Source organism: Gopherus evgoodei, chromosome 2 (genome assembly GCF_007399415.2).
Source record: "Gopherus evgoodei ecotype Sinaloan lineage chromosome 2, rGopEvg1_v1.p, whole genome shotgun sequence".
Lineage (NCBI taxonomy): Eukaryota > Metazoa > Chordata > Testudines > Testudinidae > Gopherus > Gopherus evgoodei.
The window spans coordinates 46,340,279-46,574,554 of NC_044323.1; the positions used below are offsets into that span (position 1 = coordinate 46,340,279).

General features: G+C 41.5%; 2 protein-coding genes across 4 annotated transcripts; one reads left to right on the forward strand and one right to left on the reverse strand.

Annotated features, from left to right (window-relative positions):
• Nucleotides 1-22,912: 22,912 nt before the first annotated feature.
• On the reverse strand, nt 22,913-49,610 carry HEPACAM2 (HEPACAM family member 2). Of its 2 annotated transcripts, XM_030550573.1 has the most exons (10): nt 49,532-49,610; nt 41,155-41,505; nt 39,364-39,648; nt 36,525-36,821; nt 29,307-29,432; nt 29,198-29,222; nt 29,038-29,075; nt 28,394-28,467; nt 26,673-26,782; nt 22,913-23,351 (listed from the first exon to the last, which is right to left on the reverse strand). In XM_030550573.1, the coding sequence occupies exons 1-10, from the start codon at nt 49,608-49,610 to the stop codon at nt 23,342-23,344; spliced, it is 1,395 nt and encodes a 464-aa protein (XP_030406433.1). In that variant the 3' UTR covers nt 22,913-23,341. The 2 variants fall into 2 exon arrangements, with proteins under 2 accessions (XP_030406433.1, XP_030406434.1); XM_030550574.1 differs by lacking the exon at nt 22,913-23,351 and having other exon boundaries at nt 26,669-26,782.
• Nucleotides 49,611-56,016: 6,406 nt separating this feature from the next.
• Nucleotides 56,017-233,767, forward strand: VPS50 (VPS50 subunit of EARP/GARPII complex). 2 transcript variants are annotated; one of them, XM_030550571.1, is made up of 28 exons: nt 56,017-56,163; nt 60,342-60,410; nt 78,522-78,644; nt 79,232-79,303; nt 80,311-80,364; nt 85,258-85,328; nt 85,746-85,863; nt 85,944-85,979; nt 89,348-89,430; nt 101,475-101,517; nt 103,838-103,936; nt 106,313-106,453; nt 115,274-115,409; nt 128,150-128,247; nt 135,747-135,841; nt 136,825-136,923; nt 143,228-143,318; nt 144,706-144,882; nt 166,177-166,295; nt 169,825-169,931; nt 185,056-185,177; nt 189,250-189,330; nt 220,834-220,982; nt 221,437-221,533; nt 221,663-221,821; nt 224,369-224,490; nt 227,354-227,543; nt 233,044-233,767. In XM_030550571.1, the coding sequence occupies exons 1-28, from the start codon at nt 56,131-56,133 to the stop codon at nt 233,161-233,163; spliced, it is 2,904 nt and encodes a 967-aa protein (XP_030406431.1). In that variant the 5' UTR covers nt 56,017-56,130; the 3' UTR covers nt 233,164-233,767. The 2 variants fall into 2 exon arrangements, with proteins under 2 accessions (XP_030406431.1, XP_030406432.1); XM_030550572.1 differs by lacking the exon at nt 227,354-227,543 and having other exon boundaries at nt 233,044-233,161.
• The last annotated feature ends 509 nt before the right edge of the window (nt 233,768-234,276 follow it).

Below are 234,276 nucleotides of genomic sequence, written 5' to 3' on the forward strand. Positions count from 1 at the left end.
AATGTGAATATAGCAAGTTTTCCAATACTGTAAGCTTATGTTTGTGTTGCTAAGAGCAGATCAGGCACAGGGGCACCAGTTTAATAATCTCGCCTAGGGCACCATAAATCCTAAGGCCAGCCCTGAGAGCAAGCAGGGTATCTAAGGCAGAGCAGAACTGAGGAAGGGCGGGCAGGCAGAGCTGAGGAACTCTGGCCTGGTGAGTCCCCAGGCTGAGGCCTTGCTAAAGGCCAGGGGAGGTCCTAGGGATGCAGCTGAGGCTAGAAAGGCAGCCCCGTTGCCAGTGATGAGTGGCCATTACAGACTGCAGTTTGCCCCTGAGAAAAGGGGCTAGATGATGACTGGCAGTAGCCCCTGAGGCAAGTTGGATATAGGGGGTTGGGGTTCCCCTGGGAGGGGAGACCCAGAGTCTGGGGTCACTTTTGTTGGGCAGCACCTCAAGATGAGGGACACAGGGCCTGAAGTGCTACAAGTGGAGATCAGGAGAAAGCAGGTACTGGTAGGAAGACAGCAGCCAGCAGGAGGCACTCTGAGGCTGGAATCGAGCTAATTCCTGGATGACCAACAGGATGCATTGCGCCAGTGAGTCGATGAAGCGCTACAGATGGGAACATTCTCATAAGGTGCTCAAGGCCTGAGTTAAGCATTCCTGAACACACCACTTCATGCCTCACAGTGGTATACAATAACTCTTCTAAGGCCATGTCTACATCTAAAATTTTGCAGCGCTGGTTGTTACAGCTGTATTAGTACAGCTGTATAGGGCCAGCGCTGCAGAGTGGCCACACTTACAGCAACCAGCGCTGCAAGTGGTGTTAGATGTGGCCACACTGCTGCGCTGTTGGGCGGCTTCAAGGGGGGTTCCGGGAACGCGAGAGCAAACCGGGAAAGGAGACCAGCTTCGCCGCGGTTTGCTCTCGCGTTCCCCGAACCACCCTGCAAACCGCAGGGAAGGAGACCTGCTTGCTCGGGGTTCCGGGAACGAGAGAGCAAACCAGGAAAGGAGACCAGCTTCGCCGCGGTTTGCTCTCGCGTTCCTGGAGCCACCCAGCAAACCGCAGGGAAGGAGACCTGCTTGCTCGGGGTTCCGGGAACGAGAGAGCAAACCGGGAAAGGAGACCAGCTTGATTACCAGAGGCTTCCTCCTTCCACGGAGGTCAAGAAAAGCGCTGGTAAGTGTCTACATTGGATTACCAGCACTGGATCACCAGCGTTGGATCCTCTACACCCGAGACAAAACGGGAGTACGGCCAGCGCTGCAAACAGGGAGTTGCAGCGCTGGTGGTGCCCTGCAGATGTGTACACCTTCAAAGTTGCAGCACTGTAACTCCCTCACCAGCGCTGCAACTTTCTGATGTAGACAAGCCCTAAGAACAGACATAACACTTCACAATATCTTATTACAGAGACTTTGTTTCTGGGTTGCTCTGGTCAGTGATCATCATCATTATCTTTTGCAGTCAGCTGGAGTCCGTGGTGGTTCAACCTCTCTATCTGATCTTGAAGACACAATTATTTATTTCCCCACAGAAAATGGAATTGTTCACAGTTGACGGGAACATTTAAATGGCAAAGCTTAGATCTCTATATCTTTCTCTTTGAGAGAGAGAGAGAGAGAAACACTCTTTCTAATTTGGTTGTCTTTGCATATTAAAGGTTTGGATCAGGTATTATCTTCTCAGTAGCTTCCTCCTCTCCTCACATCCTAAGAGCCTGGTCCAAAACCCATTGAAGTCAGTAGAGTGACTGACTCTACTAGGCCCTAAGAGCAACTAACACATGTACATTCAGGAGTATCTGTTGCAGATAACACCTGCTGCAGAAAGGTTCAGAGCTTCCTTTATATGAAAAGAGCATTTTCTTCTCATCCATTAACAAGTCTTTATATTACTACAATGTGTCAGAGCTTGTTTCACAAGTATAGCTGATTTTTGCAGCAAAAGTAACTAAATCATTGTTTAAATTTATCACAGGAGGGCAAAGAATAAACAGAGTTTGAATGGGATTTTAGATCATTGTTGTGTGTTTTTTGTTTAATAGTCAGCAATAAACTGATACAGCAAAAGACAAATTAACAGAACAATATAATATAAGCAGAAGGTGGATTGCATATACAGTATTTGCTTGCTAATCCCATGGAAAAAACACACACTTTTGTTTGTACAGGTGATGTTATCTGCCATTTTGCTGGACATTTTGTTCTGCAGGGCAATGTACAATTCCAAGCAGACATTTTTTCCTCTTCCCACAGGAAAATTCAGTTTATTCTATTTCATTTTTTTTTTGCGTTTTGTTTAGTTTGTGTAAATTGTGCTTATAAATGGGAAATGTGAACTTCTCAGTAATGTATTATAGCTAATACCATGTGCCAGATTATGGATGGTAGTGTGCATAGGCACATGACAGAGAACCTACAGTGGAATAATGAGATGGAAGTTGGACAGTTCTGTTCTGTCCCTCCTGGGAAAAAGTCTTCTGCAGGTCCTATGTAGCAGGAGCTAGAAAAGGATTGAGGCATAGGGGCTTCAGAGAGTAATCTAGGAGTCAGCAAATGGCTTACATATTTGTGTATACCATACACTACTTAATTGACAGTGGTCTCTAGGCACAGCCATTCGTACACAGGGGCGGCAGCTTATATGGGCTCAAGGTGCTCAAGCACCAGGAATATTCAAGGCTGGGGGCTGTGCTCCACCAATATTTGGAGCTGGGTTTCTCCCCTGCCCCCGCCTTGGAAAGAAAACAGCCAGTGCGCCTCTCTCCTTTGTTTGTGCTGCTTTTGCCTAAGGCTATAGAGATCAGTGGCAGACAGCCTCTTGGAGCACCGTGGGAGGGGAAGAGGGAGAGAGGAGGGGGAAAGAGGCACACACATGCTTAGGAGCGCTCTCCTTCACCCCCCCCCCGCCCCCCCCCCCCCCGGTACCCACCATAGGGGAGGCAAGTAGGCTTTCTGGACCTGGGAGAGTCCCTAGGAGCATGTGCAGTGACTGTGGTGCAGAGTGAGTGTGCTGCTGGGGAGGGGAGGGAGGGAGAGGAGAGGAGAGGTCCTCCCCTGGAGCTTGCTGCTGCTAGTAAGGAGGGGGGAGAGTCCTCTCTGGCCCTAGCCCTGGGACAGCCTGTCTGCATCCCAAGTTCCTTATCCCCAGCCCTGCCCCACCCCAGAGCCTGCGCCCCCAGCACCCCAACCTTGAGCACCCTGCTGCACTGTGAACCCCTCATCCCCAGCCCCATCCCAGAGCCCTCACTTGAGGGGAAAAACGTACAACTTAAATTTGGTGGTCAGTTTGGAGTATCATTGTGTTTAGCACAATACTTGATTATTTTACAGCCTTTAAAGTATACAGGTGTTACAAAGTGGGAATGTTCTTAATGTTTCTCTGACTACTGTGTGGGTTCCTCAGTTTCCCCTATGCATTTCTCAAGGATCTAGATGGTGGGATAAGGGTGTGTGATTGTTGTAGAGCCCTAGAGTGCCAGTGTGATGCTGTCTGCACAGAGAATGGCCGAAACCCTGTCTCCGGGCAACTGATGGCCTGGGTCGCTCTCCTGCAAGGTGCCAACTGAAGGTGTTGGAAAACAGAGATCAGGTGGCCTCCTAAAGCCTGGAAAAGAGACAAAGGCCAGAATAGAGAGTGTGAGTGCCTGTGTGGACTTCTGGGAAGCGCATGGTGTGGAAGGGGATGCTGGGATGCTTTGGAACTACTCCATACAAAGCCTGTCAGGACTCTAGGGGAGCCTCCTCTCTGAGCAGACTGTCTCCAGGGCAAGAAGCTTACACCTTTCTGGGTCTGATCTCAGAGCATTCAGCATGCCCTTCCACACTGTGCGCTTTCTGCAGATAGTCTGCCCAGGCAGGTCCTGCGGCAACCAGAGGTCCCGGCACCCCAACTCAGCAGTCAGATGTGACTCTCAGCCAGCCGGTAAAACAGAAGGTTTATTAGACGACAGGATCACAGTCTAAAACAAAGCTTGTAGGTACAGAAAACAGGACCCCTCAGTCAGGTCCATCTTGGAGGGTGGGGAGCCTAGACCCAAGTTCTGGGCCTCTCCCCATTTCCCCAGCCAGCTCCAAACTAACACTCTCTCCTCTAGCCTTTGTGTCTCTTCTGGATCTCTTCTGATCTCTTTGTCCCCAGCACCTTCAGTTGGCACCTTGCAGGGGAAACTGAGGTACCCACACAGTATACAGAGAAAACATTAAAAACATTCCCACTTTGTCACAACAGGTACAACAAAATATAATACCGTATACTGAAGCAGGTAAGTGCTGCTTCTGACTTTCCACCTTTAATTGACCCTTGTAATCTTGTGGTGCCGACGCATTGTAGCTTCATTTTATATTGACTTACAGGGTGAGAGCGGGGCGGGGAGGGCACCACCATTTTGGGCACCACCAAAAATTATACAAACCTGCCGCCTATGTAATCATACAGACTATTCCTAATTGTAGGGCTACTGGTCCACAACAAGGATATCATCAGTGGTGCTTTAGCTGTGTGTGTATAATGTCACTATTTGGGGTTCTTTTATGCCTTTACTATGTGGCAGCCAGAATTTTGCTCCTTCTTTGGAAATGTAACATACTTTCTGTTATATCCTTGGGGGGCAGCCGGTTTAGGAAGAAATCACTTGAGAGCAGATAGCAGACAGCTAACAAAACTACCATTTATTTACAGACAGAGCTCACCTAACCGGCCAAAGCTGGCTGGGTTATCCGCTAATAATCTAACTCAGTTGCCGTAGGAATAAAAATCATGACAACCAAATACACAACATATTCCTCCCCTCCTAATAAGAACATCCCCTAAATAAAACACACACTAGACTAGAGAAGGAGGGTAGACTGCCTCCATTCCCAGCTAAACCCTGGGGATTATTTTGCCCCATAACCGTGGATTCGCCCTAGCTAAAGATCCAGCCCATCAGGAGGCCTTCTGTCTCTAGGTGGATTACAGCGAACTTCTGGTGTTGTTGCACCCGAAAGTACCATGCGCTCAGGGTCCGCAGCACGAACAGGTGAGGAGGTGGTATCAGCTGGTGCTGGGCAAAGGGGTATCTCAGCCGCCGGCAGTAATGGAGGAGAACCGTCAGGAACAGGTGATTCATGATTCGGTGCCTCACCAGAAGAGGTGAAGTCAGACCACTCAACTGCAGATGTGTCCTGAGGACTGGCATGACCTGGCAACAACTGATCTACATGTCGCCATCAGGTAAGATTCTCTGCAGTCCGGACTGTGTAGGAAACAGGTCCTGTTTGAGTGATGATCGTGGCAGGGACCCCTTTAGCTCTGGAAGTATAATTCCGAGCCAAAACTGGCTGTCCTGGGCTAAATGTTTGGTCTCTTGCTCTGGGTGCCTATCTGATGACTTGATATTGCTGCTGATGTTGCACAATTTGTCGGGGTTCAGAAGGTTTCAGCAGATCAAAGCAAGTGCGCAGCTGTCATCCCATCGTTAGAAAGGCCGGGGATACCTGGGTCGTAGCATGAGGTGTGTTTCTGTAGGAAAGTAAGAAGGTATCCAGACGCTTTTGAATGGAGTGTTGTCCCCTTGCTGATTTCAAAGCGTGTTTCATTGTCACAAATCTTTCGGCTAATCCGTTGGTGGATGGATGATATGGTGCTGATGTGATGTGGTGTATCCCATTTGCCTTCATAAAATTTTGAAACTCCTGAGAGACGAACTGCGGTCCGTTGTCACTCACAAGTTGTTCTGGCAGACCGAAATGACTAAAGAGTCCCTATAGTTTTTGGATAGTACTCTCTGCAGTAGTGGACTGCATTATAGAGACTTCTGGCCATTTAGAATGGGCATCTACTGCCACCAAGAACATGCTTCCTTCAAGGGGGCCAGCAAAGTCAATGTGAATACGTTGCCACGGGTTTTCAGGCCAGTCCCATGGGTGTAGGGGTGCCCACTGGGGTGCATTCCTCACACCCTGACATGACATACAAGCTTTTGCCTTCTCTTCAATAGCACTGTCCAATAGTCCAATCCAGGCCACCAAAAATAGCTTCATGCAATTTCCTTCATGCGCACTATTCCACAGTGACCGGAATGTAGCTGTTCTAACATCTGTGATCTCAGTGGTGGTGGAATAATGACACGTCTCCCCCACAACAAACCACAGATTGGACCGATAACTCCGTCCTCCTGGACATGTAGGTAACAAGGTCGGGTGAGGCTGGAGAGGTTTGTCGAGATTTTCCATGCATCACCAGGTCCATAACTTGGGACAATACTGGGTAATGCGAGTTGCCTTCTTTATCTGATTAGCAGTGATGGGTGTATTCTCTACCTGTTCAAAGTAGAAGATTTCCTTTTGGGCACTATTTTGATGTTTGACCGGCAAAGGCAACCCTGAGAGGCCATCTGCATTGCCGTGCAGAGTGGATTTCTGATATTTGGTTTCATATGTGTGTGCTGAAAGTAACAATGCCCAGCGTTGCATACGACAGCAGCTAATGGGGGAATGCCTGTGTAGAGTCCAAAAATTGACGTCAGAGGTCGATGGTCTGTGAGAAGAGTAAACGTTTGCTCAAACAGGTACTGATGAAACTTCCGAATTCCAAAAACAATTCCTAATGCCTCACGTTCGATTTGGGTGTAGTTAGTTTCTGCTTTGCTTAGAGTGCATGAAGCAAAAGCAATAGGTCTCTCTTCTCCTGAAGGCATAATGCGTGACACGACTGCTCCCACTCCATAAGGGGAGGCATCGCAGGCCAATTGTAGGGGTAAGGATGGATCAAAGTGCGTTAGAACTTCAGAATTTAGCAATGCATCCTTAGCTTTGTTAAATGCAACATCACAGGCTTCAGTCCACTTCCAGGCCTTGTTCTGCCCCAGGAGCTCATGAAGTGGTTTTAGCAGTGTGGCTAACAGTGAGATGAACTTTCCATAATAGTTCAGTAGTCGTAGAAACGAGCGCAGCTGGCTTACATTTCGAGGTGGGGGAGCCTACACAAGCTGTGTAGCAGGGAGTAGGTTTTAGCCCCTATAACACTTAAGAATATTGGCACCTTCTTCGCTTCTGTAATGTCATTTGCAGTAACAAAAAGCTCAAAACGCTCAGTATACACATGCCACTGCACTATATTCTCATCAAAAGGTTCCAGTGGCCCGGTCAGAGTAGCCATGATTTTTAGTTTCACTTTCACAGTGCAAACAAGCAGTTTTTTTGTTTGTTCTTTACCTTGACTTCTATTTCCTTCTGTCACTGGAGCAGCACCGGAATCCCACCCTCGTCGCCACTTGTTATATCCTTGGGGGCAGCCAGTTTAGGAAGAAATCACTTGAGAGCAGATAACAGACAGCTAACAAAACTACCATTTATTTACAGACACAGAGCTCGCCTAACCGGCCAAAGCTGGCTGGGCTATCCCCTAATAATCTAACTCAGTTGCCATAGGAACAAAAACCATGACAACCAAATACACAACACTTTCTTTTGCATTACATCTAGATTTTTAGTTGACATTTATTAGCAAATAATAATCTACATATTAAACACAGAAGCAAACCCTTTCTCTCTACAGCTAGCAGGAAGATCTGGCTAGGTAGCCAAATGAGTGGTTTTTCTGTGCAGGAGAGAGGCAGTAGAATAGGATGAACCTTTACATGGGAACATGCAACACTTGTGCTCACTAGAGCTGTGCTCTATTATGGAAGAGTAATTTGGTTGGTGTGGAGGGCCAGGCATACAGCCAGTAAGACTGGGACTGCTGACCAAAGTGTCCCATAATGGACGGTGCAGCTGCTGAAGCCGGTAACGATGCCCATAGGTTGTAGTAGAAGCAGTGGAGCAGCTACCACAGCTACTTTGCAGCCTAGCTGATGGTGGTGGTAATAATGGAGTCCCAACCCTAGATTCCTGAGAACTTCCCTGTGCACAGTCTATTCCCTCAGAATTCACTCCACAGTAAGTCATGTAAACTTTTTCCAAACTTCTTTCCAATAATGGTTCAAACTACATTATCAAATGACATAAATACATACAGATATTTAGTGCCAGGCTTTCAAAAGAGCTCAGCACATGCAAATGGGGGCAGATTTTCAAAAGACTTCAGCTCCCATTTAAGCACCAAGGCAAAGGTCCAATTTTCAAATATGCTGAGCTCCCTTGAAAAACTAGCCCTGAATGAATAACTGATAATAACAAAAAAAGAAGATAGGACAATACTGCTGAGGAGGAAGCTATTATCATCGATGATATTGCCTGCCTTTAAAGTAGAGCCAGCCAACTTTTTCTGTCTAAACTTTTTTTTTTTGCAGAAAATTGGGTTTTTGATTGAACAAAAAGCATTTACTTCCTGTGAAAAAATTTGACTTTTTGTCAAATGAACACATGAAAACCCAAACAATTTTGGTGCTTGGCTGAAAAATGTTTCATAAATGCTATCGTGGTACCTTTCGGGATTTGTTGTTTGGATGCCTTGTGTCTCCATCTGCCTCTTTACTGGGTTCTCCAGCCAGACCTCAGCTCTCACAATGTGTGCAACTTCGTCTCCAGAGAGTTGAGTATGAGTTTTTGTATATTACAGATCAGACTACTGATAGATTCAAGAAATGATAGACAACAGTCTTGTCTTTTCAGTCAAAGACACAGTGACACAGCAATGTCTGGGAGAAGCAAGATAGGAACAAGTATTAGTGTATCATCCCCTCTATTTTCAGCATTATTACATTTCTTCTTACCGCAAAAGGAAGAGAAGACAGCTGGTATGAAATCAGAAAATGCACAGTTCTGCTCCTCAAGACTCATGCTTTCACAATAGGAACAAATTATACATGTGTGCTTATACTCCAAGTGTCCTACACACATTCATACCAGTAACTGGCATTTCCGCAAAATGTTTGGCTACTGATTTTCTTTTAAATGGTCACATGATCATGCGCCTGTGCACATGCACGCGTGCACATACAGAGCTATTAAACATCACAGAATGTATAGTTTATTTTATTAAAATATTTATACAGGTATGTTACAAAGGCCTAAAATCTAATTTAGACTTTTTCACTTAAGACAGCAATATATGGCATAAGTTTACGCAAGGTTATTTTATATGGAGAGAGAAAATCAAGAAAGCAAACACTGTGGGAACAGTTGTATCTTACCAGGCAAAAGTGTGCTTTAAATTGACTTAAAAGGTTGTTAATGATATTAAATTAATCTATGACTTTTAATTGAAGTTAGACAGCACGGCTAGGACAGAGGGTTGGGGGTCAGGAGACCTGGGTTCTTATTTGCAGCTCTGCTACTGACTTGCTGGCTTCAGTTAAGGTATTGCAGATTTACACTGCTGTAACTGAGAGCAGGGTTTGGCTCTAAGGGTTAAATCATATCCCTGAGCTTGTGACCATGGGGAGTTTCTTGGCAGTGGAGCCAGTGCTAGTCTGCTGCACAATGTAGGGCAAGATTCTGTGGGGCTGAGCAGCAGGAAACACAGAGATGAATATCCATTGTTACAGGGATCCACCACTTTCCCTGGCCCTTCCCACAGAACAGGGGCGGGCAAACTTCTTGGCCTGAGGGCTGCATCGAGTTTCGTAAATTGTATGGAGGGCTGGTTAGGGGAGTGAGTCATGGCCCAGACCCCACCTCCTATCTGCCCTCCCCTGGGACTCCTGCCCTATCCAACCCCCCTGTCCTCTGATGGCCCCTCTGGGACACCTGCCCCATCCTACCAGACCTTCTTCCTGTCCCCTCACTTCCTCCTATCACCTCATCCAAAGCCCCCTCTCTGCTCCTATTTAATCCCTGCCCCTAACCACCACCCTGAACTCCCTTGCCCTTTATCCAACTCCCCCTGCTCCCTGTGCCCTTATTGCACTGCCTGGAGCACCGGTGGCTGGCGGCACTACAGCTGCGCTGCCCGGATGGAGCTAGGCCACACTGCTGCCGCCGCCGCCACCACCATGCAGCACAGAGCACCGGGTCAGGCCAGGCTCTGCAGCTGTACTGCCCCAGGAGCTCACAGTCCCGCCGCCCAGAGCAATGCGCTGCTGGCCGAGTGAGCTGAGGCTGCGGGGGAAGGGAGACAGCAGAGGAGGGGCCGGGGGCTAGCCTCCTTGGCCAGGAGCTCGGGCCGGGCAGGACAGTCCCACAGGGTGGATGTGGCCCACGGGCTGTAGTTTGCCCACTGTAGTGGGCCGGCGTGGCTCCCCTCCTCTCTGGAGAGGGTTGAGCCCTGGCAGAGGCCAGAGTGGGTGGAGCTACGGAGCCCTGAGCCCGCCCCTCAAAGGGTCAGGCAGCTACCCAGAACTATAAAAGCCGGCCCTCAGAGCTCAGTCAGGCCCCAGCGGTCGGAGAGAACAGACATCCCTCCAGGAGCTCAAAACTGGGAGATGCCGGCAACCCAGGGGAGCCGCCCAGACTGGCCGGAGCTTCCCCGCGCCTGCTGCTACCTGGAGGAGCCACCGGTGCTACCGTGGCCGAGTATCCCAAGGAACTCCCGGACCTACCACCCAGCCCTGGTCGTGGCGAGCCTATGCTCTTGGACCCCACCGAGGCGGACGTTAGGTAGGTCCTGAGGGGGAGTACGGAAGCAGCCCGGGGGCAGCCGACCCCAGTCAGGCTGCGGAATTGCCAGAGCCTATGTCAGTGTGTTGCGGCCAGGAACCCCACTGACTGACCAGTGGAGTGGCAGCCGCTGATAGGGCCCTAGGCTTGGATGCAGTGGAGTGGGAGGGCCTGCGTCCCCCACTGCCATCTCACTCCAGGGTGGCAGACTCCCCCTCTCGCTGGCCTGAGGAGGCCGATAACTGTTACTACTGCTTCAGCATTTGCTGCCCGCCCTGACCTAGGGCTGGGCCTTAAAACTGCTACTGTTGCTCAGCCCTGACCGAGGCCTGAGCCTATTGACTCAGTGTTTTGCTGCCACGTCCTGACCAAGGGTTGAACCTTAAACTATTACCGTTGCTCAGCCCTGACCCAGGCCTGAGCTTACTGATTCTGTGTTGCTATCTGTCCTGACATAGGAACTGGCGCCTCACGGTTGTTATGGCTCAGCCCTGCCGGAGGGCCTGAGCCCCTTGCCCGTCGGGCGGACAAGTACCGCAAGGACTGCTGGGCTAACTACCCGGGCCAACCGGAGCAGAGTGGGCCGGCGTGGCTCCTCTCCTCTCTGGAGAGGGTCGAGCCCCGGCACCCCCATGTTTACACGTGGTACCAGAAGTGGGGAGAGCAAACCCTTGGCCCCTGTGAGAAGGGGCTGAAGGGGGACATCACCCTCCCCTAGACGATCATGGAGATGGAGCGGCTGTTCCGGCTGCTGGAGGAGAATCAGGACCGGCAGCAGGCCGTCCAGCTGCAGCAGCAGCAACAGCGAGATGCCGCCCAGCTCCACCAGCAGCAGCATGCCGCCCAGCTTGAGCAGCAGCAGCTTGGGACCCAGCTGCAGCAGCTGGTGGCCGCGCTTCCCCGCCCCGTAGGAGCGCCAGGGGATGGCGCTGGGGCACCCCGCTCCGCCGCCCCAGTACGACTAACCAAGATGGGCCCCGACGATGACCCCGAGGCGCTTCTGGTGACCTTCGAATGCGTGGCCCTCATCACGGGATGGGCCCAAGACCAATGGGCCACCCTTCTGGTTCCGTATCTGACCGGGACTGCCCAGACAGCATACTGGGGGCTGGCAATGGACGAAGCCAGGGATTACAGCTGGGTCAAGGCCGTGATTTTGGATGCCATAGACATTAGCCTCGAGACCTTTCGGCAGCAGTTCCGGGGCCAGACGTATCCCCCAGGCGCCTGACCTCGGCTGGTGGCCCAAGCCCTGAAGGAGGCTTGTCGCCGATGGTTACAGCCAAAAACAAGGATGGCAGAGGAGGTTACCAAACAAGTCATCCTAGAGCAGTTTGTACACACCCTGCCAGCCCGAGGACAAGTCTGGGTGCTCCACCACTGGCCAGTAACATTGGCCACGGCCGTTTCACTGATGGAGGACTTTCTCAAGGCCGAAACCTCCATGGGACCCGCCTTTCGGCCTCCAATCCTGGACCCGAACGCCTTATCTCGGACAAATGGGGGAACTCCCTGACCGGGCCGCGAAACCTGGGCTGTGGGCAGGACACCTGTCCGGGGCCTCAGACCCGACGCCCGGAGCCGGCCCCTCGGTCTGGAACAGCCCCCTCCAGGTCGAGGCTGTCGAGGGCCCAGCGGAGCCCCCTCAGAGGTCCTAGGGGAGCTCCTCCCAGGGATGGACACCCTGAACTAGGATGCCATTTCTGGTGTGGGCAGATGGGATACCTGCAGCGTGACTGCGCAAAAATGGACTGCAGCTTCAGGCAGGTCTGTGCAGGGGACACCCTAGCCCGGTTGCCACAGGCTTCCAAGCTTACGGTCCCGGTAGTCGTCGGGGACCAGGCAACCCAGGCGTTGCTCGACTCTGACTGTGGCCAGACGTTAATCCGGCAGGCCCTGGGGCCCCCTGCAGATTCCCGCTTAGGAACGATACTTCTACAATGTATCCATGGGGATGTCTGGCCAGACCCTAGTGCCTGTATCCCGCTGACGGTAGCTGGTGTCACCTGACAGGTTGTGGTCGGCCTAGCCCCTCGGCTGGCAACCCAGTGATCCTGGGGCGGGACTGGCCCGCCTTCGAGGAGGTCCTCCGGTCAACACCAGTGCTGGAAGCAGAACGCCAGGAGGTCCTACCGGAGGAAGTGGATGGGGCCCCAGGGACCGAGTCAGGGACCGAGGAAAACGGTGATCCTCGACTGGAGCCCGTAGTCGAGCCCCTCCTTCATACTGACTTTTGCCGGGACCAGAGGGCTGACCCTACCCTTAGTCAGGCCTATGAACAACTCGCGGCCGCTGATGGGACCATCATCGACCCTCAGTGCGCAACACAGTGGCCCCACTTTGAGTTGCACCAGGACCGTCTTTACCGGATCGACCGGGACTCCCGCACAAAAGAACCCCAGACACAGCTGCTGGTACCGCGGGGTCACCGGCGCGCTGTGATGAAGCTGGCCCATGACGTCCCGGCCGCTGGACATCTGGGCCATGAGAAGACCCTTGCCCGGATCTTGGCACAGTTCTTCTGGCCCGGTGTTCACCAGGAGGTGAGAAACTGCTGTAGCTCCTGCCCAGAGTGCCAATTAGCCACTCCACAGCTGTCATAAACAGATTGTTAAGGGTTAATGTCCCTTCTACCTGTAAAAGGTTACAAGCAGGGAACAGGACACCTAATCAGAAGACAAGATAGTTTTAAATTTGGTTGGAGGGAAGCTTTTGTGTGTGTGCTTTGTCCGTTGTGTGTTCTTCTCTCGGAGGGTCTGAGAGAGACCAGACATTACTACAGGCTCTCTAAGTTTCTTTTCAAATAGTAAGTAAAAACAGGCAGTTTAGGCTTTTTGATTGTTTTACTCTATTTGCAATTGTGGATTTGGCTGGTTAACTTTTGTGTGTGTAGTTGCTGGGAATATTTTGATTTGTATTGGTACTGGGGGGGAAGTCTCTTTCTGGTGTCTGTAAGCTGTAGGACCCTGTAATATTTACATCGTGAAGTTACAGAGAATTCTTTACTTTTTCCTTTCTTTTATTAAAAGATTTCTTTTTTTTAGAGAACCTGATTGATTTTTTTTTTCTTGTTTCCCTTGTGTTATTCCAGGGGATTGGGATAACTCACCAGGACGGGTGGGGGGGAGACGGAAGGGGGAGAGATAGAATCTCTCTTTGTTTTCCTTGAATCTGTTTGCCTCTTTGTGGAAGGGAAGGGAGATGCTTCTCTGTATAGTGATTTAAGAGGTTGGATCAGTATCTCTCAGGATAGCCCAGGGAGGGAAATTCTGGGAGGGGGAAAGGTGGGGGAATGGTTTATTTCTCCTTGTTTTAAGAACCCGAGGGATCTGGGTTCTTGGGGTCCCCAGGGAAGGCTGGGGAGGTCAGAGTGCCCCAAAACACTATATTTTTGGGTGGTGGCAGCACTATCAGATCTAAGCTGGTAATTAAGCTTAGAGGATTCAGGGGCTAGTATCTCATTTCCTGAACTCTAAGGTTCAGATCTGAGAAGGAATGCTATGACAGCAGCACGTGCCCAAGGCACCCCTGGTCCCCATGCCGATAGTTGAGACCCACTTTGAATGAGTGGCCATGGACCTGGTGGGCCCGCTCCTGAAGAGCAATGCCGGATTCCAGTATGTTCTGGTCATCGTCGACTATGCCACACGGTTCCCCGAGGCCATCCCACTGCGGAGTACTACCGCCCGGACCATCGCTGGGGAACTGGTGAAGGTCTTTGCGTGGGTGGGCCTGCCCTGCAAAATTCTGACCTATCAAGGCACCAATTTTACCTCCAGGTTGTTACAGCAGGTCTGCAAGCTCCTGGGGGTAAAACAGCTATGCACCTCCTTCTACCACCTGCAGATGGATGGGTTGGTCGAGCGGTTCAACCGAACCCTTAAGGAGATGTTGCACAAGTTCCCCCCGGAGGAACTAAGCCAGTGGGACCAGCTGCTCCCTCCCCTGCTGCTAGCCGTCCGGGAAGTGCCCCAGTCCTCAACTAAGTTTTCCCCATTCGAGCTGTTGTATGGACGTCGCCCACGGGGCCTGCTGGACTTGATGCAGGAGACTTGGAAGCTGTCCCCCTCTCCGACCCAGGGACTCTTGAAGTATGTCCTTCAACTACAGGACTACTTTGCCCGGGAAGGCACCCTAGCTTGGGAAAACTTAAAGGCTGCTCAGGGCAGGCAGGAACGGACCTATAACCGGGAGGCCCAGATGCGCGACTTTGAACTCGGGGACCAGGTTCTGCTCCTTCTACCCTCGAGCAAATCGAAACTACTTGCCTATTGGCAGGGGCCCTACGAGATGGCTCGGAAGGTTGGACCTGTCACCTGCAAAATCCACCAACTGGACCAGCGTAAGAAGACCCAGCGATACCATGTAAATCTGTTTAAAACCATGGCGAGACTGGGAAGGCCTATTGATTAACCCTTACCCACTTGAACCAGAGCTGGGTCCCCGCGCACCCCAGGCAGAGGACCTCGCTGCTCCCCTGCTCTGCGACACCCTGACAGGAGAACAGCGCAAGCAGGCCAAGTGTCTCCTGCAAGCCTTCCAAGGGACCTTCACGGCCCTACCGGGGTACATGAGCTTGATCTACCACTCGATCCAGACCGAGCCAGGGAAGGTAATCCGAGAAACGACCAGGCCGCTACCATACCAGATGCGCCAAGAAGTGGAGGAAGAGGTACAGGCCATGCTGGCCTTAGGAGTCATTGAGCCATCTCGGAGTGAGTGGTGTAGCCTGCTGGTCTTGGTGCCCAAGCCCAACGGCACCCGCCATTTTTGTATAGACTTCCGGCAGGTGAATGCCATCTCATGATTCGATGCCCCATGCCCCAGGTGGACGAGCTGCGAGGCCCAGTTCATCACCATCCTCGACCTCAGCAAAGAGTATTGGCAGATTCCACACGAGGAGACCTCTAAGGAAAAGACAGCATTCACTATCCCGACGGAACTCTACCAATTTATGCAGATGCCTTTTGGCCTCCAAGGGGCCCCGGCAACCTTCCAGCGGCTGATGGACCGCCTACTGCTGCCCAATCGAGAGTATGCCGTCGCTTATCTGGATGATGTCATGGTCTATAGCCGCAACTGGGAAGACCACCTAGAGTGAGTGGCGGCAGTCCTGCGGTCCCTGCGACAGGCGGGACTGACCGCCAACCCCCAAAAATGCCGCATCAGATGGCAGGAGACCATGTATCTGGGGTACACTATCAGGGGAGGCCGGGTGAAGCCCCTTGTTGGGAAGGTACAAGCCCTGACCACTTGCCCGACGCCCACCACAAAACGTCTGGCAGTTCCTGGGGCTTGTAAGGTACTATCAGCGCTTCATCCCCCAGTTTGCCTCCATTGCAGCACCCTTAACCGGACTGCTGACCAAGAACAGCCCCCAGCAGATACGATGGTCCCCAGAATGTGAAGAGGCCTTCCGGACCCTCCAGACGTGCCTTTGCCAACAGCCAGTGCTATACAGCCCAGATTTCCACTGGAGATTCATCCTCCAGATGGATGCCTCAGAGGTGGAGCTGGGGGCCGTCCTGTCCCAAGAAGTTGACAGAGAGGACCACCCAGTGCTGTACCTCAGCCGTAAGTTATTTCCGCTGGAGAAGAACTATGCCGTGATTGAAGAAGCAGCACTGGCTATAAAGTGGGCCTGTGACGCCCTACACTACTACCTCCTTGGGGCGCTGTTCACGCTGGTCATCAACCATGCCCTCCTCCAATGGTTGATGAATATGAAGAATAATAATGCCCGACTCATGTGGTGGTATCTGGCCTTACAACCTTATGCGTTCACCATCCAACATTGAGCCGGTAAGGACCATGTGAATGCGGACTTCATGTCCCGCCTCAGGGGGATGGACGGATCTGGTCCCGGCAAGCGGGAGCCAGACTTGAGGGAGGGGTATGTAGTGGGCCGGCGTGGCTCCCCTCCTCTCTGGAGAGGGTCGAGCCCTGGCAGAGGCCAGGGTGGGTGTGTCATAAACAGATAGCTAAGGGCTAATGTCTCTTTCACCTGGAGCACCTGACCAGAGGACCAATCAGGAAACCGGATTTTTTCAACTTTGGGTGGAGGGAATTGTGTGTCTGGGGTCTTTGTTTTCTGGCTGCCTGCTTTCTCTGAGCTTTGGAGAAGTAGTTCTGTTTTCTAATCTTCTGTTTCTAAGTGTAAGGACAAAGAGATCAGATAGTAAGTTATATGGTTTCTTTTCTTTGGTATTTGCATGAATATAAGTGCTGGAGTGCTTTGATTTGTATTCTTTTTGAATAAGGCTGTTTGTTCAATATTCTTTTAAGAAATTGCCCTGTATTGTGTCATCTTAATACAGAGAGACCATTTGTATTTTTTCTTTCTTTTTATATAAAGCTTTCTTTTAAGACCTGTTGGAGTTTTCTTTACTTCAGGGAAATTGAGTCTGTACTCACCAGGGAATTGGTGGGAGGAAGAAATCAGGGGAGATCTGTGTGTTGAATTTGCTAGCCTGATTTTGCATTTCCTCTGGGTGAAGAGGAAAGTGCTTTTGTTTCCAGGACTGGAAACGGAGAGGAAGAGTCACTCTGTTTGGATTCACAGAGCTTGTCTGTGTATCTCTCCAGGAGCACCTGGAGGGGGGAAGGGAAAAAGGATTATTTCCCTTTGTTGTGAGACTCAAGGGATTTGGGTCTTGGGGTCCCCAGGGAAGGTTTTTCAGTGGGACCAGAGTGCCCCAAAACACTCTAATTTTTTGGGTGGTGGCAGCAAGTACCAGGTCCAAGCTGGTAGCTAAGCTTGGAGGTTTTCATGCTAACCCCCATATTTTGGACGCTAAGGTCCAGATCTGGGAATAAGGTTATAACAGGGTGGAGCTACGGAGCTCTGAGCCCACCCCTCAAAGAATCAGGCGGTGACCTGGAACTATAAAAGCTGGCCCTCGGAGCTCAGTTAGGCCCCAGCGGCCGGAGAGAAAAGATGTCCCTCTGGGAGCTCTAAACTGGGAGACGCCGGCAACCCAGGGGAGCTGCCTGGAGTGGCTGGAGTTTCCTCGCGCCTGCTGCTACCCGGACGAGCCGCCGGTGCTACCGTGGCCCGAGTATCCCAAGGAGCTCCCGGTCCTACCACCCAGCCCCGGTCGTGACGAGCCTATGCTCTTGGACCCCGTTGAGGCCGACGTTAGGACCCAGGTAGGTCCTGAGGGGGAGTACGGGAGCAGCCCGGGGGCAGCCGACCCCAGTCAGGCTGCGGAATTGCCGGAGCCTATGTCAGTGTGTTGCGGCCAGGAACCCCACTGACTGACCAGTGGAGTGACAGCCGCTGTTAGGGCCTCGGACTGGGACGCAGTGGAGTGGGAGTGCTCCGGGGTGGCAGACTCCTTCTCTCCCTGGCCTGAGGAGGCCGATAACTGTTATCACTGAGCTTACTGCCTCAACGTTTGCTGCCTGCCCTGACCTAGGCTGGGCCTCTAAACTGGTACTGTTGCTCAGCCCTGCCCCATGGTCTGAGCCTACTGATTCAGCTTTTGCAGCCCCACCCTGACCCAGGCCTGAGCTTACTGATTCTGTGTTGCTATCTGTCCTGACTTAGGAACCGATGCCTCGTGGTTGTTACGGCTCAGCCCTGCCGGAGGGCCTGAGCCCCTTGCCCATCGGGCGGACAAGTACCGCAAGGACTGCCGGGCTAACTTCCTGGGCCAACTGGAGCAGAGTGGGCCGACCTGGCTCCCCTCCTTTCCGGAGAGGATCGAGCCCCAGCACCCCCACGTTTACACCCACCTCTTCCATAGAAACTGCCCAGCACTAAGGCTTTCTCTTTCAATGGGAATTTGCCCTTGTTCTGCATTTGAGAGGAGTCAATTAAGAGGCAACAGCTAGAATTTAAGCTACAAATAGTCACTTCGGTGAAAGACAAAATAGCAGTATTTAAAATCAAGGTGCTGCAGTGGTACTATAAACCAGTTTTTGTGTCACTGTATAAACACCTCCACTTTTGTCCTGGGATCAGGAAGAAGTCCTGGTGCCCCTGCAGCAATATTAAAGGGTGGCTAGATGCTATGCTGATAAGCACTCTAGGAATCTCCACAACAGAGCATTTTACAAGAAATTCAAATATCCTGCCTGCTTCAAAGGGGCAACTCAAAGACTTTGCTCATTTCAAAACCTCCCCAGCTTTTAAGACTGCATAAGTGGATCTATATTTTGGATAAGGACAAAGTTCTAGGGGATTGGACCACATAGTTTCCAGTGACTTCAGCACTCTTAAGAGTTCTGGATAGATATGGGAACTTTCAGCCTGACCTGACCCATCTTCACCAATTGGCTGGATCGAAAAGGACAAAAGGGTGATCTGTGGAATCACCAGTATCTTTGAGATCACCTCTCTACTTCCTTCAAAGCTGTGGAGCAGCAGCAATGAAATGCTAAATTCTCATTGCCTACAGTGCAGAAGATGGCACCCTGATTCACTTTTGATCTTACCATGGTAGGTGGAAATATTTACAGGGAGGGGAAATCATTCTCCTTTAGAGAAGGAAACTGAGAGGAAAGTTTTTAATAAGCTCCATATAGGAAATGTGGTTTTTTTATTGTTTCAAAAGCCTGCAACATTCCCACACTGCTCTTAGTAAAGTACATAAGTGCTGTGTATACTCCAATTACTGGTAATGGAAATAATAGCAACCAATCCTAAACCTCTGCCTAATCGTCTCCCCCATAACAGGCTGTTACTAGGGTGGTTAGTTTGTTTTCCTTACAGAGACTCTATCCCAGGGCATAGTTCCATCTTCTACTTATGCTCAAATGCCTTTTATATCTTGGTTGGTTCTAACTGAATCCACTTCTTTGGGTGATTCAGTGGTACACTTGCATTTCCATGCAGTATGGCAACACCTGAGCAGGATGCCTCAACAGAGAATATCTGCAGTCCTATGCGTCTGCTACCACGATGGTTCTCGGTCCCATTAGGGCCTCCTGATGTTTAAATGTTGATCTAGTCTAGCCACCCCTTCAGATCACAATTACCCATTGATTAACTGATATCTAATGAGTAGAAAACAGGCTCTCAGGGTGGGATCCACAAAGGTACTTAGGCACCTAACTCCCATTTTTCGGTGCCACTGTGATCCACAAAACTCCTGCTGCATAACCCAATCAGCTCCCAAACCTTCTCGGTGCCCAAGTTTTTGCAATAGAATTTCCCTAGGTGCTTATGTTTCACTTCTTCCTCACTCTGGGTGCCTGGACACCTATCTCCTGCCTAAGCCCCAATGTGATTCACAAGCCAGAGGAAAAGCCACTAAGTTGTGTGCAGGGCCCAATCCAGTAGGAGTGCTGAGAGGCTGCCTAACTTCATGCAGTAGCAACCATACCTCATAGAACTTTATCCCAGTTGTTAGGGTACTCACCCAGGGTGCAGGAGACCCCAGATCCGATGAAGAGAAGGGATTTGAACAGGAATCTGCCACCTCCCATGTGAATGTCCTCACCACTGGGCTACAGAGTCATTCTAACTGTTTTTGGGACCAATTAATATTTATTTATTCAATTACTTAGTTAAAGTGGAACAGCTTCAGTAGGAGAGACTGAGGAATTCCTACATCAGAATATCCCATAGCTCAGCGGGTAGAGCAGTCTCCTAAGAGGTAAAATCCCTTCTCATCAGAAAGGTGGGGACATGATGCAGGAGTCACATCCCCACCTTTTGGGTGAGTGCTGTAACCACTGGGCTCAGGGTTATAAGGTATGTCCTCTTCCTTCCTCCCCACCCCCAGCTGTTGAGTTAGACGGCTTCTGAGCATGCCTACTGGATCAGGCCCTGCATGTGACTAGGGGTATGTCTACGCTATGGGATTATTCAGATTTTACATAAACCGGTTTTGTAAAACAGATTGTATAAAGTCAAGTGCACACGGCCACACTAAGCACATTAATTCGGCGATGTGCGTCCATGTACCGAGGCTAGCGTTGATTTCCGGAGTGTTGCACTGTGGGTAGCTATCCCATAGTTCCCACAGTTTCCCCCGCCCATTGGAATTCTGTATTGAGATCCCAGTGCAAAAACAGTGTTGCAGGTGATTCTGGGTAAATGTCGTCACTCAGTCCTTCCTCCGTGAAAGCAACGGCAGACAATCATTTTGCACCCTTTTTCCCTGGATTGCCCTGGCAGATGCATAGCATGGCAACCATGGAGCCCGTTTTGCCTTTTGTCACTGTCACCATATGTCTACTGGATGCTGTTGACAGAGGCGGTACTGCAGTGCTACACAGCAGCATTCATTTGCCTTTGCAAGGTAGCAGACAGTTACCATCCCTATTGCACCGTCTGCCATGCCATTATAAATTGGTGATGAGATGATGGTTATCAGTCGTTCTGTACCATCCGCTGCTGTCATGGGTGCTCCTGGCTGGCCTTGCTGAGGTCGGCGGGGGGCGCATGGACAAAAATGGGAATGACTCCCCGGGTTATTCCCTTCTTTATGTTCTGTCTAAAAATAGTCAGTCCTGCCTAGAATATGGGGCAAGTGTACTAGAGAACCAGAGAGCACAGCCGCTCCAGGTCAGAGCCCCAGAGATCCCACAGAAATGATGAGCTGCATGCCATTCTAGGGGGTACCCCTGCAACAACTCCACCCGTTGCTTCCGTCTTCCCCCAGCCCTCCTGGGCTACTGTGGCAGTGTCCCCTCATTTATGTGATGAAGTAATAAAGAATGCAGGAATAAGAAACATTGACTTTTTAGTGAGATAAAGTGAGGGGGAGGCAGCCTCCAGCTGCTATGATAGTCCAGGCAGTAAAGAATCTTTTCTTTAGACATGAAAGTGGGGGGGCTGATAGAGCTCAGCCTCCAGTTGCTATGATGAGGACGGTTACCAGCCGTTCTGTACCATCTGCCGGGAATGACCAGGAGTCATTCCCATTTTTACCTAGGCGCCCCCAGCCGACCTCACCGAGGCCAGCCAGGAGCACTCAGGGGCTGATGATGATGATGGCAGATGGTACAATATGACTGCTATCCACCAGGAAAGGGATGCTGGTGTTCAGCACTGCAGCACCCCGTCTGCCAGCAGCATGCAGTAGACACAGTGACACTGAAAAAAGGCAAACATTTTTTTCCCTTTTCTTTTGAAGGGGGAAGGGTGTAAATTGACGACATATACCCTGAAACACCCAAGAAAATGTTTTTGACCCTTCAGGCATTGGGAGCTCAGCCAAGAATGCAAATGCTTTTCGGAGACTGTGGGGACTGTGGGATAGCTGGAGTCCTCAGTACCCCTTCCCTCCCTCCATGAGCGTCCATTTAATTCTTTGGCTTTCCGTTACGCTTGTCACACAGCACTGTGCTGTGGCCTCTTGTCTATCATAACCTGGAGATTTTTTCAAATGCTTTGTCATTGTCTTCTGTAACGGAGCTCTGATAGAACAGATTTGTCTCCCCATACAGCAATCAGATCCAGTATCTCCCGTATGGTCCATGCTGGAGCTCTTTTTGGATTTGGGACTGCATTGCCACCCGTGCTGATCAGCGCTCCACGCTGGACAAACAGGAAATGAAATCCAAAAGTTCGCAGGGCTTTTCCTGTCTACCTGGCCAGTGCATCCGAGTTCAGATTGCTTTCCGGAGCATCACAATGGTGCACTGTGGGATACTGCCCACAGGCCAATACCATCGATTTGCGGCCACACTAACCCTAATCCGACATGACAATACTGATTTCAGCACTACTCCTCTCGTCGGGGAGGAGTACAGATACTGGTTTTAAGAGCCCTTTATCGATATAAAGGGCCTTGTTGTGTGGACGGGTGCAGGGTTAAATCGGTTTAACGCTGCTAAATTCGGTTTAAATGCGTAGTATAGACGAGGCCTATGGCAGAGGAGCGCCTATTTCCCCCTAGTTTGTGGATCACGGGTGCCTCCCTGCAGCCTATCTCTTTGAGAGGGGTGGGACTTAGCACACACATTTCTCATCACCATCTCCCATTGGCTAGCTTAAGCAGAGAGCTGCCTAGTATCCTGACCTGTGTGGATCACACTTTAAGGTCCTTACTTCCCTCATTCATTGTATAGGGAGCCTAGGTACTTAACTCAGGCTTTGTGGATTGCAGTGTTGTTCCTGTAATTGTCTAGGCACCTAAACGTTAGGTGTTGCAACTCTCCTGGATCACAAAGCCTAAGAACCTTTTGTGGATCTGGGCCTTAAAAGGATAAAAATGGGAAGACAGCTTACATGCAAAGGAAACACAAATTAATACAAACAAAACATTCTGAATAATATACATATATACATTTTTAACTATGACAAATTAGTTTTTATAAATTGGTAAGTTACAGGTTAAAGTTACAAGAAAAATTTAGATACTGTCTCAGAAAAAAAAAGATTTATTTTTCAGTCTGACACATTGTATTGTTTGTTATTGCCAATGTGCCACAGCTTCTCTTTTAAAAGTCCACCTCAATGGAAAGTTTAATACAAGTTCCTTTCCATGTTACAATATAACTAGCAAGGAAAGTCCTCTGGTCTGACTCCTAGGCAGCAATCCCAGACTTAATGATATAGTATTTATTATCTATATTTTCTTTTGGCTCTGTTTTCTTTTTGCAGTTCAGAATGCAAAAAATTTTCAGCAATTAAAAAATCCCAGCAGCTTCAAGAAACCATTAGTTAAACAAAATCAATAACCAAATCCAGTATGTTAGGAGCAAGAAAGAAAAAAGAATGGCTAGATTAAGAAAGTATTATCATTTTAGAAGCTAGCTTAGTCCTTTTGCCATTTTGAGAGCTGCAGACATTTGCTTTCCATTTCCAGTAAAGACACAGAAGTTAACATTTGCATTAGGATGTCTTGATTTGCTGTGCTTGCATCTTCATGTACCTCTAGAAAAGAACAGAACATTGATATTTATGCAACTTACAGGTGTAAATTTTCAGTATGATGAGCACCATTCTGCTAAACCCCAGCTCATTAATATTGGTGATGGTTGTATGACTAAGACACTGTGCACTCTGCTGAAGATTTCCCCTTAGGAGTCAAAGTAGTTGTGGCTCAATGAAAATGGTACAGTACTTTCCAGAATGGTATTGTAGTAGCTGGTGATACTAATAAGTTGACACTGATATTGTTCTCACAAATTCAGGAACTGACACTGCTTATACCTTTTAGAATGTCTGTGGGTAAACTGTGGCATTAATTTAGAAGAGTAAAAGTTGTGATGGTATTGCGATCAACATGCCTGTGTGTGACAAAACATAACACTAATGCAGCCTGGCTTCTTAGTGATTGCCTTGGTGATGAAAGTGTAGTTTTGGTGCTATATTAAAATATCCTTTCATTGTAAGAGACAGAAGAGTTCTTTCAGACATACAAATGTACAGTTTATAAGCTACATTCATATCATTACTATAAGCCACACAGACCCTGAGTACCCATGGGTTACTACCATCTCAGCAAGGGGCACTGGCTACCAGCTCAAGGAAGGAGGGCTGCGGACAGAAAACATACTCTTGGAGAGGGAGAACTTCTAGAGACATTTTTACTGGGTGCCCAGTCCATGATCATTTTCACAGAGACTCCCACACATTTACACTTTTTTTTCAAGACAACTTTCTACCCTTGTGTACTCGATACAGTTTTCACTGTGGTAACCAGTGGTGTGGTGTAAATTATGAGGTTAGCTGTTTGCATTGTGTTTTCACAGAAAGGGACTGACTGAAGTACTGAACATGAGTCACAGAACAGTCAACCATTCCTGAGTCTCAGAGGTCTTGTTTCAACAGAGTATGTGCAGTGGTGAGACAGCCCTGGGCTGGGCAAAAATTATGCCACCCCAGTTAATATAACACAAAATCATGGTGGTTCTCTGGTGAGATCTCTCTTTTAGATGCTTTGAATGTTTCAGCATGTTCATTCATTATCAGTAATAATGTACTCTACCAACTGTTAATGACTAGCAGGGACATGCTGAGTCAGTGCAGGCTCTCACAAGCCTAGTGTTGAAATGATTGGGAAATATACAGATCTCCACTGCTTTTTGGCAGTCAGCGCAGCAGAAATTTGTAGCATAATAATGTCTTGTGTGTGTGAGAGAGAAAGTGTATATGAGAAACCGAGTTGGAATGAATGTGTGTTTTTTGCTTCATTTCAGATGATTGTATCAAAGTTATAACAGCTTTCTCCTCTTAGATGAGATACAAGGTGTGAACTTTCACCAGTTGAAAGCTTTGTAAACTTGAGCCTGTTATTGCCAGTTTCCCAGTTTTGTGTGCAGCAGAATGATGTAACAGTTTTTCATAGATATTCAAATTCAGTTTAAGAGATCCTGAGGGTGCATGAGAAGTTTGGATGAAAGGTTGTGTTTTATTAGACAATTCTTTTTATGGACCCATTCAGGCCCTCCACTAGCCACGGATGTCAGATTGTGTTTTGTGGTTGTTTACCCAAGGGGGGTGGATGAAAGCAACTTCCTCAAAATGGTTCTCATGTTTTTATTTTGATTCTTTTTGGGGTTCTGCAAAGTATGTGATATGCAGTGCCTAATATCTTGAGGAAATGGCCGATTTTAGCTGGAATTTTCCAGACTATTGTTAACTTAAAGATTGCATCTTTTCAACTTGATTGGCCCAGATGGTTAGAGCCCCAGTCATTCTTCACACCTGGCTTTGTTTGAAGACATCATACGGAGGTGTAAGGTGAAGCAAATGATGACCACAATTATAAGAATGAAGGTGGCATGATCAAAGCAACAGGTTAGGAAAATTAGCTTAAAATCCAAGGAGGAAGCTTTGATTGGCTTTGAGATTGTAAATCAAACATAACCAAGTATTTGGGTCTCAGAATTATGTTAGTTAAAGATATAAACCTGATTATACTGCCAGGATTAAAAGTTCTTTAGTTGGGATATGCACAAATGGGCAGCCACCTTCTTGGATTCCTGTTTAGGATTTGAAAGAATTGATTATGTGCTGTACTAATTGCAAGATCTAACTAATTTGATTTTTATATTAATTCAATACCTTTTGTAATTAATTGATTTGTTGATTTGATTTTGATTTGATTTCAGTTTGATAATTGTATTAATTAGTCCTTAGTTTAGTAAAGTTTGTAGTAGCTTAGTCCTAGTGATATGTTTTCTTGACTTTTTTGCTTGTTTATTAATTTTAATAATGTGTATATAAAGAATATTGAATCATTTTTCTTTCAGTAAGCAACCTGGGCCAGAAGCATTCAGAATCTGAGACTTTGTCTACACTACAGTTTACTTCAATATAACTCAGTTGCTCAGGGGTGTGAATAATCTCTCCTGTCTGCTCAGAGTCTCTCCACAACAAACACTACAGCAGCGCACGTGCATCAGTGCAGTTGCACTACTGTAAGCATTGCAGTGAAGGTTTAGTCTGAGTAAAACAGCTTTTTTACTTAAGAGCCCATTTGGGTCTGTTTAATTTAACCTCTTTGGCTATTACATTGAAATTGGTTATTCCTGCACTAATTGGAATGGTTGGCACAGTTTCTTCCCCACTACAAGCAAGTTCAGTGCCATTCCATCTGTCACTCCGCAAGAACACAATTGACTGCATAGGAATGATCATTGGTACAGTGGAATTCAGTTTTGGCGATCACTGCTTATATTGATCATTTGAGCTATAGGAATCAGAAATTACTTTCCCAAAGCCCTTTTCTGTTCTGATGGTTTAGCCCCTTGCTTATACTGATCACTGAAGCATTTTGTTGTAAGGACAAGCATGGGACTCATTCCCCTGATTTATGCACTACTTTAAGGATCACGTGGCTGCAGATTAGGAATTTGAAAGAAATAACACTGTTGCAAGCTAACACTAACATGCCTGGACATGAATTCTGCTAGGCATATTAATTCTGGCTTTGCAAGATGGAAATTTTCCATCTGTGCTGCTCTTATTTGAGAAGTTTTGTTTTCTAAATCTTGTAGCGATAAAATAGCACAATCAAAATGTGGTTGTCCATATTTATCTTCATAACTAAAAGAAGGGTTTTAGCTGTGATGCTTGGATTCAAATCCAAACTTCCATGAAGTTCAGGCCATGTCTTCTTATAACAGATTCTCTTGCACTCCCTCAGACTCACTAATTTATTAACATGTAATTTACATAATCTTACCCATCACTTCTGGATTTATTTCTATATCTTTGGGTTACCATATTAGTGCATATAGGACTTACTCTTGATGGTCTTCCTGTTGTTCTGGAATATGCTGAATAACTTCATAAACTGTACTGTGTAAATCCTGCCCTTGGACAAAGTCAGAGCCAGAAACAGGTTGACTTGGAACCTAAAAGTAACAGGCAATATTTTTGCTATGAGTACAGATGGGAAAAGCTGGAGCAGGAACTAAATGTATAGAATAACCTTCCCTCCCCTCCCTATCCTCCCCCTTTTTTTTTTTTTTTTTTAGGACAGATGTTCTCCACTGATTTTGTTCACATTGCATAGCTCAATTTAATTAGTTTCAATTTGATTTTGAGAAAGGGAATTTTATCATACTTACGATATGGCATTTCATAGACTTAAATGCAGTTAGAAACCCAGAAATTTTAGGATGCCCCTACTGCATGTAGGATAAAAAGTGCTTTACATTACTGTACCACAAATAATAAAGGGAGAAATAAGCTGGTGAATAAAAGCTGGAGACTAAGGACAAAAGTAGTCAGGGAAATGATTCAGGATACATTTAAAAAAAAAAAAAAGCTAAGAAAATCAGGGAAGTGTGCAGTCTATGTAAGTCCAAGGAGAGCTGCAGTGAGCTGGCATAAAGAATGTACTAAAATGTTAAATTTGTTAATGAGTTACATATAACAATTTGTCCTTACCTCTTACATCTACAACATCTAGACTCAGCCCTCATCAATACAGAGTTCACTCAATCTGCATACTCCCAAACTCCAATTCTGAACTATTCATCTTCCACCTCTGTGTCCCTTTCCTACTGACCAATATGACTGCAGTGGGTTAAAGACTGATCTCAGCCACACTGCTGTAAAGCCAGAGTGACTGCACTGAAGGTAGTGGAGTTGCGCCAGTTTGGGAATCCATCCAACCACCTCTAATTCTAAGTCTCTGGTGTACAGTCTCTCCTCCTTTACTCTGTAAGGCCCTGGCTCTGTAAGGTATTTAAACATGTGTCTGACTATGAGACATGACTAGTCCAAGTGAAATCAGTGGGTCTACTCGTGTGTTAAGAACCTTGCTCAAGTGGGTCTTAAACCCCTGATTCCTACCCTAGTCCTAACGTCCCTCCTATCTTCGTGAGTACTCACAGATGCTCTTCCTCCTTCTTTAATGCTTTCACCTTTGGAGTGGCTTACTGTTATCTAGACACATGATGTTAAAAATTGTTTTCCTTGTCTACACTACAGGTTACTTTTAGTATAATTTTCGTCACTCAGGGATGTGAATAATCCACTCCCTGAGCGATATAAGTTTCATTGACCTAAGTACTGTTGTAGACAACACTATGTCATGGGAGAGCTTCTCCTGCTGACACCTCCTGCCTCCGCAAGAGATGAGAGCTATATTAAGCCGATGGGAGAGCTCTCTCTCATTGGCTTAGTGCATCTCCACCACAAGCACTACAGCAGTGCAGTTGCATCAGTGCAGCTGTGCTGCTGTAGTGCAGATGTAGCCTAAATGTAGGATTGCTTAACAGAACTAACTTCTTTGCACTCCTTTGAACCTGGGCATGTCCCTGCTGCTTAACACTGATGTAAATAAGCACAGTGAGTAACAGTACTGATGAATAAGCCATTGAAAGATCTCCAAAGGGGTATCTCCTGTGGCCCTTTTGAGAAAGCTGCATAGAGATTCTAGTGAAAATATTACATACTATAGTGAATGAAATAGAGCCTTAATTGGTTGGCTACTGGTTTATTGGTAAAACGCATACCGTAGGAACACCAGTGGGGTCTGGAAAAGCAACAAATTCATATATTCCAAAGTCATCCATAGCATTTTCATGCCCTAAAATTTAAAAAAAAATTAATAGGTAACATAAATGCAAACGAGCACTTCATTAGGGATGGGCAAACTCATTCGGCCTACTTTTGAACCCCTTACTTTTGAGTTCAGAGACTGTGAAAGTTCTGCTGTCTTCTACTGTTCCACCCCTACTAGGGCAGGCTCATTTCTCAGAACATAGAGCAGCCACACTGATGTTTAAACTATGCTTGGCTGCATCCAAGGGGCCATTACAACACTGAAGATAACTGGAGAGCAGTAATACTCTGGCCATCCCCCTTCACTAAGCCACCTTTCACATTGCCGCTATGAGGAGCAATTCCCTATGCTGGGGAATACCCATGTAGCTAGTGAAGCATCTTTGTTGCTGCTCCATGGTCTGTGGAAGGAAGATTCAATCTAATTTAGCTAATCTATTTTAATATTTATATCATGCCCATCCCCAACGTATCTGACTACTGAAATGATCTAATACTCTTCCCCCATGGCACTATGAAGAGGCCCAGCCCTGTTCCTCAGGAACTGGAGGGTTTGAATTTGGCTTTATCCTCCCATTTCGTTCTTTAGAATTACCTGAGAACGTTTGTGCCTTTCTGTAATCTGCCCCAGGCCTAGAAAACATAAACATGATTTTCAGTTTGATCTCACAGGCGAAGAAAAGAAATATAGCCCAAACCGAAAAAAACTTTTTTGGGGAAAAACTCAAAGCCGTATGAATGATTTATTGTACTACCTGCTCTGCAGCTTCCGTTGTATAACTGAAAAGAAGAGATAAAGGAAAATCAATCTTTTTGTTATAACGTCCAGAAAATACATCTGGAGTGTGTTTAAGTTTCACCTACCTTTATGTGGCCGATATCTTTTCCATAAGAATAGAAGAGACATAGATACGATCAAAAATAATGAAATTCCTGTTATTACTGCTAGAGATGACAAAGATTTTCCTTTCTGGGCAAGCCTCTCCAGTCCTGTGCCAAAGAAGAACAGATTCATAGCCTTCATAGCTAGTCCTTCACTATATACAATATGCTTTTTCATCTTAGCTGAAGAAGAGTCTCCAGACATGATTTGTGGCCAGCAAACCTTGCACACAGATAACTCTTGAATTACTGTAAACTAGATAATACACACTTTCCAAAAAACGTACCTGAAATGGCAACTTGGTACAATAATTATGTACATTTCAGAAACCACTCCAAAACATGTATGGTACCAGGAACTAGACGGAAACCACTATCAACATTATGGCAAACAGCACCAAATGCAAAAAAAAGTACATCTCAGAAGTATTTTGGAATTTAACTCCACAAGGAAGTATGTAAATAGTCCTATCCTATGCACTGGGAGATGGAACTCCAGAGGGAATAGATCATTGATCAAGGTTACACAGGAAATCAATAGTGGAGCTGGGGCTAGAAACCAGATTTTCTTAGTTCAAATCCTGTTCATTAACTGCAAAACCCTTCTTCCTATGTAAATTGTTGTTATAAAATATACACTTTTATGTGCCCATCACCATAGTAACTAAGCATCATGTACAAGACTCAGATACATCAGCTCTGGAAAACAGCCAAATTCTCTTTCCCTCCCTGAGTTTGTACCTCTTTCCAAACAGAGATACTTTAATTAAAATGAACTGTTTGAGTTTTATCATTACCTTTATGGTCGTATACAGTAAACAATATTATTAGACAATAACAGACTATTGGACTATCGTGTCTGCAATCAAGAACGGAATTTGACATCTACTAAAAAGTTCTCTCCTAAACATACAGGGGGATATCCTGTCCCCATTGAAGTCAATGGGAGTCTTGTTGTTCCCATTCTGCAGGGTTTCTCTTTTTCTAAGATTTGTCCTTTATCAGCCATTTATTCAATAGTGATCGCAGAATCATTTCCTGAAGCAGGAATTACAACTCTGAAATGCAGAGCCAGATTCTGGCTAAGCCCTGCATAGGTAAGAGGCCTTGCAAAGATCTCATCAGGAAGCATGGTCCCTGAATCTTACTAGCATTCCATTTGTCACCCGCTGTCTCCTACTCCTGTGTCCTGGTTAGCAGATTAGATGGGCATGGAGCAGTGAGCCCACTGCAATCTCTTAAAGGGTACCAGAGTTACCCTCTGGTGTGTGCTGCCAGGGAAGCTCAGGAGGAACTTTGGCTGACTCAGGCGGTACGCACCCTGCAAGTTGGAGCCACAATGCTGTCTGTACAACACCCAGCAGTGCCCAGGGCAGAAGTTTGCCTTAGTCTGGGTTACATATGTAATAGGGAGTTTGACAAGCACTTTATAATCTACAATTCAGAAAAAATCAGTAGTTCAAGTGTTTTGGACGCACCATGAAATAGGGAAAAAGTTATTTATAGTTATCTCAGGTCATGAGACTGAACATCTGGTTTTATTATTTAACAGGTAAGTGGGGGTAGAGCTGATGGTAAAGACTTATTGTAGCTATCTTATCTAATTTCAAGAGAATAAAATGGTGTTTCTCAGTGCAGTTTCATTCTCCCATGCGTAGCTGGAGGGTGGCCATGTTCATTAGCTCTTGTTATAGACTATGTCTTCCGTTTTGTTTTGCAGCTATTTTACGTTTATGTATAGCATGAAATGTTGCTCGGAAAGACCTGGAGTTGAACTCTGCCATTCAGTCTCCAAACTGGAGAACTATGGACTTCCTCATTTCAGTCACAGCACTGAAATCAAAACCATCAGGAGAATTTTAGTTGGTAATTTAGTTTTTTGGTCTTATGTGTGCCAGTGCGCAGGCCCTGCCTCTTCCTCATCCACTTTGGGGCACTGATTTCCCCCATGGGGAAAAAAAAGGGAGCATTCTCTTTGCTCCCCAGAGCTCCAGGGCTGCAATTCTGCCTGGTCATGACTCATAGGATACTTTCTCATGTAACAATGTTCTTACCGGACGTGTGATATGATTGTTTTTACAATGGAAACGTTTAATTTTGTACTCCAGCTAAAGAATCAACAGTACTATATTAACAGAACATTCTGACTCTCAGTAAGTGCTATGTTAAAGCCACCTCAGCACCATGTTGGGCCTATGTGCGGGAGCCGCATACTGCATATACGGAGTGGCACATATACTGCAGTGCCTAGATATAGTGGGAGTCATAACTTAATTTCCTTGCCTTGGTTTCCATGACCATGTTTGAAAAGGTTTGCGTGTTAAGGATATGTTTATACAGCAATTAAACACCCACGACTGGCCTGTGTCAGCTGACTTGAGCTTGTGGAACTTGGGGTATGAAGTTGTTTAATTGAGGTGTCCATGTTCGGGTTCAGGGGAGAGTTAGAGCTGAGGCTCCAGCCCAAGCCCAAATGTCTACACTGGAATTAAACAGCCTTGTAGTCTGAGCCCTGCAAATCCCAGTCAGCTGACATAGGCCAGCCACAGGTGTTTAATTACAGGTTAGCTGTACCCAAAGACTCTTCATCTTGGATTGAACTTTGAGGAAGCCAGCACATGCTCCTGTTTGCAGCAAACAGCATGTAAATAAAATCTGTTGTGTTCTCAGAGATGGAGTATTCCACTCCAATTATATTTAAATGGAAAAGATTTGCATCCAGTTTTTAGATAATCCTTGTTCTTCCTCTCACCGTAGCTCATTAGGTCTCCTTTTTGGAGCAGACCTCTGAAAAGAACTGCAACTCACTGGCAGTACTTGTGCTGGGTATATTTTCCAGTTCACGCGTGAAAGGCTAACTTGCCCGGTACCAGTGCAAATGTTATTTGTGTCTCAAAGTCTGTTCTTAGTTAAATAAATAAAAAGAAATATCTCACCAAGTGCAAATATAAAAGAGATATGGGGTATCCATGGCATCACACAGCGGCATGTGTTTGATTATGCACAGTAATATTATAACCATATGCCATAGCTTGTAAAGTGCAGTGGTTCCATTTTGGCATTGCTAATAGGGTCAAGAATTATAATGACAGTAATTAGCAGACTGTTTCCAGACTGAAGGGTGCCAGTCAGAAATAAAGAATGACGGTGGGAGAAGTGAAACCAATGTGGATTAGGAACAGATGCAGCATTGCTCCCAGTAGTCATGGCAAATATTAAAAAAAAGTGATTAATGGATATATTTTGAGGTCATATTATATATGATTGTAATAATGTAGCATCATTAGGGACTGAACCAAGATTTCCAGAGCTGAGGGTATATGTTGCTACAGCTTGAGATAAAGTACTAAGTTTCTTAGCTGGCCACTACGACACACTCAACGCTGAACAATGGGTTACATATCCAGAAGTATTCTGTTGACTGGTGGTTTATTAGTGGAAATGTTCACAGAACTCCAGTTTTATAAACTGTAGCACTATCAGATGTGATATTTGCTATTCTTCAATGTTAAAAAAGCTCCAAGCTTGCAGTCAGGAATTTGAAACAATATCATATGATTTAAGTGACTAATCACATATCCCAAATATCAAACAGTTAAAGTCAATAGTTTGCAAATGAGACAAGGAAAAAATTGTTAGCATGAACTATTCTGAGTCTATGTTAATCATGAATATGTGTGTAATTTTAGGATGGGTCTGCAAACTATTCAGGAACAGAAATATATATATTCAAATTTGTTGAATAATGTAGTCACAATTCATAATTTGATCAATTCTAGCTTTCAGGGCCTTGTACACGTATCAGGGCTGCCGTCTCCTTTCTGCTAGTACAGATGTGGGAATTCTTTAGCTTATTACATGCTGAAGATACAGCAGTTTGGTCCTTGGGCTGGAAGTGAAGAGAGAGATGTTTAATTCCCAACTCTGCCACTATGTAGCCATAGGTATGTCACTTTATCTCTCTGTGCTTCATTTTTGGGATTTATAGATCATTGATAGGTTTGTTGATCAGATTCTCACACAAACTGCTAAATTATACAACTCTCTAACATTAGTACTGCTGATCTTTGCTTCCTTTGCTCATATCTGTTGCTGAGTCACACTAAAGCAAACTTTTTCCAATGAGACTTATCTGCACATCATGACCAGATAGAGAGAGAGAGAGAAACAAAAATTATGTTAAAAGAACCAAATTTTGGTTTCAAAGTTAAGCACTTGAAAGTTGGGAACTGCCAGATTTATGGTTGTGCATACTACCTTGTTTCTTTCCCCGTGCGCCCTACATGTGGCAGGGGTCATGTAGAAAAAGTAACGTGCTCATGTAATTAAAGTCAATACCATAATGCATAAACACAAAGTGGCACTACAGGCTGGTCACTACCACTTTCCCCTATAACGGAAATTTTAAATTTTTAATATTTATTTACATGTGTTGCTACTTGAACTTTTAGGGGTGAAATTCATCCATTCCTATGTAAATGGGCAACACAGGATCTATGCACCAGGTAAATCCACTTCAAGTGTTACATTGGCCTGGGGCTGGTCTTCTGTACAGGACAGCATTTCACCCTTGGTCAGTTACAAGGTTAAATATATGAGCATTAAGCCAAACGTGCAACAAACCTTCACAATTACAGTCAGAAAAAGTTCCACCCCATCAATCCCCTCTTTTTCAATCAAAGCTCTCCTTTACCCGGAAGCCTGTGGAAACAGATTAATCTTTAAAGGATCCTTTAAAAGAGTAACTTCATTTTTATAGCCAAATAAAATTCATTCCTACAAGGCATCACTAAAATTTGTATAGAAAACAACTGTGTGGTTAACATAAATTTAACATTATTCCATCTTGTTTCAGTCCTACGAAGTAGTCTTGCAATTAGTGCTCAGCACCTTGCAGAATCATATCCATAATTAAATAGATGCCTTTATTTTAAAATCCACCTCTCTAACACTTCTTTGCTAAAGCAGAACCCTTTAGTTGACTGGATGAACTGTTTATAACTGTTCTCTGTAGTTTTAGTTGGACATATGTGTACAAAACTCTATAGGTGAATTTCAGCCCTAAGTGCGGAGGAGCTGCTGAAGATCTTCTGAAACATCTACATTCTGTATAAATGCCTTAACTACTGAGGTTTAAGTTGTGTAAAACTTTATTGTCTGTCAGCGGGCAGGATCAAACGAGGGACTTCTGGAGCTTAGTGCATGAGACTCTACCACGTGAGCTAAAAGCCACTGGCTGTTAGCTAAGACTATAGAGCAGATTCATTTTATCTCTCTTTAAGTGGTCTCAGTGCCACTAGATGGGACAGAACACCACACCCAGCAAGTATGTGGGTTACATTGGCACGCGCTCTCTAGCTTGGGTTGTAGGGGAGTGGAGACACAGAATATCTTCCTTGCAGAGTAATCATTAATCAGGTAAAATTACCATTAAAAAGACTTCAGAGTTTGGTCCCCAGGGAGAAATTCACTGGGTATGCATAACTTTGAGGCCACACTCAGGCAGAATTCCCGCTGACGTTAAAGGGAATTTTACCTGAATTGAGTGCAGCCTGGGATCCAGGGTTTAGGATTACTGGAATAAATCTTCAGAAACAGGAAGAACAGAAACAGGAAGAATGGTATAAAATGGAAAAAGCTGATTATAAATCCCATGAGATAATTTAACAAAGGAGATCTGCATTTTTTTAAGTACAGCTAAATAAAGAATATGCACCATGTGGACTTTGCTTTTTATCAGGCTTCAAAAACAAATCTCAAAATTGTTGCTCATGATTGTGAGTGTGTTTGTTTATTTATACACACAGATACTGCAGAAGTCCTGGTTACGTTTCAGGAAAATGCCATTTGTATTCCTAATGGAACACCACAGCTCTGTTTGCATTTCCCCCCTTCTAGTCACCACATTGTTTTATTTTAAACTGTATTATTTCCACTGAAAAATTGTAACCTGTTTTTTGCCAGGGTGTTTGAAAGCATGGATCTTTCATTTGTGAAGATTACATTAAATCCATCTGAACAATAGACACCTGCTGTTCTTGTTTCTCTTAATAATAAATGTATGAGCTCTTTGTCTGGTACCAGCAAAACAGGTTTCTGAAACTTTCTAAAAGGCAACAGTCTGAAATCTTGCTGTACATTAGTAATATGGCCACATTATCTGAAAAAAAAATCTATTGTTCCTTAGTAATTAAATTATTAACCACGCAGAAAATATGTTTTCTAATTAGTAATGAAAGACAGTAGATAAGGAGATTTCAGACTTCAGCAGCATGCTACCATTTACAGTTGCTTTTCATTGGGATTCTCTGACGACAAATTGCTTTGCAGTTATTTAATTTTGGCATAGTATTATATTGGACCTAAATCTATCACATATTGAAAGTAAAGGAGAAACTCCATACGTCAGTACTTAGCCATAACTCTACATAAGAACACACGGGCCTAAAAACAACTTCCATATGTATCTTGTAATGAAACCATTAATTCACCAATACCTTTGTGTTTCTGCAAAGATAGCTTGTATTACCATCACACACTAGACCAACACGTCTGTTCTACCAAGTCCCAGAGCCCTTTTGATGCCCATGTTTGTTGGTCCTTAATTGGCGATTCCAGCCATTGTTGAATGATTAGAGGCATCACTACTCCATACCATGTGCTGGTCATACTGCCTGCAGAGCAATCACGGCCCCTGCTAAGAGAGGGCGTGGGAAAGTGGACTTTGGAATAGAATCCAGGTGCCCTACGTGGCAGTGCAAAGCTAGCAGTCCAGCCTTAGAGCTCACTGTATTTTTGTGCCACTTTCTCTCAATATAGTTTCCTTTCTTATACTGAACACACTCAAGCAGAGATGGTAAAAAATGTGTATTAATTCTGCTTCGTGAATTGGTTATTATGGTAGAGAGCAGTGACATTTCTACTCAAAGGACCAAGTCCATTACAAGACGCAGCTGTGGTGAAATCCTGGCCTTATTGAGTGAGTGGCAAAACTCCCTTTTACTTTATTATTACTATTACTATTGCCAAGATGTCACTCCTGGTCTCTACCCTCTTGCTGAGGACAGGGAAGTTCAAAATATCAAGACAGTGTACTGGTTCATCACCTGGCTTGCACTCCAGTTGCTTGGTTCCCCTTAGGTTGGTACAATGTTTGTGTTATACTAGTGTGTTGTTATGTTAGAGATTTTATGTTCTTACCTACAGAAGTAATGATCACTGTGAAATGAGTTTCGTCCTGTTTTCCAGTCACATTGTTGTAAGCACAGCACATATAATCTACTGTTGTCTGGGCCACTTTTTCAGATAGAACTTCCAGATGGGGTCCATATTTGATAACGTGTGTAGTATTGTCAGCCCTTCGGATCCAAGAGTAAGTATTTGGTGGATTTGAGTCTGCTGAGCAATCAAATAGGATAGCTTCTCCTATGTCAACCGTAAACACCTCCCCTACTTTCAGCCCTTTATCTGAATTAACTGTAAGTCCGTAAGGTCCATCTGCATTAATATGAACAACAAAAATTATCATAATAGAGAAAATTAAAATCAATGAATAACTCTTAAAAATTCCAAGGATAAGTATAGACTTAACCTTTCAAATAGCTGCCGTATGTTCAATTATTCTGATTAAAAGGCTTCCAGTTAATTTAATCTGTCCTTATGTAGATAGATTTGTAACAGTCTTATCACAGAAAACACCCACGTAATATTGATCTGTTTGGGTGATATTCACCCAGATACTCAGCACAAGGCCTATGCAATGGTTAAAGTCCTCAAAAAAACTTTAGTGGGACTGAAGCAGCATAGGTAATGTAGTGTAATGAAGCAGTAGACCTTCTTCTGGCTGTCTGTACAAAGGTGAATTGGACCCTTTGTACTTAAATGCCAAGGTTACTGGCATAACTTATCTCTGTTCACACATAAAGATCAGTAAAATTGCACTGAAATATACCTATGTAAACATGTATATTGGTACTTACCACACAATACTTGCTTACGGAACTATCTTCCCCTTAGTCAGACATAGCATGGTGTGTCTTACATAACTTCAGACAATTGTTTTTCATAAATGATCCTGAAAGCAAATGTTAACCTTCCTCTCATCCCCCTGACTTTTGCTGTGTTCAATTTTTAGTTCCTGGGTTTCCATTCTTAGTGAGCTTTCCCCTGGGCAAGGGAAGTTTTCCAGGAAACCAGCATAGGCACCTTTTCAGGGATCAGAAGACCATGGAGGGTTTTTTGTTGTTGGGTCAGGGTTAAAGACAACTTCTTTTTTAAATGCAAAGCAAAACATTCAAAATCTACTAATTTTAAGAATTAACTTGCTTTTTTGCTTTCTGAAACCATTCAGTAGTTCTCACCCAACCCATTACTTTCACTGTCTTGTGCTTTAAATTCTCCCAAACATAGTTTTCATGTAAAGGTCATTGTCCCCTTTGCTCCATTTGGAGATTGTCAGAAGCAGAGGAATCAGAAACTTCTGTCTAGGTCTAAATTTGTTCTATTAGTTTCTCACAAGACTAGAAGAAGGAAATCTCAATGTATAGAGGCCTGCACAGATACAAAATGTGTGTCCACATCCAATCTGCAGACATGGTCTGCGGAGATCTTTGGATATAAAGTGGATATCTACAGATTTGCAGGGCTCTAGCAATTTATCTCCTGAACTCAGATCTCCCACATAATATGGCAGCTTCTGCTGCAGCAGCCACACCACCAGACCAATAAATTCTCTCCCAGTCTTGTGTTGATTTATTTCTGAATGAAGCTATTTAACTGCTAAGTGCTTTGTGATGTATTATTATTACAATTAATAGACAAATCAAACAATGCTAATGAATAGGGATGAATAAAATAAAGAACCTTTTTTGATTCTGAGTGCAACAGCAGAATAATTCCTTCCTGGGATCCTACATTCTCCACTTCTCTTTTCCAGTATCGTTCTCAGCAGAAATGAGTCTCATGTTTCAGTGAAGCCTGTTTACTACATGACTTGTAAAATAATAAATCACCTGTACTTAGTAACAATTTACTACTCTGTGGGAACACTTCCAATTGCTCATATCACCATGGGACTGTTATCCATCTAGTTTCTGAGCAGATGGCAGGTATTTACTGTGAGTGACCTTTTTTATCACACAGTAACTCCCCCGCACAATGGCATATGGTGCATATAGACCAGAGACAGGCAACCTTTGGCGCACAGCCTGTCAGGGAAATCTGCTGGTGGGCCGGGATGGTTTGTTTACCTGCAGTATCCGCAGATTCAGCCAATTGCAGCTCCCAGTGGCCACAGTTCGCCGTTCCAGGCCAATGGGGGCTGCTGGAAGCGGCAGCCAACACATCCCTTGGCCCACGCCGCTTCCCACAGCCCCCATTGACCTGGAACGGCAAACCATGGCCAGTGGAAGCTGTGATTGGCCAAACCTGCTGATACTGCAGGTAAACAAACCATCCCAGCCCACCAGCCCACCATTCCCAGGTGGGCAATGTGGCAAAGGTTGCCAATCCTATGCCTTTAAAGTCAGTGGAGTTACATCAGTGTGAAAATAATGTAAGTTAAATTAGAATCAAGGATCTTGATTTTTTTACATATGCTTGTGAAGCACCATGCATACCAGTAATGCTATAGGCATAGTAAAAGGTAATGATAACTGTTAGAGATGGTCTTGAACCAAAACCTGAGATCCAAACACTCATGAACTTTGCAGGAACTAGAAATCTAAACTTGGATCTATGTCTAAATGTCTGATTATAATGGGCTGAACAAAAATCATCAATTTGAAGAACTCTATACTTTGAAATCCCCACCTAAATTCTGCAGCTCAAGCTGATCTTTAACAACTACATAAAGTTTAGCAAGTTCTACATTATATTATCATGGAGAGGGGATAGATGGACTGTTAAAGACCAATCTACTGTAAGTGAAAGCCAAAATGTAAACTTGAATCAACTGCTTTGTGCCCATTCCATTGCCAGAGGTTCTTTCTCCGGGAAGCTCATTTAGACAAAAGTATGCATGAATATTTTATATACTTACAAAATATAGTCGGTGCAATTATCTCACTTTCCATCGCACTCACAGGATTGGTTGCCAAACAGCTGTAATTCCCAATGTCTTCTTTCATGACAGGGACAATTAAAAGTGTGTCATTGTTTGAGGAAAAGGTGTAACTAGAACTGGCATGCATAGGTTTCCCATTTTTCATCCACTGGTAACCTATCCTTGTACCTTTTCCAACAGTACAGGTTAATGTCATATTCCCCACATACTCCACTACTCCCGAAGAAGGTTCAATTTGTACAGCTGGCTTTGTGACAGGAACTGTAAGTTAAATGGATATGAACAGTTCTAAACAAGATTTGCCATTTATATTAGGAGAATATGTCATTTACTGCCCAGGTGATATAAATGGTATTCATCACCCTTTTAAGAAAATACTTAGATTTCAAATTTTATGCTGCTAAAAATGAAAAACAAAGGGTCATATCCTTAGCTGGTCCAAATGGGCATACTTCCAGTAACTTCACTAGAGCTAGGATGACTTACACTAGCAGAGGTTATGACACAATGGCTAGGAACAAATATTCCATTTTAATTAGAAGAATTAATCAAGTTCATGCTGCATGCATTTTTCCATTCCCTGCTCTTTTTTCTCTGTGCATGTATAACTCCCACTCACATGAATGGAAGATACATACGTAGGAGAAGAATAGATCCATATTCACAGCTACCTATTGACCTAGAGAAAATGAACCACTTGATGAAAATGAACCACATGAGCCTCTATTTAGGGCCAAACTTTTCCCCCAAACCTTATTATTTTCTCTGTTGGGTCTGGGGCCACCTGCCTACCACCCTCCAGCATCTAGATAGCATGAAATCCTGAGCAGGCAGCTGCCTTCAGAATTTCCTCAAAGTCAGGTTTCCAGGTACAGAAAAAAGCTCATGCAAAAGTGAATGCAGCCTCAAGGTGAGTAAGGATGGCAGAACTGGGCACTGTGAAAACAGATTATTTCCTGAGATCACTATAGCCCAGGGGTCAGCAGCCTTTCAGAAGCGGTGTGCCAAGTCTTTGTTTATTCACTCTAAGTTAAGGTTTTGTGTGTCAGTAATACATTTTAATGTTTTAAGAAGGTCTCTTTCTATAAGTCTATAATATATAACTAAACTATTGTTGTCTGTAAAGTAAATAACATTTTAAAAATGTTTAAGAAGCTTCATTTAAAATTAAAATAAAATGCAGAGCCCCCCCACCGGCCAGTGGCCAGGACCTGGGCAGTGGTTGCCACTAAAAATCAGCTCACGTGCCACCTTCAGAGGAGGGGAGTGGGGGGAAGGATAGCTCAGTGCTTTGAGCATTGGCCTGCTCAAGCCAGGGTTATGACGTCAGTCCTTGAGGGGAACACTTAGGGAATCTGGGGCAAAGTCAGTACTTAGTCCTGCTAGTGAAGGCAGGGGGCTGGACTCAATGACCCTTCAGGGTCCCTTCCAGTTATAGGAGATAGGTATATCTCCATTTTTTTAAAAAAAAAAAGGTTGCCTACCCCTGCTATAGTCCATTTAATTTCATAGTAGTTATATGATGCCTACAAACCCAGTTTAATATACTCCCAGGATTAATAGGGCACCAATCATTAAACACATTTTGTTGAATAATTAACCATTGCAGTTTTGAAAATAAGCATAAAATTACTTCAGTGAGTTGATTTATTCATACACAGCCAGACTGAATCACACAGAACTGTAGCTGGATTCCAGGTGATTAGGAACTTCACAAAAGTTGTCATTTTATTTGCAGCACTAAAATACAGTATTTTATTGACTTACCATCAACAGTGACTTGAATCTTTTGATTGGCTGATATTGTCCCATTTCCATGGACATTGACTTTTACAATGTAATTGCCTTCATCAGTAACATGTAATGGATTGATCATCAAAGATGCATTAGGTGGTATGAGGGTAAACTTGTGTTTATATTCCAGGTCGGGTACTACTGACTGATTCACAGAGCCGAGTAAATATTTGGGGATACTCTGAGGTTTCTCAAATAGCCATATTATCTGGATTTCAGAAGCTGTAGTGTTGAAATTGTAGTCAACTGTAAGATGGAGTGGTTGTCCTTCAATGCCATGTATAGTATGTGATGGTACCGTCAGCCTTAGCGCAGAACAAATACCTGCATAAAAATGGAATGAAAAAAAAAAGAACTAGGAACACAGGAAATTCTAAATGGAAACTCTTATGGTACTATGGTCATGTTCTCAAAATGGTCCTGATCCAGCTCCCACTGATGCAAATAGAAAGATTGGTATTGACTTCAGCTGGAGTTGGATCAGATTTTATAGCTTGATTTTCAAACCATTTCTCCTATCTTACACAAAATAAAACTGATTTGCTTTAAATTAGATGCCACTTCTCATCTAATAGGCTAGGATATTTTTTTAAAGTTTGACAAAATTTAGAAATGGAGTTCTAAGGTTATGGTGTTTGTAATAATTTTCTTTGTTGAAAATGTTCCAAATATTTGGGAAAGAAAGTGAAATATCTTTTATTGGACCAAGTTTTTTAGTGAGAGAGAGACAAGCATTTGAGCTTACGCAGTGCTTTTCTTTGTCTGGGAAACTAAGGGCAGGTCTACACTTAAAACACTGTGTTGGTGCTTAAGTGAAGATGCTCTTATGCTGATGCGAGAGAGGTCTTCTGTGGGTGTAGTTAATTCACCTCTGTGAGAAGTGGTAGCTATGTTGATGGGAGAAGCTCTGCTGTCGACGTAGCATTGTCTACATGGGGGGTTAAGGTTGGTGTAACTATATCGCTCAGGGATGTGGATTTTTCACATCCCTGAGTGACATCATTATACCAATATAGGTCTGTAGTGTAGACTTGCAAAGTGTCACAGCTAAATACAAGATTTGAACAGATTGTTTCGTATGAGTAGTTAACATATATTTCAAGGGATAATTCAAGGTCAAGTGCTTTCCTCCAGTCTTAGGGAGGAAAGGAAATGGGGCGGATCTAAATGTTCCAACTCTGCTGATTACTACATGAGTGTCCCACAGAGTGTCCTTGTTTGGTGAAGGCCTCCCAAATACCCTGAGAGAACCTTCTTCAATACAGATATAAAATCCCCTCTGACCACACACCCCTAATTGTCACCTAGCACCCTGCTGTGGAACCCATATGGGTTATCACCAAACAACTACAACCCATACTTGATGGGAATTTCATCCTGAATGAAATCTTTCCTGAATCCCTGCTTCTGGCCTTCAACCAACCTCTCTAAGCCATCATCAGAGGCACACTCCCTATAGATCAGGGCACACCAACTCAAAGGGGCACCAGATGCTGTCAGAACAACAGATGCAAAACCTGCAGACATATCTTCACTGCTACAATGATCAACACCCTCTCCCAACACATCTTTCAAGATCCATGGGTCCTATACATGCCTATCACAACATGTGATGTACCTCATCCAGTGCACTAAATGCCCCAATAGCAACTATCTGGGTGAAGCCAGACAATCACTAAACTCTCAAATGAACTCAAACAGGAAAATGATAAAAGACAAAAATACCACATCATTGTTCAAAATACAATCACTCTCTATCTGACCTATCATCCTCATCGTCAAAGGAAACCTGCACAACACTTTGAAAAGATGAGCTTGGGAACTTATATCCATAACTTTACTAGAGACTAAAAGTCATGGACTGAATCGAGACAATGGATTTATGGTTTATTACAACAATCTATAACCTGCTAACAGCCCCTCCCAGCTGCTCCTTCCCACCACAGAGCTATGCATCCACCTCTGCCACTTGAACTAAAGGAGTAACTGATAGCAGTAGTAGGTTGTTATCCTCTCTGTGGATCAGCACTAGAGGTGATGAGACACTTTGCCAGTGGGTTTCACAGAAATTGGCTAACTGCAGAGGAATGTTGCAACTCAGGAATCTTGGGTTCCATTCCTGGCTACAGACTCTACTGCCCATTTCCCTCAAGCGTGATCCCTTCTGCCCCTTTCCTTCCAATTGGTTGCTGCCCCAGTCCTGTTTCTTTCTCACCCTGGCTCCTTGTCCCCATTCCATTTCCCCCACCTAGCCAATCTCCGTCTCCACTCCTCAGACTCCTCATCCCCACAACAGGGTGGGATGTGTGTGTTTACTCTGAGGGTATGGCTACACTTGGAGATGTACAGCGCTGGGAGTTACAGCTGTGTTCGTACAGCTGTGTAGGGAAAGCGCTGCAGTGTGGCCACACTGACAGCTACCAGTGCTGCAGTGTGGCCACATTTGCAGCATTTGCAGCGCTGTTGGGAGTGGTGCATTGTGGGCAGCTATCCCAGCATTCAAGTGGTTGCAACGTGAGTTTCAAAAGAGGGGGGTGGGGTGGAGTGTGACAAGGAGCGTGGGGGAGACAGAGAGAGTGGATTTTTGGAGCTGACACTGTTCTCAGCTCCCTGCCTTGCAAGTTCCAAGGACTGGAAGATACACAGTGCCTACCTTCAATCATTTAAAAAGTTTTGACCTTTCCCCCACCTGTCTGTTATTCACTAAATGCAAATTATGCACTCCTAAATAGTCTTTAGACCATATAAGCAGCTGCTCAACACTACCCCTCCCCTCTCTCTTCAAGCAAACAGCTGTGAACATTCCAAAGCAATTCCCCTGCCTCCGCTCGCTCACTCGCTGGAGCAAAGAGCAGCTGTGTTTGTTTTTTAGCTAAGTAACTATGGGGAGATCAGAGTTCAGCCATTCTTCCGGTTTGTTGTGGACAGGAATTCTGGGATACCTCCTAATACCCTGGAGGCCAATAACAGTGTTTTTGGTGGCTACACTTGATGACCAGCGCTGCATCACCAGCGCTGGAATCACTATACCCCAAGCAAACCAGGTGTACAGCCAGCGCTGCAACCAGGGAGTTGCAGCGCTGGCCGTGCTTTGCAAGTGTGGACACAGAGTGAGTTGCAGCGCTGTAACCCCATCACCAGCGCTGCAACTCTCCAGTGTAGTCATGCCCTGAGAAGTGGAAGATTACTCCAAAGGCCATCCCCACAACTGGGTTACAAAGACTTTTTATGTAGAACAAAGGAAAATAAGAGACTTCTGACTGAAAAATCCTATTAGTATTGAAGTACAACGAGAGGCAGGAACAGAGATAACAGGTGATCTTTAACTTGTCCACAATTAATTCATGGAGAAAAGTGGTTCCTTACATCAGCTTGTCAGAACACTGAGCCACAGTTGAGGAATATCAGTTAGCAAAGCAGAGAGGAGATTCAGGGCTTGGCTACACTTGCGAGTTACAGCCCAATAAAAGAGCCCCAGGTGCACTAGCTCATTACCTGTCCACACTGGCAAGGCACAAAGAGTGCTCTGACTTTGCGGCTACAGTGCTGCTAGTTCTCCACCTCGGCAAGTGGAATAACGTTTACTGCACCCTTGGTTACAACGCATGGGCGTTAGTGTGAACGAGGTGTTGGGTTACTGCGCTCTGATCGGCTTCTGGAAACATCCCATAATACCCTTAAGTCAAGTGGCCACTCTTGTCATAGTTTTGAACTTCTGTAGGAATGCGGAAATGCCCTATCAAAGCTCCGTTTCTGATAGCCGGCATGCAAGCCATTACTGTGGAATGCTGTGTGTGTGTGAGAGAGAGGCGTGGGGAAAGAGGAGATCTGCTGCTGTCTGAACTTACAAGACAGCATGCTGACATGCTCTCAGACCCCTAAAAGCCCACGCTCTCTCCCCCCCACTTATATACAACACACTCCCTGTCACACTCCACCCCAACCCCTCCCATTTTAAAAGCACGTTGCAGTCACTTGTATGCTGGTATAGCTGCTCATAATGCACCTCTCCCAATGCTGCTGCAAGTGCCTCAAATGTGGCCACGTCAATGCTCTTGAAGATGTCATTGTGGACAGATTGCAGCACTTTCCCTGCTGCGCTCTACAAAGGCTAGTTTAACTCAAAGCGCTCTGCATCTGCAAATGTAGCCATGCCTTAAGGAACTAACATTTGTTTTCACTTTCAAGACAATGAGCTGCAGGGAGATAGTCTGCTAGGGTGGGGTTCTCAGAGGCTAACTGCAAACTCTGATGATTTGATCAGGTGTTATCAGTGTGTGGGAACTTGTGTATGATCATAGGGAAGTGAGGACTGAAGAAGTTATCAGGCAAGTTGTTTTGCCAAAGATTAATGTTTTATGTGAACAATGCTGGGTGACTCTTGGCTCTGGAAAAATACACTTCATCAGAGTACAGTCTGAAATACTAGAGCCATTTTAAACATTTATACTTCTAATTAAATTAAAGCAACAGAATCTTATTATGGTCAAACTTTACATTGATGTTACCCTGTCATATTCAAAGAGCTACTAAATATTATGTTGAATTGAAGTCAATGGACCAAATCTTTATTCATTTCTTATTGATGTTTCCATCAGGCAAAAGTCCCATTAAGTCTACAGTTAACATGTTCCCAAGGGTTCAAGTGACATTTTGTTTGACCTTTGTTGAAGATAGGCAAAACTTCCAAAAATGCCTAAGTAATTTAGGAACCTAAATTCCATTAAAAGCCAAGGGGAATTTAGTTCCTAAGTCACTTTGATACTTACTCATCACTTATATTAGGTGAATCCCAGAAATAATATACTATTGTTCACAATAATGATGGTATGTTTGATCAGCGAAATACCTCCACTGTGGAAAAATGGTTATCCAGGGGCTTGGAGTTACAGTACTAAATATGGAAGTTGGCCAAGATTTAAAAAAAATTGCTTAAGTTCAGGTGTCTAAATCCCTTAAGTTAATAAGTGGTGCTTAAATAGATGGCCTGAGTTTCAAAAGTGTTGAAGCTCTGAATATCTCCTATTAAAGTCAATTGGATTGCTGGATACTTGGCATTTTTAAAATCAGGTAATTTATTTTATAGGATACATCTATATGGCAGCTGGGTGATGTAATTCCCAGCATGGGTAAACAAACACATGCTATCTTTGCTTAAGTGAGCACTTATAAACAACAGTATGACCATGGCAGCACAGATGATGGCTCAGGCTAACCACCCATGTAAGTACCTTGAGTAGGTCAGACAGGATTGTATTCAAGTAGCTAGCCCAAATCACTGCTTGTGTTGCCATGGCAATACAGCTATTTTTAGGTGCTAGCATGAGCAGAACTAGCCCATGTATGTCTACCTGAGCTAGGAATTACATGTCCCAGTTACTGCGTAGATATACCCATAGACACCTAAAACTGACTTAAAGCCTGATTTTAAGTAATCATTTTTGAAAATCTTGGTTGTCTGTTTAATTAGTCACTAGCATGCACAAGTTTTAATTTTGCTCCTGCCTGTGACATGGAAGATATCTTTATGAAACTCCTTGACTGCATCATAAAATTTAGGCATAAAAGGCAATATTTTAAAAATGTCCTTGTTCTACAGAGCCACAAAATTTTACCTCATGCAGTAATCAAGAATATTCCAAACTTAAACATGTTGCTATGTATAACTTGCCAAATAATGCATGCATTTTTCCAGCAACACAGACCTCTTAAAACCAGTTTTTCTGTATTGACTAGAAACACGTTCGGTTTTACCAAAGTGACCTCCAGCTGGAACTCAGAGCAATCTATATTTTGCTACCATATAACTCTTCAAAGTATTAGCAAGCACAACAGAATCATTGTTGACAGAAAACAGAGTATGCAGCTTTAGTTTAAATAAAAACCATGACTTCATATTCTTAGTTGACTGCATAAACTGAAACCTACCTAGTGAGGTTTCATTGTTCTCTGGATTCTAAAACACTCATCACTTTATCATCATAAAAAAAGCTAGGTCTGTTTCTCAACTGCTTTGCATTCTGTGTAGTCATTTATCCCTGTGCAAAATGTGAGTAAAAGGCTACCAATTCTCAATTGATCATTTTTACACCCACTCTGCAAAGATGTAAATGCATTTACATGGTGCAAAACAGTGGAGTGTCAGACCCCTAGTATTTATGGTGCCAGGAGTTCACATACTTTCATAAATAAATAGATTCTGAGACCAGAAGAGACCATTATGATCATCTAGTACAGGGACTGGTAACCTTTGGCACATGCTTGTCAGGTAAATCCACTGGCTGGCTGGGATGGTTTGTTTACTTGCAGCATCTGCAGGTTCAGCTGATCACAGCTCCCACTGGCCGCAGTTCACTGAACCTGCAGACGCTTCAGGTAAACAAACCGTCTTGGTCAGCCAATGGATATCCCTGATGGGCCATGCGCCAAAGGTTGCCGATCCCTAATCTAGAATGACCTTGTGTACAGCACAAGCCATAGACCTTCCCCAAAATAATTCTGAGCACATATATTTTAGAAAAACATCCAAATGCTTAGTCATTTGGGTCAGAGAGAGTGAGAGCACATTGTTTACACATTCTGTTTATAGGGCCAAATTCTGCAGTCCTTAACTGAGCAAAATGTCTATTGACTTCCATGGGAGTTTGGCTTGACTAGTATTTGAGCCAAAGCCCACTAAAGTAATTGGAAGGCGGACATGGTATTCAGTGGGCTTCAGATCATGACCTCAGGACAGAAAAATTTGACCCTTGTACTGATAAAAAAGGCAATTAACATATGAGGAAGCTTATAAAACTCTGTATCTGAGAATGTATGGTATGCCTTCTTGATGTATGTGTCTACTGCAAAGCATTATATTTAAATGATAATGTAAAAGCAAAGTTTGATCTTCTGTAGGGTTTTAGTCAAGTGGTCTAACAAAGATTAATACAGATAGAACAGCAAAAAGGAAATATCAGCTTTTTGTATTCACTTAAAATATGGGTGTTATTTAAAAAAACCTCAAACCAATAATCTTAATTTTGGTGACACCATGGTACTGGGAGAGCAGAACTTTGTGGGTACAAACTTGCAGACCCGACACAAACTCTCCTTCACTCCAAATGCTGACTGATGAAATCTAGCAAAATACTCTACCATATATTGAGTTCACAAAGATAAAGGAAAGCAAGGTAAAGCAAATATCCCTTACATTTAGATTATATGAAGGCACAATACTCTTGTAATGTTACATATTCCTTCTGTTGGAATTACATAAACATCTAAATAAAGCTGAAGTTAATTCTAAAAAGCTGTAGAAGAATTGTTGGAGAGATTAAAGTCGAATTTTATCTAGTATCTAATCACAACAGACTCTTATGGAAGTACATCGGACATCGAAATTTATCCAAAATTCATAGTTGACAAATATCTGCTTATAAAAGTAACACCCAAGATACTGAACAGAATGTATTATTAATGGTAATACATTCTCCAGTTCACCAAGTGACAAAGTTAGAGCTTTTGGTAGTGGTTGTTACAAACCTCTTCAGCTTTAATAGCAAAAATATTTTATTTTCCTTTTATGCCAAAACTAAAATCATGCTAAATGGTGAATATTAGAAAAAGAAAGAATCCTATTCTTTAGGGTGTAAAAACTAAGAGTGCAAAAAAAAAAGTCAAACTACAAGATATTTCCTTGAAATACAATTTTCTGTGAAATCTTTCCCTCAGATTGCCAGGGGAGGAATTTTATTTATTTATTTATTTATTTTGGTCAGGAACTTCCCATATCAAAATATCATGCCAAAATATGTTAAAATCATGCAGTCTCAATTTTAAATATTTACAATCAAGTATTACATGGAAGGATTAAAAAATAACACCTTCACTGTCAAGCAAAATAAAGCCACTTTCCAAACATATTTTTGAACAGATAATAGCAACAACTTCCATGCTAAACCTTGACCTCACCCTGCTAACCCTTACTCATGGTAAGTCCTTACTCAAATTAGTAAAGGTTTGCAAGATTGGTGCTGGGGAGAGCTAATTATTTTCATCTTTGTGGTGCAGACATTAAAAAGAGAGTAGAATGTATTGTAAAGTACTTAGTAAACATTAGAAAATGTCTCACGCAGTCAATGTCCATGTTTTACTTACACATTATGTACAATATTAGTGTATGATAGTTTACAGACTTTCAGCTTTTCTTACTAACACAAGATCTACTATTGGGTTACAAACCTCTAGGCTGATTTTTTAAATATCTGACAATTTAACATAGAAAATCCATTAATTTTTTTAAGTATAAAAATGAACCATATATCCAGAGTGAAAAACAACCACCATAATAATACATACTGTATCTTACCTAAAAGCAGAAAATATATATTGCACTGTAAGTCACAAAATGTGTTGCTAAAGGGCTCCATGAAAGCATCCTGTCCCATGCAAATATCACCTTCTTCTCAGTGCTAAGTCAGTGCTTGGTCCAGCAGCTGCTGGTTTATTTGCCAGGGAAATCAGCAGTGAGTTAACAGACCCTATCCTGTCTACTGCCTTGTGTGATTTGACTATGTGTATACAAAGGACACGGGGAGTGGAACACCTGTTAGCTTAGTACGCAACATCTTCATTGCCTGTGACTCTATCATAATATTGCCCTGGTATATTAACAGCAAATATGGAATGTGATAAATGGGGTATAGAGTAGGAATCACTCTGCTTTCATAAAAATTAATGTGAGTAAAATTTATATAGGTATTTATGTTATATATAGTTACAATAAAAAAACACTGACCTGCTAGATACATATGCTAACTTCAGATAAGAATCTAGTAGTCAGATATGCAAAAGACCTGCTAGATCATCCCACTGAGCCCCTTGCAATGGTAGGATCTCTGCTGTCCACTGTCATATGAGATATTAAACACCTTTTACAATGGATCTTAGCCAAAAAGGCAAACAAAAAATTCATACAAAAGAGTTAGATTGTAGTTAGATCTATTGTAAAATGCATGCTTCCGAACAATTGTTGCTCTGCAGTTATCTTTGTATTTCCCTTAAAATATTACAGAATAATGCTTATTTTGGCATGGCCTGATTCCCTGAGATTTTTTTTTATCCCTTTCTGAGCCACAAGTGTGTGAAGTCATGGTAGTGTGTCTACAAGATATATTCTAACAAAGGATCTACTGTCCAACCTGTGAATCTTACTCAGACTGCCAAGCTAGCTGCCCGTCAATATGTGTTCTGCATTAATTTACTACAGCTTAAATTAATGATCATATACAATCTGGATTTTATCCAAGGCTCACTGTGCAAGCCTAATCAGCCGCAAACCAAGGCAACCCCCCTTCTGCCCTCCTTCCATGTGCAATAATTTCCAACAGCAAATATTTGCACCTATACAAGTGGTTATAAAAATATTAAGTTTTCATTAGATAGCATTTAGGCAGACACAAATAAATCTCTCAAATATTGGGCTAGGTTGTGCTTTGCCTTATGTGGGAGGGAATGGTTGCAAGGAGCCCTTCTGCACCTCACGTAAGCCCCTGTGCTGAGGTGAGGGACAATCCCTGTCTTTGTGTTCAGAGGGCTCAATTGTGCAAAGTGCTGAGCTACTCATGGTGGCAAGCATTCTTAACTCTCCCTGAAGTTAATGGGAGCTGAAGGCACTCAGCACCTTCAGGGTGGTTCAGCACCTTGTAGGATCAGGCTCTGGGAGGACAAGGACTGCTCCAGGATAATGTCAGTGTCCCTGGAGGGGATGGAAGGAGGTATGCCCGGGCCATGGAGCCATCACCCACTGGCCAGCGGAGGAAGAGCATATGATGACCCTTCACAAAGCATGTAATAATGCCTGTACTGCTACCCTCTATTGTGGGCTGTGATTTGTAGCCTCAAATTAATTCTCTTAATAATAGGCTAGGTGTCTTTAATTTGACCACTTGTTAGAATCTGGTTCAGAAATGAAGAAATGATGGTCATAAGGGCCTGATTCATTTCTGACTGAAGTGAATGGGAGTTTTGACACTGAAATAAATAACAAATGGATGTGGGATAAACTCCATTTTGGTGTTTTAAAACAATATATCACGAGCAAAGGAAGTTCGGAGGAGTAGAAAAGATTGGAATAGTCATTTTACATTGTATAAACAAGAGCAAGCCTGTAAAAGACCAGGGCATAAGCAGTCTGGCTTTAGTGGTTACTGCTGGGCTCATGTCGCAGAGTTCAGAGGTGACTATGAGGTGGTGGTAGGTGAGCAGGGATCAGAGTAGTTGTGAGGGCCAAAATCAGCAGGCAAGAATAAGGGTTAGAGTCAGGCTGGGGTCGGAGACTGAAGGTCAGAGAGCAAAGCAGCGCTGAGAGAGTCCAGGTCTGGAGCCACAGTGAGCCAAAAGTTTGTATGGTTGCCCAGCCAATTTCCTGGGCGATGCTCCTGGGTTAAATAGTAAATATGGGCCAAACAGAGCCAGAGGCTGCAGTCACTTTTGCTCCTTTGGCTGGTACTTTCTGAGGTGCCTTTTCTCCACAGTGCTCCATGGATGTGGCTCTACCTGGCCTCCTCCTGGTGATATGAGACCATCAGCTACCCCAGGCTCTGCAGACCTAGTTCTAGTCCCAAATATCTTTACATTACCTCCATCTTTCAGGGGTGCCCTTTCTTCAGGTTGGGGCGAGGTCCTGATGAAACCCTTTTACTAAGTCATGAGCATGGACATGAGCAGCAGATTCCCAGGTGTGCTCTTCAGGACCATAGCCCTCCCAATCTAAGGGGTAATACAATCTCCCCCTCTGTATTCTAGAGTCAAAGACAGTATGGATTATATATTCCTCATGCCCTTGGACCTGGATGGGGGCAGCTGTTGGAACCAGTTGGGAAGGGGATCCTTCATGTCAGGCTTCAAGAGGGATACAAGGAAAACAGAGTGTATCTTGAGAGACTGGGTGAGCTGTAATTTAAAGGTGATGGGGTTGATTTGTTGACAAATCTGAAATGGTCCAAGGAACTGGCGGTCTAGCTTGTGGGTTGGCATGTTCATATTTTGCCATGATCCAGACTCTTCACCCCCCTGCAAGAGCTAGGCCTTCCTGGTGTGAATTGTCTGCACACCGCTGGTTGTCCTTTTTTGCATTTTCAAGGTAATCCTTAAGCTCCTCCTGGATATGATGAATCCCACTGGATTCAGTCAGTAGATGCTGGGTTCAGGGAGGTCCAGAAGCAATGGTGGAACCCTTAATTTGCAAATAAGGGACTCTACCCTCCAGAGGCATGGTTGGCCCTGTTGAATGAGAACTCATTGTAAGGCAGAAGGGAGGACCAGTTATTAGGAGAATCACAAATTCTAAGGCCAGAAGGAACCATTGTGATAATCTAGTCTGACCTCCTATATAGCACAGGCCATAAAACCACCCCCAAATAATTCATAGGGCATATATTTTAAAAGGATATCCAGTCTTGATTTAAAAATTGTCAGTGATGGAGAATTGACCACGACCCTCAGTAAATTGTTCCAATGATTAATTACTCTCACAGTTAAAAATGTATGCCTTAATAAATAAAAAAAATGTATGCCTTAACAAATAAAAGGAAGTTCTTCTTCACACAGCACATAGTCAACTTGTGGAACTCCTTACCTGAGGAGGTTGTGAAGGCTAGGACTATAATAGCATTTAAAAGAGAACTGGATAAATTCATGGAGGTTAAGTCCATTAATGGCTATTAGCTAGGATGGGTAAGGAATGGTGTCCCTAGCCTCTGTTTGTCAGAGGGTGGAGATGAATGGCAGGAGAGAGATCACTGATCATTACCTCTTAGGTTCACTCCCTCCAGGGCAGGATACTGGGCTAGATGGACCTTTGGTCTGACCCAGTACGGCCATTCTTATGTTCTTATAAAGTCCTCCTTAGTTCTTCTTGGACGCTTTCTAATTCTTCGCAATTGTTCTGCTGCCAATAAGGGAGGCTGGCCTCCCAAGATCACCTCTGTGAAGTTTAAATGCAACATTTTACAGAAACAGTATTGTTTGCAACAGAGACAGCACTGTCTCAGTGTTTTAAAACACAGCCAGTACTCACACACCTGATGCTAACTGGCTGACCCCAGGCAAGCACACACAAGCCACAAGACTGCAAAAATGGTGAGTAGCTGCAGGTGCTGGGTAAATCACTGTTCCCAGACCCTGCTGGACATTGGGCACGTGGCTCTTGGGCACTTGGGGAGAGCCAGCACTGTAGCGGGGGCCTGATAATTATTCCTGTCCCCACACTTTCCACAGGAGATGATCATTATGGAAGATATCTCGTTACTGAAGGTGAGCAGGGAATCAAGGGAGGGTCTTCTCCAAGCATGTGGCTTCTGTCCTGGCCTCTATGCAGCTAGCCTGTGTGCAGCTATGGTCCCCGCCATGACGGCACAATGGTGTGGGAAAGTTACCATTAATGGGACAAGAAACAAAGCAGCTCTGCTGAGGAACCTGCAGGGGCGGATTGCCCAGTATCTCCACAAGAGTTTCCTGGAGATCTCTGAAGGAGATTCACATGAAGTGAGGGAGTGTATCAACAGCCTGTTCTGTTGCTCAAACTAGGCAGGAGGTGGGAGACAAGCCTGCTTTCTGCAATCCTCCTTCCCCCAGCAACTTGCTTCAGCAATTCCCAAAATCAGATCCACTTTCTGGGGGCCTCCTCTCCTGTTTGCACTTCACCAAGATACAACTGCTATAACTGGTTAGGCTCCTCCGGTGTAGAAAAGAGCTCCTGACTGCATGCATCTCTGGCCTCTGAGTCATCCTCTGTCTCTGGTTTCCCCTCCCCCTCTTCATCCAAGATTGCCTCCTCCTGGCTTGGTCCACTCTTGACTGGCAATGAAGCCAATGAAGTATCCACAGGGGACTTGGCAGTGGAGGTGGGGTCACCACCGAGTATCGCATTCAGCTCTTTGTAGACCCGGCAACTTGTGGGCGCAGCACCAGAGTGGTGGTTTGCCTCCTGCGCCTTGTGATAGGTGTTCCACAGCTCCTTCACTTTGACCCTGCACTGCAGTATGTCCCAGTCATGGCCCTTTTCTATCATGCATCTAGAAATCTTTCCATAGGTATAATTCCTATGGCTGGAGCGCAGCTGGGACTGCACAGCCTCCTCTCCACAAATGCCGATGAGGTCCAGCGGCTCGGCATTGCTCCAAGCAGGGGATTGCCTAGTGCATGGAGCAGGCATGGCCACCTGGAAAGATGCGCTGAGACCACAGCACACATCACTGAGCAAACAGGAAGGGGACTTTCAAATCTGCAAAGGAATGTATGGGGGTGGAGCTGATGGTTGGTCACTTGAAGGCAGGGCAGTAGAATTCAAACCAAGGGGCAGAGAGGTGAGACCGGGCATTGTGGGACACCTCCCAGAAGCCAATTGCAGTGTTGTAATCACCATGGTGTCTACACTGACACCTCAGCCCTGTAGCCATGGAGCAGGAAACTCAATGCCTCTCATCGAAGTGTTTTTTTTAGAGTGCTGTTTCTGCGCAATAAGTGGTTTGGCAGTGTGTACACTTCAGGAGTTACAGCACTCAAAGCTGCTTTACTGTGCACAAACTTGCCAGTGTAGACGGGGCCTTAGACTAGTTTGGCTGTAAAGAAGAATTCTATGTACGCTGGGGACAACACTGATACCTGTCAGGCTGCAGAACCAGGCTGACATCAGAATCTAACCATCCTCTGGTCAGTCCAAGCAAAAGCATTCCTTTAATGATTTGGACTTGATGTGATGCAGTATAAATGTCATGAATAATTCAGACCAATGGGGAGAAACAGAATAAGAAACGATGTTTGAACACCTTCTGTCCTGTCGTCGTCTCTGCCCCACGGCTCCCCTTTTGAGGACTCCTGACTAATTTAACAGCACAATACATATGCTAACTCTTTGTTTAAGTTTGTTAGCATATGCATTGAGCTGTTAAATCCATATAAAGAATCAATGCTCTCCCTAGCCGTTCTGCTCCTATAAAGAGCAGACCACAGCCCCTGAACCCCCAGTGGTGGGGAGATAGCCCCACGTCTTTCCGGTACTCTGTACCCCCTAAAAATCTCTTGCCGGTACTGGACAGTACCACCCTATTTGCACTACTGTTTGTACCTCCCTTTCCCAAAAAAGAAAGAGGGAGAAAAAAGGCTTAGTTCTTGTACTTTTCTACTGATCCAGTGCAGCCTTTGGGCACCATCGCCATTCACAGAGCCTCTTCCCTCCAAAACAAAAAGACCGGACAGATTCGACTGCATTTTCCGCTTTCCCCACCCCCACCATGAGTCTCTGAGGCTCAGAAAAACTGACCCCTGCAGACTCCCCGAGCAGGCAAGCGGGTGCTAGGGCCCATTGGATGAGGGGGGGACCTAGTGTTCACACCAAGAGGAGCCTCCCGCAGGGCACATCTCCCCTTGCAAACCAGGCGCTGCCTCTGATGCCATCGGCAGCGGCTGCCCTCTGTGGGCCCTGATGTGTCCCTGTCCCTGGACTGACAATGAGCAATGACCCCACTGGCTTGGCCTGGGAACACGTTGCCCTGCCCTGGGCCAGCCATGCTCACAGCACAACTGGCTGATTGAATGCTGCAGCTCGGCCAGCAGGGGGCAGTGAGTCCTCCCAGAAAGGGGCTCTCTATACAACAAGTCCCTCCTCTCTATGTTTACTGTGTTATACTGCGGCTACAGCCTCGGCCGCGTGGGGTGGGCAGGACGGGCGGGTCTGGGTGTGCCGACGGGGATTGTAGTTTCCTGGGGCCGTACCTACCCTGCACTGTGAAAAGTGACGGCGCCGACGGAGGACTACAAATCCCAGAATGCACTAGGCAGCAGGAAGGCATGTCACGTGATGAACAAAATGGCTTCCTAGTGTTTGCTGGGGCTTAAGCCTGCAGGTGTCAGGGGGTTGTGAGCGCAGCCGGCCTGCGGGCCTGAGCTGCGCAAAACGGTGCGGAGATGCAGAAAATCAAGTCACTGATGACTCGCCAGGTAAGGGGTAACGGGGCGGGGCGTGAGGGGCACAGGGCAGGGGATGGAGGGAGGTGTGTGAGACCCAGCTCCGTGTGTGTGTGTGTGTGTGTGTGTGTGTGGAGGGGGCTGCTGAGCTGGGAGTGGGGCGTGGTCAGAGGTCGCTCCCCAGGGGACCATATGAGAGTGTTATAAAGAGGGATTGTGGCCCTTCTGCGGGGTAGCGGAGGTGTGGGGTGGGATGAGGCTTTAGGGTGACTGTGTGTGTATGTATTTGCTGGGCTGAGGAAGTGGTGCCCTCAGTCTCTGCATGAGGATTACAACACGTGTGTATCCGAGAGGCCCACCGTGTCTGAACAAGGAACACCAATGTGTGTTATATTGGGGCTAAAGTGGGGTGCTGGAAAAACCATGAGTTTCAGCGGCATTTGGGAAGAGCGAAGGTTTAAAGTGCCTCAAAGGTAGGCATATGTACCCAATTTTTGCTTTTATTAGCACTTTGAATTCCAAATAAACTTCAAAATATGAGAGGTTCATTAAATGATTTATTCTGTCCTGTTGTTGTTCCTTTTATATGGTACAGATCACAAGGTGTCCTTCGAATTTCCTTGCTCTAGGGCATTTTTACCTTAAAACTTTTTCTTCTTCTAATGTGGTTTTGTTTCCTAGTGAACGTAAGTGTTTTTTTTAAAAAAAAGAGGGGCGTAAAGCAGGTTATGGGAGGATTTTGAAGTGGCATTGGAAGCATTTATATTGGAGCACATTTAAACAACTGTTGATAAGCCCTTGAAAACCTTGTTCCTGTATTTTGAGCTTTTGTTACCCCTCTTTACTTTCTGTTGATTATCTTTATAGTTCAGACAGTCTAATGCACATTATAGTCTGTTTGTTCAAAGCTCTGTTTTTTTAAAATAGATATTTAAATTAGGTATCCTCCCATAGATCTCTGGAAATTAGGCCACTTTTACCTGTGTGCTTAACTTTAGCTCTTTGCCTAACAAATTTGAAAAAAATATGGTCTGTCACAAAAATCAAAGGGTTCTAGATAACTAAACGTCAAAAAATCTGTGAACTGTAGAATATTATGTGGGGGAAGGGCAGTATTATATTCAGATTTGTCAAAGCTGTACTGGAGACAGCTTTCAATAAGTATCTGGGACATTTTTAAAGTCCCAGAAGTAATGATCTGGTGAGAAACCCAGCTCCCCTCACACACCTAGACATTGGGGTGAATGCTGGTTCTACTGGAGTCATTATTGCTTCTTGAGGGCTCCATATTAGATCACTCTGTTAGTAGACATCTGATCAATTTGAAGTCTCATTCCTGCTGAGAGTTTCCTGTCCATAATCCCACATGCAATCCAGCTCACTGCTGCGAATGAGGTGGCAGAGACCTCTCTTATTCTGTTCCAGCGCCAGGCTACTGGCAGTTTAGGGGAGGCTCTCTCTTCTGCATTCCTTCTCCCAGCTCCATTTTCCTCCAGTCCTTTTCTATGACTAGCTCCTTTGCCTTTAATCTAGTCCTAGAGTTTGGTAGTAGCAGAGTGAAACTGACATACATGACATCAGTGAATTAACCTTCAGAGCATGAATCATCTTCTAAATGTATAAGCAAGGAACTCCCCATAAAGTTTAAATTCTCTAGAAATTAATGGCTTGGGCTCCTCCTATGCCACTCACATGGAAAGTTCTTTTCTTTCCCTAGTGAGTGGATTTTTCAAACTGGGTCCAGAGTTGTTCAGTAACTAAATTAAAGCAAGAAGACATGTAGAAAATGGTTTGATGTCAAAAGCAATGCAAGAGAACTTTCTTAAAACATGCACATTAAGAATGGTGAGAATATGAAGTAATTCTACAAAAAATATTCAGTGTGTTGGAGTGAGTGGAATCTTAGTTCAGTGTGGGAAAGTTTAGTTTCAGAATTACTTTAAAATTCTTAGTCCTGGGGCCAGGAACGATGTGATCCAGTGGCACCCAGCCTTATTACACATGGGGGCCATAGAAACCTAAGCACAACCTTATGTGGGCCAACCAGATATTACATATTTTAATAAGATTTTAAAGTCACCTGTATTGATTTTATAAGGTTGTTTCCATGTACAGTATTGTCTATTTACATCATTTTAGTTTACACATTGTAAACATGACAAAATGCTAATGAATCTGCCATTGGTATATTGTGTTGAAGTAGACTGTGGGCTTTATTAAATGCTCTGTGTATGGCCTTCGGGCCATAGGTTGGGCACTCCAAATGTAATCAATACCACTTTTCAATCTTTGGGAAAGTTTGGGGTTCATTTAACATTCAATAAGAACTTCCTCATGGTGTCATATGCCGGGGTTCTCAACCTTTTTCTTTTTGAGGCCCCCCAACATGCTATAAAAACTCCACGGCCCACCTGTGCCACAACAACTGTTTTTCTGCATATAAAAGCCATGGCTAGCATTAGGTGATAGCGATCGGGTCAGTTGCTGGGGGTCCCATGCCACAGGGGGCCCTGCAAAGAGTAGTTGCTCAGGCTTTGGTGTCAGCCCTGGATAGCAGGGCTTGGGGCCCACGCTTCAGTCCCATATAGTCAGGCTTCATCTTTCTGCCCTGGACCCCAGCAAGTCTAATGCTGGCCCTGCTTGGTGGACTCCCTGAAACCAGCTCTCTTCCCCCGCTCTCCCCCAACCCCTGATTGAGAACCACTGTTATACTCTGTAAGTGCTGCTAAAAATAATGATGGGGTAAAATGGATATCTGAATTTCTTATTTTTCAGCTACCATTTTAGGTTGCTTGATATTTTTGCTTGAGGGCAATTGAGGTGGAGGATGTGTTTGGATTCAAAGTTCATAATAAAATCAGACAAGTAAACCTGTAAAAAGTGATGTTTTTTCAACCTGGAAGGTGAAACATTTTAAAAATACAGTGAGTAGAAAAATGATGCCCTTAGCAAAAATCATCTGTTTACTCCCTGCCAGAGACTTCATCAGTGTCAAATTTATCTTCTTTAAATGAAAATGAGATTTTTCTCATTGTAAACTCATACGTCAGCATTATTAAAATTACATAATATTAGCTAGCATTTATACAATGCTTTTCATTTGAGAGTCTCAAAGAACTTCACAAAGACCTGTTTAACAGATGAAAAAACTGAAGCAGACGTTAAATGTCTGACTTTCAGAGAGTTTCAGGACTCGTATCTCTAGTGCAAGTCAATGGGAGTTTTGGGAGGTAAGTATGTCTGAAACTCGGCTCTATGTGACTTGGCTGAGGCCTCAGAGGCTGCTGGTGTCAGAGCCATGTTTAAAACTTGAGAGTTCCTTGCTCTCAGTCTTGTACATACGTCATTAGAATTTATTCATGCAGAATGCTATTTGCTTTTCTGCCTCCATGTTGTCTCTGTGTTTCTGATAGTAGTAAAAGCTATTTTTTTGTCAGAAAGTTAACCAGGCCTGATTTAGAAGACATGTTGGGAACTGATACGTGGCATCAGTGTGCCTTTTAGATTGTCACATTTTAAAATTAACATGCTTAACATTCAATAAACTTTTATGTATTAGTTGGCTGGATGATACAGCCTGTATCCTATATCAGATCTCGGCATCATAAAAACATCATCTCTTTCCATGATTAAAATTCTTTGAAAGAAACAATAATTACATAATTGCTAAAATTTGGAGTGTACTGTTTTTTCCCACTAATAAATATAAGGGGAAAAGTAACAGTTTTATGTGGCAAATAGTTAAGTGTACCATTATACAGAAATGACAATTATGCAGAGGAGGTGGCACTTAATTTGAATTAAAGCTTTTTGATGCCATTAACTCATCAAACTAACGGAATAGGGTACATTATGTTTTGAGTTGCATTTGCCTTTTAAACACTGAATAACAGATGTGGGAGTTGACAAGATGGTACAATAGAAAGTAAGTATTAATTGTAAAGAAATGCTAATCTCTTTGCTGTTCATGAATTTGACTGATGTGATGCAGGCTCTGGTCCCAAACCTGCAAATACTTTGACTAAATTACCCATGTTATTAGTCCCACTGAAATATTTGACGTGATGCAGGTTATGGCCCCAATCCCATAATCATGTTTGTTAAAGCTATTGTATTTACATTTTTTTCCTACAAATAAGGTCTTAACATGGTTTAATTGCAAGATATACAGAATTGACTAGCTTAACTAACTGTTGCATTTCTTTTTTAAGGGTCTCAAAAGTCCACAGGAGAACGTTCATGACCTCAGTCCTGTTGAGAATTTTCGGATTCCTAGCAAGGTGTGACCCACAGATATTCTTTTGGTTCTTGTTTGTTTTAATGTTTCTGTTTTTTTTTTACATAGTAGGCAACTCCTTTTCTTTTTCCCATCTGTTTGGGAAACGTTTGTGTTGGAGAAGTTTTTTCTTTTCCATAAGCTGAATGAGTGAGTTCTGCAAGAGGTCTAGTGTCCAAGGGTAAGAATGTGCACTCAGTCAAAATTTAGATGAGCCTTCATGAAACTCAACAATTTTCATATTGTTTTTTGTTCTTAATCCCAGTTGGTCTTCCTATGAGACTAAAATTTACAAAAGCCATACTCTCTCCCTCATTGGAAGGTACAGCATGCACCTCTGCCCTCTGTGTTCAGCCTCTTTATTGTTTATTACCATAAGTATATTCCTCAGAGTTGGACATTTTTAATCATGATAGTTAAGTGATTTCTACCTTATGCTTCACAATTATTAGAGGTATATAATGATCCCAGAAAAGCAAATTGCTCTGTCTCACTGCTGAGGTAATGTCAATTGCTGATAAATATAGAAAACATGCTGCTGTCTTGATAATCATTTGAAAAGGTGGGGATTAATTCTCAATACACCTTCCAGGTGTTGGTTCCAAGATTTGCTGTGTCCATTGTCCCACTGATTTTACTATCATGCTTGAACATGGCATGATCTGTGGTAAATGATGTCATAACTCAGTCATTTTGGCATTAACCTATGAGTTATAAAAGTTACTGTCTACAGCTTCTGAACATACACACAAGTATCTTTTATAATGCACTGCTTGTGTTGAGGGAAGTGAGAAAATCTGTCATAAAATAAAATATTCCCAAAGGAAATAAACTTTAATACCCTCATATCTTTAGTGTCTTTCATGACATCTGAACTGATGCATAACGTATGTTCCAGTGGTATGCATGCATTAATTCCATGGAGTATGTACATTAAATGACCTTAAGAGTACTGTCTCACCTCCATGGTCCAATTTTTAATTATACAAATTCCTTCTACCCACTAAGTTACAGTTTTGAGGTGTCAATTTTAAATTAGTCTTTTTTGCCAATTCAGTATTTTCAGCTAAGGATTACCCCAGGGCTACTTTTTAATCTTGTGGTTTTTGTTACATACAATATCAAGCTATTATACTTCAGTACAGTAGTTATCTTGAAACATTCACAATGGCAAAACACGCTATTTTTAATTATCTAGTGTTTTAGCTCAGGCATTTATAGTGAAATAAGAAACGTGACAATCATTCACTATCATACCTGTTGGGGCCTGATTCTGCAATAATTCCATGAGCAGAATCCCATCAAAGTTAACAGGAATTGTGCCTTGAAATTTACTAACAGACTTTATTTGCATTATTGTTAAAATGTGAGACTTGATTTTTTCAGAGATGCTAAGTATCTGCAACTTTCCTAGAAATCATAGTGATTGTGGATGCTTAGCACCTCTGAAAATAAAGCTGTTGATCTTTCCTGTGTTGCTAGTGTAATGCAGAGGATGTTGAGAATGTGAACGAGCTGGATGAGGACAAATCCCTGGTGCCGGATGCGCTGCATCTGAGGGTGCTGAAGGAGTTGGCGGATGTGATTGCAGAACCATGGCCACTGTCTTTGAAAACTCATGGTGATCTGGGGAGGTCCCGGATGACTGGAAAAAGGCTAATGTAATGCCCATCTTTAAAAAAGGGAAGGAGGAGGATCTGGGCAACTACAGGCCAATCAGCTTCCCCTCAGTCCCTGGAAAAATCATGGAGCAGGTCCTCAAGGAATCAATTCTGAAGCACTTAGAGGAGAGGAAAGTGATCAGGAACAGTCAGCATGGATTCACCAAGGGCAAGTCATGCCTGACTAACCTAATTGCCTTCTATGACGAGATAACTGGCTCTGTGGATGAGGGGAAAGCAGTGGACGTGTTATTCCTTGACTTTAGCAAAGCTTTTGATATGGTCTCCCACAGTATTCTTGCCAGCAAGTTAAAGTAGTATGGGCTGGATGAATGGACTATAAGGTGGATAGAAAGCTGGCTAGATCGTTGGTCTCAACAGGTAGGGATCAATGGCTCCATGTCTAGTTGGCAGCTGGTATCAAGCGGACTGCCCCAAGGGTCGGTCCTGGGGCCAGTTTTGTTCAATATCTTCAATAATGATCTGGAGGATGGTGTGGACTGCACCCTCAGCAAGTTTGCAGATGACACTACATCGGGAGGAATGGTAGATATGCTGGAGGATAGGAGTAAGCTACAGAGGAACCTAGACAAATTAGAGGACTGGGCCAGAATAAATTTGTTGGGGTTCAGCAAGGTCAAGTGCAGAGTCCTTCACCTAGGACGGAAGAATTCCATGCACTGCTACAAACTAGAGACCGAATGGCTAGGCAGCAGTTCTGCAGAAAAGGACCTAGGGGTTACAGTGGATAAGATGCTGGATATGAGTCAACAGTGTGCCCTTGTTGCCAGGAAGGCTAACAGCATTTTGGGCTGTATAAGTAGGGGCATTGCCAGCAGATTGAGGGACATGATCATTCCCCTCTATTTGACATTGGTGAGGCCTCATCTGGAGTACTGTGTCCAGTTTTGGGCCCCACGCTACAAGAAGGATGTGGAAAAATTGGAGAGAGTCCAGTGGAGGGCAGCAAAAATGATTACGGGGCTGGAACACATGAGTTATGAGGAGAGGCTGAGGAAACTGGGATTGTTTAGTTTGCAGAAGAGAAGAATGAAGGGGGGGATTTGATAGCTGCTTTCAACTACCTGAAAGGGGGTTCCAAAGAGGATGGATCTAGACTGTTCTCTGGTACCAGATGACAGAACAAGGAGTAATGGTCTCAAGTTGCAGTGGGAGAGGTCTAGGTTGGATATTAGGAAAAAGTTTTTCATTAGGAGGATGGTGAAGCACTGGAATGGGTTACCTAGGGAGGTGGTGGACTCTCCTTCCTTAGAGGTTTTTAAGGTCAGGCTTGACCAAGCCCTGGCTGGGATGATTTAGTTGGGGATTGGTCCTGTTTTGAGCAGGGGGTTGGACTAGATGACCTTCTAAGGTTCCTTCCAACCCTAATATTCTATGAAGAGGAGGAATACGTTGAACTTAGATTGTGCCTTGCTGGCACAAAGGACAGAAAAGTTCTTTGGTCTTGGTTTTCGGAAACTGTTGGTCTGCAGACCACTTCGGTATCCAGTTAAGATTACTCAGATAACAACTTCTCCCATGCTAATCCTTTTTTTTTTTTTTTTTTTTTTAAACAGTCAAACAAAAACAAACAAGATAATGTTCTGTTAAAGGTATCTTATGGAACACACACAACCGTTATATTTCAATCAGCATTATATTATATTAATCATACTAACAGACTCTGCAACTCAGAAAATGTCCATCCGTTTCCAGCATACAAAGACACAATACATATGCTAACCTCCTCTAACTCATGCTGTAATGCTGAACAATAATGCCATCTTCAGTCAAATATAGAAGCATGGGCACAGGTTAGGTATGTGGTTTGGTACATAAGAACAGCCATATTGGATCAGACCAAAGGTTCGTCTAGCTCAGTGTCTTGTCTTCCAACAGTGGCCAATGCCATGTGCCCCAGAGGAAATTAACAGAACAGCAATCCTCAAGCAATCCATCCCCTGTGGCCATTCCCGGCTTCTGGCAAACAGAGGCTAGGGACAGTATCTCTGCCTGTCCTGGCTAATTGCCATTGATAGACCTATCCTCCATAAATGTGTTTAGTTCTTTTTTGAATCCTGTGATGGTCTTGGATGTTGTGAAGGCCTCTGTCAAAGAGTTCCACGAATGACTGTGCGTTATGTGAAGAAATACTTCCTTTTATTTGTTTTTAACCTGCTGCCTATTAATTTCATTTGGTGACCCCTAGTTCTTGTGTTTATATGAGAGAGTAAATAACACTTCCTTATTTACTTTCTCCACATCAGTCATGATTTTATAGATCTCCATTATATCCCCCTTAGTTGTTTCTCTTCCAAGCTGGAGAGTCCCAATCTTATTAATCTCTCCTCAAATGGAAGCTGCTCCATACTGCTAATCATTTTTGTTGCCTTTTCTGAACCTTTTCCAATTCCAATATATATTTTTTGAAATGGGGTGACCACATCTGCACGCAATATTCAAGATGTGGGTGTACCATGGATTTATATGGAGGCAATATATTTTCTGTCATATTATCTATCCCTTTTTTAATGATTCCCAACATTGTTTGCTTTTTTGACAGCTGCTGCACATAGAGTGGATGTTTTCAGAGAACTGTCCACAATGACTCCAAGATCTCTTTCTAGAGTGGTAACAGCTAATTTAGACCCCATCATTTTATATGTATAGCTGGGATTGTGTTTTCCAATGTGCATTACTTTGCATTTATCAGGATTGAGTTTCATCTGCCATTTTGTTGCCCAGTCACCCAGTTTTGTGAGATCCTTTTGTAGCTCTTTGCAGTCTGCTTGGAATATAACAGTCTTGAATAGTTTTGTATCATCTGCAAATTTTGCCATATCACTGTTAACCCCTTTTTCCAGATCATTTATGAATATGTTGAATAGGACTGATCCCAGTACAGACCCCTGTGGGACACCACTATTTACCTCTCTCCATTCTGAAAATTGACCGTTTACTTCTACTCTTTGTTTCTTATCTTTTAATCAGTTACTGATCCCTGAGAGGACCTTCCCTTTTTCCCATAAAGCTTACTTTGCTTAAGAGCCTTTGGTGAGGGACCTTGTCAAAGAGTTTCTGAAAATCTAAGTACACTATATCCACTGGATCCCCCTTGTCCACATTCTTGTTGACCCCCCTCAAAGAATTCTAGTAGATTGGTGAGGCGTGATTTCCCATTACGAAAGCCATGTTGACTCTTCTCCAACAAATTATGTTAATTTGTGTATTTTACAATTATTCTTTACTGTAGTTTCAACTAATTTGCCTGGTACTGAACTCAGGTTTACTGGTCTGCAATTGCCAGGATCACCTCTGGAGCCCTTTTTAAAAATTGGGGTCACATTAGCTATCCTCCAGTCATTTGATACAGAAGCTGATTTAAATGATAGGTTACAAACCACAGATAGTAGTTCTGCAATTTCACATTTGATTTCTTTCAGAACTCTTGGGTAAATACTGTCTGGTCCTGATAAATTAAACAGTAATAAGTCATCAATTTGTTCCAAAACCTCCTCTAATGACACCTCAATCTGGGACAGTTCCTCAGATTTGTCACCTAAAAAGAATGGCTCAGGTTTGGGAATCTCCTTCACATCCTCAGCTATGAAGACTAATGCAAAGAATTCATTTAGTTTCTCCACAATGGTCTCGTCTTATCCTTGGGTGCTCCTTTAGCATCTCAGTCATCCAGTGGTGCCCCACTGGTTGTTTGGCAGGCTTCCTGCTGCTTCTGATGTACTTAAAAATATTTTTGCTATTACTTCTTGAGTCTTTGGCTAGCTGTTCTTCAAATTCTATTTTTTTCCCCTTCCTAATGGTCTACATCACAGCTAGATGAACTACATCATGGTGCAAAACTGATTTTGTGCTGGGAATAACAGAGCTAAAACAAGGAGCTTCCCCAGTGCTGGTATTGGAAGTGATCACGATCTTGTGATGCTAAATTTTTGGCTGCGGGTAAGGAAAATCATCAGGCCAAAGTTCACCAGAACCAAGTTTTGATTTAGAAAGACTCAGAGACCAAAACATTGCGGAGTCATTCCAAGCAGTGATCAGTGGAAAATTTTGCCCCGCTGCTTGTTCTAGAGGAAGACGTAGAAACAATGACCAACAATTTCAATGCTGTAATGAATGAGGCAGCAATGGGCATCCTTGGGAAACATTGTAAGAAGATAAAACCGTGGGTCACAAATGAAATACTACAAATGTGTGACATTAGAAGAAAACTTGAGACAAGAAAAGCACTGAGGGAATTGATAAATACAGAGAAATTGGCAGAAAGATCAAGAAAGGAATGAAGGTGGCCAAGGAGATGTGGATTGAAAAACAATGCTTTAAAATTGAAGAGTGTATCAATAATAAAAATAGCAAATGAGCCTTCCAGACTGTAAAAGATTTGACAAAGGAAAGATGGACCAAAGGTAATACAATTCAAGACAAACATGGGAATAGTCTTACAGAAGAACAAGACATCACCAATAGGTGAACAAACTGCTATACAACCAGCAGACAAATGCAGATTCTAGTGTGTTAGACATCCCAGATTCAACAGAGGAGGATGACTTTCCAATACTGCATGAAGAAGTGGACATTGCTGTGAGATCACTCAAGAATGGAAAGGCTACAGGTATTGATAACATCCCAGCCAAATTGATGAAATTTCGGAGGAGAAATAGTAATAGATGTACTCACCAAGATCTGGCAGAATGGCCCTCCACATGGACCCTAATCATCATTCTTCCAAAGAAAGGCAACCTGCAATTGCCTCAAAATTACCGGACTATAAACTTAATTAGCCGTCCCAGCAAAATGATGATGTTGAAAGTCGTATTGAACAGATTGAAGCCACAAGCAGACAACATCATAGCTGAAGTACAGGCTGGCTTTCGTGCTGGAAGAAGTACCACAGAACAGATTTTCATCCTTCGTATTCTATGTGAGAAGTACTAATAACACCAACGGGGCATCTACCAAGTCTTAGTTGATTTCAAGAAGGCTTTGACAGAGTATGGCACGAAGCTCTCTGGCGAACCATGAAGCAGTACAATGTTGGTTGTAAGCTTATTCTTACCATTAAATAACTGTATGCCAAGGCCAGCAGTGCTGTTCTCATCAATGGCAGAATAGGAGAGAAGTTTCTCACCACTGTTGGAGTCCGGCAAGGCTGCTTTCTTTCGCCTACACTGTTCTAGATATACTTGGAGCGCAGAATAAGTGATGTCCTGGAAGACAACACATGCACAGTCAGCACTGGGGTGAACAAACTCAAATCTTTTGTTCAGTGATGACATTGATGGCCTGGCAGGCAGCGAAGATGAACTTGCCAACCGTGTGAAACGATTGGATGAAATCTCCACAAAACATGGCAGGGAAATAAGTGTGGAGAAAACCAAGCTGATGATAAACAATTGTGATGGGATCAGCTCGCATATCACTGTCAGTGGACAAGAGCTGGAGACAGTGAAACAATTCAAGTATTTGGGGGCAATCATCAATAATGAAGGCTACAAGGCAGAAATTTAGGCAAGAACTGCGCAAGCAGCAGCAGTGGCAAAGCTAAAGCCAATTTGGAGGAATAAGAACATCTCCCTGGAATCCAAACTGAAACTGCTGCACACATGAGTCATCTCCATTTTTCTGTATGCGTACAAGACATGGACCCTTACAGCACAACTTGAACGGAAAATACAGGTGATAGAGATGAGATGCTTCTGTAAAATCCTGGGCATAGCCTACTTCGACCACGTCACTAATGAAGAGGTCCGCAACATCATCATCCAACGTACTGGGTCATATGAAGATCTCCTAATGACCGTGAAAAAGTGCACGCTGAAGTGGTATGCCCATGTGACCAGATCATCTGGCCTATCCAAGATCATTCTCCAAGGGACAGTACAGGTGAAGAAAAGAAGAGGTAGACAGAAGAGATGGATTGACAACATAAGAGTGGACAGGAATGGACTTTGTGGAGACTCAAGCACTGACACACAGTCGTCAGGGGTGGAGACAGTTGGTGGATTGCTCATCAGTGATGGCTCCCCAATGACCAATGCAGTTATGGGAGTGATGATGAATTATATTTTTACACTTCACTTGCCAGAGTTTATTCTCTCTCCTATTTTCCTCACTAGGATTTAACTTCCACTTTTAAAAGGATGCCTTTTGGCCTGTCACTGCTGCTTTTACTTTGTCGTTTAGCCCCGGTGGCACTTTTTTGGTTCTCTTACTGTGAAGAGTGGAGCTGTTAACCATGGTTCTCAACCTGGAGCTTTAGGTGATTTTTTTGGTAACTTCCATCTCTGATAAAATTAGTCTAGGCTGGAAGATTATACATGGATTCCTTCTGTCAGCATTGCTGTTACATACAGTGTTCTCAGGATTCAGCCCTTACATCTTTGTTGTCAGCAGAGAGAAATATCAAGTACCTGCAACTCCCTGAATTTGGTTACTGTTACAATGGAAGGCAAATGGACTGGTGCTGATTTTGGACCAAACTTAGTTGGGAACTCTGTTTTCCTTCCTATAATAATAATAATATAAAAAAAGGCTATTCTGATCAGTGACTTGTACAAATATCTTCAGGTTGGAAGCTTTCTGCTGGCCCAGATAGATGTTCAGGAGGAACCACCTGTTCCAATCTCTCTGTACAGGCGCTCCTCAAATACATCTTCATCATTTCTATTCTAGGGAATCATGCATAATCCAGACAGAGCAGGATGAAAGAGATGGTGAGAGTGAGAGCGGCAGCAGATTCATATGGCTATGATATAACTGTAGTGGCACATAGAATGGACTTCCATCTTGAATGGTCCCTTGCAAGTCTTTGTCTCTGGGCAAGAGTCAATGTGGGAAAGTTTAGGCTTCTGAAATCCTTCCAAAATTATTTCTTCCAACCTTATTTGTGGCCAGCCTTGTGCTCTGCTTCCTTCGATCTCAGCTCAATAAACTTTCTGTAAAAGTGTACCATCTCCTGCATGTTGGACATGACCTCACCATTGCAGTCATCTTGTTTTTAACTGGTGCAAGACTGCAACTTGCCTGGGTAGTCTAAGTATCTCCTCATTTGTGACATTTCAAACCAACAGATATTAAGAATGTGATTAACTTTTGACACTGAAACTGTTTCTTCTCCTGACCTGTTAGCAGCCATGTTTTTGCTCCATATAATGGAGTTATCACTACTGTGATCACTGTGTCACTCATAGACTCATAGGTCAGAAGGGACCAATATGATCATCTAGTCTGACCTCCTGCACAAGGCAGGCCACAGAACCCCACCCATCCAATTTTATAACAACCCCTAACCCAGGACCGAGTTATTGAAATCCTCAAAATTGGTTTGAAGACCTCAAGCTGCATGTGGGCAAGACTCGTATCTTAGGGAATGTCTTCACTACTGGGGTAAGTCGACCTAAGTTATGCTACTCAAGATATGTGAATAATGTAGCTGGAGTCGATGTAACTTAGGTCAATTTACCCAGGTGTCTTCACTGCGCTGCATCAACAGGAGATGCTCTCTGGTTGACTTACCTTACTCTTCTTAGGCTGGAGTACCGGGGAGTGCTCTGCCTTTATTTAGCGGGTTTTCACTAGACAGTTAAATTGACACCTGCTGCATTGATTGCAGCAGCGTCGATCTCCCCAGTAGTGAAGACAAGCCCATCCTGCTGCCCAAACAGAGGTCTTTGAAGATGCTGAAATGATATTGATGCAAGGCAGATGCGATTTCTTCAGATATAGAACCTCCTGCTGTCAACTGGCTACCCAGATAGATAAAGCTGTTCATCCCCTCACTATTCTTGCAATTTACATGCAGTATCTACTGGTCATTCATTTCTGCTTTATAGGAGGCATGCTTATCTTTGGTTTTATCACCATTTGATCTTAAGTCCCATAGATTCTGCACTTCTTCACATCTCTTTTAGCATTAGCTATAGTTGGCCAGTAGTCTCTCCAAGTAAGACAAAATTGTCTGCTTGCTTGAGATCCTTAAAAGATTAATCTTTAAATTTCACATCTACTTTGGCCTTCGTCAGCTCTGTTGTCAGATAATCTATTAGAATATTAAATAACATTAGTGAGAGAACACATTCTCAGTGAACTCCTGATTGTACAAAAAATGTGTAATACAACTATTTACCTTCACACTGCTAATTGTATCATGATACAGTTTCTCCACAATGCACACTAACTCCTCAGGCAGTCCATGCTGGCATAGCAGTATCGACTGTGCTGATTGCAGCTGTTTTTGTAAGGGTTCATTTTGTTGCAGTAAATTGTAGTCTATGTTTTGGTGGGATCTGCTTATTAATTCACAAAAATGCTCCTTCTAGTGCTTATGTTAATATTCTGACAGTATTCTCCATTTCTGTTCTTAAACTGGTGAAAACACCAATAATGGACGTACAGTTAGGAGCTTCAGCGTCTCAAATACACATTTATGGTCATGTCTTCAGATCAGTACACTGCTTCATATCATTCCACCATTGATTATGACAATTCTGACAAGCTCTCTTAACTGCTCGTTCATGACATTTCTTTTCCTTGTTCATTTCCTCCTCCTCTTCACTGACTTGATCTGACCTTCCAGTGCATCTATTCTGCACTGCACCTCTTTTTCTCTCTCCCATAGTGTGATGCTATGATCTGTGATCTAGTGTTGCTTTTTTCATTCTCCTTAGTTCCAGTTGTTCTCCCACAGTCTCTGATAGAATCCCAAAATACAGTCACTCTTCCTCATGGTAGACATCTGGTCATCCAATATAAAATATTTATTGGAAATCGCATATCTGTTAGCGATCGCTTCATTTTGCTGCTTATCAACATTAAAGTGTTTCAGTGCAATAGATATCCTTCTCAGAACTTTGTTAAACAGAACATCACTGTTAGGATTCAATGATTGCTGATCTTGCTCCAAATACATTCTTAAATACACATACATTCTATATGGATTGGATATTGAGATTTATACTTCTGGCAATTTGTGTGCTGAAACCAGATAGCCATTAAAAATAGTCCATTTGTGGAAGCATATTCTAGTAGATGTGACTCATTATCTGATCTCCCTTCCTGTAAGCTGTGTGATTCCAGTACCAGTTCAAATCCACCTCTTTCCTGGCCAATTAAGAACATAAGAATGGGTCATCGATCTGACCCATTATGACCTTCTAGCCTAGCATGCTGTCTTCTGGCAGTGGCCAGTGCCAGTTGCTGTAGAGGGAATGAGCAGAGCAGGGCAATTATTAAGCGATCCATGCCCTGTCATCCAGTCCCAGCTGCTGGTAGTCATAGGTTTAGGGACACCTAGAGCACAGTGTTGCATCCCTGATAATCTTGGCTAATAGCCATTGATGGACCTATCCTCTGTCAGTTTATCTGTATTTTGTACCCAGTTATACTTTTTGGCCTTCACAACATCCATTGACATTGAGTTCCACAGGTTGACTGTGTTGTGTGAAGAAGTACTTCTTTTTACTTGTTTTAAACCTACTGCCTATTAATTTCATTGTGACACGCCTGTTTTTTGTGTTCTGTTAGGGAATAAATACCACTTCTGTCTTCACTTTCTCTGCACCACTTATGTGTGGTGTTTATGATATTTATCCCTTTCCTAACGGTTCCTAACATTGTTAGCTTCCTTTGACTGCAGCTGCACATTTGAGTAGATGTTTTCAGAGAACTATGCATGGTGACTCCAAGATCTTTCTTGAGTAAAGACAGCTAATTTAGACCCCATCATTTTGTGTAAATAGTTGGGATTATATTTTCCAGTTTGTTTTACACATATCAATGATACTTTGCACTTATCAACTTAGAATTTCATTGTGTTGCTCAATAATCCAGTTTTGCGAGATCCCTTTATAACTCTTCACAGTCGGTTTTGGACTTAACTATCTTGAGTAATTTAGTATTGCCTGCAAACTTTGCCATTTCATTGTTTCCCCTTTTTATATTTATGAATACGTTGAACAGCACAGGTCAATACAGATCCTTGGGGGATATAGCCTCATGTTTATATCTCCTAAGATGATGATGATATGGAGTTGGAGTGATGTACTAGATACAGTGTCTTCTAGCATGGCATAACAAGCATCTTTGTCAGCATCAGGTCTTGCATCATGTGGTGTATATGCACTAACAACTACTGCACGTCCTACCTTCAAATTGAAAATGGCAGATATCGGGCATGGAGAATGAACCTGCTAAGTCAGTAGTGCAGATTACACCTTCAGGGACAATATCCGAGCAATACCAGTGTGCTCGTTAGGTGTAACAGGCATGCAACCATCAGAAGGTCTTGTTTTTGCATCCCTGCCCATCCTGACTAATAGCTATTCATAGACCTGTCTTCCATGAACTTATCTAGTTCTTTTTTGAATAGTCTGGCCTTCACAATATCCTCTGGCAAGAAGTTACACAGGGAGGGAAAGCTCAGTGGTTTGAGCATTGGCCTGCTAAACCCAGGTTTGTGAGTTCAACCCTTGAAGGGGCAATTTAGGGATCTGGGGTAAAAATCTGTCTGGGGGTTGGTCCTGCTTTGAGCAGGGGGTTGGACTAGATGATCTCCTGAGGTCCCTCCCAACCCTGATATTCTTTGATTCTATGATTGTGCACTGTATGAAGAAGTAGTTCCTTTTGTTTGTTTTAAATCTGCTGTGTATTAATTTCATTTGACAACCCCTGTTTTTGTGTTTATGAGAAGTAAATAAGACTTCCTTTTTTACTTTCTCCACACCAGTCATGATTTTATAGACCTCCATCATATCTCCCCTTAGTCATCTCTTTTCCAGGCTGAAGAGTCCCAGTCTTATTAATCTCTCCTCATATCGAAGCTTTTCCATACACCTAATAATTTTTATTGCCCTTTTCTGTAATAAGGTCCAACCACTTTTGAGTGAGGCATTGTAGTAAATAGCTGGGTGAGCCACCTGAAACCACCCCTTTTCCGTGCAGAATCTTCTGAAATGCAGTTGAAGTGGTGATTCCACATTTATAGCCTGCTATTTGCATAAGTCGAAACAAAACACATGACTCAGAAGGGCAAGGGATACTTGAAGTGTGTGGAGACAAATCCAGTCTTTGACCATGTAATGGTCTATTTAAAAATACACAACTTCAGGACCAGTAATAGTTCAACAAAGTATTTTCCACTGGCCTATTTCTCTCTCTCTCTCCATTGCTGGGTATGTTTTGGTGACCTTATGCAGTAAAGGGACCCCTCTGATCAGCAGTGTTCTCTTGCAAGGATGCATGCAGTATTAAAACTGGCAGGATAAAGTGTCCCTACCATGGACATGTGATTAGTTTTGCAGACCATTTGGTAAGAGAAATGGTATATTGGCAGCATAAGTAATGTGAGCCTATTTTATAGGAGATGGAGTGCGAAAACTTCCAAAAATATACCAGTTCATAAACAGACCTCTTAATAACATCCCCACACTGCCTGCTGAATTCCTCACTGTAAAGAAGGAATGCATAGGTGACTCGTTTCATCTTGGGAGAAATGGATGCATTTGGACATATACACTTCAGTAACATGCTGATTTATTTTTTCTGTTCCTTGGTGTATCTGTTGTTCTCTGTGTGACTGCCATATGACTCACTCTGTCCCCAATTTCCTTATGGCAGTCTGTTCTGAATAAATGTTGGGATTGATGAATTTACATGAGATCTTGCAGGACATTTTTAAAAGAAAAATCAATAATGCAAGTGGGGCTGGAGGAGAAGGGAGTTTTATGATGTAAAAATGCCTGAATGCTAGTCCCTCCGCCAGTGTGTTAACCATAGAAATATTAGGGGTACATCTCTACCCCCATATAACACGACCTGATATAACATGAATTCGGATATAAAGCGGTAAAGCCGTGCTCTGGGGGGGCGGGGCTGCGCACTCCGGTGGATCAAAGCAAGTTCGATATAACGCGGTTTGACCTATAACGCAGTAATATTTTTTGGCTCCTGAGGGCAGTGTTATATTGAGGTAGAGGTATATTAAGTTGGGTAGGGCTGGAGCATTGGTCGGATGTCTCAGAGACTGAGCTTTTTTCAGATCTTAACTGAAGGGATGGGGGATATTGAATCTTTTTAAGAAACAAATCGTAAAGTTTTGTGCACAGAATGGGTTGGAACATCCTCTCCTCCCGGTGAGGGGTTGGGTTAGCCTTTGGTGGCTTTAGTGACTTGAGAACCAGTCCAGCTGAGAATGGGCAGGCTAGGAGCTGTAGTTTATGACAGCGTGTTTGTAGTTCCAGTGTATGGTGAGGTCTGTTTGTACATTTGTGTGTGTGTGTATATGAACAGCATGTTTGGCATAGACCATGGAAAGAGAAAGAAGCCATCTAGCTTGTCTTCAAGAAAAGAATGTGTAGGACAGCCCAGGATTTTTTTTTTAATGTTCAGTGGAACAATCTCTGAGACTGTAGTCCTTCTGGGGAAAGTTCATGTAGAGTTGTTTTCCCTTTTCTGAGTCACTTTGTTAGCTATGTGTCATCACAAATTTACCATTTTTTAGTTTTGTGCAGAATCATCTTCTCCCAGACAGTGCATAACTGCTAATTCTATAAAGAAGTCTAGATCCAGGATATTAAATATCCGTGCTGATTTCTGTATAAAAGTTCAGAGAGGTCCAGAATTTTAACACTTCTTCCATAGCACAAAGTTTGCTGTGTCAGTGGTTTGGGAAAATGTTAAAAATTCAAGTGTTTTAAAATACTCTTCTTCCCCCCTCCCTCCTCATGTGATTGCAAAGCTCAGGAAAAAAAAAGGAACCAACAAAGCTTGGAGTCAAACAAACATTCAGATGACAAGTTAGGTCATTTCGCTTGCAGTGACCCAGAGTACAGATTAATCTGTCCCAGTTCCCAGCCTTTGAATATTTTTTTTTTTTAAATCAGCCACCTGTTCCTTGTGGGTGATATTTTACAGTGCATTGAGTTTTTTAAACTAACTTGTAACAGGAGTCTCTCTGTGTACTGACACAAAGCTATGATTTATCAAGGAGACTGCTAGGAAATGATTTTCTGAAGGACATTAAAGCATCAGGTTAGAGTAGACTCCTTTAAAATAAAATAGTGTGTGAGGGCAACAAACCATGTGCCTCTAAATGTGTTCTGTTCCTCGCTACACCTGACTAGGGCACCTGTGTCTTCGGGCGATGAAAACCTCCTTGGTGAGCTCAGAAGTTGGGACTGATCAAAATGGTTTATTTTTAAATAACTTTTTAAATCCAGAGCATCCCACTCCTTCTCTCTTTTGTGTACGTCTGCATGGAGCTGCTAATCTCCCCTTAACATGCAAATCCATTCCACAACCAGTCAATAAGATCAGTGCAAGCGACCCCAGTACAGCTTTCTTCTCTAGAGTTGGGGAACTTCATGGTTTGTGTTTTTGTGTGTGTTAATTTTAGTGCTGTCCTTCAATTATCCCCAGGACCAGTACCGTACATCCATATCACAGTGCCTTAAACCTGACCTGTGGGGACCACCGTCTATGCGTGAGAGAGTACTTAATTGTTCTGCTCATTCAGTTCTTGCCACTTTGCTGAGAGAGCCAAAAAAGATGCCAAATTTGGTAGTGGTGTGTGATTTTATGCATACACGTTCACTGGGAACAGGATTGGAACCAAAAGTCATTTCATATAAGCCATTAAAAAGCTGTAAGATGTTGTACAGCGGTCTTCAGACATAAATTTTATATCTTGTTTTTTATGGGCTGGATTCAAGCTAATGACCTGGACGTAACAGGCTTGATATTCAGTTACCAGTCCATGTACCATCCAGTCCGTTAAACATCTTTCTTACTGCTCAACTGCCCAGTGTATGTATATACTTGCATATTAAGATTGCTATCCACTGATGACCATGGCTTATATCTGACCACCAAAATGTCTGTTCTTTAGTCGCTGTGATCTTGGGTGAATTCCTCAGCCTCTTCATGCATCCATAACGCTCACTAGAAATCTGGGTGAAGAGTAGTGCTTTGTGAAAATTGCCCCTGCACTAGGCTTTCTGAGGTAAATGTATATTTTGAACTACAGTCTCACAGGTTTTTCACCAAATGGCATCTAAACATAGTCAATCATGATAGCTGGGGTTGAAAGAAGTAACAGAACGTTTTTAAAGAGACTCTCCTTTTACTTCTGGAAATAAGATGGAAAAATTACTGCATGCAGTGATATAACCTATTTCATATAATCATGTGTCCTCCTATTTTATTACTTTAACTCTTGAGCAGCACATCTCACCAGAAGCACTATTAAGTCTCTTTAATCAAGAAGCTTGAAATTCCATTTCTTTTCAAAATATCAGAGCAATGAATTACTGTTGGTTTATTTTTCTTCCATTGTGAAAAATGTTAGTACAGATGGGTCACTGACTTCATGCTGTTATGCTACCTCCTTTGCTCTTTCTACTCTTCCAGAAAAGCAGTTGGCCACTGTTGGAAGACAGGATACTGGGCTAGATGGACCATTGGTCTGATCCAGTGTGGCCATTCTTATGTTCAGTGCGTTGCTTTTTTGGGTCTCTCTTGTTTTGATATAAAGTACGAATTTATATTATTTTGAATAATGTGGGGAGTTAGGGACTATTTAGGTAGCCTATTAAAGTCAAAACTGATTGCATATAAAGACTCTTTTCCCCCTCCCCATGCTTTCTGTTATAGGATTCCCTTTGTAGAGGTTTTGTTTGTATTTTGCAGTGACTTTTAAGGGTTTATGGGGATTTAAGTATTTGAAAACACAGTGGATTTAAAAATCCTGGGTCAGATTTACTACCTAAAATCTCATGTCTCTGCCCAAATGAGACAAATGGGTTTTTTCATCTACAGAGTGGAAATATTGCAAGTGGAAGTATTTGATGGATTTGGGCTGCCATACTGTCATCCATCTGAGGCAAAATAAGAGTATTGTTACCTTATGGCTTTTCAAATTTTTAAAGGAAGGATGGACTAGATTGAGGCTCTGGAGGGAGCCAGAACCAGTGCTAGGTTGTCTAAAATAGAATTTTTAGTTCTATTCACTTGCTGAGGCACTGCATGCAGTTTGGTGTTCCATCCAGCACAACTGCATAGCATTCATGCGTGTGTCTGTGCGCCTTTTTTTTTTTTTTTTAAAGCAAGGAGCAGTGGTATTAAAGATTTACTTCTTTAAGGGGTGGCAAAATACCATTTTACCTCAAAAATGTTCATTTGGACTTTGCTTACTATATCATCACTTGAGACTGATCTTTATCCCTTTCACTGCCTAACCTACGTTTTTTGGGTACAGTTGTTGAAGGTGGCAGCACAATTCAAAATTTCTGGAGTCCTCTGATTTTTCTTGTCTGTCAGTTAGGTGTCTGATGTAGTAGCTGTCTAATTGCCTGAGGGTTATGGGCAATTTGTCTTTGCGGTAGAAGTTGGATGTCTGTCTGTCTCTGTCTGTCTGTCTGTCTGTCTGTCTCTCTCTCTCTCTCTCTCTCTCTCTCTCTCTCTCTCTCTCTCTTTAAAAAGATCTGTGAGAATCTTAGTTGTCGTTAACCATTAAGATATTGCCTGACATTAGCAGGGGCCAGTGGAACTGGTGTTGTGTGGCATGATTCTTTGCTATCTAATAGATATGTTGCTGATTTGACTGACTGTAGTGGAGTTAGGTCACCAATTTATGTCCTCATTTTTCTGGTTTTGGGGTGTGTGTGTGTGTGTTCTAACTTGCTAGAAGCTCACTAACATAGGTCTGGTCATTTTTTCCTTCCAAGAAATTAATACACTAACTTCTAAGAAATAGTCAACATGAATATTTTATGCAAATATTCCCTCAGCTTACTTAAACTAGAAAAACTAACTTTGAGGGCAATGCTCTCTCAGAATATTTCAAAGTGAATTAAATATATTTGAAAACTAGAAACAATTTAGCTAATGGAAATAGACTGCTTGTACTGTACCTTGTCTGATTCTTTCAGGAACGTAACATCACAATATTTTAAAAGAGAATGTCTATCATTTATTTAGGAAAGACTCTGCTTGTTAACTTTGCCTTTAAACCTAACCCCTTTGATGTGATGTAAGTACTCGGCACTACTTCAAATGGTTCCTTGCGACTTCAGTTGAAGTGGTGAGTGCTTCAGCACTTCTGAAAGATAGCCCCTAATCTATTTTGCCTTTATTTTGAGTGTTCCTTAAGTGTTGTGAACACCCAGGGAAAGACATGACCCCCATAGACATTTGTACCATGTTTCATGAACAAAATGTATATTGGTACAGCGATAACTAAGCAATTCACAGCAGTATATCATGAGTTCTGCTATTTGGATAGTCTCCCACTTTCAGTATTTGGAACAGACTGAACAATACAACTGTTTCTGTTTTGTACCCAGGGCTCTCACTTGTATACTGGCTTTGGAAAGCAGGTTGTCTTGAGAGTGCAATGTTCCTTCTATGTAGTAACATTTACTAAAATCAATATTTTTGTTAAGGAGGAGCTGAGAGAACTCCGGGAACAACCAACCGATCCTCAAGCCCAGCAAGAAATAATTAACAGCATTGAAGAAGTGTATTTTTCCAATGATTCCTTTGATATTGTGAAGTATGAGTTGGAGGTAAGAAGTCTTCCCCCCCCGCCCCCCCAAAAAAGTCAGTATTCTAAAAGACATTAATCAATTACATTTGCTGACTTCTTTTGCCTTGACCCAGAATTAAGACTTTTCTGTGGTTGTGTAGGGACTGATCCAAAGCCCATTGATATCAATGGGAATCTTCCCATTGGATTCAGTAGGTTTAGGATCAGGCCCATTGTGCTTCCAAACAATTCAGAGATCAAATTGCTTATAAAATGGCCAAAATAATCAAAACTGGGAAATTGATTTGATTTGGCAGAAAAACTGTATTTTTGGCTTTATTTGGTTAGTAACCAAAATGACAGTATGTTATGTGTTGATTCTGCGGTCGGGGTGGGTGTCCACATAATCTACTGAATGCAAGAAAAAGCTCTCTGAGATTTTGATTATCCATTACTGGATACTCACCATAATGTAACTCTGACTTTTCATTGTTTATCATTGCCTTACTTTAAATGCAGATTAGATTGTGAAAGCATAACATTGTTTCCTAAATGCATTTAATTATTATATGTACACTTCCTTTACATTCATTTTTCATTGGTTTTAATTTTGTCTTCTACATACAGAAGCTTCCTCCAGTTCTTAGTCTTCAAGAAATGGAAGAATACAGAGACAAATTAAAGCAACAACAAGCTGCTGTAAGTAAAACTGTTTTCTCCTGTGTTGTGTGTGTAGAACTTGATGCCACTGAAGTGTTGTGAGCTCCAGTAGTTCTTACTATATTTATTAAGATTATTGTGGTGTGGGGCTGAAAATAATCTTGAATCCGTAAAGGTATGAACCTAGTTAAGTTAGCACATAAAGAACCTCTTCATCTCCATTTCTCCTCAGCCAACAAGATGGATGAGCTGGTTGACTGCTTCAGCCAGATTCTCCTCTGATTCCCATCTCTGGGAGGGTTAGAGAGAAGTGCTTAAGAACAACATAAAGCATTCCCTCATTTCAGGTGCTGGAAGAAAACTGTTTTGAACATGATTTTCTATATAAATCACTGATGGCTTATTTGGTATTTTTTCCTTGTTCAACCTTTCTTATGTGTGTGTACACTGAAAAGATGCTTATTTTTTAAATTCAATGCAGAGTGTAATTCTCAGAATAGAATAGCCCTTCATTTACGATTTAATTCAGAGCAGTGCAAAACATAATTTAAAATGCTTATGTCTTGCAAACCAAAGGAAAACTTAAGTTGATTTTGCCATGCACAGGATGATTAAACAAACTACAAAGGAAACTTTCCTTTCATACAGATAACATATTATATATAATTTATGCTAGTTTATAATCTCTAGTGTAGGTGGTTAATTTGTAATTGCACACTAATAACATGGAAAACAGAATATATCAGGCTCCAGTGCTCCATATCTTTTTCTATTTTTACTCAAGTGTGCTCTTTAGCTGGTAAAGGGCTAAAAGGTTAATTTGAAAACATCTACTAATTCCCAAATGGAGTTGTAAACATACATCTGTTTTTACTTGTGGGAGAAGTGTGATCATTATCTTAGAATGTTTACTTCTTTCTTGGCATATGTATTAATCAATGTATGATTAAGAATTACAGGAAATATTCAGAGTTCTTAATGCAGATCTTTCAGAATAGAGATTGGATACTTTCCAGATAATCACATGTAATATTTTCCCCTTCAAGGTATCTAAAAAGGTTGCAGACTTGATTCTTGAAAAGCAGCCTGCCTATGTTAAGGTAAGATAATGAACTGATAAATTATATTGTAAATGCCTTCTGTGAATTATTAAATCACACCAGCTAATGTTTCTGTAATTCAACTTGATCTGTTTTTCAGGCATAATTGTGGATCATTCATGTAATCAGTGGGAGAGTGTAGTCTTAAATTCTTATATTCTGTGGCTGTTTTACTTAAGTCACGTTGGTACCCACCATCAGTGCACCTAGATGCTTAAATCAATATAGTAATCCATTCCAAATCAACCCTAGTTTTTAAAAAAGGCAAAATCAGTTAAAAGCCCTGTCAAAGAATACTGCTACTACTAATTACCAGAGGAATGAATGAACGTAATGAAAGGGCATTCCACTGGCTCAAACATGCCTCTGAAGATGAGGCAAACTGCTTGGTCAGTGGTTTTAAGAGCTTTCTATAAATTCCCACAAATATAGCATTGACTCTCCAGCTAACAATCCAAAAGTAGTTGTGTGGTGTTTCCATTGCCAGCAGGAACTAAATTCTTACACTAAACTCATGTCTAAAACTAGACTGATAGGAATCGAGAACATGAGATTGAGATGTCATGGGAGCCATTTCAACATCATCATCATAAGAGGCCCCAGAAACGGAAGGCTATAGATGAAGTAGTAGCCGGAGGGGGCTTGAGCAGGAGCCTCACTGCTGTTTATGTTGAAGGATGGCTTGCACCTTGCTTCCATGAAGAAGGCATTAACAATCCTCCTCAGTAATAAATTCCAAACTTCCCACTGGTCTCTACCAAGTCATGAGAAGTGTGTCCAACAGACAAGTAAGTTGGACGTGGCATTTCCAAGAAACTTCAATGATAGCTTTAATACCCTCTTGTTCTGGTAGTGCTCTCATGAGATTGGTCAGGTCAGCCAGGATGTGGTTCATCTTTTCCGCAAATCAAAGTGAGGATTCCTCAAAGAAACAAATTAGACAATTAAAGTCAGGGAAACTTGGATTCATCATTTTGCCAATCTAATGTAGATTCTAATGAGGCCCCTATCACAGTAGTATTGAAATGTCCACAGTTCTGAAGAGTTGCACTGGATGAGGTTTTGCTGAAGCTGAGGGAGAGGACAACCAATCTTTTGTTCCCCAGTGTAAGAATAACCCAGTCTCTGTGGCAGCAGTCTTTGAGTTAGTATATTATCTTTGCCACTGACGCTTCAGCTTTCTTCCTTGTTGCTTCATCATTTGCAAAGCATCTGTAAGCTGTGGTGATTCATCGGTAAGGCATAAAATGAGTGGGTGTCAAGATTCTAGCCTGTCAATACTTCTTGATAAGATATTGTCATAGTATTCCACTGAAGCATTGGTAGAATGTTCAAAGGCTGAGAGCCATAGTCTGTTGGAAGTGTCAGATGAGGTAGGTCCATCAGTATCCTAGAGTGAAACATTAAAACAGTTTCTCCATCCCCATAGGAGTATATTCCTAGCCTGACTTTTCTCTGGAAGAGGAGATCTGACAGTGACAAGTATTCTTTTCGTCCTAAAGTTGAAATCCAGAGAGTGAAACTATAATTACACCTGTGAAGGAAAACAACTACTATTAATTTATCCCCATCTGACATTCTATAGGAAACAGAAGCATTTTCATTTAATAAAATAATGAGATTTTTTTTAAAGAGGCTGTTTATGGACAACTGAGGCAGACTCTGACAGAGTTTTTCTGTTTTGGATCTTGTTTTTTTTCTGTCTACAACAGCTTCACTATTACAAATCCTTCCCCACTCAGCATTCCATAATGTTCTTCTGATATCTATCTTCTTAATTTTAAGATGCCTGCATTACCAAATGGGCTATTGTGCACACACAGATCATTACAAGTAGGCATTAATTTCATATTAAAGAGCCTTTTAGTGTGGCTTGAAACAGTACTATGTATGGATTTATACAAGAGTGCACACTGCTTCAGTGGTTCCAAAGGAATGGTTAAAAATCTGTCAGGCCCATAAGAGGCACTTTAAAAGCCCTTTAGTTGTGTGTTTGAGTCAATAATCCTGTTTAAAAAGTCTGAGCATGTTAACTGCATAGCTAAGGCTCCTCAGGAGCTATTTGTGTCTCTGGATTCAATATCATGACTTTTCAAACTTTAAAATAGGGTGTCCTATCCTGCAAGTGTCTAAGAGAATCCTATCTAAGGGGCTGAGTGCTTGCGTTCCGACTGACTCACTGGGATGTATTTAATAATTGTGTTCCGTGCTTTATGACGATAGCTTATATTTAGCCGCAAATCCTATCCTTGCTTCCTCACCCTGCACAGGATCCCCTGGAAGTGAGTGCATTTCCATTGCATGGTTGAAGGAGGTCACAGAGGTGATACGCATCCCCTGTATAAAGTAGGGTCCTCTTCTGTGAGGACTTCCTGTGGGAGGACTAATGGGGAATAGACTGGACCAGTGGATTTTCCATTCTGCAGATTCTCTGGTGTCTTCTCCCTGGAAGAGGAGCACTTTTTTTTTTTTTAGGAGGACTGTTGCAGCTGCTGGGTTGATGTGACACTGAGGAGCCACTCTATATCTGGCTGAGGGAAGGGAGTATGTCTGCCCAGCTTCTCAATCTGGTTATTGGACTGAGGGTTTTGTCCCTAGGAACCTAATAGCTGCACTCCATTCCAGTCCCTAATCTATGCAATCTGAGTGTGTCCAAAGGACAAATTTTACTGAATTCATACATCCAGAAATATTTCTGTTGGATGCCATCTATTGGATTAGATTTATTATTAAAGGCACTTCATGAAAAGAAGTCATGACCCCTGCAAAAGCCTTAGCTATTCAAAGCTTTTTTAAAGCAGAGATTGCTTCATACTGTACCTAACAATCTTTGAATAGAATTTAAGCCATTGCTCAAACCAGGATCTAGTTTCTGACTTTTCTAAACCAAAGACCTTAGTAAGGAAAGGGAAAACTGTTCTTGTGAATGCAATATCATCTTACTTCCATAGTAAATCTTTGATTATTTTGAACAGAAGATGGTGTTAGAATGACCTAGGATTTAATGACCTAGTTAGATCAGGTCAGATTTTTAAATGTAAATCAAATTTTGTATTACAGAATTTTAAAGTAGAGGCCACGCCCTTCTCTGTGTTTGGAAAGCATCTGTCACATTTTGAAATAGAGTGCTGTCATGGTGTGTGCACACCCTGTTTCCCTTTGGGGTGAATCATGGGTGTGGTGTCACCGTGGTTACAGTCTACCAGACTGTCCTTGGACTTAAGACTGTGTGGTTCAATGGCCGCACTCAGTATGGCTGCCCTTGTTCAGGGCTCTGCGGCCTAATGGCCAGAGTCAGGGGCTGCCATAGGGGATGGGGAGGAGGATGATAATGGCCAAGGCAGGGGGACCTGGGCCTTCTCTGCTCTACTGCATCAGGGTTTGCAATCTGGCTTGTAGGGATTGCTAGCCCCGTGGCGCGGTGGGGCTAAGGCAGGCTCCCTGCCTGCCCGGACCCCGCACTGCTCCCAGAAGCGGCTAGCATCATGTCCCTGCGGCTCCTCGGGGAGGAGGAGCAGAGGGCTCCGTGCGCTGCCCTCGCCTGCAGGCACTGCCCCTCGCAGCTCCTGTTGGCTGGGAATGGAGAACCATGGCCAATGGGAGCTTTGGGGGTGGTACCTGCAGGCGAGGGCAGCATGTGGCAGAGCCGCCTGCCCCGCCCCACCCCCAGGAGCCACTGCTGGACATGCTGGCTACTTCTGGGAGCAGCGTGGGGAGCCTGCATTAGCCCTGCTGTGTGCTGCTGCCACCCTGGAGCCATTCGAGGTAAACGGCGCTGGGCTGGAGCCCATGCCCTGAGCCCCCTTCCACACTTTGCATGCCCTGCCCTGAGTCCCCAATCCCCTGCCCTGAGTCCCCACCTGAACACCGCACCACAACCCCCTACCCCAGCCCTACATTCATGACCCTGCGTACAATTTCCCCACCCAAATGTGGCCCTCGGGCCAAAAAGATGCCCCACTCCTGGCCTAGACTGAGCTAGTCTGCTCCCTTTTACACTGGAACAGCAGTTGGAGCATGCCCAGCATGGTCTGGTGGGTGTGGGACTTCCTCTGCCCATAATGTGGAGTTAATTCTTTTTTGTCTAGTGAAGGGTATGCACACCCTGTCACAAGTGCAATATACATTTTTTTAAATGTTCAGTTTTTCTTTTACATAGGGGGTGTGTAAACCTTTCTATAATGTATTGCCAAATAAAGATAAACTAATAGCTGTTTAAAATCCCTGGTGATTATTTTTAATAGCCCCAAAATATAGTAGGAGTTTCACAAAAAACCTTAAAGCTGCATTCCTTGCCCTGAAGTGGTCACAGCCTAAATTCAACGGGTCACAGTTTAGGGTCATTGCAAAGTGATATGTACTGAATTACTGGTGAATACCTAAATATTGTGAAACAAAATGTTGTGTGTAGCATATTTGCCTGCTTTGCCAATATTTGGTTTATTAATGCAAATTAAACTTTGTGCATGTGCTTGAAGCTTTGATCATTCCATTAGGCTGAATTTCATTAATGGTAATAATAATATTCTTGTGAAAATGTTGCAGTATATAAATACAGCAAAAGTATTTTATGTTGAGTTTTCAACTTCAGTAAAAATGGATTCTAAATAATTCTGTATTGTAGATACTTGTTTTTTTTGTGGGCGACTGTAAAAGTGTTTTTGCAGAACTTCTAAATTGTCTGATTTCCCTTTATGGAAATTCTAACTTCACATTATGATATCAGTGCTTTGGCCTTTACTGATTAGGTGATTGAAATATATTTTAGGTTGAGAAATGTGGGACTAGATTATAGGTTTGTATAAATTAATTGGAGATTGGTGAGAGCATCTGATTTGTTTTACACAAAAAAACATTCTTGGAAGAGTAAATTGAAATCTTGTTTCTCTGTAGGAACTTGAACGAGTTACATCTTTACAAACTGGTCTTCAGCTAGCTGCAGTCATTTGCACAAATGGAAGGAGGTATGGTACATACTTAGTGACACACACTTGTCTGCTGTTCAGAGATTAAAAGGGAATAAAATGGTTTAAAAACAAAATTACTCTCCCTCCCAGAAAGAAACCCCTTCATTTACTTTAATATGAACTATTTCCTATTTTTGATGTAGGTACTAACACAAAATTACTAGTAAATTCCTGTACTTAAGTCCAAAGTGTGAACTGAAAGTTCTGCCTCCTATTGGAATGGACAAACTCCAAATAAAAGGATAAATGCATCTTTCTAATTTTCCTCTGTCACTGTAATTGCTGAATTTCTCTAGCAGTGATGGTCATTCAGAGTTTGTCATGTGCATTGAGACCTACGTTAGACTATTTGATATAAAATTCTTTATTTTACATATTAGCTAAGACTGTTCTGTGTATTGTTAACTTCTACAGGCACCTGAATATTGCAAAGGAAGGCTTTACTCAAGCTAGTTTGGGACTTCTTGCAAATCAAAGAAAACGACAGTTGCTGATTGGACTGCTAAAGTCTCTGAGAACAATAAAAACACTGGTATGTGCAGACTTTTTTTAATGGTAAAATATTTTTCTTAATTATGTAGTTTTCTTATGGCTCTTTTTTTTTTTTTTTAGCAAAGAACTGATGTACGTTTAAGTGAAATGTTGGAGGTAAGTTTACTTCAAACTATTTTATGGTTATTGTAGATGGGTATACGTTTGTTTCCATCCTTTTTATTTCTTTCACTCTTATTTCCTAACACAGAGGATATTTTTAAAAAGAAAAGAAAAGAAAATGATTTATCGGAAATTTTGCTTTTTAATGTCAGAAATATTGTGTGTATGGCACCAACTGCTAATCTACTGGAAGATGCCTGCGATTCTATTCAAGACTCCAGTTCTGCCACTGGATGTGTGTGGGCAGAGCTTTGTAGACATGTAGATCTGAGGGTTGAGGCTCTAATTAGTACAATAAGGATTCTGTTAGGTCTTCCTTATTTATGTGTCTGTCCTTTCTGATACCAGTGTTTTTAAAGCAGGATGTGCTTTTACTGGGAGGACAAAAAGAGGGTGAGGTTTATCTGGTTGCATGTTAGCAGATATTTCTAGTGCAGGTGAAGGAAAATACTCACATCACCATGTAACTGCCGAAGATTATGTACTGTACAGGCTCGCTACAGAAGCATCTGTTAGCACACAGAGGATAGGAATAGACTGACTATGACATTCAGCTGTTTTTTTACTCCCTCCTCCACCCATTCCCTCCCCCCCAGTGGGTGGGGGCAGACAGCAGAAAGTGAGGAAGCTCAAGGGGTTTCAAGGTTCCAGGATGTATGCCACGTTTTGAGAATTCCGTTAATTTTTTTTATATCGTTTAACTTGCTACTTGTAGGCAACATGGAGAAATTGGGCTTTCAGGAGGGATTTGAATGAGGAGAGATTCTGGCTTGGTGAACCGAGATGGGGGGGCCTTCCATTAAGAGCATGGAGGAGTGTGCAGATGAGTGGAAAATGAAAAGAGGGTGTCATTGGTAGAATGGAGTAGGTAAGAGGATTGCAATAGGAGACAGTTGCAGAGAGGCAAATGCTGCAGTGCAGGGCGAACAGGACCTTTGTCCCATTAGGTTTTTCTGAGTGCACCCGGTAAGGTGACAGGCCCTGCACCTTCACCTGATGAAGTGGGCTGTGGCCCACGAAAGCTTATGCTCAAATTTGTTAGTCTCTAAGGTGCCACAAGTACTCCTGTCTCAGAATGGAATTCTACAGTGCTCTGACTCTCATGAGTAGAGCACTCTGTGTAACAACCGTGATTGCTCAGCACATCTGGCTGGATTTGGCACGCGCAAGTCCTTGCTTTTGGAGATGTGACTGGTGGTGAATATAGTGACCCAACAGAGCCCTCCTAAATAAAAATATCATTTAATCTCAACAGTGTGAATAAAGCAGATGCACCAGCCTCTGGGGACTGGGGTTTAGTTTGCCTTCAGTCTTTGCCTTCAGTCCCTTCTCCTTCAGAGTCCATTTGTTTTATCCACTCCAAAGTTTTCTTTTCTTTTTCAATTTTTCCCACCTGGATTCTTCCTCCAATTTTTACAAGCTGTTTAACTCAATATGGGTGGAGGTAAAACTTCAGAGCTAATGACAATTTACCTTTAAGTATTGGTAAACTGGAGTGTCTGAAGTCATTGTCCACTTTTCCATGTACCTACATTGGCTCTTGCTTGAATTAACCCCTTATTTTCATTCAGTAAACCTTCACAGTAGGTGTGGAATGTAAAGAATCAGCCATCTGATGCATGGGCCTGCTGAAAAATCACTGAGCACTTTTTAAATCCTCTTATTCCAAGAAAGGAATTTCTGTCCCCAACAAATGTCAGTAAATATTAGTACAGACACTGAAACCTTGAAAGGAATTCATTCATCAAAATACGAAGTCTTGCACTCATTACCCTGGCATACCGTGAGAACAAATTACTTTACTCTGGATGAAAGAATATGTGCCCAGCAAGTCTTAACTGTGATGGAATCAGGTTACCATCTCTGGTGCTCAAGGAGAGTGTTCTGAAGCAGAAGATATTTCATAAGCATTACTACAAGAGGTCAGCCTTGTGAAAGACTTATGCTATATTGCTTCCAAACTTGGAGATCGTTGCCTTGTGGCATTGCAAAAACTGATTATATAACTTACATTTGTCTAACATACGGTATGATCTAACGTGCACTTATGACTTGGCAGAATTATTTGTGAGTTGGAACATTTTAATTGATTTTGACAATTCTGTTCTTTTCCCCAGAGATTGTCCCCTTTTCATCTTATCATTGTCTTTGAACTGTATATTTTGTTTTTTTTTGTTTTGCACCTCCTGATGCATGTTTTCATGTATGGTGTTGAATGTATAATTTTTGAAAAAACAAATGAGTAAAGTGGGTGTCAGTCTACTGAATTTGCATGTTTTATATTTTGAAAAAAGTTTGCAGCTGCTTAATTTTGTGGGTTTAAAAAAAATCTGAGGGCAGTGTGTAGGAAGCATGACAATACAGAACTATATTCAGACACGTTACAAGCTTTGGAATTGTGCCTACATGGCGAGTTCTGAATCTGACCCATAAGTCCAAATTCATCAGTAAAATGGCATAACTTAAACACAAGTGGGCCAGATTCACACCTGGTCAATGGTCCATTTAAGTCAGTGAATTTACAACGTTTAAGTATCTGGCTCAAGTAAGTGGGAATAAGGGAGTCTAAATTGTTGTAGTAGATGTGAGGAGTATTTACTTCTACTTTTGTTGTTTGTGACATACTTTTACTTGCTTTTGTTGCTACATCCTTCTATTCTGGCAATTGTGCATGTGAATTGCATGATTTTAGAGTTCCATCAGGCTTAGTGGGCCAAATTTAGAAGTGACATTATAGAGCACTGTAAATTGGTCTAAGCTGATCAAGGACTGGAAAGAGTAATAGCATAAATTTAGACTACTTCTAGACTCGCCTCTGAATTTATTCCATAGTGTTTTAAGGGTTCCATTCAAAGTAGTGCTTATATATATTTTTACTCTATGGCACTGAATAGCTTACTTCATCTGAGTATAGCAGTTTTTAAAAGATGATTGGGATACTGATCTTAAGTGTCCTGTCCTTCTGTTATAATGGTTACAAATAGTCGAACATGCATTTTTGTAGCTAAATTTGAGCCTGCAGAAGAATGTAGCTACGAATCAGTATTCTGAAATGTTTCTATTATAGTAGCTGATAACAAATGGTTTATAACTTATCCTTTTGCATTTTTCATTTGTAATCAATGGCTTTACGTTTAAGTTCTGTGAAGCTCGTGATATATAGTGAGTGTAATTGTTAAAGGGGGAAAAAGCAGATTCTGGTATAATATATTAAGAAAACATTCCTCTCCTCACAGGTAGCATGCTTACCACAGATCTTTTTAGCATTGTTTTTTCCCATACATTTAATTTTAGTCTAAAAATGTATGTTGCAATATTTGCTTCAAAAGTTACATTAGCTATCTATTGCATTTTTTCCTAAGGAGGAGGACTATCCAGGAGCTATTCAGTTGTGCTTGGAATGTCAGAAAGCAGCCAGTACTTTCAAACACTACAGTTGTATAAGGTAAAGTTACACTTTGTTCCTAAGGAGGTTCCAACTTTTAGCTTGTATGCAGCGTTTTGGGGAATATAAAATGTCACCAAAATGATGCGGCCATGAAAAAGCAAAGGTGATCCTAGGATATAGCAGGTGAGAATTTCCATTAGAAATAGGGATGTATTAATGCCATTGTACAAGGCACTGTCAAGACCTCATCTGGAATACTAAGTGCAGTTTTGGTCATCCATGTTCAAAAAAGATTAATTCAAATTAGAACAGGTATGGAGAAGGTGGACTATAAGGTGAGTAGAAAGCTGGCCAGATCGTTGGGCTCAATGAGTAGTGATCAATGGCTCCATGTCTAGTTGACAGCTGGTTTCAAGCAGAGTGCCTCAAGGGTTGGTCCTGGTTTTGTTCAATATCTTCATTAATGATCTGGAGGATGGTGTGGACTGCACTGTCAGCAAGTTTGCAGATGACACTAAACTTGGAGGAGTGGTAGATATGCTGAAGGGTAGGGATAGGATACAGAGAGACCTAGACAAATTAGAGGACTGGGCCAAAAGAAACCTGATGAGGTTCAACAAGGACAAGTGCAGAGTCTTGAATTTAGGATGGAAGAATCCCACTTACTGTTACAGACTAGGGACCGAATGGCTAGGCAGCAATTCTGCAGAAAAGGACCCTAGGGGTTACAGTGGATGAGAAGCTGGATATGAGTCAACAGAGTGCCCTTGTTGCCAAGAAGGCTAATGGCATTTTGGGCTGTATAAGTAGGGGCATTGCCAGCAGATCGAGGGATGTGATCATTCCCCTCTATTTGACATTGGTAAGGCCTCATCTGGAGTACTGTGTCCAGTTTTGGGCCCTACGCTACAAGAAGGATGTCGAAAAACTGGAAAGAGTCCAGCGGAGGGCAACAAAAATGATTAAGGGGCTGGAGCACATGATTTACAGGGAGAGGCTGAGGGAACTGGGATTGTTTAGTCTGCAGAAGAGAAGAATGAGGGCGGATTTGATAGCTACTTTCAGCTACCTGAAAGGAGATTCCAAAGAGCATGGGTCTAGATTCTCAGTGGTACCTGATGACAGAACAAGGAGTAATGGTCTCAAGTTGCAGTGGGGGGAGGTTTAGGTTGGATATTAGGGAAAACTTTTTCACTAGGAGGGTGGTGAAGCACTGGAATGGGTTACCTAGGGAGGCAGTGGAATCTCCTTCATTGGAGGTTTTTAAGGTCAGGCTTGACAAAGCCCTGGCTGGGATGATTTAGTTGGCAATTGGTTCTGCTTTGAGCAGGGGGTTAGACTAGATGACTTCCTGAGGTCCCTTCCAACCCTGATATTCTATGATTCTAAGGGCTACAAGGATAATCAGGGGAATGGAAGGCCTGTCTTACAAGAAGACTAAAAGAGCTGGGCTAGTTTAGCCTAGCAAAATGAAAGCTGATGTGGGAATATGATTATGCTCTCTAAATACATCAAGGAGGTAAATACCAGGGAGAGAGAGGAGCTATTTCTGTTGTAAGAGTGTCTTGTTACAAGAACAAATGAGTATAAACTGGCCATTAACATATTTAGGCTGGATATTAGTAGAGAAGTGAGGTTTGAAACAGCCTGCCAATAGAAATATTGGGAGCAAACAACCAAACTAGATTTACCACAGAATGAGCACAGAGTCACACTTTTATTGGGAAAGTTGATATTTGTGAACAGTTGCCAGGACTGCTTCAGTATTCAAACATCTTGAAAAATGTCTTCAGCACCTATCCTGCAAAAAATGTAGCACCTCAGCCATGTAATACTTTGCCTGATATTGATCTTCCATTAATTGAGAGGCCTACTTTCTCCCTTTACCCAGTGTCCTGCATGGTAGTGATGATTGTTGTTCACCAAACTGTCTGTCTTTTGTTGTTTCAAAAGGGAATGTGGAAAATAATATAGAAAACAAACAGTAATCTAATTTGTTTTGCAAACCACGTAATCTTTCTTTAGGTGGGGGAAAAATATTTACAAAGACAGTTTGATTTATTAAACTGTTAAAATATTTGTTCATTTGATATGCTTCTTTTGTTAATATTGTGAGATTAAGGTTAATTAGACAGTATTTTCTTGTTTAAAATTTACTTGGCATATAAATGATTTGAAAGTTGCTGGTGAGGAACCATTTAGCACTGAATCACTTTTTCCCTTTTCTATTTTCTAGAAGCTTTTGTCATAAACTTTGCAGCTATCTTAACTATGTAAAGCAAAAGTGCTGTAATTTAAATTGATATTAACTGTCACTTTATAGATAATAGGTGACAAAGTTCAACTGCAGAAGTCATATTATAAATCTAATACCGTACTGAGAAGTTTATGCTGTTATCACTCTTAAAAGGGTCTTCTTATATGTTCTAAGGATAAAGTTTCTTTAGAGAGAATTTTTGTGTTGGATTAGCTTGGTAACAAAGGTTTAATTGTGGAAAAGATTAATGTACAGTTTGTATCTGGTAAAACTATGGTTTTGGATTTTGGCCTGCACAGATTGAATAATCTTCCTTCTATTTTTAGAACATATTTACTTCTAAACTGTGTTTTTTAAGAAATTTCACTTTGTGTGTGTACATACATTTGAATCTTTGGTTTTTAAAATACTTCATTGTCTCTATTGTTAGTACAGTGTGCCTTTTGCAAAACACACAAAATTATACTAAATGTTAAAAAGTGTGTATGGAGGGCTCTGGGCATCTTTGCCAACTAACCTTCCCTAAAGCAAGGAGTAAGTCAAAAAACATTCCAGCCACTGATCCCAACCCCTAGTGCACAAATCTCAATGCTCAGCACACCCCTCAAGCTCCAAAAATCTGGGAATATATGCATATTATATTGCAGCCCCTCCTTTATTGTCAGTCAGTTGAGCTAAGTGAACTAATGGGACTCTGGGATTTTTCTATTGCTTGGGATCCTCATGAAGTTATGCAACACCCTGGGTGGGTTGTTAGCAGTGGGGATTGAATTTGGGATCTCTGAATCTTAATGAATGAGCATGTGCTGCCTGAGTTAAAAGATCCAGGTCTCTTAGCTAAGGCCGTAGCAGGCTCATCAATCTCTAGCCGGCTTAGTCACCACTAGAGAGGGGGACAGTGCCAAACCAACAGGTATAGTTTATGGTTCTCTCAGGGCTCATATTTTAAAAAAACAACTCAAAGATCCCCATGTGGTTCTCCATGTGATTAGCAATCCAGTACTTCTGTGTTTTTTACTGTGAAGCCTTAGTAACCTGGACAGTGATGAACTCATGTTCAGGAAAAACCCCACACGAGACACGTAGGAGTTTCCCCCAGAATTTTCATGTTGGATGTCTGTGGGGATCAGGGGTGGCTCCATTTGAAGTGGCAGGGGAATTCGACCCTGCTCCTTAAATTTTTGCATCTTCCTAGTTCTAGGGAAGTCTAATCTTGAAAGAGGTGTTCTTCAGCTTCCCTGTGAAATGAATCCTCCAGGGTTCAGAATAGATTGATCCATGCCCTGCAAGATAATAGACTTGATCACCATTATTTTGGACTGGGATGTCTTGCTTGTATGGCGGTAGGGAAGGGGAACAATGCTTAGGAGAGCAGCCCCTACTTTCCTTTTTCTCCCAGGGGTTTCTTGTATTTCCCATTGTTTAAAATCTCGCTATTGATTGAATCTCTGTGCAATGAAGACCTAGACCTAAGTTTGTATGAATTGTGAGGAAGTTGAGCAGCAGTTTTAAATAAAAATGAATTGAAGTATTACCACATGAAGAAAATAATGAACACAGTACTAAAGCAGCACTTTGATTGTACAGTTGAATGTTTCTAAACAATAGAAAGTTTATACCATATTAGACTTCTCAAGTGTAGGATTTCAAACAACCCTTAGTACTTATTACTGCAGAAGAAAACTACAGAAATAGACTCCCTTAAAAAGCTCTTGTGAAACTTTAATGTCACAAATTAAAACGGCTTCAGCTATTGCAGTTGGGCCCAAATGTTACCTCTGTTCTATTAGTGGATGCACCTTGTAAAATACATTCTATAATGGGGTCAGCATTCACCTCTTGCAAGTGTCCCCTTCTGGTTGAGTGTGTCCGCGTTTTCAGATTTGGTGACCCCTTTCATTAGTTGTCAGGTGGTTTTTTTTGTTTTTTGTTTTTTTTTTGTTTTTTGTTTTTTTTGTTTTCAATGACTCAGCCCTCCGGCCAAGTCTCTCACACTGTCTGCATGTGAATTAGAACGGACTCCTTCCAGGGTATACCGTCCACCAGGGCTTATTTCAGTACCCCTCTGGTAGTGTCTCTCTAGCCCTCTCTGGGCTCAGTCTTTAAAAAGTCCCAGCCCTGGTATGGGGCCATATCCCCAGGGCTTCCTCACTAGAGACACTGGCTTCCTGCAGCCCTCTGGCTGGGATCAGTCCTTACTCAGTCCCAGCAGCCAGCCAGGAGCTCCTTCATTGCTCCCCCAGTTCCTGCTAGCAAACTGTCTTTGGTTCAGTCCTATCAGCCAGCCAACCAGGAGCCTCTTACGCCTCCAGTCTCTGCCTTTCTTCTCCAGCTTCAAGTAGCAACTAACTGGTGCTCTGTTCTGCAGCTTCTTTTAGATGCTTCTCCTGACCCGACTGACCATTCCAGCAGTGCCTCTGCTTCCTCGCAATCATTCTAGGCCTCTTGGAGGATCTCTCCACTGCTCCTTTCCTGGGATGGGTGTGGCAGAACCTTGAGGCCTCCAGCAGGGGACCTTTGGGTCTAGTCCACCCTATCACACACTCATTAAGATGGCTGTTGATTGAAGAACCCCTTATTATTTATATGGATGTTGATTAAAAAACCCTTATAACATGTTTTGAGTAATTTCCTGAATAAAATGAATGTCATGAATTAATGTTTCTAAATTATGGTTAATAGCTCTTATAAAATTCATCCAGTGTTATAGACTCATAAACTTGAAGGTCAGAAGAGGCCATCATGATCATCTAGCCTGACCGCCTGCACATTGCGGGCCACAGAAGCTCACCCACTCACTCCTGTAATAGACTCATAACCTCTGGCTGAGTTACTGAAATATTCAATGTTTTAAAGACTTCGTTGCAGAGAATCCACCATTTACACTAGTTTAAAGCTGCATTCTGACTAGTAGAATTATAAAATTATTTCCAATGTTTGGTTTAGAAAGCACATTGAGTTTTAAATGTATGCTATGTTTCTACAAATTCTCTAAAATTTTTGATCAAAGCACCTTTTGCAATAACTCTTATTTTCTTGATCTGTCATGTACAGTGTACCAAAAGAAACATTACAGTACTTGCCTATTAATAGCTACCAAATGGAACAAACATGTTCTATTAATCTCAGATTTTTGGATAAATTTATATGAAAAATGGATTAAACAATGTTCAGGTATAATTCTGCTGATATATGTGGAAAGAGATGAAGGAAAGAAGTAGAAAGAGAAACCCGGAGGTGGTTAGATGTGTGTTTTTTCTAATGTTGTAGCAAAACTTTCAATTGTAAATCTCCCTTACTCTAAATCTGCCATGTTTGTATGTGTGGAATTCGTTGTTGTTTTTTAACTTCAGGATGGAAAACTTAAAAAACAAAACTCCAGCTTGTATTATTTTTTATTTGGTTTAGTTTAATCCCATGTACATAAAACTTCTTGTTCTGTTCTAAGAGCTATAACAAAGAAAAGAAGTATCTGTTGAATGTAAAACAACAAAAAAATAATCTGGATCCTGATCCTGCCAGCATTTACTTACATTAATTATTTTATTCCAGTGAATAAAATTAATACATGGCTGTTTTCAGGATCAAGGCGCAAGCTTCTGTTGCATCTTAAAACAGTGATGGTAAAAGAAGGGCCATGGAATGAATACTAGGGCTGGCCAGAAAATAATTTCATTTTGTGAAAAATGTGGAGATTTAAAGACTTGTTTTTGTTCTGATGCAGAATGAAAATGAGACCATTTTAAACTTAATTTCCAGAAAGCCTGGGAGGTGTGAGACCATGTTTGAGTCCTTGCTCTTCCTGATTCAGTGCAGGGATTTGAACATGATTCTCCCACATCCCCAGTGAGTGCCCTAATAGCATGGATTTCTTTCTCACATTCATTTTGATGAGAAATTCCATCCTGGACCTGAGAGAACTTCTCGACTAAATTTTCATGGTAACTGATACATTTCCGTTCAGTACTTTGGTTTAGACAAAAATGATGTTTTTGGTCAGAAAAAAATTTGTTGAAATATTTTCGGCCAGCGCTGCTGAATACATCCCACTGAAATCAACCGTGCAGCATCTCACTCTTATGTTAAAAGTATTGTCTCTGAGGGGTTGAGATCCCCCTCTTCCCATGTCAGAGTCCAACTTGAATTTCAGATCTCTACTTTCTGCTGGCCACACACTGTATTAATAATATGAAAGGCTGTAGTCTGTTGTTTTTAAGCAAATTAGTTGTACTCTATGGCCAAGCTGACAGTTAAACTTTCAGTTGTGAAAAGTTTAAACAATCCCTGCCTTAACTATCCTGTTCCACCCTATATTTCTACCAAGGTAAACATTTCAGCTAATTTTCCCCAAAGTTGTCTCATGCATTTCTGGCAAAATAAATAATAATAAATGGTTGAGTCAGAAATGGCATTGTAAAATATGCATAAAATATTTTTTAATGGATGTAATTCATAAATCTAATGTCAAGTTGATAATGGTTTGCTTCCTTCAGGGAAAACAAATGATTTTTTCAATGGAGCTTTCAGTGTTTTGGTTTCATGCTTTTTATATAATATATATACATTTTGTTTTCCATTTGTGATGCTGCAAAAGAGAGGAAAAAAAAATTTAGGTGTCAGATTCCCTTAATGCTTAAACTGATACAGAGCTACTTCCTTTTTGCTGACACATCATAAATGTAAATAGTTTTTTCCTCTTTTCACTTGACTCATTTTTTATATAATGTATGGAAATAAGAAACTAGATCCCTATTGAAAATTCATTTCCCCTGGTTTTCTCCTCTTAACTGACTGAGCTCTTGACCGTATCTGTACACACATACGAGCATTGTTAAGAAATGAAGTGCATGAAAGTCAGGAAATACAATTGAGACATAGCAACTATAATTCTGTCCTATTGGAGCTTTGTTTCAAAAGAGCAGCCTTTAATATCAAGAGCAAAATTTTCAAAGATGGGTGGAATGGGGTTGCTGACAACAGGCCACTTATGGTAGAATTTCCTGTAATAACTGTACGTGTTTAAGGAAGGGCGTATGTGTGTGCTCGCGCGCAGCAGAGGTGTGTGCAGGTTTTCTGGTGGCTCAGCTCTTTTGAGACTTCTTGGAAATTGCGTTTCAAATCTTAATGTTGGAAAACAATGTTTTTCATCTAATTTAAAAACAAAAGCAACAAAACCCCAGATTTGTCAGCTAAATCTTAACAGTGCATTAATTTAATCTGAAAGCTGTCATGAACTCATAGAATCTGCCTACTGTGTGGTGTTCTGTTAATATGTAAATAACTGAGATTAACGCACTTACTTTGTTGTAATTGCTCCATGTATGCACAGACTGCATATGAATCGGAGTCCTTTTTTTTTTTTTCAATGGTAATAGCTTTGCTGTTTTTAAGCCAAATTTCTTCCAACATGTGAAAAGTCTTTATATGCTATTGGTAAGTGCTCTTCTATGCCTCTAAGAGCTCTAAGCTACTTTGTGCCCTCCTCATGCTGGCTTTATTTTGGATCTGGAGAGGCCCCCAAAGGAAATTATACTGCTTTAGGGCTGCCTGTCTAAGTTAAGGCAGGTTCCCTAACGTGGCCCTCTGGCTTGCAAAGGGGTCCTTGGATGGCATCTTTATTATCTCTGCATTGTCTGCACTGGGGGAATCCTTCCTCAGTAGTATGCAGGTTTAGGAGTTCCTCTTTACTTGCTCTGTCTCTTCTATTTGGCATAAAGATGCCAGAGTAGAATGAGATTATCACCCTTCCCCCCCCCTCAGAATGAACAAATTATTGTCTTATGTGAAGTGTTGTCACTTATGTCACACCTGGACAAACAGAGTAGAATAGTAGAGTAGAAGGCTGCTAAGCCTTCCCTCTTTGTGTGTGCGTGCGCGTGCACGTTGTGTTTAGAGGGAGGATTGGTAACAGATGAGAAACTGGAATTAGCAAAAAAGAGATACTTGATGTATAAGACTCATAGACTCATAGGTCAGAAGGGACCAATATGATCATCTAGTCTGACCTCCTGCACAAGGCAGGTCACAGAACCCTACCCGTCCACTTTTATAACAACCCCTAACCCAGGACTGAGTTATTGAAATCCTCAAAATTGGTTTGAAGACCTCAAGCTGCAGAGAATCCACCAGCAAGCGACCCATGCCCCACGCTGCAGGGGAAGGTGAAAAACCTCCAGGGCCCCTGCCAATCCGCCCTGGAGGAAAATTCCTTCCCGACCCCAAATATGGCGATCAGCTAAACCCTGAGCATGTGGGCAAGACTCACCAGCCAGCACCCAAGAAGGAATTCTCTGCAGTAACTCAGTTCCCATCCCGTCCAACATCTCCCCGCAGACCATTGAGCAGAATTATCTGGTGATAATCCAAGATCAATTGCCCAAATTAAACTATCCTATCATAACATCCCCTCCATATACTTATCAAGCTTAGTCTTAAAGCCAGATAAGTCTTTTGCCCCCACTACTTCCTTCGGAAGGCTGTTCCAGAACTTCACTCCCCTAATGGTTAGAAACCTTCGTCTAATTTCAAGTCTAAACTTCCTAATATCCAGTTTGTACCCATTCGTCCTCGTGCCTACATTAGTACTAAACTTAAATAATTCCTCTCCCTCCTTAATGTTAACCCCCCTGATATATTTATATAGAGCAAGCATATCCCCCCGCAGCCTTCTTTTGGCCAGGCTAAACAAGCCAAGCTCTTTGAGTCTCCTTTCATAAGGCAGGTTTTCCATTCCTCGGATCATCCTAGTAGCCCGTCTCTGGACCTGTTCGTTTGAATTCATCCTTCTTGAACATGGGACATCAGAACTGCACACAATATTCCAGATGGGGTCTCACCAGTGCCTTATATAATGGTACTAACACCTCCTTATCCTTGCTGGAAATACCTCGCCTGATGCATCCTAAAATCGCATTTGCTTTTTTAACAGCCATATCACATTGGCGGCTCATAGTCATCTTGCTATCAACCAATACCCCAAGGTCCTTCTCCTCCTCCGTCGCTTCCAACTGATGCGTCCCCAACGTATATCTAAAATTCTTATTATTAATCCCTAAGTGCATGACCTTGCACTTTTCACTATTGTATTTCATCCTATTACTATTACTCCAGTTTATAAGGTGGTCCAGATCTTCCTGAATAGTATCCCTGTCCTTCTCCATGTTAGCAATACCCCCCAGCTTTGTGTCATCCGCAAACTTTATTAGCACATTCCCGCTCTTTGTGCCAAGGACAGTTCAGTAAATGCTCCTCCTGTGGTAAGACAGTCCAGTCCAAACTTTCCTTTTCTGGCTAGAATGCCATGCTTTTTAGCTGTCATTTTGTTATAGTCTCTGAAGTTGTAAAGCCCAGCCTGTCCACATTCCTGGATTCAGGTAGTGAGGAATGTGTTGCTGCACTACAGGTGATGCAAGCATGCCACAGCAACAAGCTTGCATGCTTTCCTTTTATCCCTCTGCTCTGTGCCCTGTTTGTTCAGCTAGTTGCCTCCCTTATGTCCTTTTCCCATTCTGTCTTCAGGCAGTTCTCAATTGCTAAATCCCTTTCCTCATACTAATCCCCATGCCTTCTGCCTTTTCTAAGCCTCTTTTCAAAATCCAGTACTTCAATGAAATTTATGAACTACATCCTCTTAAACATTTAAAATAAAATATAAGGAAAAAAATTGATACCTTTAAGACTTCAGTCTGTCAAGTAACCATATTATCGTATTGTGCTTTCCCTCATCTTTCTCCATCTCTTGTTTTTTGTCTTAACCTTGGTTGTGAGCTCTTTGGAGAAAGTACTTCAACTGTATTGCCAAGAACCATACATAGCTATTGTACAGGAGAAGTGCTAAACAGTAAATATGTTCTCTTATCTCTGGCCAGTGCCTTAAGTCCAAAAGACTGGCTGCTGTGAAATTGAAAAGTCCTGTTAAAGGCTTAGTTTGGTCAGATCAGCTAGGCATGAAACCTCCATCATCTTCCTAAATTGTGAAAGAAATCAAGCAGGCTTATTTTGCATGTCTCTTTCTGATTTACCCTCTAAGTCCATGTTTCACAATATTGCTCACTTCCTGTGGACAAGAAACAGCTATGTATATCTGTACCCAAGGAAGATTCACCTGGATGGATGGAGAGCTGTTCTTGTTAATCTCCCCTCCCCACTGAGGCTTCTCCCAAGCATATCATAGAGAAGGAAACTTGACATATTCTTAAGAGGGGTTCTGAGGTTTTTTTACTCCTTTTTGGCTTTCTGTACATTTACTGTACTATACTAGATCATTTATTAAATATTATTTACACCTGCTTTCTGCATCTGGCTGCTGAAAGTGCCCTGGGGAATTATCACTTGGTAGGTTCAAAGCATTTACACTTCTGATCACATTTCTCTAGAAGTTGTAGGATCAGCATTTGAGGATTTTGTCCTTATTGGTTTTTGAGTTCTGGATAAACGTAACTATACCAGTTTACAGAGACCATGCAACCTTAGTACTTTGGTCTTATGCAGATACATTATGAAATGCTGAAAGATTTTCTACCCCCTTTCTCTTGTACTTACGAGACAGTCAAAGAACTTGATGCTGCTAAGATGTGCATCTATCTCTCCCTCTGTTCAATTGGCTATACTGATTGCAGCTTGCTGAGCTTTCTGGATGGAATATAGCATTGAAGGTGACTTGCCTACAAAAATTAAATTTTCTGCTAGGTACCTTTAGGGGGAACCCCATTAAGCAAGCTTTTACCAACCTAGCTGAAATATAGCTATTACACATTGGCCACTCATGAGATGAGAATGGATGTTTGTTCATTGTCCACAGTCAAGAGGAGATTGCTCACCAGCTCAACTAAAACTGTTTCCAGGGCACACCGTATTCAAATGGAAACACTTCTTATTGCTGTACAAAGCCCCTCAAGTTAGAGAACAGCATTGTTCATGTGCAGAACAATTTTTTCTTGTAAAAAGATATTCCTCTGCATATGTCACTTTCTAAGATGCCCTATCCTTAAGTGAGTCTTTCAACATAACTTATCTTGTTTTCTGTTGGAACTATTTTACCTCTGTAGTATTTTTAAATCGGAAATGATTTTTACTCTGTTCGCTTTAAATTTTTCATGCTTAGTCTTTGCCAAAGATAAATTTTGTTAAATATTGTTAGTGCTTTTAAATAGTTAGCAATTTGCATGTTTATAAATGTTGGGTGTAGGGAATAGATAGGAATAGTTGACTTATACTTTTTCAACCTACAATAAAAGTTCTATGCGTATCAAAAGTATGCATGTCCAAATGCATCTTTCTTCCCACTAACCTTTATATATCAGCATCTTCAGGCCCTGATACTCTGCAATTTGATCTGTGCTCAGGAATTTCTATGCCCGTTAATTTCATTGGGACTCTGTAGGTGCAGGGGTTCACTTTTGCAGATCAAATTGCAGGATTCAGCACTGTTAGGTCATAAGCTCCTGAAAGCAGAGGTGGTGGTGGTGTGTGTCCTCTGTATCTGGCACAATGGAGTTCTGATCCTGATTGGACTCTCTGTATACTATTGCAATATAAATGTGCTACAATAATACCACTGTTTTTTTTTCATTGCAAGTGCAAATACTAACTGATGTGAACTGGATAAGCCAGTGGAGTCTCTCTTTCATCATAACTATGGTGTTACTGGTGTAACTGCACTAAACTTTGCACTTTATTTAATGGCAGATGAATGGTTTTAGAAGGATAGCATGGATTATAATAGTGGCATGATGTTACACAGACATACACTTTTTAGAACAGCGATCTTGCTGTGAAACATTGTTGAGAGTTATTAGTTTGGTTTTAAACACAATGTAATACTAGGATTTTATTTTCTTGCTAGTGAATTGAATTCAAAACTACAAGACACTTTGGAACAAATAGAGGTAAGAACTAGGTTTGGATTTTTATAATGTGAATATTTTTACATTTCGATGTTTATCGTGACTTTCTAATTCAAATATTTTGGCGTTAGCAGTTATTGTACATAAGAATTACTTCAAAATGTCTCTCTGTAATGCTTTAGACACTGCAATTCATATGGAATTGTGTGCACAGTTAAACTCTCAGTTGTATGGTAGCTATACATATGGGCTCTATATTGAATTCAAGTTTATGCCAGCATTTAATTTTAAAGCAGTCAGAAAGGAATTAAGTTTTATCTGGGATACAGCATTCTATATACTTTGTGGAAAGTCAGGTTAGTGTTTAGATTAGAAGTATACATAGTGTATTTTTAAAAAGTTTTTCTCCTCATGGTCCCTTTTTATTTTTCACTTTTATCTAATTAAAACCTCTACACAACTTTCCTTTTATTTTCTTCTAGTGATAGGTTCCTTCTCCATGGTCTCATTCTGTGTGGGAATGATTAAAACCTGTTTGGATTAGTGTTGCTTTTATTTTTCCCTTTTAACCCAGGCTAGACATATTTTGTTTTTACTAAGATTTCACATTCCCACTTCTCATTCCCTGTTAGATTCCTACGTGACAAGATTCTTATTAGCAACTAACTTTTCATCTTGTGTCAATCCGACTGAACAAATTTTGAATTTAATTTGCTGAAAGGGCTGCATTCACTTCTACATCCTCCCTCACTGCTTTGTAAAGTAAATCCTGCCTTGTATTGAATTGTGCGGAAGCAGCAGCGATTCACAGGTAGTTCATGATTAACACTCAAGCTCTTGATTGATCAGGATACACAGGGGAATGAAAGACAGACACTGGAATGTTTTTTAACTGTTCGACTGCAACTTTATTAGCTTAACAGTGGGTAGGGATGGTATGTGCTCACTCATCTCTCATTCCATGCATTTAACTGAGTCCAGTGTGGGGTTACTAAGCTCTTACCAAATCACCGGTAACTTGGGGTGGACCTTTTCGCTTACCCCCCTACACCCAGGACTCAGAGACGAGTACCAAGAGGGACCTTTGTCTGCAAAGATTTCAGGCTTCTCTTCCTCCTTACTGGTGCAGCGTCTACCAATGAAATCTCAGGTCTCATTTATCTGTGGGAGCTGGCCATTTTAGCCTTTATCCACATTGGACAGTGGTCACAAGTGCAACAACTTGCACGTTTCTATATTCTCTTAATGTTAGATTTCCAAATCCTAGCTGTCTTTACCCCACCAGTGCTTCCACAGTGCTGGGAGGAAGGAGAAAAACCCAATTTTTGGTATGTGTTCTGGTTCTTTCTGCTTTGAGGTCAGACTAGATGATTGAATAGTCGTCCCTTCTGGTCTTTTAAAAAATAAATAAATAAATAAATCTATGAATCATGTCCCCCATGCTCTCAGTTATTGTCCCAATCTGTTTGCCTAGTCCATTCCAGTCTCCCCTTCTGCTCCCTGTCTCAGTATTCCTCCATCCCAACACAGTCCCAGTTTCCTTCCCACTTCACCAGCTGGAAAATCTCCATTCCAAGTTGTATATTCCTAGGCCTTTTGTCCCAGTTTACTCCCATCCAAACCTGGCATCCAGCTCTTGTTCCTTGCATATTTTGAATCAGGCAGCTTCCTTAAGAAGGCTCTCTGGGAATCAGCAGTGGGTAGTATTGAGAGCACAGGAAAGACACACTTTAAGTTCTGGTTCCTGGCTGCAATTGCAGAGGTGGTCCTGCTTGGTCCCAAGCTGGAGCATGCTCCGTGTGGATGGAATCTTTGGAGTTTTCTGCAGCGAAGCTGTAACAAGTCTCTGTGGAGCGTGTGCAAATTTTTATTTATTTATTTATTTGCTTATTTTTAAGGCTTATAACTTGGCCAAATTTGGGTGGATTTTCATGAGTATGGCAAAAGGCACATGCCTGACATGAAGATCTCTGCCTGCCCCTGCCAAATTACAAGTCTCTTCTCCACAATATTGGACAATAGAGCTTTTCAAAGAAGTCTCCAGAATCTTTTTAACATGAGCAAAACATATTTTTCACTAGCCTCAATCTTAGACATGGCTAAGCCATTTTGGCTGAAATACTGCCAAATAATTCAGCCTGAGGCAGTCATTTGGCCTGGAAGATTTGTATCTAACATATTTAAAGTTAATCAGAGTTAAAAGAATTGAAAACCTGGACTTACAATGGGAAGTTTAGGACTACCTTAATAGATGATACCAGCCCCTGTAATACAATATGAATTAGAACCTCATATTGTAATAAAATAACTCCTTGAATTTCTTTTATTGAATGTTTAACATTTACTTCTTTAATTACATTAGGAACTATTAGATGTAGCCCTCTCCAAAATATGCAAGAACTTTGATATCAATCATTATACCAAGGTGCAGCAGGCTTACAGACTACTTGGAAAGACACAGGTTAGTACTTTATTTTCTTAATAAAATATGAAGAATAATGCTGCCACAATATAAAATTGGCAAGGACTTCCTTGGAAACTTCTTTATTAACAACCCTGTATCTTGTTGCATATGAGTTTATAAAGACTTTAGCAATGCTCATATTTGTTGTGATAGGTTGCATGGTAATGCAAAATGTCACTTATGGTCAATATGGAGCTGTTGTAGACATTCCATACTAGAAATTGCAGCTTCGTTTTTAAACCTTATTTATTTAACTGTCTTGCCGATCTAAGACCTTGGATAGGATTGCAGTACTCTTTTGGTTAAGTCAAGTTTAATTAAGATATACGGTAGTTACTGGAGAATCATGATAATGACGATCCAGTTAACTCCAACCTGGATAGTAGAGGTTGGAGTGATTTTTATTTGATTTTTTTATTATTTATTTAATTTTATTTATTTTTTAGAGCTTGAGGAGAGTAGGAGCTAGGACTGAGGATGTTCTGGAGAGAAATCTTAGTAATAGATAAGCTTGAGGAGGAAAGTTAGGTTGAGGTTTGTATTGTGGTGTTGGAGTCTCTGGGTTATCAGTAAAACAGCCCTCCACGGAAGGGATAGTTTGGACACTAACTCAGGATCTCTGTGTTCTGTTGAGGATGAGGTAAGGACTTAGCCCATTTTTTCCTGGTCACAAATTTGTTGTTTTTATCTGGCAATGTATGAGGCCTGGTTGACCTTAAAATACTAATTTTTAAACAGTGCTTCCGTCCGTGTGGATTAGCTCATTTCAGTGTGTTGTTGTTATGGCAGCAACATAATTTTTCAAGTGTATGTAAATTGTTTTTTGGTGCTTTGGTTTTGGTCTTATTTTGTTTATTAACTTTAAGCATTTTTCAAAAGTATTAAAATACTCAAACATAAGCAGTTGTGTCAGGAAAAAGATTAAGTTAGCTTTCCCATACCAGTGGTGGTCTATACATTTTTTAAAATGTATTTGGAAGAATTAACTCATTTATTAAATGTGAGGCTCAAAAGTAAATATAACCCTTCTGTGGTTCCAAAGTGTAATGTATGATATGTTGGGAAATGTCAATAAGCAAATTAATCAAACATACATAAATAATTAAACATGTTTTAATGAGTGTGGGTAACTTGTGAGAGTTTTCTGATCAACTGAACGAAACAGCGAACGGTATTTTAGAACTTACATATATTATAAAGCAAGAACTTTTTTTTTTCTTAACTGACATTACTGATACTGCAGTATTGGCTATATTTTTTTTTAAAAGATGTCTGTTCTCGACTTGTCCTGAAAAACACTTCAGTATATGCAGAGCACAAAATGAAGTCTCCCTATTTTAATTGCTGTTTATTTTGTATAACTTTAGTACCAAACCTTTTTAAGGTCTTCATTTTTCATTCTGTTTGGATTATCTGATTCAAGCTAGGTTTAGCGAAAATGGTCCAATTATTTGCTTTTCTGTTCTGTATTTGGAAAGAAGCAGAATGACGTTAATATCTTACTGTCTTCCATCAGTAACTGTGGAGGAAGATAAAAGGCAACTATTAAAGTTAAACACTTTTTTAACTCTGCAGAACCAGATAACTTTCACTCAAGAGTATTACAAGAATGGCTAAGGAGCTCTATGAACCATTAATGTTTTGTGGGGGGTGTGTGTGTGTGTGTGTGTGTGTGTTAACAAGTTTTAGAAAACTTTGGAAGTTCCTGACGGTTGGAAAAACTAATGTTTTACCAATATTTAAAAAGGGTAATGGGAAGACCCAGGAAACTATAGGGCAGTTAGCCTGATCTAGATCCCAGGCAAAATCATGGAAAATCTGATAGGGGATGAAATTAGTAAAATATTAAAGATGTTAACATATTTAATGCCACTCAACATGATTGCATGGAAAATAGATTAAAAATAGTTTAGCTGATAAATCTTAAAAAAAAAAAAAAAATTGTAAATGGGAAATAGTAATCAAATTATTTTTTTTGTTTCCTCCCTCCCACCCCCCAGTGGGATCCCACAGGGATCTGTAGTCACTCCAGTGCTATTCACTATCTTTAGTAATGATCTAGAAGAAAATATAAAATTGCTGGTTAAAAACTAGATGACACAAATTGAAATGGTAAATAATGATAGGGACTGATGGAAATTATAAGACCCACCAAGACTGCATGGTAATGTGAGCTCATTTGAACAAAACATGTTTTAACAAAGTCAAATGTTAGGTTATACATCTAGGAACAAAGAATGTAAGTCACACTTACAAGGTGGGTGAATGTGTCCTGTAAAGCAGTGACTCTGAAAAGGACATAAAGGTCTAGTAGATAACCAGATGAACTCAACCAATCAATGTAATGCTTTTCTGCTTTTCCTTCATTTTCAGACAGCGATGGACCAACTACATATGCATTTCACTCAAGCCATTCACAACACAGTGTTTCAAGTAGTTCTTGGGTATGTAGAGCTGTGTGCAGGAAACTCGGACACCAAATTTCAGAAGCTACAGTACAAGGACCTCTGCACAGTACGTGGTAACATAGTTGTCTTACATAGTATTTGCATATAACTTTTTTCATTGCATATAACCTTTAACATGTCTTATTTTAAGATTGTGGATATTATGGTTATTAAAATGATCTTAATTTTGGCTGTTATTACAATCACTTAATTTAATTTGCATGGAGTAACTGAGAGACTAGTCCATCCAAATCCTGTATGGGTTTGGATTAAGACGATACTTGGTACTTTTGAGATTTAAAAGTGTGATCATACACTCAGACTTAAGTGTTAAAAAAGAGAGAAATTGCAGACTACAAATAGGAGATAAGCACTTCGTACTGCTGCATTCAGGGCTTGATGTTGTACCCATTGAAATTAATAGTGGTATTGCCATTGACTTCATTGAGTTTCAGGATCAGTCTCTCAGTTGGAATAATGCTGTAACATAGTGCATTTCACTGAAGCCTTGATCCAAAGCTGATAGAAGTAAATGGGAATCTTTTCTCCTAATTTTGAGTCTGGTCCATAATTCCAACAAATTAAAGACAGATCCATATATGGCTGTAATATTGAGATTCAAAAGCCTGATTAAAGGAGGTTTAACACAGTGTGGTTACAGTACATTTTCCTTTAATCAGCATGCTTACATGTGCACATGCAGTGTATTTGTGCTATGTATCTGTGCGTATCTCGCTTTGGAAAAAATTAATGTCTTGAACATATGATGTAGAATTTTATTCTGTTTAAAAAACAGAAGACCAATTACAAGATTTTCCTTTCCTCAGAATATTAAATGAATGTATAAATAGCATCTCTTACTGGGAATTTTCTCAAATATTTTATTAGAAAAAATGATTGTTTTAAATGCTACTTTCAATACACTTTTAGCTTGCTTCATTTGTGATCATACTATTAAACTCTGAGGGATTTCATTACAGATGCTTCCCAATTTATGCAAGCATTCTGTTCCGGAATGCCTTGTGTAACTCTAATTTTGCGTAAGTCGGAAACATATACCTGACAATTACACCAGCCTTCCTCCCCAAAAAAAATACACCCCTCCTGTTTCTAGCTTATCAAACTTTTTCCGTTAGTGTGGATTTGCGTAAGTTGGTTTGCTTAACTTTGAAAAAATAGTGGAAAATTAGTGAGCTCAGAGGTGCTTCACTACAGCCGGATGCTGCCATGAAACTTGAAATTGTGTTTCTAGATTGAAGGTACTGAAAGAAATTTGTGTATCACAGACTGAGTCCTCAAATATTCTCACTCTTGATGAAACCTTGACTAATTCAAACTTCTGACCAACTCCTTCAGTCATTCTATTAAATCAAAGTATAGTAGCAAAAAGATTAAAATTCCTTTGCTGATTATTATGCTGCTCTTTCATTTCTTAGAAATGTTCTGGAGTTGCTTAGCTTCAACCAGTAAACACTTCCACATTTAAGCCTTTTTTTTTTTTAATGTTATAGGATACTCGTTGATTTTAGGCCAAAAATATATTTTGTAAAGAGGTGTACTGACCCTAAGATCTGTGGTGCTGGGAAGCTGCTTTTCAAAGCAACTTCAGAGGAGAGAAAGGGCTTATCCAATAAAGCTCATGGCCTCCACCATCATCCAGAAGGCTGGAGTAGAGAAGTGGAAGGGACCAACGGTGAATGGCATTTCCATTATACAGATAAACTGAGGCACAATATGGTAAAAAGAATGAAGACACCATATCCCTTGCTTTGTTGACTAGACCAGCAGTTCCGTCGGTCAGAACCCCATTTTTAATTGGGTCGCCAAGGCTGGCATTAGACTTGCTGGGGCCCAGGGCCAAAACCTAAGCCCCACTGCCTGGTGCCAAAGCCTGAGGGCTTCAGCCTGGGATGCTGGGGCTCAAGTTACAGGCCCCCTGCCTGTGGCTGAAGGTCTTGGGCTTTTGCTTTGTTCCCCGTGCCCAGGGCAATGGGACTTGGGCTTTGTGCTCTGCCCCCATCCTCCCACCCAGGGCAGTGGAGCATAGGGGGGCTCAGGCTTCGGTCCTCCATCCTAAGGTCGTGTAGTAATTTTTGTTGTCAGAGGGGGTCGTGGTGCAATGCAGTTTGAGACCCCCTGCACTAGACTACACTCTTTCAAGTCCACTGCTTTTTCATGTTTCATTCTTAAACGTCTGATTTAAAAACAAAAAAACTTTTTGAAAACTCGTTAGCATTGCTTTTTAAAGTTGAATTCTGCCGTTTCCACTCTCTTTTAAGACTTTCTAAGGTCCTCTGTAGTTATTCCCTTTCTTCACTAATATTTGCAACACTTCCTAATTTAATTGTTTGCAGGCTGTAGTAATGTGCTGATCCAATTTCTTTCAGACTCTGTTAACTGTATATTGTTGGTAGCCTCCACTCATGCTTACTATGTAGAAAGATTTGCATGTTACTGGAAATTCTCAGTTCCATGTTTTCTTAAAACAACGTACCTTCGCTGAATTACAACATGGTTTCATATGTCATTAGCTTAATTTAATTTATTTTCTTTCTTTGTGAACAAAGCAAATAGCTGATATTTTCAAGTTATGTGGCACTTCAAAGGTTAGTGTCTGATCTCTGTATAAAGAGATTTGATGCACTGCAGAAGATGGCCCTATATTTAAGGCACAATGAATATGGCAATAGTTCTCTTAAAATATGGTGTGATGTTGATTTAAAATTCTGGAAACACATTCTTCTTTCTTGGTAAATTCTGTGTATCTCAGGGACCTAGTGCAAAGTGACAATTAAGGCAAGTATTAGTATGTATCTCAAATGATTCTGTAAAATGTTGGCTGCACAATTAGTTGATATTCTAATTAGTTGACATTTTTTGATATTCTAATGAAAAATTGAAATGTATTTTTCAGTAAGACTCATTCTCAGGTTGAGAGCCAAAAGAAAATCCTTTCCTGCCCCCTCCATTTCCACATCTGAACATGGACTTTTGCACAAATTGTGAAAAGAATGACTTTGTGCGGCAATGATTGCAGAAACTTACTGAGACCAAAGTGCTTAGTGCAAAATTGCTTTAATTCATGCCAAAAGTCAACAAGATGATACAAATCCAACAAACAGGTGTCTCTCAAAATTGGGCTTCCCTTGTTCCTCCACAGGACTGACAATTCCTGAGTTACTTTCTGGATTTCAAATCTGCCCCTCTGAGTCTACTTCAATTGCTTCTTTCCCCAGGTTCTTCAAATACTTCTCTCCCGGGACTCAAGGTTTAGAGCTCCCACCTGAGAGTTAACTTTCTTTTAAGATTTAAAAAAAACAAACCCCCTTGCTGTTCAACCCCCCTCTTCCCCCAATAGGCTTTTATGGTGTCTTCCTATTGCAGGATGGGGTCAGTGTCTAAGTCTGCCCATTGCTGGAACAGTTCTTTGACTAGGCCCAGTTAGGTTTAAATATACACCGCTGCCTGGATATAATGCCACCCAATATAACACGGATTTGGATATAATGCGGTAAAGCAGTGCTCCGGGCGGCGGGGCTGCATATTCTGGTGGATCAAAGCAAGTTCAATATAACATGGTTTCACCTATAACGCGGTAAGATTTTTTTGGCTCCCAAGGACAGTGTTATATCGAGGTAGAGGTGTAATTGCCTGTTGCAGTACCTTCCTAGGAGAAGTAAGACTGAATAAAACTTTCAGGCTGGAATATTACAGCAATTCTATTTCATTCCCACTTCCTCATAAAAAGGAACCCACCATATTCAGCACTTATATCAAGGTTGCCAGATAGTAAGTAGGCTGAGACTAAAACAAAATCAGCTTTGTCTGTATCTAATAGAGCTGGGACCCTGTACATTCAGCACAATGTAAAATCAAGAAACTTTTCACATAAAAGTAGCTAATCAGCCACAGACTGCTTAGTCAAATTAAACATTTTCAGTCATATTAAATTTTAAATCTTCCTTTTGAGTAGATTTACTGTTGTGATTTTCTGGAAATCTTTCTGATGAACGCATTTGACTCTATTTGTGTGTTCTGGAATGAAATTCAGAACATCTCCAGGGACATTTGCTTGTATACCAAAGTTATGCCGAATCGATAGTTTTAGGATGCTGTGATGGCACTTGCAGATTCTTTAGAAGTATTCTTTTTGTCATTCTTGAATAGTGACGGTTGGAGTCCCAGATGTGAATATCCATACTTGAGAAACTTTGTTTTCAAAATTTCCTGAATTCATGTTCTATAATGTAATGTTTTTTTACTGCTAAAAAATCCTGCCTATAAAACTTCAGTGAAGCCCTTATATGGAATGCTAAAGTATTTTGTCTGTATTTTGCACTGAATCTACTATAATGTATACTACCTGTTCATTTTCTTTTCTTTGGTTCTTGGCCATGTATAGCATATTGCAAGCCAGTGTCCTTTTAACTGTCATTCAATTAACTTCCTTGCTGAGCTTGTTTGTTCTGCGGGCATGTTCTGTCCAAACTGCTACCCATCCTTCTTTCCTGTTGATTAGCTCTTTGAGAGACGTTCTCTATATATTTATTTTTGTCTCCCTGAGCCTAGTTCAAAGAAATTCAGCTGTTCATTTTACTTATCTGCCTTGTTAAAATGGGTTTATTTTGGGACCTAATCAGTACTGTTGTCTTCTGTCTGAGCATGCTGGCTATCTTGAAGTTGAAACATCTCCATGTAGAGATCTGAAAGATTTAAGTTTTTGTTCTTAGTTCACTGTGTCTCAGTATGTTTTTATATTGATTCTTGCCAACTATGCTAGAAGCACTATGGTCAGTGAATGGACCAGCGTGGTTCCCCACATGCTAAGTGCTATTTTTATGGATTTATTCAACCAAAGTGGATTGTTTCTTATAATGCATGACCACCTTGAGAATACATTATGTCAGGAGCACATTAAACTGTCTAAAGCACTAATATATGAATACTGTTTGAAGTAACATTATAGTTTTGAAAGATTATTTACATTCATATGGCACAAATCAATCCAAATTATTCTGTATCCCCTCACAAATGAAATGCAGCCAGTTTTGATGTGAAATATAGCTATTTTTAGCAGCGCAGACCAACTTACATAACCATTTAGGGGAGGTAATGGAGACTGACACAGCCAATTGAAATGGCAGGGTAGCTTGCTGAGTTAGGCAAAATCGTAAAATGACAGAATTGTAGGGCTGGAAGGTCATCTAGTCCACCCCATATGCTGAGGCAGGATCAAGTATACCTTGACATCCCTGACAGGTGTTTGTGTAACCTGTTCTTAAAAAAATTTCCAGTGAGGGGGATTCCACAACATCCCTTGAAAGTCTGTTTTAGAACTTAACAATCCCTTTTAGTTACAGTTTTTCCTACTATCTAACCTAAATTTCCCTTGCTGCATTGTAAGGTGATTACTTCTTATTCTACCATCAGTACACCTGGAGAACAATTTATTGCAGTCCTCTTTTATAAGAGCCATATTTGAAGACTTTAATCATGTCCACACTCAGTCGTTTTGCCCAGTTTTTTAACCTTTAATAGGTCAGGTTTTCTAAACCTTTTATCATTTTTGTAGCTCTCTTCTGGACTCTCTCCAGTTTGTCCACATCTTTCTTAAAGTGTGGCGCCCAGAACTGAACACAATTCTCCAGCTGGGGCTTCACCAGTGCTAAGTAGATGGGAACATTACCTCCTGTCTTACAGATGACGCTCCTGGTAATACACCCTGCAATATTAGCCTTTTTTGCAACTGAATCACATTATGATCGACTATAATCCCCAGATCCTTTTCAACCATACTACCACTAGCCAGTTTTTCCCCATTTTGTAGCTGTGCATTTGATTTTTTTCTTAAGTGTAGTGTATTGCACTTGTCTTTAATTTCATCTTGCTGAATTTAGACCAATTCTCCAATTTGTCAAGATCATTTTGAATTTTAATCCTGTCACCTAAAGTGTCAGCAACCCCTCCCAGCTGGTGTCACCTGCAGATTTCATAAGCATACTTCCAACGCTGTTATCCAGGTCATTAATGAAGATATTGATAGTACCGGACTCAGGACAAACCTCTACGGACCTTGCTTGATACATCTCCCCAGTTTAACTATGAATCCTTGATGGTCTTTGAGTATGTCCTTATAGTAATTTCACCTAGAGCACATTTTTTTTTAGTTTGCTAAAGAGAGTGTAATGTGAAACTATGTGAAAACCTTACTGAAATAAGGATATATATATCACATCTACAGCTTCTCCCTATCCACTAGACTAGTAACTCTGTTAAAGAAGGAAACTAGGTTGGTTTAGCATTATTCTTGCCAAATTCATGTTGGATATTACTTTTAACACATATCCTATAACTGGTTATGTATTGATGATAATTTGTTCCAATATCTCTCCAAGTATTGAAGTCAGACCTTCTGATCTACAGATCCCTCAGTTGTCTTTGTTCCCGTTTTCAAAGATATAGATAATATGTTTCTTCTTCTCCAGTCTTCCAGGACATCAACTGTCCTCCAGGAGTTCTCAAAGATAATCACTCACAGTTCTAAGTTGGCTTCAGCTAGTCCCTTATGTACCCTGGGATGAATTTGATCAGGGCCTGCTGACTTGATTACGGCTAACTCATTTAAATATTTTTAACCTGTTCTTTCCCTGTATTCCTTCCCTATCATTGTTAATATTGTGTTAAGCATCTGGTAGCAATTTAATATAAATAAAATATAATACTACAAACTTTTGCTCTTAGTTTTGACGATGTATATAATGTCTATATGTTAGTGAGTAATATCAGCAGGAGTCTTTTTCTACTATCTTAAATACAGTGGCATATTTTCTTCATGTTTTAAAGAGGACTGGTGCTAAAACTTAGTATTTTATGGCATTATGGTTGTTGAAGATTGTACTCACAGATGCCCAACTTATTTACACTGTACAATTCTGTTGACTTGATATGAAATCTGCCCAGAATTAAAATTAGTAATAAAAAAGCTGAAAAAGACTTAATGATTAATGTGAGGTCTCAAAATACTTTCGCCAGGGACATATATTAACTCTAAAGAATGAGCCTCATGAGTATTTAATCACTGGCAGAGTGTAAGTGAATATGAATGGCCTGAGCAGTATATGTTACAACCAGGAATATTACTCAAGTGAGAGAGACAAGTGAACATGACTGAGTAGAAAATAAAAGTATGCTTCCATTTCAGATAATTCTTTCTGATAAAGTTGAGAAAAGGAAAAGGCTTAAGTAACCTCCACATATTTGTATAGCTCTCCAGTTTAGTATTTGCTATCAAACCACACTTAATTTTCAAACGATTACCCACTTTTTCTTCAAACGTCTTTTGACCACTAAGGATTCACAGTGTTAAGAAACCACAAATAATCAGTAGATAATCAAAAGATGTGAATCCCTTGGAGTGAAACTAGTGCTAAAGTTTTAGCTCTATGTATGTAGTATTTAGTGATTTGGATAGGATTCCATTATTTTGTGTGTTTTTAAAACAGAATGGCCAAGGCCTTGAGGTATTGATTTTTACATGAGTGGGTACCTCATTTGTTTGAAGCCTTGTACATGCATTGAGCAAATTTCACTGATAATTAAAAGTTAATTCTTAGGTATTGTGGGAGGCTAATAAAGGAATATAGTGACAACATAGTAGGCTTTGCAAAGTAATTATAGTGTTTGATCTTGCAGAAGTCTACTTTGGGTAAAGAAATAGCAGAAATGTATGAACTACTCACCACAACCAGATTCAGCTAATTTAAGTGTTAATTTCAGGCCTAGTTGGGAACATTAAAACATGAACGTCATAAAGCAACAGTACTCTAAAATGCAGACTCAATTGGACACATTCTTTCAGATTTTCATCAGCTCTAAGGCTTTGCCTCTTGACAGCAAACGAATCAGAATGATGAGTTTAGAATATATATTGCACGATCTCTGTGCTCTCGTTGCTTGCCCTTACCAAATAGGTGTTGAATTTGAGGAGATGAATATATTTGGTTTCTTGCTGCATAACCCCAGTTTAGAGTAGGTATTGTGTTCAATTAAAGCCTTTTTATGAGGTTGATAGTCTGCGCTCTCATGAAATCTTAAAACACAAATGGCAGTCTTTGTGGGGGTTTTGCTTAGCCTTCAATCTGGACAGTTTGGGCCCAAACCAAGTTGGCCTCTAGGTGCTATTGCACATGTTTTGAAATAATTTAATTACTGAGGTGTCCAGAGCCTTTAACTGGGGGGCCCCATTATGCATTGTTGCACTGTGCAAACGCAGAGAGACAAAACCTACTTTGAGGAGCTTACACTCTAAATAGACAAGGCAGGAAAAGGGTGAGAGAGGAAACAGGCACAGAGAGAAAGTGATCTGTCCAGCAAGATCACCCAGTGGACCAATGGCAGAGCCAGGTGTAGAATCTAGATCTCCAAACTCTGTCCTGTACCCTGTCCAATAGACCACATGCCTCCCTTTTTATTCTTGACTGTGCTAGAGATACAATTAGGGTAAAATACATGTGAAATAAATGTTTGGCCTTGGTCTAGTTTCTAGGGAACAGTGGTCCAAATATCAAAACGAGCATCTCAACAAATTAGTCCTTGTAGAGAGCCAGTCATTGAGTGGACATTCACAGATTGCTATATTCCCCTCCAAAACGGGGATGACTGTGTCAACTTTTAATGATGCAGTTTGTATTGTATCTGTTCCGCAACCAATATAAGACCTAAAGCAACTCTGTCAAACACTTTTATTTGAAACTGAAACTCATAAATAATAAGCACTTCACAATCCCATACTGGGTACAAATGGAAGAACAGTTTCTTATTTTGTTTGCTCAGAAAACTGAGCCAAACTGTTAGTTTTCTCACAGGCCTAACTTTTTCTTTTCTGTAGCATATTACATCAGACAGCTACATTCCATGTCTTGCTGACCTCTGCAAAGCACTCTGGGAAGTCATGCTTAGTTATTATCGAACGATGAAATGGCATGAGAAACATGACCGAGATGAGGGAACTGTTTCATCTTCTGGTAAGAGATGACTTTTGAACTAATTCTCTTTTTTGTATTTCGTTGTTTGAAAACAAACGTTAAATGTTGAAGTAATTAGTTTCTACCCAGGTACTTCTGTGGCCCTGACCTGCTAGTATCTTAAACGTTGTTTGTTTTGCTTATCTCAAGTATGTGGTTACTATTGTTTACATATGTGTAACGAGACAGACAGACACACGCGAAGAGAAACAGTAAATTGGAGAATATAAGTAATCAGATTCTTTATTAAACTATTCTTTAAAATATCCAGATTTCAGCTAGAGTCGGACACTTCTTAACTTCAATTTTTTCCTTTAACATTGTCTTCTTGCATTTGGAGTCATTATTAATCCATACTTCCGTGAGTATAGAAGGAAGTATAGAAAGAACAAATACTGCTGAATACTTGAGTGTTTTAAGCCATTTAAAGTTTTTATTGAAAAATTATTTGAAGCAGCAATAAGGGCAGCAACTGTATCTTAAGTGAGAAACAGGCAAGGTATCAATTTCACGTTTCAGATTTCTTGGAACTATTTCAATGTGTACAACAAATTTTAAGTTTAGTGAATTGGGCTACTGGGATGTTTATTGGGGGAAGTAGCTTTAAAATTGAGGAATATGATTCTCTATTAACCAATTTAATTTTTTTGGAATGTTTTTAAAGTGGTTCGCCTTACTACAGCCTTTGTCATCTTTGCTAGTCTGATCTTTGCATTTCTATGCCAACTTACACACCTGGAACTGCTACCTTAGGGCCTGCAATGCTCCTTCACTTTACTTCCAGGAAATCCAAAACCTCCGCCTTAAAACCCACCTGTTCCATGGCACTATCATCTAGTCTTGAGTAGTCTGTTTTTGTGTTGTCCTAGTACACTCCTTTAGCATTCCAAGCACTTGAATGTGTTTGTCTGGCACAGCCCTCATACACACACTTGGCAGTACATAACTGGAATTGATGAGACTGTCTAGACAAAGACAAACATTATCTACATTCCTCTAAGCGAAGATACTTGGATATGACAGTAGGCATAAAGTGAAATCCTGGCGCTGTTGAAGTCAATGGCAAAAGTTCCATTGAATTCAACTGGAGAGGATTTCACCCATAGTCATTATATCTGCAGACCAATAGAAACAACAGTTTCTCTCTCTGACGGGCATTTCTGGCAATGCTATTGCAGATATTTCTCCTTCTCTGATATAAAAAGCATGATTTGTGTAAAACAGGTAAAATATATTGTCATCCTTTAGACTGAACTGTGAAGAAATAATAAAAATGGAGGAATGACAAACAGGAGAAAATGGACTAATCTTACCACTCTATCATTTGAAATCCACTCCTGCTTATAAACGTATAGTTTAAAGTCAGACTTACACAGGGGATTAGGTATTAAAATTAATTACATTTGCATCATTGAGGTTGCCTCCCTACTTCAAAATTTAAAGCATAATAAAAGTATTTTTTCTTCTAAGGGCCTTAATATATTGCGCAAAGTATTTTTAAAATTAACGTGGGCTAATTTTATTAAAAGTATTATTGCAAATTAGTGTTTTCTCAGTATGACTAAATTAAAATTCAGGTGTTTCTTTTGATGTGCACCTTAGGGGGGAAAGTCTTTATTAATCCCCATTTTCTGTTACATTATCAGTAATACTTTTAAATATTTAAAACTTGTTCAACATTTTCAGCTTTAAAGTTGTGTTTTGGAGGTGGATTCTACTGTGAACATTTTGCTGTCTTTTCTGCAGATATAATAATTCAGATATCAAAAGTGTATGCCTCAGCACTGTTGTAATAGACCATTTCTTTATAACCCTTATATCATTTGTATAGTACACCATTCCCATTAGTATGGTTATTTTTGTTGCTGCTTAAAACTTTGAATTAAGCAGTGTGTTGTGTTATTATTGCAAAACCCATTTTAAAAGAACTGTTAGGGGTTCTTAGGACAAATTTTTTGGTGGCCTCGCTCGACTCTTGTTTGTGGCCGCTCTCAGACTGTTTCCTAAAATACTTAATTAACTTTAGGAAAAACAAATAAATATGCACATATACACATCCAAATAATTGTAATTTATTTATTGCTAGCTAGTAAGTCTGTTACGAAAAGTGATATTTACAAACATACAAACATCGCATTTTACAGCAGACTTACTAAGCCTGGGAATAAGTTTAAGCCTAAGATGGCGGGGGAGACAGTGAGGAGCTGGAACCTGAAGTCCCATTGCTTGAGTCTGAAGCCCTGCAGCTAGGGCCCAGGAACAGAGTATTTGTGCATTGGCAGGCCCCAGCAATCCCCGGAGCCCACACTGAGAGCCCAAAGCCCCATGGTCGGAGCCTACTGCCCCGCCACCCTAGGGCTGAAGCCCAGAGCCTGAGACCCACCACCCCTGGGAAGGTGGGGAACTCATCAGCTGCCTGCTCCTCCAGCGTTGTGCCCCAGGTGTCTCCAGAGGATGGAAGGTCCCAACCCCTGCTGGCCACCGCAGCAACCAACAGCAAGCCCCTGGTGGCTGCATTTGAGAAACACTGCGTCAGACTACATAGTGGTATTCTATTCAGTCACATGTCATTTTAAATTCGCTGTTTGAGTGTTTCTATATTTATGGCACTAGTACTACTCTAGATCTTATGTTGCACAAATAGTAAGTTGCTGGTGCCCTTGGCACTTATGCCACACTGTACAGAATAGCTAGACTAAGAATTAAAAGTGAACCATGTTTAAATAAGAATAGTGAATCAGGTTTAAAAAAAATTCACATAGCAAGAGAATTGATAAATCTAATGTTATTTGAAAGAAAATAAATTTCATGGTAATGGAACAGTGGGTATTAATTCTGCATCAGACAGCTTGGTTCCCTAGTTTTATTTGGTGGCTATATTTAATGGCTATGTTACATTCTGTACCTAAAGTATAAAGGTCAAGAACAGGGATTCTCAAACTGGGGGGGTCAAGACCCCTCAGGGGGTCATGAGGTTATTACCTGGGGAGTCACGAGTTGTGAGCCTCCACCTCCACCCCAGACCCTGCTTTGTATCCAGCATTTATAATGGTGTTATATATTAAAAAGTGTTTTTAATATATCTAAGGGGAGTCGCACTCAGAGGCAAGGTAGCTATGTGAAAGAGGTCACCGGTACAGAAGTTTGAGAATCACTGGTCAAGAATACACAGTGTGTAGAGCAGGAGAACACAGCAGAGGGAGCTGTAGGATAGTTTACTATAGTGTGTACATTATAGTATTCCAAATAGTGAAACCCAATAGACTGAAGCTGTTGAATGAGCATTATAACTTTGTGTAGCTGGATCTCATCAGTTTGAGGCATGAACCGAAGGCTGTCTCTAGATTCTTTCCTTATTGTGCTTTTTTTACTTGCAGTAGTGTTCACAAAGTATTTGCAATAGATCCAGTGTGTCTTGCTCATGGTACACAGCTCCAAGAGTAGGAGTGAGAAGCAATGGATTCAGAAGACATTAATGTCGTAGTTCTTTCCATTTCAGTAGACTGCAGCTTGTCCAAAGGATTCTTACATGGATAGTAGACATAATGTACTTCATCATGGCTCATGTATACTTAGGCTTGTAATTATTTTATTGCCTGTAATGGGCATTACAAATGAATTGTGCTTACATAACTTTTTAAAATGTAAATGTGAATAATCATTTTTTCTATTTGTGAAGAATTAAAGGTATCTGAATGATCAGTCAACTTCCTACGTGTTTTCACTGTGTAAATTAGTCCATTTTTGAGGTACTGTAGTAAGAGTCAACAAATATTTTTACTCCAGGGCATGTCTCTTGTTTTTTTTTCTTTTTTTTTAGCACCTTTATATAAACTGGGTCTTTTGAAAGTTTAGCACTTTTTTTTCCCCTTCAGATTTCAGTGCAAAATTTACTGTGGGGCTTCTATTATTCTTATTGCCTATTTTCCCTTAATATGGTACCTGGGGATCTTCTTGTAAGGTGGTAGTTTCTAGGAATAACATTTTTAGAAACACTGTGGACATCTCAGTTATTAGTAAAAACAATGAGGAGTCCTTGTGGTACCTTAGAGACTAACACATTTACTCCTGGTTGTTTTTGCTGATACAGACTAATGCGGCTACCGCTCTGAAATCAGTTACTAGTGTTTAGCTAATACATTTTTTATAGTTGTACAAAGTCATTAATATCAAGGCAGCAGTGATTCTGTTTAGCTTCCTCTGTCCCCCACAAGAACTCACTCTTGGAAGCAAGTGAAACCCCACTTGTGATTAATATATGGAATTCTGCTGTGATCATGTAGCTGGAAGGAGAGTTGTTCTTACCCAGGTAACCCCATTGAGCTCAGTGGAATTGCAAGTAAAAATGACTGTGTGAGTGTAGGTTGCAAGATCAGCTCCTAAGGCAAGAAAATATTTTTTTTCTGGTTCACAGTGTTAGTTTGCCTTTAGAGAATTTTTTTTTAGGACCAGTTTAGAAAAAAAACCTTAAAAATAAGATTAACTAATGAAGATAAACAGATGGCTAACACTAGATACAAACACATACATCCTAAAACATATTTTTATGGCATGTTAATATGTTAGCATTTCACATTAAATGGGAAATAAAGCAATCAGATTTCATTGTTGAATACTGTCATATAACCGAGCAGTAAATTATAATGAAAATTTTCTATTTTATTACAATAGAACTATTATTCCTGAGTGATCACATCTGATAAATTGGCAAAAATGTAATATTTGAAAGCTCATACATGATTAACATTATATATAGTTTGTTAAATCTAAGTCAAAATAAATTTAGTGAATTAAATTTATAACCACTGCAGCCTACAATGGCATTCTGAGTCACTCTAATCATTGCTACTTTTTCTGTAATTTCACTTTTGCATATAAGTTCATGTCAGATCATAAATTTGACAAACTTAGGTATTTTTATCCCGGAAAAGTGATGCTTGATCATCATATAAAAATATGCTTTTACGCTGCTGTGCACTTCAGATTTAACTGGCCTGATCGTTTTTGTCTGTAATATTTAATAGTCCATACTATTTTTCAAAAACATATTTAAAGTCGACTCACAAATATGCAAGGGGGGGGGAAATAGGCTTGTGCGCTTTTTTAGCTGCTTCATGATTTACAAAGATAACCCGAAAGTAATCCTGTGTGATTACTTTTCTAAGGTTTTGCAGAAGGATTCTTTAGAGGTCTTGGATGTTTACTGTTAATTTTCCCAGCATGTAATTGAAAGAGTAGGGATTGTGGAATCTTAACTAAGAAATTTTTTCTTTCTATTGTTTATAGGTCATTTCAGTTAAATAGATGTTAACAAAACCCAGGTTTTAGATGGCATGTTTTAGATTGCAGTCCCTCCAAGGCAGAGATTCTTTGTACAGTGTCCAACACAATTTATTGCTATCATGGTAGTACATAAAGATCTCAGTCAGGGATCAGGGCCCCATTTGTGCTAGGCATTGTACAAATAGTATAAAGTCCCAATCTTGGATTGGCATTTCAGCATTATCATCAGATAAATATTTACATTATACAACAATTTTAAAATGACACAAAACTCTTTAACCCAAAACAATCAGAACTTTTTGTATGGTATATGAGGCTGGCTATATAAGACAGAGCTTGCAATGCCAAATGCCTAGTAAACATTTGGTGAACTACTATAAAGTTTCTTTCAAATTTAGGAGCCAAATTCGATGTTGACTACAAATAGTTTTGTTCCTTCTGAGGTAATCTCTTAAAACTTCCACGGTCAAAAAAGCGATCAAGAAAGGAAGGCTCCAATCCTGAAAAGGTTTGCACATCTGTTTCACATTATATACTGTTATGGGAAGTTAATCACATGAATAGGCCTTTACAGGATCTGGACCTATGCATCACATCTGTAAAGAGAAAAGAACTAGCAAAATTACAGGAGAGGAAAGAGTTTAAAAGACAGCTTCCAAAATTCATTCTCGAACTTGGGTTATTAGAAAAAAGCTTTTATTATCTAGCAAAGGCGGAGGAAGTTTCAGAGAATGAATCTAGATGGAAATGGTTTGAGGCATGCCTGTCTAGCAAGGAGGCAACAAAAAAAACCTTTTTTATTCCCATGACTGAAGCAAAACTTTACTAAGTTTACCAAGTAAAAATTTTTGTGGGAAACTGGAGACCTTGTATACCTAAATCAGATATCTAGAAGAATAGATCTCCAGGTGTGTTTGATTTTTACCTTCACCTGAAATCATGCACAGTTACATATTTTGCCATCTGTTCCAAATTCCATAAAACAAAATGCCTTTGCATTCCTTTTAGAAGTTTTTTATTTAACACTTAGCACAAAAGGAGGTGATTTCAAATTCATGCAGCTGCATGTGAGAAATAGCTCCCCATAATATTGGGTAAAAGACCAAAACCCATCCAGCCTGATGGGGTTCAAAATAAGAGCCTCAGAAACTTTATTAATAAAAGTGTATAGCTATGACCCTCTGTGTACTAGACATCTATTCGGTATCATTCCACCTACCCATCCATTTCCCCTCATGTTTGGCAACAGAGATGACCAACATTTTAGCCGAAGTCAGGCATTGTTGGCCTAGTGTTGTAAGTAGGTCAAAGACAAGTTGACCTGTAACTCAGACTTGATTTGTCTCTTCAGAATTATACCACAGCAGAGTAAGTCTCAGTAACTTCTAAAGAACATGTAGTGACTGCAATATTTATTTACATTACTCTGATCCGGAGAAAAAGATGCATCTGTTTGGTATGTAGTTAGCCGCGTGGTTCATTCTTCATGTTTATACCTTGGCTGAATCTTGCATGGTAAATCACTTAGCTCAAGCAGGTACATTTGTCACTCAGAATTGCTGCCTTCATGAGAACAATATTAATTTTTTGGACGTGGGTATTAAACTTTAGTTTAGATATCTACAGAGTAAGGAGATTGTTTGTTTGTTTGTTTTATCATGACATTTCATAGGACATTTCTTTCCATTAAGAGAAAATGGCAGAATGGTTATGGGAAAAATGGGTAAAATTAATGTATTTTGGTGTAAATGTCTTTTATTTTAATACAAATAACTAGGGGCCATATCCAGAGTGCCTTCCTTACACAAATAATGCCATTAATTTAAGCTGACAAATTTGAATGTTGTAGTTGCTGTTCCTGAACTGAATATGTAAATGCGACCAAATTCTACAATTTATTTTTATTCTTTTTACCAGGAGAGAACAGTTAACTTAATTGCTTAAGGAATTAAAGCTCTAAGGGTTTTACGTCTCTAGTGTATATGTTACTGTGTTGTTGTTGCTGTGTTCCTGTTCTATTAGCCTCCGAAGTAGCCTAAGGCTTAAGCTTCATTGGGTTCAAGGTTCTCAGTGAAATTAGTTTAACTCTTCTCTGTCCAAGCCACTAGCCCACATGCAAAACTCTCTGAATGTCAGCAGTCAGGATGGTGATAGAGCACTGTATCCAGTACCCCAAATAACTTCCCATTTGAGGGAAAGTTAAGTAGCGCAGTGTCCCTTTCCAGAGCCACATTACTCACCTTTGTTCATTTGGCCAAGATGTTGACTGTGTCTGAAATGGGCTTGGAATGATATTTCAGCTGACAATTTACATGTCTTTACAGTGTATTTGTATTGCAAATTTTGATTTTTGCTCTGCAAGAGCCAGATTTGTATTCTTCCTTATTTTTTACTTCAATAAAAGTAGTCAGTGATGTGTAAGACACACGGACTTTTTTTTTTCCCTTAAGAATCTTGCTTTGCAAAGGACCAATACAGAAAAGAACAGATGCATTGGGAGGGGTGAGGGAAGACCTGCTTAGTATTGGAACAGTGAAGCGGATCACTGACCTGGGTTAGTATTTCCGAGCATGACTGAGAGAATATAATGGCCATACTGGGTCAGACAAATGGTCCATCTAGCCCAGAATCTTGTCTTCCGACAGTGGCCAATGCCAGGTGCTTTAGAAGGAATTAACAGAACAGGTAATCATCAAGTGATCCATCCCCTGTTGCCCATTCCCAGCTTCTAGCCAACAAAGACTAGGGACACTTGAGAGCATGGTTTTGAATCCCTGCCCATCCTGTCTAATAGCTATTGGTGGACTTATCCTCCATGAACTTACCTAATTCATCTTTAATCCCTATTATAGTCTTGGTCTTCACAACATCCTCTGGCAGAGTTCTACCGGTTGAGTGTGCGTTGTATGAAGAAATACTTCCTTTTGTTTGTTTTTAAGCCTGCTGCCTATTAATTTTATTTGGTAATCGTTAGTTCTTGTGTTATGAGAAGGAATAAATAACATTCCTTATTCACTTTCTCCACAGCAGTCATGATTTTATATACCTCTGTCATATCCCACTTTAGTCGTCTCTTTTCCAAGCTGAAAAGTCTCACTCCTAGTAATCTCTCCTCCTATGGAAAGCTGTTCCATACCCCTCATCATTTTTGTTGCCCTTTTCTGTACTTTTTCCAATTCCAATATATTGTTTTTGATATAGAGCGACCAGATCTGCATGCAATATTCAAGATGTGGGGTGTGTACCATGGACTTAATAAAGGCAATATAATATTTTCTGTTTTCTTATCTAGCCCACCCTCTCTTAGAATTTTTGATTGCTGCTGCACATGAGTGGATATTTTCAGAGAACTATCCACTATGACTCCAAGATCTTTCTTGAGTGGTAACAGCTAATTTAGATCCTATCATTTTTATATGTATAGTTGGGATTATGTTTTCCAGTGTGCATTACTTTGCCGTTATCAGCATTGAATTTCATCTGCCGTTTTGTTGCTGAGTCACCCAGTTTTGAGAGAGACCTTTTGTGACTCTTCGCAGTCTGCTTGGGACTTAACTATCTTGAGTAGTTTTGTATAATCTAGAAATTTTGCCACGTCACCCTTTTTCCAGATCATTTATGACTGTGTTGAACAGGACTGGTCACAGTATAGACCCCTGGAGGATACCACTATTTTCCTCTCTATTTTGAAAACTGACCATTTATTCCTACCCTTTGTTTCCTTTCTTTTAACCAGTTACTAATCCATAAGAGGACCTTCCCTCTTATGACATGACAGCTTATTTTGCTTAAGAGCCTTTGGTGAGGAGGGACCCTGTCAAAGGCCTTCTGAAAGTCCAACTACTCTATATCCACTGGATCACCCTTGTCCACATGCTTGTTGACCCCCCCTCAAGAAATTCTAGTAGATTGGTGAAGCATGATTTCCCTTTACTAGAACCATGCTGAATCTTCCCCAACATTTTGTATTCATCTATGTGTCTGATAATTCTGTTTTTTAGTATTGTTTTAACCAGTTTGCCTGGTGCTGAAATTAGACTTACTGGCCTGTAATTGCCGGAATTGCCTCTGGAGTCTTTTTTTTTTTTTTTTTTTTTTTTTTTTTTTTTTTTTTTTTTTTTAAAATATCAATTAGCTATCCTCCAGTCATTTCGTACAGAAGCTGATTTCAGTGAATTCCATACCACAGTTCATAGTTCTGCAATTTCACATTTGGATTCCTTCAGGACTCTTGGTGAATACCATCTGGTCCTGGTGACTTATTACTGTTTAATTTATCAATTTGTTCCAAAACCTCCTCTAAGGATACCTCTATCTGGGACAGTTTCTCAGATTCATAACCTAAAAAGAACAACTCAGGTTTGAGAACCTCCCTCACAATCTCAGCTGTGAAGACTAATGCAAAGAATTAATTGAGTTTTTCTGTAATGACTGTATCTTCCTTTAGTGCATTTCAATAGTCCAGTGACCCCAACAGTGGATTAGCAGGCTTCCTTCTTCTGATGTACTTAAAAATTAACAGCAAAACATTTTTGAGTCTTTGACTAACTGTTCTTCAAATTCTTTTTTGGCCTTCTTAATTATATTTTTACACATCACTTGCCAGAATTTATGCTCCTTTCTATTTTCCTCAATAGGATTTAACTTCCACTTTTTAAAGGATGTCATTAACTGCTTCTTTTACTTTGTTGTTCAGCCAAAGTGGCACTGTTTTGGTCATCTTACCATGTTTTTAATTTGTGGTATACATTTAAATTAAACCTCTGTTGTGATATTTATAAAAAGTTTCCATGCAGCTTGCAGGGATTTCACTTTCGGCACTGTCTTTTTTAATTTCTGTTTAACTAAGTTCCTCATTTTTGTGTAGTTCCCTTTTCTGATAAACTCTGTTATGGTGGTCTGCTTTGATGTGTTGTGTCTTCTTCCCCCTTCTCCCCCCTGGGATGTTAAATTTTATTATATTATGGTCTCCAAGTGGTTCAGCTCTGTTCACCTCTTGGACCAGATCCTGTGCTCCACTTAGAACTGAATCAAGAATTGCCTCTCCTCTTATGGGTTCCAGGATTAGCTGCAGTCCAAGAAGTGTCAAGAAACTTTGTCTGCATCCAGTCCTGAGGTGATATATTTAGTTAATATGGGGATAGTTGAAATCCCCCATTATTAATGAGTTTTTTTAAATTTTTGTAGCCTCTCTAATCTCCCTGAGAATTTCATAGTCACTATCACCATCCTGGTTCAGGTGGTCGGTAGTATATCCCTACTGCTATATTCTTCTTATTCAAGCATGGGATTACTATCCATAGAGATTCCATAGTCTAGTTTGGTTCATTTAACATCTTTTACTTCATTTGACTCTACACTTTTTTTCACATATAGTGCCACTTCCTCAAGAGTACGACCTAGTCTGTCCTTCTGATATATTTTGTACCCTGGTATTACTGTGTCCCATTGATTATCCTCATTCCACCAAGTTTCTGTGATGTCTATTATATCAATATACTAATTTACTACTCATTCCACAAAAAGTACTGGGGACACCGAAAGATACTTGGCCAAAAAACTTAAGAATACAATCCATGCCTTTCCTGGTTAGTGAAAGAGTGTCACCAACAACTGGTGTCTCTGCTGTCCAAAATACCCTCACTGAATTAGGTGAGAGTTTATCTTCCCTTCCTTGTTCTAATGTGCAATAGTACTGCCGACCAGTACTGAAGAAACCCATGTTGCCTATCAGTTGTGGCTAATTATTGCCCATTATCAGACCTCCCATTCATAAGCGAGTTCATAGATTAGTTTCACGCTTATTTATCTAAATACAAAAAAAAATCTTAGACTTGACAAATTCTGGATTCAGGCCAGGACTAGGAATAGAAACATCATTAACAGTGCTCATGGATGATCTCTTGATGGAGAGAAGACATTGGTTCTCCTTCTCCTGAACCCCTCTGCAATATTCAACGCAGATGATCAAAAGAAACTGCTTTTCTGTCTGAGAGGGGAGGCATGGGTCCAATGGAAGGCACTAAATAGGTATGAGTCTTTACTGGATTGATGTATCCAGAATATAGTGATGGGAATCTGCACAGCTCCATCAGACACCCCTTTTTTTTTCCTTTGCTGAGTCTTGTATATAACTCGAAGAACTAATAGGATATGGACTTAAGTAGGTTATCTGCATATTGCTGGAACTTATCTTTCAGAAGAGATAACACTGTCAAAAAACTGGCCCAGTCCTTAGATGAGATCAGTTTATGTATTAGGAGCAATTGGTTGACTCTGAATCTGAGCAACATGGACGTGGTATGCTGGATGGGAGAGGAAAGCATTCTGAGGAGTGCACAGCCATAGTGTAGTCTCCATATGTGTAAGATGTGCAATCACGACTACACAGTTTGGTCTGCAGTCAGGAGTGCTCCTGGATTCCTTGTTGGTGCTAAGATATATAGTAGCATTTTCAAATGATGTGATCTATCCTCGTTGACTGGCCAGTAAACTGTGTTCCCTCCTGGCAGATTAGATCTAGCCTCAGAGATACTTCTCTTCTCCCCCTCTTCCCCCCCCGCTTCTGGCTGGACTACAGCAGTTTGTGTCTATCTGCTCACAAAACAGTCAACTTTCAGCAAAGTCCAAGTAGTATGAAATTTATCAGCCCATCTCCTGAGGAAAACAGCATAGCTTGAATACATCAGACCTGTCCTTTTGGCTCTCCATAGATACCATATCCAAGGCCTTATCTTCAAATCACTCAATGGCTTGGGTCCATAATACCCAAAAGATTGCCTTAAAGTTCCTGGAGAAGGATTGTGGTAAGATGGGTCTGGTAACGAGTGCTGTACAAGAGTCTGAATTGAATAGATTGGATTTGAATGAGAAAAATGTCTTGGTCTTGGGATTACAAGATTGTTTCATGTGCAGATGTACTGTGGAAAAATGCATGGAGAGAAAAATGGGAGAAAGAAGCCAAGTATACAGTACTGCTGGCATTGCTCAGTGGAGCAAAGATTGCATGGTCTTTCTCCAAACATTCAGCCAGTGTATACTGCTGGACACACGTTGGAAACCTTATTTCTACATTTTTTTCAACTAGTGGTTCTTCTTTACAAAGCTAGACTACATTAGGGAATATTTCGTAGTAGAGAGTGGCTGATATTTAGATTAGACAATCTATATCCCCCCTCCATTTGAAACATGTATGTCAGTTACCTTTTTATCTTAGTTGGTTTTATGGAATGGGATATTGTGTTTTCTTAGCCAAACATAACTTTGTCTGTTTTTTCTTTTTAAAGATTTTATTGCTGTCCCTTTAAAAGTTCAGACTTTTTTTCAACTACAGAGAAACAAAGTTAGCCATTATCTAGTCTCAACCCCGTAGGCCAACTTAGAGGCAGTAGGTTCATTTAGTCTAAAAGTTAGGTTTCAAGATAGTATGGTTATTTCCAATAATCTTCCAATTTCAGTTTCAGATGGCAACAATGTGATTGGAGCTGAGGAGACCAATTTTGACCGAAGCTATGTACAAAAGAAATTAGAACATGGACTTTCACGAATATGGCAGGTTTGTTTTGGATTGTCTAAACATACTCTTCTCCAAATACAAAGTATAAATCTTATATGATGATCTTTGTTAGAAATCAAACTACTGTAGATAAATAGAAATTAAAATAATTTAAAGGAATTATAGGGTGAAAAGGATGGCTCGTTCTCCGAACACAGCCAGTTCTTGGGTTAGAATGCCAACAGGAGCACCAATAGTGGTGCTAATTTTTGTAGTAGGGAGACTATTATGTAATAGGCAAGACCAGCTCATTTCTTGTCTGCAGTCTCACATCCATAGCTCTGGCAAGATGAAAAGAAGGAAGTGCGCGCACACATGAACAACTCACATAACATAAATGAGTTTCGATAGTTTGTTTTAAAGTAACAACATACAGAACATTTCAAAGTGGACTAAAAGACCACGTTATGCATCAGCAGAACAAGTTCAAGTATTTCAGCAAATACTGCCAAGTCTCATAAGGGTTTAAATCAGGGGATTATGTTTTCTACCGGCTGGGCTGAAGCCGAGTGGTATGAATTCAGGATAATATATATGTTTTTAACTCTGAAGTTTTGCATTTAATTTAAACCAAGACTTTTGATATTTTAAGCACATACTCTGTGTGTGTAAGTAGCTATATACAGTTTTGGAAGCAGTATTTGAAGAGATGAATAGAACTTTTTCATGAGTCCCCATCATTACACTGAAGACACATCATAAAATGGTATGACATGTTAAGAGTAATAATCTTTAGAGCATCAGTAACAAGGTGAGGGATTCTTTTTTTTAAGGTTCTTAAAGCTGTTCATATACAGCTGAGTGTAGTACATTTGCAGCTCTTCCCTTCCTGGTATCAGCTGGAAGAGGAAATATTGAAATACAGGGCTATGTCATTCTGTCAGTAAGGTTTAGGGAAAACCAGAAATCTTGTGAGCCTATCTGTTCTCATGATAGTTCTAACCTGATTACTAGCCCAAAGGTTTTCAATAAACACCCAAAATTTTGTATGCCAAAGCTCTGAACCTTGTGTGATTTGCCTGGAGTGGCAATAACCCAAAGCATTCTTTAAATCACTATCAACAACAATCTTGGCATCTCATGTTTGGATTAACACTGCATTACTGAAAGTTGCAAGAAACTATTTTTGACTAGTGAACTAATGATATGATGTGAAAGCCAAAGAAAGTTCACGTATACTAATGAAAATGATCAGTTCTTCTTCGAGTGCTTGTTCATATCCATTCCAGTTAGGGGTGTTCGCCCCGCGTGCACGTTCGTTGGAAGATTTTTACCCTAGCAACACTCGGTGGGTTGGCAGGGTGCCCCCTGGAATGGCGCCGCTGTGGTGCCGGATATATACCCCTGCCGACCCATCCGCCCCTCAGTTCCTTCTTACCGCCTGTGTCAGTCGTTGGAACAGTGGCGCGCGGCTTAGCTGGTCTCCACCTCCCTAGCTCTTTGCTCGTTTCTAATGGTTTTTGTGTATATAGTTCACTGTTCTATATTTCTAGTTAGTTTTTATTAATTCTTTGTAGTAGTTATTGTATATAGTTAAGAGAGATCGGGGATTAGCCCGTTCCCCTCACTCGGTACCGGGGCCCATGCCTGGCTCACCGGGCTTCAAACTGTGCTCGGCCTGTCATAGGCCAATACCTACAGAAGACCCTCATGACTCCTGTCTCAAGTGCTTGGGCGAATCCCACCTCGCAGACAAGTGCTGCATCTGCAAGGCTTTCAAGCCCCGGACGAAAAAGGAGTGGGACACTCGTCTCAAGCAACTCCTGATGGAGGCAGCGCTAACTCCTCCATCTTCGGCACAGACTGCTGCACGAGGACAAGTGTCTCTTCCGCACCGGAGTGCACGGGCACCGTGAAGGCTACTTGGCACCAGCCATCACTGTCTCAGGCCCCTGCCTGGCACCGCTCTCTCCCCAGGGATCAAGAAGCATAAGACTTCTGCGGCTCCTGTGTCTACGCCGCAGTTAGAGCTCCTAACTAAGTCGGACTGCCCGGTACCGTCAACTGCCACAGCACCGACGTCTTCTGCACCGTTGATTCTGGTCTCGCGTGAGCCGTCGAGTCCGGTGCCTACCAGCTCCCTGGCACACGCCGTGGTTGAGCTTATCGTGCCCTTCATGCCGGAGACGTTCTCTACGGCAAAAGAGTTGATTGCCTTGATGGAGCCCAAGCTGCCTCAACCCCCGGCATCGCCGGTGCAGGTTGTTCAATCATTAGGCAAGCCAGCACTGCTGAGACCATCCTCGCCCAGCACCACCGAACGTTGCTGGTCACGATCCAGGCCCCGCAGACACTCTCGGTCCCATCATCGATCCCAGTCCCAACGCCGCTCGCGGTCCCGGTACCGCTCTCCATCTAGGTACTGGTTGTACTCGTGGCACTGATCCAGGTCCTAGCACCACTCGTGGCACTGTACCTCTCGCAGCCGATCTCGACGTGGGGATTGAAGGCGCCGGTCGACCTCCTGGCGCCATGCCGGTCGCAGGTCCTGGTCTCGCTCTTGGTGCCGGTACGACTCCAGGTACTGTTCTCCGGTGCCATGCAGAGACGAATCGAATAGACGCAGAGACCTTCCCCAAATGGTCTCAGCTCCTCCGTGGCCGCCTTGTCATCCATCTGTATCATCCCATGCGGGCAGTGCTTCCTAAGAGGATTCGGATAATCACAGCAGGGTCGCCCAAGGATCCCACGGTCCGGACGAAGGACCTCATCAGTGGTCGTTTTGGACGCCTTGGGCTTATCACCAAGCCCAAGGTGAACCCGCTGTGCCATCACGTTCTGTCCCTTCAGAACACCGCGTGCCAGAGGCCACTGTCAGCTGACCTCCCCCTTCTGGTACGGAGAAAGCGCCTGTCCCCTCACCAGACCTCCACAATCTCCCGGCTTTGGATGTCCCCCAGGATCAGGAGTCAGTACAGGACCCGCTCGTCCCGGGACTTTCCTCCTCCTCTTCTCTGGATGAGGCGGTAGCGAGGACATCATCGTTGGGCCCGCCTCCAATTGACCTCCGGTCACACCAGGACCTCCTGCAGCGTGTCGCCCGGAATATCAACTTGCCAGTAGAGGAAGTTCCAGAGGTAGAGGACCCGGTGATAAGTATATTGTCGGCGGAGGCACCAACCAGAGTGGCCCTACTGTTCATTCGTTCGATCCAGTCTAAGGCAGACACCATCTGGCAATCCCCGACATCTATCCCGTCCACAGCCAGAGGGGTCGAATGGAAATACATGGTGCCCTCCAAAGGGTATGAATACTTATGTCCACCCCGCCCCCTGTTCATTGGTTGTACAGTCCGTCAATGAGCAGGAGTGCCACGGCCAGCAAGCCCCTGCACCTAAATCAAGGGGGGCTAGGCGAATGGATTTGTTGGGATGGAAAATCTATTCCGTGGGAGGCCTCCAACTCAGGGTAGCGAACCAACAAGCCCTGCTGAGTAGATACAATTACAACACCTGGGAGGCGGTAGGGAAGTTCACAGAGCTGGTCCCGCAAGACTCCCACCAGGAATTTACAGCATTACTGGAGGAAGGAAAGAAAGTAGCAAGGACCTCCCTACAGGCCTTGCTTGACGCCGCCGATTCGGCAGCTAGAACGGTCACCTCTGGAATCGCCATGCGACGTATATCATGGCTGCAAGCGTCAGGCCTGCCACCTGAACTTCAGCACACTATACAAGACTTACCCTTCGATGGCCAGGGCCTATTTTCACAGAAGATGGACCCTAGGCTACAGAGTCTGACAGGCAATCACGTAATTATGCATTCGCTCGGAATGCATACGCCACAGACTCAAAGAAGATCCTTCCGTTCCCAACCTCAGACCCCTTACCCCCCGCCTAGGCCAAGACAAGACTTTACCAGAAGGCGAGGTCGTACCAACCGCAGACGTCAGTCTGGACCTCAAGGGGGTAACAATTCTGGTCCCACTAAGCCAACAGCGGGACCCCAATCAAACTTTTGAGGGTGCACCCGAGAGCAGTGTACCAATTGTCTCCCAGGATCCTTTTCAGTTTTACAAAAACCTTTCCCCGTTCCTCCTTGCGTGGTCCTGATTAACCTCTGATCTTTGGATCCTACGCATGGTGGAGTTTGGATACCATCTTCAGTTTATTTTACCCCCTCCCTCTCAACCCCTCTCCCTGTCCCTCTTCAGGGACCCCTCTCACGAGCAACTCCTCCTGCAAAAGGTTCAGAGACTCCTTACAATGGGAGCTATAGAGGAGGTACCGAAGGAATTAAGGGGCAAGGGGTTTTATTCCCGATATTTTCTAATCCCCAAGCTGAAAGGGGGCCTCTGGCCTATCTTAGACCTGCGACGACTGAACAAATTCATGAAAAAGTTCAAGTTCCTCATGGTATCCCTGGGGACCATCATCCCTTCCCTGGATCCCGGAGATTGGTACGCCGCTCTTGGTATGAAGGATGTGTATTTCCACATTGCAATTTACCCTCCGCACAGACGGTATCTACGCTTTGTGGTAAATCATCAATACTATCAGTTTACGGTCCTTCCCTTTGGCCTCTCTACTGCCCCTCGGGTATTCACGAAGTTTATGGCTGTAGTCGCCACCTCTCTCCATCGTCAAATACATGTCTTCCCGTACCTCGACGACTGGCTTATTCGAGGGACCTTCGAGGCACAAGTCACCAGTCATGTGAGCATTATCAAGAACCTATTCACGCGTCTAGGCCTGATAATCAATTTGGAAAAATCTACTCTAGTGCCTACGCAAAGGATAGAGTTCATCGGGGCCACTCTGGACTCCAATCTTGCAATGGCCAGTTTGCCTCTGCCTCATTTTCAGGCAATAGTCTCACTTATACAAAGACTTAAAAGCTTCCCGACAACCTCAGCTCGCACCTGCCTTGGCCTCCTCGGTCACATGGTTGCATGCACTTTCGTGACAAAACGTGCCAGACTGCGCATGCGTCCACTTCAGACTTGGCTCGCCTCAGCATACTGTCCAGGCAGAGATGCCATAGATATTATACTCACAATTCCACCGAGCATCCTCGGCTCCCTCTACTGGTGGCTGATGCCATCCCTGGTGTGCACAGGTCCACCCTTCCATCCACCACAGCCTTCCGCGTCCCTAACAATGGACACGTCATCTCTCGGCTGGGGTGCTCACCTGCGGCACCTTCACGCTGAAGGCCTTTGGTCCTCTCGGGAGTTGGCGTTACACATAAATGTCCGAGAACTGAGAGCAGTCTGACTGGCGTGCCAAGCGTTCCAGCGCCATCTACAGGGTCGTTGTGTTGCAGTGTTCACAGACAACACAACGGCCATGTGTTACATACACAAGCAGGGAGGAACACGATCTTCCCCTCTTTGTCAAGAGGCGATACAACTATGGGACTTTTGCATAGCCCACTCAATAGACCTGGTAGTGTCTTTTTTCTCCCAGGAATCTGGAACACTCTGGCAGATCAACTGAGGAGATCCTTCCTGTCTCACGACTGGTCCATCCGTCCAGACATTCTCCATTCTGTCTTCCGGAAGTGGGGGTTTCCCCACATAGACCTCTTTGCCTCCCGAGAGAACAGGAAATGCCAGGTGTTCTGCTTCCTGCAAGGTCGCTCCCTGGGCTCCCTCTTGGATGCGTTCCTAATTCCATGGAAGGGGCACCTATTTTATGCCTTCACACCTTTTCCTCTCATCCACAGAGTCCTACTCAAGCTCCACAGGGACAGAGCCCAACTAATCCTGATCGCTCCGACATGGCCGAGACAGCATTGGTACACCCTGTTGCTTGACCTCTCTCTGTGGCAGACCCGATCCTCCTGTCACTGTGCCCAGACCTCCTAATGCAGGACTTCAGCAGGCTTCACCACCCGGACCTGCAGTCGCTTCATCTGACAGCATGGCTGCTGTCTGGTTGAGTCAATCTGAGTTGCGTTGTTCCACCTCAGTACAACAGCTGCTGCTGGGAAGCAGTAAGCCTTCCACGCGGACGACATATCTTGCCAAGTGGAAGCGCTTCTCCCACTGGTGCGCTCAACGTAACTTTATCCCTGGAGATGTATCAGTCCCCATTATCTTGGACTATTTATGGTCCCTCAAAGAGCAAGGCCTGGCGATCTCTTCTATAAGGGTGCATCTTGCAGCTATTTCTGCCTTCCACCCTGGGGAAACTGGTAGTTCAATCTTTTCTCACCCCATAGTTTCCAGATTCCTCAAGGGCTTGGAGCGGCTGTACCCTCAGGTCAAGCACTCAACCCCTACCTGGGATCTAAACCTGGTGTTGGCTAGGCTTATGGGTCCCCCCTTTGAGCCTTTAGCCACATGCTCGCTGCTGTATCTTTCCTGGAAGACAGCCTTCCTTGTCGCTATCACCTTGGCTAGACGAGTCTCGGAACTCAGACATTTGACTGCGGATCCCCCGTATACGGTATTCCACAAGGACAGGGTACAGCTGCGACCGCACCTGGCATTCCTCCCAAAGGTGGTCTCTGCCTTCCACGTTAATCAAGACATCTTTCTACCAGTCTTTTTCCCGAAGCCACATTCATCACGTCGGGATCAACAACTGCATACCTTGGATGTCCGCAGGGCTCTCGCTTTTTATGTCGAGAGGACCAAACCCTTCCGACGCTTGCCTCAACTCTTTGTAGCTATCGCAGAGCACATGAAGGGCATGCCAGTCTCTTCCCAACGTATTTCATCTTGGGTGACATCCTGTATCCGGACATGCTATGACTTGGCTCACATTCCCACTGGCCATCTTACCGCCCATTCTACGCTGGCTCAAGCCTCATCTGCCGCTTTCCTGGCCCATGTTCCCATCCAGGAAATATGTCGCGCGGCTACCTGGTCTTCCATCCACACCTTTGCATCACACTACGCACTGGTCCAGCTGTCCAGAGACACTGCTGCTTTTGGCTCCGCGGTTTTACGTTCCACAACATCTCACTCCGACCCCACCGCCTAGGTAAGGCTTGGGAATCACCTAACTGGAATGGATATGAGCAAGCACTCGAAGAAGAAAAGACGGTTACTCACCTTTGTAACTGTTGTTCTTCGAGATGTGTTGCTCATATCCATTCCAAACCCACCCTCCTTCCCCACTGTCGGAGTAGCCGGCAAGAAGGAACAGAAAAGCGGATGGGTTGGCAGGGGTATATATCCGGCACCATAGGGGCGCCCTGCTGACCCACCGAGTGTTGCTAGGGTAAAAATCTTCCGACGAACGTGCATGCGGCGTGCGCACACCTAACTGGAATGGATATGAGCAACACATCTCGAAGAACAACAGTTACAAAGGTGAGTAACCGTCTTTTCAACAAACCTTGTTTCTCTAGAGGACTGCCCTAAGCTGCTGTTCAGAGTGGTCAGACATCTGAAGAAATCAACAAAACATGCTAGTGAACCATGCATTCAACTCACTGCCATTCATTTTGAACTCCAGAGTAGTCATTGCTACTATATAAAAACTCGTAATATGCACACAAATTTAGTAAGGATTCAATACTAACTTTGAAATGTTTGTGTTTTTATAGGATGTGCAGCTGAAAGTGAAAACATATCTGCTGGGGACAGACATGTCTAACTTCAAATATGATGACTTTATCTTTGTACTAGATATCATTAGCAGGTATATTGATGGGGCAAATAATGCCATTTGCTCTATCTGCATGACGGGCCTGAATTAGCATAAGATAACATGATACATTAACATAATAGGAACTACATCCTGGCCCCAATTTCCATCCACTTCACACTGTTCTGGTGATGCAAAGAGTAGGAGTGATTCCTTAATATGGCACCAAGGGGCTCCCTGCATGCAAGGTAATTCATGACAGGAGTCAATTTGTTCTAAGCCAGCTACTCTTCTGGGCCACCCTGCAGACACAGTGGGTGTTGGAAAGGGAGCTGTAGTACTCTGATGATCCTTGGCCAGAAAAGTCCTTGAGATCCATTTCAGTACCTGGCCAGCTTTGAGATTGGGGTGAGATGTAAAAAAATGGCTGATTCATCTTTCTGTCCCCACGCCCCCTTAGGTTGTGTGGGAGTGCTGCTGGGTTGGGCCTAGGAATCTGCCTGGCTGTTCATAGCAATTCTCTGTACCTCTAAAAGCCTTCTTAGTGGCTCCCCAAACCTGGAGCCAAAAGTGTCAGAAGGTGGGCATAGCTCCTTTTTATTCCTGCTTCTATATTTTGGGGTTGTGATGCTCGTGGTCAGGGTGCTGTTCCCCCCCGCTTTTTTTTTTTTTTTTTGACAATGAGAATGATATGGAGAGAGAGGTTCAGGTAACAGGCTACAGAGCTTGCATTGGACCATAGGATCCCAAGCAGACACTTGAATTGCTTGTGGCTTTCTGGCCCTGAGTGTTTATAAAATACCACAATATGCAATAGAAGAAACTAGACCATGTGTAGGCCGGGTGTTGCATGGTGGTGATCTTTGTTTGTTAGATGTTCAAATACTGTGGTGATGGATGAGCATGGTATGTGTGCTTATAGGTGAGATAGGGAATTCCAGCTGAAACAATAGCGTTTAAGTAATAGTTGTTTCCTCCAGTATTGTTAAAACTAACTGAATGGATAATCGCTTCTAAAATGTCTTTTGGTACAACAGGCTGATGCAAGTTGGGGAAGAATTTTGTGGCAGTAAGTCAGAAGTTTTGCAAGAATCCATTAGAAAACAAAGTGTTAACTATTTCAAGAATTATCACAGGTAAGGCTGCTAAATGTGCGACGGATTGGTCAGATTACTTTTATTTGCCATTTTTTCATTTTTAAACTGGGTTTCCAGTGGCCTGGTTGCACTGAGGTGGACAGCTTGGGCATGTTTCTGTCTAGTGTGTGGGGGTAAAGGGCCTGAACACTCAGCTATTGCTGCAGATATAATCTCTCACTCATGCTAAAATTACTGAGGAGACTTCTGCAATGAGCAGGTTGGGGAAAGGTAGGGAACCTATGGTGTGTAGACTTTCTCAGTAGCCCCTCTGGCTTCCTCTAAAAGCTGCTCCTTAAAACTCCTGCTTTTGACCCTCTCTGTAGTGGAGCTACAGGCCCTTTACTCCTGGTCTCCCTGGCAAAAGTGTTTTTTTTTTGTTTGTTTGTTTTTAATTTCTATACCATTCCATAAAGAGAGCGCCCATCCACCCATGTCTCTGGATATCTCTGGCAATTTCTTTGAAATGTATAATTATGCAATTTATTTCTGTCAGGAATTTCATAATTTTATGGATTTGCACTTCTGGATCCCATTCTCAGCCTTCCCTCTGTTGACCATCTGTAACTACATTTCATTCCAGTCTCCCTTGGCTCCATTACATGCAGACCTGACCTAATTTTATGGCAGCATATATATCAGCTTCAACACTTGCTGGCTTTTCATTTCAAAGTTAAACTGCCATAATTTTGCTTTGATTTCCCCAGTGTTCAGGTTTGGAAGGTAGATGCTTCTTTCATTCCAGTGTTCTGGCACTTGTCTTTCATTGCTTAGGTAGCCAGGAAGATATGGGAGTGGGGGTGGGAAATGCCACAATGATTCTTGCCAGAAGCCCTGGGTTCCCAAGACTACTTGACATGGCATCCTGCCCCTGTTGTTCAGGGCATTTTTCTGCACATGCCACACCCCACCCAGTCATTCTGAAGCTTTCTGTCTGGAAGCTGAATACATGACTCTCTCTTCATATGGATGGTCTGAGAAATAATTAATATTTTACTAAAATCCATAAAATCTTAAAATTTCTACAGGAATGCATGGGAAAGTGTCTTAATTCTGGTGCCAGGAACGTGGTTTGGATCCTCTTCAGGCTCCTGAAAGTCAGCTCTAGAATATCTTCTCAGCAATTTTAATAGATACCACTTCCAGTTGTCTGATAGGGTCAAGTCTCAGCCTTGAGTGCATTTGATCTTTCCAGGATAGTAGGTTCTATAACTATGTAGTCGCCATAGCTCCCATTTCTCCACAGTAATATCCAGCCTTAAGTCTCAACCTGAATCTCCTCTTCTGCCTTGGAACCTCACTTTGGAGCTTCAAATCCTCATGAAACCTCCATTTGAAGCTCTACTGAAATGTCCTTCTCCACTTGGCCATTTTAAGATTCCTTTCTGAAGGCTCTGTCTACCCAAAAAGTCCAACCAATCTAATTAAATCTGTTTGTTTAGTTAAATATTCCTCCTCCCCCTTATGGGGGTGATTCCTCACTGATTTAAGTTAAATAGACATAAAACACTCTTAAATGAAATTTAGCCATAGAATAGATTGCATCTCTGCAAGGGACAGTGGTTTGTGAAGTCACAAATTTTGAACCCTCTCAACTCTGTTTGAATAAAATATGGGAGGAGGAGGGGAAGAGCAAGACTATATGCTGAGAACTTGTCCTTTGCTTATTCTGTTGCTTTAGCAAATCATGAACTATTTTCTACTGATTTGGAAAGAAAGGATTTGTGTGATTCTTATTCAAGGCTATGTGATAACTACGTATTCCTAGCACTGATTTTTTTGTTTGTTTTTTTTAAATTTCACTGAGGAAAGGATGATTTTTTAATAACGGTTACCTACCTGTTTTGTTGTTAAGAATAATTAGATAATGTTTCTAAAGCTCTTTGAAGGTGAATACCACTGTATCAGGCTAAATTATGTGCTCAGAATTTATTTAAAGCTTTTAAGTGTTTTGGATGTTCAAACCAAGCAAGTGTGGCTTTTGCTTCCCTTGTGTATTTAATTGAAAAAAGCTAGACCTTTTAAAGATGCATTAGTATGTAAAACTTCACTGACTGGAACTGCTCAAGGAGCATGATTCATCAGCCCATTAATTGTGCAGTGTGACTTATGTAGCCTACTGGTGTGTTAGATATAGGTAGATTTGGAAGAATGTTTGTTTGTTTTTTATTGGTAAATGTCAATAAACGTTGATTTCACCATATACACCAACTGATGAAAAAATATTTCCATTGATGATGATCTAAAGTTACATGTAGGCAAAGTCAGAAAAACACTGCTTGTGAAATTATTAGTTTGATTTAAGGCTTTTTCCTTGGTACTTTTTCTGATATATAGATAGTTCAGAGAACTGGAAAGTCAGCGGAATTGACCATGTAACTCAAGATCATATTGAGTATGCAAAGCATTTTGTTGGGAAAAGTTTTCTTCTTTATAAAAAGCGAGAATGGACTTTTAATGGTGAAAGACACGGAACAAGGGAACTGCTTAAGATTCATTCATTTTTTGAAGGTGTTTTTGGAAAGGCTTATTTGGGCAGAAATGGCAGAAATTTTCAAAGAATAAAGATAGATTTGATTGAAACCCTCTTTTTGAGCCAGATTCTGAACTTGTGCATGGTGGTGAAAGTCGAGAGTAACTACTGAAGTTCATTAAGTCAGTGAGATTTTTTTCATATTTTCAAATGAGGTAAAAATCTGGCTGTATATTTAAAATCTTTTTTCCATTTATCCTTTTAGCTTCAATATGATTTTATCATAAGGGCCGCTTCCCCTCTGTCCCACTCTTCTGCTTGTAGCTTTTCTAATTTAAGACTCAGATTTTCAGAGATGCTCAACACAAGAATAGGTCCTGACTTCAATAGAAGTTAGTGGGAGCTACGTTCCCTGTAAGTTGCGCGGCCACCTCTCAAAGGTCGCACAGGCAGGCAGGGAGAGGAGCCCCTCTCTTGGCCTGACCCAGGCCTGCCAGGGAGAAGACCGCCTTCCTCAGCCCGGCCCAGACCTGCTGGAGCTGCCAGGGAGAGGAGCTCCTCCCTCAGCTCCAAGCTGCTGCGGCAAGAGAAGGCTGTGGGGAATCCTCTCTTCCCACCACAGTTCCGGGGCAGCACCACTCCAAACCAGTCATCCCCAGCCCTGAGCCCCTCCTGAACCCCTAATTCCTGGCCCCACTCCAGAGTCTTCACCTCCTACCTGGAGCCCTCCCCCCCTGCACCCAGCCCTCTACACTGGCCCTGAGCACCCTCCCACATTCCAAACCCCTCCACCACACATCACCTCCATATTGGTGCAGATAACAAAATTCATTCTGCACATGGACCTAAAATATTAGAGGGAACATTGAGTGAGAGCTGTGGGTACTCACTGCCTTGGAAAATTTGGCCTCAAATCTATTTCTGGTTGAACAGAATGTGTGTAAATAGACACAGCTAACTGCAATAATAGTTAAGCACATGTTGGTCATCTTACTGAGCCAAAATCATTCATTATATCAGTAATTAGTTTGTTAATGAATGATGTGATGAATGGTTTACAGCCTAATTTGGAACCCAGTGCATAATTTACCAACTGCTACATTCTGAACAAGACAGCATAATGTATCTTTTAAAGAAAAAATTATTGATGTGCCCTCAATGATTAAAAAAAAATAAAAATGACAGCAGTGAAGTAAAGTTCCTGGCTATCTAGCCAAGAGAGAATGCTAAAGGTGCTTCTGCTTGTAGGTAAATGAAAGACTGTAGTGCTGATGAAAACTTAACAAAGGAAGTACAGTGAACTAATGCTTTTGATTACGTTGTCATAATAGCACCCTTCATTAATGAACTTGCTTCCCTACTCAAAACAAAATTTAAACACGTGAAAAAATGAAACTTTGGTGATTAATGGCCTTTTAATATTTTGTCTGAAAAACGTATAATTCTGTAGAGTGCTGCTTTTCAGTTTTTCCACATTGTCTGTTCTTTTCCCCCCAGTGCTGCTTATTACATGGAATACTTGACAAGTTCAGATGTAGGTTCATATTACCCTTTAGTGGATAAATGTTGCTACACTTTGTATTGACATTGTTAAAGGTATCTGATCATGTCACCTGCAGAGAATAAAATCCATTATGCTACTGTAAAAGCATGAATGTTTTTATATATTAATTGTAGAGGCTTTTAATAATTGTTTCACAAATTTTGTGACAATGCGTTCTTAATGTACTTTTTCTACAGGATGTCATAAAATGTATAATTTTGTGGTTATTTATAAGCTGAGAGAATGAGTGCAATATCTGGCAAAATAAATCCTCACACTTGCAAAATGTGTTAAATACATCACACTTTCCTTCTGCACTAACCATGAAGATCTCTGTGACTCACTGAACTACATCAGAACACCACCTGTGGCACAAAGTGGATCAACCTCATGCATCTGTAGCTTTTATTTATTTTTTTTTTCCCCCTCTAAGATTGAATGTAGTAATCTAGTATAAACTACAATGGGTTCAGCAGACTGAATGGACACAGTGGAAGTCACCTCTGGTGCTTTTCTCAAATTTGGAGACTCCAGGAACAAACAAAATCTGAGGATAGTGATCACAGACATAATCACAAGTACAAAATCTTATCTGTACTACAAGTTTTAGTAAAGTAATAAGTAAAGTTACAAATATCCATGCATATGTAAATCCTACAAAAACCCATGCAATTACTAAGACTATAGTATACTCACATCCTCAAAGATATTCTAAGATCAGATGGATCTCTCATTAGGTGATTATAGGAGAGAGAATGGTTCCTGCTGGGATTTCCCATGGGGTCTTGTGACTTTTACACAGCTAGGAAACCTCTTCTGTGTTGTTTTTCTGACCATATCAAACATCTTATGCATATGCAGGAGGGTTTCAACCCTCTTTTCCTTTTCTGTACTGCCTTACCCCATGAATATTGGGGTGCCCCATTTTTCATAAGTTTCTTAGTTCTTCTTCTTAGCATCTATGCACAATATATATATCCTGTGGTCAGGACAGGACATTCCATGATGTTGCAGTAAGGTGTCTTGTGATCTTGGATAATGCCATGTGATTTATTGCAATCTAGTTTTCTGTAACAATACCTATTGGCACATCTTTTACAGTAGTTTTGTGACCTTACTGGCCTAGGGTTATTCCTAGGTCACCTACTCATGTCAAGCATTCTTAAGCTTATGGCCTAGTCTGGCTAAGCTAAAATCTTACAAGCCTCAGCCTGTAGGCTTTGCATTGCAGCCATGCTTTACTTATATACCTAATACACATTAATAATTCCTAAATATTTGTCAGTCTTATACCTCTGTAATCCTACATTGATTTTTATATGAAATAGCATATGAATTGACCATAACACAACATAACACAATGATAAATGATAAAAATGAAGTAATTGGCTACACATCAGTGTAAAATTTCTGCAGAACTCCTCTGCCACAGTAATTTCTATTTTGCTACCATCACAGTTGCTAAATCACAACAGGCAGAGCTATTCTTCGTAGTGAACCAGCTCATCCTGGCCAGAGCACTGATTGCTGGAAGGAAGCCTTCTGCCTACTTATCAGAAAAGATAAACCAAATATTGCAGGAACTCGCCAAGCCAGAAAAATCTATGCCTGAAATGTTATTAGTCACCCTGATTGAATTGTACCTCATATTTGATGAAGTTCAGAGAGGTCTTTGGAAATATTTCAACCAACACTGGTCTGCCCCTGCCTGGCTAGTGGTAAACCAGCAAAGAACAGTTGTGTACACTGCTAACTGATCTCAACAGTGGCTCCTTCAAAGACATGGACCAGCCAGCCTTCCTATGAAAAATGCAACAGCCCATTCTTTTCACAGAAAGCCTCACCAATAAAATAGTGGCTAAAGGGACATGATATAGTTAGTTGGACTTTCCTAAAGCCTACGATAAAGTCCCTCACAGGAGACCAATCAAGGAGATAGTCTGAGAACTAAAAGTTCTGTCATGGACTGGAAATATTTTTTTCTTACACTCCAAATCTTGGCCTCTTGCTTTTAGTTCCTTTTCTATTAGTTAACCTGAGATAATGTTAACTTGCAGGGGAAATTTCCCTGGGGCTCATTTTGTAGGGAACCACAGGTTTTTGGGGAGGTGGTGATCTGAACTTCTGTACTAAGGAAATTAATAGCAAAGCCTAAATAAGGATGACTTTTTGTGTATTAAAGTATAATTTAAAGATTTTTTTTTCAATTGAAAGCACTTTTTCTTTCTAATGTTAAAACAGTTCAGCTGTGACTTTTTTTTCTGACAATCTAGAGTGTTGTATTTCAGAACTCGTCTTGAAGAATTACGAATGTTCTTGGAGAACGAGACCTGGGAGCTTTGTCCTGTTAAGTCAAGCTTTAGTATTTTACAGCTTCATGTAAGTACTGTCACTCAATAGTCAAAAGTTCTTTCTGAAATAAATTTGTTTTATATATGTAGACCATCTGTCTGATGTGGTAGGACATGCAAACTGCTGTTGGTTTGGGGGTTATTTTAATGGTACAGTAAAATTAGTGTGATTCTAATCAGGGATTTTTGTATGCTATTCTAAACCTCAGATTTAAATGCGTCTAAAATGGTAACATGCCTGATTCAAGAAAACATTCAGGAAAGTACTAAAGCATGTGGTAAAATTCCACTGAAAGCAAGTGAAGCGTGTACTTTAGTGCTATCTTGAGGTTGGTAAATAGTAACATTTCGATTTTATTTGCTTTTTTAATATCTACCTATTTGGGACTGCCTGATGGTCACATGACTAGAGTTGTTGCTACAAATAACTCCTAGTTTGCTAAGGATGAACATGGTTGTGGGGGATGGAAGACTATTTGCTAGTTTGACTGTACAAGGAAGCTGACTATATACATTCATGCCGCAAGAGAGAGAGAGATCTTTCATAGAACACAAAGGGAAAGAAAAGCATTTTTAATAGAAAAATGTGATTGTTAAACCACATGCTCTGGCAGGGAAACGCAAAAGAGCAGCTGCAGATCCCAGAAACTATTCATCTAAATTTTGTAGAAATTACTAAATTTCAAGTCCCATCAGCCCAGTACATTTTGATCTATATCTTTAAATTTTGATTATGTACATTTGCTATTCAAAGATTAACAACTAAAAATAAATTATGATGTTTTAAACAAAAAAAATTAGGCCAAGATTTTCAGAAATTCCTATCTAGAGAGAGGACTTTAAGTGGTCTGATTTTCCAAAAGTGCTGAGCGTCCTCCCAGTCTCTTGCAATCCCATATTATTGTGCAGTGTAATAGTCCGAACATTTTGAAATGTACTTGATTTAAGGATATTTTAAAAATTTTGTTCATATTAATAAGCTAAAACACTTGTAACAAAAATAAAGAGAATTATCTGTAAAATATTTTTTTAGTCTGATAGTATCACTTCAATTTTGGAAATATTTTCTTTACATTTTGATGCTGTATTTGTATAGTTTGAGATTTAGGTGCTGTTCTATCTCTTGTGAAAATACTCTTTTAATCTCTGGTAAAAGCTTTTCTATTTGTTTCTTGAAAATGAAGACTTCCATAATACAAGAGGTATATTGCATGGTGCAGCAAGACTCGCTTGCTAAAATTAGAAAGACAAACCATGTGAGATTGCAAACTTCAAGGTTAACTTCAATCAGTCTAAAAGCTGTATTTAAATAAGAAGTAAACTCTTGTTGCAGAGCGGTAATTGACAGTAAGCTATGAATCAATATTTAAACTACATTACTAGGCGTAAAAATTATTCTGTATTTTTATTAATAGGAGTTTAAGTTCATGGAGCAGTCACGTTCCCCGTCTGTGTCGCCTAGTAAACAGCCTGCTTCAGCAATCTCAACAACCATAACTTTGTTTGAGCAATATTGCACTGAAGGAAATCCATTTGAAATTCAAGTCAACAGCAAAGATGATGAGACAGAAGATGTACTTGCTTCTAATGGGGTATGGAGCATTTCATAAATACAAGAACCATGCTAGCTCTCATTATTAAATGAACATGACATACAGTATATTGGAAGGATCAATTATCTTGTGAATCAGTGATTGACGACTACATTTGTCTTGAATATTTTGTATTCTATATTGCACCAAAAGAAGCCATTTTACTACTTAAAATATGTCACTCTGCTTTCTGATGCTGGCAGTTAAAAACAGGGCTTCCTGTGGAAAGCCAGATATGTTTGTTTTGCAGTGGATCAATATTTTTCCATCCAAGTCTATTGTTTCTGAAGACTAGCAAGCCATGTTCTACTTAGAACAGAAACAGAAAAGTGCTAATTTATCACAGGACAATTAGATGCAATTTACTTAACTTTCCTGGTTGTGGTAAATTTGGCCTTGTTTTAATATTAGAAGGATTAGCTCCCTCTGGCTTGTTAGAGAATAATCTCCACAGATAATTCATAGATTGTTCTTTCTATATTTACATAAATTTACCATGGTTTCAAAAGGAGAATTTAATTTGTTGAATAGTTTATTTTTTTGAATGTTATGGGGATGCTAGTTTGAGATCTGCTGGTATAATAGTCAACATTAACTTTAAATGTATTGATCTTTTTGGTGATTTTGTATCATAATCATACAATCAAATCTTTATTTAAAAGAGAACATTTTATATAGTGTTACGCATGCAGAAACTTTATACCTATATTTCTCATTAAAACCTTTGTCCTGACTTCCTCTTCAGTAAAATATTGTTTTCCCCTTGTCTATTATGTCATGAGCCAGTCCATCTGGCAGTGTTACTGCACTCACTCTGTGCCATAACAAACCTGGCACATGCTGTAAGATTTAACCAAGTTATCAGGTCGCCAGTCTCCAAATAGAACTTTATTCATGTTCTCTCTCGAATCATATGTTGGTGGCCATCTGTTCTGTCCATGATTTGTTGAGCTTCCTACCTCTTCCTTCTATGGGAATTAGAATATAACAAAGGGTTCAAATCCCTCAGTGCCCCAGTCCTTACTGAACGACATGGGCAAGAGGGAGGGAAAGGAGGAATTCCCAGTGGTAGAGCTAGCCCTCAGGATGAAAGACACCCAGCAGGAGCTGGGAGTAGGAGTATCAGAACAAGGAGAGGCGTGGCCTTGGTTCTCTCTCTCTCCCTTTTCTTCCCCCTGGATACATTCACAGCCCCTGAACACCAGTGAAGTCAGCTGAGTGTGTTCCAGAACTTGGACTCTGGGCATTCTTTCGTGACTTCTAACTGGTTGTTAGCTCCCACACCATTCTATAATTGTTTTAAAGCAAGTCACATAATAGACCTAGATTGTTTTTAATTTTCTTGTAGTTTAAAATAGATTTATATTTTGTTTTCAATCTTGAAAGATTATTGTCTCTTTACCTAAAACACCAGAGTGGCTGCTGCATAATTCTGTTTTATCCAGAATGTAAAACAATCTTTTTAAGGTGTTTTGAGACCAAATTTTTTGCTTTATGTGTTTGTTAAATAAGGGTTTATTTTAAAAGGGCATATTTTTCCAAATGCACTGTATAAACACATTAGTAAATACGTCCGCTTTGCAGTGAGGGTGCAGGCAAAAATTCTTCAAGTGCTGAAAGTTCTCCAATACCTGTCCCACTATTTCCCCTGAAAGCAGGCGAGTTGTCTGCAATTGACTGGGAAAGAATCCTAAAGCATCTTCATGGACAAAACCATAGGATATGCCCTAGACACACACAGGCAGGTGCAGAAACAGTGAGGACATAGTAACATGGGATAGCTTTGCTGTGGCAGCACTCGCATCTGGGCCGAGCTAATGTGAGTGCTCAGATCTGGGTGCCAGTGACCATGGGCCTACCCAATTCAAGGTCCATTTTCATAAATTTCAGTCATAGCATTTTTAAAATCTTGAGTTTCATGGTTTCAGATATTTAAATCTTAAATTTCACAATATTGTAACAAAGCATGAATATGTATTTTAAAACAGTAAAATATAAACATGTAAAGCCCGTCAGTCAGCGTTTCTCAAACTGGGGACCCTGACCCAAAAAGGGGTCGCAAGGCTTGTTTCGTGGTATTGTCACCCTTACTTTTGCACTGACTTCAGAGCTGGGCAGCTGGAAATTGGCAGCTGCTGGCCAGGCACCCAGTTCTTAAGGCAGCACAGAAGTAAGGGTGTCAATGCCATGCCCCCTCCCCCACAATAGTATGGAAACGCCCTTTTGGGTTGGGACCCCGTTTGAGAAACACTGCCTATAGTATAGGGTAAAAGTACACAAGCTACCACATTTTATGAGGAAGAACAGTTTTCACGGGGGCAGACCAGATTTCACGCTCTGTGACATGTTTTTTCATGGCTGTGAATTTGGTAGGATCCTACCAATTACCCAGTTAACTGTGCATGGAAGACATACCCCAAAAGAGTTAGAAGTAGATTAGTTTAAAAAAGCTTAAATTCTGGATCACAGTTTATGTTGAGGGTTGGATTCTGTGGCAAATTGCACAACCACAGAATACATGGAACCCTCATGATGGGTATAGGACTGGTGCCATTAAAGATAGTGTTAAGCTAGGCATGTCTCAAATTTCTTACAGGTATATTTCTTTCTCTTAGTATTTAGCATTTTATAAAGGGGTTAAATAGTTTTTAAAGATGCTAATTTTATCTACTTTAAAGACGAAATGAAATCTCAAACCCAGCTCATTTCTTGGAACAAAATACAAGCCAAGGTGTGAAGTCTGATGTCTCTTCTCTTATTACAAAATGGATTGTCCACACATTACAAGTGCAACATCTGAGCAAGTGAAAGTGTATATTTACAACTTCTTTCTTTTTCTCCCTTACATCCCTTTCCTCCTGACTCAAAGATGTCAGATTTGGGGGTGTCAAAGCTGCCTTTGGTTCTGACTTCAGCTTTTCTAATATTTTACTCTCCATCCTGTATGCTGTGTGAAGTCAGAAAACTGTAAATTCAAATGAAAAATAAGCGGATCTGCTTCTCTTCCTTTTGTGATTTCCCACACTTCAGAATCTGCTTTGCTATATCCTGCCACTTCTAGGCCTATCAGATTTAACCAACTTAATCTCTACTCAGCTTCTCCTTCTCGCCTTCTTACCATGTGGTTAAAAATTGGACAGTGATAGAGGGTGATCATTCTTGAGGATGATATTTTTGTATCGCGTACAATGTGACCACTGAACCTATCTCTTAGCTCTTTGTGTACCCCTAAATCAAATACAGGCTGGAGAATCATTTACATTTTCTGAGTGAATAATTCCTACTGGAAGAACGAGCTAATTTGACTAAATTAAAAAAAAAAAGTAATCATACAACATGCTTCTGTGTTCAGTAAAATACAGAAATTGATCTTCCTAAAACATTTCTTCTCAGATCTCTTGCAAGCTGTGTAGGAATTGCCATAATAAATCAGACCCCTGATCAATCCTGTCTCTCTGACAGTAGCCAACACCACATGCTTTATAGAAAAGTTCAGGAAACCTCAAAGTAGATGTGAGATACTCTTTCCTCCCTACTTTTCTCCCCTCCCCCCACCAAAATATCTTCAGGCCTTTTTATATAGTTAGAAATTGGCTTAAGCCCTAAAGCATGAGGTTTTCATATCCCTCCAAAACATTTTAATTTTAGCATTAGCTATAACTCTGAAATATATTATTGTTCCCTCTGAATTTTGCTAATTGGCCTCAGTGACATGATGTGGCAATATATATATATATTCCCTCTGAATTTTGCTAATTGGCCTCAGTGACATGATGTGGCAATGAGTTCCACAGACGAATTGCTGTGTAGAAGTATTTTTGTTTTATCATTTTTAAATTTGCCACTTGTCAATTAGGTTTTATAGAGGTCACTGCATTCCATCCTATTAAAATTACCTATTTTTGCTTCTAGCATGCAGTATTATATATGATATGATATTCAGTTTCATCCAAAGCTGATGCTGGATGAAGAATAATCAACATGTCCTCATCATTAAATAAATACTTCACCCTTTAGATGTGTGACATACCTTTAGCCAGAATTAGTTACAGACTTCATGGTCTTTACTGCGGATTGATCTCCAGGAATTTGAGCATCAAAAAGCACATGCCTCTACCTGTCAAGCTAAAAGAGTTCATCTGTTCAACTGTAGTTGGCTGTATTTTTTCTGGAATCAGTCACTGGAGGGCGTCTTGATCATATGTATTAGCAGCAGGCTAATATGTTACATATGCAGCAAAGACAGCCTTTCTGTAGCCCATGTTGTGGTTTCCATATTCTAATTTTGAATTATGTTCTGTTCTGTAGGGTGACACACTACTGTGAGCTTACAAGGCTGGCTGTGTTGTCCTATTTCTAATATTTGTGTGCCAGCATAAAGTGTTCTGCATTACAGTGAAATGAAACTTAAATATGTCATGAAATGATAAAACTGAATCTTTGCCTGCTGAAGAGGTGTAATTGATTTTGGCTTTCTTTGACACTAGCAGGACAGAATGTTCAGTATGGAAAGAATGGAATACAGAGGACATGATTTATGTGTTTTTGTTCTTGTGATAAACATAGTCCATTCTTATTGTAAACAGTTGCATTAACCTTAAATGTGGTATTAATTATTATGGAAGCTTCAGATTAGTTTGGAGAATTAGTGTTTTTCAAATTAATATAATTTATCCTTGGTGTCTATGCAAACCAAAGTTTACAGTCACTATTGCAGAGAGATTTTATTTTCTTTGCTTTGCAGAAGGATCTTTGGTAGTGGCTTCCTATATTTGTACCCAACACAGAATACTGTTACGCTTTCATAGAATGTACTGCTTATTGCATACAGCACTGAAACTTAGCACCTTGGAAATTTAGATAGCTGTTTGCTTCTGTGTTAAAAGGAAATTCTGTGAAACTAAGGAACTGTGCTGAATAAGTAGATCAATATGTTCAATTACTCTGTGTATTACACCTATTTATCTGTCTAGGCACTTACATGACCCTTACCACTGTAGTATCTAAGTGCCTCATAATTGTTGTTGGAGTTTATCTTTGAAACACCCCTGTGAGGTAGGGAAGTCCTATCCCCATTTTTTACAGGTGAGAATCTGGGGCACAGAGTAGATCAAGTGATTTTCCCAGAGTAATGTAGGAAATCTGTAACAAAGTCAGAAATTGAACCAGCTTCTTCAAGTGATTGCATGTATGCATTTCACTGCAGGTGTGTGTGCACTCAATATCTAGAGATGGAGATTTTTCCCTTAGCGATATCCATCGGTGTGGTGTGTGCGCCCTGAACATAAGAACGGCCGTACCGGGTCAGACCAAAGGTCCATCTAGCCCAGTATCTGTCTACCGACAGTGGCCAATGCCAGATGCCCCAGAGGGAGTGAAGCTAACAGGCAATGATCAAGTGATCTCTCTCTCCATCTCCATCCTCTGATGAACAGAGGCTAGGGACACCATTCTTTACCCTTCCTGGCTAATAGCCATTTATGGACTTAGCCACCATGAATTTATCCAGTTCCCTTTTAAACATTATTATAGTCCCAGCCTTCACAACCTCCTCAGGTAAGGAGTTCCACAAGTTGACTGTGCGCTGTGTGAAGAAGAGCTTCCTTTTATTTGTTTTAAACCTGCTACCTATTAATTTCATTTGGTGACCCCTAGTTCTTGTATTATGGGAATAAGTAAATAACTTTTCCTTATCCACTTTCTCCACATCACTCATGATTTTATATACTTCTATCATATCCCCCCTTAGTCTCATAGACTCATAGACTTTAGGGTCAGAAGGGACCAATATGATCATCTAGTCTGACACAAAGCACAAAGCAGCCACAGAATCCTACCCATCCACTTCTATAACAAACCCCTAACCACCTCTTTTTCAAGCTGAAGAGGCCTAGCCTCTTTAATCTTTCCTCATATGGGACCCTCTCCAAACCCCTAATCATTTTAGTTGCCCTTTTCTGAATCTTTTCTAGTGCTAGGATATCTTTTTTGAGGTGAGGAGACCACATCTGTACATAGTATTCAAGATGTGGGCGTACCATGGATTTATATAAGGGGAATAATATATTCTCTATCCCCCTTTTAATGATTCCTAACATCCTGTTTGCTTTTTTGACCGCCTCTGCGCACTGCATGGACATCTTCAAAGAACTATACACGATGACGTCAAGATGTTTTTCCTGACTCGTTGTAGCTAAATTAACCCCCATCATATTGTATGTATAGTTGGGGTTATTTTTTCCAATGTGCATTACCTTACAATTATCCACATTAAATTTCATTTGCCATGTTGTTGCCCAGTCACTTAGTTTTGTGAGATCTTTTTGAAGTTCTTCATAATCTGCTTTGGTCTTAACTATCCTGAGTAGTTTAGTATCATCTGCAAACTTTGCCACCTCACTGTTTACCTCTTTCTCCAGATCATTTATGAATAAATTGAATAGGATTGGTCCTAGGACTGATCCTTGGGGAACACACTAGTTACCCCTCTCCATTCTGAGAATTTACCCTTAATTCCTACCCTTTGTTCCCTGTCTTTTAACCAGCTCTCAGTCCATGAAAGGACCTTCCCTTTTATCCCATGACAGCTTAATTTACGTAAGAGCCTTTGGTGAGGGACCTTGTCAAAGGCTTTCTGGAAATCTACGCTATGTCCACTGGATCCCTCTTGTCCACATGTTTGTTGACCCCTTCAAAGAACTCTAATAGATTAGTAAGACATGATTTTCCTTTATAGAAACCATGTTGACTATTGCTCAACACTTTGTTTTTCTATGTCTGACAATTTTATTCTTAACTATTGTTTTGACTAATTTGCCTGGTACTGACGTTAGACTTACTGGTCTGTAATTGCCGGGATCACCTCTAGAGCCCTTTTTAAATATTGGCGTTACATTAGCTAACTTCCAGTCATTAGCTAACTTCCAGCCACCTTGTGCTTCTGAATGATAGTATAAAGGGTGGAGCTGCCTCCCCCCACTTTCTTCTTACCACCCGTAATCGGTAGTCGAGTGCATTGGCTTGCTACTGCAGAACTTCCCTGCAAAGGGAGAAACATCTTTTCTATGAATAATTAAATTAGTAGTATTTGTTAGTGATGTTAGATTAGTGTAGTGTTGTTTCTTTCAGAGTTGGTTCCCTCTTATTCAAAGGGTGCTGACACCCAGTACCAGGGTATGCCTTGGTCTTTGAGTTTTAAGTGTTCTACTGGCTGCAAGAAATTTGTGCTAGTAAGTGACTGTCTTGTTGGGAATAGAATACCAGTTTGTGATGTAACATTTCTCTCTGTCTTATTGTTTCCCAACATGTTACCTCATTTCCTGTGTGCTTGGCCTCATATTATTACAGCTCAGTGGGTCCTAAGTACTGAGGACAAATAGTTTATTTGAACCCTGCAGTTTATTTCCTCCATTCTTTGATCCTCCCTCTAATTCCCTTCCCTGTCCACAAGGATTCCCATCTCCAAGAATTGCAGTCTTGTCTTGATTTTGGGAGCTATAGAAGAGGTTCCCTCTCTCCATTGAGGGAAGGGTTTCTATTCATGATACTTCCTCATTCTAAAGGTGAAAGGAGGTCCCAGAGCTATCCTAGACCTGTGAAATTTTGAATAAATATGAAAAGACTATATGATTCCCTTCCATGGAGACTGGTACACTGCCCTCCTGTTGAAGGATGCATATTTCCGTATGGCTATCCATCAAAGCTGCACGAGATTCCTAAGATTTCTGGTCAACAACACCAATTATAAGTTTAGGCCTTTGTCTTGTCTCCTATCCCGTGAGTGTTTAAAAAACGCATGGTTGGTGATAGCTGTATTTTTAAAGAAAGCAGGGATGCAAGTGTGCCCTAACTTAGATGACTGGCTGGTACAAGGTTGATCCAAACACTAAGTAGAAGTCAGTCTATCCAGGATCCAATCCCTCTTCAGTATTCTGGGTCTCTTGACCAACGAGGACAAGTCAATCTTCTCTGCTGATCAGAGAATTTAATTTATAAGGCCAATTCTGGGTTCTACAGTAGCCAGGGCATTCCTACCTCAAGCCAAATTCCAGACAGTGTTATGTTTACATAGACTTCAAATCCACGTAGAATGGTAAGAAACTGCCTCAGACTACTAGGGCACATGACCTCTTTTTGTTGCATGTGGTTTGGCATGCCAGGCTTTGACTCCGAGAGTTGCAAAGCTGGGTAAAGTCAGTGGATTCCCTGTGGATTTCAGTGGATTGTCACCCATTGGACATGCTGATTTGAATGCCTGCAGGAGTACTAGCCTCTCTGGTCTGGTGGATGGATCCAGCCAATGTGTATAGGAGTTCCGTTCACACCTCCCTTGGGCACACTGACTCCTAATTACGGACATTTTTTTTTAAATTGGGGAGCTCGCCTAGGAAACTTACAAACTGAAGATCTGTGTTTTTACCAAGATTTGACTCTCCACATATGTGCTGGAATTGTTGATTATTCATCTGGTCTTTTGAGTGTTTCTCCCTCATATCAAGGGTAACACTGTACAAGTCTTCACAGACAACACTGTGATGGTCTATGTGAACAGAGAGGAGTGGGCCAAATCAGTCTTTGTCAAGAGGCGATACATCCTTGGGAGTTTTGTATCACCAATCTCAGTCTTTTCCTTACTGGTGTTCAGAAGTTGGATCATGAGAACATGATCCTTACAGCTCTGGCTTTGGCTTGCTAGCATTGGTTCGACAGTCTGCTGAGCTTCTCTACCAGGACTTTTTTGATCTTCCAGGACCCCCAATCATATGCTATATCCTGACCCAGCCATTCTCCATTTTACAGCCTGGATAGTCCATGGTTATATCTCAAGAGGTGGAGTGTTTGGGGAATATGCAAAACACTCCACCTGTTGAAGTGGAAATGATTTTCCTTGTGGTCAAAACAGAGAGAAGTGTTTTACCAATCCTGATTTTCTATTCAACATTTCTATTCTCTCTGTTCCAACTGAAATAAAAAGCCCTATAGATTGGTTCCATCAGAGTTCTCATAAGGACAAGAAGAGGCTCCATGCTTAGGATGTTGGAAGGGTGTTGGATTTTTTAATTGGACAGGACTAGTGTTTTAGATTGTCTTCCTAGCTGCTTATGTCAGTTGCAGACAGGCCTTCCAGTCTACATGCAGAGGATTTCATCCTGGATTTTGTCCTGCACATATTTCTGCTATGACATTTGCCAATGTACTCATGCTACACAATGTCAAACATTTTCTGCAGCTCTTTTGGCTTAAAGTAACTGTAGCAGACATTGGTAGAGCTGTAGCTTGGTCATCAGCACATTCCTTTACTACTCGTTATACTGTATCTTAGCATTCCAGAAATGATGCCATGTTTGGACAAGTATTTTTTCAGTTTTTCAGGTATACTCTGAAACCCACTTCTGGACTTAACTGTTTGAGAATCAGCTGGATTGGAATGGACCTGTGCATTCACTTGAAGTGGAAAAAAAGGTTACTAACCTATTTTGCATCTGTTCTTCTTGGAGTGCAAGCTCATGTTGATTCCATTCTAGATGTGTGCATGGCAATGTGTGTGGCCATCAGAGATTTTTGCCTTAATGGTACCTGTAGGGCCAGCTGTAGCACCCTCTAGAATGCCACACTCACACTGTGGTAGATCAGGCACTGCCAGCCCACGCCCTCTCAGTTTCTTCTTCCCGCCTATGGGAGCACCTCTCTTGCTTGTCAAGAACTAGTGGTTTCTTCCATTGGACTTCAGGCCTTTATTCAATTCTGGTTAGTGTTAAGTAGTGGTGAAGTGCATAGTTAGCTGATAGTTAAAGTCCCAGTGGGGACTTCACACCAAGCTCTTAGCCATCTCAAAGGTCCATCGCTGACTCTGGTGAATGGTATGGGACCCTCTACCCTGCCTGCACTTTCATCATCCCAGGCCCAGGTGCACAAAGAGCACAGGTCTGCATCTGCTCCCATGATATCTCCGGTGCCACAGGACCAGGCTAAGGCTCCCTGTGAGGACAAGCCACCCGTTAAGACCTCTCCATTGGTTGCTGGACAAGCAATATGTGGCAAGTTGCAACTGCACCGCTGGTTGTCCAAACTCTCGTAAATGCCAAGATGTTATTCCCCAATGAGGGGTCAACACTCCTCATATTATGACCGATGCTGTTTGCCCTCTCACCAGTCCGCATGTAGACATTGGTCTCGGTCACCAGCACGGTGGCACTGCTCCCCCTCATGTTACCGGTCTCCGTGGCACAGTTACCCGCCGATGCCAATCTCTCTGGCACTGGGACCGTTCTCCTCAGTAGAGCCACTGGTTGCTTATGCCTGATCAGTGCTCATCAGTAGCCACGACCAGCTAGCAGACCCAGGCATCGACAGCTCCTCCCTGTTCGCTAGAGATTGGTTCCTCTGGCACGGAAGCCTAGTTCAGCCCCCGGTCCCAGTTTCCGCGATGGGATTGGGCACCAGAAACTATTCTGCTGTTCATGGCAGTGCAGTGGCAGCAAGGCCAGTGGCCATATTGGCGAGCATAGGGCGTTCTGGTGATGATGATGCACCCTTCACAGTATGTTTCTGTGCACTTGTCAGAGCGAAGATTGACAGCCCCACCGGCACCAGCCTGGTACCGGAAGCTTGCTCTGAAGTCAAGGTGGAGGATCTGATGCCCACTCCCAAACCTCCATCTCCAGTGTCTGCCAAGCCTTCAGTGCCTCCACCGGTGGCCAGGGCGTCCTCCTTTTCCCCAGATGAGGCAGTTGCAGGACCTTCCAGAGCCAGCCTCTTGGATGACTTTAAAGAACACTAAGCCCTTCTCAGGTGGATGGCCGAGAACTTGGGGCTGGAAGTGCAGGAGATGGCGGAGCAGGAGGGGGACACCCTTTTCAATGTCCCCTTACCCTCTACCCGGATCACTCTTCCGATACATTATGGGGTCCTCAACATTAGGCTCTGTGGCAGACCCCGTCCTCTATCCCACCCACCTCAAAACAGGCCGAGGAAAAAGTACTTTGTGCCAGCCATAGGTTTCAAGTATTTGTATACCCACCCTCCCCTGGGCTCGCTAGTGGTGTCAGCGGCCAACAAGAAGGACAAGCAAATGGCAAATGATTTGCTTCTACTCCCAAGAACAAAGAAGCCAAAACACTTGATTTATTTGGCAGAAAAATTTATTCAACAGCTAGTTTACAATTCCGGGTGGCAAACCATCAGGCCCTGCTGGGCCAATACAATTTTAGCTTCTGGGACAGTCTCCAAAAGTTCCAGGACTCCCTTCCTTGAGGTCAGGCTCAGGAGTTTGGAACCCTGGTAGAAGAAGGGACCACGGCAGCCAGATGCTCCCTGCAAATGGCATGGGACAAGGCGGACTTGGCAGCGAGGGTTGTCGCATCGGCGGTGGTTATGTGATGCAGCTCCTGGCTCCAAACAGCGGGACTGTCACAAGAGATGCAGGCCTCAATTCAGGACCTTCCGTTTGACAGAGTTGGGCTCCTCGATCAAATGGATGGCAGGCTACACGAGTAAGAGGACACTAAGGCTACTCTTCGTTCATTGGGCATGCATACGGAGTACACTGCTAGAAAGCCATTCCGGCCTCCACCGCTGTCGAGGTCTTGTGAGCCTGGCAGAGATCTCGCTCACCAGCCCAGCCTGGACCCGCTAAGCACCCGGGGGCCCAAAAGCTATTGTTTTGAGGGTGCGCTCGAGAGTAATGTCCCAGTCAGCTGGCAAGATCTTGCCCTTTGTTTCCTCAACCGCCTTTCTCCCTGCAGGTCTGCTTGGTCACGGGTTACCTCGGACTACTGGGTCCTGGACATAGTAGCTCGGGGCTATACCCTGCAGTTTGTGGATACCCCTTCTTCCCCCCCTGCTTTCCCGTCCCTCTCAGGGACCCCTCTTACAAGTAACTCCTAGTTCAGGAGGTCGATAAGCTCCTGCAGTTGGAGGCTGTGGAGGCAGTTCCTCAGGACATGGAAGAAGTAGGATTCTACTTCTGATACTTCCTAGTCCTGAAGGCCAGAGTGGGGCCTCAGACCCATCCTGGACCTGCGCGGCCTCAACAAGTCGCTCAAGAAGTTTGAAATTCCATAGGGTCTCCATGGTCTCTACTATCCCCTCCCTGGATCCGGGGGACTGGTATGCTGCTCTCGACTTAAAGGATGCTTACTTCCATGTTTCCATATTCCCAGGAACCGTCTGTGTCCTGGGTTTCCTAGTGGCAGGGTGCCATTTCCAGTTCATGGTGCTACCCTTTGGCCTGTCTTCGGCCCCCAGGGTGTTCATGAAATGCATGGCACCAGTAGTAGCTATCTCAGACGTAGTGAGCTCACTTCAGACGTAGTGAGCTCCAGATCTTTCCGTACTTTGACAACTTTCTCATCAAGGGTAGGACTCTGGGATAGGTGCAGAGAAGCCTCAATCTGGTATGCTCCACCTTCAACGACTTGGGCCTGTTAATAAACACAGAAAAGTCCATGTTAATGCCAGTCCAGCACAAATAGTTTATCTGAGCGGTTCTTGATTCCATGCAAGCCAGGGCCTTTCTTCTAGAAGCAACTTTCAGGTCATGGCGGATCTCATTGCCCATGTGAGGAGACATCTGATCACCACGGGCCGCACTTACCTGCAGCTGATGGGTCACATGGCAGCATGCATGTACGTGGTCAGGCGCTCCCAGCTTCATCCATGAACCCTGCAAACGTGGCTAGCAACAGTCTACATTCCCAGCAGATATCCCCTAGACTGAGCAGTCCTAGTGCTGGACTGCATCTGCTTGTCCCTGAACTGGTGGCTAGACCCCAAGTAAGTGCTGCGGGGAGTTCCCTTTGTGTCCCCATCACCATTACATACCCTGCTCTCGGACACATTAGATCTGGGCTGAGGAGCCAGCCTGGGCGAGCTCAGCACCCAAGGTTGCTGGATGCAGCATGACTTAGCTCTTTATATCAACATCAGGGAGCTCAAGGCGGTGCAACTCGCCTGTCAGGCTTTTTTTGCCCCAGCTGAAAGGCAAGGTGGTGCAGGTCCTCACGGACAACACAGCCGCGATGTATTACATCAACAGGCAGGGCGGCGCCAGGTCCTCGGCCCTGTGTCAAGAGGCGCTCAGCCTCTGGGACCTTTGTGAGCAGAATGCCATCCACCTGGTGGCCGCTCACTTACTTGAAACCAGGGATGTCCTGGTGATTGCCTCAGCAGGACCTTCTCCTCTCACCACGAGTGGTCCCTCCATTGAGAGGTGGTTAACCTGATCTTCTGACGGTGGGGGAATCCCCAGATGGACCTGTTTGTGTTCAGGCAGAACAGGAAGTGCCATGTGTTCTGCTCCCTATATGGCAGGGGCAAGGGTTCCCTGTCGTATGCCTTCCAAGCACTGATGTACGCCTTTCTGCCAGTGCTGCTTACCCACAGAGTTCTGCTAAAGATGAAGCAAAACAGAGCATGGATTGTTCTCACTGCTCTGGCATGGCCTTGCCAACACTAGATGGCGTGGCTTCTCCATAGCTAAACACAGACAAGTGGGAGTGCTCTGCAGCAGTCCAACAAGTCCTACTGGGCAGCAGGAAACCTTCCACCAGGGCTACCTATGTAGTCAAGTGCAAGCGCTTCGCACGTTGGACCTTGGACAAGTGCATTCATCCTGAGGAGTCCTCAGGGTTGTTTCCCAGAGCAGAACATTGACTTACTGGTCCTCTGTCTGAAGCCTCACGCATCAGATGAGGAGTGCAGGTTGCATACGCTGAATGTCAGATGGGTGCTGGCCTTTTACATCGATAGAACGCAGCCGTTCCGCAAGTCCACACAGTTGTTTCTTGCTTTTGCACACAGGATGACGGGCTACCTGGTGTCAGTCCAGAGAATTTTGTGTTGCATCACTGTGTGCATCCGCCACTGCTTCAAGGTGGCAAAAATGCCCTTGCCAGCGATTGTGACGCTCATTCCACTAGAGCACAGGTATCTTCTGTGGCCCTCCTTGCGCAGATGCCAGTCCAAGAGATCTGTTGGGCTGCCACCTGATCGTCCATCCATACATTCACTTTGCACTGCGCACTGACTCAGCAGCTGTAAGACGCTCACTTTGGCAGAGCTGTACTACAAGCTACATGACAGTGAACTCTGAGCCCACCTCCATTGATACTGCTTGCAAGTCACCTAGAATGGAATCGATATGAGCAAGTGCTCTAAGAACAACAGTTACGAAAGGTAGGTAACTGTTTTTTCTTCAAGATGCGTTGCACATGTCCATTCCATGACCTGCCCTCCTTCTGTTCTATATCAGTGTCAGTGTGTGTCTGGTAAGAAGGAACTGAGAGGGGTCTGAGGTGGCTCACCAGGAGGCAGCGTAGGTCCTGTGCTGCTGCGTACCCCACAGGCAGTGTCAGTACCAAGAGATTTTCATGGTGCTGCTGCTGTTGCACCAAAAGAATCAGCATAGCAGTGAGAGTTGGTCTCAATGGCCCAGGTACCACTGCTGGAATGGATGACCCGTGGTCATCTTCCCAGATGATGCTCCACCTTGTCCTAATTGTTTACTGGTGGTTGATTCCAGGAACATCAGTCTTTGGTGAATGGAAGTCTGATCTTCTGTGCTTCTTTCTCAGTACTAGAGGAGGGGATTCGTGTTGACTTCCAGAGGGATGCTCCTTACCTATGCCAAAGTACTCAGTGCCTGCTGGAACTGGGAGCAGGAGCGGCGCCAGGGTTTTTGGTGCCCTAGGTGAGGGGTCCTTCCGCGCTCCCGGTCGTTGGTGGCAATTCTGTGGTGGGGGGGTCCTTCTGCAGCTCCCGGTCTTCACTTGCTCCGGGACCTGCTACCAAAATGCCCTGAAGGACCTGCCGCAGAATTGCCGCTGAAGACCCAGAGTGCAGAAGGACCCCCTGCCGCCGAATTGCCGCCGAGGGTGGCAAAATGCTGACCCCCTCCCCCCAAATCCTAGCTCCCTAGTGTTGGCAAGGCCATGCCAGGGCCTTGGTCGCCTAAATGAAAGCGCCGGCCCTGACTGGGAGGGTTCAGAAGGTGGATATGCAGGGGGGCCTCCATGAGAATGTGATGCAGTCTCATTCTGTCCTTTTTGGGTTAGGGTTTGAAGTCCCTGCAAATCTGGCAGTGATCTTGAGTGTGACCCTTACTTAAGCACTTCAAGCAGGTGGAATGAGGGTCACTCACTGGTACAGACTTCTTGGAGCTGGCACAAGGCTTAAAACCCAGACACCAAGGCATACCGCCATAATGGGTGGAGTACCCTGTGAATAAGAGGAGACGACTCTGCAGGAAAAATAACAAAGAATACTTTATGCTAATCTAACACTAATGAATACCACTAAATGAACTATTCACAGAGAGGAAGATAATTGCTCTGCAAAGGGAGAAACTTGCAATAGCGAGCCAAAGCACTCAGACTACCAATCACAGGAGGTTACAAGGAACTCGGGCGAGGGAGGGGGGTCTGGGGAGGCTCTGCCCTTTAAACCATTGTGAAGCAGTATGAGGTGACTGAGGGTGCACATGCTACCCCAATGGGTACCACCAAAGGAAAAATCTCCAACTCTGGAGCTATGCACTACTTGAAGTGGAATGGACATGTGCAATCACTTAACGAACAACAAGAACTGAACAGCTTAGTGTAAAAAATTTTTCCCCCCCTAAGGCCCAGTCCAGTACCTTATCCACTTGACTAGCCTTCCTCCATTCCCCACAAAGTATTACAAAGAGCTGACATAGCTGATATTTTAAAAAGATCAGGATTTATATTGTATAATACAGCTCTAAAGAAAAAACATTGGTTCAGGCAAAAGGGAAAATATCTTTCTATGGGGCAGGGAGAGCCAGACAGTCTTGTTATGTTGCAGTTTCTGCATTGATCATTTTTTAGGGCACACTTTTTAGCACTTAAGTTTGTAATTATTTCAGGCAGTTTTTGCACTTTCATTTCACAATTTTGTTTGCTGTCTTCTAAAATGTAAAAGCAGTCTGTGGGGAGTATAACAAGTCTAAAGATTTATGTCAAATGATCTGTAGTGCAGTAACAGTGATTTTTTTTTTTAATAAGAAGATTTCTGTTTAACTACACAGAGGTCAGTGTGGCCAACATTTTCAAACTTGGATACCTGAAATTAGGCATCTACATCCATAGTTATCACCTTAATATGTGTCATCCATAGCTTCCTTTGAAATCAGTATGTCCTGTGAGTTCTCCGAACCTTTCTAAAAAGCAAGCCATTTGTTATAGGTGCCTAGGTGTGGATTTTAGGTTACTAACAACCACCCAAATTAAAAAAAAAAAAAAAAAAAAGCTAAGAAGTTGCGAATTAATATTTGGCATTGACAAAAGTGAATGGCTTTTGATAGCCAAAGGAACTCCACAAACTCTAACAAAGTTCATTTTGATACAGTGGAGGAGATACCTTTTTGTGTACTTAGCAAGATGTGGTTAGGCAGGACTGTGTATTAATCTACTGAAAAATGAGCTATAGTCTTTACCATCCAGAAGAGGGAAAACTGGTACTCGGTTCAGATGCAAGGTAACTTTAATTGGTAATTAACCTATCTTAACATAGTTGTTAGAGACTGTTACCTGGCGACTTGTGAAATTGTAATTACTACTAGCCACCAGGATACCAGAACTTCCTCCAACAGTCATGTATCAGAGGGGTAGCCGTGTTAGTCTGGATCTGGAAAAGCAGCAAAGAGTCCTGTGGCACCTTATAGACTAACAGACGTTTTGGAGCATGAGCTTTCGTGGGTGAATACCCACTTCGTCAGATACATCTGACGTCAGATGCATCTGACGAAGTGGGTATTCACCCACAAAAGCTCATGCTCCAAAACGTCGGTTAGTCTATAAGGTGCCACAGGATTCTTTGCTGCTTTTTCAGGGAAGTTGTGATTCTATGGTTTATCAGTTATGATTTATTATTTACTTTAAGAAACAAGTTTTTTTCCTTTAAATTGCAACCATAAACTACTGTTACTGCTTAACAGTATCATTGTTCAACTTTCCTAATGAAAAGTAATATGATTTACTCTGCAAAAATCATTTTTCAAATGCCCATATTTTATTAAACAAATAGAAATTAACACTCTTCTTTTTTTCCTTCCAGATTAATATATATGACACACAAGAATCCTCTTAAATCTATACCAGAACTCTTAACATTTACAGTCAATAAATGATCTCCTAGTTACTGGGTTTTAATTGAGCCAAGGCAGATTATTTCTGAATAGATGACTAATTCTTCATATTAATTAATTAAAAAACTCCCTTTTATCTCCTAATTATCACACCTTGGGTTAGTTTCTTCGGGCTTGTCTACATCACAAAGTTGCAGCGCTGGTGAGGGGGTTACAGCGCTGCAACTTAGGAGGTGTACACATCTGCAGGGCATCACCAGCGCTGCAACTCCCTGTTTGCAGCGCTGGCCGTACTCCCGTTTTGTCTCGGGTGTAGAGGATCCAGCGCTGGTGATCCAGCGCTGGTAATCAAGTGTAGACACTTACCAGCGCTTTTCTTGACCTCCGTGGAATAAGCAGGTATCCCAGCATACCTGAGGAAGCCTCTGGTAATCAAGCAGGTCTCCTTCCCCGGTTTGCTCTCGCGTTCCCCGAACCCCCGAGCAAGCAGGTCTCCTTCCCTGCGGTTTGCAGGGTGGATCGGAGAACGCGAGAGCAAACCGCGGCGAAGCTTGTCTCCTTCCCTGGTTTGCTCTCGCGTTCCCTGAACCCCCGTGCAAGCAGGTCTCCTTCCCCGGTTTGCTCTCGCGTTCCCCGAACCCCCGTGCAAGCAGGTCTCCTTCCCTGCGGTTTTCTCTTGCGTTCCCCGAATCCCCGAGCAAGCAGGTCTCCTTCCCTGCGGTTTGCTCTTGCGTTCCCCGAATCCCCGAGCAAGCAGGTCTCCTTCCCTGCGGTTTGCTCTCGCGTTCCCCGAACCCCTGTGCAAGCAGGTCTCCTTCCCTGCGGTTTGCAGGGGGGTTCGGGGAACGCGAGAGCAAACCGCGGCGAAGCTGGTCTCCTTCCCCGGTTTGCTCTCGCGTTCCCCGAACCCCCGTGCAAGCAGGTCTCCTTCCCTGCGGTTTGCAGGGGGGTTCGGGGAACGCGAGAGCAAACCGCGGCAAAGCTGGTCTCCTTCCCCGGTTTGCTCTCGCGTTCCCCGAACCCCCCTTGAAGCCGCCCAACAGCGCTGCAGTGTGGCCACATCTAACACCACTTGCAGCGCTGGTTGCTGTAAGTGTGGCCACTCTGCAGCGCTGGCCCTATACAGCTGTACTAATACAGCTGTAACAACCAGCGCTGCAAAATTGTAGATGTAGACATACCCTTCCTGAAATAATCTGCATTGATGTAATCGTGGTTTCCATTTATCTGAAAATGTGGTATGGCAAGGTTCTCTTTTAGAAATAATAATCATGACAGCTATTTGTTCACTGTCTGTCATATCACCATTCTCTTTTCTGTGCTGCTCCCTCCGCTTCAGATTCCACTCCTGATGTCCAAGGCCCCCCCTCCTTTAAAATTTGTTGCTTCCACAAAATCCCTCAGTGATAACCTACGTATGTAAGAAATACTGGCATACATATTATAAGAATATTAGCAAAACCTGGTTGTGCTGGTGGTTCCATCCTCTGAATCACCATGGGCATTGAGTGTCCGAATTGCTTTCTCTGTCCAGAGTGTTTGATCCACAGGGAGGAATCCTTCAGAAACCCCTATCAGCTGTTAGGATCCTTATCTTCAATGGAATCAGCATGGCTCCGTCAAGAGCTGTCTTTGTGACCCTTTGTGTGGGTTGGGGCAAAGCTGAGGTAGTAGTCGTCTTGGCGTAGCCAAGTTGTGTATTGGAATCCTGAGATTGCAGTAGCACTGGTGTAGTAGCTCTGCGGGGAACCAGGTTTTGCCTTAGAACTTGGGCTGTTTTTCTCTTCTGTGTTAACAAATAGTAGACTAGTGAGAAACCTCATTTTCTTATATAAGTAGTAGCTTAAAGCACCTCAGTTTGGATCAACTGACAGTTATTTACTAAACATATTAGGATTAAAAATTACTTTGATTCTGAAAATATCTCCGTTTAGAAAGGTTTTTTCCTCTACAAACTCTATTTGAGACATCTAATTTAACTTCAGACAAATGTTACAGTGGTTAATTAATCTCTGATTTAGTTGCTAATTTCTTAATTTAGCAATGTTCAAAATAGCAAATAGAAAAATAGCTAGAAAAATAGCAAAACTTTAGTGAATTTGCACAAATGAAATACTTATTTTTCTTCCCCTTAATTGATTATGCCTCAGCTTGTAGTATGCAGTTACCAATTAAGTAATTCAATTGCTAATCTAATAGTCTGGAAAGTTAAAATAGCTTTTCTAATTTATAAACATTTGTTATAGTGTTTTATTGTCTGCGTGGTTTCAAGCACATGTTATTTTATGAGCTCACATGTTGAGCTGTTTGAATACATTATAGCTGGTGTTCTAGGGACAATTATAGTTAAGGCTGCTGGAATATTCCCTGTTCTAAATTACTCAATTTTTTTTTCCAAATCTTTCAGTTTATCAGGCTGAAATTTTCTGGGTCTGAGGAAAACAAAATTATCCTTCACGTCATGAAGTGTCAGTATTTCATTTGCCTGTTAGCAGTGGAAGAGGTTTTCTGCAAAATAGTAAAATGTGATTTATAAAAACAAATGACAGGATGCTCTAGAAGAGCTTTAGTGCCTACAATTACTTTTTACTTTAGTTTTTAAAAATGTGATTACAGTTCACATTCATAATGTCCCTTTAACCATGACTACATGATATTCTGAGCTATATGTGCTTGGCTAATTTAGCGGTATATTCAAATTTACATTGGGTTTATTTCGAAGACGAGGGTTACAGTCTCCATATTGAATTAGGCAGGCAGATGTTTGCATGAGGCTTTCCCTCAATGTAAACGTGGGACAAGGTGCTGCATTGGTTTCTAGCTAAACATTCCAGATAAAGGATGTATTTTTTCTTTAAAAAGTAAGTATGGAAATTTTACATTAAAATACATTGATATTGTTCAGGTTGCATAATTAAGCATGCAGAAGTCAGGAAACGCTAAAATCAAGATTGTAATCCTTAGCTATGCTCACTTGTGCATTTGGTATGATTTTAGTTTCTGATTACATAATTGAAGAATATTTCATAGATTCTAGGGCTGGAAGGGACCTCGAGAGGTCATTGAGTCCAGTCCCCTGCCCTCATAGCAGGACCAAATACTGACTGTCTAGATCATCCCTGATAGACATTTATCTAACCTGCTCTTAAATATCTCCAGAGATGGAGATTCCACATCCTCCCTAGGCAGGTTTGAGAGCACAATATAGTATGCACTCTTTTTCTGGGGCTGTCTAAGGTGTATCTGTTAAAATAAGATATAAGATCACTGTCCTTGTATATTGTGTGTCATGTATGTTAATTACTTTCATGGATTTGATGTACACAGATTTGAAGAAGCTGCTTCACATGCATTTAAAGTTGTAGAAGAAAAAATGCATGATATTGTATTGTAATCCTGAGAAATATTCAGATAAATGTCAGTGTTTCTGCAGTAATCAAGTTTTTGTAACAATTGTGCAAAGTCAAAGTGGCTCTGTGTAGCATCACTACGTACCAGTCCAACAAACTGAAAAATACTGCAGTGGAAGTGTCCTGTTGAATGTACTAGAACTGATTTTAAAAGCGATTTAAATATTTTGTTAATATTTTCAAAATGTCTATAAAGCACATGCACATCATGGAAAAGATTACTTTTTAAACGAGGATACACAAAATAACCAAAAGTTTTCATAATCGCCTATTGTTTTGGTACTTTCTTACTCAGTCTAGTGGTTTTACACTGCCTTTTCTATTGCCAATATGTCGACCAATTTAGATTTTATATAAACTATGCAGCATATTACTGACTAAAAAAGCAATAATAAATTATGTCAAATATCTGAATAACATAGGTAATATTGAGGCAAGGAGGAAAACAGTGATTAGGAGAAAAAGTGATTAAAATATTTACTGTTACAGGACATCTGGAATAGAAGCAGGTTTTAAAATCTAGTTAAAGATTTTGTTTTTTGTCCATTGTCAATCTGTTATATTTGTAAGTTCTCCATATTATTAATGAGCCAGATAGACAATTTTTAATTATACACTGGGTACAGAAAACTCAGTCAAGGTACAAATAACACTGTTGCATTGTTGCGGAACTAAAAGGAAAGAAGTCACAAAGCACTACTCATTTTTTTTTAAAATGGATGTTCAGGGAATTTTTTTTTTTTTAAAAACACAGTGAAAGCTATTTTGTTTCTTTAATAGTATGAATCTGATGAACAGGAGAAGAGTGCCTATCAAGAGTATGACAGTGACAGTGATGTTCCTGAGGAGCTGAAAAGAGATTATGTGGATGAGCAGACAGGAGATGTCCCTGTAAAAAGGTAAACATACAATTATTTGCCCTTTTGTATTTCTTGCGCTATGCTTTTTAACCTTTCCTTTCTATTAAGATTTTCATAGAACCAAATACTTAGCTGTCAAATAATCTCTAATACTGCAGGCACAATTCGAACGGTATGGAACATAGCTCTCCAAAATAAAGAGAAGTTGTAAGCTGTGCAGCATTATCTGACATGTGTAGTATTGTAGCCAGGGCCTGCTCTGGCTTTTTTCCCATGCCAAGCAAAAAAACCCAACAACCCGCAGCATGGCTAGAGTGGCGAAGTGGGGGTGGGGGGAACCTGTGGTGCGGCCGGAGCAGCAAAGCGGGGGCGGGGGGGGAAATCTGCTGGGCGGCTGGAGCCAGGGTGCTGGTGGTCTCCCTGCGCTATATACATGCCCAGGCTAGTGGAGGGAAAGGGGAGTGAGCGGGGGGAGAGAGAAGGGGGACGCTCAGGGCTTCAGCGGGGCGCTCACCACACAACCCCAACCGCCGCGCTGCCTGCCGGGCGGGCTCCACGCTGCTCCGGTCGGTGGAGAGGGAAGGAAACGGGCTGCTAGGCTTGCTGCAGACCTGGTACTGGCTAGGGCAGATGGAGCGGCCAGCCCACTCCCAACAGGGCACTTTCCGCCAGCCTTACAGGGTGGCCAGAGCGACGAACCAAAAAAAAAAAAAAAAAAAAAGGCCATGCTGTCCTAGGATTGAGCGGAATGCCGCCCTGTATAATCTGCCGCCCCAAGTACAAGCTTGCTCGGCTGGTGCCTGGAGCCAGCCCTGTAGCCATGTTGGATAGTAGAGAGACAAGGTGGGTGAGGTAATATCTTTTATTGGATCAACTTCTGTTGGTGAGAGACAAGATTTTGAGCTACATGGAGCTCTTCCTCAGGTCTGGGAGAGGTACTCAGAGTGTCACAGCTAAATATAATGTTGAACAGCTAGTTTAGCATAAGTAGTTAGCACATATTAAGGGACTATTCAAGGTAAAGTGGCCTGTTATAACCCTGTAGTCATAGGATAAAAAGGGGGAATTAGTGGATTATAGTTGTAATAAGCCATAAATCCAGTGTCTTTATTAAGATTGAGTTTTAGTGTCTAGAAAAGTTATGAATTTAAATTCCCAGGCTTGTCTTTTGAAAGTCTTGTGTAGGGATCCTTTGAGGATGAGTGTTCGATATAGAGTGATCGCTTTGTGAAAATTGTTCACCCATAGGTAATAGTGTTTTTATCTTGTATCACTTCCCTATGTCTTCATTTGAGAGCACAGTGATTGTCTGGTTTCACCCACATTGGGCATGCAGTGCATTGAATGTGGTAGACCATATGTTATGACAGGCACGTGTAGGACTCAGGGATCTTGAAAGGTGTATTGTGGAGGGTTTTGGTCATTGTAGCAATGGAGATATGTCTGCAGATATTGTATCTGTTCTGGCAGGGTCTGGCGCCTCTGAGTTGGTGTGCCTCGGTCTGTGGGGAGCTTACTTCTGATGATATCAGAAAGGATGAAAGATTGTTTGAAGGCCAGAAGAAGGGATTCTGAAAAATTTCTTTTGGGATGGGGTCAATAATGAGTATGGGTTGTAGTTGTTTGATAACCTATATGGGTTCCATTGTGGGGTGGTAGATGACAACTAGGGTTGTGCAGTCAAAGGGGGTTTTATTTAAGAGTCCCACCACAACTGCAACAGCTACCACCAACCTATCCATTAAACTCTCTCTGGAACACTCCCACACCAGCATCAACTTCCTGGACACCACAGTCAGCTTCAGCATTGGAACCCTACAGACAACCATGTACTAGGAACCCATGGATCATCACACCTACCTTCATATATGCACTAACCACCCAAAACATATAAGGAAATCTGTTATCTACAGCCAGACACTCAGATACCACAGAATATCTCGGAGGAGAAAGTCCAGGGTATACACCTTAGCACACTCAAAACCGTCTTCACAAAACAAGGACGCTTCACCAAAGAAATAGATTGCATTGTACAATGGGCCTCCTAACATCCCCAAGAGAACCTTCTTCAATACAGAAATAAAATGCAGCCATCTGTAACCCAGTAATTCTCCTTTCTGTTCTACAACTGCGGGGGTGTTAATGGGCCACTTCAACTTGAATGGTCCTTTAAACTATGTGCTAATTACTTATGCTAACCTATCTGTTCATCTATGTATTTAGCTGTGACACTGAGTACATTTTCCCAGACCTGAAGAAGAGTCCCGTGTAGTGCGAAAGCTTGTCTCTCTCACCAATGGAAATTGGTCTAGTAAAACACATTGCTTCTCTCACCTTGTCTCTCAGCATTATCTGAGAAAGAAACAGTGAATGGATAGGTTTAGAAAGAAGATAGAGATTCTCATAAAGAAAGAGAAGTATTTGATTAATAGAGCATTATACGTTAACTGAGGGCTTGATCCAACAGTTCTCCATGGAGGCAGCTCCTGTTCAAGTCAGTGGTAATTATGCAAAGACAGATGGCTGCAACGTTGGATGCTCAGTTTCAATTTTGGACCAAACGAGTCAACTTCTAAGTGCTGTAGAATGCCTGTGTATGTATTCAGTGAAATGCTTCCATAGATCAAATGTATCAATTTATAATTTCAAACACTTGAGTATTGCTTACTGTTTTTTTATGGTGCCAACTCTATATCATCTAAAAGAAAACAAATTACTAATTTGTCCCTTCCCTTTGCACTGTACCAAGATAGAAATTAATTCATACTCACTAAAACAAAAAGGTACTATTTCTCGATAGGCTTGTAGGGAAAGTAGAATACTGTCATTCAGGTAAAATTAAAATGTTCTTAGTGCAATTTTCCAAAAAAAATATATTCCTGTATCATCCTTGAAACTAAGCATGTGTACAAAACTAAGGGAAGATGCTACTTAAGGGGAATCAAACTAAGTACCTGCATATACACCTCTACCCCCGATATAATACAACCCGATATAACATGAATTCAGATACAATGTGGTAAAGCAGTGCTCCAGGGGGATGGGCTGCGCACTGCAGTGGATCAAAGCAAATTCGATATAACAGTTTCACCTATAACGCAATAAGATTTTTGGCTCCCTAGGACAGCGTTATATTGAGGTAGAGGTGTATATCTAAATGCATATTGGTTGTGAAATTCTTAATGCATTTTACAGGAGTGACATTATTTTGAGGCATGGCAGATGGGGGGCTGTTTGAATTTGAGTGCTTTCATCATCTTCACTTGATTCTTCCCACTTACTTATAGTGCTTTTCATCTTGAACTGTTTAATTCTCATCTTCATTTTACAAGTGATACGAGAATCAGCTAGCACTAGTAATCAAGAGTTCCTGTCTCTAGTCCTGCTTTCGGAAAACTAGACTAGGTTTCTCTTTCTAAACATGTCTATATGCCCTAATCCAGATATATATTGGCATAAATAAAGTACATGGCTAGACCTGAAATGCATGTTATACAAGGTCATACTTTTTTTCCAGTTACATTTGTACACAGACATACATGGGTAATTTATTTTTTTTTTAATTAAGTGTTTCTCGAGAAACCCTGAGGAGCAGGAAGCGATCAGATTATAATCTCAACAAGGTGAATGCACCCATCCTAACAAACACTACACTGAATGTAATAAGACTCGTTGGTAAGTAGAATGGTTTCATGGCTGTTCTATATATATCTGAATATCATTGAAAATATGTTGGTTGGATTTCAAAACATTTTAAAAATCCTTATAGTAGAATCTCTTACTCATTTTACTTTCCTTAGTTATTCTGAAAATGATCATTCTTAAACTGAATTTTGGTCATAAAACAAATATGAATCTTGTGGGATAGTATATTAATTTTGAATAAGATTAATCACACTCCTTTGCATATGTTTGTATTGCCTATATAATGGATTAATTATACAAAGTGAGTGCATAAGGTCAATAAATATAAAAAGGGCACAGTAGAAATCTGTTTTTGTTACACAGGTATTCTGTTGGATTAATTTTTTTTATTTAAAAGCAACCTGGTTGCAAAAGTGGAGCTTGATTCATTTTTTTTTCTCCCTCTAATGCACACACATGATCTATATTTACCTCATGATCTACCACTGAGTGAAGTGAACTGTTGCTTGAAAGACTAATTCTGACCATATAGGATCGTAGAGTGTAGGGCTGGAGGAGACCTTGAAGTCATCAAGTCCAGCCCCCTGCACTGTGGCAGGACCAGGTAAACCTAGACCACCCATGACAGATGTTTGTCCAACCTGTTTTTAAAACTTCTTGTGATAGAGATTCCACAACTTCCGTTGGAGGTATATTCTAGAGCTTAACTACCAGATTAGAAAGTTTTTCCTAATATGTAATTTAAATTACCCTTACTACAGATTAAGCCCATTACAACTTGTCCTAACTTCTGTGGACATGGAGAACAATTGATCAATCTTCTCTTTATAACAGCCCTTAGCATATTTTGAAGACTGTTACCAAGTTTCCCTTCAGTCTTCTTTTCTCAAGACTAAATATGCCCAGTTGTTTAACCTTTCTTCATAGGTTAGGTTTTCTAAACACTTTATCATTTTTGTTGGTCTCCTCGGGACGCACTCCAATTTGTTCACGTCTTTCTTAAAGTGTGTCACCCAGAACTGGATGCAGTTCCCCACCTGAGGCCTCACCAGTGCCAAGTACAGTGGGACAATTACATGTGACACTCCGGTTAATACACCGCACAATATTAGCCTTTCTTGCAACTGCATCTCATTGTTGATCCATGTTCAATTTGTGATCAACTATAACCTCCAGATCCTCTTCAGCAGTACTACCACTTAGCCGATTTTTCCTCATTTTATAGCTGTGATTTGATTTTTTTTCTTCTTAAGTGTAGTATGTTGCACTTGTCTTTATTTTATTTCATCTTGTTGAATTCAGACCAATTCTCCAATTTGTCAAGGTCATTTTGAATTCTAATCCTGTCCTCAAAAGCAGGGCCATCCTTACCCATATGCAAAGTACACAGCTGCGTGGGGCACCAGGAAATTTCCTGGTGCCCTGCGCAGCTGAGTGCTGCTCCAGCCCCTGCTCCACCTCTTCTCCATGGCCCCCGTCCTGCCTCTTCCCGCCCCATGAAAGCTTATGTTCCAATACATCTGTTAGTCTTTAAGGTGCCACTGGACTCACTGTTACTCTTTGAGCAAGGTCTTTCAACCATTTCTGTACTTACCTTTGTAGTAATTCCATCTAGAGCACATTTCGTGAGTTTGCTTCTGAGAATGGCATGTGGGACTTCATCAAAAGCCTTTACTAGAATCAAGATATATCGCATCTAGTGCTTCCGCAACAGTCTACTATGCCAGTAACCATGCTGGTTATTCCTTATGACCCTATTATCCTCTAGATGCTTACAAATTGATTGTTTAATCATTTTGTTCCTGTATTTTTTTTGATGTTGATGTTAGGGCTGACTGGCCTCTGATCCTTTGGGTCTTCTTTGTTCACCTTTTTAAAGATAGGTACTATGTTTGCCCTTCTCCTTTGTACTGAGATCTCACCCATACTCCAGGAGTTCTGAAAGAAAATTGCTAATGGTTCTGAGACTGCTTCAACTAGTTCCTTAAGTACTCTAGGATGAATGTCATTAAACCCTGCTGACCTGATTACATTTAACTTATCTAAATATTCTTGAACCTTTTCTTTTTCTATTTTGGCTTGCATTCCTTCCCCCTTGTTAATTTTAATTGTAGTGAGTAACTGGTCACCATTAGCTTTGTTAGTGAAGACTGAAGCAAAATAGGCATTAAACACCTCAGCTTTCTTGATGTCATCGTTTATAAGCTCCTCTTTCCTGATAAGCAGAGGTCCTATGCTTTCCTTTGTCTTTCTCTTGCTCCTAATCTATTTAAAAACCCTCCTTTTTATTGCCTTTAATGTTCCTTGCTAGATTTAACCTTTCTGATTTTGTTCCTACATGCTTATGTTGTTCTTTTGTACTGCTCAGCGATTTGTCCATGTTTCTGTTTTATAGGATTGCTTTTTGATTTTCAGGTCATTAAAGAGCGCCTGATGGAATCATACTGGTTGAACCCTACCAAATTCACAGTCCATTTTGACCAATTTCGTAGCCAGAGGATTTTTTAATTGGTCAATTTCATGTTTTTAGATGTTTATATGTGAAATTTCACAGTGTTGGATGTTATAACCGTGGGGGTCCCAACCCAAAAGGTCTGATCTCCTTCTCCTCCTCCTCCTCCCAAGCTGCCCTGCAAGGGAAGGATGGAATGAGTCCTATCCCTCCCCAGCCCCGCAGGGACTCGTAGCTAGGAGCCTCCCCTTTGAGGTGCTCCCAGCAGCAGAGGGAGAGCAGACCCTCCTCCATAAGCTTCCTCCAGCTGCAAGAACTTCCAGGGCTGCTGCCCAGCCCCAGAGCTTCCTGCAGCAGGGGGAGGCACTCCGAGGTGGGTCTGATCTCCCTCCCCAGCCCAGCATGTACTTGTAGTTACAAGCACACCCCCTCCACAGCTGGGGCACTCCCAGCAGCAGGGGGAGATCAGATTTCATGGGGATGGCTAATTTCATGGTTCATGACACGTTTTTGCCAGACATAAAATTGATAGGGCCCTACATATTGGTCTCACTATTCTTCCTGTCTTTCCTTAGTATTGAGATAGTTTGCAGTTGTGGCTTTAATATTGTCTCCTTAAGAAACTGCCCTTTGTCCTGAATTCCTTTTTCCTTTAGATTTTTCTTCCCCTGAGTCCTTACTCATCAGTTCTCTGTATTTGTTAAAGTCTGCTCTTTTCAAGTCAGTTGTCCTTATTTTGCTGCTGTCACTCCTTCCTTCGAATCATGAAAGCTCTCATTTCATGATCTTTCACCCACATTGCCTTCCACCTTCAAAGTCACTACCAATTCCTCCTGGTTTGTTACAATAAAGTCTAAAATGGCTGCCCCTGTGGTTACTTCCTTCCCTTTCTGGAACAAAAACTTTGTCCCCAGTACATTCCAAGAACTTATTGAAAATTTTGTGTTTTGCCATATTACTTTTCCAACAGATGTCTGGGTTGGAGTCTTCTGTTTTGGATATTTTTGTTTGTTCTAGAAATGCCTCATCCACTTCCTTTTCCTGATTTGGTGGTCTGTATTAGACCCCTACCAAGATATCAGCCCTGGTTTTTTACCCTTTTATCTTTATGCAGAGAGATTCAGCTGGTCTGCCTCCCACCTCCTTCTGGACCTCAGAACGTGTGTTTTATATTCTTGATGTATAATGCAACACCTCCTCCCTTTTTACCCTGCCTGTCTTTCCTGAACAAACTATATCCTGCTCTACCAGTATTCCAGTCATGAGACTTATCCCACCAAGGTCATAAAACTTTTATTAATAGAAAAGTGTGTTATTTTTTTTCTCTGTGCATACACAAAACCATCCAATTAATTATTATTCAAACTATTTCATCTTGGGCGAAACCTAGAAAATCTTAGCCCTGAAGGTGTTAAGAACAACAGCTGAAAACATAGATATAAATTGAAATATGTATTCAGCCTTAATTTTACAGTATTAGTTCCCCCTATAACAGTAGTAAATGTAGTATAATATTCCTTTTAAAAGTAATGAAATATTAATATAATGAGAGAGCACTACAGTGAGTTGCTACCTAACCTTAACTGTGAAGTATGGGGAAATTTGGGTGTATGTGCATATTATGTGGAATAGCAAAATGTGTACTACTGATGTATTACAGTAAGACTGTTTTATGAAGATGTTTTTGGTGCTTTGTTACAAATTTTTTTTTGAGGGAAAGGTTTCCATAATATGGAAAATTGCTTTTGCTTTGCTAGAGGAGTGCAGTTGTATGATTTTGTGTAGAAATTCATTTTAAATATGAATGCTTGCCAGTTTTCTCTCTCAAAATGTCATTAGGATTTTTACCATATAGACTTGGAAAATATGCTTGACAGTTTGATTTATGTTATGCACTCTTATGACTTTTCTAGGGAACTGATGTATAAACTAAGCACTCACTATGAGTACGTATTGGTCCAGTGACTGAGCCACTAGACAATGAACATTATCTGTGGACAGATTGCTAGTCACTTCAGGTGTCTGTATTACTTTGAGAAAATTCAGAGTTAGGCCAACAAATCTGGTCTTAATTTACTGCAGTTTAAGCCCCTCTCTCTCTTTTTTTTTTTTCTTGTGCCAAGTGTGAGTATGTGGAGGTGTTGTCTGGATTTGCTCTTGTGCATTTCAGCCAAAGTCCTAAAGTTACATCAACTTTATTTTCATCATTCTTTGTTTTTTCCCCTTCTAGAATTTATATTTAATTTGAATGTATAAAACATTGCTTAATGGTTTTAACCAAGTTCTGTAGCAGCTGCTAATGGCTGAACCTGTTTGACTGTATTAGTTCCTTATATTTGTGACTATTTACTACGATAAGAGAAGATCACTTGGCCAACAATCTTGATCCTTTAGTTTTCTTCACTTTTTTTTGTTTTCTGGAACCCTCTCTCCAAAGATAAGGTGACCAGATGTCTCGTTTTTAAAGGGACAGTCCCATATTTAAGTCCTCCTGCAGCTATCCTGACCTTTTCTTAAAAAACAGGCAAATTGTTACATTTATTGTGCCCTCCCCAACCCCCCATCAGTATTGGCGGATCCTGCTACTGGCCAGATCCCTGCTTGCCAGCTGCCCATCCAGCAGCAGGGAGTGGCGGGCAATGCGGGTTGGTATGCAAGGCTGGTGGCAGGGCGAAGATGCAGTATGCTGGGCTGGCTGCTCCCCCTGCTGGTCTTCAGCACAGCTGGCACAGGCTGTGAGCTGCAGTGACTGCTGTGTGCGGTCAGGCGCCAGGCAGCAGCCGATTATGTGTTGCCTCTGCTGCACGCCCATCAGCTCTTTGCGTGCTTCTCCTCTCCCTGCTTTGCCCCTTTGCCTCTCCTCCAGTCCCACTCCTCCTCCATATCCCCACGGTGGGGCGTGTCCCGCACCCGGTGCTGTGTGGAGAACCAGCCCCTGGTCAGAGTGCTCAGCTCACCAACAACCTGGTAGGCAGGCTCCTTCCTTCCCACATAGTCTCTGACTGGGCCAGCGCCCCGGGAAAGCCCAAGACCCCCCAGCCCAGGTTGCTGGCCAGAAGGTGTTGAGTCCTGCACAGCACTGCCATTGGGAAGCTTCACCACCACTCAGCTAAGCTCCCAAGTGTTGGGGGAGAAAACTATTTCCAGCCTGTTCACGCCCCAAACCTTCAAGCTCCACAGCAGCCCCCAGGGAAGGGGCTTAGCACCCTCTTCACCAGCCCTCTCTGCCCTCCCCCAGCCCTGGTAGGAGGAGGGAAGAGATGAACTCTGCAAATACATAGACCAGGTCATCCCTTCCTTCCCTCCCTCCCTCCTTCCCTGCAGCTGGAAGGAGGCCCCATCCCTTCCCTCCTGCACAGTGCCAAAAGGCTGCTGCTGGCCACATTGTGGTGTAAACGCTGGCAGAAATCAGGGGTGTCATAAACAGATAGCTAAGGGTTAATGTCTTTCACCTATAAGGGGTTAAGAAACAGTGACCTGCGAACACCTGACCAGAGGACCAATCAGGAGACAAGATACTTTCAAATCTCGTGGAGGGAAGCCTTTGTTTGTGGGTTTTGGTTTTGGCTTTGTTCTCTCTGGGTCCTGGATGGGGCTAGAGGTGCAACCAGGTTTCTACCAATCTCCCTGCTACAGTCTCTTATCTATTCAGAATTGTAAGAAAGAAAAGGCGGTCATAGTCTTTTAATTTGTTTTTTTCCATTTGCATATGTGTACTTGCTGGAAGTAGCTTAAACTGTGTTTCTGCTGGAGAAAGTTTCTTTCTATTGTTTAAAAGTTGAAAGACCCTGTAACTGTTTACCATCTAAAGTGCAGAGATAAACCTTTTTACTTTTTTTCTTTTTTATTAAAAGTTTTGCTTTTAAGACCTGTTGATTTTTCTCTCCTAATTAAGGCTCAAAGAAATTGAGTCTGTATATACCAGGGAATTGGTGGGAAGCAAGGAGGGAAAGGTAAATTTCCTCTTTGTGTTAGATTCAGGCAGCTTGAATCTGTATTGCTTCTGTGTGAGGGGGAGAGAGAAACTTGATCTCTCTGTGTTGTGTTTCAAGGAATTAATTCATGGTATCTCTTAGTGTACGCAGGCAGGAAAGATCTGGGAGAAGGTAAAGAGGTGGGAGGGAATGGTTTATTTCCCTTTGTTGTGAGACTCAAGGAATCTGGGACTTGGGGTCCCCTGGGAAGGTTTTGGGGGGACCAGAGGGTATCAGGGCCTAAAAATTCCTGATTGGTGGCAGCGCTACAGAATCTAAGCTGGTAATTAAACTTAGAGGACTTTATGCTAGTACCCATATCCTGGACGCTAAGGTCCAGATTTGGGAATTATACTATGACAAGGGCTGCTGGTGGTGACCCTGCATGCCCCCCTTTTCTCCCCCTCCCCCGCCCATGTGTTACCTCAGGAAGATACAGTGCCAGGTGCCAAGAGAGGTGGGTCCATCCCCAGGGACCCAGCCAGGCATGGAGAGCGGAGAGTGCCGGGGAGGGTGAGTCGATCACCTCCTCTTGTGTGAGAGGTGTGTACGGGAGAGTGTGTGTGGGGGTGTGTGTGCGCACGTGCTCCCGCCACCTCTCCCCATATATGTGTGTGGGGGGGGTAGGCGTGTGTGTGTTACCCCTCCCAGTGTGAACCCTAGAGCCTTACTGATAAGAAGAATCCAACTATGCAGCATTTCTTTTTAACAGGGGCTTAGTCAACTTGATGGTAATTTGAATGTTTGTATGTTTGCCGTTGAGCTCACTTGAGTAAGAGTAATTTTACCAGGTGTCCTGTATTCAGCATAGAGAAATCTGGTCACCCTATCCAAAGATGTAAAAATAAGGTGTATTGCTAGCTTGGCAGTTCTGTGGCAGTGTACAGCACTATTGTGCAAGGGATCCAGATTTAATTCCAGAGAACTGAAATCTTGATTCCTAGCCAAGAATCTGGGAAAGAAAATGATCTCATCTTTTAACAGCAGCCTCTCCAGGTAATTAGGGATGTGGTTTTGTTTTGTTCCAAAGGGAATCTTAATCAGAATACGGTTGGAAGTATAGTGGCCACAATGTGAAGCCTGAAAAAGTGAAGGTAGATGTAACACAGCAATGTTTTGGTGACATCCTGTGGGCTCTGGATGCATGGGACGAGCTACGGAATGAAGAAGGCATTTGGATTAATGAGGAGTTTTGCAGAATTCACAAACCAAAGTGTTTCATATTAATAAGGATTTCATAAACCAGGTGATTTCATTTAACTAGGCTATGAAGAGAATCAAATTCATGAAGAACTTTGCTTCCAAAAGAATAGCAAATATATGGCCATTTAAAACCACTGAAACAAATGATGTCTTTCCTAGCAAACACCAGAGGTAAGAGGAATCCATGGGATAAACATGAGCTAGGAATCAGGAGGTGAATTTCCCAAATGGACTGAGAGAGTTGGGCAGCCAACTTTTTGGGGTAGCCTTACGGAGTTAGAAATACTTGTTGGATGTGAGTGAATGTTGGTAACTCATCTCATTTCATGTTTATCTTTTTGTGTACAATATATTGTGGTGGAGGCTGAATGTATAAAATATAAACAAGGTATATTGTGCACAGAAACAGTGTGAATTAAAGTAGGTTCTGGTACAACAATCCATTCATTTTGGATTTCAAACCAATTCTTCAAATCACATGGTTTTCCACCAGATTAGTCAATTTGCTTTTCATAGAGAAATTAAAAAGCAGTCTTAAAACTTGACGTTCACAGATTAATTTAATCTTTGGCGCACTCATGAACAGCATATGGTTTTCATTATTCAAAAGAATGTGAATCCTGGAAAATACAGTAATCCCAAATATTTGCGCATGCGTACGTATGTGCGCGTGCGTGCACACACACACATGAATACAGCTAAGATTAGCATTTGGAATGTTGTCATACATTAAAAATACTGGAAATTCCTTAGTAACCTATAGGTAATAATTGGTTCTTTTCTGAAGATATATTGTGACCTTGACTGTGTGTCTCAAAGAGACTAATTTAGAGACTAGTATATAGTATTAGTTGTAGGAATCGTTATTTTTGTTGATTCCATGCTTATTACTATCCAATTTGGACTTTGGAAAAATCAACACAAAACTGTTTCTTCCTCTGGGCTTTCTATTGCCTCCTATCTTTCAAACTGAAAGCTTTTTTGGGAAGGAATGCCTTTATTTTATCTCATTTAGAAAACAGCCCTAACTAAGGAATCATTACCAGGTGTCCTTATAATAGAGTAGTGACAAATAACAGCATTGTTGGAAGTAACAGGAATGGCGCCACATCATCTGTTGGAAGGATGGTGTAGAATCTCAGCAGCAGAAAATTTGTAGTTGGAGAAATTAGATGATTGTATAGTTAAGTTTTTTTTCTGTTTTTCCCTCTCCCCTTCATATTGTTATGTTGGTGTCTAGTGTTTGTCAGAAAGTCTGAGAGGAAGTGAGATGTTTGGAGTTCTTGGGCACTAAGGAAATGGTTTGCTGATAACCATAGCTGTATGAAAACTCAAATACATTAGATGTTGGAAAAGTATTTACCCTTTTATTTTTTGTGATTTGAACATTTTGATATAAATTGGTACAATAAACACTGTCTTGTGTAAATTATAGTTGAGGGAAGCAAAGCAAATTTTGTACTAGCTGTACTAACAAATCATCAAATGCTAGGGTTCATCAATCCAAATTAGATAGGGTAGCTATCTGAGGGTTTCTAATAATGGCCATTGCTGCAGAAAGTGTGGTCTTTCACCTCCAAATATTTCAGAAATACAGGGAGATTATACTGCTTGCACTGTTAATAAACGTCCCAGTAAACTTTTTTTTTTAAACATCAGATATCTAACTACACTTTAGTGCATGTAGGTAACAGTATTCCTATAGAAAAGATTTGCAAACTTGGCATCATTTTAGGGAAAGGAATGAGAAGGAAATGTTCTTGGAACATTTTGTAGTGTCAAGATGCTGAGTGGTGATGTGATAAAGAAATGTTCTTGGCATCTAAAGATTTTAGAGGGACAAGACTTAAGGGGAAAGTGCAATGTATAGTCCATAGTCTCCTAGTTACAGTCCTATACTTTTGCTGCTTTGTATGTTTGTGCCAAGTATAGTGAAATTTTGACAATCAAACCTTTCCAGAAAAGAGGCATCTTTATATCATGTGCAAGCTACATATTTGTTTTGAAACATGTTTTAGCACAAAGGATGAGTGGAGAAATGCAGCCTTTAGAAATACAGAGTATTCAGACTTCACTTCAGATGACCTATGAGGACGATCCATTGCTTTGATTAGGTGTCATCCCTTTGCATGTGGGCATAAGAAGTATAAAGCACACATGGAAACTCATTTAAATTTCTAGATCATACAATTTTATGTTTTGTGGTTTGTTTTCATTGATACAGATATAATTAAACTACTTGTCATTCTAGGCCAAAAAGGTCAGGGTTAAATGAAAGTAATCAAATATTAAATAACTGAGTTCTAAATAATAAATATTAGGACATGTTCAGCATTTTCAAAGAGAGTGTATTCATGCTGGCAAAAACTCATAAATGTCTGATTCACAAATGTGCATCAGTTCCTTTATATTTATATACTAGTTTATTCTGGTTACTACATTGCTCCAATTTCTTACCAGTAGACTAATAAACTAGAGTAACACAGTAGTGAACAGGCCCAAGCAGCATAATAGTCAGCAATAGAAAATGAGCTATTTAGATTAAAAGATATAATAGTGATAGTTCTCTAATATACCTATCAGATATGTTTTGACTCTCAGGCCTGGTGTACACTACGCTTTTAAACCGATTTAAGCAGCGTTAAACCGATTTAATGCTGCACCTGTCCACACAACGAGGCCCTTTATATCGATATAAAGGGCTCTTTAAACCGGTTTCTGTACTCCTCCCTGATGAAAGGAGTAGCGCTGAAATCGGTATTACCATATTGGATTAGGGTTAGTGTGGCCGGAAATTGACGGTATTGGCCTCCGGGCAGTATCCCACAGTGCACCATTGTGACCTCTCTGGACAGCAATCTGAACTCGGATGCACTGGCCAGGTAGACAGGAAAAGCCCCACAAACTTTTGAATTTCATTTCCTGTTTACCCAGGGTGGAGCTCTGATCAGCACGGGTGGTGATGCAGTCCCAAATCCAAAAAGAGCTCCAGCATGGACCATGCGGGAGATACTGGATCTAACCACTGTAAGGGGAGACAAATCTGTTCTATCAGAGGTCCGTTACAGAAGACGAAATGCCAGAGCATTTGAAAAAAATCTCCAGGCTATGATACAGAATCCACAGCACAGTGCTGCATGACAAGCGTAACGGAAAGCCAAAGAATCAAATGGACGCTCATGGAGGGAGGGAGGGGGTACTGAAGACTCCAGCTATCCCACAGTCCCCAGCAGTCTCCAAAAAGTATTTGCATTATTGGCTGAGCTCCCAATGCCTGTAGGGTCAAACACGTTGTCCAGGGTGGTTCAGGGTATAGCTCGTTAATTTACCCCCTTCCCCCCCGTGAAAGAAAAGGGGAAAAAAAATTGTTTCTTGACTTTTTTCAATGTCACCGTATGTCTACTGCATGCTGCTGGTAGACTCGATGCTGTTGCAGTGAACAGCAGTATCCTTTCCCCTCCCCTCCCCGGTGGCAGATGGTAGAGTGCAGTAGGACTAGTAGCCATCCTCGTCGTCATCCTGTGAGTGCTCCTGGCTGGGCTCAGGTGAGGTCGGCGGTGGGTGCCTGGGTAAAAATAGGAATGACTCCCGGTCATTCCTAGTAGATGATACAGAATGGCTGGTAACCATCTTCACCATAGCAACCATCTTCATCATGGAGCTCAGCCCCCTCCCTTTCATGTGTTAAGTAAAGGTTCTGTACTGCCTGGACTATCATAGCAGCTGGAGGCTGCCTCCCCCTCATTTTATCTCATTAACAAGTCAGTGTTTCTTATTCCTGCATTCTTCATTATTTCATCACACAAATGGGGGGACACTGCCATGGTAGCCCAGAAGGGTTGGGGGAGCAGGGAAGCAACGGGTGGGGTTGTTGCAGGGGCACCCCCTAGAATGGCATGTAGCTCATCGTTTCTGCGGGATCTGACACGGAGTGGCTGTGCTCTCTGGTTCTCTGGTACACTGGTTCTGTAGTACACTTGCACCATATTCTAGGCAGGACTGACTCTATTTTTAGAAACCATAAAGGAGGGATTGACTTGGGGAGTCATTCTCATTTTTGTCTTTGCGCCCCCGGCCGACCTCAGCCAGGAGCACCCATGACAGCAGGAGACGGTACAGAATGACTGATAACTGTCATCTCATCGCCAGTTTACAACGGCATGGCAGACGGTACAGAACAACTGATAAACATCTCTGCTGTCTTGCAAAGGCAAATGAATGCTGCTGTGTAGCACTGCAGTACCGCGTCTGTTAGCAACATCCAGTAGACATACGGTGATAGTGGGGGGGGGGGGAAAGCTGAACAGGCTCCATGGTTCCCGTGCTATGCGTCTCCCAGGGCAATCCAGGGAAAAAGGGTGCGAAATGATTGTCTGCTGTTGCTTTCACGGAGGAAGGAATGAGTGACAACATTTACCCAGAATCACCCGCGACACTGTTTTTGCACCATCGTGCATTGGGGTCTCAACCCAGAATTCCAATGGGCGGGGGAGACTGCGGGAACTATGGGATAGCTACGGGATAGCTACCCACAGTGCAGCGCTTTGGAAATCGATGCTAGCCTCGGTACATGGATGCACACCGCTGAATTAATGTGTTTAGTGTGGCCGCGTGCACTCGACTTTATACAATCTGTTTTACAAAACCAGTTTATGTAAAATCGGAATATTCCCGTAGTGTAGACATACCCTCACTGAATTGGACTAATGATTGTTATCAGAAAAAATAAGCTAGTTATTGTGGCTCTACTGGTTTATTTTTCTCTCTACGAAGCAATCCTCTCTTTATCACAAAATACCAAAATACTTTGCTTGATGTTTTTTCTGTATTACATTGTTAACTTCCTTGGTCTACCCTGCACACTTCTTCCAGTGGTGTGCAGAGTACATACTTGTCTAGCCCCCCAGCCTGGGTATAGATAGCAGTGTAGTCGGTGAGACATTGCTTAGGTGAGTAAAGGTTTACCTGATGCCTGTGGGTATGCACCCAGGTATAAACCTTACATGGCTCCCCCGGCCTGTCGCTGACACATGCGACTTGCACGCAGCTTGCTTTTCACTGTGGCTTGTAGCTAGACATACCGTATCCACCAAAGATACTTGTGTGCAGTGTAGATGTAGCCTGTGTAATGCTACTAACTTCAAGAAAATTATATCAACAACACTGTAATGTAAACATTTTTAGCTTAAGTATTTTCTAACATGCCACTATTTTAACAGATGTATATAGTTTTGATATATTATACTGAAGTCTGACTTTTTGTCATTTAGTATAGAGAAGCTTTTCTGGTACAGTAATCAGTGTGTGCTTTCTGGACTCATCCTTTGTACTAGACACACTCTAGTATGAGAACATCAGCAAAAACTCTTTCACCTTCAGCTAGTGAGCATCCTACCTCCCCTGCTGTCAGACATGAACATGGCCACCGTGATCCATATGTCTGTGAGCACCATAGTCTTTTGTTGCGAGCACACAGTATTTAGGAGTGAATCCACAGATGATGACAGATCTCCTGCTAGTGAAAAGGCTGTTTTCTAACAAATGCATGTCAATAGGAGCTCATTGCTCCATACATGGTTCAATGCACTGGCTTCCGACTGAACATCAAATCAAGTTTAAAGTCCTCAGGCACTACTGAATTCTTGGCAGGGCACAAGGAAAAAAAGGCCTATGATTTTGTTCTTCACAGAGTAAGGGAGAGAAAAATAAGAATAGAAAGTTAGTAAGCGCTCTCCTGAGTAGAGGAATTGCATAGTTCTTCAGCTTTCTCTAACAGAGAACACTGATTTACATAATTTTGTAAAAATGATATATCAGAGTGTAACGTGGATAGAACAGTTTCACAACATCTAGGAATAAAAGAAATAAGTTGGAGTAGCATGTAAGCCATTTGAAGCAAGGCTTCCATATATTAACTCTTCCTTTTTGTCACAGTTATAGATAATAGGTGTGATTCTGTGCTAGCACAAAACTCACAGTCCAAGAGAAGCAGAGGTGCTAGGATGACTTGAAGCCTTTTCTGAGCTTTTTTGAGCTTTTCTGATCTTGGGCTGCTCCAGGGACTGGAGAGGCCCCTGGCACAACTTGGAATGCATTGGGATTGCCCTATGAGCAGCAGTGCAGTGCAGTCCAGTCCAGAATCTCCACAGTGCTGCAGCGCCGTCCCCGAAATGCCCCTCACACCTTCTGGCACATATGTTATGCCCGGGTTTGCATGGGGATCCTTGGAATGCAGTCCAGGAAGGCCTTATAGTTGTTTCCCATAATGCCTATGCCACTGGTACCGTCCCTCGGCGGGAGATTTTAGTCTCTTTGCATCGCTCTGTCACATAATGACTACAAGAACAGTGGCTAATATGCTGCATACTACTATGTTAACTTTTGGCATGTAACCCACGTAACCATAGTTTTATAATTTGAAAAGGCTCCTTCCAGTAAAAACGTTCCATTTTTAACGGTATATTAAGCATCATTGCCAACACTGGAACATTTTCTAGCAATAATTCTCAAAATAAATCTGAGATTCTGGAGTTAGCTTAGAGGGCCATAGGTATTCTGGTGACTTGTAGAATATTTTTAATATAAATATCCTGATGCAGGGCTCTGGGTCCAGGATTTGGTTAAACATCCAGAAGTAAGGGAGTGTGTGATCATTTGAATCCATGAAAATACTTCTACAGGGTCCCAGAGCCCTTAGTCCTCCCCTAACACCTGCTTACTTTAGTCCTTACAAGCTTTCCCTACCTGCAATACTTATCTTGTTGGGGAAGAAACTTAGTGGCTTGCTACCAACTGTGGTGTGGTTAGTGGGAGCACAGCAGGCCTGGTATCTTCAGGTGACATCTTTTTATGGTTTGTCATCAGACATTTCTCACTGCTGTTTCCATTTTCTCCCATCCCCTCCAAATAAAGAGTTTCAGTTCTCTTCCTCCTCCTTAGACTCTCTGCTCCCTAAATATAATGATATCCTTCCCCCAAGTCCTGGGGGGGCAGGGATAGGCTATCTGTTGATGTAGCATGTTCTGGGGTTGAGCTCAGATTGCTCTGCTGCCATGTCTTGGGGTGTGGACTGATGTGAGAGATAGAGAAGGGCAGAATGAGTGTTGATTTTTGTTTTATGTATTTTATGCATTGGTCGATATTTCTGTAGCATTTTTAAAAAAATGTATATTTAATGCTTGGAGACTGTGACTTGGAGTGATTTTCAGAAATTAAAAAATAAGTTTGCCTGATATAGTTTGGTCAAATGTACATAATGTAAACTGCTAGCATACTATGCAAAAAACCTGAAACTCCTAGACATCTAGTTTTCAGAAAATTCCGTGGCACTTAGTTTATATCAGTTGTCATATCTAGCCTCTTTTTAAACTTCCCTATCCCTGAAATCTCACTAGATTGATGTATCTAAAACTCAAGGTTAAATAATATGTAGATTTGCAAAAGCTAATTTTGAATTAACCAAGCATTCTAGTATCTGCATACCAATTCTGCTAGGAAAACTGAACTTTTGCATTTTATCTTCAAGGGAAATACATGCAGATGATGAACATTCTGAAACCAATTGCATTTGATGTGATTCACTTCATGTCCCAGCTGTTTGATTACTATCTGTATGCAGTATATACGTTTTTTGGCCGAAATGACACGGTAGGTTGAAATTATTATTCCTTTCAGAGCACGTTAGCGTACGTGGTAAAAGACTTTTGCATCAAGAAGACAGCTGAGTGTATGATCTCACAGAAGGGGCAGTGGCAATAGAGTGGGGTTGGATGCATGAATGAGAACAGGCCAGTAAGAACAACTAGAAAGAGAAATGGCCTTTAAACTATTATCATCACAAGGAGCTTGATCATTTTATATTTCTCTGTTGGTGGGGAAGGGGGAGGATGCTGGGTGCACAAGAAGGCTGAGACTGTTCTAGATAGAGAAGTTTGCACAGAAAAAGGCATGTAGTCATGAATGGCAAAAGGAAACAACATGAAGATTAAAGATTAAAGGGGAGTGGGAACAACATGGTATGCATGGGATGGGTGGGGGGAGAGAGGCAAGCTGTGGAAATGGCAAACTCAGAGCTATATGTTGGTTTTAAGATCTTGTGCTCCTCTATCTAACGTAGTCTAATAATGAAATCCATTTCTGTTCTCATTTGATATATAATTTAAATGTCTTTTAGTTTAAGAAGCAAATACACATCCACAATGTCTGTAAATAACTACATCAACTCTTCACGGATTGTCATAGAACAGCATATGTGAAACTTGTATTTTTTAAAAAATGAAAACAATAATTCCGTGAACAGTAATGGCTCAAAATCATTATATGCTGGCAAATAGTTGGAGTCACAAATTCCCAACAGCTTGTTCTAAGTAGTTTTGAGCTGTTCTCTTTGGTAGGTGTAGTATATTTGGGATTTGTTTCTGTATGGAGGATGGGTGGTAAATATTTTTTTAAAGTTAATTGATTTTCTTTGGCTTAATCAACTGTTTTGATATTCTTTTATTGTGTTACATGTACTTTTTTTGCACTTCCTGTTTTGTGTTTTAAAGCCTGTACAGAGTTCTTCACTTTTCACATCTAGCAGGGAACAGTACAATGCTAGGCAGGTAAACATAACAGATGAGTAACATTTTGCTGTTACTATAATGTGCCTAATTGTTGTTTGATAAACTGTTTTTCCTTGGAAGCATACTGCTTACAAAGGGCCTATAAATTTAAAAAACGCTCTTGTAGTGCTGCCAAAATGTCCTAACTCTCATGTAGTTTTTTTACAATTCTTTAAGGAGTAGAGATGGGTAGTGGTATGTGATTTAGACTAGTGACAGTCATTCTTGTTAAAATACATGCCAGTGTGGTTTTCATTAGAAGTATGCTGATAATATGACCTCTTCAAGTGGCCTAAATTCATTGTGAATCTTGTGTCTACACTTCATGTTTCAGTTAGAGCACATATCTGAATGACTAGGAAGGCAAAATGCACAAGCAGTAAATTTAGTCAGAGAAATTGATGTTTAAACTCTTACAACAGTGAGCTGACTCTAGATACATTATCTCCAGTCATTTGTGATTTTCATAACTCAGAATTTTTCTTTGATTATTAATTGTATATATTATGGGAAAGTCATCTCATATGCTGAGCATCTTGCAGAATACCATTTCAAATACCATTTTCACATTTTTCTCTCTTCCCATGCGCATTAAATCTTTTTCCTTACCTTTCTGTAAAATCATGGCAGAACCTGATGTAATGATTTGTGAATTAATGAATTTTACTAAGTAACAATTAAGTGAACACACACAGACATACATCCCAAAATAAACTCCTTAATGCATTTTGCTAGTTATAGATAAGTTTTAATTGATAGTGATGTAGATAGTATAACAGCGGTAAACTATAGCAGTAAATTTAGTGTGTATTTCGTAAAATTTGTGTGCCTGGGTCTTACTCAAGCCTGTTGACTTCAGTGAGTGACTTCAGCATTTGTTCTAGTGAAAACTTAGTCAGAGCCTTAGTAAACATCTGCTGTTAAATTATTACTGAGGGTTGGGGAGAAACCAATCATTTTTGTGCAGACAAATAGGCTTAGGGAAGTACTGATTAGCAAAGTTTGACTTAAATTCCCTTATTACTCTGCTTTTTTTCCATCACTTGTCAATTACTAGCTCATCAGTAGTTTGTGGAAATAATGTATCCACTTTCTGGCATACATGGTTTTGTAAAAATTTCTATGAAGCTGCAGGCCATGTGCAAAACAACTGAATACTGATATAATATGCTCTACCTGATGAATTCACCATGGTCCTATCCTTGATGACTGCTCATCTCATGTTCCCTATAGAAGTACATAGATACACTCTACAGATCTCTGCATATTTTTTCCCTTTGATTTACAACTGGTCAGTCCTTGCATAGACATCCAATAGTTTTTTGAAGAGAAAGAAGGCAGAGATTTTAATAAGTCGTAACATTCTTTGTCTGAGTTTGTTGATGTACCTACTATTTCAACTGATAAGTTGTCAGTCTTTTAAAAAACATCCAAAATCAGTAAGTTCTTAATTTGTCAAGAAGCTTACGGTACAATTTGGAAGAAAAGGGATAAGCAAAATACTAAGTATATACTAGGGAAATTCTGCTGCTGGACAAAGTTTTTAAAAGTGAACAAAGGAAAACACGTTTGCCTCCTTTTCTTTGTGGTAGCAGAATTTTATTTTTTGTAAAGAAAAAACTGTTTTCTTTCTGCTTGCTTATTTTTACCTTAGATATGTGAATAATATCAAGTCTTGACTGCTCTGTTCTTGTTTGGGGACCCTGAAACTGGAACCAGAGCTTTCTCAGTCCTCTTAGAGGAGAACTGTGGCGATTCTCTCAAAGAAGTCCTTTCTCCCAATTGGCAGTTAAGCAGATGTTTAACAAAAACAAAGGAAGAATATTAGTCTTCGATTTATCTCATTTCTCTTGTTCTTCCATCCTCCAGCAACATCAAGAAAGCTAAGATTTGATATTTCTAAAGTAAAAATCAAGCAGAAAAATATTTTATTTATTTTTTTAAATGGAGGCTGCCACTATTCACCACAAAGAAGCAATAAAGGGTGAGAACTCTCTTGCTATATAGTTCTCCTTTAAAATTCAGTGTAGATGTTAAATGAGTAAAATTTGTGTTAAAAATTATTATTTTTATTTTTGGAAACCACTTGAACATTGCTGATCATTTCTCACCCAGATGCAGTCTGGGAAAAGTTTTATAGTGCTGAATCCAACACAGTGGACAGCAGTGTCAAAACATTGTTCAGAATTTTTTTTTTTTTTCGTGTGAAACACATACCAGTACCATATCTTGGTACTTCTAGATCATGTGGACCCTGGGTATAAATGTGTGTTTTGTAGTTTTTCCATCTCCATTGTAGTTTCATCTGATTGAGCTGTTCTGTTTGGTAATGTGTTCCTTCTGGAGTGAAAATTAGAAAATAAATAGCTGTTAATCTAAACATGTTGGGCCAGATCCTCAACTGGAGCAAATATTGTAGTTACATTGAAGTTAGTGAAGCTATACTGACTTAGACCAACAGAGGATCTGATCCATAGAACTTTGGGCCCTGTTCAGAGCATGAAGATGACACATTTCCTAGCTTGATCATAATAAATGTTCAGTAATAAAAGTGACTTTCATAAAGATTGATGGAAAATAATTATACAACTCAAAGTTGATATTAAGTAAATGATTATGGAAGATAATGTAGTTTGTGAAAAGTTTATAAACATGATCATTCTACATTGTGATATATTAATTTCTCAGCCAGCATAGTATGATGTGCCATTGTATAAGGTCTCTCTCTTGCTGGTCTGTGGGAACAAAAAGTCATTGTTTTCTGTGCCTGCAGAGTCATTTTATAGCATATAGTCATTTTAAAACAATCCAAGAGAATATTCTGGCAAGTATCCCCCTGACAAAGTGGATAATGGTCATTTGTCAGTATGAATTTTCTATAGTCATCTTTGTGAACTGAGCACAGTTCATTCTTTACATCAGTGTAATGTTGGGTGCAGTGATCTTTTGCATGTTTCTTCTTTTCATTTTGGTTTTGTTGCAATTATATGCTGAAACTATACGCAAGTATATTGTGTTGAACAAACTGAACTTTTTTTGGTTATATTAGTCACTAAACTAAAACACAAAATTTGTCCTTTCCTATGTTTGTTAGAATTTTTTTTTCTTTTTTTCAGTTTGAATCAACAGGACTGGGTCTTAGTAGTAGCAGGCTCCGCACTACACTAAACAGGATACAGGAGAGCCTGATTGATCTGGTAAGAAACTGGAATTTGTTAATGTTTATTGAAATAAAGGAGGCATATTGTAAAAAGTATGGCAATTAGTATATAATATGGTTCATTAATTTTACCTTTTCCTCACGCTCTGTTTATGATGAGAATATCGTAATAGATTTTCTGCAGTTGTAGGTGGGTTTTTTGTTCAAAATCACTTTGCATGCATCCACAAAACTAACGTGAAACTCCCAGATTCTTCCCTAATTTAATTATGCTTCAGTAATAACTTTTCATATTTGTTACCATTAATACTTGTGTTTAAAGCTCAAATTCTTCTTGTTTAAGTCTAATGAAATTGGAGAAAAAACGAGAAGTCCTTGTGGCACCTTAGAGACTAACAAATTTATTTGGGCATAAGCTTTCATGGGCTAGAATCCGCTTCATCAGATGCATGGAGTGGAAAATACAGGAGCAGGTATAAACACACAGCACATGAAAAGATGAGAGTTGCCATACCAAGTGGGAGGTCAGTCTAACGAGACAATTCAGTTAACAGTAGGATACCAAGGGAGATAATCACTTTTGTAGTGGTAATAAGAGTGGCCCATTTCAAACACTTGACACCTTCATGCATCTGGTGAAGTGAGTTCTAGCCTACGAAAGCTTATGCCCAAATAAAGTTAGACTCATAGGGCTTGTCTACATCAGAAAGTTGCAGCGCTGGTGAGGGAGTTACAGCGCTGCAACTTTGAGGGTGTACACATCTGCAGGGCATCACCAGCGCTGCAACTCCCTGTTTGCAGCGCTGGCCGTACTCCCGTTTTGTCTCGGGTGTAGAGGATCCAGCGCTGGTAATCAAGTGTAGACACTCACCAGCGCTTTTCTTGACCTCCGTGGAATAAGCAGGTATCCCAGCATACCTGAGGATACCTCTCTGGTAATCAAGAAAACTCCTCTGCCCTGTGCTCACCTGACCCCTCCTTTAAATGCCCCGGGAAATTTCAAAAATCACCTTCCTGTTTGCTCAGTCAGGCGTGGAGTGCAATTAATCAATCAATCATTCAGCGACCATGCCTCCACGCAACAAACGAGCCCCAGCATGGACCAATGCAGAGCTGCAGGATCTAATTAGTGTGTGGGGAGATGAGGCTGTTCAAACACAGCTGCGCTCCAGAAGGAGAAACTACGATACCTATGGTCAGATATCGCAGTCGATGATGAGAAGGGGCTACGAACGGGACGCCTTGCAATGCAGAGTAAAAATTAAGGAGTTGAGGAGTGCATACTGCAAAGCCCGTGAGGGAAACCGACGCTCAGGAGCAGCCCCCACAACCTGCAGGTTTTACAAGGAGCTGGATGCCATTCTTGGGTGTGACCCCACCGTGAATCCCAGAAGCACGATGGAGAGTTCAGAGCAGGGAGAAGTGGGGGATGGAGTAGAGGATGAATGCAGTGATACTACTGGCGTTGAGGGGGACACCCCGGAGTCTCAGGACTCAGGCAGCCAGGAGCTCTTCTCTAGCCCTGAGGAGACTAGCCAGTCCCAGCAGCTGGAAGCGGACGTTGATGAGGAAGCTGAGGATCGTGCTCGTGGTAAGTAGATTGCAATGCTTTGTGATAGCAGGATTCTCGTTATGGCTGACTGCATGCATGCCTAAACTTGGAAAAGCCCATTGATTTGATCTATGACATCTGTGTAATCTGCCTGAGTAATCTCTTGAAAAGTTCCAGCTAGATCTTGGGCAATGTGCTTTAACAAGTTGATAGGTAGAGCCACCGTGGTCCCTGTCCCGTTCAGGCTAACTCGTCCGATCCACTGTGCAGCGAGGGGTGGGGGAACCATGGCCGCACACAGGCGAGCTGCATAGGGGCCAGGGCGGTATCCGCATTCCTGTAGAAGACCCTCCCGCTCTTCCTTGGTAACACGCAGCAGTGATATGTCTGGCATTATGAAAGCCTGTGGATAGTTTAGGGATAATTGAGGGCAGGTAGCTAGAAGCACGGCCCCCCAGCGCAAGGCGGTCTGTTTCCTCTGCCCCAATCCACCCCCCCCCCTTCTCAGCACGTAGGCATCCAGGCGGGGTGCTTCTTCCTCACCTGCCCTGCTGTGTGCTCTGTCCGTCCCCCACCCCCCCTTCCAAACGTGAAACCTGCTCTGCGGTGTGCTCTGTCCGTCCCCCACCCCCCCTTCCAAGCGGGAACAGTGTCCTGCGGGGTGCTTCTTCCTCGCCGATCCCCCCTTCCAAACGTGAAACCTGCCCTGCTGTGTGCTCTGTCCGTCCCCCACCCCCCATTTCCAAACGTGAAACCTGCCCTGCTGTGTGCTCTGTCCGTCCCCCACCCCCCATTCCAAACGTGAAACCTGCTCTGCGGTGTGCTCTGTCCGTCCCCCACCCCCCCTTCCAAGCGGGAACAGTGTCCTGCGGGGTGCTTCTTCCTCGCCGATCCCCCCTTCCAAACGTGAAACCTGCCCTGCTGTGTGCTCTGTCCGTCCCCCACCCCCCCTTCCAAACGTGAAACCTGCTCTGCGGTGTGCTCTGTCCGTCCCCCACCCCCCCTTCCAAACGTGAAACCTGCTCTGCGGTGTGCTCTGTCCGTCCCCCACCCCCCCGTTCCAAACGTGAAACCTGCTCTGCGGTGTGCTCTGTCCGTCCCCCACCCCCCCTTCCAAGCGGGAACAGTGTCCTGCGGTGTGCTCTGTCCGTCCCCCACCCTCCCGTTCCAAACGTGAAACCTGCTCTGCGGTGTGCTCTGTCCGTCCCCCACCCCCCCTTCCAAGCTTGAAACCTGCTCTGCGGTGTGCTCTGTCTGTCCCCCACCCCCCCTTCCAAGCGGGAACAGTGTCCTGCGGGGTGCTTCTTCCTCACCCGGCCCCCCTTCCAAGCAGGAACCAAGGCATCCCACTAACAGGAGAGAATTTTAAGCAAAAGTACTCACCCCACTGCTAGACATGTCTTAGCTTTCTTGAACTGTACAGTGTTATGTGAGGTATGTGAAAGGGATGCTACCTACAGTTTTCAGTGTCCTTCAAAAGTTGATAATAAACAATGATGCCCCTGTGTTTTACATGTCTCTATCTCTATTTTTTCTAGGCAACTCGAGTAATGCAGCTGTGTCACCAGCCTCACGTAGATTGCAGAATTTGAGGCGCAACCCTAGGAAATCAAAAGAGGAGCTGATCAAGACCGTTCTGAACCACTACAACAGGGAAAGTAGGAAGACTGAGGAGTGGAGAAAAAGTTTGCAGGAATGGAGGCTGACTGAAAGCAGGAGACAGGAATTGTCTGCCAAAAGAATAGCCAGGCAGATGATGAGACTCCTGTCTCGCCAAACCAAGTCTTTTGAGTCTCTTGTAGCCATGCAGACAAATATATACCGTGATAGCCCACAGCCTTCCCAAAGCACTGTTCCTTGTCCCCCTGTGTATCCTCAAAATAGCTTTATGCAGCACCCAGTTCCTTATTATCATCAGCTGCCCCCAACACCTCTAAGATCACCTAGTAACCAAGATATGTTTAATTCTTACCCAGTGCACTCCACCCCCATCATTCTGCAGCAAAGTAATGGTGAGTTGCATCAGACAGTTACAACTGAGTAAAATAGGAAATAGTAAAACATCTGAATGTACTGTGAACTACCCATACCCCCTTTCCTGTTTTTTACTGTATGACAAATAAAAGGATTTGGTTTATATTTCTTTCCCTATGTTTTATTGGTGATAGAAATGGTTAATTATACACAGCAAGGTAAAGCAAAGCACAACACATGCACCAAACATTACTGCTGGTTATCAGCATCAAATTGCTCCCTTATAGCATCCCTAATCCTTGAAGCCCTTTCCTGGGCCTCCCTATTAGCCCTGCTCTCTGGCTGAGCAAACTCATTCTCCAAACGTCTAACCTCGGAGGTCCATTCCTCACTGAACCTTTCACCCTTCCCTTCACAAATATTATGGAAGGTGCAGCACGCGGATATAACAGCGGTAATGCTGCTTTCCATCAAATCTAGCTTCCCGAACAGACTGCGCCAGCGGGCTTTCAAACGGCCAAAAGCACGCTCCACAGTCATTCTACAGCGGCTCAACCTGTAGTTGAACCGTTCCTTGCTCCTGTCAAGCTTCCCCGTATATGGTTTCATGAGCCATGGCATTAATGGGTAAGCGGGGTCTCCCAGAATCACGATGGGCATTTCCACTTCCCCTACTGTTATCTTGTGATCTGGGAAAAAGGTCCCGGCCCTAAGCCTCCTGAACAGGGCACTGTTCCTAAATATGCGTGCATCGTGCACCTTTCCAGGCCATCCAGAGTAAATGTCAGTGAAATGCCCACGGTGATCCACAAGCGCTTGCAGAACCACAGAGAAGTACCCCTTGCGATTAATATACTCCGATGCCAGGTGGGGTGGAGAGATAATAGGAATATGCGTCCCATCTACTGCCCCTCCACAGTTAGGGAAGCCCATTTCTGCAAATCCATCTAAAATGTTCTGCACGTTCCCCAGAGTCACGGTTCTTCTTGTCAGTGTTCGATTAATGGCCCTGCAAACTTGCATCAGCACCATTCCAACGGTGGACTTTCCCACTCCGAACTGGTTCGCCACCGATCGGAAACAGTCTGGAGTTGCCAGCTTCCAGATTGCAATAGCCACCCGCTTCTCCACAGAAAGGGCATCTCTAAATCTCGTGTTCATGCGCCGCAGGTTGGGGGCGAGATCATCACAAAGTCCCATGAAAGTGGCTTTCCTCATACGAAAGTTCTGCAGCCACTGCTCGTCATCCCATGACTGCAGGACGATGTGATCCCACCACTCAGTGCTGGTTTCCCGAGCCCAAACGCGCCGGTCCACGGAGCAGAGCACGTCTGTTATTGCCACTAGCATTGTACTGTCTGCATATTGATGCGATTCAGTACCATCGTCCCACTCCTCAATGTCAGTCACACGCACATTTAGCAGCCTAAGGATTAGATCAACAGTAAGGCGAGATGTGCTGGCAATAGTCATTAGTAAGGTATTCAGTACCTGAGGATCCATTCTTGAAAGATAATGCAGAAAAACCGCTTTAGAGTCACAATGCTGCCACAGTGCTCCGCATGTGTACCAAAGCAACGCTGGCCGTTGGAACAGGAACAGGAAGCAGAAGGACAATCACACTTCCTTCCCCTTCCCACAAGCCCCAGCGCCGCTTTGGGACGAGGTGCCCTGTGGGATAGCCGCCCACAATGCATCACTCCCTACAGCGCTGCAGTGTGGCCACATCTAACAGCACTTGCAGCGCTGCTAGCAGTAAGTGTGGACACTCTGCAGCGCTGGCCCTATACAGCTGTACTAATACAGCTATAACAACCAGCGCTGTAAAGTTTTAGATGTAGACATGGCCATAGACTCTAGGACTGGAAGGGACCTCGAGAGGTCATCGAGTCCAGTCCCCCTGCCCTCATGGCAGGACCAAATACTGTCTAGACCATCCCTGATAGACATTTATCTAACCTACTCTTAAATATCTCCAGCGATGGAGATTCCACAACTTCCCTAGGCAATCTATTCCAGGTTGTTAGTCTCTAAGGTGCCACAAGGACTCCTCGTTGTTTTTACTGATACAGACTAACACTGCTACCACTCTGAAACCTGAAATTGGAGAATGGAGGCTGTGATGTTTTTAAACTGATACCCAGCATCCTACTTACAAAGTTAATTGCTAAAAGTCTTGTAGAAGAATAGCAAGATCATGGTTTGTTGTAGAATTTACCTACAACAAAAGGATACTGAGAGATGGTAAGTACTTTATTAAATCACTCAAATGGTTATTCATCCTGTCTAAATTTTAAACTTTAAACTGATTGTTTGCTTTAATCCCCATCACCATTTCTAATGCACTTAGTTTTCTAAGAGGCCTTTAGATAAATTAATGGCAAGTTTTCTAAATTTTTCACACATTTAAATCCCTGAGAAGTATGTATATCTGTGATAGCAGTTTAACATTTTTTCCAGTGGTATAACTTTTAAATGACAGCTTAGTCTTGAGGAAAAAAGGATGATATATAATTCATTTCTCACAACTTACATATAGTCACTTTTCCTGCCATACATGTTACAGCATAGACACCATGAATCATTTTAACAGTTGTTTTTCATGAAAAAGAGTAAATAAATACCATATTTGCATTAGACTGGCAGTAGATTACACTTTGTAGTACTCTGAGGGAGTAGCAAGTATGAGAACTTTTGCCTTTAGGTAGGTGATTAAATGTTAGTGTTGTGCAATGCAACCGGAGAGCAAAAAGCACATAGAAGTGTATCAAAGGAGTGAAGAATTGTGCTTTTAGTATTTCTTTCCTTCCACTTACTTTGAAATATAAACACTTGAGGCATGACACTGAAATAATTTCCTACAACCTCGGTCTTAAATGGTTTGTATGGTAACATACCCAAAAATTCAGTTTTACTATTTTGTAAAGCCACAGTTTTCCAGACAGACACATGACCTCATTGCATATTTAGCAGTGGGGTCCATTGTCTGGCTAACTGGAAAAGGTGTGTGCCCCTTTAAGAGCTAGAGAGCCAGGGATTGACTTTCTGCTGTAGTGCCAGACCAGGTAAGTGTGAGGATGCTGATCCATCCCCCTGCAGGTGACTGGAAGAGAGTGGGGACTACATAGGTCCATGCCAGTGCAGGGAAAGCCCTTTTTTTTTTTTACTTGGGCCAAGCGGAGCAGCTCTCGCCCTCCCACCCATGGAAGCAGTGAAATACTGGGTTTAGTCAGGATCCTCTGTAGGCACTGCGCCAGTTGCTTCTTTCTTCGGGCGCTGAGAAGGAATTTTTCCCTCACTGCCAGATAGGCCAAGGTTAAGTGAGGTGGGTCACCTTTCCTGGAGCAGGTTCAGGGGCAAACGTGAAATGGGAGTTAGGCTGTGATGTCCCAACTCATTGTGTAAACATGGGGCAGATGCCAAGTGGAGGTACTTCATAGGAAGGGATACAGTGATTAGATAAAGTGGATTGGTAAAGGATTTAAAGGAGGTATTATTTAAGAGTGGAAGGGGGGGGTATTTGGGGGCTCCTATGACTGGTTCAGCAGAGAGCCATCCCATCCCTCCTTTAACCCCCTCCTCCTCATTCTAGGGAGGAGAATGGTGAGGTCCTGCGGGTTCTCTGGGGACCAGGATGGGGAAGGCTGACAAAAGACCCTAGGTATATATTGAAATGATTATGGAATTACCTGCACTGTATACTTTTATTTGCCCGGTACTTCCAGACATTTAAGAATAAAGTTTAATTAAACCACATCCAGTGTTGTCTGTTCTCCTTCCAGTGCAGCCGGACAATGGGAGATAATATCCAATTGTCATTGACTTTCATTAGGAGTGGGGCATCAAGGTGCCTTTTGTGCCTTTGAAACCCCCTCCGTATGTTGTTAGAAACACAACTAAGTGACTAAGGCCCTAAATCACTGTTTCATGAAAGATTGTTTAAAAAGCAATGTTTATATGGTACCCATGGTGGCTTTTTGCTCATCTGCTGCTGAATGAATAGAGGGAGCACAAATTAACCAATAACCCCAAATCCCAGCACTGTACTGATATCTGTGATGACAATACAGTATGAAAATATAAATGAAAGTTAAAGATAAGTCATGGACCCTTGTTTCAGAGGAAATGGAAGGGTAAAAACAGCATTTCTGAAGTGAAGTAAGAAATGCATAGAGAAAAACTTTTTAAGTTTAAGTAGACAGCAGACAAATCAATAAAACACAAAACTTCAGAAATAAAATGGTCCTGAATGTGTTTTTCTTTCATCAGTCAATCAGTGCTCCTGACTGTTGTTCTTTTTATATGTAATAAGTTTATGTGCAAATCCATCCCAAGTGCTCAGAGTAAGCAGCTGGACTCTTTCCCGCCCCCCCCGCCCCCCCCCCGAAGTTGTAGCTAACGCTCATATCAGGTGAAATTTGCTCTAAGTACCGAGTAAGACCTACGAATATCTCATATGCCATGTTCCTCAAGAAGTATCCGAGAAACTAAGAATCTTGGCTCCTGGTTCCTAATGACTTGCAATAATCCAAAGATGTGAGATGAGTCATGTTAGTATCTTGCAAACCTTCCAGTATAAAGTCTTATGCTGGTAAATTGAAATGATTTTTCTAGTTGGGCTCGCAGAAGGAAAGTGTTTTTCTGCTTCTTCCTGATTCTTCCTAATTCTTGATTATTTGTGGAATTGAATTATGGTGGTCTTTCTTTTGTCAATGAAGGTGTGTCTCATGTTTATATTTGACCTATTGGAACCCTTTTCAATGTTCTTCTCTTTATATAGCCTATTGGAACATACTTTCTGAAAATATTCTTGCTTATGTTTCCTCCTATTTGTCTTTTAGTGGAATCTTAGGGTTTGAATCTGGTTCTTATTAGGCTCTTCACATGTTGGGAATTCTGTCCTTTGCGTTGTCTTCCATTCAAAGTAACATTCTTAGTAGTTGTCATTTCTGCTAGGAAAGTGATTGCAGCCCCTGATGGCAGATCCTTCCAATACTGACTTTTCATAAAGAAAGCCATATTCCATCCTTATCCTAGTTTTTTGATAATGGTTGTCAGATTTCCATTTTAAACTAGAACTTTGTATTTTCCTAAATTCTCAGCTTCCTGTGAAGACTGGGCTCTTTTGTCTGGATGTCAAGAGCCTTGAGCTATTTAGACAGGTCTAAGCCTTTCGGAAAGTCATATAGGCTGAATATGGCCTTTGTTTTTCCCCTTGGACTTCCCCAATCTTTGCTCCAAGGCTCAAGTAAGGCCTGTTTACTAACTACTTATGACCAGGCTGAGGAGTGAACATCTGGAAGATTTAGGGCCCCTTCACTAAAGTACCAGTTGCCTCAATAGCTTTCCTTTGGACCACATCAGCTTTTGAAATTCATAAGCTGCCTGTTTGGAGTTTAGTTAACACTTTCATGAAGCATTACCTCCTTGACTGGCAGTCTAGGTCAGATGCTTGTGCAGGGTAATAGTACTTCAGTCTTTATTCAGTTGAGTCCTCCTGCAGCGGTGTACTACTTACAAATGTTCTTCAGTGGGGATCTGCAGTGGTAATTTCATGATGGAGGCAGGAAGGTTATCTACAAATGATTGGAGTTCTCCATGTGCATGTGTGGATTCATGCTGAACCTTCCTGCTTTCCCATTTCTTCAGGCATTCTAAGATACCAGGTGCGTCCCTCAAGTGGTGTTTGAGGGAATCCTATACTTATTATGAGCTACTCCAAATATATTGAATGAAGAGCCATGGACCTGTGATTGAGAGTCATGTGAACTATCTGTCGATGTAAAAAAAGTCACAATTATGGAAAAAACCCTGATAAGAGTCTGTCTCAGCCTCACAGAATCATTACGTCAACTTCTAATGAGTCCAGATGGAAGTAGTATGAAAGGGCTTAACCAAATCCACAAGGAAGTTCATCACCTGAAACAAGATCCTAACAGCTAAAGCTGAAACTAGAATTGGATGCTGGAATATGAGAACTATGTGTCTCACTGGGAAACTGAATTAAGTAATTTGAGAAATGACTCAGTTCAATATTAGCATTCTTGGAGTGAGCTAAATGAGATGGACATTTCTATTCATATAATGTCAGAGTACTCTGTTCAGGAAGGCAAGATGATACTCCATATAGAGGGAGTTGGAGTACTCCTCAACAAAAAGGTGACACAAGATCTACAGAAATGGAAACCAGTTGACTCACAAATTATGCTAATATAACTATCATCTAGTGTTATGAACCTACCAGTGGCCGTGATGAACAAGTAAAGGATGCGTTCGCCTGCAAGTTGCAAGATGTACTTGTGATGCTGGTAAACCATGTGCCAGCTGTTGCCAAGGCTATAGGTGTCTGCGTAACACTGACAGATTCATTGGTGGAAACCAGACCAGTTCACCTGTATGTTAATATTGTTTAAGATGTGCTTAGTGTTTAGACTCTATAAAATGCTTGAAAGTTGTCACATGCATTTATCTTACTTGCAATGTCTATATCCCATGCTATAGGGTAATATGTAGGTTTTGCTGTATAATTGTAAAAATGCCTGATCTGAACTTGTGAACCTAGACAGCAAGAATGGTAATCAAAATAGGACTATCAAAACTGAATGGGCTACTGTAGGACAAAAGCTCAGTTGATTTCCCTATCCGCCTATGAAGAACTTGTGTTCAGAAGCTCTTGTCCCATCAGTTTGAACTCTAGGGGAAGAGCATATAATGGTCACAAGGAGAAATAGTTATCTCTTTGCTTTTTAGACTTTTACAAGGGCTGGAGCTGAGAAACAAAAACAGAGATCCCCAGGGTCAACCTGGATTTTCCCTAAAAGACATTCAGGGGACAAATTACTACATCTGTCACCTTTTGGAACCATACACTGTAACACGTTTGTGCTTATGTTGCATATTTTAACCCGTAAAAAACTCCTCCATTTCTTTTTCCTAATTAATAAATCCTTAGTTTACTATAAGGTTGGCAACCAGTGATGTCTTCGGTGTGATAATTAAGATGCAGATTTACCTTAGGTAAGTGACTGGACTCTTGGGACTGAAAACAACCTGAATATTATGTAATTTGGGGGGGGGGGGGGAACACAGGCGGGTGGCCATTTATAACTAAGTCTAGTTTCCCTGGGTGCCGAATGGGACTGTCTGTAACTCCATGGTAAGTGTTGCAGTGATCCAAGAGTTCACATTTGTTACTGGGTTGATTAAATGTAATTATAGAATATATATCAGTTTGGGGTATCTGCCCTGCTTTTAGATGGTGTGCCCTAAGGTTGACACTCACTGTCCTAAACCACTGCACACAGCATGACAGTACTAAATCAGGTGCATGCTTATGATGTCATTCTGTTTTTGGATGATGTGAATGCACAAGTTCATAATGACAACCTTGGCTATGAGCATTTCATGGTAAAGGTGAATTGGGGGGTGAGCAGATTGTGATAAAAGATTTACTAATTTGTGTAGTATGTATAAACTATGCATGCGGGAGGTAAAACACTTTTTTCCCTTCTTGGAAGAAAAAAACTAACATGGCAATCAAATGATGAAAATTACTGAGGAAACAATTGGGTCACATTGCCATCAACAGATGGTGGAGAAGGTCAGTGCTGGTTACACAATCTCCTACAGTTGCTGATACAGAAAGTGACAGCTATCAGGTCAGAACAGTTAGGATAAAGCTTAGCTTTTTTTTTTTTTTTTTTTTTTTTTTTTTTTTGAGAGAGCTGGTATTTGATGTAAAAAAACTGACCTAGGAATGAGGGAGGATTTTTAAAATCCAGCTCTCAAATGGATTCCAAGAACTACGAGTAATGAATGATTATATAGAATAACAAAGGGCTCATTTCAGATAGTCTACTGGGAAGCTGCCAAAATTTCACATGGACCACGAAGATCAAGGACAGAAAAGAGGATATAGCCAAGCATGTGGAAGTTTATTCAAGAAAGAAAAGGCTTAAAAATGAGGCAGGCATAGTTCAATGATGCTGCAATGGGAACATGTAGAAAAAAAATAAAATTGTTTCAGAAAGAATGGCGTGACAAAGCGAGAAGATGAAAAACATCAGTCAGAGGCAATTCCTGGATGTGTAAGCAATTATCATCATGGTTCCAGAGTCACAATAATATTGTAAAAGCAAAAGATGGAAGATTGTTAGCAATGGAAGCAGAACAGAAGGAACAGTGGTGAGATTTTAATGAAGAACTCAACCAACCAGAGCCAACAATTCCAGTTGATAGGTACGAAGAAGAAAGTGAAGAATTAAAGATCTCACTGGTAGAAATGTCAGAAGCAGAAGCAGAAGTTACAATTAATCAGCTAAAAAAACAGCCAAGTAACTGGTCAAGATAAGATCACTGCTGAAATGTTTAAAACTGAAAGAAGTTGTACATGAAATGCATACACTCTTATATACTTTGTAATATAGTTTGCAAGAAAGAATTCTAACCAGAGAAGTGGAAGAAAGCTGTGATCTGTAAATTACAAAAAAAAAATCCACCCCACTGGTGTGCAACCATTGGTGAGGTATAACACTACTTTCCATACCCAGAAAAGTGTTCTGTAGTGTACTTTTGAATGGAATCAAGCTGGTCATAGAAGAAAAACTGTGTACTGAGCAAGCAGGCTTTAGACCAAAAAGATCATGTATAAATCACATCTTTACCCTCTTTCAATCCAAGATGATTAATCTTGAATTATAGACTTCACCAAACCTATTGATTGTATTTATAGTTGCTGTGAAAGATGTGTTAAAGGCTAGGATGCTGTGTGAAAGCTCAAGATGCTGTGTTAGGACAAAGTGGAGAGACCAACTGGTTGGATACCATTACTGGAGTGCAGCAGTGCTGCATCTGGTCACCTCTCCTCTTCTGCATTGTGATAGATCATGTGATGCTGAAAGCAGCATTAAAGGAAGATACAGGAATTATGTGGACTAGAAGAAAACTTCAAGATCTCGACTTTGCCAGTGACTTTTTGTTGACACAGATGATGATGCTATGGGAAAAGACCACTACCAATGTCAATTGTGAGGCTGCCAAAGTAGGATTAAGAATCAGCCAAAAGAAAATGAAAGTCATGATCATTTTAAAGAGATGTCAGCAATGATGAGGCATACATGATTGATAGTGAAGAATACACATGGCTGATGAGTTTGTATATCTTGGAAGCACAAAAAATGCTGATTGCCGACACTGAGGAAGTGAAAGCAGGAAATGAGGAGGCAAATAGTCTTTTGAGACTGGCATTTTGAAGAAATAAAATGCATCTGACGAAGTGGGTATTCACCCACGAAAGATAATGTTCCAAAACGTCTGTTAGTCTATAAGGTGCCACGGATTCTTTGCTGCTTTTGAAGAAATAAGGAGATCCACACAAGAGTTAAGACCAAGTTATATAATACTGTTGTTAAATCCACATTGATATATGCGTCTGAAACTTGGCAAATGCCAGAAACTTAACAGTACACTTAATGCATTCCACCTGAGATGCTTGCAAAAGATACTGGTGGGATAAAGTAACCAACGTAGATGTGTTACAAGGACTGGCCAGCAGATTATAGAAACAATGATTTGAGAAAAAAAGTTGGAGTGGTGAGGATGTCGTCCAGATGTGTTTGTGAAGAAAAAACAAAAACACAAACAACAACCAAAAAAAACCCCCCCACCTATTCCTAGACAACCCCTTGATTGGATATTGCCTGACTGGAGACTTGAAAAGAGGAGGACAGCAGATATAAGAGAATATTTGAGAGAAATTTTCATTCTCATGGAAGCAAACTATAAAGGAGCAAGAAATATGGCATCAGATGGAGGTGGAAAATTTGGATTGGCTCATGTGTCACAGCACACAAGAACATCTAATAAACCAAAACTTCTTTGAGGTGTGTTCAATAATTGACGTGGAGAGAAACTTAAGAGCAGTTAGGAAGTAGTCCATCTTACAAGATCTATTTGGAACTGTCTATTTAAGGTATTTATGTGGCTCCTATTACTGTTGTATCTGAGCACTCGGTCTTTTAATATATTTATTTTTACATCATCCCTGTGAGATGTAAAGTACTGTTACCATTTCTCAGCTGGAGAACTCTTGTGACTGAGCTGGGAATTGAACTTGGAATGTTATTCTTTGTTCAATATATGCCTATCCACTGGTAAATCATATGGCTTTTGGAGCAGTTTGTGGGACCAGCCAGCCAAGTCAGACAATTTCCATGGTGTAGATCTGCAGAGGCCATTATTTAGACACTCTAGTTACTAGTAAGTAACTTCTCTGTTGCTTGTTGAAGGAAGGTAATTTCTTTGTTTACTTGGATTTTTCTAGGATATTGAAAATAACTGCTCCTCTAATCAGTACCCTGAGCGTTTACCTCATTTTCTAGATCAAAGTGTCAAACTGTTTCATTCCCAAAAAATCTGGGGACACTTTGTTCTAGAAAACAAACCGTTTCATTATGAAGAAATGTAAAAGTAATAAAATAACAAAATTTCCATTTGAAAGTTTTATCAAACAGTGTCAATTTTGTCTAAACTAAATGTTATTGAATCAAAATTTCATTTGGAAATTTTTGTTTTCACTAGAAATTATCAGAATCAATACTATTTTGTGAAAAATTTCAGTGTAGTTGAAACAGCATTTTCTGATTTGAAAACTTAAGCACAGTCAGATTCTCAAAAGCACCTCAAGGATTTAGGAGCACAATCCCCAATGATTTTAGGCACTTTTGAAACTCCCCTTATTGTCATACTTTATTGCCTAATATGGATTTGATAAAGATTTTTTTCTTGTAATACTTGCTTTGAATGTATCTTTATTTTTTCCTTATTTGTACTGTATAGGGCCCAGGCTCAAGAGCTGCTGTGTGGGTCCTGTCAGGGAACTTCACTTGGTATTGAGGGCATTTAGCAATTTAAAGGATTATGCTTACATACTCTTTTGGTGCTGCATTTTCCCTGTTTGATTTAACTAAAGGAGGCATTTTGAATTGTATTATAAATGTACTCAGTGTAGTTGTAGCCATGTCAGTCCCAGGATATTACAGAGACAAAGTGGGTGAAGTAATAAGATGATATTGATAGGTTTTTTTTGTTTTTTTCCCCAAAAGAGCTACATCTTTCTAATGGCAACACTAGAAATATTAGTACAGCATGACCTGAAACGAAAGTTATTTTGATATTTAAATGATATAAATAGGTTTGGTAAAACTCCAACACAATCTACAGCTTAGCAACCCTATTTGTACGTACTTCACTTGCAGAAGCTAATGTGAAAGAGGTTGCCAGGAGCTCCGATAGTGAATGGGCAATAATTGTCTTACCTACTTGCCATCTTTGTCTTAAAAAAATATTTGCAGACAGATAGATACAGTCAATTGAAGTACATGTTTTTAAGTGGCTGAGAGTGCAATTATATTCTGAAGAATAAAATAACTTTACTTTCTCAGTATTTTGGTTGACCGGCTTGGTGTCTGTCTCTGGGATCTTTGGACTCTGACTTCGGACATATTTAACATGTCCTACTAAACCTTGGACAGTGTATACAAAACTTCTATAGCTCCACCCTAAAGGATAACGTTAGTGCATATCTTTGTTATGCAGTGTGTTGGAGAGCAATCATAGTCCTTTACATTTATGAATTACAGGGAGTCCTTGGACTTACGACACACAACGCAATTTTGAGGAACGAATTAAGTCGAAATGGCTTTTCTCATAGGAATCAATGGTATCAATGAGAGATTGATTTCTGAACCAAGGCTTGAAACACTATTTTCACCACAATAACCCAGATTTTTCTACTAAATGAATTATAGATTACTAATGTAGCAACATAAATATATTTATTTGGTAAATAGCATTCAAATAAACTTATACAATCACATATGCTTTGACTCTCTTAATGACGTCCATTTTTGTTTCAGTACTAGGTGTTCTGCGTTTCTTAGAAAAAGAAACATCACCTACACTGGTTTTATGCTTTTCTGCCATTTAAATCTTTTTTTTAGAATTTTTAGAACCACAAAGAACAGCAACTGAGCATCTTAAGTCAGGTTGGGCAGAATGCCAGAGAGGCAGATAACTGCTCAGAATGCTGGCAACATACTATGCAGAATTGGGCTTGCTTTTTACAAAGTTGCTTGTAAATAACTTTGTAGTTGCGTTATAATGAATGGAACTGCAAGGGGGTCCCTTGCAGTCCCTTGTCTGATTGACTTCCATGGGCAGGGTAGCTAGTCGTCGGGTAGCCTTGCTGCTTGTTTTTGATTGGCTGAGCCCAGGGCCAGGAGTCAATCAAAGCTTGAACAGCAAAATTAGTGATTGGCTCAGGCTCAGCATGCGATGTGTGCTGTTCTTCCTGCAAGCTTTCATCATAAGGGCGAAATAAGCGTCGTACCAGTGAAACAGGCGGTCAGTTGAAAAGCATCGTAAGTGGTGGGTCGGATGTAAGTCCAGTGACTCCCTGTACATGATTACTTAAGAACCCTGAATTTTAATTTTTTTCTGTTATGAGAAACACTTCATCAGATGCTCAACATTCCATGCTTCAGATGTGCATGACACAGGTTCAAATTACCACAAATAGTAAAAATGATAGAGGAAGAGGCTTAAGATGTAGCATTCATTTTTTGTGTGTTGAAGTTTTCCATAACTTCATTTTCAAGAGTCAGTATTTCTGATCTCATTACTTAGAGTAAGCATATAATAATAATAATAATTGGAAATATACTAATCTCCTAGAACTGGAAGGGACCTTGAAAGGTCATCAAGTCTGGCCCCTGCCTTCACTAGCAGGACCAAGTACTGATTTTTTTTGCCCCAATCCCTAAGTGGCCTCCTCAAGGATTAAACTCACAACCCTGGGTTTAGTAGGCCAATCTCAAACCACTGAGCTATCCTTTCCCCCAGTGAAATAAAACTAGGCTTGTTATGGGATCATTATAAAATTGAGTCTGAAATAATTGAAATCTTATAATGAAGTGCAGTCAAGCATGTATTATAGCATTTGGTACAGGGTTAAATGTGGCACTGTCAAAAGCACCATGTCAAGTTTTTTAATTCAGATGTCAGTTGAATCAAAGGTTATAAGATAATGATCTCTTGCTGCCTACAATGAGTATGTTAAAAAGTAATCTACTACTGCATCCCTTAGGAAAATATTTAGAATGTTTACCACAGTCTTGTATTTCTGCTGTTGTGATGATTAGCTGCCTTCTGATGATTATACCATTTTCAGGCACCAAGTAGCAGATCTTCTGGACTGCCAGACTTCCAAACCAAGAATTCTGTATGTTACTGCTAAACCCTGTTCAAGATATAATCATACATCAAACCTTTCACCAGTGTTAAAGATTTGGAATTGGATTAGTATTCTGTTTTATATTTTAAATTAATTTGTTTCCAATTTTTAGTTAGCAGTCACTTTATTTCTCACTAATCTTGCCTTCCTGAGTAGAATGAGGACACTTAGAACGTGAGAATGCTATACACAACTCATTACACACAAATAAAACTCTGACTGATGCAAGGAGAATCAGAAATTAGCTTATTATAGTAGAATCTTACTGCAGATTAGTTTGACTTTATAAGTATCCTTCAAGACTGTAGGAGTACATGATCACCATATTTTCCTGAACCTTGGAACTGAAGAACCACGACAATCAAGATAACACTTGAGTATGCTGATACTTCTTTTTCCTACAAATTTCTTTCGGACAAATTATGTATCTTATGTACCTCCTTTTCTTTATATCTAATTAACCTTTGAAAATATGTAGACTAGTGGTGGGAATGGCGAACCACGGCCACCGGAAGCTGCGGGGGGCCGTTCCTCCAGACGGTCAACATCTGCAAAATGTCTCGCGGCCCACAATCAGATTGCCTTGATGGGCCGCAGGTTGCCAACCACTGGTGTAGATTAACAAAGTTAATACATTTAACCCTTTAGAAGTAGCTTTGCATGGATTGCATTTCTTCATATTTGTCAGCAGAAAAGGCTGATACAGCTGTGGTGCTAAAGAGGGCATGGGAAAAAATCCTGAGTTTTAAAGCAATTTAATGGTTTCTTGAAGGCACTGGCTTGACAAACGTCCACAAAACCAACGCCCCAGTCATTGACTGTGTGAGAACTTCATCCCATCCCATCCTGTCATCTGTTAGTTCCCAAATCCTTAGGTGGACAAGACTTGGGGAATGAGTGTATAGCTTAGTCTTCATATACATTCAGTCCTCAGGCCATGCAGCCCACAACAAGGGTGGAATTTTGTAGTAGTAGACATAAGAATATCAGTCCAGGGATGCCATCAAGTCATCTCATGTAAGTACCCAACATCCTGTCAGTTGTGACTTATGGTTACTGATGATCTAGAGAGGAAACTTCCAGTTCCCTACCTCATCCAATACCTAAACAGCTTCTTTATGATCTGCATAGTTTAATCAATAGTGGCTTCGTTGTTGCCGAAATATTGTTGATGCTAGTATTGTGCTTGCAAATGACTTAAGATTGAGCTGTTTGAGGAAACTATATATAATAAAATACTTATATTTCATTACAGATCTATTCATGTACATCAAATATTTTAAGAATCAATATTGTTTGATCTGTGTTTTCTGTAAATCAGAACAGTCCACAGTACCCATTAGAAAGAAGGATCTAAACATTTGAATACTCTTCAGTCTGCCATTCTACAAACTGTAATCTTGGGAAATCATTGTTGAATGGAAATGTAATTTTAACACATTCTTCTTTTACTGTGGATATTTTCCCACAACAATATAGATTTTTTAGCAATAACAGTAGGTCAGAATTTACGAAGTACTATGTCTTCTCAATTATATTATAGTACGTGCAACAAAAATAGCTTATTTTTGTTACCTCATTCTCCCACCTACCCTCGTCCTCTTTGGCCTGCCGGTAGTATATTGTCTGACACGTTGATGGTTAAGTCTCGGGTCAGTGACTTTCTTCTTTGTTACTTATCTGTACAGTGCCCACCGCAGAATGGGCCTGATCATTGTTTGGGCTTATTAGTTGCCACTGTAATAAAAAAAAAAATAATAGTAATACTGAGAGCCGCTCCATACTGTTGTGTGATCTGATTATCTGCAGATAGTTACAAGGCTGAGGAGACTTGATCATGATTTACAGAAGGTGTCGTAACCTAAACTGGACAGCGATTTGCTCCCTTCTGAATTTTTTCTTTATTTTATGCACAGTCAAGACTTCCATTTTAACAGTTTAATTTTAATTTGTGGCGCTAAGCCCCTCAGAATGGTGGCTGCTAGCCACCTTGTACAGATGTTTTTATCTTCTAAAAGGTAATCTTTGCAAGCGTCACCATTCCTACAAGATAGTATTATGCTTCATCAGAAAAGAACCTTTCTTTATTTTAGATGTTATAAGGTTTTCTCTGATAAACTAAATAGAGCATAGAAACTACTGGCATTTAATGTATGGAATGAATGGCTTGTAGAGGAAGTGAACCTTGTATAGGGTTACCATATTTCAGGTTCCCCAAAAGAGAAAAATGCCGGGATGGGGGAGCTGGAAGGAGGGGTATAGTGGGGCGGGGGGTGCTGTAGGGGTGAGTGTGTATTGGGAGGTATTTGGGAGTGCTGGAGGTGGTACCTGGGGGTGCTCGAGGGGTGTGTATATTGAGGGGTATTCGGGGTGGTGCTGTAGGGATATATGTATTGGGAGTGGGTATTTGGGGGGTACTGGAGGGGTGTATGTAGTGGAAGGTGTTTTGGGGGAGTGCACAGGAAGGGGTACCTGGGGCCTCATTCTTGATATGGGGGGGCAGTGTTGATCGATGTCATGGTAGCGGGTGGCTGGCGCAGACCTGGGACGCAGCAGCAGTCATCAGTCACCTGCCTCCCTGTGGGGCTGTCTACCTTCCCAGGGCTGGAAGCCTGGGTGGGTGGGATCTGGCAGCTGTGAGGGACCAATCAGATGCAGATATAGGGAAAGGACCATAAGGAAGTGAACCAATCAGGGCTCTTTCTGAGCTGCAATGTCTGCTCCTCAAAAAAATCCAGACATTGCCTCTTATCTGAAAAATCTGTCTGAGCAGAGGGTCAAAATAGAGGTAATCTCTCGGAAAACCCAGACATTTGGTAACCCTAACCCTGTATACAAAAGGAAAATTTAGCATTAGCTTTGTATATGTGATACGTCTCATAACTATACTGCTTCTTCAGTTTGTTCATTTTGATCTAACACAAAATATTTTCTTTGACTAGATGGCCTAGGGAATTGGAATAGGATACTGAGCCTTTCCACTCTAACTTGTTAATTTGAATAAATCCATTGGTCATCAGCTGATTGTCTCAGTTTGGGCTCTAAATGATCAAGAACTGAAACACCTGATTTTTAGACTCTGGTTACCATGCACAAAAATTCTAAGCTGGGTGCTCGTATTAGAGTGCAGATGTCTGTGTGGATAAAGTTTCACATGAACAAGGGGAAACCAGATAGTGGCCCCACTGAATATCAGTCTCTTGGTGCTAAAACTGCAGCAGCAAAATATGCATGAATAAAGCACAGGTCTGCAAAGCAGAGTGGTTAATTGTGTGCAAAGTGTTTGCATTCCCAAGTACTTTGTAATTTTGTGTGTGCAATATGCATCTGCTTATTTTCAGAAAGACCTTAGGTGCTTAATTTTTTTAAATGTGTATCCCCTCGTTTGCTGAGATTTATGAACACTATAGAGATCTTTCACTTTATGCCAAATGAGTTAATGTATAAAATTGCTAGTAACAAAAGTTTCTTAAGAGTATGTATGTGTATCTAGATATCTCTCTCTCAAAATAAAAAAGTTGATACTCTGGATATAATTTGATTTAGGTTTTGACCGAATTTCACAGATATTTACTAGGACATTTAATCTGATAAACAATATAGTAAATACCAAGAGCCCAATTCTGCTTCCAGAGACAGGGGTCAGTTCCTGCCAAAGTCAATGGGAGTGACCCATCTATACGAGCACAGTTATGCTTCAGGGTATTATCAATGATAAATAGGTGGTAGAGGTGTTAATATCATGCTCTCTGGGAAAAAAAGATGATCTGCAATAAAGCTGTTTAAAGTACGATTTGAAGTATCTCCTATTTAAATGTAGGCTAGTGGTGGTGGTTTAAGTTGATAAATTTTAAGCTATTTTGTTAGAAGCATGCTTCAGGGGTTCTCACAACAAATTTTTGGGTGGCCTCAGAGTGTGGCCACCAAGTCTTACCGGTGGCTCCTCTGATTTTTTCCTAGTTTGGTATATGCCCCTGCTTGATAGTTTGCCATGTATTTTGGAAGGATACAGAGAATGGCTAAAAATTTTTTGTTCTGCCAGTGAAAGTTTTTCACTATTCGGAATGGGAAATGTGCTTTTATTATTGTTCCCATTTAATATTTAACTCCTAGATGGCCTGCTGCCAATCAACATTGCACGTCCTCATTGGGTTGAATGTCAACAGGCTGCTTGAGCATGCACAGTGGAATCAGCCACTGTCTAAAGTTGGCAGTTTCGTACCTATGAGATTTGGAGGTCCAGTTCCCATGAATTTTAATGGAAATCTCGTGCCCAAAACCCTAGGGAGTTTTCAAAATCTCATCTCTGGGATTATTTTTATATTGCAACTCTGCTTTAATTTAGTTACATTCAACTGTCCTTTTTATCCTTCATCTTGCTTTGAAGTGTGGAGATTTATGAATGAACCTGTGTACTTCAGAGGGAAGTGATGCTTTGAAATCAAAATTTCAACAGAATTAATGGTGTATAATTGCACGTAGGATATTTAAAGAAGATAAATACCCATTGACATTTAGGGAGCCTGGATAAGATGTATTTGAGGGCGTGACAAAGTCGCATCTCATTAAAAAGATAAAATAAAACACAGTGCTTGAAATATTTTTGCAAAAACATTAAATAGAAAAAGTGTTTTAATAGTCATTTTATGTAACTACTGTGTCAAAGCGTACATCGACATTACAAAGCCCTCAGCTAAGGATTGTTAAATTAAGGACACCGTAAGGTACAGTATGTGCCTAATATCAATTTCTTAACATTTTGCCATGTTTTTAAAAAGGGCAGAGGAGAAGAGAGACTCAAAATCGGATTCCTAATTTTCATTGGTGTAAGAAAGAAGAGACTGTGGCTCTTTGTATTTTTCTCTAGATACTTTCTGGCACTTGCTGTTATAACCTGCTAATAGCTATGCCCTAGTCCTGTAAACACTTATTCGTATGCTTAACTTTAAGCATGTGAATCACTCCATTGACTTCAATGGGACAGCTCGCATACCAAAATTAAAAGTGCATACGTGCTTGCAGGATCAGGAAGTAAGATGTATATGTGCATCTCCTGGTATGTTAGGTGATCTCCTTGATTTGCTGGCATTCTAGCAATTCCCCCTGTGTATGGTGCAGATCTAGGGCTGGGGAGAGATTGAAGTAGATTTCATTTATAGGAAAGAGTGACAAGGGAGTGGTTAGAAAGGAATAGATCATAACATTTGATGTGTACATTAATCCTGTAATGTGGGATGTTTCTTGGCAGAGCAGTTTAGGTTATTTCCCTTAAAGCCTAATGTCTGAAATTATTAATTTGTATTCCCATAGTGTCTATAAGCCCGCGTCATAGACCAGGGCCCCATTGTGGTAGGCACTGCACAACACAGAACTAGAATATCGTCCCTCTGCAGAGTTTACAATGCTAAGTATTACACTTGTTACGGCAGACACCATGTAATTTTTATCTGCATTGTGAAGCAGCTAGCAAGCTTTTAGGTAGTGTAGAATAATGAATAACACAACTACATGTGAACGACTCTTAACCTAGTGAAAAAAATCAAATGACGCATTTGACACCGAGGGAAAAGATAACATTTGGTATAATCCTAGTTCTAAAATCAGCATAAAAATAGTTAATTAGGAAAAGTCTTATGTTGGCTGTTCAGATAATATATTCCTAATTTATCCCTGTGGCACTTGTTTCAGATTAAACAGTAGGCACATTTGATTTTCATATTACTGGAATAAAATGTAATTCTATCCCTACAGCTTCATTTGCTTAAGTTACTAATTTTCTCAGTTTAAATGAGTAAAGTGACTTCTTGTTTATATGCTTCTATTAACAAACATGATATAAACGGATATGTATTTGGGATCATCAAAGGCACTAATCATTTTTCTGTGCAAGAAAGAAGGAAGATAACATTGTTTAGACTGGTGGTCTGGAAATTGGAATCTGACAAGATTAGCATGATTTTTATTTGTCTAACTCATATTTGTATAAACTATTAGTTGAAGTTATAACATACACAGTAGAATCTCAGTTATGAATACCAGAGTCATCTGGCCAGTCAGCCACGCACCTCTTTTGGAACCAGAAGTACACAATCAGGCAGCAGCAGACACACGCCACCACCACTCTCAAAGAAGGCAAATACAGTACAGTTGTGTGTTAAACGTAACTAAAAAATAAAGGGAAAGCAGCATTTTTTCTGCATAGTAAAGTTTCAAAGCTGTGTATTAAGTCAATGCTCAGTTGTAAACTTTTGAAAGAACTGTAATGTTTTGTTCAGTGTTAAGAACAACCTCTGTTCCTGAAGTGTTTGTAACTCTGAGGTTACAGTAGAACCTCTGTACTGTAATTCTACTGTCATGGCAAGGGCCTGAGTTAATGTTCAATATGGAAGGTGATAGGCAGTGGGAGCATATTGCTAGTATTTAAAAATAAGCTAAAATACTGTTAGATCAAGTGCGTTGTTCATGAGTCTGGCATAGAAAATTGAATCCAGGAAGGCTTCAAAGGTACTTGAGGGGAATAGCATCTGTTCTATACTAAACCATGCTGATCATCATGTGCGATACTGTACATAAACCAGAGTTTGACTGCGGAACCCAAATTTGACTTTGTCGGGTCCAAATATATGATGCGTCGTTTTGAGAGGCTGCTCCCTTAGGAGTGGCGCCTGTACCACTTACCATCGTCTATGCACTTACATTCACACACTCTAACTCATGGGGAAAGGAGGAGAGAATAGAGTTATTTTAAATAGACTGATACTCCATGCCACTTTATTTTGTATAGCACTTGCATGCCAAGGTACAGACACCCTGGATTTACCTAAGATGGAACACTCAATCTTAATTACATTTGTCCTCACATTTTATGAACTCGGATATTTGAAAGGAGCAAAAATAGTCAGTGCATACTTATAGGCTTTCTCTGTTCTTTCAGTCATCTTTGTGTAAATATTTGATGGTATGATGAAGCTCATCGTGTTGTTGGGTAATTTTCCAGAGAAGTAGAGTTTCTTTAAATTTTTACAGATGATTTTTTAGTTGGTCATTGATGTTACTTCTGAGGGTAGTGTAACAGTTTGGATCACAGATACCCCCTTGGGGCTGCCAGCTGATGTGCCAAGACTACTTCTGCCTCTGCTTTCCCTGCCAGCCTGGGACTCCAGAACCCTCAGAGGTGTTCCAGAAAGCTTCCTTGCCCCCTGTATTTACTGTCCTTTGTTCCAGTTTCTTTCAGATATTCTCGGGGGTGGAGAGGCTATCTCGTGAGCCAGCTGAAGACAAAATGGAGGGGTCTCCCAGGGGTTTAAATGGACTTTGTTGTGATTTCAGACCTCTCTCCTATGCAAAGTCCAGCTCCAAGATGGAGTTTTGGAGTCACATGAGCAAGTCACATGTCCATGCATGACTCAGTTTTTACAGGCAGCAGCCATTGTTACATGCTACCCTGAACATCCTCAGGTAGACTTCTTATGTGGATTGGAGCCTTCCAAAATTCATTGTCTTTTGTCTTTTAAGTGTTTCTTAATTGAGCACTTAATTTGCTCATTCTTTTCTCAAGAAGCTGACCAAATGCTTTACTGGAGCTACTTAGAAATCAAGCAAGTACACAGACAATATTCATAACTTTGAATACAACAACACATGCATACACATAGGATGAATAGATTCAGTAGATCATAACCTTTACAGAGATGTTACATTGGATATGTAGCGCATATATACACACACACACATTCATAAGCATATTTCCATAAAGCCTTATGGGGTGCACCATCACAGGTAGGACAGATATTTTTGTCAGGAAACATTGCAAGGAACCTGTATATATGTATTTAAGCATTCTCTGAAAGGTGGTGTGAATTGGGAAGGAGGAAGGCAGAGAGGGATTTGAAATTGATGTTTCACTGTAGTTAAATGTTAACATTGAGTGAAAGTGTATTTTTAAAGATTTGGATTGTTTGTACCTAGAGGATTGAATAGGCATGTTTTTCATTAATTTGTACTGAAGATATGCTGGAGATCTCTTGGCGTAGATAATCAAGATTCCTCCCTCAAAGTTTACAACAGTAGTGCGAAAATTCCTCGCCAGGTGTGGTATTTATCTAACCTACATGACAAATCTATATTCCATAGAATGCAAGCATTGTTTGTTTATTTTTGTTTTATTTTACTTTCTAGCCCTTATAGTTGCAAAGTGTTTGCATTCAGGAAGTTAAGAGTGTAATTCAAAGAAATAGCTACATTTTCAAATAATGTGCCTGTGCAGTTAATTTTTGTTAGCCATTCTCACCCTTCCCGAGAGACTGGCTATGACTATTGACCATGCTCCTTCCTTTAAAAATCTTATGTTCCTTCAGCTTTTATGATTGTCTTTTACTAGTTCTCTTGACTAGCTGTATCTTCAGTTTTTGCTCGGTGCATGGTCTTCATCTTATCTCCAACTTTCAGCAGGGATCCCACCTGGCTTCATCTCTTGTCCCTTCTTTTTATGCCTCTACATCCTATCATCAGGTGATCTGTTATCTTTACACTTATTATTTATAGGCCTGTTTCTTCACTCTAGATGTGACTCCTTCTGTCACAATCTGTGACTCTGCTTGTGTTTCTGACATCTTCTGGGTATCCTGGCATCAATTTAAATTTAAGCCTGGCCAAAACGGAGCTCTTGATCTCTCTCCTACCCTTCAATCACCTTGGACGACAGCACCATCCTCCCAGTCATTCAGGCACGTAATCTCGGGCATGGTCTACACTAGGAAATTACGTCAGTATAACTGCATCACTCAGAGGTGTGAAAAATCCATGCATCCGAGAGACAGTTAAACAGACTTACTCCCTGATGTAGACAGTACTATGTTCAGTCACAAATTTAATTAACGCATTATTTTTTTAACGAGCATCGTTAGCATAGACGCATGTCCTTTGGAATGGTGGCCGAAGCATGAAGGGACATACCGATTTTTACATATCTGCATGTAAATATTTTGCAATGCCAGCTACAAAAGTGCCATGCAAATGCCTGTTCTCACTTTCTGGTGACATTGTAAATAAGAAGAGGGCAGCATTATCTCCTGTAAATGTAAACAAACTTGTTTGTGTGACATTCTGTACCTTGGGGGAGTGTCCTGGAACCCCCATAGTCCTCATTTTTATATATTCGTGATCATGCATATAAAGCATGCCTTGTAAGGTATCAGGGGAAAGGTTATGATGTGCTGAAAGTCATTTCTCTATCCATATATGTATATCATTAACGCATATGAAGTTATGAGAATTGTGTTGTATGCTGTCACTAAAACATGCTGTAAGTTGGGGAATCACCAGATAGTAGCTCCTCAGAGGCAACAGCAAGGAAAGTAACCAACACCTGGGCAGGTTTTCAAACAACCCATCAATAGCCATTACCCAGCAAGGGAGCTACAATTCAATAACTCACCTGCATGAGGCCACACCAAGGGACTTGCTCAACCTTGCCTAGAGATTCACTAATGCCCACCAGACATGCCTGGACTTGTTGGTTCCCCAAGCACGTGGGACCGAGGGTATAAAACAGAACAGAGCAGGCACATGCTTCGCCTTTTCTCTTCCCCCTACCTACACTGCTAGCAAATAAGACCTGAGAAGAAAACAAGACTCCAACAGAGGAGATTGGCCCAGGTTTAATGAACAAACCTGTATATTAAGGACTGCAATATTCTTTGGGGTAAGAAAAACTGGTTAAACTAGATGTCGCTCAGTCTAATGGGGTTGAGAGTTTAGACTGCATGCTTATATTTAATTTCTTTTGGTAACTGACTCTGACCTTTTGCTTATCACTTAAAATTTATCTTTTATAGTCAATAAATTTGTTTAGTCGTTTATCTTTATCAGTGAGTTTGCATGAAGTGTGGGACAAATCTGCTCAGGTTTGGCAACGGCTGTGTATGTCAACTTTCAATTGATGAAGTGGTGAACCAGTTAATAAATGTGTACTGCCCATCTTGAGCAGGGCAAGACTGTATATTCCTGAGGTACAGTGCTGGGGGGATTTCACTCTGGTCCCTTTCTCTGTTTGATTCATGACTGGCTTTGGGAGCATTCATGCAATCTAGTTGGGTGTGTGGGGTTCCACATGCTGTTGTGATCACAGAGGGGCTTGCTGCTGGTCATTAACAAGACATTGTGAGAGACAGCTCAGGCTGGAGAGAGTTAAGGGGGCACAGTCCCAGGCTACACCCCGGGGGGACCCTGTCACAGTTTATCTTATCAATTGACTGAACAAGAAGTAGAACTGAGTGGACTTGTAGGCTCTGAAGTTTTACGTTGTGTTTTTGAGTACAGTTATGTAACAAAAAATCTACATTTGTAAATTGCGCTTTCTTGACAACATGATTGCACTACAGTACTTGTATGAGGTGAATTTTTAAAATATTTCTTTTAATCATTTTTACGTTGTAAATATTTAATATAAAAATATACACTTTGATTTCAATTACAACACAATACAATATATATGAAAATGTAGAATAACATTCAAAATATTTAATAAATTTCAATTGATATTCTATTTAACAGTGCGATTAAAACTGCGATACATCACAATTAATTTTTTGAGTTAATCATGTGAGTTAACTGTGACTAATCTACAGCCCTATTTTATTTATGTGAAAAGCTCCCAGAAAAAAATGTGTACAGCCAGTACCTTATCCTCTTTCAGATCCCTCATCTAGAGTCAGTCTGCCTGATGCCTACAGAATCATCCTGCCGGTTGGCCATGAATAGGCAGCTGTAACTGTTCCTCTTGATTCCTTTTCCTTACACATTTATCTTATAGCTCCCCAATCCTTGCTATTCCTCTTCACTCTTTCTAACCCCAGTAAAAAGAAAATAAAACTGTGGCAACTATCTGTGTTTGCTTGTGTCACAGTTTCCCAGGTAATTGCATCTCTGACTCCTTCATGGTTTCTTGGAGGGCACTCTGTTTAGGTCTTGAGCCTCTAGCTGTTACCTTTCTCGTGGTGCAGTCCCATCACACTCTGCCTCTAGACCAGATATTGAGGCTGCAATTCACTGCAATCACCTTAGCGGGTCTGATTTTAGGTCAGCACCTGCAATTCTGGTCTCCCGAGGGCTATGACAGGGTTAGCTAGTGATGAGCCAGCCTTAATGAAGCAAAGTATTATTTATTCAGAACAAAATCATTACAGAAAAAACCTATTTTAAATAAAATAAAGCGCTTAAATGGAGGTTTTAGCTTACCAGTCAGTTGCCCTCTAGGCAAGGTAGAGCAAAGTACTGCAGGGCCTTTCTCTCTTGGTCACAGTGACAAGTAGTTCTTGGATACAGTGAGAGTGATCTCTCTCCCTGCTTCAGGGTAGTCTCCTTATACAGTTCGCGGTTCTTTGTTAGCTCTCTTTAACCAGTTTATCAAATTAGTACACTTCTACCTCCATATAACGTGACCCAATATAACATGAATTCAGACATAACATGGTAAAGCAGTGCTCCAGGGCAGCAGTGCTGCGCACTTTGATTGAACATATAACACAGTAAGATTTTTTGGCTCCTGAGGACAGCATTATATCGAGGCAGAGGTGTATATGTAATTTCCCCTGTGGAGATGAGGCTTCTTCAGACTTATCTGCCTACAGATTTCTATTAATTACGCTGGAGTGACATTAAATCCCACTGGCAACTCTACTATGGAGCTCAAATACAAACCCTGTACAGATACATATAACACAGGAGATCTCAGACTTTTGTACCAGTGACCCCTTTCACACAGCAAGCTTCTGAGTGCCACCCTCCACCTCCCTTAAACATTAAGGATACTTTTTAATATATTTAACACCATTATAAATGCTGGAGGGAAAGCGGGGTTTGGGGTGGAGGCTGACAGCTCGCAACCACCCATGAAATAATCTCACGACCCCCTGGGGGGTCCTGACTTCCAGTTTGAGAACCCCTGATATAATCTTTATAAAATTGATATAATAGCCTCAAAGATATTCTATGTATCTGTAATATGTCACAGCTTGTGTATTGTATCCCTACCCCTAACACTTTGTCTCTGCTGGTGCCTTTTAGACTGTAACACTTTCGGTGGGGACAGTATACTCCTGTAGCTTTTGGATGCTACCAAAATATAAATGTTTAATAATCAATGTTGTCACATTGCCATTTGTTACTTATGTAACTGGAAAAATACAATACAGCTGCCCTGAACTATGACATAAAAATGTTTCTCGTGGTCCTGATCTTGCTTTTGAAGACCAGCTTTTAACCAGCGTATTTTCATAGTGCTCTTGCTGTGAACTGCTGCTTTGGAACTTGTATTATTTGTTCTAATATGTAAGGTGTAATATAGCGCCCTCCCAAAAAAAAAACTAAAAAAAAAAAAGGCATGCCAGCACCATGGGAGGCGAAATACTATCCTTAGGACTATACCTGCAACTATACGTCTTTGAAGAATCTTCATCTTGAACCCAAATTTATTTCCACCCGCCACAAATGTGTTGTTGATACTTTTTATTATAGTAATTGACCACAGAAATCATAGCTCAGGTAATAGGAAACTTTTATTAAAGGGATAAATCCCACATTGTTTCAAGCTTTTTCATTTTTTTGTTCATTTTTATCTCATTTTGGAGCATTGTCACATTTTAAAAGACCTGTGTTAAGCATTAGCACAGTGAGAATTATAGGTGTGAGGTTTGCCAATCACTTGAGGAGTTTCAGTTATGAACAGTGGTTCATTTTTAAACAGTTTAAATAGCTGCTTGACTTAACACTTGCATGGTATTTATCAAGACAGATTCAACAGAGCGTAGTATACAGGAAACTATTAGCTTCAACTGCACTGTAGCATAGAAAGAAGTCCTGGCACCGATTGCCCTTGCTGATTTTTGTGGTAGCTACACCTTTGAGCATGCCCTGTAGGCTGGCTGACTGCTGCTTTTACATTTGTACAATCCCTATTTGGGGCAGGGGGAGAATTTGCTTTGCGGGACAATGGATGCCACCTGTATGTTCACGTGCATTGTATTTCACTCCTCATGAACACAGTAGTTACTAGTAGGGTTACTTTACCATTTTCTCTATGGCACTGAAGTCTGGATGGAAATTGGATTAGCCGTTCTTTGTTCTGGCTACAATAAATGCACGTAGAAGTTAATTAGTTGGCATTGTATATCTGGTTTGAGTTCAGCCAGAATCACGTTCATGTTTCCACATGTTACAGTACGTTATGGGAGTATGTAACTTTTGTAGGGTATATGTACGTTTTGTGGGATAACTTATTCAACAATTTGGGCCTGGATGGAAGGGAGGGAATCTCAAAGAAGTGTGGAATTCAGTGGATAACTGTGACCAAGAGACTTACTGGCAGAGACTCTCTCGAATCTACCTGGAGGTTCTAACTACCTCATTAGGAGGTGAAGTCCAAGCTGCATGTCCTGGCCTGAGTGGGCTGAGAGAGATCTCTGTTTGGGGAGCCATCTTGACTTTGGGGTCTGTCAATCAGCATAAAGTGTGGCTCGTGGTTGGGCCAGTCTGTCACAGATGCCCTGTGCTACACAGACTATATTCATCTCCTTTCTTTCTTTGTTTACATTTTTTGTGTTTGATAAAATTGCAGCTTCTTGTGACATGATCTTTTGGGGATCCTCTACCAAGGGATTAGGTTGAAGATGGTGCTCAGGTTTGAAGAATAGCAGGAATCAGGTCTAGATTTGATGGTGTTGAAATCTCATAAAACTTTGTGTCCAAATGGCAGAAATCTTGCAAGATTGGGAAAACATGGAAATCTTATGAGACCAGCTAGTTCTGATCTGATTTTGCTCATCTTGGTTAATGTCAGAACTGAATCTCTCTGCTTTGGATGCTTTTATTTGCACACCTAAAATTTTCCATTGTTTTGTAAAGGCTTGTCTACACAGGAACACTCAGGAAAATTAATCTGAATTAAGTTTCAAAGTAGATTAGTTAAACCACATTAAACCCCCATGTGGACACTCTGATTCAGAATTAAAGTGGTCTTCATTCAGTCTAGTTTAATTCGCTTTGTGAATTAAGATAAAATAAATTAAGGCTACGAATCCACTTTGAAACTTAATTTGGATTAATTTTGATTGTAAATTTTGTGACAGGTGAAAATTGCAACCTAGAAGAGTGAAGTTTTTTATTAGCCACCGAACAGGAACAGCATAGGCAGCAGCAGCGTCAACTTCCCTACACTCTTCCTGATCTGACTTTAGACACATGAGCCTCTCTAGCAGTGAGAAGCTGGTTCACTATCTATGCAGTTTTGTCAGTGTGTATGGATAAACTGCCACATTTGGTGCAAACTACATTAGTTTCTGTGGCCTGCATATCAGTTCCCTAGGAACTAGACCGAGACAAGTCATTTCATCTGGGATACTAAATGTTCTGACGAAGTAGGTATTCACCCACCAAGCTCACGCTCCAATACGTCTGTTAATCTGTAAGGTGCCACGGGACTCTGTTGGTTTTTACAGATCCAGACTAATACGGCTACCCCTCTGATACTTAAATGTTCTAATGGTAACAACTTTGGTCACCATTGATCTGGACTGGATTTCACTTGCAACCTTGAATGGAGAGGCTTTATATTACCCATTCCCTGAGACAATCAGTTGCCAAATTTGATTCAGCTCTAGTTTGATGCTGAAATTCCATATTTTACAATTGATTAATTTTTTCAGTATTTTAAATTTTTGTTTTAGGAGGTCTCTAATGATACCACTGGCACCCTCACAGCTGCTGAAGAGAGAAAGGAGAAGGTGCCAAGTCCACACCTCAGTCATCTGGTAGTTTTAACATCTGGCAATACTCTGTATGGTTTGGCAGAGAGAGTGGTAGCCACGGAATCCTTGTAAGTTATTTACTGTAAATCACCTTTTTAAAATCCGTGAGGTGTTTAAATAATTATGGTCACTGTCTGTCTTTTTGAGAGGTCCATCTCAAAGTCATAAAACACAATAAATCGATTTCTCTTTTCAAATAAATTAGAAGTAAATCATCAATTGATGAATGTTAATACCTGAAAGAATCTAAATCTTTCCATTAACTTCAGCTGGCCTTGGATTGGACCCTTTAAGTATGATCTACCATGATCCACATGGGAATGGAAAGGAGCAAAAGTATAAAATACCGAGTGAGGAGTTCCTGACAGACTATTGACATAAAAATGGAAACAAAGTTTTAAAGCTTTCAAAGGTGCTTTTATGTCTGGACTGCTCCCAAGACCATTTGCTGCAAAGAAATGAAAAGTAGATGCCCGTTAAATATTGTACTCGGATCACAATGAATTTTATGTGCTTTCTTAGGGTGTTTTTGGCTGAGCAGTTTGAGTTCCTTCAGTCGCATCTTGATGCTGTGATGCCTGCAGCCAAGAAACCCTTTCTCCAGCAATTCTACTCTCAGGTCAGGATTCTACCATTCACTGTTCATAATTTGTGCTATATTATGAGGGTGTTTGCATGGTATTGTCATACATTACATTTTGTTGGCAAGAAGTTCTGTTACACCAAATTTTATTAACTTCTCTTTCAGACTGTGTCAACTGCCAGTGAACTACGCAAACCAATTTATTGGATTGTAGCTGCCAAAGCTATTGATTATGAACAGATGCTGCTCCTCATGGCTAATGTAAAGTGGGATGTGAAAGAGATCATGTCACAACATAATATCTATGTTGATGCTCTTTTAAAGGTGAATATTTTCCTGGAAACACCTAGTATATTAGATATAATCCTACAAAAAGATACAATTATTACTGTAATTCCTATGGTAAAGCTGTAGTAGAGACAAGATTAGAGGAATACAATGTGGTGATTTTATTCTTGTCCATTAGGATGAGGTATACTTTCTGAATTCCTTTTTTGTCTTGCTACTGGCAAAATACAGTAAACTTCAGGGTACATTTAATACTCCATTGTTGTTCATAGATTCAATTTGTCAAGTTTGTTAAAACTTATTACCCATTAGCACTCTTTGGGTGAAAGAGATCATAGCTGAATAACTCTGCAGTTTTCATTGAAGCTAAAACTCTGAATGACAGGTGGAAGGCTAGCAGAAAGTAGTTGCATTGTTAAACACATCAGACGTGGCCAGTGGATTCTTTTGAGGAGTTGTATCATCTGACATTTACCATAGATCTTGTAGGGCAAACCAGTCCTGCAAGTTAACCTAAAAGCATTAAAAGCCCTTCTTGGGCCCTAGAGACAGGGCAAGAAAATGTACATATCAGATACTAATATAAAGACACAGGTTGGATTTTTAAAAGGAACAGACAGTTAGGCATCCAGCTCCCACTGAAAGCTGATGAGAAATGGGCATCTTAATTGCCTAAGGCTCTTCATTACATATAAGCTAGTGCTTAGGAGGAATTCCTCCCACATACAGCACAGCATAATTTATATTTTGCTTTAAATATATTCACACCAACGATTTTTTAAATTATATGAAGGTCTTTAGAAAATTACAATGTTATTGGCAGAAACATTTCTCAGCTCATTAGAGAGAGGTTGGCAGGCTTCCTTTTTATGAAGTGGATTGTGAAATCTAGTGTATGTTTTATAAAAATGTAGCCTCTACACTTTTGTCCATTATATCCAGTCTCCACTTCTAAGGAAAAATATTGGAAAGAAGTGAGAATCTGCAAGTGAGAATGTATTAAAGCAATGGAAGATGGTTGTAATTCTTTGCAGTTTGCCTTTGTTATGCTGTTTATGTTTTAACTGGGCCCTTTGAAGCAATTTTTCTACTTATGGTTCAGTAATGGAGTGGCTTCTGTGAAACACAGAACAGCGGATATAGTTGAGCCTCAGGACAAGAACAAAGGCAATTTTATTCCATTGTGGTCTCTAGGCTATGTAACTAAAAATAGTTTACATACAGTGGTTTCTGGGTGACTATTTAGTTGGGAAGAGAGAACTTTTTGCTACCTATACAGGTTGTCATAAACAATGTGTTGCATGTAATAGCCAATAAATTTTGCAGAAGTCTCCACCCAGTTATTCATGTACTTGTAAGGGAAGTGGATAATTTAGCTGGTTTCTTCCCTCGTGTTTCGCCAATACAGAGTAATAGGCATCTCCACCTTAATGATAGTAGATAGTTTGCCATTTAAGGCAAAGAAGTTTTGGTGCCTCAGTTTTTCTTGAGGAAATGCAGTTAGCGATGTTGCCCTAGCCAAATACCAGTTTTGGGTATTTCAATCTCTCTACTGAAATTCCCTCTCTGTAGTTGTGTTTTGTTCTTAATTTTATTTATTTATTTATTTATTTATTTATTTACAAACAAACAAAGTGCTAATTAACAGCCCTGGAACAAAGTCCTTTATTTAACTACAGAATAGGTATAGTATGAGCAGCTGCAATGCAAGCTTTTCCCTGCCCTACCACATCAGATTGCTTCAAGGCTGATCTAGAAAGACTAACTCTGGGGTGGGGGAATAGTTCACAGACAATGCTTATTTAACATTTACAAAGTTGTCACTTGATACAAATGTTAGCAGACTTTTTTTTAATGGAGACACTACCATGAGACCTACATGCTCATTTCACAAAAGTCGCCAAATAGCTATAGTTGCACATCAGTAACTGCTATCAGTCCACAGCTGAAATTGGCTGGACTGAATGAATTACCTGGCGCAGCAATTCATTGTATTTTCAGTTGGGTACAACATTCTATACTTAACTTAACCTGTTATATAGTGTTGCCATGTGCAGTTATAGTTAGCATAGAGAACTGGTTTCATTTCCGTGGTGGATGATGATAGTCCTGGATTGGTGTAAGTTTTAAAGTAATTTGGAATTATCTGGTGTCAGAGGTTCCCTATGAATGGAAAACTATTAAATTTCCTTGCTACTCTTGCAGAATTAGATAACACAGGTAGTTGACTGGGAATAAATGGATCATGGCTGGATTTTTTTTCCCTGGTTTTAGGTTGGATTTCATAATTTAGGGCCAAAATTTTTACATTTCAATGTCTAAGATGAGGCAACTAAATCCACACTTAGATATCTAAAAAATACTGTAAATGATTCTTCAGTAGATAAGAAATTGGTAGGCTCTCAATCTTATTTACTATTATGTTTATCACTGTAACCTGTTTACATTAAGCGCCTCTTGTTTTGCTTGCACATACACCTTTTCTGGTTCATATCTCTGCATCTTTTCCTCCTGGCTAGATAAGTGTACAGTGTAATCATTCTTTTATGCCTATGGAATAATGTATTATTTTTATTTCACCAGGAATTTGAACAGTTTAACAGAAGGTTGAATGAGGTGTCTAAAAGAGTCCGTATTCCATTGCCAGTGTCAAATATTCTTTGGGAGCACTGTATACGACTAGCCAATAGAACTATTGTGGAAGGGTAAGTGGTCTACGAATGCCTCTGTAAAGTTAATCTTCAGTAAATATTTCTTTAATGGCAGGGTTGTAAGATGAGGGCCTCAGATTCCATAAAGCAGTGAACTCCACTTTTGTGGACTCTTGCACCTGATGTCAGCGAGGGTCTTTGCAGGCACAGGAGCTTGCCTACATATGGAGTTTGTTAAGGGATTGGTCCCTAAAATATGCTAACAGGTGTGGGGGTGTGCAGATACATGGCTGTTACTGATAATTGACACTGTTTAGTGTCCAAAAGTGTGGACATAAAATAAGGCACATCGTTTTCTTAGATAGCTTAGTCTTTAGTGGACTATATGTTAACAACGTAGTGAGGAGAAGAGATCAACACAGAATAGTATCTAATACAAATATATGATATAATGGTAGCCAGATTACTGTGCTTCTCTTTGATGATGCCCTTGCCAGGAAGGCAATGGAGACTTGCTAACATGGAATTCCATCCTGAAGACGAGCCTAGCAGTGCCACTAAGATGCGAGGGAGCAGAAAGCTTCCTACCCGTGCATCCACTATTGTTTGTGGTAGGGGGGGAGAGGCAAACAACTGAAAGGCTCAGCCATACTCCTCCCCCCCCAGCCAACAAGGACTGTAAATGGAGAGCTCTGCCAATACTGGGGGCAACCAGTTTGTACTCAGCACTGGGGACAGTAGCACGTCTTTTGACACTTTGTTGTTTGTGTTCTTGTCCACTCACCCGTGGCTCTCACCACATCTCTCTTCTGCATCATGAGATCTGCCATACTCCTATTTTCTCCTCCTTCCTTCCTTCCGACTCTATCTTCCCTTTCTCATTACCCTCACCTGTTTACAGTTCCAACCACCTCTGCCCACTCCTTTTTCCCTTTGCAACTTGATCTTCCCTCTCCTGCCAGCATAAGCCTAGGTCCCCCATCTGCATCCTCCTCCTCTTCACCTCTGGTGACATCTACCCAAACCCTTCCCATACCTCTCTACCCACCTTCTCCACTTCCTACCCATAGCCACCACAACAACAGCTCTCCTTATGCCAACTGTCCTGTCTTAACACCCATCCTCCTCGGTCCTCTACTTCTCTTGCTATCTCTGGAACATCCACTCTAGCTTTAAAAAGATCACAGCCATCCATAACCCCTTTATATTCTGCTCCCTCCATTTCTTGTCTCTTACAGAGACCTGGATCCCTACATTTGACATTGCTTCTTCAGGTGCCATCTCTTACAGAGGGTCTTCCTTCTCTCTCACTCCTTACCTTGAATGAGACTGTGATGGGAATATTGGCCTTCATCATTCCCATTCCTGCTGCTTCCAATCCCTCCCTTCCTCCTCCCCCCATCTTTCTTCTCTTTTGAACACCACTGTATCCACCCTTGTCTCTCCTCGACCCCAGCATGTTGCTGCCAGGCCTACACTAGTGCCCATCCAACTTCTCCCCATCAGTCGTCTCTTCTGATTTCAGCTCCTGGTGCTCTTTCTTCTTCTCGCAATCTTCTCTACTGATCCTCTGTGACTTCAGCTTCCATGTTAATGACCCATCAGACCCCTTGGCTGCACATCTCCTCGCCCTCACCTCCTCATTTGGCCTGCAGCCCTGGTTTAACTCTTCCATTCACCAAAAAGCCATTCACTTGACTTGGTTATCCCCTCTTTGACTATCACGTGGTCTCTTTCAGAATCGCCCATCAGCCTCACCCTCATGCCCTCTCATTCAATCTTTCCATGACTCCAGTCCATCAGCACTAATGTCTCATCTGCTCTCCACCCTCTCCTTCCCTTTTCTATCAATATGACTTGATTCTCTCCATGCTTTCCTGTCCTCCTCTCCCATCACAAGGTCTTTGTTGCCATCCCCAATATTCCTCCCTTTCTGCTCTCATGCTGCTGAGCCTCTCTTGCAGAAATCCTGTGAAAGTCTGACTTCTTCCACTGCAAATTCATTCTCTCATCCTTCAGTTCTGCCATCTTCCTTGCTAAACAACTTTTTCTCCAAATTTAATTGAATCCCACACCTACAATCCCAGCTGCATTTTTACCACCTTTGATTCACTCCTCAAATTGTCCCTTCCTTTTGCCTCCATTTCTCTTTCTGCACAGGATCCCACTGATTTTTTCCAAGAGAAAGTTGACAAGAGTATGACATGACCTTCCCTTTCCTTCCTTTGCCCCTTCTGCTCCTACGATGCTCTCCTGCATACGTGACAGGGGAAAAGTAGAAGCTTCTTATCTGTTCACATCCTCTAAAACCCTCTACTTGCCCTACTGACGCCATCCTCAACCCATCCCCTAATCTCCTTTACAGCCACTCTCATCCCATGCTGCCCTTCAACTTGGGAGGCGCTCTCTGTAAATGTCTCTGACGCTCCCACATTATCCTCTTCCAAATTTCTCCTTAAAACTTTTTTTTTGCCATGATGCCTTTTAAAAAACCAACCAAATAAAAAAAACCCTTAGACAACAGTTAGGCTCTTCATGTGCTGTGGCCGCTGCCTGTCTTGCTGACCAGTGCTATTTCATTGTTTCCTGGGGCTTCCCTTTTTCTATTTTACCCACCTGTTGTCTCTTGTCTTATATTTAGACTGTAAATTCTTTGGGGCATTCTTTTTGTTCTGTTTGTACAGCACAGTGGTCCATGTGTGGGGACTCCTAGGTGCAATGGTAATACAAATAATAAACAGTGAAAATAATTTTACATCTGGAAGAGTGAGGGAGTGAACTCTTAGCCCTCAAGTCAGAACCATAATTATATGCATCCATATGGTTTTAAGGCCTAAGGTACAAATGAATCTCACTTATCCCACAGATGTTGTTCACTTCCTTTTAATCATTTCTCTTCACTTGTTACCCATTTTAGTTATGCCAATGTCAAGAAGTGTAGCAATGAAGGGCGTGCCCTGATGCAATTGGACTTCCAGCAGTTTTTAATGAAACTAGAAAAGCTAACAGACATTAGGCCTATTCCAGATAAGGAATTTGTGGAGACCTACATAAAAGCTTATTATCTGACTGAAAATGACATGGAGCGCTGGATCAAGGAGCATAGGGTAAGAGTTGAATTTTGATACTTTTTTTTAATCAAGACAATTTTTTTCTGGTGATGGTATCACATTAATAACAATACTCTCAGTGCTTTAGAGTGTGTGTGTGTGTACACATAGCTACTGATTTTCCATTGCACAGATGGATCACCAAACATGCTTCAATCATTTTTTGTACTTAAGGTGCCATAATTTTCCATCATAAGCCTTTAATACATAAACACACATTCACAGATAGAAAATGTGGAAGGTCAATCCATGTCTTATAATGGTGTGTACCAAACAAATATCTAGCTTATTAAGTGAAGAGTTACTGTTAATCTTTTATACATGGCACCAGAGTACCTGAGGGAGGAAAAAACCCCATCAGTCTACTTTATCATCTTCCAAATCCTTCCTTATAACTAATTTGTGCTGGGATGTCTACAGAATCCTGCCATTGCACTGGTAACAGCCTGGCAGGTGATGAGCTTCATTGTGCACACAGCTAGTCTATACGAATATGTGCTCACTCATTGTTTGTTCATCCTCTGTCCTTCCTTCTCCTTCCCATTTGATAGTTTCATCTCCTTCTTACATCTTCTCGTTATTTTAAGTAGGGCTGTCAAGTGATTAAAAAAATTAATCATGATTTATCGCATTGTTAAACAATAATAGAATACCACTCATTTAAATATTTTGGATGCATTCTACATTTTCAAATATATTGATTTCAATTACAAAGTGCACAGAGCTCACTTTGTGTTTATTTTTGATTGAGTGTTTGCACTGTAAAAAATCAAAATAAATAGTATTTTTCAATTCACCTAATACAAGTACTGTAGTACAATCTCTTTATCATGAAAGTTGAACTACCAAAGGTAGAATTATATCAGAAAAAACACTGTTTTATTTTTGAATGCAATGTAAAATTTTAGAGCCTATAAGTCCACTCAGTCCTACTTCTTGTTCAGCCAATCGCTCAGACAAACAAGTTTGTTTACATTTTCAGGAGATAATGCTGCCTGCTTTTTATTTACAATGTCACCTGAAAGTGAGAACAGGCATTCTCATGGCACTGTTGTAGCTGGCAGCATCGCAAGATATTTACGTGCCAGATGCGCTAAAGATTCGTATGTCCCTTCATGCTTCAACCACCATTCAAGGGTACATGTGTCCATGCTGATGACGGGTTCTGGTCCATGACAGTCCAAAGCAGTGCAGACTGATGCATGTTCTTTTTCATTATCTGAGTCAGATGCCACCAGGAGAAGGTTGATTTTCTTTTTTGACAGCTCTGATTCTGTATTTTCTGCATTGGAGTGTTGCTCTTTTAAGATTTCTGAAAGCATAGTCCACACCTCGTCCCTCTCAGATTTTGGAAGGCTCTTCAGATTCTTAAACTTTGGGTCGAGTGCTGTAGCTATCTTTATCTTCTTTGCATTTTGTCAAATCTGGAGTGCACGTGTTCCGAATCTGCTATAACATTAAATATATGGCAGAATGTGGGTGAAACAGGGAAGGGGACATACAATTCTCCCCCTAAGGAGTTCAGTCACAAATTTAATTAACGCATTATTTTTTTGAGTGTCATCAGCATGGAAGCATGTCCTCTGGAATGATGGCTGAAGCATGAAGGAGCATACGAATATTTAGTATATGTGGCACATAAGTACCTTGCAATGCCGGCTACAAAAGTGCCATGCAAATGCCTGTTTTTATTTTCTGGTGGCATTGTAATTAAGAGGGAAGCATTATCTCCTGTAAATGTAAATAAACTTTGTTTGTCTTGGCGATTGGCTGAACAAGAAGTTGGACTGAATGGACTTTGTAGGCTCTGACGTTTTTCATTGTTTTGTTTTTGAGTGCAGTTCTGTAATAACAAAATCTGCATTTGTAAGTTGCATTTTCAGGACAAAGAGATTGCACTACAGTACTCATGAGGTGAATTGAAAAATAGTATATCATTTTTACAGTGCAAATATTTGTAATCATAAATAACATACACTCTGATTTCAATTACAACACAGAATACAATATATGAAAATGTAGGAAACATCCAAAATATTTAATAATTTCAATTGGTGTTTAACAGTGCATTTAAAACCGCAATTAATTGCAATTAATTTTTTTAAATGCAGTTAATTTTTTTGAGTTAATCGCATGAGTTAACTGCAATTAATCGACAGCCCTAATTTTAAGCTCTTTAGATCATGGACTGTCTAGTTAATACACGTTAGGCTGACACAGTAGGCCCCAATCAGGGTCCCACTGTGCACAAATATAAGCAAAACTAACAATCAACAGCTCACCATTATTCAAGACCTGATGCTAGCAAGATCTGGTAAGCCGACCAGCTGCCCTGAGTCCAGTAACATAGAGAAGTAGAACAGAATGTCACCTGCAAGTTAGACACCAAGTTAGACACACCCCAGCAGCATTGAATACATGTTACTTTACATTTAGCATACATAAACAACTGTCTATGCCACCCTCTCATTGCTCTTACCTAAGATATTTATTGTGAAAATTACAGTAATAGATAGCTTATGCCACCCTAACAGTAAATACACACATTTACTGATCAAGTGTAAGAATTAAAGCCATCCACCGAAAGCATAATAATAATGAAATCCCTTCTTGCCCTCAATCCTCTGCTCTCCAAATACTGTGGCGAACATATGGATCCTGCAGGTGTTAGCCAAAAGATTGAGGTCTAGGTTGTAGCAGACCAAAAAGTGGGGAGTAGAAAGGTAAGAGCTGCTCAAGCAACACAGTCCACAGGTGCATAAAAAACTCCTTCTAATCAGTGGTGTCGCAAGTGACAGTTAAGTTCAAGAGTGTGTGTGTAAACATTTTCTCTGTATCCATTGTTAGACAGAGGCCAGATAATACTACCAGTGTGGTTCCTACCCCACACCCAGATCTAAAACCTAATGAACCAGTATCTAGAACATATGAAGATGCCACAAACTGCCTGAGTTGTCTCACCACTATCTGCTTGATAACCTTACGAAAAGCAAGAGTTAGAAATAGGTTGGTCAGTAGTTAGCAAACCTGTCAACATTAAGGGTAGGATTCCTGAACAAAGGTCTCACAGCAGCCTTTTTAATAATAGTTCCTTGTCAACCTTCAGGAGACACTGACAGTTTTCACCACAGTGGACCTAGTGGTGGCCTTCACCAGCTGAAAGGACTTGGGATCATCTTGACGGTTGTAGTTTGAAGCACCCAAAACTAACTAGAACAGACGACAAAATAAAACCCTTTGGTACTCCCACACAAGAAGACTGTAGGGAAGATAGGTGGTCTCCCTATACAGCACTCTGTGTTCACTTGACAGGGATGTAACAGTCAGTCAGGAACATCTCTTTCCTTTTCCTTTGAGTCTGCTACTTTGACAGCGGTAGTCCAGTCCAGTTGTAACAAAGACAGTTAATGGATCAAGAGGGCTGGAGGGGCTTCTTAGAAAGCATTGCAATAATGAAATATGGTTGGTGGGCTAAATAGTGACAGCATAAGTCTAAAATACTTCAAGGGTCAGAACAGGAAGGAAAGAGAGGAAATGCTTGGAGGTATAAGGGTGTATATGTAGAAGTAAGGATACAATTAAGAAAGGGAAAACTTAGGCTGAATATCAGGATAATGTCCCCGAAAAATCAACAAGTTGTATAATACTTCCATGGGAAGGACTGAGAACTCATCCTTCATTTGGAGCATTTATAACCAGACTGGACAATACACTAATAGAAATATGCTAGAGGACAAGCCAGCACTGGCAGGGGGAGACTGGACAGTATGATCTACTAGGACTTTTCAGTCGCTAATTCTTGACACACTATGAGAGTCCAACATTTCTTCAGAATTACTCTCTCTGATACTGTAAGTAGTGACTTTTGAGTCTGCAGTTTTTTGTCACGCCAGTTATATAACCGTACACACCTTTAAGCTTGTTGGAGCTCTTTCCAAAATACTGTACAACTGCCATGCCCTCAGAGAGCCACTCTTATGTCCAAGAGAGTTAACAAGTTGAGACTGGCTCATCAGTGAGTGGGCAGAATCTTTTCCAAGCATAATAATCAGCATGATTGTTGGGTGTGTTTCAGTCAAACAATGCCTGCCCAATTCAGCCTCGTTAGTATAGACAGCAATGTATTCTGAGAAGGTGAAGCTGGTACAGTATTATGATCCAAGTACAAGAAAATTTGCCATATGTTGACTAAAAAATTGGAAAAATTTTCCACAATCATGACTAATGAGAATTTGACAAATTGGGACTTTGAGTTCATTCCCATGGTTCACACACCAGAATTTAAATAGCTGTGAGCTGGAGGAGTATAATGGGTTGACATACAAAGAAGTCCATTATATGCTGCTGTTGGAATTCTGGGAAACAAATGGAAGGAAATTGGCCATTCTTGTGGAAAGCTCTTTCTCACTATTAGCCTCCATCCCTTAATAAAGTTTAAAAAATATCTGAGAAGTTGCATGGAACATGAAGTGCACTGTTTAATCATCCAAAATGAATATTTATAATTAAGCTATAAATTTTAAGTTTCTCCATCTTTGCAAATGGATTTTAAAACAAAGTAATAAAGCAAAAAAAGCAAAAGAAGCCTAATTTTTTTCCTTCATCCAAAATGTTGAGCCAGAATCCAGCTTAATATCTTATCTATTTCTCCATCTGTGTTTGCATAGTATCTAGTGCTGCTGCAGTCTAAACAATCAATAACTGTACTGTTTGGGGCCACATACTGTTAGGATGAAAAGTCTTTTGAAATGATGCATTGAATCTATGTTTCCGGATTACTTTAAATCCAGCTAGAAGTTTGCTTTACTTGGGTGAAAGCAATGCATTTGCCTCATTATATCTTGAACTATGAGAAATAGTAAGCAGTCATTTGTTGACCTACATTGAATAATTCTCATTTGTATTTGCTGGTGGAGCTTACATGTTGGAGTCTCCTTTTCAGCAAAATAAAGGTGAATTCTCGCAAATCTGATGTTTTTAAGTGTTAAGAATTCTATTAACATTTTTACAATATTTTTAAAATTTGTTCTTTATCATACAGTAAAACTAATGTTGAAAATCCTATTGGTAAAAATATTAAGTAAAAGCCAAGCGAAGTGAGAAGTGAAAAGAAACAGGTCATTAATTTGTTAGTCACTGTTTCTTTAGCAAATTGTTGCAATTGTATTAAAGGTTTATCCAGTTAGCGTGTTTTTTTCTAAGGAATGGAAAATACATTTTAAGTGGCTTAAGATGTTTAAGTAGTCACAGAATTACTTGCTGTCCAACACTCTTTTAAGCTGTAAGCATTTTCCATTATAATCTGCCATGTAGCAAAACACTAACTGTTTTGTTTACAACCACATGGATATTATCCAGACCTGGCTAAGCCAGCAGCTTTAAATATATTTTTTGTGTGTACCAAGAGTTTCTATACACTGAAAAATTGATTTTTTTTATTTAACTGCATATTTTTGTCTAGTGGTTTGATATAAAATGATCTGCTTTATTTGGCCAGGAATATTCCACCAAGCAGTTGACCAATCTGGTGAATGTTTGTCTGGGATCACACATCAACAAAAAAGCAAGACAGAAACTGCTAGCAGCAATTGATGACATAGACAGACCTAAAAGATAATTAGGGAAAGTTCCTTTTCTTGTGATTTGAACCTTCTTCTGTTAATATGCTGCATGCAAACCAATCTCTCGTGGACTACTGAGGACATTCTGTTAACAAAAATATTGTGCATGGCCTTTCTTATTTGTGTTGGAAACGCTTTGAATCAGTCTGCTATTCTTAAATGTAACTTTTATAACCTCTAGTCTTTGTTTCTTTTGTTATTTTCCTGTACTAGAAAGATACTATTGTGCCGGTTATTCAGCTGTATATTTTGCAGAAGTGTATACTTTAAGTAAATCAAAATTACAAGGAAACACATTGGCTTAATATATAGATGGTACATTTTTGGTCAAAGAACCACTTAAAATGTGATACTTCATCTTACGCCCTTCCACCTTTGGAACTTGTGTTTTATTATAAACACATGTAAAGTGAAGGAAAATGTACACTTTTCTAATGATGAAACTTGTATGTGGATTAAGAGGGCAAATCAGCAAATTAATATTGTAATATCAAGCCCATAGTCTTCATATAGATTTTAAATGTAAGTTTATTTCAAAATTGTCATATCAAAATAATTGACCAGAAATTATGGGAAGGTAATAAATACTGTACACTAATATGAATTGATTTGTGAGAATTCTTTTGCTAGTTTTTACAACATACTATGTAGTTTACAGGAAAAATTAGTACAGTTCCCTCATAACCCCTTCCCCCTCTTCCTCTTTCCCACACAATAATGCTAGGAAGTAGGAGGAATAACATGCTGGCTAGAATACGGGCCTAGGGTCAGCTGGGTTCTACTCCCTGCTTTGCCACAGACTTCCTGGGTGATGATGGGCAACTCAAAGTCCGTCTCTCTGGAGCAGTCCTCAACTAGTGTAAGTTGTCCTAGCACTGTGGAGATCAATGAAGTTGTGACGGTTTATGCCAGATGAGGGTCTGCCCTTCTGTGCCCCTGTTTCCATATCTGTAAAGTGAGAATACTTCCCTGCCTCACAGGTGTTGTCTGACTAAATCATTACATACCCAGAAGGTGCTCAGATAAGGACAGACCCATACAAGAATCAAGATAGAGACTAAGTTGACTAGAATAAAAACTGTGTCAATGAATAGTGAGACTTAATAAAC

Coding starts and splice junctions, on each gene's coding strand:
- HEPACAM2 (XM_030550573.1), bottom strand. CDS start 49,610: ATGGGACAGGATGCTTTCATGGAGCCCTTTAGCAACACATTTTGTGAC. Junction 41,506..49,531: donor TATATATTTTCTGCTTTTAG/GTAAGATACAGT, acceptor ATTTTTATGCAG/GTATTTGTTCTGCGCTAAGG. Junction 29,223..29,306: donor AAGATATCGGCCACATAAAG/GTAGGTGAAACT, acceptor TCTTCTTTTCAG/TTATACAACGGAAGCTGCAG.
- VPS50 (XM_030550571.1), top strand. CDS start 56,131: ATGCAGAAAATCAAGTCACTGATGACTCGCCAG. Junction 56,164..60,341: donor AGTCACTGATGACTCGCCAG/GTAAGGGGTAAC, acceptor TTCTTTTTTAAG/GGTCTCAAAAGTCCACAGGA. Junction 189,331..220,833: donor AGGAGAGCCTGATTGATCTG/GTAAGAAACTGG, acceptor TTTTTGTTTTAG/GAGGTCTCTAATGATACCAC.